This window comes from Cervus elaphus, chromosome 18 (assembly GCF_910594005.1).
Source record: "Cervus elaphus chromosome 18, mCerEla1.1, whole genome shotgun sequence".
Classification (NCBI taxonomy): domain Eukaryota; kingdom Metazoa; phylum Chordata; class Mammalia; order Artiodactyla; family Cervidae; genus Cervus; species Cervus elaphus.
Genome location: NC_057832.1, coordinates 23525237 through 23813594, shown reverse-complemented (window position 1 = coordinate 23813594; position 288358 = coordinate 23525237). Strand labels below are relative to the sequence as shown.

At 42.7% G+C, this 288358-nt stretch overlaps 1 protein-coding gene, 1 non-coding gene and 1 pseudogene across 4 annotated transcripts; 1 reads left to right on the top strand and 2 right to left on the bottom strand.

Moving 5' to 3' along the window:
* Positions 1-59456: 59456 nt before the first annotated feature.
* Positions 59457-286795, top strand: SLC25A13 (solute carrier family 25 member 13). 3 transcript variants are annotated; one of them, XM_043871700.1, is made up of 18 exons: positions 59457-59714; positions 86964-87017; positions 104455-104597; positions 139236-139351; positions 173032-173171; positions 189515-189661; positions 192024-192162; positions 193169-193262; positions 193468-193552; positions 196907-196994; positions 197475-197633; positions 212766-212818; positions 214154-214234; positions 241624-241764; positions 263819-263957; positions 285030-285188; positions 285290-285380; positions 285644-286795. In XM_043871700.1, the coding sequence occupies exons 1-18, from the start codon at positions 59700-59702 to the stop codon at positions 285828-285830; spliced, it is 2031 nt and encodes a 676-aa protein (XP_043727635.1). In that variant the 5' UTR covers positions 59457-59699; the 3' UTR covers positions 285831-286795. The 3 variants fall into 3 exon arrangements, with proteins under 3 accessions (XP_043727635.1, XP_043727636.1, XP_043727637.1); XM_043871701.1 differs by having other exon boundaries at positions 59458-59714; positions 196910-196994; XM_043871702.1 differs by lacking the exons at positions 59457-59714; positions 86964-87017; positions 139236-139351 and having other exon boundaries at positions 104481-104597.
* On the bottom strand, positions 80718-80852 carry LOC122674981. Its single transcript, XR_006335139.1, has one exon. It is a non-coding gene; the product is annotated as a small nucleolar RNA SNORA70 (small nucleolar RNA).
* LOC122673819 lies at positions 102745-103654 on the bottom strand (annotated as a pseudogene).
* Positions 286796-288358: the final 1563 nt, after the last annotated feature.

Sequence of the window (288358 nt, the reverse complement as noted above, 5' to 3'; positions counted from 1 at the left end):
TCACTTGGTTAGCAACATATATTATTAATCTGGCAGATGATCAAATACATTTGGTGCAATGCTAGGCATTTAGTAATTGCTCAATAAATGTTTGTTGAATTTAATTGAGAGGAAATGATACTTTACATGACAGAATCACAATTCTAAATTAGTTCATTAGGCTGAAAGAAAGCAAAAATAGAAATATTCAATACAATAATATTGAAAAAGAATGGATGCATTTTGTGCTGTTGGGCTCAAATAATCAATGGTACAACTGTAGGACTGAAAGCCCAATTTAACATGTGAAAAAAAATTAGAATTTAGTTGACCAAATATGAATTAATAGGCTGCTTTCCTCTCCTTACACAAGCAATACAGGCTACATGGCCTCATGGAAAAATCAGGAAGATAACAAGGTTTGCCATGGCATTGTTGAGACAACATCTAGAAATTGTTTAACATTAGGCACTGTGTTTTAAGAGGATCATTCATCAAGAGACTGTCCAGATGAGAATGGGAATAATGGAAAGGGGCGCCTATGAAAAAATACAAAAACATTTGGATTATTTGTCCAAATCGTGAAACCAAATGTATGCAGGTGTAGGAGTAGTGACCGGAGTCTCCCTGATAGCTACCTTCACGTGTTGAAATGCTAGGATATGCAAGCAAGAGTCACATTCTTTTTGTCTTTTTGGTTGCTCCAGAGGGCTTAGCTTAACTAAGTTAAGATTAGTTTAGCTTAACTGGGACCTTGAAAGAAGAGAGAATAAAGCAGAGTTGGGCTGTAGATAAGAAATAATCTTTTACCAAATAAAATGGTCAACAAATGAAACAGTGAGTGCCACAAAGTAATATTGTAGCGTGGAAGCATATACAGCACCATATGTAAAACAGATAGCCAGTGGGCGTTCACTGTATGCCTCGGGGAGCTCAAACTGGGGCTTTGTGACAACCTAGAGGGGTGGGATGGGGTGAGAGGGGAGGGAGAGGACCAAGAAGGAGGGGACATATGTGTACCTATGGCTGATGCGTGTTGATGTATGGCAGAAACCAACACACTATTGTGAAGCAATTATCCTTCAATTAAAATAAATAAATTTTAAAAAAGAAAAGCAGATTACTTTTAGAGAAAAATATCACATGAAGTAATTCATTGAATTTTAAAAAGGATTCTATATTTTGAAGTCTCTTCCCTCTCTAAAACTGCCTGATTGTAATATAATTATATTTTATAATTGTTGTCTGAAAGTAAAAACAAATAGTAGTAAACCACTATCAATCCACTAACCATCAAGCAGATCAATATGATACATGAAATATTAATTCAGTTGAATTCCACAAGTTGATTGCTGCTTTTGTACTAAGCACTTTGTAGGAACTAATTTTTTTTAATTGAATAAGACTTAGTGGTTTACCACAAGAAGCTTATAATCTTCTGGTGAAGAATGACCTAATAGATAACTTCAGTATGTTTCTTAGGCACTTGCATTAGTTTCCAATTGCTACTGTAACACATTACCAAAACTTAGTAGCTTACAACATAAGTTTTATTATCTTACAGTTCTGGGAGTTAGAAGTCTGAAATGGGTGTCACAAAGTTAAAATCAAAGTGTTATCAGTTCCTTCGGGAGGCCTAGGGGAGACTCTGCTTCCTTGCCTTCCATAGGCCACCCATTTCCCTTGGCCTGTCACCCCATTCCTCCAATTTCAAAGCCAGAAATGTCAGGGATAGTCATTCTTACATTGCCATCTATCGGATTCTCTGTTTTCTGCCTACTTATTTATTTATTTCTGTCTGTGCTGGGTCTCCATTGCTACACACAGGCTTTCTCTAGCTGTGGCAAGCGGGGGCTGCTGTCAGCTGGGGCGTGCAGGCTTCTGGTTGCAGAGCGTGGGCTCTGGGCACACGGGCTTACGTAGCTGCAGCGCTTAGTCTCAGCAGCTGTGATGCGTGGCATGTGGGATCTTCCCCAGCCAGGGATCAAACGTGTGTCCCCTGCCTCGGCAGGCAGATTCTTTTCTTTCTATTTTTTTTCGAGGTCTGATTAAGAACTTTTATTTTCCTAGAGTTTATTAGGTAGATTACAATGCAGGTAGTAACCTGCTGAGAACTAATTTGAAAAACTGTGCAGCTCTTGTCATGAGACACTTGTGTTTCAGGTGTGAAAAGACTAGCTGGTTTATCCATCCTGATTAGTGAGAACTTTAAGAAAGGTTAAGAATGGACAAATCAGCTCAGTTTCTCATAGATCAGTACACTCATCAGAGAATGTAAAACCTTGTAAGGTCACCATGACTCTGAGGATATGAGATTGTGGCTGTACACTTGTTACATTAAAAGGCTAAAAGAAGCAGAAATAACATCAATAACAACGGCAGTAATAGTAACTATTACATACTGAGTGCTGTGAGTGAGTCTTTTTAATGTATTTATTTTAATTGGAAGATAATTACTTTTCAATGCTGTGATGGTTTTTGCCATATATCTACATGAATCGGCCACAGGTATACATGTGTCCCCCCATTCTGAAACTCCCTCCCACGTCCCTCCCCACCCCATCCCTCTGAGTTGTCCCAGAACACTGGCTTCGGGTGCCCTGCTTCATGCACTGAATTCACCCTGGTCATCTGTTTTACGTATGATAATGTACATATTTCAATGCTATTCTCTCAAATCATCCCACCCTTACCTTCTCCCACTGAGTCCAAAAGTCTCTTTATATCTGTGTCTGCGTTGCTGTGCTGCATGTAGAACTGTCATTACCATCTTTCTAAATTCCACATGTATGTGTTAATATACAGTATTTGTCTTCCTCTTTCTGGCTTACTTCACTTTGTGTAATAAGCTCCAGTTTCATCCACCTCATTAAAACTGATTCAAATGCGTTCCTTTTTATAATTGAGTAATATTCCATGGTACATAAATATGTACCACAACTTTCTTATCTGTTCATCTGCTGATGGACATTGATGTTCTTTCCATGTCCTAGCTATGGTAAACAGCTGTCAGGCGGATTCTTGACCACTAGATCACCGGGGGAGAAGGAAATGGCAGCCCACTCCAGTATTCTTGCCTGAAGAATCCTGTGGACAGAGGAGCCTCGTGGGCTGCCGTCTGTGGAGTCGCAGAGTCGGACACAACTGAAGTGACTTAGCAGCAACAGCAGATCACCAGGGAAGCCCTGTCTCCTTCTTTTACACTTAAGGACCCTTGTGATTATATTGGGCCCACCCAGATACTGCAGGTTAACCCCCTCCCCCCACCCCCCTGCCATCACACGGTCAACTGAATAGCCATGTAGCATTTAGTTCAGTATTGTCAGACACACTAGTTTTTCAAGGGAAGCTGCAGATCTGGACAGTTATATATAAAACACCAGAAAATTTAATATATATATTTAATAATATATTAACATTCAATAATATAATATATTATATATTATTATTAATATATTAACAATTGTATTATTAATATTTTAATTGTTTATTTTGTTATTTATTAATAATTAATATTAATTGATTATTAATATATTTATATAATATATTATATATTAATATGATAGTATGATAATATTTAATAATAATTTTAATGTAATATATAATTATATATAATATATAAAAATAAAATATATCCAAGGACCAGATATGGACCAAAGGCTACTAGTTTGTAACTTCTGGTCTAAGATAAAGAAAGCACTTGACTGATTAATTAGCAGATCTTAACCTGGAGTCCAGGATAGAATTCAAGAGGCTATGAGCCTGAATGTGAAAAAAAAAAAACTCCATTTTTATTTACATAGCACAAATTACATACCTTTTATATATCTGTTTAAATCTCTTTATGTTAAATAATAGAAAATAAATTATATGCTCTATTTCTTACCCAGAAATCTAGCATCTCCTTATTTATGAATATCAGCAGCAAACCACAGTAGTGTAGAAAGACCTGTAACTATCACCCGTGGAAATTACAAGTACTTTCATATCACATTATAGTGTTGCAGCATTTCAAAATATCTTCTATGCTCACCACTACTTTGAAATTATGGCAATTTGTAGATCCATCCTAGATCTAGTTGTTTAATGTGTTAAAAAGAAGCACATACAATAGTTAACTTTTATTTAAATATTTTGATAACTGTGTTTCATATTTGGTTACCTTTACATGGTGTTTTGTTTTATGAGTTTAGAAAGGTTATTCTTCATATGCTTCACCAGACTCAGCAAAGGAGTCCATGGTACATGCAACACACACACACACCTTGAACCAAATGAGGAAAATGAAGGGAAAGACAAGGGAAATGTGACTCAAAGTCAGCACTCACAGCTCTGCACCTTGGTTCACTCTGATGAAGTGTTAGCATGAGCCCTTGTCAGGTGGCACATGTCAGTCTCTGCACTGAAGCAATGACAGTGACTCTTCCAGGCCTGTCAGTTAAGTCTAACTTCAGCTACCAGAGTGACTGAGTCTTGGTGGAAACTGAAGGCTGCTGCTGTTAATCTCTGTTATTAAAGTGGGCTACCATAGGAAGCACATCTTGTTCAGTACGTAGGTCACACAGGAGCCTCAGCTGTGTAGTTAGATGTGAAGATTTTTTGTTTAGGGCTTGCTGGACCCAGGCTTTGCTTGCATCCCTTTTAACCAAAGCCTCTCTCTGCTGGTGGGTGATGGCTGGTTGCTTTTGCAGGTCTCAGAAAAGTGTTTGGCCGTCTCCAAACTGGGCTGTCTGCTGTGCTTGCTGGGTTTTGCAAATCTGAGCTTAGCTGTGGGTTTATTTAGTTCCAGGAGACTGGCGTTGGCTTTTCACATTCCTAGGTCTCGTGTGTCTAAAGACCTTCAGTTTGGCTTTACAAATGATCCTATGGTGTAACACTAGCTCTTGAATGGTAACATAAGTTTGGTAATAATAATAAAACAGAAATAGGGAACTATCAGAGATTATTAGTACTGGCATATGAATTAAACCATATTGCAACAAATCTGTTTCAAGGGTAATAATCTTCGTTTGGACAGAATTGAATTCAAGACCTCAGCCTTGCTGGCATTTCCCACATCCACTTCCTCTCAGTTTGAAGCTTTCCAGATCACTTAAATGGTGTGTACTCTCCACTAGTCTCCAGATAGTCCTCTAAAGGGAAGTCATTCCTACCAAGCTCCGTTTGAAAATGTCCTGACATTTTTTGAGTTCCAGGTAGCTGAATGCTTCCAAAGTTATAAACAATAGGTTCCTGATAGCTATCTATGGTTCCTAAAGACAGAGGTATTTGTTTCTTTTGTTCATTGTGGTATCTCTAGCCTGGCACATTGATAGGCATTCAAAAAATATTAGTTTAGTAAATAAATGAATCAATGCAACACAAATACACATAATTACAATACTTTAAAGTTTATTGAACAGATTAGGACACCAGGTTAAAACATTCATAAACTCCTATACCCTATATAAGTAAGTAAACTGAATTCACTAGTGCCATAAACCATGGTTGACCTCACACCCTCTCTTTATGTTATGTCCAACGAGAAATGCAGGAAACACATTTATACTCACTTTTGATTATATAAGAGTCTTTTGGTTATATAGCGTGTCCCTAAGCAAAATTGTGTAGCTGGTATGCTGTCATTTCATTCTCCTTTTATCTATGCTACTCTAGTTTGAGAAGCCCCCAATCCCCAGGTGTTCAGGGCCTGCCAAAATCTGTACAGCTAACCTGGCAAAACTGTGGGAGAATATTGGCTCTTCAAGATCATTTAATGTTATACCACATTGGCAGCAACCTATTAATACTTTATCTGCGCATAAATTCAATTGGGTAACACACGCCGAGGCTTATTTTACCTCTGCTCTACCCTGGTCCACTGGGAGACGCGGACAAATCGCTCCCCTCCTCTCTCTCTGTCTTAGATTCTTTGTCTATAAATTGAAAAGAGAGGAGGGGAGTTCCCCAGATAACTATTGTTCTACTCTGAGGCAATAATTCTGGAGTTATCTGTACTATGCTTCAGATGGAATAAATCAGGTTAAAAGAGCATTTTTTTCTCACCTTCACTTGGCATCGCACCCTTAATGACAACAGAGTAGCCAAAAAACACGAGAGATGTACATTATATATATAGTTGTTTAGTCACTGTCATGTCCGACTCTTTGCGACTCCATGGTCTCCCTCCAGGCTCCTCTGTCCATGGGATTTCATATATACATATGCATAAAATTAGTTTTTGATTATATTACATATTGTGGGGCTTCCCAGGTGGTACTAGTGGTAAAGAACCCGCCTGCCAATGCAGGTAAAACATAAGAGACTCAGGTTTGATCTCTGGGTCGGGAAGATCCCCTGGAAGAAGGCACAGCAACCCACTCCAGTGTTCTTGCCTGGAGAATCCCATGGACAGAGGAGCCTAGAGGGTTGCAGTCCATAGGATCGCGTAGAGACATGACTGAAGTGACTCGGCACACAGGCATATTATATGTTATACTTAACTAATATATCTTTACATGATAAGAAGTAGTATCTTAAGACAATAAGAAGGCAAAGTGATTTTTGAACAATGATCAAACACATTCTGCAAAGAGAACTGTATAAATTTACTGAACTGAGAAGTATATACTGCACCAGTGTGTTCTCATAACTGTCTTTACTTCCTCCACTTTCAGAATCTTTTGACACTTAAAGGGTTCTTTGGGGCTTCCCTGATGGCTCAGCTGGTAAAGAATCTGCCTGCAATGTGGGAGACCTGGGTTCAGTCCCCAGGTTGGGAAGATCCCCTGGAGAAGGGAATGGCAACCTACTCCAGTATTCTGGCCTGGAGAATTCCATGGACTGTATAGTCCATGGGATCGCAAAAAGACGGACTCGACTGAATGACTTTCAATTACTTTCTACTTGAGATTTTTTCAATATGCAAACGCATGGACACGACCATATTTCCAACTTAATAACATTAAATATGCCTGTCATATTTTATGCCTGACAAACTCAGAGTGCTATTATCCGATCACTTTGTGATCTGCATAGTGTAGGCATATATACACATTTACATTGGTGAGAGTAAGGATAAATTGCTGCATTAAAGAGACAGCCCCCACCAAAAAAAGAAAAAGAATTAGTGGCTTAAAGAAACAAATCGCCTTCTTGATCATTTACCAGTCTGAAGTCAGTGTTGCCAGTTGGTGATTCCGCTGCATGGTGGTCATTCAGAAACCCAGGCTAAGGGTGCCTCAGCTAGCTTCAATATCTGCCTCTAAGTAACAACCTAAATTTCATTCATGAGCTTAAAAATAGACCACAAACTGGTAATTTTATCACTTTGCAGTTTAAAATATGACCCATAAATATACTTATCTCCTTAGCCTAAAATTTACCTCTTAAAAAAATAAATGGCATAGTGACTAATGTAAAACTTCATGTGTAGTAGGTGAACCATTGCGAAAACATAGAGAATTTTTATTTTTATTAGCTCCATTGATAACCAAATAAATGAATCTGGAGGTTTATTTATTAGATATATGATTCTTCTGTTCAATTTTAAAAAGTCACAGATTGATAAAATCTGTGTTTTAACATCTTTTTTTTGCAGTTATGTTAATATGCCAATATCAGGCTGTCCTTTTTGTAGAGGGAACTAAAGTTCAAAATACAAACAAAAGAATGAGTTCCTTTGTGTCCCATTTTTGTTGGCACTGAATTTTTCTTCTGAACAAAAGTAAAGCCCTTTTTTTCCCTCATAAGTAGTGACTTTAAATTGACCAAAAAGGAAAAACAAAAAAGCTACAATGTGTTGGCAAATGCCAGGAGACAGTGGTGACCATTTGTCTTTTTACAGTGCATGGTAAATGACATTTAACCAAAAAAAAGTTTGAAAGAATACTAAGACTAAAATACTTCTAAAGTCTCTGGCTCCTTTTTAAAGCATCACTTGAAGGATGGTGAGCATTCATCTCTGATAAATAGACAGTCACGATAAATTGGGATAAATAGAAAGTCAAGAAAATAAATCATGATATTTACCAAAACCCAGAAAAAAAAATTTTTTTTTCCAGAAAAATTTTAAAATGTATTCTATTCACACTGATAGAACACACATTCATTTACTGCCTTGGAGAGCCAAGGTCTTTCACTGGATAAAAGTGTAACATGGTTTCTCCACTGGGCTGGATCTCCTGGGCAGGTGGACCCACAGCAGCTGAGCAGACACGCTGGCTCTCTGCAGCTCGGGACCACTGTGAGGGCTGCTGGAGGAGCAGAAGGCAGCCACCCCTCAGGATGTGAGCAAGTGGATTCTGAGAACGAGGCGGTCTCGGGACATCAGTAGCCCATTATGGACTGAATGCCGAGATGTTGAGACTCCCAGATCAGCAAGGTCCCGTTCTCACAGACCCCTGAGGTCAGACTCAGCCTGGGGACCCCTGCCCGCCTCTGTCAGACAGCCAACCAGGCTTGGTGCTGAGACCCGGCGAACAGTTCCTCGACCCTCCCACGGCTGCCCCACACTAGTTTTGGCCCAAATTGTTTCCTGCCACATTTCCTTTCTCCATTGCCATGTAGAAAAGTGCGATGAGGCATGAAAAACAGGATTGTGAGCCAAATAACACACTCTCTTTGAAACAATTGGTCCGGTATCCTTAAATAAAAAAGAATTTTGCTTCTAACTTCAAATGTCAGTCTCCAAGCTTGAAAGAAACCCAAAAGGCCACAGGATGGGGTTCTATAGACTATAGTGAAGTAGAGAACAGAAAAGGGAGATATCATAAGAGCCTGGGGAAAATGTAGATAATTTGAAAGTATGGCTCCAATAGTGGGCTTTAGGGCATTTGCTGTAGCCAAGGCGTTTCCATGTCACAAAAGCGTGAGACAAGATTAATTATAATCCCTGCTTCTATCAAGTTCATGAAAATTAATTATACCAGAGTGTAGATTTTGGTTAGTATTATTAAAGACAGTGATGATGCAGCCTGAAATCTTATATTTTATGCAATATGAACAGAAATAGTCACAAACTAAGGTTATCAAATACATGAAAGTATAATTAGTGCAAAATATTCTTGTCAGGTGATTTACTGGGAAAGCAGTCAGTCTCTTCTGTAGTCTGTGCCCGCATGTGCACAAGGAAGGACTGAAAAGAGAAAAATGACTATAGAAAAACAACTAAGGAAAATGTAGGGCAGAATTGGAAGTCAAAACAAACTTCCGTCTAAAATGATGTGATTAGGTAGCCGAAGACTGGCCCTCACACATCAAAGGAAGGCAAGATCAGGGGTGTTTCCCAAGCTCCTTGTTGAATAAGGGAATCATTTCATGTATGAATTACAACAATGCATGTGATACCAGGCCCCAGTCCTCCTTACTAGTCATAACAAAAATTACCTGAAACATATACAGTGTGAGGGAAAGAATTCTGGTTTTGAATACTGAGAATTTAAGAAGAGAGAAGTTATTTCTTCTAAAGGCTGAAAATGTACCCAGTATATGTATATATGTTTGCGTATATTCTGTGATTTTATAAGTAAAATTTTTTTATACATTCCCTGAGAGTCTGAAATAATTTGATCTTCTTGCAATTTTTTTAAGAAACTAGACTATAAACATTCACATTATTAACTATATGTTTAGTGGCCACAAAAGAACAAGGAAAAAAAAATTCAACTGGGGAATTTCTGCCAATAAAAGATCAGATTGAATTTCATGACGCTTGGAAAAGCAGAGCAGGCTGTATTCTGTGTAGATTAATGCTCTTTGGAAAGTTATAGGCTGCATTTTAAATCCGCTTGATAATAATGGTAAGTCACTTTAAATATTGTCATTATATGCTTTTAATTAAGTTAGATGTGTGTATGTCCATGCTCAGACACTCAGTTCATGTCCGACTCTTTGCAGCCCTATGGACTGTAGCCCACCAGGCTCCTCTGTCCATGGGATTCTCTAGGCAGGAATACTGGAGTGGGTTGCCATTTCCTTCTCCAGAGGATCTTTCCAAACCGGGGATCAGACCTGCATCTCCTGCGTTGTCAGGTGTATTCTTTACCACTGAACCATCTGGGTAGCCAATTAAGTTAAATAATAATTGTTTAAGTCAATTACTGAACTTTCCTTCTTTTAAAATAGAAAAATGTAGCAGTTACCACCTAACAAAAGGATCAAATGTAGCACCCCTAGTAATAAAACAAATTACTTGATTCCATCTTGATGGAATGCTATACTACAACCTTTATAGTATTCTCACCATGATGTTTAATCTGAACACGTTCACAAGGAAACAATGAAACCTAGATTATAGAATATTCTCTAAAATAGTGGTCCCCAGCCTTTTTGGCACCAGGGGCTAGTTTCATGGGAGACAATTTTTTCGTGGACCGAGGGGCCAGAGAGGATGGTTTCAGGATGATTCAAGGGCATTACATTTATTGTGCATTTTATTTCTATTATTGTTACATCAGCGCCACCACAGATCATCGGGCATTAGATCCTGGAAGCTGGGGATCCCTGCTCTAAAAGAACTGGGTCTGACCCTTAGAAAATGGAATGCTACAAAAGACAAGCAGGAGATGGTATTATTCTAGATTAAAGGAAACTAAAGTGATAAGGTCATCATATGTAAAGCATAATCATTGATCGGATCCTGGGTCAAAAATAACTGTAACAAAGGTTATTTTGTAAACAATTGAAGAAATTTGAATATAGACTCTATGTTAGGTATTATTGGATCATTATTAAATATCTTGGGTGGCTTTGTAGAAGACTATCTTCATTCATAAGAAATACATGTTGAAGTATTTGGGGTAAAGGGTCATATCTGAAAGTTGCTTTCAAGTGTACATACAGATGTGTGGGTGTATGTGTGTGTGTAGAGAGAGAGAAAAAGAGAAAAGCTAATGTTGCAAAATATTAAGAGCTAGTGAATCCAGGTGAAAAACATATTGTACTATTTTTTCAGGTTTTAGTGGATTTGAAATTGTTTATAAAGACACTGGGTTACTGAATAGTAGATAAAGGCTTAGAAAGCTTTCAGGTAATAAATGAAGGAGTGATAGAACTAGACTGGCCCCATTTTGTAATCTTTAATATACTCATAGATCTAAGCACTGAGCATCAATGGTCATAGAAGGAAAAACAATCAGGTACTATATGCCTTTTATAAGAACACACCACTATTATAAAGTGACTTTGACAAAAAATATCAAGCCTGAAACTGTCCAATCCTCTAGGTCAGCTTGTTTCAAACATCACCAGAATCAAAATCACCTGGAAGGCTTGTTAACCACGGATGGTGGGACTGATTTCCAGGGTTTCTCATTCTGTGAGCCTGGGGTAAAGTTCAATAATTTGCATTTCTGAAAGCTCCCCAGGTAAACCTGAGGCTACGGTCCAAGCCCACCCTTTGAAAAGAACCTCTCTAGATCAACATACTAATTTACAGGAGCAACAAATTATAGAGGAACATGTCAAATAATACCATGGAGATGTTATCCACAATCCCAGACTGTGGGTAGGTAAAGGAAAAAACACTCCTAAATACATAAATCTCAATTTAAATAAAGATGAAGGGGAACATACAGGTTGAAAGATATACCAATCAATTGCGATATGTAAATTTTTACTTAGATACTTATTTAACTGCATTTTAAAGTATTTATTAATTTATACAATATTTAGAAATTTGACTATTGACTGAATGAATTATGGTTAATTTTTTAGGTGTGTTACTGGTATTTTTTAAAGGAGTTCCTATTTCTCAGATGTACATATTAAAATATTTACAAATGGAAAGGGGGAAAGAGTTTAAAAACATAAATAAAGGCAACAGATCTATAATTTTCAGTAACTTCACTGATTTTTTAATTCTCCAGCAAGAATATTTTTATCCTGCTTGTTTCATCTTTAATATTCCTATTTAACTTTTTTCCATCTTCCTTTTCCCTGCTGATAACTCAGAATTCTGAGATAGCCATCACGATTATTTTCACAGCTAAATCCTCTTTGCCTTAGTGGCAGCATGCATCATTTCTGAATCTAGGGTACATAGGTACTGTTTTCCTTAAAATTTTGGCATTCTTAAATGTCAAAAATATTAAAACAAGCATACCCATAATCAGTATGTTATATTTTAATTACAAGCAAAAATATTATGATGTTAAGTTTAGTTTTATTGTGAAAATATGAAATATAAAGAGTGTGTGATGAACATATTTCTTAAAAATAACAAGTGAAAAATTGTGTGTTGACCACCTAGCATAGGAAATAGGATATTGTCAGTACCCCTCAAAGATACATGTGTGTCCCCAACTAAATCACCTCCCCTGAAAGTTACCATTTTGTTGAACTTTGTGCTAAGTTTTCCTTTGCTGTATTATATAATTTTGCCACCTAACACTAAAGTTTTGTCTGTTTTGATATCTACATGAGCAGAATCATACCGTATTCATTCTCCTGTGTATTTGTTGTTGTTTACAACATTATGTTTTTGAGACTCAGCCACAAAGGTATGTAGGGCAGTAGTCCATTCATTGTCCTGCTGGATAGTATTTATTTGTACAGATACTCCAAGATTTTTTTATCCCTGCTTGTGTTGGTGGATATGTTATCTTTCTCTTTCCAATTTACACTTCCTTATTTGATTGTACTGTTACCTCCATTACAAGGTTACCCTGAAATGGTGAGACAGAGCTGACTTTTTTTGTTTTTTTAAACCTTTGGTCGCTGCCTGCCGGCTTTCTCTAGTTGTGGCGAAGGAGGGCTAATTCTTTGCAGCAGGGCGCAGGCTTCTCATTCCCGAATGCAGGCTCTAGGCAAGTGAGCTTCAGGAGTTGCAGCAAGCGGGCTCAGGAGCTGTGGTGAACAGGCTCAGCTGCTCTGAAGCGTGTGGAACCTTCCCAGACGAGGCACTGAACCTGCAGTCCCTGCATTGGCAAGTGGATTCTTAACCACTGTACCACCAGGGAAGTCCTGAGATGACTTTTTAAAGTCGGTTCTTCCTGACTGGAGTAGCATGGCTACAGTGTTTCCCCCTTAATTGTGATGCTGGCTCTGGGGCTCAAATATATATTTATATCATGTTAAGGAAATATTAATCTACTCTTATTTAATTGAATGTTTTTGTCAAAACTCATTGCTGGATTCTGTCAGTTGCCTGTTGAGCATTCATGGAGATGATCATGTGATATTTCTAATTAGTTCTTTCAATTTAATAAATTTTAATATATAAATATAATTGAGTCATGAAATAAACTCCTCTTGTTAATGATATTTTAATTTTAAATTTTGCTGCTAGAGTTTATTTTAGAGTTTAGCCATTCCAGTATTCTTGCCTGGAAAATCCTCAGGAGCCTGGTGGGTTACAGGCCATAGGGTTGCAAAGAGTTAGACACTATTTATGAACCAAACAATATTTATAAATGAGATTGGTCAATAGGCCTTTTAAAGTATAATCTGCCAGATTTTGAAATCAGTATATCACTTTGTAAAAATAGTTTGGAATAGTGTTGTTTTTTTTTTATCTTTTAAATGTTGTGGCTATCCAAATAGCACTAGTATTGTATTCCTTTTAAAGTTTTGGTAAAACTTTCCATAGACTCAAACAGCCCTGGAGTTTTACTGATTTTATTTCTTCTAAGGACATCATTTTGGTTAGGTTTTCCTGTATCTTCTGATCAGTTTTGCTATTAGATTTTCTTAAATGAGAGATATTCTACTCATCCAAATTTGCAAATGTATTTTCACAAAACTGAGTGTTATCTTATTTTTCTTCTAATTTCTTCTGTTTCTGCCATGATTTCTCTATTACACTTTTTAATCTGTTTCTGTTCTTTTTTTTAATTAACTTACCTAGTGTTTTACCTATTTTATTAGTATTTAATAACTTTTTATATTTCTTTATTAGTACTATATTTTATGTGTTCTAAATCAGTATTGTATTACCTCATTTCATTTCTGTGCTTCATTTGTTTTCTTTTTCAGTCATGTGGTAAAACTTTATTAGTTATTTACTCTTTGAATTCTTCTAATAAAGTTATTTAAAGCTATTGAATTTCCTCTTAAGGTTGCTTTCGTTCTGTTCTTCATATCTGGATATCTAGTATTTTTGTTATTCTTTGGTAGAAATTCTAGGATTTTAGTTTAGATTTGTTGATGAGAAGTTGTTTAAAAGAGAACTTTTTAGATTCTAGGCAGAAGGGATTTTTTTTTCATAAACTTGTTTGTAATTTATAATTTTATGTCACTGTATCATATGCTGCTACTGCTGCTAAGTCGCTTCAGTCATATCTGACTCTGTGCGACCCCATAGACAACAGCCCACCAGGCTCCCCTGTCCCTGGGATTCTCCAGGCAAGAACACTGGAATGGGTTGCCATTTCCTTCTCCAATGCATGAAAGTGAAAAGTGAAAGTGAAGTCGCTCAGTCGTGTCCAACTCTTAGTGACCCCATGGACTGCAGCCCACCAGGCCCCTCCGTCCATGGGATTTTCCAGGCAAGAGTACTGGGGTGGGTTGCCATTGCCTTCTCCGATGTTGCCTATATTGTATCTGCATTTTGGAGTTTATTGAGCTTTTGTTTTAAATTTCCTAACAAGTAGTTAATTTCTGGTGTATATTCAGAAAGCAACTGAAATTATTTTATATTTTTAGGATGCAGTTTTTGTAATATGTGTGTGTGTGTATCAGATTCACCCTATTAACTATCTTTATAGTTCTTTATATACTTACATATTTATTTTTTCCCATTTTGCCAGTCACTGTTTCTCCGCTTCCAAGCACACAGTAGAAATGTTCCACCTACCCCTTTTAGGTTATGTTATTGTTTTGGATAATGAAATCTTTAAATGCTGTTGCACTATTTACCATATTCCTATTTGCTCACCACAGCACCCAGAAGGGAACATTCTAAATATGGGAAACTTGATCAACTTGCATCCTGGATGAAAAAGAGATTGAGGTCACTCCCTCTCAGACTCATGATGGACATACAATATGAGCAAGAATTAATCTTTTTTAGTTTAAGCTACTGAAATTTGGGGATTGTTATTATTTACAACATAAGCATAACCCAGTTTTTCTGAATATAGAAGTAAGGGCAGCAGATTTTAGCAGTAGATTGATTCCACAGCTCAATTATGTCATTAAAGACTCAGATTTTTCCATTTTTCACTCTTTGGAATCCATTGATACCAAAAGAGGTAGCAGTTTTAGGATTTATATTCAGATGTGAAATAGTAAGAGCAAGACGGAAAAGCATCTTTTCTCTACCCTTCTTTTAGGGGCAGGGGAACTTCCAGGAGAAGACCTTTATACCTCATTGACTAGAACTGTGTCACAAGCCCATTTTGAACCAATCACTGGCAATAGAAGTAGAATTTTCATGATTAATGTAGAGGAATGATCCGAGATGAAATAGATTTTGGGGTATCAACCACAGTGACTTCTGCTAATAGCAAATAAACTCTGTTAGCATGTAAACATATTGTAGGAACTATTATTTTTCAATATCTTAATACTTATAAGAAATATGCTATAGAATTAGCTTGACAAATAGAAGATCTAATTTGTTTTTACATTCTGGAGTCATTGATTTCCCCCAGATCCTGAATTTTAAAATTTTAAGTTTCTTCGGTGATAGTTTTTATATTTTGACTTGAATTCAGATTTATTGAGATATAATCAACATACTATACCATATAAATTTAAAGTATACAGCATAATGATTTGGCTCATATACACTGTGAAATGATGACCGCAATAAGTTTAGTGAACATCCATCACCTTATATAGATACAAAATTAGAGAAATAAAAACATTTTTTCCTGTGTTAGGATTTACTCTCTGAACAATTTTCACATGTAACATACAGCAGTGTTGATTATTTTTATTTTGTTGTACGTCACATCCCTAGTACTGATTTATCTTATAACTGGAAGTTTGCACCATTTGACCACCACCCAATTAACCCTCCTCTCACCCTGCCACCTCTAGTAACCACTATGAATTGCTTTGCTTGTTTTGAGATATAACTGAGCTAAAATACAGTATTAGTTTCTAGCATATGGCATAGTGATGATATGTCTGTACATTTCAAAATGATCACCATGGTAAATCTAGCTATAATATGTCATCATATATCGTTACTGACCGTATTCCCTGCACTGTACATTTCATACTTCTGACTTGTTCAATTTGCATTGGGAGTTTTGTACCTCTTAATCTTCCTCTCCTATTTCTCTTATCCCCCACCCTTTCCTCTGGCAACCACCTGTTTGTTTTCTGTTATTTATAGCTCTGTTTCTGTTTTGTTATATTTGCTCATTTGTTTTGTTTTTTAGATTCTGTGTGTAAGTGAAATCATACAGTTTTTGTCTTTCTCTGTGAAATCATACAGTATTTGTCTTTCTCTGTCTGACTTATTTTATTTAGCAGAATACACTGTAGGTCTATCCATGCGGTCACAAAAGGCAAGATTCCATTCTTTTCATGGCTGAGCAATATTCCATTGTGTATGTATTCTAAGTCATCTCTATCCATTCATCTACTGGCGGGCACTTAGGTTGTGTCCACATTTTGACTATCATAAATAATGCTGCTAAAAGCATTGAGGTGCATGTGTCTTTCCTATATAGTGTTTTCATTTCATATCTTTCCTATATATTGTAACTGCTGGATCATATGGTAGTTCTGGGTCTTCCCAGGTGATGCTAATGGCAAAGAGCCTGCCTACCAGTGAGGAGACATAAGAGGCATGGGTTCAATCCCTGGGTCAGGAAGATCCCCTGAAGGAGGGCTTGGCAACCCATTCCAGTATTCTTGCCTGGAGAATCCCATTGGCAGAGGAGCCTGGTTCGCTATAGTCCATAGGATAGCAAAGAGTTGGACACACTGAGCCAGTAACCTAGCTCACATGCACACATGATGGTTCTATTTTTAATTTTTTGAGGAATTTCCATACTGTTTTCCTTAGTGTCTGCAACAATTTATGTTCCTACCAACAGTGTATGAGAGTACCTTTTCCTCCACATCCTTGCCAAAATGTATTTGTTGTCTTTTGGATAATAGAAATTCTGACAGATGTGAGGTGATATCTCATTGTGGTTTTATGTGTATTTCCCTGATGATTAATGATGTTGAACAAACTCTCACATGCCTACTGACCATCTGTATGTCTTCTTTAGAAAAATATCGATTCAGGTCTTCTGCCCATTTTTTATTTGGGTTGTTTGGGTTTTTTGATGTTAAGTTATAAAAGTTATTTGTGTATTTTCAGATATTAACCCCTTATTAGAGGGGCTTCCCTGATAGTTCAGTTGGTAAAGAATCCACCTGCAATGCAAGAGACCCTAGTTCAATTCCTGGGTCAGGAAGATCCCCTGGAGAAGGGCTACGCTACCCACTCCAGTATTCTTGGACTTCCCCCTTGTGGCTCAGCTGGTAAAGAATCTGCCTGCAATGTGGAAGACCTGGGTTTGATCCCTGGGTTGGGAAGATCCCCTGGAAAAGGGAAAAGCTCCCCACTCTAGTATTCTGGGCTGGAGAATCCCATGGACTCTATAGCCCCTGGGGTCACAAAAAGTCAGACACAACTGAGTGACCTTCAGTCTCACTTTCATTGCATGCATCATTTTGCATTTCTGTACACTAACAAGGAGCTATCAGAAAGAGAAAAAAAAAAAGGAAACAATTCCATTGACAAACTCATCAAAAAGAATAAAACACCCAGGGGTAAATCTAACTAAGGAGTAAAAGACATGTATTTGGAAAACTGTAAGACACTGGTGTAGGAAACTGAAGATGACACCAGCAGATGGAAAGGTATACCCTGTTCATAGATTAGAAGAACTAACATTGTTAAAATGATTATACTACCCAAGGCAATCTACAGATACAGTGCAATCCCTATCAAAATACCAATGGCATTCTTCACTGAAGTGGAACAAATAATTCTAAAATTTGTATAGAAACAAAAAATACCTTGAATAGCCAAAACAATCCTGAAAAAGAAGAAAAAAACTGGAAGTATCAGGCTTTCCAATTTCAAACTATATTACAAAGCTGCATCTATCAAAACAGTATTGCTATTATTTTTCAGTCACTAAGTCATGTCCAACTCTGCAATCCTATGGACTGCAGCATGCCAGGCACCTCTGTCTTTCACCATCTCCTGGAGTTTGCTTAAACTCATGTCCATTGAGTCAGTGATGCTATCTAACCATTGCATCCTCTGCTGCCCCCTTCTCCTTTTGTCTTCAATCTTTCCCAGCATCAGGGTCTTTTCCAATGAGTCAGATCTTCACATTGGGTAGCCAAAGTAATGGAGCTTCAGTTTCAGCATCAGTCCTTCCAATGAGTATTCAGGATTGATTTCCTTTGAGATTGACTGATTTGATCTCCTTGCTGTCCAAGGGACTCTCAAGAGTCTTCTCTAGCACCACAATTCTGAACTTTGTCATTAAAATGATGTCTTTATTTCTTAATACGCTGTCTAGTTTTGTCGTAACTTTTCTTCCAAGGAGCAAGCGTCTTTTAATTTCATGACAGCAGTGAACATCCACAGTGATTTTGAAGCCTGAGAAAATAAAATCAAAACAGTATAGTACTGGCATAAAAACACATAGATCCATAGAACAGAGTAGAGAGCCCAGAAATTAACCCTTACTTACATGGACAATTAATCTATGACAAAGAAGGCAAGAATATACAATGGAGAAAAGACAGATTCTTCAATAAATGGTGTTGGGAAAACTGGAAAACCACATGCAAAAGAGTAAAACTGGACAACTTTCTCATACCATGCACAAAAATAAATTCAAAATGGCTTGAAAAATTAAAAATGTAAGACCTGAAGCCATAAAACCCCTAGAAGAAGACATAGGCAGTAATCTCTTTGACATCAGCCTTGGTAATATTTTTTTGGATCTGTCTCTGCAGACAAGGGAACAAAAGCAAAACTAAAACAAATGGGACTACATCAAACTCAAAAGCATTTGTGGGGCTTCCCTGGTGGCTCAGTGGTAAAGAGTCCTCCTGCCAATGCAGGAGCCACAGGTTCGATCCCTGATTGAGGAAGATCTCACATGCTGCGGAGCGACAAAGTCCATGTGCCACAATTAATGAAGCTCATGTGCCTGGAGTCCGCGCTCCACAACAAGGGAAGCCACTGCAATTAGAAGCCTGCCTACCGCAACTAGAGAGGAGCCCTCACAGCAACCAAGACCCAGCACAGCTGAAAATAAACAAAAGCAAAATCTGGTGCACTGGGAAGACCCAGAGGAATCGGGTGGAGAGGGAGGTGGGAGGGGGGATCGGGATGGGGAATACGTGTAAATCTATGGCTGATTCATATCAATGTATGACAAAAAAAAAAAAAAAGAATCTGAGAAACAGTAAAAAAAAAGAAAAAAAAAAAAAACATTTACATAGCAAAGGGAACTAGCAACAAAATAAAAAGGGCACCAACTGACTGGGACAAAATACATTCTCAGGCCTTTTTTTTTTTTAATAAAAATGCCCACTACATGTTCTCAGTAGAGACAGAGAAATGGTAAAAAATATATATATATATATATGTAAAATTTTAACCCAGAGCAAGCAATGATATGAGTGTAATTGTATGTTGCCTAAGAAAGGCAACAAATCTCACTTTAACCAAGTTTCTCATGGTTTTTGACAACTCAGCTAATTTTGGTCCTTTTATTTTACTTGGCTAACATATTTATTCTTATCCAGACATTCAGCAATTACCATGTATGTTATCTCCTTGTTAGATATTGCTCCTGCTAAATTTACTTATTCATAACAATAGTAGATGATGTAATGATACTGAATATTTTCATAACTTAATGATTCCAGATTTCAATTTGCTTAAACATTGTTAGTTAAAAATTATTTAAATTTTAAACAAATTAGTTAAAAAAAATGTGTTCTGTTATCTAAAGTATAGTGCGGTTTTAAAGCCACAATATCTGGTCTTCTGACTAAGGCTCAAGAAATACTTGATAATATGACGTAATGAGAAAAAATCAATTTTTAAAATTAAGCACTTCTTTCCTATGAATGAAAACACTTTATTATTAATATATAGGTCACTCAGTCATGTCTGCTCTTTGCGAGCCCATGGACTGTAGCTTGCCAGGCTCCTCTGTCCACAGGATTCTCCAGGCAAGAGTACTGGAGGGGGCAGCCATTCCCTTCTCCAGGGGATCTCCCCAGCCCAGGGACCGAGCCCCAGTCTCCCACATTGCAGGCCCTGAGCCACCAAGAAGACGCTTTGCTAGGATACAGAAGTTTCTCAGTTACGCGGTTTTGAGTGCCTGTAGTAGGTGGGGGTGACCTATGTTTCTAATTGCATCGTTAAGTACTGATGCTTTCTTCTAACTATTTTTGACAGACATTTTAAAACTACCTCATACGCTTTTCTGCCTCAATAAGCAGAATAATCCAGACTTTTCTGGATGCTTCAGGTTCACCATTATCACTTATTCTCCTGTACTCTAGATGTGGATTTTTGGCTGTGTCTACTGGAACATGTTCCCTTAAATAACTTTTGGATTAATTAAATTTTCCTCTTTTTTTTTCTTTTATTTTTAAAATTAAAAACAATGCTACTGGCGTATAGTTGATTTACAATGTTGTATTAGTTTCAGGTTACAGTAAAGTGAATCAGTTATACACATACATACGTGTGTGTGTGTGCTCATTCGCTCATTCATGTCTGACTCTTTGTGACCCCATGGACTGTAACCCGCCAGGTTCCTCTGCCAGGCAAGATACTGGAGTGGGTTGCCATGCCCTCCTCCAGGGGATCTTCCCAAGCCAGGGATCGAACCCTCATCTCTTACGTCTCCTGCACTAGTAGGCGAGTTCTTTACATAAATCTTTTTAATATCTGCATGGTATACTTTTACATTAATGGGTCTTCATCTAACCTGTCCCCTCTCCTCCATTTATATGCATTGCAGTTACACTGTCTCTGTTTGTGTAAACAGTGTTGTAATGAGCATTTTTTCTTTGCACTTTTATGTAAGTGTACCTGTAGGAGGAATTTCTAGAAGGAAGCTCCGTACTTTTTCCAATTTATATGCTGACAATATATGAGTCAGACTTAGCACTTGTAAGATACTATCCAGAGGATATATCTGCAGATGGATAACTCTGAAAACATTTAATTGATTAGCAGGAGGAGTTAAATGTTGAATGAACTCTGTTCTTGTGTGAAAATACATCTCTGTTTCACTACTCTTATTGATGAGTTGAGGTTACCATAGAGTGATTTATGAACGATTTCCAAAGTAATTTCCTTAATTTGGTGGGTTGTAGATATTTCACAGACTTTCAAATAAGAGAATAATGGCCACTGAAAATAACAGAATAAATACCACCAGCAGGAATTTGTGAGAAAAAAAGAGTAGTTTGAAAAAATGATGTTTTCTAAATGTTCTTCATATTCCGTCCAAGGCTCATCTCTCTTTCACAGTACCTTATTGTTTTAAAAAATGTTTTGTGCTTTTTGTGTGTGTGATATGCTGAAGGTTACTGGCATATGCCTTATTTTTGCAAATCAAATGTTTCTTTAAAATTCAACAAATTTTCAATGAGAGTTAATTAGGCTGAGAAATGGTTCAGAACTCATTTTAAAACATGCATGATAATTAGGGAACATCAAAGAGTATTGTTACATTCTAAACAGTAAACAACCTACTGTTAATGATTTAACAAATTCCAAACGCTAACCCACAGAACAGAGAACAGAAGCTTTTTTTTTTAAGGCAAGTCTAGATTAAGCTAATGATTTACTCAATCCCGCTTCTCAAAAACGAGTTTTCACTGAAAACTGCATGTATCATTGTGCATATATCATTGCAAGGGTCAAAGTTCATGAAACGTTGGAGCTGAGAGAGACCTTAGGTACCTCTCTATCTACCAGCAGACCTGCCAGCGATGAGGAAACTGACCTGACCCGTGTCATGTTTGGTTGCCAACAGGCTGAACTAGAACATAGCTTTTTTCACTCTCAACCTAGGTTACCGTCTGCTATATTTTGCTGTGTCTGTATTAAGATATGTAAAAGTACTCACAACACTAGCTAACAAGTTTACTGTGGTGTATTATTTTTTCTTATTTGATATTTAAAAAAATCTTTCATGCTGAGAATCACTGTGATAAATAACAGGGATTTACCAGTGAATGAGAAGGAAAGTTTCTCTCTTTCAGGAGTCCATGTTCTGGTGGGAAAAGCACACACCCTTGATTAGAAAAGCATCAGAACAAGAATGAGAAATCCATTAGCTTTCTCCGCTGGGCTTGTTAGGAGTGGTAGAATGTCTGTCTCATTATATCATTTTTGCCCCAAGATCTGTGTGCGTGTGTGCTCAGTTGCTCTGTGGTGTCTGACTCTTTGCGACCGCAAGGACTGTACCCTGCCAGTCTCCTCTGTCCATGGAATTTTCCAGGCAGAAAAACTGGAGCAAGTTGCTGTTTCCTTCTCCGGCAGATCTTTCTGACCCAGGAGTTGAACCCAGGGCTCTTGCACCTCCTGCGTTGACAGGCGTATTCTTTACCACTGAGCCACCTGGGAAGCCCTGATATCTATCACATTTTAATTACAATTATAATCCCTTATATTATTATAATATTTCAGGTTTAAAAACATGTCTCCATCACTGTATCTGACCCTACAGTAAAATGTGATACAGACATCATCTCCATTTTCTAATTAAAAAACCCAAAGCTAAGAGTGGGTGACTTACCCAAAGCCTCACAGCCAGGAAGTTGTAGAACTGGTTCTAGAATCCCCGGCTTCTGGCTTTTCGTCCAATGAGTTGGTCATAATATTAATCAACTTGAATTTCCAAAATTACAAACATTTAGTTTTCTGGGAATTCTGAGGTTACTTTAGAAGGGAGATCCTTCAGTGGAAGTTTGGGTAACCTAAATATCCAAATTATAGCATGCTTTCTTGGAAAAGGAAAATAGTAGCGCCCAAAAATTCCATGGAAGTGCTTGTGGCTGTTAGTGAACTGTGAGGATGATGTTTTGCTAGAAGCATGAAACCACAGTCAGCGTTGAGTTCCTTGGTTTGTTTGTTCCATTTCTTGTCATGGGGATAAGGAAACTTGAAAATAAAATATCACTGAAATTAAATGTGTCTGGAAAGAAGTTTAACAAAATGTTACCAGTCTTGGGTGGTTGGGTTACAAGTTAACTTCATTTTCTTTTTCTGCATTTTCCACGTTTCCTACAATAATTGTTATTTTTATGATCAGAAGCTATATAATTCATCCACAGCTCTATATGGTTCCCGACCTATTTGAAAAGAGAAAGAAATTTAAACTTTCTTAAGCTGAATACTTGGATAGACAGATACTTGGAAGTTTTCCCAACAAATGAACACTCTAAAAAACGTCAGTCTGTGAGTAAGCTAAAGAATTCATCCAGGCGTTCATTCCATCTTCTAACAGTTATTAATTGAGCATCCACATGTGCCAAGCATACTTAGGCACTGGGAATATGGCACTGAAGGGCGTCCCAGGTGGTGCTAATGGTAACAAACCCTATGCCAATGCAGGAGACAGACTCCATCCCCGGGTCGGGAAGGTCCCCTGGAGGAGGGCATGGCAACCCACTCCAGTATTCTTGTCTGGAGAATCCCACAGTCAGAGGAGCCTGGCAGGCTATGGTCCATACAGTCAAAAAGAGATATGACTAAAGCCACTTAGCACACATGCACGTACGCAATATAGCAATGAACAAAACAGATAAAAAGTCTTGCCTTAAAGGACCTTCCATTTTAGAGGAAGAGACAGACCAAAAGAGAAAAAAGATGAGTTTAATAGAATATGTTAAATGGTGCTTAATTTTAATTAATTAAGCAGGAAAGGAGAATGAAGTGCCTGGGGTAAGGGCATTTTGGATAAGGGTATTCATGGAAGGTGTCACTGAGAAGATGAACTGAAAGACATGAGGTGGTGGGTCATCAGGTCTCTGGAGGAGAGAAAACCAGGTTGAGAGAGCAGCTAATACAAAGGCATGCACAGGACTGTGCTTGGCGTGTTCTAGAAGCAGCAAGGTAGCCAGAGCGTCCAGAAAGACCGCGAGCATCAGGAAGAAGAGTAGGAGGCGCCGTCAGCAGGAGAGGAAGGCCATCTGACCTATGCTTTAGGATCACTTTGCTGTGGTAGGGACAGATTGAAGGCAGGCAAAAACAGAAACGGGGGGAAAGGAAAACAGACTGGGAGACTGCTGCAAGACCTCCACCGTGGTGTTGCTGGGTTGAACCAGTATGGTAGGAATGAAGGTAGTGAGAAGTAGAAGATTTCTGGGTGTATTTTGAAGGTGGGGCCAATGGGATCTGTTTATGGATTGAAAGAGAGTTGTAAGACAAAGAGTCAACAATGACTCAAAAGTTTCCAACTGAGCAAATAGAAAATCAGAGTTGTCATTTTCTAAAATGAGGAAGACTATGGGAAAAGGAGATTTGAGCTGGACAGAATTGGGAGCTCATTTTTCACCATCCTAAGTCTGAGGTGCCTATCCTTTGGCTTCCCAGGTGGCTCAGGGGTAAAGAGTCTGCCAGCCAATGAAAGAGATGCCTATCCTCTATCAAAGTAGAAATGTTGATTTGACACTTGAATAGATCCGCCGGGAGTTCAAGGGAGTAATTCAAGCAAGATAAAAAGTTGAGGAGTCGGGAGCCCAGAGATGACAGGTAAATCCAAGAGGTCAGGTAGGAGCAGCAAACAGCAAGTGACACGAGATAACAACAGGGACCCGAGCAGGGCGCTGGGTCCCATCTGTATCCAGAGAGCAGGGAAATGGGGAAAACCAAGGACCAGCGCACTCCTGGGAGCCAAGTGAGGAAAACATTTCAAGAGACACGACATGATCAGTTGGTGGGAAGTCAAATGGAGCTGAGAAAGATTGTGCTTGATGCCCGTTATTTCTCAGGGGAAAAAAAAAAAATGGATAGTGTCTATTCCGGGGATTAACAACCCAAACAGCTATGCTGGAAGAAAAGTGTTTTAAAGACCATGGTATCCTTTCTTGGTCTTCTGACTAAGATCAAGTATAGAGGCCATGGAAAAATGAAAGATGGAAACACAAATTTGAGAACCAACTGCACTACTTATTGGCCATGTGGTCTGGGAAATTCACCGAAACACTTCAATCCTAGGTTCCTGCAACTATAAGATAGAAGCAATACTAGCTATCTCATTCTGTTGCTATGATAAGTAATGGAGATCAACTCCTATATTGTTCCTAACAAACAGTAGACACTCAATAAACACTAGTGTCCTCTTTGTTATTAAATGGCATAGTTGTTGAGGTCAGTGCAATGGATAGGAACATGAGCAGACCCTAATAATATATTTTGGGCTCTATGGAATTTGTCCTTGGTGATCCAGCTCCTCTTTCTAATTATTCAGGATCCAAATATGAGACCCTTGCTAAACTTTTAACTTGGCTTCTAAAACTAAAAAATCCCAAACTGAGGGATATTCATAAAACAATTACCTAATAGTCTCCAAGTTCTTCATTTCATGAACGCAAAGAAAGGCTTAGGAGCTGTTCCAGATTAAGGAAGAATAAACTGACATGACAAGTAAATACAATATGTGACCCTGGACTGGATCCTGGACTGTTATTAGAGAAAAGGGGGGCTGCTCTGAAGGACATAACAAGGGCAAAATTGGAATAGAGACTATATATTTGAGTATGTACTGTTAATATGTTAATAACGTTAAATGCCCTGAATTTGATAAGTCTTTTACGGATGATACTATCTTTAGTTTAGGAAATGGCACTAAGGTATATTAGAGTAACAATCACTAAAAACAATTATATATAGAATAAAGAAAGAGAAAATGAAAACAAAAGTGGCAAAATGTTCAAAGTTGACTTCCCTGGTGGTCCAGTGGATAAGAATCCACCTGTCGATGCAGGGGACATTGTTCGATCCCTGGTCCGGGAAGATCCCACATGCTATGGGGCAACTAAGGCCCTGAACCACAGCTAGTGAGCCTGGACCCTGAGCCTGCGCTCTACAACAAGAGAAGTCAGCCAAACAGGACGCCTGAACACTGCGACTCGATAAAGCTTATGCGGCAAAAACCCACCACAGCCAAAAAAAGTTTTTTAATGTTAAAGGTTGGTTAATCTGGATAAGGAATATAAAAAGTATTTCTGTATTATTTTCAAAACATTTTTGTAAGTTTGCAGTGTTTTCAAAATGTAAAGTTAAAAAACGTTCCTTGGAAGATGCTATTAATCATTGCTTACAAAAAGCTTCTTTCTCAGATCAGATTTGGAATAGTTTTTCTTTCACATACATTTTATATATTCTTTTATACATATGGCAAATTTTACAACAACAAAAAATACTCAGAAATACATAAATATCTGTATTTATACAGGAATGTTGTTAGGTGACACAAAAAAATTGCAGGCCCTTGAATCTCAAACCCCTATGGCTAAAGAAACATCACAAAGAAACAGACAAAAAAGTTATGCTTAGTTAATGTCTGAAAAAATACCAAAGAAATTTGAACAATGATTACCTCTGAGGAGTCTTATTGAAAACTCCTAGTCAAACTTTTTTAAAACTAATGATCGCTTTTCTAGCTTAAAATTTGCTTAAAGGGGGATAATGATTGATCCTGTTAAAATTTTAGAGCCAAATACCACTGTTAGTATTTGTGATTCAATAAGGAGGGAGATGGAGAAGGAAATGGCAACGCACTCCAGTATTCTTGCCTGAAAAATCCCATGGACAGAGGAGGCTAACAGGACACAATCCATGTGGTCACAAAGAGTCAGACATGACTGAGCAACTGAGAATGCACTCAAGGAGGGAGTAAGGGCTTCCCAGGTGGCTCAGTGGTAAAGAATTCATCTGCCAATTCAGGGGATGTGGGTTCAATCCATGGGTTGGATAGATCCCCTGAGGAAGGCAATGGCAACTTATTCAGGTACTCTTGCCTGGGAAATCCCATGGACAGAGAATCCTGGCGGGCTACAGTCCAAGGGGCCACAAAGAATTAGACACAACTGAGTGACTTAGCACACGAGGAGGGAGTGGTTTTGAAACAGAAGCAGAGCATTTCTCCTGCTGCAAATAAAAAAATACGAAAACACTAGAATCTGTCACTATTTGCCTTTTGTCTAGGATCTGACTATGGCAGGAAGCAGAATTATTACTAAGCATTGACAAAGCAGGGGCTTCCCCGGTGGCCCAGATGGTAAAGAATCCGCCTGCAATGCTAGAGACCTGGGTTCAATCCCCGGGTTGGGAAGATCCCCTGGAGAAGGGCATGGCAACTCACTCCAGTATTCTTGCCTGGAGAATCCCCATGGACAGAGGAGCCTTGCAGGCTACAGTTCACAGGGTCACAAAGAATTGGACATGACTGAGCAACTAAAGCACACATTGACAAAGCAACTGTTATTTAAGTGGGATGTTTGGGTAAATTATTCTTCCAACAAAGGTTCATATAGTCAAAGCTATGGTTTTTCCAGTAGTCATGTACAGATATAAGAGTTGGATCATAAAGAAAGCTGAATTTCAAAGAACTGATGCTTTCGAATTGTGGTTCTGGAGAAGACTCTTGAGAGTCCCTTGCACAGCAAGGAGATCAAACCAGTCAATCTTAAAGGAAGGCAGCCCTGAATATTCATTGGAAGGACTGATGCTGAAGATGATGTTCCAATACTTTGGCCACCTGGTGTGAAAAGACAACTCCTTGGGAAAGACCCTGATGCTGGGAAAGATTGAAGGCAAAAGGAGAAGGGGAAGACAGAGGATGAGATGTTTGGATGGCATCACCAACTAAATGGACATGAGTTTCAGCAAACTCTGGGAGACAGTGAAGGACAGGAAAGCCTGGCATGCTGCAGTCCATGGGGTCACAAAGAGTCAGACATGACTTAATGACTGAACAACAACAATTTTATAACCACAGATTTCTGGTTTCTGAAAATCCAGGGCTCCCATGTGATTTCTACTAACTTCCAACCTTCAGATCCTGTTTTGTCTCTGCTTCTTCATCAAGAGCCACCTTGTTGCTGCCTAGAGTTGCTCTGCTGCCTTTTACAAGAAATCCCAGCATAGTCATGGTTTAGAATTGAGTAACTTCAGTTAAGGCTTGAAGAGTGGGGAGGGCACCTTCCTCAGCATTGCCAGGTCTTCCACCATCTTCCTCTTTCACATTTCACTGACTTCCAAAAATGTGAGCCCCCAGTCAGTGACCCTGCAGCTGTGTGCATACCCTCAGAAGTGCAGTCAAATTCTAGACTGCAATTGTGTCTCTCTAGTGGACCAGCCAGGCCCAGCCAACCCCCCAGCCTCAACTCTCCTTGGAATTCTGGTGAATACAGTGCTTGTCAATGAAAGTTTATGATTATGGTTTGTAAGTTAGATATTCAATCAGGCACATTATGGCAGGAAGTGGAACTGACTCATGGTAGCCAACAGGTCCTTCAGTTATCTAAATACTCTTCCTGAAATGCTCTGTTATCCCCACTGCCCTTACCTCTTGCTTCTTTAGGAAACAAATCTGGGCTTACTTCCTGGTGGAAGTTTTTTGTAACTGTCTCCCCCTTCTTCAGGCACTTCATCTTTAGACACACATATTAGTTGTAATCATGCAATTAAGTGAGATTGTCCAAATGGTCCGTGAAATGCAAAACAACAACAACAACAATAATAAAAAATAAATAACTTCATGGGTAGAGCTGCTGGCTATAGAACTGAGCTGCCAGAATTCAATCCTGGATCCCTTACTGAGTAGTTTCATCATTCAGACATTTGCTTGAAGAGGTGAAAGAATTGTACACATTCCTTTAAAGACTGTGGGGAGGATGTCCTGGGTGGCACCGTGGATAAGTCTGCCTGCCAATGCAGGAGGCATGGGTTCAGTTGCTGGTCTGGGAAGATTCCACATGCCGAGGGGCAACTAAGCCCATATGCCCCAACTGCTCAGCCTGTGCTCCACAAGAGAAGCCACTGCAATAAGCCCACACATGGCAACTAGAGAATAGCCCCCACTCTCCGCAACTAGAGAAAAAGCCTGTGCAAAGCAACAAAGACCCAGTGTAGTCAAAAATAAAATAAAATTTACAAATAATAATAAAATATATACATATAAAGATTATGGGGGATTCACTTTATTTATTACTATGAAAATTAGGAAATGTAGGGAGTTGGCAGACGTTTATAAGGATATGTGTTGACAAAGTTTAATAAGCCTTCCAATGAATCGCTGGCCTTGTTTCTCATCCTTAAGTATTCCATACTTATTCTTCATTCTTTCCACAGTTACAGTCATTGACCAAACTTGTCTCTCACCAAACTAGGAAAAAGGTCACGAGAGGTCTTTAAAGATGTCTTGGTAGGAGTCTTGCAGCTAATTGAAGCATCACATGACACCCCTTATATGTGGAATTTAAAAAGAAATTATATAAAAGAGTTTACAAAGCAGAGAGAGACTCACAGACTTAGAAAATGCACTTATGGTTGCTGGGGGGAGCGATAGGGAGTGTGGGAAGGCCGTGTAGACACTGTCATGTTCAAAACGGATAACCAGCAAGGACCTCTTGTATAGCGCATGGACCTCTACCTGGGGGGGCAGTGGGGGTCGGGGAGAATGGATACGTGTATGTGTGTGCCTGAGTCCCTTCACTCTTCACCTGAAACTACCACAACATTGTTAATTGGCTATACCCCCAATACAAAATAGAAAGTTTTAAAGTTTGAAAAAACAAATCCAGACTAGAAGAGTAATATTTGCCTCCAAGTTGATGTCTGTCCTATCTGTCTGAACTATGAAGCTCCTCACCAAGGGTGGCAGGCAGAACAGAGGCTTCTCAAACACGTCCTTGCCCAAATCCCTGAAACCATCGTACACGATGGAAGGGATTTTGCTGATATGATTAAGTTAAGGAGATGGCAAGATGAGCCTGGATTATACAGGTGTTTGCAATGTAATCAGAAAGTCTTAAGTGGAGGCAGGAGACCGGTGATCAGGGAAGAGATTTAAGCTGCTGTGCTGCTGGTTTTAAAGATAGAAAAAGGGACTGTGAGCCAAGGAACGCAGGCAGCCTCTAGATGCTGGAAAAAGCAAAGAAACAGATTCTCTGCTGGAGTCTCCAGAAGGAACACAGTCCTGCCAAGACCTTGATTTTGGTCCAGCAAGAGCCAGTTTGGATTCTTCTGAACTCCAGATCTGAGTGATAGATCTTGGTTGTTTTATGATACTAAGCGTGTGATAATTTGTTAGAGCAGCAGTAAGAAACTCATACACCAAGTCACTGACAGTATTTCCTTCTCTGATGTTATTTCCTTCTAGTACTTCTCTCTAGCTGAAACTTTGTTGTTCAGTTGACTTGCTTGTTACTCCTTTCTAGACCACTCCACTCCTTCAGGAATATTAACTTTTCAAGGTGAGGAGGGGTAGCCCTCAGATTGAGTCCATTGCCTGTCCCACTGAGTCAATGAATGACTAATGATGTTGTTGAAATTGCTTGACATTACTCACTAACACCAGAGAGCAGGAATGTGGTATTCATTCTTAGGAATCTATCGTGTTCAGGGACACAGGAAGCAATGGGATGGAGAGAGATATAAACAGCTCCTGATACCTAGGAGATCACAATTCAGTCACATGGAATAACAAGGTAATAGTGATGTAAGATTGCTTTGAACAATTAAGATACCAATAGAATAGAAATGTTTTGGAAGTCTGTGGTGAAGAGCAGTGGTTTTAGACTCAATGCTTTTAGTTAAGCATCCTGTCACTTATTTCCCCAGGGTGACCTGGGATACTTAATTTCTCCAACTTGATATGTTCATTAATAAAACGTGGATGATGAGATCCACACCAGGGGTTATTTCATAATTAAACAAGAACGTTTATGAGCCTTTAGTATATGAACTATAGTTTATGAATGCTCTTATGAGCCTTTAGTATAATGCCTGGCATAAAATAATAACTCAATGAATCATAACTTAAAATTTCAGTTCATTCTTCAATATTCAGAAGCAATTTTTATGGAGCTAGATGGTTTCTCAACCTTTCCTCATCAGGATCCTCTAGAGCTGAGCTATCTTGTTTTGAAGAGCCCTCCTTCCTTCCCACATCTCCCCACTCCCAAATCTGTAATTTCTGCTCAGTGCCAAAATTAATTTGCCAAACCAGATTCTGTGATAGGGTTTCCCTTTGCCTATTTTCTTTCAAGAGATGAACTCCAGTCAGAAAAAAAGGGTTTTAGAGGTTAGTTAGGAGACTCTCTAACTAAAAACACAAATATTTTTCGTTTGGGAAGGGTACCATAAAAAGGCAGAAATATATGGACACGATATTTCTTTGTTTGTGTTAAGACGGATGAGCTACCTTTGTTAGGGCGATTTTGTTTATCTATGTTCTTTTTATAAATGCTGTATATCAGTATAAAATCCCTTACTGTTTATTTTCTACTGAGCCTTTCTTCCTCTCTTCTTTTTAAACTATTTATTTATTTGACTGTGCTGGGTCTTAGTTATGGCACACTAGACCTTCAATCTTCATTGCAGCATGCAGGATCTTTGGTTGTGGCATGCAGACTCTTAGCTGTAGCATGTGGGATTTAGTTCCTTGACCAGGGATAGAACCTGGGCCCCCTGCGTAGGGAGAACAGTCTTAGCCACTTCAGGGAAGTTCCTGAACCTTTCTCAATGTAACTTTCACTGTTTTCTTTGCAACACCTTACTGCCAAGATGATTAGAAAGGCAGCAATTCTACCTCTCAAAAGTTAAACTGTGCAGTTAAACACATGCAAGATTTTTTCTCTAACACATAAAAATGTCTCATCTTATTTCTCTTCAATGTAACCCAATACACAAAAGTACCCCCTCACATTCTGAATTCTTACCAGCTATATGCAGAGTACATCATGAGAAACACTGGGCTGGAAGAAGCACAAGCTGGAATCAAGATTGCCAGGAGAAATATCAATAACCTCAGATATGCAGATGACACCACCCTTATGGCAGAAAGTGAAGAGGAACTAAAAAGCCTTTTGATGAAAGTGAAAGAGGAGAGTGAAAAAGTTGGCTTAAAGCTCAACATTCAGAAAACCAAGATCATGGCATCCAGTCCCATCACTTCATGGTAAATAGATGGGGAAACAGTGGAAACAGTGGCTGACTTTACTTTGGGGGGCTCCAAAATCGCTGCAGATGGTCACTGCAGCCATGAAATTAAAAGACATTTACTCCTTGGAAGGAAAGTTATGACCAACCTAGATAGCATATTAAAAAGCAGAGTCATTACTTTGCCAACAAAGGTCCGTCTAGTCAAGGCTATGGTTTTTCCAGTGGTCATGTATGGATGTGAGAGCTGGACTGTGAAGAAAGCTGAGCGCCAAAGAATTGATGCTTTTGAACTGTGGTGTTGGAGAAGACTCTTGAGAGTCCCTTGGACTGCAAGGAGATCCAACCAGTCCATCCTAAAGGAGATCAGTCCTGGGTGTTCATTGGAAGGAATGATGCTGAAGCTGAAACTCCAGTACTTTGGCCACCTCATGCAAAGAGTTGACTCATTGGAAAAGACCCTGATGCTGGGAGGGATTGGGGGCAGGAGGAGAAGGGGACGACAGAGGATGAGATGGCTGGATGACATCACCAACTCGATGGACATGAGTTTGAGTAAACTCCGGGAGTTAGTGATGGACCGGGAGGCCTGGCGTGCTGCGATTCATTGGGTCGCAAAGAGTCGGACACAACTGAGCAACTGAACTGAACTGAACTGAAGTGAAAAGAGTAACTAGGAATGATCAACAGACAAATAGACCTATGGAACAGAATCAAGAACCAAGAAATAAACCCAAGCATATATGGCCAACTAATATTTGGCAGGGGAGCCAAGAACACTGAATGGGGAAAAGACAGTCTCTTCAACTGATGCTTGGAAAATTGGATATTCACATGCAAAAGAATGAAACTTAACCCTTATCTTACACCACTCATGAAGATTCGTTCAAATGGATTAAAGACATATATATAAGACCTGAAACCATGAGACTCCTAGAAAAAAACAGGAGAAAAAACTCCTTGACATGGGAATTGGTAATGATTTTTTTGGAAATCACACCTAAAGCACAAGCAACAAAATAAAAAATAAGCAGATACGACTACATCAAACTAAAAGGCTTCTGCACAGCAAAAGAAGCCATTGACAAATTGAAAAAAGAATCTATGAAATGGGAAAAATATTTGCCAATATTCAAAATATGTAAAGAACTCGTACATCTCAATGGCAAAAAAAAAAAAAAATCAATACTACTATTTAAAATTGGGCAAATGACTTGAATAGACATTTCTCCAAAAGAGATAAAAATGACCAACAGAAACATGAAAAGATGCTCAACATCACTTGTAATTAGGGAAATGCAAATTAAAACTACACTGAGATATTATCTTAAGCCTGTTAGAATAGCTGTCATCAAACGAAAAGGGGGAAAAAAGATAACAAATGCTGGTATGGATGTGGAGAAAAGGGAATTCTTGTGCACCATTTGTGGGATTGTACACTGGCACAGTCACTATGGAAAACTGTACAGAGTTTCCTCAGAAAATTAAATATAGATCTACCCTATGATCCAGCAATTATTCCAGCTCTGGAAACATAGTTAAAGGAAATGAAAACACTAACATGAACAGGTATCTGTACCTCCATACTCATAGCAGCATTATTTACAATAGCTAGGACATGGAAGCAACCTGAGTGTTCATCATCAGATGAATGAATAAAAAAATTGTGGTATATAAATACATAATAGATAGATACAATGGAATATTATTCAACCATAAAAAGTGAGGAAATCCTACCATTTGTGACAACATAGATGGAATTCCAGCTGAGCTATTTCAAATCTTAAAAGATGATGCTGTTAAAGTGCTACACTCATAATACCAGCAAATTTGGAAAACTCAGCTGTGGCCACAGGACTGGAAATGGTTAATCTTCATTCCAGTCTGAAAGAAAGGCAATGGCAGGAATGTTAAGATTACTGTACAATTCCACTCATTTCCTATGCCAGCAAGATTATGCTAAAAATCCTTCAAACTAGAACTTCAGCAGGATGTGAACCAAGGACTTCCAGATGTACCAGCTGGATTTAGAAAAGGCAGAGAAACTAGAGATCAAATTGCCAACACATGCTGGATCATAGAAAAAGCAAGGGAATTCCAGAAAAACATCTACTTCTGCTTCATTGACTATGCTAAAGCCTTTGTGTGAATCACAGGAAACTGTGGAAAATTTTTAATGAGATGGGAATACCAGACCACATTACCTGCCTCCTGAGAAACCTGTATGCAGGACAAGAAACAACAATTAGAACCAGACATGGAACAACAGACTGGTTCAAAATTGGGAAAGAAGTACGTCAAGGCTGTATATTGTCACCCTGCTTATTTAACTTATATTCAGAGTACATCCGGAGAAGGCAATGGAACCCCACTCCAGTACTCTTGCCTGGAGAATCCCGGGGACGGGGGAGCCTGGTGGGCTGCCATCTGTGGGGTCACACAGAGTCGGACACGACTGAAGTGACTTAGCAGCAGCAGCAGCAGAGTACATCATGTGAAACGCTGGGCTGGATGAAGCACAAGCTGGAATCAAGATTACCAGGAGAAATATCAACAACCTTAGATATGCAGATGATACCACTTTAATGGCAGAAAGTGAAGAGGAGCCAAAGAGCCTCTTGATGAAGGTTAAAGAGGACAGTGAAAAAGCTGGCTTAAAGCTCAACCTTCAAAAAATTAAGATCATAGTATCCAGTTCTATCACTTTATGGCAAATAGATGGGGAAAATGTGGAAATAGTGTCAGATTTTATTTTCTTGGGCTCTTCAATCAATGCAGATGGTGACTGCAGCCACAAATTACAAGATACTTGCTTCTTGGAAGAATAGCTATGACAAACCTAGACAGTGCATTAAAAAGCAGAGGAGACATCATTTTGCTGATAAAGGTCTGTACAGTCAAAGCTATGGTTTTTCCAGTAGTCACGTATGGATGTGAGAGTTGGGCCATGAAGAAAGCTAAGCACCAAAGAATTGATGCTTTTGAACTGTGGTGCTGGAGGAGACTCTTGAGAGTCCCTTGGACTGCAAGCAGATCAAACCTGTCCATCCTAAAGGAAATGAGTCCTGAATATTCATTGGAAGGACTGATGCTCAAGCTGAAGCTCCAATACTTTGGTCACCTGATGTGAAGAGCTGACTCATTGGAAAAGACACTGATGCTGGGAAAGATTGAGGGCAAGAGGAAAATGAGGTGACAGAGGATGAAACAGTTAGATGGCATCACTGACTCAATGGACATGAATTTGAGCAAACTCTGGGAGACAATGAAGGACAGGGAAGCCTGACATGCTGCAGGTCATGGGGTTGCAAAGAGCTGGACACGGCTTAGCAACTGAACAATAACAAAGATGGACCCTAAGGTAGTAATGATAAGTGAAATAAGTCAAACAGAGAAAGATAAGCACATTATGATCTCACTTGTATGTGGAATCTAAATAAAACAACCCACAACAAACGAACAAACAAAAACCCACACCAAACTAAGGAAAAAGAAATCAGATTTGTGGTTACAGGGGGTGAGGGTCAGGGAGGGAGGACGGGAAGAAGGTGTCAAAAGGTACAAACTTCCAATTGTAAGATAAGTAAGTAACCCACTCCAGTATTCTTGCCTGGAGAATCCCAAGGACAGAGGAGCCTGGCAGGCTATACAGTCCATGGGGCTGCAAAGAGTCAGACAGGACTGAGCGGCTAAGCCCAGCACAGGGATATGATGTCTGACAGTGATGGCTGTAGTTAATACTGCTGCCTGATCATAGGAAAGTTGTTAAGAGAGTAGATTTTAAGAGTTCTCATCACAAGATGAAAATTTTTTTCTTTTCTTTTTATTGTATGCATGAGATGATGGTGGTTAACCAAATCTGCTGTAATCATTTTACAGTATATGTAAATCAACCATGCTGTACACCTTAAATTTATACAGTGACGTACATCAGTTACTTGTTAATAACACTGGGGAAGAAAGAATGATCGAATACCTTGCTTCTTATATGATTTAAATAGTGTTATTACACGTGGGAGCAGATGTGTCTTCTTTTCTTTGTTTCGCAAATATGAAGAAATCTGGTCACAGTCCCAGTCCTTAAAGCCAGAGCCGTGCAATGGGAGTTATCATCTGTAATCTCCTCATATGCTGGAGCCTTTCAGAAAATCCAACCTTCCCACTGAGTGAAAGGTCTCAGTAAATACGGCATCTCCCCACCGTTTATTTTGGCAGCTACCCAGGATTCTATAATAGGGTCATTTTCCTTTTGGAGAGGTGGGAAATTTGAGGAGAGTAGTCTGTGGACTCATGCATGGAAGGATAGACCCCGTGAAGAGCTCTTATAATTTATGATGGGCAGTGGCCTGGAGCAACTGTTACCTGCAGCACAGCCTCCCCTGGAGAACACAGCTCTGGTTGGCCTTTCTGGCTCGCCTGCTGAGACCCACGTGGAACCTCAGTAGGCATAGGAGGTGGTATGTAATTCCTGGGCTCCCAGAAGGCAATAGAAACCAACTTCAAACACTGGCAAAAGAATTCAGGCTGTTTAACAGTGGGGATCTTCCAGTGGAGGCAAGTGAATAAATGTCAGTCTCTCTCCTTTAGAAATATAAACCACAGTATATGTTTTGCCAAGTGTATACGTGTGTGTGAAGACTGGACTCTGTTCCTATCTCAGGCTATTAAATTCAATTCAGCTCATCGTAACTATGTATTTAATGCTTTTTGTGTGTATATCTCTGCATTATTCTGTGGGAAACAGACATGAGTAATGAAGACAGAAGAAAAGGAAAGTCATATTTATAGACTCCATTCTATGTGCACGCATGCTTAGTTGCTCAGTCGTGTCCAATTTTTTGCAACGTCATGCACTGTAGCCCACCAGGCTCCTCTCTCTGTCCATGGGATTTTTTTCGGGCAAGAACTCTGGAATGGGTTTCCATTTCCTTCTCCAGGGTATTTTCCCTACCCAAGGATCAAACCTGCCTCTCCTATGTCTCCTACATTGCAGACAGATTTTTCATCCTCTGAGTCACTGGGGAAGCCCAATCTATGTGTCTGCTTTAAATTTCTTTTAATTGTTACCGTGAGAGTCTGGGTAGTTCAGATTAAAGGTGCAGACTTGTGGGATGGAGGGTCAAAATAGAAGGAGTTAAATAAAGTAGAAATTTATTTTCTTTTTTTTTCATGCCAGAGTCCATGCCAGGACTGGTATGACAGTTCTGTTCTGGAGATCCAGACACTTTGGATCTTGTTGCTCGGCCATCCTTAGGGTGTTATTCTCATCTGCACGGTCCAAAATGGCTCTGCACCCCATCTACATTCCCTCCCCTCTGCACACATTAGTTCTGCTCACAGCCTGTTTGCCGAAGATTAGCCTCCTGGCCAAATCCACCTGTGTAATATAGGTTTTATTATGGGCAGTCTCAGGCCAGGCTAAAAAGCAGAAATTCATATACATGAGAGAAAAGGCAAAAGATATATTGTGGAACATGGCTAGTTAACAATGATTCCCACTTTACAGTTATGAAGTTGAGGTTCATATGAGTCAAACAACCTACCTAAGATCCGCCCCCACCAACTTCTCTATATATCCCCTCTCTGTGAGGTTGCACCATGGTTGCTTTAGGCTTTTGATTAAACTATTTCTGCCAGAACAGAGCCCTGAAATGCCAGAGTGATGCATGACCACAATAAGTTTTATATCTTTTATGTAAAGGGAAATAAGGGCATGATGAAAATCACTTAAGGTAGAGATTTAAAGTGCTCAAGAGGTATCATTTAGCAAGGGCAAATAAGGTTGAAGTAAGGAGAACTTTCTCTGAACTACAGGAAGAAGTCCAGACCAACGAGCTGGGGAAGCAAAATGGGCAAGGCCTGCCTGGGAGAAGTCAGGGCAGGGCCTCCCTCTCTCTGGCCTTATACCCTCATGGTGACAGTGTGACCATCATGAATGCTCAACTCTGCATTGTAACATGCAAGCAGCCATAAATTAGACAACACAAAAGCGAATGGGTGTGGCTGTGCTCCCATAAAACATTGCTTATGAACACTGTATTTTGCCTTTCATATGACTTTCATGTCACAAAGTATTATTCACCTTTTGATTTTTAAAGAGCCACTGAATACATAAAAATTATTTTAAGCTTGCGTCCATTTAAAAACAGATAATGGGTACATCCCTATCATGGACTGTAACTCAACAATAAAAAGAAACGAACTCTTGGTGCATGCCACAACTTGGATAGATCTCAAGGGAATTATGCTGAGTGAAACAGTCAGTCTCGAAGGTCACAGACTATGTAATTCCATTTATATAACTTTCTTAAAATGACAAAATTAAAAGAGATAGAGATACATTAGTGGTTAGGGGTTAGGAATTATTGGAGATGGGGCATGGTTGTGACTACAAAGAGGTGTCATGAGGAAGATTTCTCTGATAATGAAATAGTTCTCTGTCTTTATTGAAGTGACGACTCCATGAATCTAGGTAGGCATGTGATATAATGGTGGAGACACACACAGAGTGCCAATATGAATTTCCTGACTTTGCTATTATTTTATAATTATGTAAAATGTAACCATTGGGGGAAACTGAGTGAAGGGTACTTGACATCTATATGTACTGTCTTTGCAATTTCACAGTTATAATGAATCGTATTGCAAAATAAAAACTTAAATATAAAATTTCAAAACAAGCAGGGGTTGGATTTGGCTTATAGGCTATAGTTTGTACACTGGACTAGAAAGAAACATTTGAAGAATGTAACAGGAAAAACTAATATGCATAGACATAGAATATATATCAATGAGGAAATCACAAACAACCCTTTAAAAAAAAAACAAAGGATATAATGTGCTTAGTTGCTCAGTCATGTCTGACTTTTTGCTACCCCATGGTCTGCAGCCCACCAGGCTCCTCTGTCCATGGGGATTCTCCAGGCAAGAATACTGGATTGGGTTGCCATGCCCTCCTCCAGGGGATCTTCCCGTGGGGATCTTCCCGTGGGGATCTTCCCTCAGGGATCATACCTGCATCTCTTACGGCTCCTGCATTGCCAGGCAGACTCTTTACCACTAGTGCCACGCAGGAAGCCCCAGTTTCAGGTTTAATGAGGATATAAAAATGGCTATAAGAGTCTAGTAATAAAAAAAAAAAAAAGGACAACATTCTGTTACAGTATCAAAACCAAATAAGATTAATAGTATCAAGTGCTAGCAACTTTTTTTTTTTTTTTTAAGTGCTAGCAACTTTGTGGAGAAGTCGATAATGTCCTACACTGTTGGTAGGCAAGTAAATTGGTAAACTAAACTTTGAAAGACAATTTGGTATTTCCTATGAAAAATTTAAATAGGCGTCCCTTTGGCCCACCAATTGCACATCTCCAAATTAGTTCTGTGAATATACTTACACGAGATCACAAAGATATGAGTATAAGGATGTTCAATATAATTTAGTTGGTTTTTTTAAAGGAAGCTTTACTGAGAGGAAAGCAATAGAATGGGAAAGATTAGAGATCTCTTCAGGAAATGGAGGTGCCAAGAGAACACTTCATGCAAAGATGAGCACAATAAAGGACAGAAATATCAAGGACCTAATAAAAGCAGAAGAGATTAAGAAGAGGTGTCAAGAACACACAGAAGAACTATTTTAAAAAAGGTCTTAATGACCCAGATAACCATGATGATGTGTTCACACACCTAGAGCCAGATATTCTGGAGTGTAAAGTCAAGTGGGCTGTAAGAAGCATCACTACAAACAAAGCTAGTGGAGGTGATGGAATTCCAGCTGAGCTGTTTCAAGTCCTGAAAGTTGATGCTGTTAAAATACTGCACTCAATACATCAGCAAATTTGGAAAACTCAGCAATGGCCACAGGACTGGAAAAGGTCAGTTTTCATTCCAATCCCAAAGAAGAGCAATGCCAAAGAATGTTCAGACTACCATATAATTGTGCTCATTTCACATGCTAACAAGGTAATGCTCAAAATCCTTCAAGCTAGGCTTCAGCAGCACTTGAATCGAGAACTTCCAGATGTAAAAGCTGGATTTAGAAAAGACAAAAGGAACCAGAGCTCAAACTGTCAATATCCTTTGGACTATAGAAAAAGCAAGGGAATTCCAGAAAAACATCTATTCCTGCTTCAATGACTATGCTAAAGCCTTTGACTGTGTGGAATCACAACAAACTGTGGAAAGTTCTTAAAGAGATGGGAATACCAGACCACCTGACCTGCCTCCTGCAAAGCCTGTATGGAGGTCAAGAAGCAACAGTTAGAACAGACATGGAACAACAGACTAGTTCAAAATTGGGAAAGGAGTATGTCAAGGCTGTATATTGTCACCCTGCTTATTTAACTTATATGCAGAGTGGCATCATGCAAAAATGCCAAGCTGGATGAATCACAAGCTGGAATCAAGATTGGTGGGAGAAACATCAACAACCTCAGATACACCGATGATACCCACTCTAATGGCAGAAAGTGAAGAGGAACTAAAGAGCTCGTGATGAGAGTAAAAGAGGAGAGTGAAAAAGCTGGCCTAAAACTCAACATTTAAAAAATTAAGCTCATGGTATCTGGTGCTATCACTTCACAGCAAATAGGGGGAAAGTGGAAACAGTGACAGATTTTATTTTCTTGGGTTCCAGAATCACTGCAGATGGTGACTGCAGCCACAAAACTAAAAGACACTTCCTTCTTGGAAGAAAACCTATGACAAACCTAGACAGAGTATTAAAAATCAGAGACATCACTTTGCCAACAAAGGTCCATATAGTAAAAGTTGTGGTTTTTCCAGTAATTATGTACAGATGTGAGAGTTGGACCATAAAGAAGGCTGAGCATCAGAGAATTGATGCTTTCAAATTGTAATGCTGAAGAAGACTCTTGAGATTCCCTTGGACTACAAACCAGTCAATCTTAAAGGAAATCAAACATGAATATTAATTGGAAGGACTGATGCTGAAGCAGAAGCTCCAATACTTTCACCACCTGATGCAAATAGTCAACTCATTGGAAAAGATTCTGATGCTGGGAAAGATTGAGGGCAGGAGGAGAAGGGGATGACAGAGGATCAGATGGTTGGAAGATATTACCTACACAATAGACATGAGTTTGAGCAAACTCCAGGAGATAGTGAAGGACAGGAAAGCCTGGCATGCTTCAATCCAGGGGTCGCTAAGAGTTGAATACAACTTAATGACTGAACAACAATATCAACACTGAGCTATAATTAAATACCATAAAATTATCTCATTTAAAATATTCAAGTCAGTGATTTTTAGTAATTAGTCATAAAACCATTACTAAAATCCAATTTTAGAACATTCCCATTACCCCCTGAAAGATGCCTCCCACCCATTTGTAGTTGCTTCCTGTTTCTACCCTAGCCCAAAGTAACCACTAATGTTTCTTAGTCCTATATATCTGTCTTTCCTGGATATTTCATATAAATAACAAATTTTAGTTTTAATTGGAACATGATCAATTCTCAGCAGCATAACATTTCTTTCACTAATACCTGTTATGGACATGATTTTAAATTGTGCTTAAATTTAGCAAGACATTAAGAATACAGCTTCAACAAGGAGGAGGTTGAAGGATATTAAGTGCCATGTAAGAGAGATTGGTATGAACACATTTGCATGTATACTGTCTTCCTTTAGAATTTGATCAGTAAAATCAGTGACACTTTGTCGTAGAGAAATCTCATGCAGCTATGATACTATTCCCCATTCAGAGGGGATGAAAAATTGATCTGTATATTTTCAATGCGGGAGGCATTGGTACTTTGACAGAGTTCTATTAGAGTGACAGTGTTCTTATTATGCCAAATGTCTAATGTACACCTAAGATTGTGTTATACAAGGAAAGCTGTTATGCACTGATTACCAACTGCTGTTTATAAGATTTGAACGCATTTTCCTAACGCTGAAAAAGATGGGGAAAGTCACAAATAGGGAGAAAATGGAAAAGAAAGCGATCCTTAAACAATGGGGCTTCATATAGCTCCATGTGGCTGCATCAAGACTCATGATGTCTGAGAGTCTCTGACAAGTTTTAAGAGTGTGATAAATGTCTAGGTGTAATAGCAATAAAGCAAATAGTAGCCTCCAGATTAACATGTACATGGGTGTCAAGGATATGGTAACACTTGATATCATGAGGCCTCCTGGCAACTGCTGAGCCCACTACACCCCAACCGTAAATCATCAGTCAACCTAATCAATCAGAGATCAATTTTTCCTGTGGGAAAACTGCTTATTTCCGTGCTCAGGGTTACTTTCTATGTTTGTTATGATCCAATTATATTTTCAAATGTTTGAGAGGTTCAGTGGAGAGGGAAAATAAAGGACTTCGTTCCTCTGGGCAGGGTTGTGTTCTGCTTAGTCACTCAGGCATGTCCAACTCCCTGGGACCACATGGACTGTAGCCTGCCAGGCTCCTCTGTCCATGGGATTTGCTAGGCAAGAATACCAGAGTGGGTTGCCATGCCCTTCTCTTGAGCAGGCTAGATGTTACCAACGCTGCAAATTGAGCCATCATGTTAGAAAATCAGGAAGCATAGGGTATTCCCAAATGGGACTAGATCTGGAAACTCGACTGTGTCCTTTCCATGTGGCATTAGAAGGCAATCATTTTAGGAGAAAAGTGAAAGAGTTGTAAGAAGAAAGAAGCATCTTCCCCGCAGTGTGACGATCAGAAGAACCACGACATGAGAGTGGGGGAAGAGTTTAAGAAACTGCAATTAGCTCAGCTTGACTAAAGCAGATGTTGCAGGGAGGAAATGGCAAAAAAATGAGGTGGAAGTGGCAGATAGGGCCAGTAAGCAATTTGAGGACATTGGGGAACTATCAGAAGATTCTGACTAAAGGAGTGGACTGATGAGGTTTGGATTCTTAAAGTTCACTATGGAGACAGGGCGGTGGACAGTGTGGAGGTGAGTGAAGCTGGAGGCAAGGAGCCCAGGGGAGAAATTATGTAGAAATTCCTTAGGAGGGGTGATCATGCTTGCGCTGCCACAGTGGTGCTATTGAGAGAAGAGATACTGACATGATGAATCTACAGCACTTGAACCGACGAGGGCTGAACAGATGCAGAGAGTCAGAGAAGGAGAGGAGTCATGGATAAAGCCCGTTTTTCTGTTTTGGGCAATAAGGTAGCTGATGGTGCCGTTCATTCAGGCAGAGGTCAGTAGGGGAGGATCAGGTTGGTGTGGTATCCAATTTGGACATATTACAGTATCAATGACCCCAAGGCAAATGCATAAATGTTATGAGTTTGAGGCTTAGGAAGAGAGATAAAGAGGTAAAGACAGAGATAAATGTGATGAGACAAGGCTATAGAGAAACAAAGACCTACATAGGGTAAAAATGTCACAAAGATATTATTATTGGACCTGGATCACAGTCCAGGGTGTCTGACTCCCAGTTTAGTGGTCTTAGGGGCTTCCCAGATGGTGCTGGTGGTAAAAAAACCTGCCTCAGATGTAAATTCAATCCTTGCATCGGGAAGATCCCGGGGAGGAGGGCAGGGCAACCCACTCCAGCATTCTTGCCTGGAGAATCCCATGGACAGAGGAGTCTGGTGGGCTGTGGTCCATGGGGTTGCAAAGAGTTGGGCAGGACTGAAGAGACTTAGCATCCATGCTCATAGTGGTCTTGCCTAAGAACCAACATGGCAGTCGAGAGCCCCAATTCAGGAAGCAGAGAGAGAGCAGTTTCAGTCTCTCTTTTATATGCAACCTGGCTGCATATAAACCAAATGATATTAAGTGGCCTAGTATCTTATTTTCTTAAGTTATGATAAAGTAAAAGTGAAAGTGAAAAGTGAAAGTCACTCAGTATGTCCGACTCTTTACGACCCCATGAATTGCAGCCCACCAGGCTTCTCCATCCATGGAATTCTCCAGGCCAGGATAGTTGAGTGGGTAGCTGTTCCCTTTTCCAGGAGGTCTTCCCAACCCAGGGATCGAACCCAGGTCTCCAGGATTGCAGGTGGATTCTTCACCATCTGAGCCTGCAGGGAAGCCCACGTTGTGATAAGGAGGTAATAATAATACCAGCCACAAGTGTGCTGGAGATGAAAGGAGAAGCACTAAAGCATCTCAGTCTTTGGCTTATAGCAGAGAATCAACTGATAATGTTACTATCATGTTCAATAAATAGAAGGAAGAAGTTAGTACAAAAACAATAGGGTCCATATTTGAAGGGCAGCGTGCCAACCGCATGGCAGTACTACTTGATATATTTGGGGGAAGAATGAGCCCATCCAGAAAGAAGGTGATAAATATGCTAAATTCATACAATATGTGCTCAGCGATAAATATTCTAAGCATGCACTTCAGTAATTCTCTCATCAGAGCAGCTTTGTTCCCCCCCACCATCAGCAGATACTGATAATTAATCAACTGAAATGAATCTTTACAGAATAAACAAATCTGTTATACATGAACGATGATTATGTCTCTCTCAGTTGTGATGGCTTTTCATAACTTATTCATGCTAATGTTATGAAGAGTTTTCCCTTAGGGAACAAAAATCTTCTTTTGGGGGAGGCCTCTTTTTAGACTGTTTCTGGTGATCAGGGACATTTCAGCCGTATTCAAACGGAAGTAGCTAACTGTAAGGAGTCTATGGGAGTTCTGGGGTGTTAGCCCACTCTTCTCTCCAGGAGGGAGAGAGCGGGCCCCTTAACCTGTTTCACAGACACTTGTAGTCCTGATGGCAGAGCTGGGATGCTCTGTCCTGACTGCATTCATGGAAGTGGACTGACAGCTAGTGTAGCCAGATGCAAACAGATGACTCTGATGAGAAATCTCCGCGCAGGCTGCAAAGGAATTGACTTCTGTGGCTAAGGAACATGGAAAGAAAGTGGACAGTGCCAGACAAAAAGAGGCCTTGGCTTGGTTCTGCAGAAAATAACAGCCCCATGAATAACATGTACACATACACTCTATGAATAGACTCCAACTCCGTCTTCATGATTATGTTAAAGAAAATTCTCCACGCGTCTCTTGCATTTTTGCACATCTTAAGAGGCTCTGATGGCCTTGCTCCAAACGATCTTATCAGGACAGTGTATAACAAAGGGTCTTAGAAGCTTTTGGACACAGAACAGCACACTTAGCGTCCCTTTTGAGAGAGTTGGGTTCCCTAAGTAGGGCTCCTCTTCTGTGATGCAGCCCTCTGCCTCTGCAGGCGTCGTGTGGCCTCTTTGTGTTGCCCTGTGGGAGTCTGGGCTTAGGGGAAACCAAAGCTGACATTCTGGCTGTTGCTTCTCTGGGAGTACTAAACTGTTCTTTGTCTCTAATCCAGGAGTCTCGCGTCTTCTGTGAGCATCCATGAAACTTGTCAGCTTGCAAGTAGACTAGCATCTTAGGCCCTTTATAGTACTTAACACTAGGTTTCAACATGTCTAATACTTAATATGAGTCATTTTCAGTTTTAATGTACCTTAAAATTTTGCCTTTGTGATTCCATTCCTTCTAAAATGAGATTTAGCAAACAGAGAACTGATCTGCAGTCAGTAGAAAGGAAAGATATTTCTGAAAGAGATGTGGAAAGCCAAATAATAGTCAAAGTGTATTCTAAATCATTCACAGTATAGAAAATTAGAAAAACTTGCCTATATTGTCTTTGACCAAAAAAAACAAAAAACCAAAAAACACCAATGAATGAAAAAAGTAATGTTTTTCTAAAGAGTCAGCCATAAAATTTCAGAGTAGGAAAAGAACTTAAAGAGCTTGATTCACTGATTCTCTCCATTAAAAAGAGAAATAAAGACTAGCTCTCATTTTCTTCATTTGCATTCTCCATAATGGCTTTTACAAATGTCTTCAATTTTCCTTAGAAACGTAGAACAAATTTGATGTACACAGGTATTCATCACGTTTTACTTATGATAGGTAAAAGGGATAAATGAGTTAAAGCACCCACCCATTAGAGAATGGTAGAGATATGGGTAAATTCTTATGATATGATATCAGGAAACCATTAATAATTATGTTTTTCAAGATTATTTAATAACATGGCTAAGTTTTTATGGCATATTGTTTCTTTTTTTTTTCTAATTGGAGGGTAATTGGCTTACAGTGTTGGGTTGGTGTCTGTGCAGCACCTTGAGTCAGCTCTCAGTATAGATATATCCCCCGTCTGAGGCTCCCCCTCACCGAGCCCTCCCCTCTAGGCCCTCACAGAGCACTGGGCTGGGACTCCTCTGCTATCCAGCTCCTTCCCACGAGCCATCTATTTTACACATGGGAGTGTATACATGTATGACATGTTGCTAAGTGAGACCGTAAGATATACAAATTGTGTTATCCCAGTAATGGAACACATCATTATAACACACACTCAGGCATGCAAAAAAAAAAATAATAATAATAATAACTGGAAGAAAATTACTTTCAAATATTAAAACTTTCAAAATTACTTTCAAATAGTTAGAACTGGGTTAGGGGAATATGGATGATATTTTTTTCTCTGTTGTCTTGTATGTTGTCAAAAACCCCTTATAGTCTAATCAAATGTTTTTAAAAATTTCCCTTAGACAGTAAAGTCAAAGTCTTATTCCTAGATAACTAACTTACACTAAAGTTCAGTCTTTGTGTAATCCACCACTGAGCTCAAGCCCACCTTTCTCCTTCCCATTTGTAACGCTCCTCACAATGTGAAGTGCCTCGTCCAGTGCCGTTTTGAGGGGTGCAGTCCAGTGGGGTTAACACCAACTAGCTGATTTCTTGGCCTCCCACTTCACCCTGCCCCTCTCACCCAATTTAGCAGACCCCATCTTCATATCAAGCCACATGTATGGAAAACCCCTAGAATTTCTTCCCCCAGGAACTCCAGCCTGGACCCTGGCATTGCCAGATTTTTCTAAGCTTGCTGCCTAATGGTGCGAATCAGTGTAAACTGGAGCTATACTAGGAAAATGTCTCTGTGGCTCACTCCCATCTCCTCCATCAATCTTTGCTGCTTCAACTCCTCCACCTTCTGTCTCTCTCCACACACACACATAAGTCTAGCTCTAGAAAAGCACTATTCAAGAGCAATATAATACAAACCCCTAATTAAAATTTTTCTATTAGCCACATTAAAAATATTAAAAGAAACATATGAAATGAATTTTAAGAATATATTTTATGTAACCCAACTTGTCTAAATCATTGCCATTTCAACATGTCACAAATTTAAAAATTATTTATTGAGACATTTTGCATATACTTTTCCATACTAAAATCTCTGTGATCCAACGTGCTCTTTATCTTTTCAGCACATCTCAGTTCACACCAGCCACCTCTCAAGTGCCCGCTAGCCATGCGGAGCTTGTGGTTTTAGCATTAGACAGCAGAGGTCTGGAGAGATCCCTTCCCTCTACAACTTCTGTCCCATGTCCCTTAGCCTGGGACTTCCAAAAATGTAAATGCCTGGTGGTGACTTTGGGGACTGACTCCTCTAGGACAGCTATCTACATTTCACCAGGGGCTTTAGAGGAACTTCCCTGTCACAGATGGTGGCACACATCCCAGAGGACACTGGGGCCTTTGGTGGTTCTGCCAGCCAGAGTAGGTAGTCATTCATCTGACTGATGAATCTTGCCAGGGTGGGGAATGACTCAAGTGGAGGTCTATTCCCGTACTAAAGGACACTCGCAACGTCAATATAGAGGTCATCACTATCCTTAATCAATACCACCCCTCCGATCATCACCAGAGTGAACAGATTCCTCTTCTTCTGCCTTAGTCTGAGATTGACTACCTGCTGGCTGGCTGGCTGTCTGTCTAAACGAGTCAGGACAAGAATGTTAGTCCTTGACTGAGCCTCTTCAAAAATCAAGTCTGCCCATTTCATTGGTGAAGCAACTGGAGAGGACAAGTGACTTGCTCACAGTGACATGGCTGCTAAGTGGCAGAGTTGGGTTGGGATCATGATCCAGACCTCCTGACTCTCATTCCATTATGTCAGGCCTCAGATCACTGATTTGGCGATGTTGATGGAGCTCACGTGTCAGGTCATTTACTAGTAGAAAGTTGCAGGATATGCCCTGGAACTACAGGCCGTTCACCTGCCCCAGCTCAGTCCAGCCTCCCTTTCCTAAGTCATCTCTTCACACCACAGGTAAGAGAACAAACAGAAATATTTATACTCATTGTGCTGTGTGCTAAATCACTCAGTCGTGTCCAACTCTTTGGGGTCCCATGGACTGTAGCCTGCCAGGCGCCTCTGTCCATGGGAATTCTGCAGGAGAGAATACTGGAGTGGGTTGCCATGCCCTCCTCCAGGGGATCTTCCCAACCCAGGGATCGAACCCACACCTCTTACATCTCCTACATTGGCAGGCAGCTCCTTTACTGCCAGTCCTATCTGTGTAGCTTAATTACTCACTGTGACAGGTGCCAAAAGGGCCAGAAACAGGATGCAGAGACTGAGAACCACAGGGAGGTTCCCGCTTCAGATGGGAGGTCAGGGTAGGACCCCAGGGACCTGAGGGAGGAGAAAGAGGATCTGGGCAAAAGGGCTGGCAGAGCTCCACGCAGAGGGAACAGCCAGTGCAGAGGCCCCAGGGCAAGACTCGCTTAGCTTGCAGAGGGAGCGACGGTAGCCAGAAAGGGATGGGAGGACCTAAGAGGCGGCAGGGGCCATGTTATTCGGAGTCTTACAGAGAAAACCTAGACGTTCGGTTAGAGTTTGATTCTTCTGCCTCTTTTGATATATGATGAGCTTCATTTTAATTTTAAATGTTGATGTTTAAACATCTTCTTCACTGCATTACAACCTTAAGAGAATTAGGTCTGCCACTCTCAAGAGTCCTTAGGCGTTGAATGTGAGGGCCTCTCTTTTGAGCAGTGGATCTCTCTCTAATGAATTCAGGCAGTCGTGGCAGGAGGGAAGATGATAAAGCGCCACAGAGGCTGGTGGTCCCGAGGCTGGACTTGTGTGTCCAACTGACAAACAAGTTCAGACATGAAAGAGCTGGTCCAGTCTCTTCAAATTGGAAACAAACACTAATCGATTGTTCTTAAATACTCCAGTGCTTTCATGGTCTCTGCCTCACTAGAGTTTCAGCCTCCAGCTCTGAGAGTCGATTTTCCAATCTTTGTAAATTGATTGACTTTCCTCACTTCCCACACCTCTACACTTCCCTGTCTTTGGGAGATTCTGAGACAATAAGCCTAGGTGTAAATCATCTTCATTTGGGTGATAGGATGCTCTTAGGAGGAGAAACTCAAAAATAGAATCATAGACTGCCACAGCTAGAAGCAATCTCACAGGACAGCTGCTGACTCTCTCATTCTATTATTATTATTTGTAACATATTCTTATTTGCCATTTCTATACATTCAATTAAATATCTTGGCAACCTTGCAAAATGTTTTTTTTTTTTTTTTTTTCCTCTTTTACAGATCAGGAGACAAAGGCTCAGAGAGGTTGATAACTGATCAAGGGTTATAGAGCCTTAAATGGCAGAGCTGGGATTCAAATAGTCTCTTCGATTTCCCTGGTGGCTCAGTTTGTAAATAATCTGCCTACAATGCAGGAGACCTGAGTTCGATCCTGGTTCGGGAAGATTCCCTGGAGAAGGGAATGGTAACCCGCTCCAGTATTCCTGCCTGGGGAATTCCATAAACAGAGGAGCCCAGTGGGCTATAGTCCATTGGGTTGCAAAGAGTCAAAGATGATTGAGTGATTAACACTCACTCACTCATGCTAGCTGAAGCTAGTTAGACAGACAGATAGGTTGATGAGGAAATAATAATAAGAGCCACTGGTAGAATATATTGGGTTGGCCAAAAGGTTCATTTGGGTTTGGGCCAACCCAATACATGCTTCAACTTTTCCCCATTTGTGATTCGCTGTTAGGAAGAATGTGAGAGAGAAAAAACATCTGTATAGAGTTTTGTTGTTATTGCTCTTGCTATGTTGTTGTTGTTTTTATAAAAACATAGGTCTCATTAAGCAAGTTTTGGTAAGATTGTCTTACTGAGCATCAGATTTCTTTCAAAAATTGTAGAATTCTTGATAGTTTGGGGACTTCTTGCAAAAGAAACTTTTGCACTAGAAGCAATGCCACAGGTGGCCATGCCCGGAGAGCTCACGCTAAGAATCTCTAGCCGCTGCTCCTCCCTGCTGGTCAGACACTGGGGGGCTGGTGCATCTGCCTCTTCTAACATGTCCAACAGAGTTTTGAGGGCCTCATCGGTGGCCCAGGTGGTAAAAGAATCTGCCTGCAATGCAGGAGACCTGGGTTCGATTCCTGGATCAGGAAGATCCCCTGGAGAAGGGAATGGCAACCCACTCCAGTATTCTTGCCTGGAGAATCCCATGGACAGAGGAGCCTGGAGGGCTACAGTCCATGGGGTTGCAAGGAGCTAGACACGACGACTTTCACTTTTTTCACTTTCCTGAGTACATGAGGGGCCAGGGCAGCCTAAGCTTGATTTGCCACTATTCTGAGTGGTTTGCTGAGCCCAGAGGACCTCGGGCAGATTCATGAACCCAGGCTTGGACTTGAAGCAAGACCCTGAGGTTTCTTGCCTCTGGGCCATTGAAACTGGGCTCAGTCTCTTTAAGGAATTTTGATGTAATTCCCGCCAGCAGTCAGTTTTGCTTTACTGGGATTGCAAGGACCATGGTGACAGGTACCAAATAGTCTACTCTAAGATCTCTTGTTTCTATAGATTTACTTTACCAGTGAGAGCATTTTCAGAACACGGTGTGGTAGGCAGAATAATAGCTCCCCAAAGATGTTCACAAATCTGTACCCAGAACCCATGAATATGTTACATTCCATGGCAAAAGAGACTTAAGGTAGCAGGTGGAATTAAAGCTGCTAATTACTATGGGCTAAGTTGTCTCTCCCACAAAAGTCATATGTTGAAATACCAATCCTCAGTGCCTCTGAATGTGGCTGAAGTTGGGAACATGGTATTTAAATTGGTGATTAACTTGAGAGAGGTAATTATGGTGGGCCTTAATCCAATATGACTGGTGCCTTTTAAGAAAAGAAGATTATGGGGAGGGAGGTGGCAGGGAGGCTCCGGAGGGAGGGGACATATGTATGCCGATGGTTGATTCATGTTGGTGTATGGCAGAAATCATCACAATACTGTAAAGCAATTTTCCTTCAATTAAAAATAAATAAATAAAACACATAAATGGATACATCAAAAAAAACAGAGATTAGGACACGGATATGCACACAGGGAAGGCCATGTGAACACACAGGCAGAAGATGGCCATCTATGACTAAGGAGAGAGGCCTCAGAAGAAATGAACCCTGCTGATTCCTTGATCTCAGACTTTCAGCCTCTGGAACTGTGAGAAAATAAGACATTGTTGTTTAAGCCACCCAATCTGTGGAACTTTTCTATGGCAGCCTTAAAAAACTAATCAATTGACCATGATTGTCCATCAGGATACTCCTGTCTGGAAAATCCCATGGATGGAGGAGGCTGGTAGGCTGCGGTCCATGGGGTCACTAGGAGTCGGACATGACTGAGCGACTTCACTTTCACTTTTCACTTTCATGCATTGGGGAAGGAAATGGCAACCCACTCCAATGTTCTTGGCTGAAGAATCCCAGGGATGGGGGAGCCTGATGGGCTGCGTCTATGGGGTCGCACAGAGTCGAACCCCACTGAAGTGACTTAGCAGCAGCAGCAGCAGTCCATCAGGATAATCACTGGGAGTTTATGCCGGATTATCCGGGTGAACCTGGTGTAATTATGTGTGCTAAGGTGCTCAGTCGTGTCTGACTCTCTGCAACCCCATGGACTGCAGCCATGGGACAGAACCCACATCTCTTACGTCTCCTGCATTGGCAGGCAGGTTCTTTACCACTATCGCCACCTGGGAGGCCCAGTGTAATCATAAGGGTCCTTAAATGTAAAAGAGCAAAGAAGAGGAGATCAGAGTGATGTTATAGGAGAAGAGCTGGACTTGCTGTTGCTGGCTTTGAAGATGGAGAAGAAGGGTCATGAATCCGACTTCTAGAAGCTGTAACAGCAAGGAAATGGATTCTCTCTGAGCCTCCAGAAAGCAACCCAGCCCTGCTGGTTCCTTGATTTTACCCATTTTAGACTTCTGAACTGTAGAACTGCAAAATAATAAATTTATGTTGTTGTGGGCTTAAACAAATTTTTTTTATTGAGTTTTGTTTATTTACTCTTTGGAAAAGACCCTGATGCTTGGGACGATTGAAGGCAGGAGCAGAAGGGGATGACAGAGGATGATATGGTTGGATGTCATCACCGAGTCAATGGACATGAGTTTGAGCAAACTCCGGGAGATGGTGAGGGACAGGGAAGCCTGGTGTGCTGCAGTCTATGGGGTCCCAAAGAGTTGGACATGACTTAGGACTGAACAACACAGCAACATCTGGGTGGGGTCTTTGGTTCCTGCAGAAGAACTCAAAGATGTTATGTATATTCTTTCAGGAGGAACCAGGATTCTGCTCTAAGGCTGTACTATTGTTTCTTGGCTGTTCCTCCATTCTTTCTTCATTCCCTCCCTTCCCTGATTAGCAACTGTTTGAATCTGCTCTTTGGAACTCAAGGAAGATTGAGGAGGCTGAATGAAGCCTATTTCTTTTTTTTTTTTTTTTTCATTTATTTTTATTAATTGGAGGCTAATTACTTTACAATATTATAGTGGTTTTTGTCATACATTGACATGAATCAGTCATGGATTTACATGTATTCCCCATCCCGATGCCCCCTCCCACCTCCCTCTCCACCCGATCCCTCTGGGTCTTCCCAATGCACCAGCCCTGAGCACTTGTCTCATGCATCCAACCTGGGCTGGTGATCTGTTTCACCCTTGATAGTATACATGTTTCAATGCTGTTCTCTCGAAACATCCCACCCTTGCCTTCTCCCACAGAGTCCAAAAGTCTGTTCTGTACATCCGTGTCTCTTTTTCTGTTTTGCATATAGGGTTATCGTTACCATCTTTCTAAATTCCATATATATGTGTTAGTATACTGTATTGGTCTTTATCTTTCTGGCTTACTTCCCTCTGTATAATGGGCTCCAGTTTCATCCATCCCAAATGGGCCAAAGAACTAAAGAGACATTTCTCCAAAGAAGACATACAGATGGCTAACAAACACATGAAAAGATGCTCACTCATTATCAGAGAAAAGCCTATTTCTTATAAATGAGAATTGGGGGACACAGAAAGGCTTTGTGCCCATGAGGGCCCCACAGGTGTTGCAGCAAGGGGGTACCCTTTCCAGCGCCTGAAAGGGGGTTCTTGTCTAACACTAGAAGTGAATTGTCTGAGGACCCCCATGTGCCGACAAAACAAGAGGCTTTACTGGGAAGGGGCAACCACGTGGAGAGCAGGCGGGTAAGGGAACCCTAGGACTCACATAGGAAATTCAGAATATGCCCTACAATTGTGAACGAAACCAAATCATCAAAATGCCTTAATTTAAACTCCTACTCATTGCCTCTGTGGGATAACCTTCTTCAATTTTTATTGGTCTTTGTGCCCCAGGCATATGAGTTTCTATTTCCAATGCATGCATTAAACAAATATTTGAGTGCCTTGTATAATGCAAACAGTGTTATAATATCCTGGATATAAACTAATAGAGATGCAATCCCTGTTTTCATCCCAGTATGGGGAGGCAGACAGTAAACTACGGCCAGGTGATAAGGGAGAGATAGGATGAAATGCTAAACAGCAGGTGAGTGGAGGTGGGAGGCATCTCTGATATGGTGACATTCAACAAAGACTTGAATGATAGCTCTGTGAGCTCTCTGAAGACCCAGGACTGTGTCTTTTTTCACTTTTGTTTCTGTGTCAGGGTCAAGTCCTTATAATGTAGGGCAGGGAAACTGTTTAACACTAGATTATAAGACTGTTGGCAGAGGCAGCGATGGTCACCGTGCATCCCAGGGAGGTATGAATGATGTATATTATCCCATGGATGCTGGTGAGTGACAGCCATGTGCTCAGTCTTACTGAAGAGTTCACTGTGCTCTTGGGACACGGAGCAGTCATTTTACTTTCCGAGCTGAGAGCTTTTGAGGGTACTATGTGTCATCTGTCACCCCAATCTCAATTTAAGATACCTCACCAATAAATCTTCGAGGCTAGGGAGTTGACTTGAAATTGGTCATGTGTATTCATCCCCAAATTTGTAGTGGCTGCATCAGATTTTAGAGGCTTTCTTTGCCTCTCACAAAGTTCTGTGTACCTTGAGTACTTGTGAATCTAATTATTTATCACTAAATCGGGGTATCTGGCTATCTGACTGGGACACTATGATGAATTATCTTGTAAAGTTAATACCTGTTATTCCCTTTCCCCAGCAGACCCTTGGTAGTTGCTAGTATGGCCCCTTATTCCCCTCTGGGGTAAACTTCAATGCTTACAACTTTCTATTTGGTGAAACTGAGGGTGCCCCTGTGCTCTGCTGAGGCGGGGGCAGGTGTCCCCGGGCTTGTACACTTGCTCTGCTCTCAGAACCTAGTTGTTCAAGGCCTTGCTCTGAGCATAGGATCTCAAAACTCCGGGATTTGTTTGCAAGCACTCTTACTCAAGGTGTCTTCTATCTCCTCATCCTTACTCTCTTCCTCCCTCCCCTACCTCTAACTCTAAAAATGTTGACACAGCTTTTCTCCTTTGGATCTACTAAGGAGCTAGATCATGTTCATTTCCGACCTACCTTCTGCCCATGCTCAGGAAGGGCTTAGCATGCTTGATTTGACACTCGGCAGGATCCCAAAGACGGATGACTGTAACAGAGGGACTCTGTGTCCTTGAGCTGGTGAGACTCAGCTGCAACCGCAGAACTTGGGAGCTCTTCATTTACCTATTTCATGGTGCTCCTTTCACTGTCACCCCTGTTCTTTACCATCCCTAGCATTACCTTTGCAACATGCCATCCACGCAAAAGATCATTATTATAATTCTCAGCTATATGCCCAAACTTATTGGTAGATGAGGTGCTTTGCAAGCATTCTCGCAGGATGCCCTTTCCTGCAGTCTGATCTAGGAACATGCTCATAGGGGGAGTGGAACCTTTTGTTGGCTTGTTTGCTTTTAGTGGAGCTGGGGAAAACCAGATGGTTTAAAGGGCATGGTCAAGGGGCATGTGCAAAGCACCGCCACTCTGAGGAAGGTGAAAGCTCAGAACAGGACACACCGCTCACTCTTCTGAACCCCAGGGCATGAGCTCATGCTGTCAGCCCTTGAGTTTCACCATGGTTTGGGTTGGCTGCTTTCCCAACAGGCCATGTTGGCATCTGGTACAACACGTAGGTGGCTTTGGGCTCTGTATCCGTTTCCTTGAGCTCCCATAATAAAGTTCCACAAACTCGGGGGGCTTCAAACAACATAATTGTATTCTTTCTTGGTTTTGGAGGCTAGAGATCCCAAATTAAGGTGTTGGCAGGGCCATGTGCCCTCTTGAGACTCTGGTTAGCATCTCTTCTAGCTTCTTCTTAGCTTCTGGTGGTGGCTGTTGCCTGCTGGTGTCCCCTGGCTTGCAGCTGCATCACTCTAGTCACCGCCTTTACGTCATGTGGCTCCACCTGGGGTGTGTCTGTGGGTGAAGGGCCCACCGTACCCCAGTATGACCTCATCTTTACTAATTACATCTTCAGTTTCAAAAATAAGTCATTTTCTGAGGTCATGGTGATTAGGACTGGGAGACACACCCATAACAGAGCCCCTTCAGTCAAGATTCAGTGCTAGCTACTTTTAAGTGGTAGGGAAGAGGGTGGTCTGGGGAGAGGGACAAGAATGGCCCGAATCACTTATCAGGAGGGCGGCTGTCAGGACAAGACAAGGCAGCAGGTGCCTGGTCAATTCACACTTCATCCTCTCAGATGATGTTTCCCATTGTTGACAGGTCATGTGGAGGACAGGGAGCCTCCTTCAATATTTCAGGGCTTGTGATAGTTTAATTGTTCAAAAGTCTCATATTTTGAGGAGTTCTAGGAGGGAGAAATCTTAATTGACTGAGTCTGACTCCAACTGTAAATGGAAATACACTTTTATTCATATGTGGTTATATTTGCATCCAGAGTGTGGTAGGTTTGGTAGGCAGAGGAACGGTTTCCCCCAGATGTCCACAGCCTAATCTCTGGAGCCTATGAATGTTACCTTATACGGCAGAGACTCATTTTGCAGATGCTACTGTGTTAAAGATACGGAGGTAGATTATCCTGGCTTATCTGGGTGGATCCCAAATGCCATCATCAGCGTCCTTCCCTGGTGGCTCAGACGGGTAAAGCATCTGCCTGCAATGTGGGAGACCTGGGTTTGAGCCCTGGGCTGGGAAGATCCCCTGGAGGAGGGCATGGCAACCCACTCCAGTATTCTTGCCTGGAGAATCCCAAGGATGGAGGAGCCCGGCGGGCTACAGTCCATGGGGGCATCAAAGAGTCGGAGGCCGCTGAGCGGCTGAGTCCAGCAAGCACAGTGTCCTTATGAGAGGGAGGCAGAGGGAGATTACAGCAGAGGAGGAAAGGTGAGGGAAGCGGGGCTCAGAGGGAGTGAAGAAGGAATTCATTGGGCCTGGACTCCATCTCAGGCCTGTCCATGCTGGTCGTGCACAGCCACCTCTCCAGTGGACTCTGATAAGACCCCCCTCTGGGCAGGGGAATCTTGAAGAGGCCTGTGGGAATGACAATGGAAGGATAAGACCCCCCTCTGGGCAGGGAAGACACTAATCACCCCTGCCTCCGGACAGTATCAGTATCTATCGGAATGTAACCATAGGCTTATTGATTAACTGGTTGGAATGTAACCTTGGGCTTATTGATTACATATAATACATGAATGATGGGGTTATTGTGATTGTATTTACCCTTCCTTTGTAAGCCTCAAGGGATTTGGGTTGGTGGGTTTGGACACGTACACATGGGGTATAAAAGATTTTCACAAATGCTGGTGGGGCCCTTGGCTAAGAGGAGACTCTGCCTTGGGCCCGCCGGTGTAATAAACTGCACTCCACTATCTGCATTGTCCTTCTGAGTGAGTCTGCTTCCCGGAAAGCGTGGCTATAACAGTAGAAGATGTTGGTAAGCTGGCTTTGAAGACAGACGAAGGGACCATGGGCTCCCTGGAAAACGCAAAGAAACAGATACTCCCTTAAACCTTCTGGAGGGAACACAGCCCCTCCACCTTGGTTTAGCCCCTGAAGACTCATTCTGGAATTCTGACCTCCGTAATGGGAAGAGAGTAAACTTGTTACTGTAAACCACCCAGTATGTGTTTGCTTTGTTAAAGCGGACATAAAAAAAATTACACAGGGTATGAGTCCTTGTATTTAAATTTAAAAAAATGACTCTCTACATGAACACATAAAGACATCGTCTTGAAGAAAATAACAGTAATATGGTAACACTGGCTAACACTGATACAAGAAATACGAGTGACTTTGTCATTACTATGATTTTCTGAATTTTCCAAGATCTCCAGAAAACACACCACATTTAAATTTTTTAAAAGTTCACTGTATTATAAACGGAGAGCTTCAGTGATGCCCCTTAAAACAGCATACAGTATACGATGTGATCTTGGTTACATGATGTTGTATTTTCTCTGCACATTTTTAAAAACTCTTTGCAGCAGCCAGGACCACCCCTGTGCGTGAGCTGTAGACTCGTCCCCTACTATCCTTTTCTCCATCATTTCTCCTGGTTTTGCTTTTATCTTTATTCTTTAACTCCTTGCCTGGCCTTTCTCTGTTGCCTACTGAACACATTCGAGTTGTTCCAGTCTTTGTTAAACCTCTTGAGAATCTCTTAATCAATCACTCCCTTTTGAAATGTTTGTCTTTTACAGTGTAATTTGTGTATTTCACATACACTCTCCTTACAGACAACAGGCATATACTTCAAAACACTCCTGTATGACTGATGTATTACCTGTTATCTCTGGTGTCTTTCCAACATCTACACCAGGGCCCAATGTGCAAGACAGGGTGACTTCCTTTCTCTATCCTACCCCCATGTATTATCAGTCACCACACTGACTAATTTCACCTCCTATTCCTTCCTCTAGCCCTATCCCATCCCTGGTTTCAAGTCCTCAGTCTGTCTTATCTGAATATCCCAACAGTGTGACCTTACCCCATCCTCCACGCCTCAAGCAGGACCCATCTATACTGTAATCCTGGCCATGCCACCGCCCTTGAAGCCCTTCAGTTAAGGTGCACACCCTTCACCATGGCACCCAGCACCCCCCATGAATGGTCCCAACCCAGACTGTTCTTCCACCAGTTCCACAGCTCCTTACCTTTCATGACCCATCACTTTCATAACTTGTTCTGTTTCCTCAGTCATTTCTGGGCCTCCCTCTCCTCCTTATTTTCTCTGGCTGGAAAACCATCCCCCTCCACTTGACTGGGCTAATTCACAGCCACTTTGGTGCATTCATCTAGGCATCCTCTCCTCTAAGAGGTCTCCCCAGTACTCAGAGGTCCCTTAGTCATTGGGTAAAGGTTGCTGCCTTGATAGGTTATATGGACATTAACTGTTTATGTGCCAGGTTTCCCACTAGCCCTTAAGCTCTTTAAGGGTTGGGACCATCTCTCCAGTCATTTTGGTGTTCCTAGCACCTAACACAGTGCCTGGCAAGTAGCAGGCACTCAAATCAGTGTTAATTAATGAAAATGACTGGTAAAAAAACACTTTTGTTGCTAGGTTATATCCATAATCTACAAAACATTTAAAGCCCTTTTCACTGACCTCCATTGCCTTAACTATAAATTTTGGTAGCAGAAGTAACTGAATGAAACTTTTATAAAGAGAAAGACCTCTGGGGGTTACACATTCTATTTTTACATTAAAATTTAACCTGTTTCTTTCAGTAGGGCCTATTTTGGCGGGGGGGGGGGGGGGGGGGGGAGGGCGGAGTCTTTGATCTCTGCCACCCTACTATCTAGGGTGGAAATGAAGTGGCCCCAGCACGTATAAGTTCTGTACTTATACATACAGCTATTTGGTAGATCCACTTAGCTAGATTTGACCTAAAACTAGGCTTGCCAGAGACGTTACTTTTTTATTTCCCATCGACTAGTCAATGCTTCGGGATCTGGGATCTCTTAAATGACGCCCCCCACCTCTCACCCCAGAGCGGAGACCCTCTGAAAGGGAACCTACAGGAACACTTGGATAAACCTGGGACCTAGTGTCGTTCTCAACTTCCCCAGCTGCGTGCCCCGCCTGTGGGTCTGAAGGCCCTGGAGCAGCCCCGGGAGCAGCCGAAGCCAACAGCTTCCTTCGCGAGGCCACCTGCTCCCAAAAGACGGTCGTGAACCCCGCCCCCGCCTGCCGCCCCCGCTGCAGAGGTCGCCCAGCTGGACAGCGCAGCCGGGGTCACGTGCGCGGGGCCAGTCCACCGCCCCCAGACCCGGGCCCGCCCCGCAGCAGGGCAGAGGCCGTCCGGATCACGCGCGCCCCGGCGGCCCCGGCCAGGCCCAGCCAATGGGCTGGCGGCGCCCGCATGACCCGCGCCGGCAGGAGGGCGTGGGGAGGCAGGCCGGGCGCGCACGCTGCCGGGCTGTACCGCCGCCCTCGCCGCCGTCGGGACGGGAAGTGAGCTGCCCAGGTCCGCAGCGCCGGCGAGCAGTGAGAGCGTCCTGCAGCCCGCAGCTGCCGGCACCCAGGGCGAAGCATGGCGGCCGCCAAGGTAAGCGTCGGCCGGGGGCCGCGAGGGGCCCTGGTTCACGTGCTCGGTTGGTGCAACAGAGAAAGGAAACAGAAAGGGGCGCGCGGCGGCTGTTCCACCTTGCAGCAGCGGGAGGAGGGAGGTAGCCGTCCCTCCTGGGCCACACAAGCGGCGATTGCTGGGCCCAGGGCCCGGGGGCCCGACCTTGCAGCGGAAACTTTGCCGGCTGGACCCTCCCACTTGGCCGGGACTGGGAGTGGGTGCCTGGCGGGCGCGCGGCGGGCTGAGCCAAGGCCGGTGAAGAGGAGCGGGCGCGATGGCGTCCTGGGGTGGGAGAGGGCTCTGGGTCAGCAGGTCCCCTCGGCCACCCCAGCGCGCTCCTGCTCGTGACCCCGGTTGCTGTTGACCGGAGCTGCTTCCCGGGGCCACCGCCGGCGCCAAAGCCTGATCCTATTAGGTTTCAAAGGCTCCGCCCTCCCGCGGGTGGGGAAGTCACCTTGACTTCCGTTCTGGAGACTGTTGGAGCTGGCCAGCGCGCGTGTGCGTAAAAACTCCGGAGTACCTCCCCGCCCCACGCCCCCACTTCTCATCCTTCTCTCTGCTCTGAGCATCTGACAACACTTAACACACCGGCCTCTGAGCGTTTGAGAGGCTTCTTTATAGAAATGACAAAACAGATTGTCCTGGGAGCCTGTAACTCCTGTGAAGTTCTACTTAAAAGGAGTTCTGCGTAATGGGACTCATTCACTAGCCCAGAGGAAAGGCAGCTCCGACAGCTTGACCTTTCCTCTTTCACCGTTTCTTGAAACCTGGGCACCATTTCAGTCTCTTTGGACTCCATTTCAACTTTTTTTGGCAGAATACCATATTTAGTCCCAATCACTTGACTCATTGGAATTTATTGCTTTTAATTTTAAGTTCATGAAGGCAGCCCTTTAATCAAGCCTATACAACTTCCTAGCTCATTTTAAGTGTCGTGAACTTAAATATACCCAACATTTCAGACATTTGTCCTTAATCAAAACTCTGTGATAACCCTCAAGAGGAAAACATGGCCAACACATCATATTCCTATTTATTCGCGCAAACTAATCACATTTGCAATGGAAATTGTAAGCAGACAAATATATTTAAATGCTGTTCCATGACTTAAGTTTCTCCAGGCCTCCCAAAATCTGCAGGTTTTTCGGTGTTTCTAGAGTATGTGGCCTATGTGGCCCTTTTCTTTTCTGTAATTACTCCAGGTTCCATCCTAAGAAGGGCACTCTGAGTATACATGAGCAGACACATGTTCATATACAACTGTTTTAGGCAGATTCTCTGAGAATCACTGGAATTCATTTTTGGAGCCTACATTTACCCCTTTCCAACCTAACAACTTGTGACCTTTTCTTTGCATTAAATTTACATGCAATCAGAGTACAAGGGAACAATTATGTTCCCTTCAGGTGACTTCTTTCAGCAGAGTGGGTGGGAGTAGATACCCAAACTTTACTATTTTTACATCTGTAGATGAATTAAATAATTTTACTTAATTTGGAGATAGAGTGAGGAACTTAAATGGAGGAGTAGGCATGTAAGTGGAGTATAATACTGATTAACTAGTATGAAATAAAATAAATGACCTGGAAACAGGCTTAACTTTTGGGTTGTATTTTTATTAAACTGTCACATCATATCAATAAGGGCAGTTGAATTTTAGCCAAGTAGTGAGAGTCAGGGAAATGAGACATTTCATTTTTACTCTTTGGGAACTTGTGTTTTTATTTATTTATTCATCTAAACTTGCCTCTTTCCAGGATTTCTTATGGCTGACATCATATATACATATATTTATAAACCAACAAGACATGTCAAAATCAAGTCAGAGTAGATGAGAAAAACAGAAAGAAGGCAAAGTAAGATGAAACAAGGACTAAGGTTAAGCTAGAATAAGGATGTAGGTACTTGCTAGAGGCGACTGAACCTTCTAGCAGCCAAAACAAAGAGGAAGTGAGGTCAGTTATTTGGGAGAGGTCCTCTTTTTCTGCTCTCTGAGGCAGTTTCTCCCCATCTCTTTTTATAAGCAGTGTGCAAACTGTGTTCATAACTACCTCATAACCACAGATACAAGTGTGTGGATCCCATAAGGCCATTTCTTATAGTGTCTCTCATTCTAGCGCAAGGGCGGTGCAGTAAATGTAGTCTTTGTGTTGTGTGTGTGAGTCGCTCAGTCGTTTCTGACTCTGCAACCCCATGGACTGTAGCCTGCCAGGCTCCTCTGTCATGGGATTCTCCAGGCAAGAATACTGGAGTGGGTTGCCGTTCCCTTCTCCAGGAGATCTTCCCAACCCAGGCATCGAATCTGGGTCTCCTGCATTGCAGGCAGACTCTTTACCATCTGAGCCACTAGGGAGGCCTAAATGTAGTCTTCAAAGGCCTCCAGATGAGCTGTGCTGGTCCACGATAGTCCAGGAATGCCCCTTACTTATTACCTTTGGACGCTCCCTGATTTTGTTCACTACTAGGCAGTGCTGTGAAGCCTGAGTTAAAGGCCATGCTCTTTGCTTTCTTGTGGAACACAGATATTCCATATTGAGCACAAATCCATAGACTCAGCAATCTTATCTAGGGATAGGGTTGACATCCCCTCTTAAAACTTGAGGAGCCTGACTAGGGAGAGAATCTCATCTCAATGGAGTGTCTAAGAAATTGGGCCCAGAATCTGAAACTCAATACTTGTAGGTGAATTCCAGCACTCACGGTGGTGAATCATTTGAATATTTAAGCAAATTTGATATTTTCTGGATGAATTTAGCCACACCTAGCAATTTGTTGATCTCCTTACCACTTACTTATTCTTAATTTTTTTGGTTATTGGCCCAAGTAAGAATAGTGCCCTAACAAGAGTTAATAGGAGCATCATAGAAGGAGCCTGTTTCCCTCCAGGGTGGGGGGTGGAGAGGGGAGGTCTTCTCCAAGGTAGGGGTGGTTCAGAAGGAGTGGTTGGAGGAAGAGGGAAGATCACATCAGGGATGGGAAACAGCAGCTGAAAGAGAAGTGAGAGCACCTGCTGCATTTAGGGGATAACAGGTAATAAAATAAATAGAGTAGCTGACACTGTTTACTAGATGTGAGATTCAGTTCTTTAAAAAAAAAAATTCATTATTTATTTTTGTCTGTACTGGGTCTTTGTTGCTACACTTGGGCTTTCTCTAGTTTCTGTGAACGGGGGCTACTCTTCGAGGTGCATGGGCTTCTCACTGCACTGGCTTCTCTTGTGGCAGGGCATGGGCGCTAGGGCATGTTGGTTTTAGTTGTGGCGCGAGGGCTTAGTTGCTGTGAGATGTGTAAGATTCCTGCACCAGGGATGGTACCAGTGTCTCCTGCATTGACAGGTTGGATTCTTAACCACAAGAGAAGCCCAAGATTCAGTATTAAGTGAGGTAATAATGAAAAGCATTATTAAATGAGTCAATAAGACAATAATAAGCATTAACAAGACTGTTACTAATAAGCATTAATGGGCTTCTCTGGTAGCTCAGCTGGTAGAGAATCCGCCTGCAATGCAGGAGACCCCTGTTCAATTCCTTGGGAGGATCCCCTGGAGAAGAGATAGGCTACCAACTTCAATATTCTTGGGCTTCCCTGGTGTCTCAACTGGTAAAAAATCCGCCTGCAGTGCGGGAGACCTGGGTTCAATCCCTGGGCTGGGAAGATCCCCTGGAGGAGGGCATGGCAACCCACTCCAGTATTCTTGCCTGGAGAATCCCTTGGACAGAGGAGCCAGGAGGGCTATAGTCCACGAGGTTGCAATGAGTCAGACACGACTGAGCGACTAAGCACAATACCTATTATATAAGCATTAATAAAATTGTTAAAGACCTTTAATATTCTTATATGAGTTATAAATTATCATTTCTAGTTTATAGACGAACACTCTGGACACCAAGGGATGATATAAGTGGCCTAAGACCTGAGAATTAAAAAGGAGCTGGGGTTCAGATCAGCCAGCCTGACTCCAGAGTCTGTGCTCTTAGCCTGTCCACCAGATTGTCTGCCTGGTAGTTTAGCATACTGGAGAGTAGAGTTTATGGGCAGGGGAGATGACTTGGGAGGGGAAATTAGATGCCTCTTTTTTCTTCAGACTTTTGTTTTGGTCTTGTAACTGTAAACCAGACTTTTATTTTTGAGAACCACTTCCACAGTGCTTACTGTGTGCCAGGCACTTTCCCAAGCAGTTTACAAATAATAATTCCATTATTCTTCATAATATCAAGCAGTAGCTGTGGTCTGCTTTTGTCCTCATTTTACAGGTGAGAAAACTGAGTTGCAGAGAGGTTAAGTAGTTTCCTCATGGTTGTAGAGAGAATAAGCACTGCAGCTTGGATTTGAAACCTTGCATTCTGTGCTCAGAGTCTCTGCCTCACCTTCTTAGGCCTTAAAAAGAGTTCCGTTTGCATATGAGAATTCACATACTAACAATTATGGACTTATGTATCTTCCCAATCCAGTGGTTTGTATCTATAGAATGCGTTGGCACTCCGTATATGCTTGATGGGTTTCCCAGGTGGTGCTAGTGGTAAAGAACCCGCCTGCCAATGCAGGAGACAAAAAAGATGGGGGTTCGATACCTGTGTTGGGAAGATCCCCCGGAGGAGGGCATGGCAACCCACTCCAGCATTCTTGCCCGGAGAATCCCATGGACAGAGGAGCCTGGCAGGCTACAGTCCAGTTGCAAAGAGTTGGACATGACTGAAATGAGTTAGCATGCATGCACACACATATGCTTGATATTTAAGTGGCTTTCGAACAAGATTGCACAGGTCGGAAACTGTCATGTGCCTTTTTTAAAAACAGCTTTGCTGAGACATAGGTCATAGGCTGTACAATCACCCGTTTAAAGTGTACGTGTCAGTGGTGTTTTGCATGTTCACAGAGTTGCGCGGCTATCACCTCTTAATTGACCAGGTAGAAATTTTAATCCATTGTTCACTAGTTAGGACTTGGGCTATATATTTGGCCTCCGTGTTTTTCATGCTTCTCATCGATAGTAACACCTTCTTCCAAGACTGGTTATTGAGGATAAACTGTGATTGAGTTTATTAAGGATATTCTTCAGGTTGAAGGTTTTCTTTCCCTTATGGTAAAAACTGCTCGGTATTTGGTGGTATGATACTGTTATGATAAAACAGACCAGTTTTTGTGCTGGGCAGGAAGGAAAGAATGTGTGAGTTGTTTTTATGCTGCCATGATGTTGGTAAGTTTCTGTCTGTGCTTCCACCGATGTTTGGATTTAGGGTTTTTTAAATTGATGTCGCTGGATTGGCCTTGGGTTTACATAACACAGCGTTCCTTACCCCTCCCTTCATTAATCCTGTTCCCTTTTACCAGATGAAGAAATGGAGTCCTAGGAAGGGCTGTGATTGGTCCTGTAATTGAAACTCCTTTGCTTTTTGCACTGTTGTAGACCGGGGTCCCAGTGCATTGTCGTCCTCTGTATGGGGATAACAGTGCTGGTCCCTGGGTCTCACCTAGAGGTTCTGATTCAGTTGCACTTAGGTGTGGCCTGAACCCCAAGGTTTTTGAATGCTCTCCAAGTGAATCAGATGTGCTTCTGAGGTTGCCAGCCACAGCTCTAGGCTGTTTTTCCTGCTCTTTGCTTCAGTCGATCCTCTGGTGGTTCCTTGGAATAAGGAAGGAATGCAGTGAGAAATGTAAATCCCTAATCCCTAGTGTGTCATTTCAGAGGAGGGATATGCGGGGATCCCTACAAGTTCTTTCTTGACAAGCTCTTTGCAGTCCTGCCCCATTTCACCTTCGTGCTTAGGCATCAAGTTTATATAGTTTGTAATTATCCTAGAATATAGGTTTTATCACCAAACTGGTGGAAAGCTTTTGTCTCCGCTGAAGTCTTGGTGGCTTGCTTTATCAGTGTAGCTGCTTGTAGGGGAAATGTCACAGAGGACTGTAAGGCTGGTCTTGCAGCCTTTTCTGTGGCTGACCTAGTTGGGTGCCCACGTCTTGTCCATGTTGGGTCACAGGGCTTTACAAGTGTTGTTTAGCATATAGAGAGGGTAAGGAGAGGGGTGGGAAGTGTTGAAAGCCATTGTGCAGGGTAAGAAAATCCAGCCGGTCTTCTTGGATATCGAGTTCTTTTGTTAGGTTGCTGGAGGAACTCTTGACTCCTCCTGCCTCTTTGACCTTTTGTCCTGGGAGCAGCCTCTGCTTTTGTTGAGTTACATGGAAGCATTCCTTCCTGAGTTTCCCACTGTCCGTGAGGCTTATGTCTGCGGAGCATGGTCCAGTCCTACTCCCCCTGCTTGGCATTTGCTGCCTCATAAGCGCCTATCCTTCCCGCCGTGTTTTCTTGGATGCCTTTGGGTGGGTCTCGGAACAGAGGCATGTGCGAACCTGCTGGTGTTCTTGCTTCTTGGGAGTAAGGAGGACATGCCCTCGTCACAGTGATGTAATTCCCTTGGCACAGTACTGAATAGCAACTGAGCAAACCCTGTTTTTCATGCCCATTTTACCAGACCCTCTTGTTGGGTCAAGTCGACCCCATCAATGGTGGCTCTGGTCTCCTAGCTCAGAATTATCCCCAGTGACTAACTTGTAGAGTGGTGGTCTGGTTTGTTGTTTGGAAACGTTTAAAAGATAAGAGTACTCATGCTTACCATTTCCTTTGGAAGTTTGCTGTGTGGTTGCATGAGTGAAAATAGGCCTGGATGGTTCCCTTTGACTTTAGGTGCTGACAACATAGCAAAGTTGGCAGTGTTGAAATTCTTAGCAATTCAACCTAAATAAACCACTCTATTTAATGACTGTTATTAGGCTAGTAGCTTTGTCTTGATTTCCACATGTACTCACAGTTTCCACATGTTTTCCCTGAAACCTGTTGACTTGATATGAAAGTCAGATATTTCAAGATCCACTTACTGTTTTATGGTAAAATATCTTTTGCATAAGATGGTACAATTTGTAAGAAAATTGTCTAAGTAAGTGTAGGGGAAGAGAAAGTTTCCCTCCATTCTGTTAGGGTTCCTGGCTGGAACTAAAAATCAAAGTGACAAGGACAGATGAACCAAAAACAAAGCATACACATTTTGTTGAATTTTTGTGTGTACCTGAGAACCTGCACAAGAAGTGAAAGTGACCAGAGTAGGAAGCTTTAAAATCTTTTGGACAGTGAAAAATAAATTTGTAAAGAGGTGACAAGACAAAGGGGTTTGTGCTCGGGGTAGGAAATGGTGAAGAAGTAACTGGGAAGGTAAGGGCGAGTTTAACAAGGGTTGTCTGTGTGCATTTCTCAGCCCTAACTTGCCCATCTTTGGTGAGGAGATTGTCTTCCCTCCTCCTGGCACGGGGATGGTCCTCTCTGCAGGGGAGTTTATGACCTGTTTCAGGAAAGAAGGTGGGGTTGGGAGGACGGTCAGAGCGACCTTCCCCTTTCTGCTGTTTTCTGAAACTCCTTCAGCTTGAGATACTGAATGCACCACATTTTGAGGACGCATGTCCTGAATGTTGTCATAAGTCTGATTTGAACGGGGTTTTTAGACCTAAGTGCACATTTAGTAGCTTTTCTGAGCCTGACATGATTTGTATCTGTCCGACCCCGGGCACGGTTGTAGTCTGAGATGCGGAGAAGCCCCAGCTGCTCAGTCAGCACCACTATCTCATGTGGGAAAAGCATCAAGAACTTTTTTTAATCAGTAGCTCTGGTTGAGTGAGAGAGCTTTGGACTGGAAGGCAGGAAAACCTAGGTTACAAGTCCAGTGCTTCGACTGATGGTGAGAACATAAAGCCTGACTTCTCTGGGGCTCAGGGTCCCCCCTGTGGAAAACAGGGCCTGTGATGAGCAAATGAAATATAATGTGGGAAAGCATTTGAGGACTATGAGCTGCTGTAGAACTGCCAAGTAATATCTGCTGGAGACTGTGGGACATTTCCACCTAACCGAATACTGGGGACATATTCACAGATATTACTTGGGTCTTCCAAAGAATCCCCCTGCCAATGCAAGAGACCTGGGTTCAATCCCTGGGTTGGGAAGATACCCTGGAGAAGGAAATGGCAACCCTTTATAGTGTTCTTGCCTGGGAAATCCCATGGACAGAAGAGCCTGGTGGATTACAGCCCATGGGGTTGGAAAGAGTCAGACACGACTGACTGAGCACACGAACAGGTATATTTGACCTACTTGCACAGAAGATGGTGTGCTTCCTTAAGCTCATGGTTTACTAAGTAGTCATCTAGTAGTGGCTAGGCAGTCTGTCTGCTTCAATAACCAAATTCTCTTTAGTGGTCTTCCTGGAGCCTGGCAACTGGAAGTTTATGGTCCAAGGATGAGGAGCATTGGTTTTACGCAAGAGCGTGTTAGAATTGCAGCATCTACACACTCATCCCAGGGACAAAGACCCTGTGGCTTCAGGATCTGCATTTTAAATAGCTCCCAGGTCTGGAACTCTTGTCACTGTGTGATTAAATGTAGCTGCCTTTCTGAACTAAGGGTACAGTGTCTTTCCATTTGGTTGTAAATCAATGCAATTTTTGCAGAATTAAATCCATAGTGATAAAACCCAGTATAAAATTTTGGGTTCTTTGGGCTAATTTCGATTCCACTGGTGCTAGTGTATTATTTTAGAACACGTCTCTGATTTATTATTTAAAGGTTATCAGTCAATCAGTCAGTAAAAGCCGCTCAGTGGTGTCCGACTCTTTGCAACCCCATGGACTGTAGGATTTCCCAGGCAAGCATACTGAAGTGGGTTGCCATTTCCTCCTCCAGGAGATCTTCCCAACCCAGGGATTGAAACCAGGTCTTCTACATTGAATTCTTGACCATCTGAGCCACCAGGGAAGCCTATTTAAGGGTTATAACCTTCTCCATTTCTTTGCTGCCTACTTGTACTTAAAGTCCTTGAAAATAAATTTATGCCCATTCTATTTTTGACATTCTCTTCTAAGAGTCACCAGTGATCTCTGTTCTGAAACTGTTGGCATGTTCTCCTTTATTTGTGACCTCACAGGATCGTGACCTGCTCTTTCCTTCCTGGGACGCCTTCTGTCAGCTTTCATGACGTGCCCTCTCCTGGTTGGCCCCTTAGCTTATACAGGTCCCTTCTCCTTGGCCAGCTTCTTTTTGTCCTTCTGCTCCCCTTGACTCCCCCACTCTGAAATGCTGGTGTCCCCCAGGCCTCGACCTGACAACTCATGTTCCACGGCAGCTCTCTCAAGCACCAGCCTTGCATTTTTGGCTTTTTGTTGGAAATCTCAACTGGTCTGTCTCAGAGATATTCCAGACTCTGTTTATTAGAATTGAATTCATCTTCTTGATCACTCCTCACCTGTAGCTGCAGTTTAGCTTTCCTACTAGTTAAAATTTCTGGTTAGTTCACTCAGTACCTTTGTGGGCAGCCAGGAGAGACTCCATTGGTGGGAACCTGGACACGGGCAAAGAGATGGGTCAGTTAGACCTTTCTGGGTCCCTGGAGCAGGTGTGTCTCATCTCCTCCATTTTTTAGCTTCAGATCCTCATTCCTTTTTAGCTCCAGCACTGCCTTAGCTCTAAGCTGATTTTGCCTTTGGTCTCTTCCCTGCACTTTTCTCTCCACTCTGGAGTGCCTGAAACTGTCAAGGAAGTTTCTAAAATTGGCTCATGTATCCATGTTGAGAGCAGTCCTGCGTTCATGGGTACAGTGCTTGACAGTTTTTTTAAAAATGCATTCAAGTGTGTTATTGATTGCAACTATATGCCACCTCCTATACTGATTGCTGGGTTTTGCTAAACGAGTAAGCTATTGGACTTGTTTTCAGGACTTCACAGTTTACAGAGATTAAAATGACCAAATAATGTGAAGACCCAAGCTTCATTATTTGATCTTTATCATCTACAAGATGATAGGGAAGGTGTTACCTCATCTGAGAAAGGTTAGTTTCAGAAGGGTTGTGCAAATAGCAGTGACAACAGCAGCTGACCAAAGCCAAACACTGTTGTAGGCACTTCGTGTGTGAAGTCGTGTAGTCTGCAGAGCAGTCCCCGGCATGGGAGTGCCATTATTGTCTCCATTGCCCCGTGGGGCAGCTCATCTGTGCAGAATGGTGAAGTCTCGAGGCACAGAGAGGTTCAGTGAGTTGCCCCAGGTCACACAGCTTTCAAGCTCAGAGCTGTGGCTTGCACACAGGCAGCCTGGCCTCTCAAGGCACATAGCGACTGCACTGCCTGGCCCTCTTGAGTTTACCTGGCTGCACAGGGTGGCTTCATTATGTCCTGAGAATAGAAACGCAGTCTCGTTAGCCAGATTCTGCCTCCTGGGTCTTGGCCCTTGTCTGACTTTTCCAGTGTTAGCTCATGCTCATTCCCTTCTCATACCCTTCACAGCGGTTTGTATTATAAATGGGACATGTCCAACCCCTGTTCAGATTCCCTGCCATAAAGCTGTGGCAACAGTGTAGCAGGAAAAAAAAAGGGGCGGGGGAGCCTGTTTGTTGGTTTAATTTAGAGCTCAGTCAGAAGCAGGAACGTTCCTTGTCCTCCTTTTACATTGGTGGGCAGATTTTGTTGTTTTTGTTTTTTTTTAGTTCTTTCCTTCAGTTTTAGGGAAAAGCGGTCTTAATTGTGTTTTCTCTTTCCTTGAAGTGTCTGTAAGGATGATAAAACCCATGCCCTAGTTTTCACAGTTGGTTTGTCCCGACCAAGATTCAGACACAGTCTGCACATCGCATTTGGTTGATATGTCTTTTAACTCTTGTGAGTCTATAGGTTTGGCTCCCCATCTTTTTGTGTGCCTGCTTGCAGTTTATTTGATGAGTGACTTGGGTCATCTTTCCTGTAGTTTCCCACAGTTTGGACTTTGCTGACTGAACCCCGCCCCCCCCCCTCCCCGCCCCAGTGTTCCTTTGTCCCCAGTGTTCCTGACAATTGATAGTTAGATGTGGACGCTTGATTGAGTTTAAGGTTTTATTTATTTTTATTTTTTGTTTTTGGCTAGAATACTTCCTAGGTGGTTGCTGGCTGTCTCTCTCAGGTTACTGGACCCTTGGTATTGGATACACACATCAGGAGGCACATAATTCCTGGTTATTCGTCCGTTGTTATGTTTGGTGAGTGGGTTTGGATACTGCCTTCCTGATCCACCAGCATTTTGCATAATGGTTTCTTTTAGTTGGCTAGGTTTTAATATTCACACTTATTCTTTCTGGTGCATTGTGTTTTTTCATCTTCTAAACACACACACGTGTGCCTGTGTGTTTGTATACACGTATATATATGTACACATCATGTATAGTACAATGAGTGTGTCTCACAGCTAAAACAAATGGTGGCTACTAAAATCAATTGGATATTAATTAAGGGGTATGGAGTTTGTGTTCGGGATGATGAAATGGATATGCTGACGATTGTACATTGTGAATGTGCTCATTGCCACTGAATTGTACACCTGAAATGTTAATTTTTATGGATTTTATAACTATAAAAACAGATCAGTTGAAAATGGATTGTAGTATACTGACTTTTTAAAAAAGCCCATCATTCCATGACAATTATTCTTCCTCAAGAAGGGTCAAAGTGAGATGGAGGTGGGGAGGTGAAGTTCTTATTTTCTGAACAATGCCAACTGATAAAGTAGAAGTTATGATAGAACTAGAAAAAAAAACATTGTTTGGCAACCTGCAGGTAATAATTGGTTTCAGGCAAGTGTCCTCAGTGGATGCTAAAATCTTCAGTAAAAGATTGTTGGAATCCTCTGTATCTCAGAGTGAAAGAGTTAGTCACTCAGTTGTGTCTGACCCCATGAACTGTGTAGCCTGCCAGGCTCCTCAGTTCGTGGAATTCTCCAGGCCAGAATACTGGAGTGGTGGTCATTCCCTTTTCCAGGGGATCTTTCCAACCCAGGGATGGAACCTGGGTCTCCTGCATTATAGGCAGATTCTTTACCATCTGAACCACCAGGGAAGAGTATTTCCTTATAAATTACTTACCAACTACAAAGGGGAAAAGATACCTTTACAACAGAGGACTTTGCCTCCATCTGTGATCCAATTTAACATTACTGGGAAGAGGGAGAAGCTAGCATGGAGCTACCCGCTGGTGTGATGTGATGGAAAATCCACAACGTGACCTTTAGAGATTTTCTGCCAAAGTGTGGTGTGTGAATCTAATCATGAGGAAACAATTATACATATCCAGAAAGTAGGACATTTCGTAAGACCTCTGGTCGGACTTTAAAAATGCCAGTCTTATGAATGAAAAGGCTCGAATAAAGGAGGCTCCCAAACAGACATAACAACCAAATGCAGTGTTTGAAACTGGATCCAAAACAAATAAAAGAATGGCCCTGTTGGAGCCATTTGAATAAGGAGTTTACATTCAGTGATACTGTATTAATTGTCTGGGGCTGCCATAACAAAGTACCGCAGGCTGAGTGGCCTAAACAACAGAAGTTTAGTTTCCCACCAACCTACAGGCTGGGAGTCCAAGACCAAGGTGTAGGCAGGGCTGGTTTCTTCTGAGGCCCCCCTCCTTGGCTCATGGATGGCCTTTGTCTCCTTGTGTCTTGACGTGGTCTTTCCTCTGTGTCTGTGTCCTCATTTCTTCTTCTTGTAAGGACACCAGTCTTAATGAATTAAGGCCTACTTTAATGACCTCAGTTTACCTTAATTACTACTTTGAGTATCCTATCTCCAAATACAGGTATATTCTGAGGTCCTGGGGGTTAAGGCTTCAACATATGAATTTGGCGGTGGGGGGGCACGGGGAACACAGTTCAGCCATAACAGATATTGAGTCATTTTTAAATTGCCTTGGGGGAGAGAGTGATAATGATGTTCTGAAGGAAAATGGTCCTAGTTTTGTTTCTTATACTTTATGTTTTCCACTAGATTTTAAGCCGAGAGCGGGACCCTCACAGTACATGTTCCATAACATTCAGACACCGTTTGTTGAATTGCTCATCTACTTGGGGGTGCCACCCATGGCAGAATGAAAGGGGGCAGGAGATTCTTCTGTTGCATGTGTGTGGTTTGTCAGAAACTTTCCCTAATAAACCATTTTTCTCAAGCCATCCGTCACTGAACAAACAAACAAACAAAAAATACTAACTTGGAATACTTGAGGATTGTGTGTGAGTCACCTCCAAGAGCGCACATGATGGGGAATGATAGCTGCTTAGTAAACCCTGGCAGGGATCTGGCCATTCAAGGTGGATGAATCTCCATGACTACAAAGTAGCTGCTTCGGAAGGAGGCTACTGGAGAAATGTGCTTTCTTGTGACTAAGAAGGTCTGGCTGGATTAAAGGGAGACAGTTCCAGCAGGTCCAAACCGGATGTCCATTGCTGCTGTTTCAGACCAGCTGCTCCCAGTAGCATATTGGGTCCGGCAAGTGGTTTGACCAGGAAGGCTGGTGATGTGTCAGCTCTCTTATCTGACTCTGCCAGGCCCCCTGGCAAGGACTTTCATTGCTTGTGAATCTGCACACACTTATTTTTTTATAGTTGGCTCTGGGTCTTTGTTACTGCATGCGAGCTTTCTTTAGTTGAAGTGTGTGGGCCTCTCATTGACTTCTCTTGTTGTGGAGCATGGACTCTTGGTTGCATGGGCATCAGTAGTTGTGGCACACCTGCTTAGCTGCTCTATGCCTTGTGGGATCTTCCTGGACCAGGGATCAAACCCATGTCTCCTGCATTGGCAGGCTGAATCCCAACCACTGGACCACCAAGGAGATCCCACGCGCTTATGTTATTGTAGGTTGATTTGACTCTGCATTTCAGGATTCCACTTTCTTTCCATTGTGAACTGAGATGGGAATCTCAGCTCTAGAAGTAAAAGGTAGTTAGCTCAGCCCCTGGTTTTCTAATGGTGGTTCTTGGAGCATTCTGTTAGTCTATGTTTGGTGTCCACCTGCAGTTTAAGAAGAGCCTGGTCTTGACCTTTGCCCACTTTTCCACTGGGTTATTTGCCTTCTCATATTGACTTGGTCCAAGAGTGCTTTTAAATTAAAAACTTTGGCCTTTTGTCCTATTACACATTATTTATATATTTATTTTTGCAATTGTTTGATGTTTAACTGGCTCATACACACTTTCAACTTTTACAACCTTGTATGTTACATGTTTGGGCTTCCCTGATGGCTCTGATGGTAAAGAATCTGCCTGCAATGCATGAGACCCAGGTTCGATCCCTGGGTCGGGAAGATCCCCTGGAGAAGGGAATGGCTACCCACTCCAGAATTCTTGCCTGGAGAATTCCACGGACAGAGGAGCCATTAATCTTTTCCTGTGTGGCTCCTGCATGCTGGGTCGTCTGTCATGTTTAAACACAGCTTTCTCTCTTAGTATTACGCAAGAAACCACTCGTGTTTGATATCAGATGGAAGGTAGGGAGGCAGTGTAATTTCTGTTGCTGTTCCATCCCACAAGGTCATGAACTCCCATTAGCGCCACATCATCAGCCAGTGTGACCTGCTGCCAGGTCAGCCCAGACACTCTGCTGGCTCAGACTCTGATTCGTTCCAAAAGCCAAGAGAGCCTTGCATTAGGGCTCAGCTGTCCACCGATGCCTCCGTCAGCGGGGCCGCTGTGAATACAGAAAGGTTGCACATAGCTGGGAAGCAGGGAACTGCTGGATTCTGTCCCAGGTTATGCTACTTTCATTCAATCCTGATTCTCATTCTCTCTTGGTAACAGATGAGAAAAACAGTATGTCACATTGCTGGTTAGCAAGAGAATCAAAATTTAAACATTCATTTGCAAAGTCCATAAAATAGGGGCAAATAGCATTCTATGTGGGAAATCTGGTTAGAAAATCTTCCAGGAGGAACTGGCATTTGACTTAAAACTTAAAAAAAAAAAAATACCCTTTTTAAAAACATGTCTCCTAATGGAAAATTTCCGTAGGAAATTAGAACAGCGTAACAAACTCTTATGTCCCTTTCTAGCCACTTTCAGAAGTTATCAATTTATGGATGATGTTGTTAATTTATACCACAGCCTCTCTTGTCTTCCCATCCTCCTGATTTTTTCAAAGCGAACCCCTGACATCATACCTGTAAATATTATGCTTTATCTCCAAAACAGATTTTTCCAAAGCACAACTGAAATATCATTGTCATGTCAAAAAAAAAAAAAAAAAAACAAGAACAGTGCCTCTTCAGTATGATCAAATATCTATTCTGTACACATTTTACACATTTCCACTATCATCTTGGAGAAGGAAATGGCAACCCACTCCAGTATTCTGGCCTGGAGAATCCCATGGACAGGGGAGCCTGGCGGGCTACAGTCCATGGGGTCACAAAGAGTTAGACACGACTGAGTGACTAAACCATCACTATCATCTCACAATTTTTAAAATTGTTTTACGAATGGTCATCTAAATGAGGCCCAGGATTGCAGTTGGTTGATGTGACCTAATTTTGTTTACCCTCCAGGTTCTCTGCTTAATCTGGTGTTCTCTCTTCCTTTTGAAAGTCTTTATAATGTAAAGATTGAAATCGTGAACTCAGTTCAAATTGTGGCTCTGGGCAAGTACCTCTGTGTACCTCAGTTTCCTCATCTATAAACGGACCAAGGTTGTTTTTCCTTCCTGGGTTATTGCAGGGGCAGTTAATGCACTCATGTTTCTAAAGCTTAGAGCTGGACCTGGACATAGAAAGCTTTGCAGAAGTGTGAACTTCCAAGGGGGTTTGGAACCAGAGCACGTGCCCAGGGTCATGTTGGAAGTCGTGGGGTAGGGTGGAGGAGGACTTGCTTCAGTGAAATTGTGCGCAGTCTTTGGGACGAGTATCCCAGCTATGCAGAGGGCTCCTGTTGGTTTTCTTTTAACTTCTTCCTGGATTCTTGACTATTCTTCAATTATATGATGCTGATATGCAGCAGAAATTTGAACAGGTAAGGTATTATTTAGTGAAAGCAACTTTCTATTGTCCTGTGATTTGCTGCTTTCTCTTCCTCTGCATTTATTAAGTTAGCTATTCTCTCCCAGAAGCCATTTTAACTTTCTGTGGCATTATCTGGGCTCCTGCAACCTGTGATCTCCTAAGTAGAACCTTTCAGCACTTTATAAATATGTCATATACTTTTTATATTCCTTTGTTCCCCATCAGAACATACATCCCAGTCTTCAGAACAGCACAATCAGTTTTATTCATTTAAGGAGCAGTAGTCATTTGACACTTGCTAATATGTAACAAATTATATTGGGAGTGGTAATTACAACTGCAGCTGGTTCCTAATTATACTGTAACCTTGATGCCTTAAAAAAAAATTGAGACTGAGTTCAGCATATAATACTGAGAATAACATTCTGCATTAGGTAAATCTGCCATCCACCTAACCATGGGTGTTTATGTATCATAATGCCAAATCAAAAAGACTTTATTTTAAATTGCTTTCAGCTACCGTGTTGTCCAGTAGCACCATTCATAAGGATAGCTTAAAGTCCCCCTCTTTGATTGCCAAATTCTTGGCACATCCTCCAGATATTAATAGTATAGTTAGTGTGAAAATGACCTGGGCTGTAGCGTCATTATTGCTCTGTGATTTGCTACCACTCATTTAAGACCAGGTGTCTTAAATGCCACAGCTTCGTCATCTGGAGACTGGGGATGTTTTGTTTGTTTGTTTGAACTTTTTATTCTGTACTGAGGTATAGCTGACTAACAATGCTGTGATAGATTCAGGTGGAGAGCAGAGGGACTCAGCCACACGTACACGTGTGTCCTTTCTCCCCCAAGCTCCCGTCCCATCCAGGCTGCCGCATGACATTGAACAGAGTTCCCTGCGCTGCCCAATAGATCCTTGTTGGTGATCCATTTGAAATATACAAGTGTGTATATGTCCATCCCAAACCCCCTAACTGTCCCTTCCCCCAGACAACCGTCAGTTTGTTTTCTAAGTCTGCGGCTATTAGTGGTTCTTCACTTTAGATGGTTTTGGTGATCTTTAAGTGAGATGGGGCATAAAGATCATGCGTAAAGCCTTTAGGACATGCCTAGCCTAGAGTTAAGGGCCCAGTAAAAGTTAGCTGGTCAGTGTTAATTGCTGTAATCCAGTGATAAACAACCCAGTCCGAGACTTTACCTCCACCACCCCTGACTCCAGCAGAGTGATGGTCTTAGTTCTGCCGTCACTCTTAATTTGTGGTGGCATGTATCATCACACGCTTTGTACCAGCCACTTGCTGATAAGTTTGTCGTCGCCCCCCTCCCCCCACTCCTGGAGGGGTGGGGTCTCCGGTTATTTGGCGTTGTCCCCTTCATTCCTGGCGCTGGGCCTGGTCCATGGTGGGCTTCCCAGAGGTGGCTGGGTTTTCTTGCATGAGCAAGTGGAGCAGCGCCGTCTCAGGCAGTGCTTCTCCCGGGGGTGGAGTAGTTTTGCTCCCAGGGGAAAGCCTGGTACCGTCTGGAGACTGTTGGTTGTCACGTCTGGGAGAAGGGGTTGCTACTGGCATCTGATGATTAGAGGCCAGGGATGTTGCTCAGCATCCTACGATGCACCAGACCCTCCTCCAAAGTGAAGAATGATCCGACCCAAAATGTCAGCAGGGCCGAGGTTGAGAAACCCTGGTTTAACCCTTGACTGCCTTAGGTTGTGGACCCGTGGGAAAGGCATGGGGCTTGGGGCCCATCAACTGTTTGTTTGCAGTTTTCTTAACTGTAAAATAAAAGAATCCAACCTACTTCAAGGAGACTTTGAAAAGAAAGGGGGATTATACAGATGTGTGCCTAGCGACTCTGCCTGATTCCTTTCACTTTGATAGGTCCTGGCCACCCGTGATCTTTTTAAAAAATAGATATTAGTATTATTACTGTTATTCTTGTTTTGGAGCGGTTTTAGGTTCATAGCAAAGTTTGAAGAAAGGTTCAGAGATTTTCTGTATACCTCCTGCCCCCACGCATGCATAATCTCTCCTCTGTTATCATCATCCCCCATCAGAGTGGTTCATTTGTTACAGCTGGTGAACCTACACTGACACGTCCTTTTCCCTCGAAGTCTGTGGTTTATATTACAGTTGACTCTTGATGTTGAACAGTCCTTGAACAAATTTTGTAGTGATATGTATCCTTCATTAGTATCACACACAGTCTTTTCATTGCTCTGAAAATCTGTGCTCTGCCTGTTTTCCCTCCCTGTTTCTCAGCCCCTGGTGAGTAAACTGCTGATCTTTTTACCATCTCCATAGTTTGATAATGTCGTATAGCTGGAATCATACATACGTAGCCTTTTAGGATTGGCTTCTTTGCCTTACTAATGTGCATTTAAGTTTTGTTCACGTTCTGATAGCTCATTTTAAAGTGCTTAATAATATTCCATTGTCTGGATCATCCATTCACTGACCGAAAGACATCTTGGTTGCTTCCAACTTTTGACAATTACAAATAGGGCTGCTCTAAACATCCAGCCATTCAGGTATTTGTCTGGATATAGTTTTCAACACCTTTGGGTGAATACTAAGCAGCATGAACAGTGGCTCATATGTTAAGAGTATGTTAGTTTTGTAAGAAACCTCCAGTCTGGCTTCCAGAGTCGCTGTACCATTTTGCATTCTTATTAGCAAACAGTGAGCGTTCCTTTTGCTGCACATCTTCACCAGTATTTGGTGTTGTCAGTATCCTGGATTTTGGCCATTCTAGTAGGTATACCAGAGAAGGCAATGGCACCCCACTCCAGTACTCTTGCCTGGAAAACCCCATGGACGGAGGAGCCTGATGGGCTGCAGTCCATGGGGTAGCTAAGAGTCGGACACGACTGAGCGACTTCACTTTCACTTTTCACTTTCATACATTGGAGAAGGAATTCCCACTTTTCTGCTTGCATCACTGTTCTGTTCTTGCATGCCGTCTACCTTATCCATCAGAACCCTTAGCATGTTACTCATAGTTGTTTTAAATTCCTAGTCTGATCATCTCTGCATTCCTGCCGTATTTGCGTCTGGTTTTAATGCTCACTCTGTCTCTTCAGATGGTGCTGTTTTACCTTTTGGTATTTTTTGTGATTTTTTTTCTTGATATTCAGACATGATGTAGTGGATAAAAGGAATGGCTGTAACTGGTCCTTTGGTACTGTGAGGCTAGGGTGCAGAGGGAGAAGAAATGTCCTGTAGTCCTGTGACCAGGTCCCAGTTCAGTAGGGAGCCCACGTCCCTGGACACTGTACTTCACAAGTGTTTCTCAGCTTCTCTTCCCCTCAGGTGGGAGAGGATGGCTGAAGGTGGCTGGTGTTGGGTATTGCCTTTCCTCTGGTTTACTGGCTCTGGTAATACTCCAGTGGGTTAGGTGCCTATGAAATAATTTCTTCTGAAGCAGAGCTTGTTGAAAAGAACAGGGTGCCCTTGTGCATTTCAGCTTGATTCCTTCTCTTTTCCTCCTACTGAAAGTGCCGGGTAGTCTTTCTCTGATAGTCACTGAAAGCCAGCTTGAGTTCCAGGAGGTAAAACTCACAGAAGTGTGGAGAATCCACGATGTTTAGGTCTACCTAGAGTTTTGTAAGGTCTTTTCTTGTCCACACTGAGCCTCCAGTGGCTGTCCATCTGCAGCTCAGAGTTACCTACTCTTGACATTGGTTCCTGCAGAGGTTTTAGCTGATGGGTTTCAGCTCTGGTAAGTTGTGATTTTCTGGTTCTGCCTTTCTGTCTCGATTTTGGGGGGCAGTGGTTTGCTGGGTGACCTTAACTCTGATACATCTAGGGAGGGTAGTTGATTTTTCAGCATTTAGACTTTTTACTTATTTTTATGACAGACTGACTATTTCTAAGCCTCTTGCATGCTGGACTGGAAACCAGAAATCTCCCCATCATCTTTTGACTACCTTTCCTATATTGGAGAAAATCCCCACATTACAAGGTCTGCCTGCCAGAACATGAGTCAGAACTCAGTTCCCATCTTTCCCTGCAGCCAGGGCACAAACACGTGATCTGGCTTTGCCGAGTGGATGCTCAGTGTGAGTTTGATTTGGAAGAGGGCAGGTAGCTCAAGGGGTAAAGAGTCTGCCTGTCAGTGCAGGAGACATGGGTTTGATTCCTGGGTCAGGAACACCCTTTGGAGGAGGAAATGGCTACCCATCCAGTATTCTTGCCTGGACTATCCCATGGATAGAGGGGCCTAGAAAGCTATAGTCCATGGGGTCACAGAGAATCTGACATGGCTGAACACACACAAACACACACAAAGCAGCTTGTGTGTGAAGCTGCCATTTCAGCTGACCTAACAGGCAGCCTAGGCAACCTGCTTTTGTTGTGGGTTCTGAGGAGGGTTTCTCATCTCAGATCCTGGGGTAGTTTTAAGCATCATTGGTGGCCCCCTTAGCCTCAAGCTGATTGATTCTCCAGGCTTCCTAACAAGACTGTGATCATCCAATAGAATTTTAATTTTCTCCTTAGCCTTTCACCTTTTGTTGCTTATTTCTGAGTTGAATACACGTTGGACCTACTTGCCCATCTTCTGTTCTTATTTGGGATTAGAAACAGATAGCTGTGTTTTTGACTTATATTTTTTAATAGTAGCTGTTAATCACTACCAGCCTTATGTATCACTCTAATTCACAGAGCACCTTTTCTTCATCCTAGTTAATCCTTAAGATAACTTCATGAAATAGACAAGTAAATGTTGTCATTTTGCCCTGTTGTTGTTGTTTTGACAGGGAAGTAGGATTTATTGGTAGGCATGAGTAAGGAGGGAACTGCGCCAACACTCTCATGAGCGCAGGGCCCACCGTTTGTTCAGAGGGCCATGGTTAGGGATGTATCTGACCCCACAGCCATCTAGGATGAGCCGCTTTTCTGCCCCCACGTTTTCAAATTCATCCGCATTAAATTTAGTAAATCCCCACTTCTTGGAGACGTGGATCTTCTGGTGGCCAGGGAACTTGAACTTGGTCCTGCAGACGGCCCCAGTCACAGGCTCCTTGTTCTGCACCTTGGTGCAGATGGACATTAAGACTTGGCCCGTGTGGACCCTGGCCACTGGGCTTTCCAAAGAAACCAGGCATACATGTCTGGAGCCTGCATTGGGGACAGCATGCCAACCCTGGAATGTGCACTGGGAAGGGTTGTCTCCAAGGTCCCTTAGGGCAGCCTCTGCAGGCAACAGGCTGTGTACACTGCTGTGGAGGCTGCTATTTGCAGCCATTGTACACTGGGCCCCTCTGGGGAAAAGAACATAGTTGACTTAATCGGCTGCAAAGCATTTTGCCCTTTTTATAGATGAGGAAACTAAAACTTGGAGATGCTAACTGACTTGTCCAAGATCACCAAGTTAGCAACATACTGAAACCCCAAACCTGGTGATGTTTGCTTTTGACATGATGAGCAAGCAATGCTTTCTCCATAAGGAGCTGAAAATATAGAGAGACAAATGTCTACTTCAGAGAAGACTTATACTGTCTCTTGTCAAATTTTTAGTCTTGGGAACATTTACTGGAATGTTAGCTTTAGCTTAATAATAATAAAATCTAAAATTAGAGTGTTTAAAGTTATTTTGGCATAACGGCACCCACAGCTAAAACACTGCCATTCATTTCTTAATTGCTGTACTCTGCTGCTTCATACAGAAATTTCATGGTGATGGCTTTATCATTGTCTAATGTTTGTCTACAACCCATTTCATAAACTACTGACTCCTTCTGATAAAATATTTCCACATCCCTGAAATAACCCACTTGCATAGTTACCTAGTGGGTTAACATTTGTGGTGTCTGCTGCTTTATAAGTCAGCTGTTGAGTGACTTGAACATTTGAGGGTCGACTACACAGAAAGGTTGTGGCTTGAATACTGCTTAACATGATATCTTGTTTGTATATTAGTTCCGGTAACTTTTTATAGTTACTGCTCTTCATTCATTAGACCATGGGGAACCGTGGGATGAGGAATGAGTGATTCAGTGAAGTCAATGAAAACTTATTTTTCTTAAACATGATGAGACACTTCATTTTTATCCCTCTTGAGTGAATGGTAACTGTGGTTTTGGGGGATTTCAAACTTTCTTTTACAGCTACTGATTGTATCAGTTAAGGTTCACTTACAGAGAACAGAATCCACTTTAGCTGGTTTAAGCAGAGGGAAATTTATTACAGGGTGTTAAATGGCTTATGGAATTTGTTGGAAAAGTGAAGAAACAAACTTCAGGTTGAGCTCTTAGGAGTGACTTGCAGAGCCTCACTGTGGAGCAGGCCACCAGGGGAGCAATTGCCTTTTGTGCAGTCATGAAACTGCCCACCAAACCAGGAGTGTTTCAGAACCATGCTGCCGCTGACATGGCAGGGGGAAAACGAGAACTTCCTGATGGAAGATCAGCTAGTGCCAAGGATGATGCTTGCTGGCAGAGAGCAAAGGCATGGCCCCTACCTTCCAAATCTTCGCTTTCCAAAACTTTGCCTCCCACATCTCACTTAGCTTCCTCTGATTGACAGCACCTAGGTCACTTAGCTGCAAGGGATTCTGGGAAATGTAGTTTAACCTTCCAGTCTCTGCAGTGTAGGAAGATACAGTGGGAAGAAAGTGCAGCCCCAGCTTCTGAGTTATTAGGTCACACACAGTAGTGCTTTCCATGGGACTCAGGACCACCCACTCTGAAGGTTTCTCCCACCTCTCCATTTTCTGCTTGTCAGCGCATGCAAACAATCATGCATGTGCTTACACACACAGAGAGTAGCTTTTGATGAGCTGCCTCTCTGGTTTTCTCTTCATATCTAAAGTAAACAATTACTTCATGACAGTAGAATTCTCAGTGTAAGTCTGAGCTTGTCTTGCCTGTCATACCTTTCAGGTTTGGGAGGGTGGTGGAAGAACTGTTACTGAGTGAGGTAGCAAGCTGGAACGAGGTCTGGCGTCCTGGGTTCTAACCCAGTGGTTCTCAGCCTGGTCCGTCATCATCTCGTGGTGAAGCTTTAAAGGTACCCATTCCAGAGATTCTAATCCAGCTGGACTTGGCTATCTAATTTGATCAGCCTGGGGATTGATAAAACCCCAAAGCCCTGAGGCAATGCAAACATGCCGGCCGGGCAGTGGATCTCAAGCCCAGTCAGACAGGATTTTACATTAACCACAGATGTGGTTCTTACACTTTACAAGCATCAAGGTCACCTGGAGGACTTGTTAAACCATAGATTGCTTGATCCCGCCCTCAGAGTTTCTGATTTGGTAGATTTGGGGTAGAGTGTGAGAATTTGCACTTCCATTAGCCTAACAGGAGCTACCTGTTTTCCTTGTAAAGATTTGATTTCTACTCACCTGAAAGTTTTTCTTTAAGAATATGTTCAGAGCGCCTACTTAGTGTCTGACCTTTACTGGAGCAGGGGACGTGGAGGAGTAAGGTGTCTGCGAGGAGACTGCGGTCTTACGTGGCTCGACCTTCCCAGTGTAAGAAGAGAACTTTTCTGCATGTTTTCTTCTTCAAATTAATATCCCTGATTTTTTTGTAGGTTATGTTTGTTCCCTCTCAACACCCCTGGTTAGACCTAGCAACTATTTTAAGTGCACAGTTCCGTACCTCTGCAGTTTGTTAAAGCAATGAGCCCTCAACTGAGTCTTGATTCCAGAGTAAGAAAGCCAGTTTAAATAATATTCCTACACATAAAAAAATCTTTTCCGGTGTCTTCCTCTGTTTGGCTGCTGTAACTCATATTAAAATGAAAGTGAATTTATTTGTCCTCAAAAATATCTTTCTGGGTTTCCTTGCCATGTGTCCTACTGCTGGCTTTTTAAAATCAGTCCTTCAAGTTGTATTATTGTTGGCTGTTTTGTTTTTTTTTTCTGTATTTGGAATGTACCTAGCCAGTATATGTTTTGCAAATGCTATTGATAACCTATTTAAACTGTTATTTATAATGTTTGTCTTGTCAAAAATGTTACATATTCAGTGATCCTCAAATTTTGCCCTGTGGAACATACTTTGGGGGGGATTGACCTGAAATTTCTATACTGTCATTAAACACAGGTAAAGGTCTCCCAGTTTACGGAAAAAGACAATGCATAGTTTCCATTTTTAACAGCCTCCCCCCCACCTGCTTTCTTCTTTAACCTCCACTTGTTTGAATGTTACGTGCTTGTGTATAAATTTCTTAATTAAGTAGCAAATGGTGATATTTCATAGTCGTCTGCCAAGAATCCTTTTTCTTATGGGTGATTTACTCCCTAACAATGTTTGAAAATTACTTTATTTAAAACTTTTGATATAAAAATGTTGTTTTAATGGTGGCATCTATTCTTACAAACGCAAATTCAGAACAGTAACAGTAAAGCAAACCAGGCAACTAGGTAGTAAGAATAACAGCTGTAAATGCTGCTGCTGCTGCTAAGTCGCTTCCGTCGTGTCTGACTCTGTGCGACCCCTCTGACGGCAGCCCACCAGGCTCCTTTGTCCCTGGGATTCTCCAGGCAAGAACACTGGAGTGGGGTGCCATTTCCTTCTCCCAATAACTGTAAATATTTACATGCTATTAGTATTTGAGATGGAGAAGGCAATGGCACCCCACTCCAGTACTCTTGCCTGGAAAATCCCATGGACGGAGGAGCCTGGTGGGCTACAGTCCATGGGGTCGCTAAGAGTCAAGACACGACTGAGCGACTTCACTTTTACTTTTCACTTTCACACATTGGAGAAGGAAATGGCAACCCACTCCAGTGTTCTTGCCTGGAGAATCCCAGAGACGGGGGAGCCTGGTGGGCTGCCGTCTATGGGATCACACAGAGTCGGACACGACTGAAGTGACTTAGCAGCAGCAGCAGTATTTGAGAAATATATACTTGTATATAAAACAGTGAAAATTAGCCTTTGGAGAAAAAGCTACAGTTTGAGAAACTTCTAAAGCCTGATGAACTAAGGCTTGTCAGGTGATGCCACGTGAGTTGGCTTAAAACGGGAGGGTCACATAGCTAGTGAGTTGAGAGCTCAGATTCCCCCCCTACCCAATCCAGGGCAGTCTGATACTGGAGCATGTTCTTAATCGTAGCACTGGATGGACACTACAAAGTGGTGGTACTAGGAGAAACTGGGAGAGTCTTGATTTTTAGGCAAGTGCTGTTTTATATTAGGGGTGACATAAGCTATGGTCAATTTAAAGCTGCCTGTGATGTGACTCAGTGAGACCAGCACAGTAAGGGGGTGGAAGATTTGGAACTTGACCTCTGCTCAGAAAACACTTAGAAATGTCAGCAAAAGTGGTGCTAAATCTGACTTTCAGGGAAATAAGTGACCCTTTCTGAGTCTTGGTTTCCCTTTCTGTCAAATGAGTGCAATAATATGCTCTGAGTCTCAGGTCTGCCACGGGGATCCAATGGCGTCAGAGTCCTGCTCTGAAAACTTCTAAGTGTTCTGTACACATTAGGTGACATGGCTTAGAAGCGCTGGGCCGCCATATGGATGGGTTTCTCCCGTGCCCTCCACCCTGGGAGAGTTATAGACTGAAAGCTTGCTTTCTCTCACAGAGGGGTAGTCCTGGCGGTGAGCGATGACTGCGTTCTGGGATCAGTAAGAAGAATGCTGTGGGCGTTCAGGGCGGGGGAAGTTCACTCTGAAATAGCATTGCCCAGGGAAGGCTTTATGAAGTGTGTGTGGCAGAGTGAATTAATTTGATTTTAAAGGATGTGTTATTCAGATGGAGTAAGAATAGTTCACTTTGTGGAAACTTACCTTTGCTTTTAAAAGGAAACCCAATTAAGTGCTGAGGGTCACCATATGCCTTTTAAAAAAAATGTTACTTATGGTCTTGAGATGTAGAACTTGGAGGGAATGTCTTCTCTCTCTCGAAGAGGATGGAAACTTCTCATGCTGTCCCATCTCCAATAGTGTTTGTCCTCCCCACCTTTCTCAGAGTATAGACCCGAACGGAGGAGATCTTGTGAGACTCAACAGCACTATCATCAGTCTTAGGTTGGTTTGCAGTCGATTTTTATATTTTTTTTCTCTTTACTTGAATAGCAGAGAACAGTCAGTGATTGAGGATTTTAAAAAGATTACAAATTCTTATGGATAAAAATAGCATTGGTGGTTACAAGTACTCAGCAGAAGTTAGGAGTTATCAGTCTTGGTTTGGGAAACAAGGTGACTAGCTAACTGGTTTCAGGAAAACTACCTCTCCTATTCCAATGATTAGTTAATAAAATTATTCCTGACAGTGGCGGGCCAAGGAGCTCAGGCAGTTACGTATTTCAAGACAGAGAACCCATTGTCCAAAGATCTCAGGAGAGCCTTTGCAGACACCCCGAAGGGATTTAGAACAATTTGCATAAATCTCCCCATGGATGGCGACATGGCTCCAGTATTGGGGTGGTTCCAGGAACCCCTCCTTGGCTGTATCATGGGGTGATGCTGTGCTTGGGGAGAGTTCAGTCTCATGACGGTTTCTGCCAGCAGGACTGGGTGATGGGATGCTGAATAAGCCCACTGTTTGGTTCCACATAAGGACTCTTTTGTGTTGGCCTGGGGCAGCCATGTTCAAGTTTGTCTTCTCTTTCCCCAGTGATGTTTTTGGACTTTGTGGGCTGGAGAATTAAGCACAACACCTATTCTGAGCTAATCTGTCAAACTTTGCTCTTGAAAGGTAACCATAGCCCCTTGTATTCCAGAACGTGGTAAATAATAATCATACATTTGGAGACTTATGATTTCTTTTTTTTTTCTCGTTGAAATACAGTTGATTTATAATATTAGTTTCAGGTGTACAACATTGTTCAATATTTTTATGGATTATATTCCTTTTAAAGTTATTAGAAAACAATGGTTGTATGCTGTACAATTGGAGACTTCTGGATTTTTTTGATAAAGTTGGGGAGAGGAGGATACTGCTGGACAGGACCAGATTGCTGGGTGTTCATGCCTGTCCATTGTGGAACCATGGGAATTAATTGTCTTCTGTCTGTGAATATTATTTGCCTTACTCACTAACTTCTCTAAAAACTACGTTTTCTTGCATACTTAACAAGCTGTACTTTAATATTTAATATTCCCCTGTGAAAGGGTTTGGGTCATTCTGGGTTGCAGTTTAAAATGCCAGGTGTTTGCAAGTCTGTTTTAACTTTTTTTTTTCCTTATTCATTTTGGGAAAAAAAGATGTATATTAGACACTGCATATTAGGAGCTTTTGTTTCTTGTATGGAATGTTATCATTCTAGAAGCCTCATAAGAAGTCTAATTTAAAATCCAGAGAGTAGTTTAAGCACTGGGTAAATTTAGTGCTTTAAGTGCAGAAATGAAATTCACTGATTTCTAACCTGGAGTTTATTTTCTGTCAGTCTGCGAGCTTGATTTCTCAGCTTTGTTCTAATAATGTAAACATTTTTATGTTTGTTTATAGGTGGCTTTAACCAAGAGAGCGGATCCAGCTGAACTTAAGACAGTATTTTTGAAGGTTGGTATCAAGGAGTCTGTCTGTTTCTCATTCGTGTTCTACAACTTTTAAAGATGATTTTCAAGCAGCTCTCTTTTTCATTCATTTTTAAAAACATCCCCAGAAGTACCTTTGCTTAAGACTTGTAAAAGAGATCCTTTACAATTTTGCATCTGTCTTTTAAAATGTATCACATACTTGTAGGCAACTGGCTGTGATGGCTGCATGGTTTGTATTTCACTTTCTCTGGTCTCACAGGATGTTCAGTACCGAAAAGGGGTTGTTGGGGAGTTTAGTCTCAAAACCCATTTACCTTTCTGAGATTGTCCTGTGCAGCAGATGATACTAAAGTTTTCCGTCCTAAGGGGTTTAAAGCTCTTTGTAAACACCTTTTCTTCATCCATCATTCATCCAGAATGGACTTCCCTGGTCTCTCCTGAGCAGAACATTGCTGTTGTTATTACCATCATGATACCATTTAACTTCAGCTGTGCTGCCCTTGAGGCAGCCTCAGTACAAGTAACAGTAGGTACTACATGGCCCTGTACAAATTTATTTCCTTCGTTTCTTATACTTTCACCTACTTTGTGATATTGGGCACTGAGTGACTAATACTCTAATAATAAAGTCTGCCTCAGGTCCCAAACACTGAATCACTTTTAAGGTTATTTAACTGGCAATAAAAGTATTTCAAAAGAAGAAAGGCCATTTTTGTAAAGATAATTTTAAAAAGTACATATGTAGACCTTTTCTAAACATGGTGAGAAGGTAGGTGTGCTGTATTTAAAGAACCCAAGGCTTCAAGTGAGAAACTTGTTCTGCTGCTGTGTATATATGCCTTAGGAAGTTATTAATTCTCCTAGCATCACTTTCCTTATCAAAATGTGCTACTGTTAAAAATCGAGGAATCGGGGAATTTGAATACTGATAGGATTATTTGATATAAAGTAATTATTAATTGATTTTTAGGCTAGGTAATAATGTTCTGAATATGGAAACTATAAAGAGTTTTTTAGAGATGTACACTGCAGTATTTATAGGTGAGATTATGATATCTGAGATTTGGTTTTAAATAACCCAGTTTTGGTGGTGTAGGAAAAATAGGCCATATGATAATTCTTGCAATTGGAAAATGGAGTATTGAGTTTACTGTTTACTCTGTGTATATTTGAACATGTACATAATGTTATAAAAAATTGTAAAGATTCCGTTAAAAAAACTTACTTGAAAGTGCTGTGTATTAGACATGCACCTGATATGCAGTAGATATTGATTCAGTAAATGCTTGAAATTAAGTCATTCATAGAGACAGACTCCAAGAGAAAATGGGCAAAAAATACGAGAAAAAAAAGAATCAATTTGTAAAGTAGACTGGGTTATACATTAGGAGGCAGAGTTCTTCATAAGCTTGTGTTTTGCCCGGAAAAGATAAATACGGTCTCTCAGGTGGAAAAGGATTCCGGGTAGTGAAAGTCCAGCGAACAGAAACGCACGTTTCTCAGCTGATGTCTGCCGCTGTGCACGCCGGGCCCCCGGGACGGGGCTGAGGTGTATATGGGGGAGCCACAGACGTTTTTAGGCTGTGTATTTATGAGGTTTTTGTTGTAAAACTCTAATGATGTAATTCTGGAAGACCACTTGCAGAAGAGCCTGCGAGTGGGCTGCTAAAGAGCCTGGAGAGATGGACGAAGCTCATAAAATTGAGCCGGCAGAGTCACGATCATCCTCGGAACTCAGAATCTGTGACTTCTCTTTTCTAAGCCACCGGTAGCTGTGGGCATCGGGAAATGGGAACACCTTAGAGGGTCTCAGTAGATGGTGCATCTTGGATCCTTGTTGGTCTTCTTGATGTGATTCCGTGGAAAGGCTCCAGGTAGAAGCTGTGACCGCAGTTTGAGGCCATGTGGGAGCTGATGAGGCTGGGTTAAGACCCTGCTAATGGAAGGACGTATCTTTTCTGGTGGCTGCATCACAGTCGCAGGGGAGTTTTACTGGAGACAAGTGGGCTTGGCCAGGGAAACCCAGGGGAGGGTAGGAGTCCCTGCAGAGTTCTGGAGAGCCACCTGTGGGGCTTCTGTGTCAGTGGGCCCGAAGGCTGGGGTGGAATCTTTGGGACCAGAAAGGAAGTGCTGTCCTCCCTTGGTGAGGCTGGGACTGCGTGGCATCTGAGTGAGAATTCCAGATGACTTAGTCCAATGGGATGATGTGGGGGGAACTGTCCCTGAAGAAAAGAAGTGATCAGCAGTTTCTAGAAGGGATTGTGGATCTGGCAGAGGTTCGGGTGATCTCATCAGGCTTGGGTAGTGTGGTACCAACGCAAATCCACCTTGGCTCAGCAAGCTGAGGACCTCTTGTTTACTCTCTACCGCAGACGTGCTGTGGGGGAAGAATAGGGAGCAAGGCGCCTTTGGGGGCTGTGCTAGGCACGTCTCCAGCGAGCCTGGGCTTTCTATTTTTTTTTTTTTCTTGAGTAAATTGTGGTTCATTTATTTATTTATTTTTTAAATTTATATTTTGTATTAGTGTATAGTTGTTTGAGGGGCTTCCCTGGTAGCTCAGCTGTAAAAAAAAAAAAAAAAAAAAAAATCTGCTTGCAATGCAGGAGATGCAGGTTCAATCCCTGGGTGAGGAAGATCCCCTGGAAGAGGGCATGGCTACCCACTCCAGTATTCTTGCCTGGAGAATCCCTTGGACAGAGGATTTGGAAAGCTACAGTCCATGGGATCTCAAAGAGTCGGACTTAGCGTGCATAGTTGATTGACCATGAATCACTGAATCACTTTGCTGTCCACCTGGACTTGTTCTAAGAGTGGATCGGCAGCGAGCACTCTGTAAACCTATTTGCTGACTTTTTTCTGACATTTTTCCTGACTTTTCTTCCTTATAAATATCCCAAGCTCTCTGCAGCACTAGTTAGGTGATTCTCCTGTAGCTTAGGGGAGGTGGAGGGAAGCTTCATTGTTCCTTTGAGACCAGATGTGCTGGTAATGGGGGAGTTGATAGCTATGGCGAGCAGAGAGACCTAGTGGAACCAAAACAGAGAAGGAAACATGGGTCCTGGAGGACGAAAATGAGCCCTGTTCTGGCTTATTCTATGTTTTTTGTTTTTTTTTTTTAAAGAGTTAAAATCAGTTCTTTTTCTGAAGTTGCTTACTGTCAGATGTTGGGGTTATAAAGATGAATTAATCATGGCTCCTGCCCTTAACTATCTCACTGTGTGTGTTTAAGTGTTTAAAAAAAAAATCCACAATATGGTTGATATACATTATATAGTACATAATATGGTTGATATGCATTGTATAGTATTAATTAGCAAGCAGATAACATGGGGCTAATTACATCTTCCTAGAGAGGGTCATTACAGTTGCTGGGCAGTGGTGGTATTTGAGCTGCTGTTTATCAAATGGAGAATGTGGAGGATTGTGGAGCAAAGAAAGAAGAAGGAAATAATAGTGTAAGCAAAAGCAAAGAACTCCAGGCATGGAGGTGGCCTGACACATAGAAGCTTGGGAAATGGTGCTAGAATGGCAGGCAGAGTGGAACTTGGCATAAAACATCTCCAGCCTAAGGCGTTTGAATTTTTTTATGCAGGCTGTTTTAGTGACATGTGGCGGTTAATGTTTTGTCTGGATGTAGAAGGTGAAGCCTAGGTGTAGTCAGCTTTATTTCCTACCTAAGTGTTGGGAACCTAAGTTTTTTTCTCTGCCTGACGCTTCCCGTGCTGCTTCATGTTAATAAACAGGTATGTATTTGAGTGCTTACAGTTTAAATGAAATGCCATGGAACTTTGCAGTGAGTGAGATGTGTAAAAAGGTATAAGCAGCATCCATGTCTTATTTAGAGATGTTCAGATTTTGTACAGAAGACCAAATTTATAGGCATGCAGAAAGTTAAAAAAAAAAAAAGTATCTAAGTCAGCACAGTCAAGGGTCACTTGTGTGGTTAAAGCAGACGCCACAGGAAATGGGAGGAGGGAGCAGTCCCTGTGGTGCGGATAGGTGAGAGAAGGCTCCTTGGAGTGGGAACGTGAGGAGCCCGCGGATGCCTGGGAGCTGGGGGTGGGGGGAGGCACCCAGGGGGCAGCGGAGGCTTCTGGGAACCAGGACCACATCGGAGGGAAGGCCTGGAGGTGGGTTTGGGAGCAAACCTCCTCCAGATTGAAGGATTTTTGCTCTTTCTTCAAATATTTACTTAATTCAGCTCTGCACGAAGGAGTCTGCCAAATTTTACAGGGTGTGGGTGACAAAATTAGAAAGATAATTGGGAGTTGGCATTTTTGCTAAACAATAGGAAGCCATTGAAGGTTTTCTGAGTTATCCAGTGACTTGGAGGATGGGTCGGAGATTGGATTGGTGCAGCAAGGCCATGGGTTAGGCAGCTGTGGGTGTAATCCCGGTGTGCTACCCTAATAACTTGATTAGGGTTGTGGTAGCAGGAGGAATGGAGAATGGGCAAGTTAACACATTTTGAAGGACTGTTGGATTGAAAATGCCTGATCTGGTGTCATGGATGACTGTGGCGGTGGTGGTCAGGCACTCAGTCCTGTCTGACTCTGTGACGCCGTGGACTGCAGCAGGCCAGGCTTCCCTGTCCTTCACCATCTCCTGGAGCTTGCTCAAACTCATGTCCATTGAGTCGGTGATGTCATCCAGCCACCTCATCCTCTGTTGTCCCCTTCTCTTTCTGCCTTCAACATTTCCCAGCATCAGCGTCTTTTCTAATGAAGTTGGCTCTTCACATCAGGTGGCCAAAGTATTGGAGCTTCAGCATCAGTCCTTCTAATGAATATGCAGGATGGATTGATTGATCGTGAACAGGGGGTACATATGACCACTGGATATATAGCCTGGGGGCAGGGAAGTACCAGTATTAAGATGCAGAAATTGAGGAGACAACCATTAGCTCAAGTGAGAGTGAAGGAGGTGATAGTTACTGTTTAGAAGTGTAGAGCTGGACGCAACTAAATTTCTTACTATAGTGTAAGATGTGGACGATGGGAAGACCAGACAAGGGAAGCAGGTCATATTACAAATTGGGATAGTAATATGTAGTGAATTGTACTTGGAATTTTATAATTCATCAACAAAAGCATAATATATATTTTTAGAAGATTTTGTAGGGAAAATTGGAAAAATAATTTCCTCTGAAAACTTTTTATCTTATGACAGAACAGTTCATATTTTTTGAAAATTAAAAAAAAAAGATGTGTATAAGGAACTGAAACATATGATCCCTATATATTTAAATCTATCTGTGTATATATACATATATCTATTTAAGTTTATTTATATATGCATATGTCTGTTTTCCTGTTTCTCTGCCTCTGTGTATAATTTTTTTCCTTAACAGGAGGAAAAATACTATTTGGTATTCATTTTTTCCCTCACCTAATACATTATGAATACCTTTTCCTATAACTGAAAGCATTTCTGCTTTTTCTGTTGCTATGATATTCTTATCTATGGCTGTTTTACCATAATTTATCTAGCCACTCTCTATTACTGGATGTTTAGTCATCTTCTCGGCTTTGCTATCATAACAACACTGTAATGAATAGCCCTGAAACTACATTTTTGCATATAGCTAGCATTTTCTTAGATACATTTATAGAAGTGGAATTGTTGAAGAATGGATTTACAACATTTTAAGGCTTTTGATTCTTGGCAGACTGCCTCTCAAGAAGGTTGCATCAATATACATTTTTGGTGGGAGTATGGGAGTTTACATTTTTCCTCATTGTGACGTCAACTCAGATAATTAAAAAAAACTGAGCAGCAACAATAAAAAGCCTTTCTGACAACTCATTAAAAATTGTATCTTGTTTTAAATTTGTGGTTTTTATCATCAGCAACATATTTGTTGAATATTCATGATACCTAATGACATTTAAATCTTTTCATTAAAATTTACAAATATACAGAATATAGAGTAGTAAATACCCACATAACCACCGCCTAATTTAGATAAGTTTTTGTCACATTAGTTTCACATATAATATTTACTGATGTCTTTCAGTGTAAGTTAGCTATCTCCGTGATTCACGCTAAATAGCGTATCAGTTCGGTTCTGTTGCTCAGTCGTGTCCAACTCTTTGCGACCCCATGAATCACAGCACGCCAGGCCTCCCTGTCCATCACCAACTCCCAGAGTTTACTCAAACCCATGTCCATCGAGTCGGTGATGCCACCCAGCCATCTCATCCTTTGTCGTCCCCTTCTCTTCCTGCCCCCAATCCTTCCCAGCATCAGGGTCTTTTCCAGTAAGTCAACTCTTCACATGAGGTGGCCAAAGTGTTGGAGTTTCAGCTTCAACATCAGTCCTTCCAATGAACACCCAGGACTGATCTCATTTAGGATGGACTGGTTGGATCTCCTGGCAGTTCAAGGGACTCTCAAGAGTCTTCTCCAACACCACAGTTCAAAAGCATCAATTCTTCAGCGCTCAGCTTTCTTCACAGTCCAACTCTCACATCCATACATGACCACTGGGAAAACCATAGCCTTGAATAGATGGGCCTTTGTTGGCAAAGTAATGTCTCTGCTTTTAAATATGCTGTCTAGGTTGGTCATAACTTTCCTTCCAAGGAGTAAGCGTCTTTTAATTTCATGGCTGCAATCACCATCTGCAGTGATTTTGGAGCCCAAAAAATAAAGTCTGACACTGTTTCCCCATCTATTTGCCATGAAGTGATGGGACCAGATGCCATGATCTTAGTTTTCTGAATGTTGAGCTTTAAGCCAACTTTTTCACTCTCCTCTTTCACTTTTATCAAGAGGTTTTTTAGTTCCTCTTCACTCTCTGCCATAAGGGTGGTGTCATCTGCATATCTGAGGTTATTGATATTTCTACCAGCAATCTTGATTCCAGCTTGTGCTTCTTCCAGCCCAGCGTTTCTCATGATGTACTCTGCATATAAGTTAAATAAGCAGGGTGACAATATACAGCCTTGATGTACTCCTTTTCCCATTTGGAACCAGTCTGTTGTTCCATATCCAGTTCTAACTGTTGCTTCCTGACCTGCATATAGGTTTCTCAAGAGGCAGGTCAGGTGGTCTGGTATTCCCATCTCTTTCAGAATTTTCCACAGTTTATTGTGATCCACACAGTCAAAGGCTTTGGCATAGTCAGTAAAGCAGAGGTAGATGTTTTTCTGGAACTCTCTTGCTTTTTCGATGATCCAGCGGATGTTGGCAATTTGATCTCTTGTTCCTCTGCCTTTTCTAAAACGAGCTTGAACATCTGGAAGTTCACGGTTCACTTATTGCTGAAGCCTGGCTTGGAGAATTTTGAGCATTACTTTACTAGCGTGTAAGATGAGTGCAATTGTGTGGTAGTTTGAGCATTCTTTGGCATTGCCTTTCTTTGGGATTGGAATGAAAAGTGACGTTTTCCAGTCCTGTGGCCACTGCTGAGTTTTCCAAATTTCTGACATATTGAGTGTAGCACTTTCACAGCATCATCTTTCAGGCTTTGAAATAGCTCAACTGGAATTCCATCACCTCCACTAGCTTTGCTAGTAGTGATGCTTCCTAAGGCCCACTTGACTTCACATTCCAGGATGTCAGGCTCTAGGTGAGTGATCACACCATCGTGATTATCTGGGTCATGAAGATCTTTTTTGTACAGTTCTTCTGTGTATTCTTGCCATGTCTTCTTAATATCTTCTGCTTCTGTCAGTCCATACCACTTCTGTCCTTTATAGAGCCCATCTTTGCATGAAATGTTCCCTTGGTATCTCTAATTTTCTTGAAGAGATCTCTAGTCTTTCCCTTTCTGTTGTTTTCCTCTGTTTCTTTGCATTGATCATACCTTCTAATAATTTTAAGATTCCCTATTGAGAAATGGCCATAATATATGTTAGTAAATATTATATATGGCCATAATGTATATCACTGTGCACTTAAGGAAATTAATAGTAGTTCCTTAATAACATAAAGTATTTGATCCATTTTCAAATTCTCAAGTATAATACTTTATTCTACCCGTGTAACAGGGAAGCAGGGCAAGAATGGTCAAACACAGTGATCAGTTGTGGAACTGATTTCTCAGTGGCTGGAACACACTCAAGGAGAATTTGCCCTTCAGCCTCCAAACATGAATGGTTTGTGGCAAAAATGAGTGACTACTGATTATGGTTCTGGCGTGTTCACAGTTGATAGACTATTTTGTTCCACCAGTTGGTGGGCAGGCCAGTTAGGCCCCCTGGCTTCTGAGGGTACAGGGTAGTGACATTGCTTTCCTTTGCCACCATATTCATTGGTTGTGGAGGTATGTCTTCCTGGTGACATTTGGTTTGTTAGTCAGGCTTCTTGAGAGAAACAGAACCAGTATGAGAGAGCTCCATCTCTAGGTACTTATCTAGTGAGGTTTATTATGAGGAATTGGCTCACACCATCCATTTTGGAGGCTGAGAAGTCCTAGGATGGTACTGTCTGCAGGCTGGAGACCCAGGAAAAGCTGTGTTGTAATTCAGTCCAAGTCCAAAGTCCTGAGAACAGGGTAGCTGATGATGTAAATCTCCATCCGAGGGTCAGAGAAGGAAGATAGGACACAGCTTATGCAATGGGGCAGGGAAAAAAGGGATGAATTCTTTCCTCCATCTCTTATTCCATTCTCAATGGATTGGGTGAAGCCCACCCATATTGGGGAGGGAAATCCAGTTTACTGAGTCCATAGATTTAAATGCAGTCTCATCCAGAAACGCCCTCACAGACACACCCAGAAACAGTGTTTTATCTGGGCACCTGTTGGCCAGTCAAGTTGATGCATAAAATTAACCAGTTAGTATTTTACTAGGTTATGCAAGGAATCCTAAAAGCCTTCCCATTTCATAAGTATATATGTTTAATCATATTAAACTTCCAAAAATAGTAAAGGAGAGAAGCTTCAGGTCATTTATCAAATCTATTACTGAAGAAGGATTAAATAACATTTTAAAGGTGTGGTAGCTGCGAGGTATAGTCCACTCCCCTGACAGGGACCCTCTGTCCATCAGTCTAAGGAAGAACCTTTGACATCTTTAATCAAAGTAGACTACCCAAGCCTTGGTGATGTGCTGTTTTTTAAAACTGAGGAAAACTGTGTTTCTTGTGTCCATATTAACGTGTCCTTGTATTGAAGAGATGTTTTATCACCTCTGGAAAAACAAGTCAGATGAAATACCTGAGATTTTTTTATTTGTAAACTATATTGAGGAATAAATCCAGTGCATCAATCAGAAATGTACAACCCCATGCATGTTCATAAAGCGAATCCATCCACGTAGCCAGCATCCTAGAAGCCCTCCGATGCCCTTTCTAGTCAATACCCACGCCTCCCAGGGGAACTAGTCATCTGACTTCTGTCACCATGTGTTAGCTTTGCCTGGTTTTCTACTTTATATAAAATGAATAATACAGTATGTTTTCCTTTTTTTTCCCTTTAACAATATGTATTGTGTCTAGCTTCTTTCACTGTAGCTCTTTATTGGTACGATTCATCCGTCACGTGTAGTCAGCGTTAGTTTATTCCACTCTGTGACTGTGCCACAATTCGTTGAAACATTCTGCTGTGGACATTTGAGTTATTTTCCATTTTTTTGCTATCCAAAATAATGCTGCTGTGGGGTGGGGTCAGCTTAGGGCTGTGGCACAGCCTGCTCTGGCCCCAGTCCCACCCAGCCTCTAATAAGATGCACACGTGGGGGGAAAAGGTGAAACCCTCCCAGAAATGCAGCCCTAGACCCTCAGGCCCTGGCCATGCCCCAGACCAAGGCCGGGAGCACTGTCATACCCAAGAGAAACCCAGCTCCCACCCCGAGGAGGGCAGCGATGGCCCCTAAGCAGAGGAGAAGCCCCCGCGTGCACCTGGCTGGGCCCCAGCCCCACCTCCTCCCAGGGCAGCAGCTGCCAGCACACCCTGGGGAAGACGCAGCTCACGCTCACTTTAGACCCGTTTCTCCTCCCAGGGCCGCCGGGAATGCTCCACGGACAGACCTTCAAGGGCAGGAGAGGTAGATTTTATCCTAGTTTCATAAAGACAGAGGGTGTTAAAATGAGAAGACAGGAATATGTTTCAAATGAAAGAACAAGGAAAAAAAAAAACCCTGGGAAAAAAACCCTAATGAAACACATATAAGTAATTTACCTGATAAAAGAGTTCAAAGCATTAGTAATAAGAATCCTAATTGAACTGGGGAAAGAATAGATGAACACAAGGAGAATTTTTGTAAAGAGCTAGATAATATTAGAAAAGTGCTGACAGCGTGGAAGAATACAATAACTGAGATGGAAAAATACACTGGAGGATATTAACAAGAGATTAGGTGATATAGAATACATAAGTGATCTGGAAGATAAGAGGAATGCAAATTGCCCAGTAAGAACTACCCCCCCCCCCCCAAAAAAAAAAAATTCTAAAAATTGAGGATAGTGTAAGGGAATTATGGGACAACATCACAGGCACTAACATTTGCATTATAGTGATCCCAGAAAAGAAAGATAGCGTTAGTGGTGAAGAACCCATCTGCCAGTGCAGGGTACGTAAGAGATGTGGGTTCAGTCCCTGGGTCAGGAGGATCCCCTGGAGGAGGGATGGCAACCCACTCCAGTATTCTTGCCTGGAGAATCCTGTGGACAGAGGAGCCTGGTGGGCTGCAGTCCATGGGGTCAGAAAGAGTCAGACATGACTGAGCGACTAAGCACAGCACAGAAAGTGAAAAGAGTAGAAAATGTATTTGATGAAATTATGGCTGGAAACTTCCCAAACCTGGAGGAGGAGGAAACATATCCAGGTACAGGAGGCACAGAGGGTTCCAAACAAGATGAACCCAAAGAGACCCACGTCAAAATACATCATAATTAAAATAGAAAAAAATAATTTTAAATGCAGCAAGAAAAAAACAAAGTCACATACAAGGGAACCCCCATAAAATTATCAGTTGCTTTTTCTGCAGAAACTTTGCAGGCCAGGAGAGAATGGCGCGATACTTTTAAAGTGCTAAAAGGGAGAAACCTTACCACCCAGGATACTCGATCTAGCAAGATTGTCATTCAGAATTGAAGGACAAGCAAAGAGGTCAGACAGGCAGAAACTGAGTTGATCAATACTAAACTGACCTTACAAGAAGTGTTAAAGGGTCATCTGTAAGTGAAAAAGTAAAAGTTCCAATGAGAAATAATAAATTATGGAAAGGGAAAAGTCCCACTGGTGTAAAATTGCTGGGTTTGTCCTTACATGTATGTTCAGTAACAGTAGACATTGCTAAGCAGTTTTCTGAAGCAGTTTGCCAGTTACATTTGCTCTATGTTTTGCCAACATTGGTTTTTTTCTTTTTAATTATCTTGATCTTGTGTATGAGTAGTGGTATTATTGCACTGTAGTTTTATTTTGCCTTTTCAGTGGAAACTTTTTTTTTTTAGTGGTTGGGAGCTTGATAATGATTCTAAAGATCATTAGGGGAAAACTAAGAGAGTGATTAGAAGAAGACTTGTAAGAAAAAAATAATGAAATGCTTTTTTATTTGGTTTATTCATTCATTTATTTACTTTTGGCTGCACTGGGTCTCTCTTGCTTTGCCAGAGCTTTCTCCAGTCGAGGGGAGCAGGGACTCCTCTTCATCGCGGTCCTCAGGCTTCTCACTGCAGTGGCTTCCCTTGTTGTGGAGCATGGACTTCAGTAGTTGAAGCACGGGGCCTCATGAGTTGCTCTGAAGCACTGGTTCAGTAGTTGTGGCACATGGCTTAGATGTTCCAGGGCATGTGGGATCTTCCAGATCAGGAGTCAAACCCTGTATCAGCAGGCGGATTCTGAGCCACCAGGGAAGTCCAGTAATGTAGTGTTTTTTTTTTACTCCACATTCATTTGTCAGATGTTTATTGAACATGTTGCCTATCTGCCAGGTAATAGTCTAGAGCTCAAGGATACACAACAGTGAGAAAGGGGGGAAAAAAATTCTGTCCTGGCAGAGCTTTCCCTCTAGTTATAGCAATTAAGGTGCTTGTAATCTTGCAAGAGTAGATGGGTCAATTGCCAAGGTTAGTCCTGAAACATTGTCTGCTGCGGTGATGACGGGAGCTGTCTGCTCTTCCTGGCATTCCTCCTATGGAGTTGGGTCTGAGGACATCTTTAACCTTAGGAAGGCATTGCGCCCGATCAGAACTGTGTAGGAGATAGATTTCCTTGCCAAGCCTTTCCCTTGTGACCGTATGATAATTTTTTAAAGTATTTGTGTATTTGCGTGCATGGGGGCTTAGTTGCCCAGCACCGAATCTTGGTTGCATCATGTGGGATGTCCTTTGCTGTGGTGCACGGGCTCTCTAGTTGTGACATGTGGGACCTTAGTTCCCCTACCAGGGATCGAACCTGCATCTCTTGCATTGCAAGGTGGATTCTTAACCACCGGACCCCCAGGGAAGTCCCAACCATATGATAATTTAGCCTGTGGTAGACATGGCATCCTAAAGGTGAGGGAAGGGAGAATGATTTGATGTGTAGGCTCCTGGGACAACCAAGAGTTGTTTAGTCACTCAGTCATGTCTGGCTCTTCATGGCCCCATGGACTGTAGCCTTCCAGGCTCCTCTGTCCATGGGATTCTCCAGGCAAGAGTACTGGAGTGGGTTGCCATGCCCTTCTCCAGGGGATCTTCCCTTCCGAAAGACAACCAAGAGAGTAAGTGGAAGAGACTCAAGTTGGAGGATCCTTACCTCAAACCACATCGAAAACAAAGTACCAATAATGTATTGAAACTTAAAGGGAAAAGATAAACCTATTCAAAACAGGCTAAGAGAAAACGTGGGTGAATATGTAGTCTTGTGATGAAGAATTATAATAGTTTCTAAACTTAGAGGTAATGGAAGAAACTGTAAAGCAGATAAAAATCGACACTCAATTATATAAAAATATAGAACTATTTGCAGCAAGTATGACAGACAAAGAGGGAGAGGGCATGCTCTCATGCTGTTGGTTGGGAGTGTAATTGGTATAGTCCTTTCTGGAGAGCAGTGTGATAATAAGTATCAAGAGCCTTAAAGATCCTCTCCTGTGACTCAACAATTTCTCCTCTGGGAGTCTAGTCTTTGAAAATTGCCAGGAATTTGGACAGATGTTATATGCAAAGCTGGTTACTTTAGCTTTAAAAAAAAAATAAGAAAAACTGGAGATAATCCAGTAATAATAATGTCTACTGGTGAGAGAAGTGTTAAATTGTGTTTTTAAATAAATGAATTATTCACTAGTATAAGCAAACATAGGTATAATTCTAAATCATAGGATTGCTGTAATTAACAGTGACATTTCCTTTATATTTCAGTCCTGTTTTGCCTCAGTTAGGAAAATAAATTATAATTCTTCCACGTTTGCAAAAAGCCAAATTCAATACTAACTAAAGAATAGTATGATTATTGGGCCATCTTTGAGCTTTTCTTTTGTACTGTGCGAAAGATTGTTAAATAAAAACCAATAATCTAGCACATTTATAAGATGCCCATTGTGTGTATGGCATTGTGCCTAGTTTATTTCATGACTGTTCGTTTATTTCTAGCATCATCTTAAGAGCAGGTAGTGTTCTTATCCCCATTTTACAGGTGAGGAGCCAGAGGCCCAGAAAGCTTTACTTACTTACCTGAGGTCCTTTAGAGGCAGAAGCAGAGCTGCTTGCATCCCAGACCTGGGAGACTCCAAAGCCTGTAGCTGAGTATCTGCTCAAGAGCCGATCCTGCTTTGGAATGACTGAAATGTAGAAAGAACAAGTGCCTTTTTTTTTTTTTAAAGATTTATTTATTGATGCGTGGATGTGCAGGGTCTTCATCGCAGCAAGCAGAAGCTACTCTCTGGTTGCGGTGCACGGGCTTCTCATTTGATGGCTTCTCTTGTCGGAGCGCAGGCTGCCGCTGCCTGGGCTTCAGTAACGGATGCTTCTGGGCCCAGTGGTTGGGCCTGTGGGCTCCGCAGCGCTGGCTCCGTAGCTGTGGCGCATGGGCTTAGTTGCCCACATTGTGTGGGCTCTTCCTGGAGCAGGGATCGAACCCACGTCCCCTGCATTGGCAGGCAGATTCTTTTTTTTTTAATGTATTTATTTTTAATTGGAAGATAAGCGCTTCTCAATATTTTATTGGTTTCTACCATACTTCAGCATGAACCAGCCATAGGTATACGTATGTCCCTCCCTTTTGAACCCCCCTCCCACCCCATCCCCTCCCTGTCCTCCCTTCCGGTTGTCACAGAGCGCTGGATTTGAGCTCCCTGCATCACACAGCACATTCCCACTGGCCAGCTAAGTTTACACGTGGTAATGTATACGTGGCGATTCTACTCTCGGTTCATTCCACCCTGTCCCCTTCTTTGTCCACAAGTCTGTTCTCTGTACTGTTCACGGGGTCCTCTCTGTCTGCATCTCCAGGAAGCCCACAGGTGACGTGCAAAAGCAGCTTTAATGGGGTTTGACTGTCACTGCACCCCGTTCACTGTGCTCTCCCATCACGGGGGTTTCTGTCACCCAGCCAGCCCTGTTCTTCTTGTAGCTTGAGGTCCTCATCTCCCCGCCACAAATCACTGTTGATCCCAAAGATCAAGAGGCCCTCTCCTGCTCTGTGAGTATATGTGTGACCCCCAAGCTGTTCCTCAGCATTTCTCACAGCCCCCCACCTCTACAGAGCAGTAATGTGCAGGTTCCGTGTTTGTGAACTGGGGGAAGGCTGTGAAAAAGCATCGCACGCCACCTTTTTCTTACTCACTGTTTTTGTTCTGGAATGGAGAGGACCCTAACCATAGCAGCGTTTCTTTTTTTTTTTTCCCCTGAAACTCTCTCATTGTTTATTCACCAATCAATATCTCTTTAGGACTTACTGCGTTAGGCATTTTGAGGAGATGGAACTGAAATAAATACACGTTTTCCTCTTTCATGATACCCTTTGTCCCCATTTTCAGTGGAAAGGAACTTATAGCTCTTCCTTTATTCTCTGTAAGGACTTAACACAGAAGGATGATCCAAACATACATAGTAAAAGTATAAAGGATACAAATTGTTTTTTTTGTAATTTTGTTCTTCAATCGCTCACTCATGTCCGACTCTTTGTGACCCCATGGACTGCAGCACGCCTGGCTTCCCTGTCCTTCACCATCTCCCGGAACTTGCTCAAACCCATGCCCATTGAGTTGGTGATGCCATCCAACCATCTCATCCTCTGTCGTCCCCTTCTGCGCCTGCCCTCAAATCTTTCCCAGCGTCAGGGTCTTTTCTAATGAGTCAGCTCTTTGCATCAGGTGGCCAAAGTACTGGAGTTTCAGCTTCAGCATCAGTCCTTCCAATGAACACCCAGGACTGATCTCCTTTAGGATGGACTGGTTGGATCTCCTTGCAGTCCAAGGAACTCTTAAGAGTCTTCTCCAACACCACAGTTTAAAAGCATCAATTCTTTGGCACTTAGCCTTCTTAATGGTTATGGTCTTTTTTAAAACAGGGGCCAAATTTTTTCTTTGGCTCAAGTAAAAAAATAAAAAAAAAAAATGTAATCTTTAGGAGCTCTGGAGCAAAAACAGAATGAAGACCTTGAAGTCAGATGTACTTGGATTTCAATATTGTTTCTACCCCTGCCTATGTAGGTGAATTAGTTTACCATTCAGGATTTAGCCATTGCATCTCTAAAATGTGCATGGGAACACCTACTTTATTGCATAATACTAATAGGATATTCATGCAAAAACCTAACACAGCGCCCCACACTTTCTATACAGACATAGCAGCATTTCTTACCAGCTTCCATGAAGTCTTTTTTTTTTCACCTTCCCAACTTTATTAAAGAAAAAGGAATGATGGTAAATCTCTAGAACATAGTCAATTTTCTAGGATTCTTCCCTCGAAAACATGACATTTCCAAACACATGCCAAAGCTTACATGGTTCCCAGTTGTACTAAGTAGGTGAGAAGCTGAAATCCTAAAATGTTCATCTTCCAACTTTTCCCAGTCTGTGGTCTGTCTTTGGGTCAGCAATAATCGCCTGAACAGCTACTATGCCTTCATTAATTTTTGTCTGCAGCTCTCTCAGCTCTTCTATATGTAGCAATCGAAGAATTTGAGCAGCTTCATTAAGAACTGCATCCCCCGTGTCAAAACCAAGAATATGCTTGTCTAAGGCAACCGGCAAGCCCTCTTTCATTTGATTTGCTTTAGCAACTGCATCTTGTGTCAGGTGCTCCTGGACCAAAATGCGAATTGCCTTAAACATTACCAGGTAATCATCATGACGCTGAATCTGAAGAAGGTTAGCCAAAGCCATTACACCAGCCTTAAAATCAGGATTATTTACATCCAAATTGATCAATGGCTCTGCATTTTTAGCTGCATTGTCAGCGTTTTTTGTATTACCAGGTACCAAGTCCTTGTTGTATTTTTCAGCATCATCTCCGTACTGAAGTCTAACAGCTAAGCCAAGAAGCCAGTCGATTGCTTCCTGTCGATCTTGAATCTTGAAAGGACAGTTAACATCTCTGAGATACTTTTCAGAGAACTTGGGCCAGTCACTGCTGTGGATGTTTCTTAAATTACCTGTCTTCAATTTTATAGTGTCTGATTTTCTGGTCTTCAAGCCAAACAATGAAGTTTCTAAATTCCGTCTCATCTTTGCAGTTGAAGCCGGCAGGGTTGTGGTAGTCAAGGGCCATCAACTTGCGTCAGAACATGGTCCCGGCTGCTTGCTCCGGTCCCCCGGGATGCGGCGGGGAGAGCATGAAGTCTTACACAAGCCTTGCTGTTAACAGTTTGCTTTCCAGTTTCTCCTCTTTGTCATTCTTTTTTCTTTTTCTTTTCCCATCATTGATGCTTTCGAAACAGGAAAAGGGGCAAAAGAATGAGGTTGTTTTCATTCATGATTTCATAATATTTTTTTTTTGAAGAAAACTGTATGTCTTTGCTAAAGAACAATATATAATTTGTCTTTCCAAATTTCTGTCAACATGGGTTTCTCACCCTCAGCACAATTGACATTTGGTCTGGATGACTCTGTAATTGGGTAGGGGGTAGGGGGTGGGCATCCTGTGTATTGGGGATATTTAGAGGCATCCCTGGCCTGTCCCAAGTAGATACCAGTTTCTATTTCTGCCCTTATACCCCAATCAGAATCGTCCTCAGGCACGGCTGGATGTCCCCTGTGGGGAAAAATGGAAACAGACGGCTCAGAGCTGGAAAAGTCCATCTGAGAAAGCAGGCGTTATAACATGTGGAGCTGGCCTACTGGGGACTCTGGTGTCTGTAAGCTGGACAGTCAGGCAAGCTTCTCTCAGTTGATGACCTCTGATAAAAAGATAAAAATTGGCAAACTAATGTCTTTTTGCTTTTTACTTGGAGTGATGGGAAGTAATTGTCCTTGTAACAGTATATAGTCATATCAGATATTTTATCCATTGAATATTTTCAGCTTTTTTCACATATTGACCTGATTATATACATTTGAGAATAAAATGTATTTTCTTTTTTTAAACAGTATGCAAGCATTGAAAAGAATGGTGAATTTTTCATGTCTCCCAATGACTTCGTCACCCGATACTTGAACATTTTTGGAGAAAGCCAGCCTAATCCAAAGACTGTGGAACTTTTAAGTGGTGTGGTGGATCAGACTAAAGATGGGTATGTTTGTTTTTGATTATCTCATTTAGTTTTTGTTTTGTTTGAAACAGCTTTCTGTTTCTTTAATGATTAGGAAGCCAATGTGCTACATTTTTTCTCCCTTTTACAATTAATACATTATTTTAGAAATGATGCCCTTAATATTTTCTTCAGTGTTCTTATCCCAGTTGGGGATTCTATATCTGAATTTCTTGACATAGTTTAAACAACTGTTTGTAATTTCACAGCTATTGGAGTTGAGTGGTGTGAAGATGTGCTTGAGTGTGTGTAGTATATTTTAAGTTTTAAGGCAACTGTAAAAATTATAAATGTAAAACGCAGGTCTGTGAACATAACTCTTCTATAATCTTTCTGCTCAAGGAACTTTTAAATGTCCCATATGATTAAATGCTATAAATCTGATAGACAGAAGAATGATTCGAAATCCCCAAGAAAGGCATTCTGCCCAAGTGGGAAGAGAAACATGGAACCACCTAAAACTAAATAGGACAGTTTGCAAAATGCCTTTGGTGTTTTTTTTTCTTTTACCAATATTTTCTGTTTACATTTTAGAAAGTGAGTTATTCATAAGTTGTGTAAGAATGCAGTTGATTTCTACCGTAAGTGCAGAATTTGGGGCTCCAAAATATTGGTAATATGAGTACCAGTATTCCCTAATAACCAAATATTATCTGTCAGAACTAGCCTTTTCTGTGTAAACTGTAGTAAACCCAGCTGTCTGCCCTCGCCACTTGCCAGCGCTCCCTTCTGATAGATTACTTACCTGCCTTTCTGGGGCGTTCTTTTGTTCTGAACTTTCTCTTTTGGTCCCGTGTCTGTTTTTCCTATATGCATCGGTTTGAGATAAAACCAAAGAAAACTCCCTTGATGTACTGTGAGTGCTCTCAGTTTTACCAGTACTTCTCTTTACTTGCTTATACATCTATTGTTCCATCCTGCATGAAGGTAACTCCCTCTAAAGTGAAAGTGTTGCAGATGGGAAGCAAGTGGGGAGGAGATTGGTAATTATACTTCCTGCCATATGCTGGCAGATTGCTAGATTATACCTTTTCTGTTCCAGGGGTGGCTACTTGTGTTTTCTACAACTTGTGTAATCCCTCCCAAGGTGGGATTCTTTGCTTTGGAGGAAAATATCCTTTAGGAGCAGGCATTTCTTCCCTCATAGGGCCTGTCTGTGGAGGTGCAGGGGGAGAGGTGGAGGTATATTTCACACTAGTCCACTCAGGCTAAACAGCTGCACAGAACATCGCTTTATTCTAGCAAACACTTTGGGGAGGCGGTGCAGATTGGATTGGTTCCACATCCTCTGTGCTTATGAGGTGCAGAAGAAGTGTGACCAAGCTCACATGCAGTATGAATTAGCTAACTCAATGTTTAAGATCAATTTTTTTTTCTTACTGATAGTTAAAAAAGTCTTTTAAGCTATAGAAAATGTAAAGAATTCAGTGGATGTCTAATAGATACCCTTCATCTGGGTTGATTGTTAACATTTTTAAAACCTGTGTGCCTTTTTAAAATTTGTTTTAACACACATATACCTTTTACACATCACACACATAATTTCCTCTTTTGGCTAGACCAGTTAACTATAAATTGCAGACATCAAGATACTTCAGTATTTATCTTTGAATAAGAGCGTTCTTCTTAACCATTATCATACTTAGGAAGATTAACAATCATGTGACATATCTAATATCCAGTAGATTAGCAATCATGTGAAATATCTAATATCCAGTCTATTTCAAATATGCCAGATCTCTCCACTCACCTCTCCCCCACCTCAAATGCTTTATTGCCTTTTGTTTTTCAAATCCACCATCTAATCAGGTTTCCTGTATTACATTTAGTTGCTATATATCTTCTAATCTAGAACAGACCCTTGCCTTTTTTTTTTAACCACTGATCAAGTTTAGAGATTTTTTACTTCAAAAAAATCAAACCACCGTAAAAAAAAAAAAAGAGGCAAATAAAACCGATTGTCCAATCATTTGAAAAGCATAGTGCTTATTTGTCCAAAACAGACTCAAACTTAAATGCTACCATTATCATCTCTAAACTTCTGCAATAAAATTAGCATTTATATATACATATATATATATGGGCTTTGTTTATAGAACTGTATCTTGCAGTCAACAGGAGAAAGAACACATCCTTGTTTTATTATTCTATCATGACATTGACTTCGAACCCAGGCCCAGTTATTTTGTTGAAAGCCCCTCATTCTGGACTTGTCTGGTTGTTTCCTCATGACTTGGATTCAAGATCAGTTTTGGGGTGCAGGTTAGGAGAGATCCTACTATCCTGTCCCAGCATTGATGATACCCAGTTTGATCACTTGGTTCAGATGGTGTCCGCTAGATATTTCCATTCTACACTACACTACATTCTACCACTTTTGTTTTGTAATTAGGAAATAGGCACTTTCAGAACATGGGAATATCCTGTTTCACAGCAGCCTTTCAGCCAGTAGTTTCGGCATCCATGGTGATCCTTTTCTGGGTCAGTTATTACATCCATAGTGATCCTTTTCTGGATTAGGCATTATATCCATAGTGACGCTTTTCTGGATCAGGTATTACATCCATGGCAACCCTTTTGTGGACCAGGCATTACATCCATGGCGACCCTTTTCTGGATGAGGTATTACATTGGTGTTTGAAAAAACAGTTATTTTTTCTGACTCTTTCTCATTTATTATCTAGAATTCTTTGGTAAAGAAAAGCTTTCTTCCCTCCACTCCTTTTTCTTTCTCTGTTAATTTTTGTATCAGTGTAAACTCATGCATGGATTTATTTACATTGAACTCAGTGTGTTAGAATCTATTACTAAATTCTCTGAATTGTTCAGATTGTCCCAGGGTGGTCAGTGGGAGTCCCTTCAAGCTGGCTCTTGTACCCTCAGCCTGTGAGTGTTCTTGGCTTTTGGTAAATAAGGTGTACCCGGCTGGCTTTGGATTTGTCCTGCCCTTGTCCAGGAGATCTTTTCTCAAAGGCCCAGGTCCTCTTGGTTGGGACTGGTGCTTGGGAACGTGAAGCTGGGCAGTAACTCATTGCTACTGGATTGTTCCTGCCTCTCTGACCTTTCAGTGGAAAGAGCTGGGAGATATACTTAAAAAACAAAAAAAATCAAAAGTTCACAATGATAGTTCCTATTTAAATTTAACCTTACAGGAATTTCCTTTCTTTTCTGTTTGTATCTTTTTAAGTGAAGATTTTGATTCCTAGTTACACGAATATGTTTACAGTCATTACTTTTATGTGATTGTAGTATCTTCTAATGTACTTGGCTTCGTTTTCATCCCACCCCTATTAACACACTGGCTTTTCCTATTCCTTTTTACATATACTCTTCAAAAAATATAACCTCGAATTCATTAGACGCCAACAATGTAACATGCATTTTACGTATATAATGTAACATAACATGTATATTTTCTCATGCACTTATAGCAAATTCTTGGCTTTCCTTCCCTGGTTTCCCAGATGAGAACTAAGGGATCAAGTAATTTGCTGCATAAAGGTACCCAGGCCTGTCAGGCTCTAGTCCTGGGCCTTTCCACTGTTCAGAGCTGCCTCCTCTCATCATCTCACAATTCTCTTTAACTTGACATTTTCTTTCTGATTTTGTTTTATCTTAAATGTTAGCATTTTACTGTGACAAGGAAAATCTTCAATAGTCTCAATCCTTTACCCTATGACTAATTTTTTCTTTTCTTCTCCTTTCTTTCTTTTCACTGTTAATAGTGAATAGTTCAGTTTCAATAGGGAAAACAACCACCCATAACCATCTCAGCTTGCCACGGTATTTTGAATTTTTCAGTATATTCTATGACTTATACTGCATCAATATTTTTCAAAATTTGAGTTCATTTTTGTTTTAATTCTTTTATAATCTTTCTGCCTTTATCAGTGTTCATATTTCGATATGCTGTTCATATGAACAGTGTTAGATAGCTTCATCATTTTTTATTAGATTAATAGACCATACTTTATGAAATCATGCCTTACAGAGTTATTTCAGTTTCTACTTTTCTATAATAGATACTACTGGAGTGAATATATTCATGTATGTGGCATTTCCCCCTTCTGTTTAATTTGTTGCTGTTCAGTCACCAAGTCATGTTGGACCCTTTGCTGCTTCATGAACTACAGCATGCCAGGCTTCCCTGTCCTTCATTATCTCCTGGAGTTTGCTCAAACTCATGTCCATTGAGTCAGTGATACCATCCTACCATCTCATCCTCCATCGCCCCCTTTTCCTCTTGCCCCCGATCTTTCACAGCATCAGGGTCTTTTCCAATTAGCGGTCTCTTCAGATTAGGTGGCCAAAGTATTGGAGCTTCAGCACCAGTCCTTCCAATGACTATTCATGGTTGATGTCCTTTAGGATTAACTGGTGATCTTGCTATCCAAGGCACTCTCCAACATCGTAGTTCAGAAGTATCAATTCTTCGGTGTTCAGCCTTCTTTATAGTCCAACTCTCACATCCGTACATGACTACTGGAAAAACCATAGCTTTGACTATACAGACCTTTGTGGGCAAAGTGATATCTCTGCTTTTTAATACACCATCTAGGTTTGTCATAGCTTTTCTTCCAAGGGGCAGGTGTCTTTTAATTTTGTGGCTGCAGTCACCATCTGCGTTGATTATGAAGTCCAAGAAAATGGAATCTGACACTGTTTCCCCATCTATTTGCCATGAAGTGATGGGACCAGACGCCGTGATCTTCGTTTGTTGAATGTTGAGTTTTAAGCCAGCTTTTTCACTCTCCTCTTTCACCTTCATCAAGAGGCTCTTTAGTTCCTCTTTGCTTTCTGCCATTAATGTGGTATCTGTTTAATTACTTCCTTAGATCTAATAGAGGGATTCCTGGGTCTAAGGGTAGGAATATTTTGTAGCTCACTGTGATATGTGTTGTTACAGTTCTTTCCACAAGGACTGAGCTGAACAAGCCCTTGTGTGGTGTTTAAGCTGACTGAGCTTGTAGTGTAGGACCAGTGTTCAAGACCCATTCACATGTGCCTGTACCGTCTTCCCTAACCCCAGCCCCAGCACACAGCTAGGGCCACAGTATTTACTTCACAAACAGATCTAATCATAGATCTCTTCTCAGTGTAAAATGGTGAATGTCTGCAGTCCCCCTTCCTTTCCCTTTCTTTAGAATCATAGCATTTGTCAGGTTCACAAGTCACACATCATCCTCGTGAATCAGGTACTATTCCCTGAAAAACTTACATGACAGAAACTACACGGTGGCCCACAAAAGCAAAGCACACACGCCGAACAGCAAGGAAGTGCTGAAGGGGGTGCCATTCATCTAGCCAGATGCTTCTGGGGTCTAATCACCTAGCTTGGCTGACCTGAGGGATTTTTAGTGCATAACTTTATTAACATTTAAAAAGCTACTTATAGATGGACAACTTTAGAATTTAAAAATAATGACAGCTGCTGTGGTCCAGATGTCATGATAACATAAAATGCTCCATTTTACTTAATTATTGGTCCTCTAGCTGTGGTTTTTTAAGTCCAAGCACCAGGCCCTGCATATTTTACCACCTCCAGTGTCTAGTCCAATATCTGGCCTCCATTTCACATTTATTTGTTGACTCGACTTAGATAAATCTACTAAGATTTTTGCCCCCTCTTGTTACAAAAGACCAGGAGTGTTGGGAAATGGAAGATCTAGTTCAAATCCTAGGTTACTCATTGTTGGAAGCTGACATACGGCCCCCTGAAGATATCAAGATAGCAATCCCCGAGTTTGGAAATGTGACCTTTTGGGAAAAGTGTCTTTGCAGATGTGGCTAAATTGGGGCTGTTGAGGAGCTGACCCTGGCTCACCTGTGCTTTAAATGCCATCATAAGCATCCACAGGAGAGGCAGAGAGAGAGATGACTGAACACTCGCAAGGGTAGGTGGCATTGTGACCACCAAGGCTGAGATCGGAGTGATCGGGTCACAGCCAGGAGACACTTGGGGCTCTTCCCCGTGGAATCTCCCTTTGAATGGAGAATGGCTTTGCTGACACCTTGACTTCAGATATCTGGTCTCCAGGACTGTGATAGAGATGAATTCCTGCTGTGCCAAGCCACCCCTTTGTGGTCATTGATGTAGCAGCCCTGGGAAATGAGTCCCCTTACAGAGCTATTTTCTTTGGGGAATTAGAAGGCCTATTGTTGTTATTCAGTCGCTAGGTTGTGTCCGACTCTCTGCAACCCGATGAACTGCAGCATGCCAGGCTTCTCTGTCCTTCACTATCTCTGTGAGTTTGCTCAGACTCATGTCCATTGAGACTGTGATGCCATCCAACCATCTCATCCTCTGTTGCCCTCTTCTCCCCTTGCTCAATCTTTCCCAGCATCAGGGTCTTTTCCAATGAGTCGGCTCTCCGAATCAGGTGGCTTGGAGCTTGGAGCTCCGCATCAAGTATTGGAGCTTCAACATCAGTCCTTCCAATGAATATTCAGGATTTCCTTTAGGATTGACTGGTTGGATCTCCTTGCAGTCCAAGAGACTCTCGAGTCTTCTCCAGCACCACAGTTCAAAAGCTTCAGTTCTTTGGCACTCAGCCTTCTTTATGGTCCAACTCTCACATCCATACAAGACTACTAGAAAAACCATAGCTTTGACTAGACAGATCTTTGTCAGGAAAGTAATGTCTCTGCTTTTTAACACACTGTCTAGGTTCTTCGTAGCTTTTCTTCCAAGGAGCAGGTGTCTTTTAAACTCATGGCTGTAGTCACCATCTGCAGTGATTTTGGAGCCCAAGAAAAAGTCTGTCATTGTTGCCATGTTTCCCCATCTATTTGCCATAAAGTGATGGGACCAGGTGCCATGATCTTCCTTTTTTGTATGTTGAGTTTTAAGCCAATATTTTCACTCTTTCCTTTCACTTTCATCAAGAGGCTCTTTGGTTCCTCTTTGCTTTCTGCCATTAGAGTGACATCATTTCCATGTCTTGATTCCAGCTTGTGAGTCATCCAGCCTGGCATTTTGCATGATGTACTCTGCATGTAAATTAAATAAGCAGAGTGACAATATACAGCTTTGATATACTCCTTTCCCAATTACAAGGTCTGTAGTTGTAAAGGATTTTCAGGGAACAGAGACTAATCAGCCTAATACAGGAGGAAAGGTTTTTTTTTGTAATTATTTATTTTTGGCTGTGCTGGGTCTTTGTTGCTGTGTGGGCTTTTCTCTATTTGCAGAGAGTGATGATAACTACTGTCTAGTTACAGTGCATGGGCTTTTAGTTGCAGTGGCTTCTCTTGTTGCGGAGCACAGGCTGGGTAGGTTCATGGGCTTCGGTAGTCGCAGCTCCCAGGCTCTAGAACTCAGACTGGGTGGTTGTGGCATGTGGACTTGGTTGCTCTGCGGCATGCGGGAATCTTCCTGGCACAGGGATCAGACCCATGTCTCCTGCATTGGCAGGCAGATTCTTTATCACTGAGCCACCAGAGAAGTGCTGACGGCTTTTTTTCAGTAGTAGCTTTTTGAAGGACCAGACATTTTCCAGGCAGGGCAGAGACCGCTGCTGTGGACTGTTTCCTGGAAGGCATGGCCCCCTCCTGCAGACTTCGGCTGCATTTGGGGCTGGGAGGACTTTAGCATGGAAGTTAAGCACCGTGCACTGCCTGGATATAGAGGCCTTCTGGCAAAGGGATCTTATTTTTCCGGAGCCCTCTTGACACTAATTTAGTGATTCCTGAGGCTTGGCCAGCCTCCCACACTGTGCGCCTGTTGTGGAAGGCTGTCCACGCAGTCATTCAGTAGCTATCTGAGACCCTCATCTCTGTGCCTGGCGCTGTTCTGTGTGTGTGTGGGATGCCGTGGTGAGTCGGGGGGTAAGGAGTGCTTGCCTGTTGGGTGCTTCTTATTCAGTGGAACAGACAGCTGTTCATCAGAGAAGCACAAATAAATGTGAAGTGATGTTGTGATGGGTGTTATGTAGGAGAGACGTGGCGTGGGAGACAGCATGGGGGCTCCATGCCGATGGGGAGATCAGGAAAGATTCTGAAGCCGTGGGAATTGGCAAGGGTACCGGGCTGGGCGCGGGGGACAGCGGACAACGTTGTAGACAGAGGGAGCAGCGGCTTCAAGGTCATGTTCTGAAATGCTGGGGTTGGCAGGCCCAGAGTGGGGCAAGTGTGGGGCATGGTGGGGGAGAGGTGGGCCACGCTAGACTGTGTGGGAACTTGTACTTGATATTAAGGCTGGGGGTCTTTGTTACAGGACCAATGGCGATTCATCAAAGGGTCCCGTGAGTTGGGGGGTTGTCATGACCTGCCTGTTAAACATGATCCTCCCTGTTAATCTTCTTTGATTTCACCAGTCCTCACTTTCCCTTTAAACCTTTAGATTTCTCTGCATTCCATTGTTTTAATAGATTTAATGATGAGTTTAATCAGTTTGTGCGGTTCCTTGAGGGTGCACAAGCCTGGAAGTTCTTTGTCAAATGAGCCTCTAGTCTCTAGGGTTTTCTGAGCCTCTGAGGAGGGAGAGAAGGGGAGGGGGTTGGGTCTGTCAGCTCCTCCCACTTAGGCCCTCTTATCTTGACTGGGCAGTGAGAATTTTCTCCTTGTTGTTGTGTTTGGATAATTTTTGGTGTATTTTTTCGGTTTGGTTGTCCTTGTTATGTTTTTGTTTGAAATGGGAATGAAGCTTTTACCTGCAGTCTTAGTACATTGTTTGCCTAGCTAGCTCCTACGAGCAAGGGGAAAAATAAATTGTGTTTGTGTCCCTTTGAGCTTGGCAAACATGTTTCGAGTTGTGGTTTATGAACTGAAGTCTCATTAGAGAGGCCTGGGGCTTAAATGCTGTTGGAATGGTACCTGGTGTCACTTGGGACGATGAAGCATCACCCGAAGAAGCTGGAGGCGTGGGCTGCCTGGCCTCTTGGCTCAGGATGCTGTCGGCCTTACAGGTCTGACCCCGTCACTGTTGGGGGGGTGGATACTGGACAGCACTGGTGTCTAACTGGTTTGCTAGGATCAAGTGTGAATTTACTGTGTAGTTTTCTGTTTCAGGTGGGGAGGCTCTTTGTTCTCCAAGATAGAACAGAAGTTGGCTCTTTCTTTTGAAAACAAGAATGTCAGAAATCCTGATTTCTTTTTTCCCCCTCCTCAGACATTTTAATTATGAAAAATTTGAATCATACAGAAAAGTGAAATCCTGATTTCCTCATGACAAGCGGACGCGTCCAGCCTAACACCTTGTTAGCCCCCCGTTCTGTTGAAACAAAATGATAATATACTCGGCATCCACAAATAAGTCTTTTTTTCTTCAGAGTACAGTCAGTCAGTCCTGGGACAATTCCCATTTTGAGGCATGAGGAATAAGAATGTCAAAGAAGAAAAGATAAAAAAGGAAATCTTGTGTTTTAAACCCTGTGGCTATATAAATAAAGTGTGTTTTCTCTGTTTCCCATGTTCGCTGTCTATCCTTCTGAGGAGGGGAAAAAAAGGCCTTTTAAATACTTCACAAGGTGAAGGAGGATATAATAATGTTGTTGATGATAAAATCATTTTTATATACCTGTTTTCACTTTGTGAGGCTGTTGCGATGAAATCCAGGCCCTGGCCACATGCTGAGAGTTAATGAGGTTGACAATTGGCAATGCTTAAAGAGTATTAGGGTAATGTATTTAAACATACAGCAGTTCACAGCCTGAAATGTTCATCGCCTGTCAAATAGAATCCACAATCAATAAGAGGAGGTCTTTCCATTTGCTAATGAGGAAAGTTGTCTGCACTACTCAGGTGGACACAGATTTTAGATAAATACCTGGAATTCATACGCTGTAGAATTAGGCAAAGGCATCTCTTTAATTAAAAAAAAAAAGAACGGTAATAATCAACAGCAGTCACCTGAGAAGCTTAAATTTTCTTCTTAGTCATCAGACTCCCAAATTAATCCACCAAAACAAAAAGCCTCATTAGCAGCTCTCGTTGAATCAGTGTTATTTTTTCTTTCTCTCAAGGTGTCTGATTAACCCCCTTTCTTTTTGCATTACTCACTTTGTGTTAATATTTGATGTCTGAAGTCATGGGGGGAGGTGCGTGCAATGTGGTGGCTAGACGCTGTCTGCGCAGAGTAAATTAGAAGGAATTCTTAAAAAGGTTTGTATTATGTCGCAGGTATATTAGCAAACCTTTAGGAGTGTCAGGTGCCTGGGTTGTTTTTCTTCTTAATTCCAGAAAGGATTGATTAAAGATGAGGTGCTGATTTCACTCCTCATTCATATGTAGGGTTAGCCCTCCTCCTCTTCCTCCTCCTACTTACCAAGCCTGGCCCTCTTCTGCAGAGTTTTGCTGTCAAAGGAAGATGAGAAATGGGGCTATAGCTGGAGGGGGAAGGTGGGTGAAAGAGAGGGTCTTTTTAAAGTGGGTAGAGAATAGCATAATGCACGCTGATGGAAATGACTGCTGTGAGTGGAGTATTGACAATGTCAGAGAGAAAAGGGGGGGCGGATTCTGGTACATTCTGAGAGAGCGGAGGCCCCTTGATAACATGGAAAGCTCATTTAGGATAGCTGTTCTCAGAGCGTGGTCAGTAGACCCCGGGGGGATCTCTGAGGCCTTTATAAGGAGTCCATGAAGTCTGAACTGTTGACATAAAAATGCTAAGACATCACCTGCCTTTTTTGTTGTGTTGTATTTTAACTGATGGTTTCTAAAGCCAGTTTATAGAACTGCTGGTTAGCACCAACTCAGCAGCCACCAGACCCAGCAGTCTGAGTGGTCACTGTATTGTTCAACACCAATAGTTCACAATAAGGTAGTGGCGACGATGCCAGTTTTGCTTCAGAGTGTCTTTGAAGAAGTCAAGTTACTGACTTTCTATGAAATCTCATCTTTGAATACGTATCATTTACAAATTCGAGTAACTGAGGGGGAAGCGTGCGTAAAGACCGCTGGTCACTGGCCTGTGACAGTTGTCAGAGGAGAAGCAACTCAGGTGCTTGCTGAGCTAGTCATTTTTTTTCAAAGGAAAGCTTTTTGAGAGAAAATTTTCACCTGACAGGCTTCTGATACTTAAAGCCTTTTCTGATGTAGCTAGTGGTGATAGTAATAATGTGGTTTTTTAACATAGTATAGTGAAATGTGTCAACATTTGGAAGATCTGCCTGGCTTAGGGAAACATCTTTTCCTGTTAACCAGTACCTGGTTTTAGAAAATCCTGAGTCAAACTTCTCTTCAAAGTGCAGACAGACCCGTGGGTTTTAATGTAACAGAGTGGGAACAGGTCACTGATAACAGTTTCAAATTCCATATTGCAACTAATCTTTAAGAAACCACCCCTTGTTGGGATTTGGTCTATCACAGAATATCCACAAGTGTTGTTAACACAGGGAGCCCAGTCTGCTGCTCTGTGATGACCTGGAGTGGGGATGAGGGGAAAGGGGAGGCTCAAGAAGGAGGGGGATGCATGTGTAATTATGGTTGATGTGCTTGTACGGCAGGAACCAACACAACACTGTAAAAAATTTTTAAATAATTTTTTTTAAAAGGCTGTTAAAATGCTCCTTCCTTTTCTAACTATGAATCTGTATAAAGCTGAAATCCTTCATATCCTTCAACCCAAACAACATATTACAGCATTTTGAATGCAGCTGTCTTCCATGAAATCTGATATTTAAGAGATTTGCAAAGACATAATACTACTTTTTTCTCAGTACGTTTTTTGTTTTATTTATTTTTCATATCAATCTGTTATTTCTCTTACCATGTAATAGGTTTATTCACCCTGCAATGAATTAATATTTTTAAAATGTATCAGTTTTAATTTCTCACACAGGAAATACGATAGGTACGAGATATGATAGGCACAGATAAACAAAAGCTCTTTGGAATCCTCAGTAACTCATAAGCACGTGAAGGGCTCCTGAGACTTGAAAGTGTGAAAAGTGCTGAGCTAGAAAAGTGGAAGGTAAGGTACCACAGTGGGGCAGATGTGTTGTGTAGATGTGGTGGGATTTCGGGGAAGTTTCCTTCTGATCTCCTTGGTTTTTCTCTGGGAGGTAGATAAGAGGAAGGATGCAGGTGAAGTATTGACAGTTTGAGGAGAGAGGAGAATATATTAATAGTAACTATTTATTCAGAACTGAATGTGTAAGCAAATGCAGCACGGCTGCTGCATTGGACTCACTTGAGGATCCACCCGTGGGCTTGCGGTCTTAACATTCACGGTGAGACCAGCTGGTGTGGCTGTTTGTTCTCTGGCTTCTGAGTTCAGCTGCACGGTGGCAGGCAGGGAGCCAGAGGTGTTGGCTGTAACTGGGGTGCAGGCTTGGCCATTGAATAACTCAGTAGGCGATACTGCAGGGAGGTGAGGGGCATGCAGGGAAGTAATTATAATGATCGACCTTGGATTTAATCTGGATAAAGGGGCACAAGACACGGAATAGGAAGCAGTGAGAAAAGGGGGTAGGTTTAATGAATTGCTGACTTCAGTGTGGTTGACAGTTGTTGAAGTGGGGGTATAGGAGGGGGTGAGCAGGAAACCGGGAAGATAGTGGCTGAAATGTGAGATGCCTGAAATTGAGAACGAGGAGGTGTTGCAGTTACGGGTCCTGGCAGAAGTCTGGAGTCTGACCATGGGACTGAGTGACTGAGAATAAGTGAAGAAAAGATCATCGGAAGAGGCAGGTTCAACTAATTGGGAGGCCTGGGTGTTTGAAATTATTGAGAATGTTGAGAATTAAGGTGGGAGTAGGTTGCCAAGCCTATCAGGGAGGCAGGAGTTAAAACATGGTGGGGAGGGGGTGTGAGTCTGGGGTTACTAGGTGATGGAGACAAGGAGAGGTGCTGTGCCCTCGTCAGATGGTGTGCTTAAAATGGGGGCTAGGAAGGAAGGGCTGGGGGGATGGTGGGAGAGAGATGCGCACCTCCCCTGCTTACAAACCCGGTGAACCCGTGACTGCAGAGGGACGCGCCTCACTGCTTCAGAGGCGTGGGCCTCGGGGAGGAACTGGGTGTTGGTGACAATGAATGGGTGAAGGGATACTTACAAGGTTCCTTGGAAAGAGATTCCCTTTCCAATTGAGGCAGAGCTTGTGCTCATCACAGGCTGTAAATTCTAGAGGGCACAGTTGGGGCATTTCTGAGAGATGGGGAGGTGACAGAAGAGGGGATTCGGTGTGGGTGATGGGAGCCTGGGGCTGCTGGCGGAGGTCCATGGGCACAGCATAAAGGGCACAGTGAGATTCGCTGGTGGACTCCAGATTGTGCCTGCTGGGAGACAGGGGTCTTCGCAGAGAGGCAAGGAGACCTGGGGAAGGGCAGTCTTGTTACTTGCAGAACTTTGGTGGGGGGGCACGCCATGTGTCCGTGGGACCTTTCCCAACCAGGGATCGAACCCATGCCACCTGCATACCGGACACAGAGTCTTAATCACTGGACCACTGGCAAGTCCCTTGAAGAACTTTTAAAGCAAAAATATTTTGTGGGATTGGAGCTTTCTGCTGATGTTTTTATCATAGATGGTTAGATTAAAGGATGAAAGAAGCAAAGAAGGTTCCAGATCGGGTGCTAATAATTTCCACCCTTTTTCTCGTTCAATCCTTACAGCAAGTCCTTAAAATAGGTACTTAATGCTCATTCGAACAAACTTAGGTGCAGAATCATAGTTTAAACCGTTTTTTTTTTTTAATTTTGGTTTTTCATTGGGCTTGCTTTTTAAATTTTTATTTATTTTTGGTTGTGCCAGGGCTTTTGTTGCTTGTGTGGCTACTCTTTAGCTCTAATGTATGGGCTTCTGTTGCACTGGCTTCTCTTGGTGTGGAGCGTGGGCTCTAGGGCACGCAAGCTTATCGTTGCGGTGCACAGGCTTGGTAGTTGAGACCTGAGGGCCCTAGAGGACAGGCTCAATAGTTGTGGCACACAGACTTAGTTGCTCTGAGGCATGTGAACTCTTCCCAGACCCCGGGATCGAACCCTTGTCCCCTGCATTGGCAGATGGGTTCTTTATCACTGAGCTACCAGGGAAGTCCAGTATAATTTTCTTGAAGTAATATATCTAGTGGTGGAATTAGAATTTGGACCCAGTTCTTTTTGGTTTGTGCCCAGTCTACGCTTCTATGGAGCTTTGTGTTTAGAGAAGAATATTAAAAATGGAGCCTTGAGTGAAAACTTTGCATACATCTTTGTTTAGAAGATCTGATGCCCTTTGCAGTACTCTTAGTCCCTAAGACTGGTTATTTGACCAACTTAAGGTGGACCTGAAACCTTCATGAAAATTATCCCAACTATCTTACCCACACCCACAAACTTAGGGAAAATTGTCCTCACATTCCTCACTTTTTTTTTTTTTTTAAGGCTAGGAATAGTTTTTGGAATACTCTTCCCCTTTTATTCCTCATAGACTCAACCTTCAGGTAAGATTGCACCCAACATTTTCAGGATGCTTGCCTTTTCTGGGCCAGCTGAAAATACCAACCCTTCTTCTACGTTCTTCCCAGCATGTCAGGGTGCTCAGAAAACGTTTGAAGAGCAAATGCTGTCCCTTCCCTCCCCGTTTCCTGGTTTGGTTGTCTGGCATTGCTTTATGTGCCCCATCGGTGTTTAAAACTCAGATCAAAGATTTTAAAGGAAAGGATCAAATGTAAGCTCTGCTTCATGGCCACTTGCACATTTATTTCTGTGATTAAGTGTCATTGGTACAGGATATGGCAGTTACTTAAATTGAAAGTCTTGTGCTAAGTTGTGAGGAATTTCTGAAGTCAAATGTGAGGGGATCGTGCCGTTAACATTCCCATTGGTGGTGGCATAATTGTCATGAGTCACTTCCTAATGAACCAAGTGAGAGTCTCAGAATCAATGAAGGCTTGGGAGGGTAATGCTGCCTTAGCAATCTGATTTAGAGGTTTGGGGATCTTCAGTCTGGAAAAGCAAGAGATGAAAGAAGAAAACTGTGACTTTCACAGAAGTTACAGAGAAGCTTTATTTATTATAGAGTCTCTGTTGTTGTTTAGTTGCTAGTATGTTGCTTAGTTAGTTGCTTAGTCATGTCTGATTCTTTGCGACCCCACAGATTGTAGCCCACCGGGCAAGAATACTGGAGCGGGTTGCCATTTCCTTCTCCAGGGGAATCTTCCTAACCCAGGGGTGGAACTCAGGTCTCCTTCATTGCAGTCAGATACTTTACCAGCTGAGCCACCAGGGGGGTCTGTTTAGTTGCTAAGTTTGTGTCCAGCTCTTAGGACCCCATGGACTGTAGCCCGCCAGGCTCCTCTGTTCATGGGATCTCCCAGGCGAGAGTACTGGAGTGGGTTGCCATTTCCTTCTCCAGGGCATCTCCCCACCCAGGGATCAAACCCCTCTCCTGCATCGGTAGGCTGGTTCTTTACCACTGAGCCACCTAAGAAGCCCCTGTAATAAACGATATATAGAGTGGCCTTATGTTCTATCCCTGAGAGAACCTTGATACTTTAAACATCTGTGTCAATTTCAGATTTATTAATTTATTTAATGAATATTTATTGACACCAGCTATGTGTTAGGCTTCCCTGGTGTTTCAGATGGTAAAGAATCTGCCTGCAAGGCGGGAGACCTGGGTTCGATACCTGAGTTGGGAAGATTCCCCTGGAGGTGGGCATGGCAACCCACTCCAGTATTCTTGCCTGGAGAATCCCCAAGGACAGAGGAGCCTGGCAGGCTACAGTCAAGGGGTCGCAAAGAGTCAGACACGATTGAGTGACTAAACACAGCACAGCACATGTGCTAGGCACTGTTTTACACCAAACAGATAAATGTTGTGCAAGTAGACGGTGTAAACCAGTAGATACATGGGATTGAGAGGCAGGTGGCTGTACCTACTAAAGCAAGGGAAGGAGATGGTGCGTGACCATGGGCTCTGGGGTGCTACAGTTGATAGGGTGGTCAGGGAACACCTCTTTGAAAAGTGACGTGTAGGCAGAGACCTCAGTGAGAGTGAGCCATGTGCGAATCTGTAAGTTGAGCTTTCCAGGTAAGGGAATAAAAGATGCAGAGAGCCTGAGATAAAGGTGTGCTTGACATCTTTGAGATGAAGCAAGGAAACCAGTTTGATTAGGGGCTGGTGATAAGCAGAAGTGTGGAGGAAGTCAGAAAGGTATCTGGGAGCCAGATTATAAAGATATTATAGTATTTTATTTCAGATATAGGTAGAAGTCATGAGTTTTGAGCACTAGACTGACATCATCAGAATCACAGATTGAAAGGCTCTCTCTAGCTGATTTACAGAGAGTGGAATAAACTAGGCAGAGTGAAGGAAAGAAAAAAGATGGCAGGACTTGGAGGGCTAGTTGTGGAGATGCTAAAAGTGATTGGATTTGGGATTTTCTTGATAGATTGGATATAGATATGAGAGAGAGCCATCTAAGGGACTCCAGGGTTTCTGAGGGAGGAATAGGTTTGGAAGCATGGGTGTAATAGCATTCCGATGCCTATTAAACATGTAGTTGGAGAGAGAGGCAGATACTGTAAGGATTGGATTAATTTCAGGGGAAAGGTCTGGGTTAGAAATAGGAGTCAACCAAATTACTTTCTTGATCTGAGCCAATTTTCAGCATGAGGAGTTGATGTAATAACTTCTGAAGGTTCAATGGGTTGGGTGTTGTTTTGTGGGAATGGGGGCATTTTTTTTTTTAAATAATGAGTATTATGGACTCAGGTTATTTATGTATTTGGCATGCCTTTTTAGAAATTGAGGTGTAGTTAATTTACAATGGTGTGTTAGTCTGAAGTGCACAGCAAAGTAGTTCAATTATACATACATACATAACATATATATTTCAGATTCTTTTCCATTATAGTTATTATAAGATATTGAATAGTTTCCTGTGGTATACTCTAGGAATTTACTGTTTATGTTTAGTAGTGTGTATATGTTAATCATAAATTCCTGATTTATCTCTTCCTCCCCTGCCCCCTATTATTCCCATCAGTAACTGTAAGTTTGCTTTTTGTGTCTGTGAGTCTATTTTTGTTTTGTAAATAAGTTCATTTGTATCATTTTTTCAGATTCTGCAAATAAGTTATAGCTTTTCTTCAGAGGAGCGAGCATCTTTTAATTTTCATGGCTGCAGTCACCATCTGCAGTGATTTTTTTTTTGGAGCCCAAGAAAATAAAGTCTGTCACCGTTTACTTTTTTTCCTATCTATTTGCCATGAGGTGATGGGATATACTGTCTATATGCACCACATCTTCTTTATCTGTCCCTCTGTTGATGGGCATTTTGGGCGCTTCCATGACTTGGCTATTGTAAATAGCACTGCTGTGAATGTTGAGGTACATGTATCTTTTCAAATTAGAGCTTTCTCTGGATTTATGCCCAGGAATGGGATTGCTGGATCATATAACTCTATTTTCAGTTTTTTAAGGAGCCTCCATATCCTGCCAACAGTGTAGGAGGGTTCCCTTTCCTCCCCACCCTCTCTAGCATTTATTACTTGTAAATTTTTTAATGATGGCCATTCTGGCCAGTGTGAGGTGATACCTCATTATAGTTTTGATTTGCACTTTTAAAAATAATTAGTGATATTGAGTATCTTTTCATGTGCCTGTTGGCCATCTGTATGTTTTGTATGGAAAAATGTCTATTTAGGTCTTCTGCTTATTTTTTTAATTAAAAAAAATTAAACTATATGAGCTGTTTGTACATTTTGGAAATTAATCCCTTGTTGGTGGCATTGTTTGCAAATATTTTATCCCAGACCATAGGTTGTCAAGGACTTCCAAAATTACGTTGAATATAAGTGGTGAGAGTGGACATCGTTGAGTTGTTCCTGATCTTAGAGGAAATGCTTTTAGTTTTTCAGTGCTGAGTATAATGTTAGCTGTAGGTTGATCACATATGTCTTTTATTGTGTTGAAGTATAGCCCCTCTCTGCCTACTTTATGAAGAGTTTTTATCATAAATGAATGTTGAATTTTATCAAAAATTTTTCCCCCATCAATTGAGATGATCGTATGGTTTTTATTCTTCGGTTTGTTAGTGTGATATATCACATGATTGATATGTGGATATTGAAAAATCCTTATGTTCCTGAGATAAATCCCACTTGATCATGGTGTATGATACTTTTAATGTATTGTTGGAGTTGGTTTGCTGGGATTTTGTTGAGAATTTTTTCATCTATGTTCATCAGTGTTATTGACCTCTAATTTTCCTTTTTTGTGATGTCTTTGTCTGGTTTTGGTATCGGGGTGATGGTGGTCTCATAGAATGAGTCAGAAGCAGGATTCTCAGGCTGTCTTTCTGGTTCCGTACTGGGATTCGACGCACTAAGCTCCCTGGTTGTCATTTTCTCCTAGGAGCTCTAACGACATCTTTTGCAGTCTGAATCTGTCTGTAACAGATACTGACACTTTTAGCTAATCTTTATTCTTATCCTGTCTTCATTTTTGTGGGCTTAGTTCAGTCAGTAAAGAATCTGCCTGCAATGCAGGAGACTTGGGTTCGATTCCTGGGTTGGGAAGATGCCCTGGAGAAGGAAATGGGAACCCATTCCAGTATTCTTGCCTGGAGAATTCTATGGACAGAGGAGCCTGGTGGGCTGCAGTCCATGGGGTCGCAAGTGAAAGTCACGACTGAGTGACTTTCACTTTCACTTCACTTTTATCCTCTCCTTAAGGCTGGTACCACAGTAGTCTGGGGTCAGTCTTTGTTTTTGTAAAATTACTGTGAGTGGTTCTTTGTATTGAGAAGACCATCCATGTGATTAGGTTATTGATCCTTTTTCGATTCCTTCCCATCCCTTTAAGCACCCTGTGCAGGCTGAGGAGTTGGCTAGCTGGGCACCATATGCCACTGCCTGTCTCTGCCCCTCTCTCCTCTGCTTATCGGGTGGTGAGCTACAGCCTTCCGTGGCAGAGTTGAACAAATGCAGCCACGTCGCTTCTAATAGATTTTAGTTCATATCATTTCTCCAATTACTAATTTTGAATATAATTTTTAAAATTCACTAAGGGTATTCCATTTCCATCTACGGAAAGCCTCCCTTGAAGGTACCTGAGATTTGCTGAACATGTAAAGCTTCTTTCTATGGCTTTATAATTTCCTGAGTACTGCTTTCTTACAGAGGTTGTTTTTTTTTTTTTTTTTGTATTGGGGTATAATCTTACAGAGGTTTTTTTGGTTTTTTGTGTTTTTTTGTATTGGGTTATGATCCATTAACAAACAATATTGTGATAATTTCAGAAGGTTTTCTTTTTTAATTTTAGTCAGGATATGAAAGTCAATTTAAGGAAAAGGCATTAAAACACTGATGTTGCTGTTCCACAATTAGCTATAGTTGTACCTAGAAAAAGCAAGAATCTCAAAAGTCTTATAGCTCAATTTGCTTTTGCAAAAGTATAAAAGCACTCCGAACAGTTTCTAATTTTGCTTTTTTTTTTACAATTGCTATTCTGTGTTCTAATTGCCTGCTTAAAAAAAACCTTGATATTATTTAATATCTTTAGAAACAGGACTTGCTAATGAATGCAGAGACTGTGTGGGATAGGATGGGGAAATATATTGGACAGAAAAATTTTTCTTCTCTTACCCTTTTTTTGAAAATTTATGTAGGTTCTTCCAAAGAGTAAAATAAACTATAAAGCTAAGTAGAGCAGGCTCATGTAGTTATAATAAATGCTCTTGGTTATTTTAATAAGACTCTATGTTCATGGGTAGCTTGTGTTAATAGGTGAATTTATTGTGTTTTGTTAGTGATTATTTGTTTAGCAAAACACAATTAAATATGAAAAACTTACATTTTTCTTTATCAGATCTTGTGCTGGCTCCTAAGCAAATTATGTTCATGTGGTAAAATTTAAATTAATCTGTATGGAAGATAGAGGTGGAAAAAGAATTTTACTTATTGTAGATTTGGGGTGAAATCCAGAAATATTACCTAATCAGAATAATGTAAGCAGAAATCGCTCTTTGTTTCAATTCTCATTAATAGTATTTCTTTTTAGGCGACTTTTCTCTGCAATAATAGTTTATACAATCTAGTTTTAATTTTAAAGTTTTATTTTCAATCCTGGAGTATCTTAGATAATCATTCATGACACCAATTATAGAGGCTTCAAAGATGTGCCTGAATCTATACTGATCTCAGTAATATCTTGAACAAGTTTTGCTTAAAGATTTATTGTCCTCTTAATTTGTTTCTCATGATTTACCTCACTTCGGAATGTTGAAGCCAAAACAGAATATACATTTAATGTCAAATAATTTTCTCCTCGCCAGGCACGTCTCCGTGGCTGGGCTGAACATGGTGATTGAGGTTTTCCTTAGTTACGTGAGCATTTGTGTAGCAGTGGGAGGTGGAAGTGGGGCACCTGAGGCTAAGCTATTCCATTCTGTGTGGCCATTTCTTCCTTATTTTGAAACAGACGTGGAAAAGAGAAAAAAGATCCCAGTTCGTCATCAGAGTTATTTCTGGTGTCTCAGTCCTCACCAGCAAGAACCTATTTGTTCTCAGCAGCTCTGTCTCTTTACTCTTAGGGTGACCGAGGACCGTGCTGGGGTTGCCTTTGGAACCTTGATCAGCACCCCTACCCCCAGCACTTTGGAGAACCCGTTTTTCTCGGTGGCGCTAGTGGTAAAGAACCCACCTGCCAACGCAGGAAATGTAAGAGATGAGGGTTTGATCCCTGGGACGACCCCATGGAGGAAGCAGTGGCAACCCACTCCAGTATTCTTGCCTGGAGAATCCCTTGGACAGAAGAGCCTGGCGGGCCACAGTCCGTAGGGTTGCAAAGAGGTCAGATACGAGTGAAGCAGCTAGCACACGCAGGTTTTTCTCCCTTACTGGGAAATGTGAGAAAGCATGTTGGAGACAGTCATTTGATGGTTCGTTTTCTTTTTGTGTTAAAATAAATGTTGAAAATTTGGAGGCCCTTTGTGACACAGGTGATAAAGGACAAGTTGTAGTTGTTTACAGGCTGAGAGATCAGGCTTACGTGGAGTTATGACGTATCTCAGAGAAATCATAATTCCGTGGTTTAGGAGCGGCAATCTGCTTGGGAATGTGGGTGGGGAGGGGGAAGGCTTCAAGTGTTGGGACTTTGTGGAGCAAGAACATAGGTTTTTTTTTCTTAGGGATGCTCATTTGGGGTGGCAGGGGATGGAGGGCTGATGGAGATTAGTGGGGACAGCTGCCGTTCTTGATGCAGCCATTGCTCTGAAAATACCCTGTATAAACCGCACATTACCATTTCTGAGCTATAGAACACTTCATTAAACTTTTGAATTTAAAATGTTTTAGATAATGCATAATTTATCCCATACTTTCTGTTTCTTACTGTATGCCTTGATTTTTAAGGACCTTATTCTTAATTTTGTTAACCGAACACAAGTGCTTTCTCTTGCCTCGTTAGAAAAGAGAGTAAAAGTCTTTGATGGTCTGAGATGCGATTGATGGAGTTATTTTACAACTCTGAGTAAATTTAAAGTAAAATTTAAAACCCTAATCCTCCTTTGCTTACATTGAAATATTATGACCCTGTTGATGAGAAGTATTGCCTGTGAAACTTGGTCTGAGTTCTCTTATTAATATAAGAGAAATTTCTGCAAATTCAATTTGGAATCAACACGTGGGCACTTTTAAAATTTCTTTTTCATGGTCCTAAATACAGAAAATCATAATCTATTTTAAGCTTCTTATAAATGATGGAGCACTTGTTTACATGGGTAAAATGACTCTATCTAAGTAGTGTATTGAAGTTCATGTTAATGTTTGCTATTTAATGACACCTAATGATATTCAATGAAGGGTTATGCTAAACCGAAGAGAAAATGTGTTACCCAGGCAACTGCCTCAGGCAGACTAGAGATTCAGGCATATGGCTCTATAGTACACATTATTTCAGCATCTTTAAGCATAAAGAACCACACATGTAATTGACTGTGAAAAATTACTGCTCAGTTACTGTATTGTACGGTCATAATAGAAGTAAATGAATACGTCATTGTTATTGGAACAAGTCTGTTGGGAACCACTTGTAGACTCTACTATTTAAGAAGCAAAAATACAATAAGAAGAAAATAGCTGGTTTAATTAACATGTAAAATTAGGTTAATTTGAATTCAGCTGGCACAGCAGATATTAATGTTGGCTTTTTTGTGTGTGCATGTGATATTCTGGCTCAAGCTTATGTACTTCTGTTTCGTCTTGCCCACACCATGAATAATTTTATTTAAAAAAATATGATAAAGGCCATTTCAGCCACTGAATTTTTTGCTGTGCTCAGGGCTTATGTTCTGATCACAACAAAAAAGCTTATTGTGTGTATCCATAATGTGAAATTCATAACTGAAAGAAAAATGTTACAATATTTCCTAGTAACTGATAAGGTTTTTCAAAGGGGAATCAGTAAAACTTGATTTCACATTTTTTTTTTTAAAAAATGTAGTTTTCTGCTCTTTGGTCACAGCGTGTCTAGCTGGGCACTTGCATTGGCAGATGCCAGCCAGCGGCACGTTCGCTCTGGTCACTTTTTGTGTATCAGTGCTTACTTAGATGCTCTTATTTGGTTCCAAATACCATTTTAATCGTCACCTCGCTCCAGAGATCAGAAAAACTCATTGAGAAAGGCGTTGTGTTGTAGTCGCAGAATGATTTGCCTCAATCAGCTTTTGGTACTTTAAAATGTTATCTGAACAAAAGACACCCGCAGGTAACATGTTGTTGTTTCGTCACTAAGCCGTGTCTGACCCCTGTGAGCCCACGGGGAGCATGCCCTACACGCGTACTCAGTCAGGTCTGACTCGGACACCACGGGCTGTAGCTTCCCAGGCTGCTCTGTCCATGCCGTTCTCGGGCAGGAGCATTGGAGTGGGTTGCTGTGCCCTCCTTGAGGGAATGTTCCCAACCCAGGGATTGAACCCCAGTCTCTTTACGTCTCCCGCGTTGGCAGGCGGGCTCTTCACCACTAGCGCCACCCAGGTAGCATGGATGTCTGCTAAAAGCATGCACGAGAAGCTTGTTCCCTGATCTGTCTGCTGTGCTCTAGGTGCTCACAGATTCTCTGGAATGCAGGTTGCTTTTGTGCTTTTCGGCTCTCAACTGTACTAACCAAACTGAAGACTGAAGTCGGATATTCCAAAGGGTCTGGGGGCATGTAGTCTACTGGAAGCATTTAAAGTACTGATTTCCATGGTGATCTGACAGCTGACCAGCTGGCTTTATGCAGTGATAGAGGTCACTTTGCTAGTTAACAATGTATATGCCTGATGACTTTTCAGTTACTGATTTATCAGGCTTATCTGCATTTTATCTCCCCATTATCCTTCTTTATTTGCTATTTAATTAATTTATTTATTTATGGCCATGCTGCGTAGCATGTGGGATCTTAGTTCCCCAACCAGGGACTGAACCTTTGCCCCCTGCACTAGAAGCATGGAGTCTTAACCATTGGACTGCTAGGAAGTCCCTTTTTTAACATTTTTTTTTAAATTTCTAGGCATTAACCATTTAAATAGCATTGAAAGCCTTCTTGTCCAGCCTTAAAAGAATTAGGGAAAATCTCAGAAACCTAGATTTTTAAAAAAATCTACTTTGGTGGTGGTGTTCAGTTGCTCAGTTGTGTCCGATGCTTTGTGACCCCATGGGCTGCAGCACACGTCCCCACCCTTCATTGTCTCCCAGAGTTTGCTCAAGCTTATGTCCATTGAGTCAACGGTGCCATCCAACCATCTCATCCTCTGTTGCTCCCTTCTCGTCCTACCCTCAATGTTTCTCAGCATTGGTCTTTTCCAGTGAGGACTCTTCACATCAGGTGCCAAAGTATTGGAGCTTCAGCATCAGTCCTTCCTGTATATATTCAAGGTTGATCTTCTTTCACCTTCATCAAGAGGCTTTTTAATTTCTCTTCACTTTCTGCCATATATCTGAGGTTATTGATATTTCTCATGGCAATCTTGATTCCAGCGTATGATTCATCCAGCCTGACATTTTGCATGATGTACTCTACATGTAAATTAAATAAGCAGGGTGACAGTATACAGCTTTGACATACTCCTTTCCCATTTTTGAACCAGTCCATTGTTCCATGTCTGGTTCTAATTATTACCTCTTGACCTGCATACGTGTTTTGAAGAAGGCAGGTAAAGTGGTTTGGTATTCCCTTCTCTTACTCAGATGGATTTTTCAGTATAGTTATAGCAACTAGTTTTCCCTTTTTTCACCAATGGTCTTTCTGTCTTTCAACTTTTTTCCCCTTTTAGGCAATCCCGTTTAAAATGAGTTATTTATAGTGTTTTGGTTTTTTTTTTTTTTTTGTAACTTTGTACACTTTCTTTTATTTTCTTTTTCATCAATCTTTTAATAATTTAACTTCTTTTTATTTATTTAAAAATAGTGGCTATGTTCCTTGTTTCCCACAGTATACCTGTGTAGCTTAGTTTTTACATGATAATCTGTACCTCTTAATCCTCTACTCCTATATTTCACCTCACCCCTTCTTTCTCCTAACACTGCTAACCACTGGTTTGTTCTGTGTCTGTGGGTCTGCTTCTTTTTTGTTATATTCATTAGTTTGTTGTATTTTTTAGGTCCACATATAAGTTATATCATACAGTATTTGTGTTTGTCTGACTTGTTTCTTTCGCATAATATTCTCCCAGGTCTGTCCATGTTGCTGCAGATGGCAAACATTTTTATTCTTTTTTTATGGCTGAGTAGTTCATGCTTTGTGTATCAGTCACCTCTTCTTTATCCATTCATCTGTTCGTGTACGCTTAGGTTGCTTCCTTATCTTAGCTGTTGTAAACAGTGCTGCTGTGAACATTGGTAACTTTTCAAATTAGTGTTCTCGTTTTCTTGAGATATATACTCAGGAGTGAAATTGCTGGGTCATAATGGTTGTTCTATTTTTAATTTTTTGAGAAACCTCTGTACTGTTTTCCACAGTGGCTCCACCAATTTCTATTCTCACGAACAGAGTATGCTTTTTATTTAAAGGAATAAAAGTCTTTGGCCAGAACTCAAAATGCCCCTGTGATAAAATAAAGATGATTTGTGGTATACTGTATTGAAATCTCTCAATATAAGTAACTATTCAGAATAGATACAATGTAATATAATATAGCTTTTTAGGTTTTCTTTTTAAAATAATGATTTATTTAGAAAAAACAGAATAGAATCTTATGGAGAGAGAGAACATGATTTGTCTCAGTTTTACAAAGTTTGCGGTGGTTCTTTTTCTTGACGTGGTATCACTCTTATAGGGATTGTCCATGATTAGAACATTTTTATAACTCAAAGGTTGAAAGATGGGAGGTGGCCAGACAGTTCTCTTGAGGTGCTTGGGCAGTATTATTTAACAAGGAAGGAAAGAAGCCATGGGGAGTAGAGGGTGTGTAGGTCATATAGGATGTGTAGGTTACATTTTTTTTTAGTATGTAACTGAGTGAACGGTTAGCAAAAGTAGAGTGGAACAGGGATTAATCATACTTGTTAAATATGTTTGATCCCTCTGATAAGGAAGAAAATGTTGGAGATACAAGAACACCCTCTCTTAAACCCAATACTTGGCACAGTCAGACTTGGGCAGCTCACATGCTGTTTGAAATGAACTGCAAGGCAGTGAGTGGCCAGACAGGTAGATCTGGAAGTGTGGGCATATCACTTACCGAGTTAAGCTCACAGTTACGAGAGCCTATGTATTTATCTTCTTTTGGCAATATGGGGACTATGATATATGCAGAGGTGATATTTATAGGCTAAATTCATGATAACAATACAGTAAAATTGCTAATAAAATCTCTAATAGGTTTTTGAAGCCAGACAGTAGCCTGCTTGTTTGAACAATATTCAATCCACCAGATTTCATTGCAGCCAATGAATTTAAATAGCCCCCTTGGCAAACGCTGCCGTGAGACTTCAACCTGAATGCATGGTGGAGCTGGGGACCCCAGTTGGCCTGAGAACAGATGCCCTCCTGGGGATGCCAAACTGGCATTGGAGCAGGGTTCGCTGCAGACGGCTCCCTGTGCCTGAAGATGGAAGAAGATGGGATTGTAGGGCACCTGTGAAAGATGAGGAAAGGAGGTCTGTTCCAACCTGCCCAGCAGAACCATACTGCGAGTTAGGCAAAGGGAAAACTAGAACTCCACCTTCTTTCTACCTTGTTACTGATTTAAAAAAAATTTTTTTTAACTGGAGTATAATTTACAATGTTAGTTTTACAACGTTATGTTGGTTTCTGCCATACAACAAGATGCATCAGCCGTGAGTATGATTCAGCCCCTCCATCGGGAACCGCCTTCCCTCACCACCCCGCTCCATCCCACCCTCTGGGTCACCACGGAACACCAGGCTGAGCCCCCGTGCCCTCAGCAGCGTCCCGCCAGCTGTCTGATTTACACACAGTAGCGTGTATGTGTCAATGCTGCTGTCTTAGTTCGGCCCACCCTCTTCTTCCTCCATCCGCCTGCGCCGTGTCCACAATCTCTTCTCTGCCTCTGTCCTCTGCGTCTCTTTTCCTGCCCTGCAAATAGGTTCATCAGTACCATTTTTCTAGATTCCCATGTATAACTGGTCTTTAGAATATAAAATGAGGTCATAACTCATCGTCCCTTTCTAGAGATTGTTAACAGTTGCCTTAAATTTATATGCTTAGGGCTACTGAAGCGTAGTTTGTGTACTTACTAACCATCTACTGGCGATTGAATAAAATCTTTGTTTGTGACCTCCATCATCTGCTCAAGTAGCAGATCTCATATCCTCAGTAACTTCAGGAGTCTGTGCTGCTCTAGTGGTTTCAGGCCACCGGGCGTCCCCAGGGCACACCTGACTTGCTCCAGGGCTTTCACAGCTGTGTGCTTTGACTTCAGGGACAAGCCCGCCAGCTCTGTCTAGAGCACGTGTCCCGGATTTGACCACTTCTGTTCCTCGCTCTCCTGCCGTGGCCCTGGTCCCACCCACTTGAAACTGGACTCACTGCTTCACCTGCAGTCCGCGCCGAGGTGTCCTGAGTGTTCTTTCCAGGAGCTCACATCACTCCCCCTGAAAAAGGCGCCCCAACATGACTGGAGGTCCTCGGCAGAGGGGAGTGATGTACCTGGAATGAAATCCAGGTGTGTGGACGAGATCCAACCTGTGTGCCCTGCACTCTCCTTCATCCCTATCTCTCTGCCTGCACAACCCCTGGCGCTGGGAATTTGCCAAGATCGGTGGTAGAGCCAGACTTCACAGTGAGGCTTCTTCCACCAAAATACCCTTGCTGCAGTTCTTCCCCGGCTCCCTCCTCTTCATCACTCAGATCTTACTGCCGCCTCCCCAAGAGGCATTTGCTCACCACCTAGCCGCATTGTTCTCAAGCTCAGCTGCATGGGACGTTTAAAAAACAAACGCGTGTACACTGCTGTATTTAAAATGGATAACCAGTGAAGACCTATGGTACAGCACATGGAAATCTGTTCAGTGTTATGGGGCAGCCTGGATGGGAGCGGGGCTGGGGGAGAATGGATACATGTGTCTGTGTGGCTGAGTCCCTTGCTGTTCTCCTGAAACCTTCACCACGTTGTTAATCGGCTATACCCCAATACAAAATAAAAAGTTTATAGGAAAACAAATAAAACGATGACTGATCTGATCCCTCCTCATGTCCATTAAATAGGCTCGCCAGGACTAAGAAGCACTACTTTAATGCATTTTTCAGTTTTGTCCTACACACAACTGCTATCTGATCTAGAACCATCTCATCTTTATCTGTGTGTGTTTGTGCTCACTGCCTCCCTTCTCCAGTGGAGTGAAATTCCTTGAGGGCGTGGATTCTGTCCACCGTATTCGTTTTCATGGTATCCCCCGTGCCAAGAGCATTGCCTGGTATATAATAAGTGTAGGGTACAAATATTTTGGTGGCCTGAACAGTGTATATTTGCCAGGCATTCAGGAGGGAGATAAAAGATTGGAAAACCCCCCAAAGCTATTAAAGATGTTCAAGTCATGGAGGCCGAAAGTCTTCTGATAAACTGGCGATCACAGGAGAGCCTGGTTCTGTTTTTGTTTTTTTTCCTTTTGACATTCACAGACACGTGAACCTGGCTGGTCCGGTGGTTGGAACCCAGTTTTTGGCGTTAGATTTTACTTTTATCTCTGCCATTAATCCTGTGCAATTGTTTAGCTTCTGTTGTAACTACACAGAAGAGGGTCACAAGGAGAAGTTATTTTTGTGAAGCACTCTCGTGGTTAGGAACCTGAAGTAAGAGTGGTAATTGGATTTTGATATGGTGCATTGTCTACCACCAACTTCCTGACGTCTAAAGAGATCAGATCCTCATGTGCAGTTGCTTAAACTTTCATAGCCGCAGAGTTGGCCTGGAGATCGGAACCAGGCGAGAGATGAAAGGGACCACATGGGGTGCAAGCTCCTGCCGGCTAAGCATAAGCAGCAGCAGGCAGGAAGAGAACTGGAGGTTTTCCACCGTGGATGGCCAGTGGTGGTGTGAGCCTCTCCACAGTCACTTGCTGCTTTTTTCAGTTCTCCCCCTGTGCCCTAACTTATTCAGCCCTTCTGCCAGTACCCAAGTTTAGGTCCTTGTTGTTTTGTTTCATAGAATTTTTTTTTCTTACTACACAAATAATTCAGTATGTGTGTATTGAAAAGATTAGAAAAATAGGCAAGCAAAAAGAAAAAAACTTCGAATTTCTAATATTTTAATTTTAATTTCTAATATTTTAATATTTTAACTGTTAGAGGTATCTCTAACAGTTTTGTGTTCATTCTTGAAACTCTTTGTGTGTATCACTTTTTGTCCACTTTTAACAAAATGGGCTTGTTGTCTATATATAATTTGTGTAACCGATTTTCTATGTAATGACATGAATTTGTTTATTGCAGTTTGTAGTGGTTGGATGGTTTTCTGTGTATGAATGGTCCTTTAATCAGTCATGCATGGTCGCATATTGAGGTGGTCTTCCCTCTCTTCACTGTTAACAGTACCACTTGAACACTCCTGTAGGTTTAAGTTTGCACACGTCCATTGATTATTTTTTAGGGTGAATTCTGAGAAGTGGGATTGTGGTGTCAAAGAGTGTGGGCGTTGTTCAGACTCTTGCTGTGGCTAACGCGAATTCGCTGTATGATGCAGGGATCTCAGCCTGGTGCTCTGTGACGACCTAGAGGAGTGGGAGGGAGCTTCAGGAGGGAGGGGACGTAGGTACACTTAGAGCTGGTTCATGGAGATGTGCCCCAGAAAGCAACCCAACACTGGAAAGCAGTTACCCTCTGATTGAAAAAAAGGCCGGACGTGCTGTGCTGTTGGATTGCCCTCTACAGAGCCAAGTGCCGTGTGCTTCGATCCTCGTGTCATCAGGAGCCGTTCTTTCTCCTTCAGGTCTTCAGGAGTCCTCCCTGGATTCAGCCAGTGGTCTCCGCGTAGCCAGGCTCTTCTCCCTCCAGTTCACTTTGCACTCTTCTGCCAGATGGAATGGTCTGAAGCCCAAACCCATCACATCACTACACTTCCAGACTTGATCTGCTGTTACAAGCACCATGCCTGCCTTTGCACTTGCCGTTACTCTAGCTTGCTTGCACTTCTTGTGGCTCTTCATCTGCAGTCTTCGTTCCTTGGTTCCTGACTCACCATCTGCCCCTCCCCTCCCCAACCTCAGACCTCCAGGTGCTTGGGGCAGAAATTGTACTTTCCCTCCGTGTGTTCATGGCACGGGCCTGCACTCAGCACATAGACCCTCCAGCAGAGCCCCACTGGAGTCCGTGGTCTCTCCATCCCCTGCCTGCCCTCTCGACGTGATCATCTGCTCTCTCTCAGAAGACCAATATTACATGGCCGTGTGGTCACAGCTTGCCTCTGATGCCGTGTGTTCCTAATTTTACTTTCTCCATCTCCTCCTTTCTCTCAGTGTAACAGCACTCTTTCTCTCCTCTGAATTAATATAGCAGTTTCTCTCTACTTCTCCTACATTGCTTATGACTTTTTCCATAATATCATAATTTTCAGTATTTACAGTATTCTCTATTGTAAGTCTCTCCAGGCTGAGAGCAAGCCCTTGCAAAATGAGAAGGGCAGAGAGGAGGCCTACAGTATGCTACTGTAAAGAAGCCGTGCTCTGGGGGAAGGGGAGGGTGGGGCCAGCTGAGAGAGTAGCATTGACATGTGTATTACTGGGTATAAAATAGACAGCTAGTGGGGAGCTGCCGTAAACACAGAGAGCCCAGCTTGGCACCATGTGAAGACCTAGAGGGGTGGGATGCCGGAACACACACACACACACACACTTTAACACTTTCGGCTGATTCCCATCGTTGTATGGCAGAAACCACCACCACATCGTAAAGCAACTATCCTCCAATTAAAAATAAATAATAATAAAAAGAAGCACTACCATCACTTTGGTACACGTATCCTCTGCTGTCCTCCTCTGTCTGCAGTAGACGTGCAGTCTTGCATCATCCCAAGCATAATGTCCGGAGGCGCTCCACTTTTAATCCGCTCCTCCGCGGCTTGGTGTGTGAAAGCAGTGTGTAGTGCTTCAGTTGTTTTACCCAGACTTTATTTTTTTATTTTTTTTTTTTACCCAGACTTTAAAGGACTTGCAGATGCTGTTATAAATGGCTTTCAGAAGAACAATAGCTCTGGTGGTTTGGAGGACAAAAATGATTTGCTTTAAAAAAAACAAAAATTCTCTGCTCGTGTCAGAACCATGAAATAGTGTAGTTGGAAACCTGCTCTCCCTGAATCTTGAGTGGTGTAGGTGAAAATGTGACTTCTGTGTTTGCGTCCGTGTCAGCTGACCCGCACCTCACTGTCAGTCAGCTGCTGAAGGTGGGCATCAGTGTCCCAGTGGGACTCTCCCTTAGAGACCAGTCACAGAGCTTGTCAGAGCTGTGTGATTTGTCAGACAGGGCATCTACCACTGTCCAGGGCTTCCCTGGTGGCTCAGTGGCAAAGAAGCCAATCACAGGACAGAAGATGCAGGAGATGCTGGTTCGATCCCTGAGTTGGGAAGATCCCCTGAAGAAGGGCATGGCAACCCACCCCAGTATTCTTGCCTGGGAACCTCATGGACAGGGGGGCCTGGCGGGCTGCGGTTCACAGGGTCTCAAAGAGGCAGACACGGCTGAGGTCTCACACACCCCTGTCGCAGTTTGGGAAGTTGAGGCTAGAAAAGGAGGTGAGTGAGCTCACCAGCCAGTCTGAAATTGATTACGCTTGGATCCTCTGTTGTAATTTATGTTAATCCCATTAAATCTGTGAGAGTGGAGTACAGTTTATACAAAAAAATATATACATACACACATTTTTAGATATCACGCTGTAAATAAATATAGTCCTCTATAATTATTCTGATAGCCTTCTAGTCAGATTACCTTGAAAATCCAAAACGATGCTGATGAACAGTAAAGCATTATTATTTCATGGTTCATCTGTATACCTCCTACGTAGACGCATCAGCATGATACTTGTATCTAACAGGATTAGCAAATTACATACCTTTTTGGTATCTGTAACATGCCTAAAATACCATTTTGCATTCTTTGGCCAGTTATGAAACCACTCTGATGTTGCCAGAGGAGGCTTTGTTCACCCCTATAGATGGTCTTCAGGTTTCCCATTCCATTCTAAGAGACGAGATTCTCTTTTTCTGGTTATTTAAGTCTTCCTTTATTCACATTAAAGAGATGTCCCATTTCTACTCACACTTTGTGATTTGTCTTAATTCACTACCCTCTATGTAGGGGTGATTTTAGCCAACATGAATTTTTTTTTTGCCTTGACAAACTGCCAGCAAGGTTAAGCTGGGGAGAGTGTGGCTGTGGGATTGTCGGTGCTGCTCGGAGGGGGTCCCAGGGCGTGATGGGTGGCGGCGAGAAGCAAGCAGCCAATCAGAAGCACGTTTCCTCTGTGCTTCCGTGGTCTGGAGCTGGGCGTGCGTGCCTCTCTAGTGAATGCTTGTGGGCAGCTTCATTTACAGTGCATGCGTGCTAAGTCATTCCTGCAGCAGTTGTATTTACCCTCCTTTCCCCTTTCTCCTGTCCTAGTGTTCCAGCTCTGGTTTAGACCCCTGCTCTCTCTAGCTGTTAGGCTCTCTTCCCCCCATCTCATCTTTCCCCCCTCCATGTTTCATCTTTCCTCTGTTAAATTCATCTTGTACCCCAGTTCCTTTTCTAAAACGAATATCTGACCCTGATATTTTTTTAACCCCCAAACCTCCAGTGATTTCTTACTGCCTGCAAAAAAAAAAAAAAAAAAAACAGGATTCTCCAGCTGGTCTTTCTAGGCCTTCACAGATGGCTGTCATGACAGATCAACCACCCTTTGACTCCGCAGGATCACTAGATGCAGGATGGGTAGCACCTCTGCCCTCCTCCAAGCACAGCACACTCCATTGGTCATCACTTCCGTCTGGAGTTCTTTCCTCCGTGTGGATCGTCCTCCCCCTCCCCTTCTCTTGCCTCTCCATCCTCCCTCACCATTTGGAATGCAGTCTCAGTCAAATGGGAACCAGGATACTTTGTTTTCAGGCCAAAATGTCAGAAGCCAATTGTTTCACCTCACACAAGCCATAACATCTTCTGGTTTTCTCAGAAATAAAAGGAGGAGGTGGAAGTTGATTATCCCTAAGATCTTTTCAGCTTGAAAATGTGCTCTTTAAATGCCACAGCTTTGTGGAACCTTCCTACATTCTTCCAGGCAGCGTAAATCACTGTGTCCCCGAATGCTTTATCTCTTCTTCATTTTACTTGACACGCAGCTTGTGTCCTGGGGAGACAGATGCATGTGGCCACCTCCCACCCCCAGCAGCTGTCAGCTACTCCAGGCCAGCCAGAACCTTCCACCCCATGTTTGCATTTCCCCGCCACCCCCATGCCCACCCACGCCTGGTCCTGCTCACAGCCGGATCCTCAGTGCTGCAGACTGTACCGTTGAGGAGAAAATGTTCTGGGCGAGTGTTCTTCCATAGCACCTGCTGTTCCTGAATGTTCCCCTGCGTTTGGAAGGGTGTGTTTTTGGTGTGAGCAACATAGAGATGGGGTAATGAACACACCAGAATTTTCCTCTCTTCGTGGCATTATCATTATAATCAGGTGACATTCTGGGACATAGCAAAGTTAGCTTTGTAGCTCGTGCTCTGTATAATAATGTGTTTTCTCTGTTAAATGTTTAGAAGTAAGTGTTCAGTGAAGCAGAGGAAACCGCTCCTGTTCTCTTTCTCTTTCTATCTCCTCGAGACTTGGACTATCCCAATGTATCACTGAAATACTTGGATGTTTGTAATACAAAACAGGGCTTCCCATGTGGCTCAGTGGTGAAGAATCCGCTCGCCAAAGCAGGAGCAGCAGGTTTGATCCGTGGAATGGGAAGATCCCCTGGAGGAGGGCATGGCAACCTACTCTAATACTCTTTCCTGGAGAATCCCATGGACAGAGGAGCCTGGCTGGCTACAGTCCATGGGGTTGCAAACAGCTGGACACGACTCAATGACTAAACAATGGTACAAAACAGTGGCAAAGACCTTTCCTGAGACAGCCTCAGTGGGTTTGTTTACTCTTTGGAAGTCAAAGCCTCTGTGGCCTGTTTTGTTCTTCCTGATGGATAGATTTGATCAGATCACGACCTTGTTCAGAAACTTACCTCTCTCAACTTCAAATATCATTCCACAGTGTTCTCTGATGCACTTTCCTGTCCAGAGAACATTAGCTCCTCGCTGTTTCCCTTACAAACTCCCGTACTTTTCGGCACCTGCCTTTTTGCAGCCGTTTCCCCTAAGGTGACCCCCCCCACCCCCCGCCACTTCTACTGCACACCAGAACTTCACTAATCTTTGAGACCCGCTCCACAAAGCTTTCTTTGATTTCTGACCAAAATTCCATTACTGTCATACTGGTGCCTGTGTATGACTCATCTGCCCTGCATAGTAGCCTAGATTAGGATTAATCTGTTTTACCAGACCACAAGTGTCTTGGTGTCACTTTTCATGTCTGAACATGAAAGCATCAGTCGCTCAGTCGTGTCCGAATCTTTGCGACCCCATGGACTGTAGCCCACCAGGCTCCTCTGTCCTTGGATTCTCCAGGCAAGATACTGAAGTGGGTAGCCATTCCCTTTTCCAAGGGATCTTCCTGACCCGGGGATTGAGCCCGGCCTGGGTCTCCTGCATTGCAGTCAGATTCTTTATCGTCTGAGCCACTGGGGAAGCCCCATTTCAAGTCTAATTTATCTGGATTTTGTCCCTCACCCCAGTGTCATCCTTTAGTTTAATCTGCATGAGGTCGGCAGATGCCAGGAATGAGTAAATCTTTGTGAACCATGTTACATGGCGTAGAAAAGGTACGAATGAGTGACAGAGCTGGCTGTTTTGTTATCGTATTAATCTAAAGTGTCTAAGCTCTAATTTTAGAATCTTAACAACATGCCTGAAACAAAAGTAGTATATGTTGGGTAAAACAGTTACATTTGAAATTATAATGCATTTAATGTGTCACCCTATCCTCAAATCTGTCGTGTCTTTTAGATTCTGTGTTGTTATTTCAGTCCACTCTGTGTAAAAGGGAATGCTAAGTGTTTATATACATGTTGTTAGGTTTGAATTTTGGTGTTTGACAGTGATGTTTTATTTTTTCCCTTACCGTATATTTGTGTATGCTTTTATCTTTCACAAGCTACTGATTCTATGCTTTGTGCTTGTCTTATGTTGCAGATTAATATCCTTTCAAGAATTTGTGGCATTTGAATCTGTCCTGTGTGCCCCGGATGCTCTGTTTATGGTGGCCTTCCAGCTGTTTGACAAGGCTGGCAAAGGAGAAGTTACTTTCGGTAAGCGGTGTGTGTGCACACCTAAGGACATGCAGACTTGTGCGACCAGTTGGAGTTTTTCCCCAAGAATGAAGTAGATGGAAATGCTTTTTAAGAAGCTAGGCTGTCCCTTTGAACAAGATATCCCAGTGTTTTCAGGCTCTAATGCTTCAAAAAATGTCTCCCTTTGTGAAAAATTGAGTTTCTGGCTTATTATTTTTCAATTGTCTTTGGCTGTGCTGGGCCCTGGTTGCTGTGCCGCAAGCTTCGGCTCGTGGTGGCCAGCAGGGGCTACTCTCTAGTTGCTGAGAGCGGGCGTCTCGCTGCAGTGGCTTCTCTTGGCATGGAGCGCGGGCTCTAGCGCACAGGCTCAGCAGCTGTGGTGCCCGGGCTTCGTTGCTCTGCAGCATGTGGGGTCTCCCTGGAGCAGGGATCGAACCTGTGTCCCCTACATTGGCAGGCGGATTCTTAACCACTGGACCACCAGAGGAGTCCGGGCTCGGTAGTTTTGACATGGTGTTTTAAGGTGAGGAAGGATGGAGCATGACTTAGTCACAGGGTTATAGAAGGGGAGAGGCAGACAGGATTTGACTGTCCAGCGCATTCCCTTCACAGTCAGTAGGGCCTCTCCAGATAGAAGGAAGACATTAATACAGTGCCTGGGAACAGAGGGGGCTCTGTTCCCCAGTACCTTGTCTCCTTACCCTGGGCTCATGGAGTGGCTGAAATCCAGAGGTAGCACGTGAGATGGCAGTTCGGAATGGTATGTGGCAAACCTTGTTTTTCTAAATAACATGGTTCCCTCTGGCTGGACTGGGAGCGTCTGTTATCCCACTGCCACCTTCTGAAAAGGCAGTACCATCTTCACAGGGGTCAGCTGCTAAGCTGCAGAAACCCCTGAAGTTTTTAAGTATTAGAAGGAAGGGAAAGCCAGGATGTGGTGGGGCAGTGGCAAGTTTTTTTTTTTTTTTAACACACTGGTTACTGAAGCTACATGGGGCAGAAGGTACCCCATTTCTCTCGGACTGTGCAGTATCTAGTGTATGTTGTCTGCGTGTGTGAACTTGGTGTAAACAGTTTTGCCGTAAAGAATTTCAGAGCTCCTTTGCACAAATTGTGCATTCAGGGGAAATGGCTAATGCACCCATTTTAAACGTCTCTGTTGTTTCTCATTGATTCTTGGCCTTGTCTTCCTTGTAAGGAATGTATAGATGGGGGAATACAGATGGTGTAATAGAGCACCATCTATTCTGGATGGTTCTAGAATTGGAGAGACTTAGCTCCTTCCAAAGGAACTATGGTCTTTCCAGTAGTCATGTGTGGAAATGGGAGTTGGACCAGAAGGAAGGCTGAGCACTGAAGAATTTTGAACTGTGGTGCTGAAGAAGACTCTTGAGAGTCTCTTGGACTGCAAGGAGATCAAACAAGTCAATCCTAAAGGGAATCAGCCCTGAGTACTCATTGGAGCAATTGATGCTGAAGCTGAAGCTCCAGTACTTTGGCCCCCTGATGTGAAGAACTGACTCACTGGAAAAGACCCTGATGCTGGGAACGAGTGAAGGCAGGAGGAGAAGAGGGCAGCAGAGGATGAGATGGTTGGATGGCATCACCAAGTCAATGGACATGAACTTGGATGAACCCGGGGAGATGGCGAGGAACAGGGAGGCCTGGTATGCTGCAGATCACAGGGTCGCAGAGTTGGAGACGACTTGGCGACTGAACAAGAGCGACACTCCTTCCAGCTCTGCCACTTTTGTCTTGAGCCAAGCTAGTGATCCTTTCAGGTCTTGGTTTTTCTTTTGAGAAATGAAGGTAATAATTACATAAAGTCTAGGTAAAGCGCTGTGATAGATTTATCCTGTTAGCCCTTCCCCTCTCCACCCATTCCTCTGTGTACATTTAACCTGGCAGTTATTTAAGGCTAGGCCAGCCGGGATAGAGGCGAAACACATAGACTTACCTGATTTTGTTTCATATCATCTAGCAACTCAGATGCTTTCCATTAGCACTTCATGAAGATTATTTAATATTTAAAAATCCCAGGAATAATTTTAGGTTTTTCCCTGTCACCTAATTCCTCTTAGCATCACTGTAACCACAGCTTTTCAATGGACCCCCAATCAAAATGTCCCTGTTAAAATCCACAAATAATAAATGAGTGGCTAGCTCATGGTGGTGTTGATTTATCCAGTGAAAGTCAGTTTGGTGAGGATGTTATGATTGCATTTGCTTGGGATGAACAGGGAGAGCCTGTAAGCCTCAGTGAGTTCAGCATAGGTGCACGCTCTCTCTCTCTATTGCTTTCCTCCTTTCTGCTGCAGGTCTGGAGTAGGCGCTGGGAGAGAGCTGGGTTGGAGATGGAGGGCTGAGGAGCAGACTTCAGACCATTTCCTTGACCCCAGTCAGTTTTCCCTTTATGGGTGTGGAGTGGTGGGGGCTGCTGTTGGCACCAGCATGCTGCTGGCCTGGTGGAGGAAAGAAACAAAAGACTTTTGCCAGTGCTGGAAGGGGTGCTAGTGTGATTAGAAGAAAAGACCAGGTAAACAGCAGGAGGGAGGTACGTGGGAGCCGTCTTTGCTCTGTAGAAAGAACAGTGGCTTGAAAACTCTGTTTCTGCTTCTTGCTGGCTGGCTGTTGATGGGGAAGTCGTTTCTGCTTTCTGAGTCTTATTTTCCTTATCTGTAAAATGAGGGTAATAACCTGCCTTCCAGGACTATATAAGGGTTAAAAGATCTACTGCACATAAACAGGCTATGTGGAAAACAAAAGCCTTTACAAAAATGATATTACTAAAAGGAATAAGGTGGCAGAGGGGTAGGTGGACGTGGAGTACCTCTCTCTCCATGGATACATCAGGAATACACCTTCAGACACAGATGCGCATGCAGAACACCAGCTGAGCGCAGACAGGAGGATCTGACCAGTGGAAAAGAATATATAGACCCACGCAAAACTTGGCAGGACAAAGGAACTAGGGGGAAAACCAGGAGTGTTAGTAGGACTGGGCCTGCCCTCAGGGGTGGGGGAACTGAAGCAGGGGTCTGATCCCCACACTGGGGCAACTGTCTGAGTCAGAGGAGAAACATTTAAGGCTGAGAGTGAAACAGCTGATCTGTGGCGGCCTAAACGGAATGAGAGTCAGACAGTCCTTTCCGCAGCCATGCATTCCCTGGACAGGGACACGGGTCCCCTGGAAGGGGCAGCAGCTGGGAGCTGGAGTTTAGGGATTGTGGAGCAAACCCAGGGCAAAGGCTGCTGTTGACTGCGGAGAGATGGATTGAGGGGATGTGAGGGAGGAGACTGTGGTGGGAAGTGCCTGTGGAGGAAGGCCGGGCAGCCCTGGAAGTAAGGCGATACTGCTGAGTCACCCACAGTGGGTGGGGCCATCACCATAGCCTCTCTCACCCCACACGCCTGCTTTGGCAGCTGAACAATAGAGAGGCTGGCCCATCAAATGCCTGCGCTGAACTAGTGAGTAGGACCCCACCCAGGGTGCCCCTTTAAGTGCCTGACCTGCTGATCTACAGAGAAGGACCCCAGGCAAGGGAGCCCTCTAAGTGCCTGAGGGGGCGGAGCTATGCAGAAAGACTGGCTGAAAAGGCCTTCTGATCGCCAGCTAGGAGAGGCTCGAAAAAAGACTCCGAGAGGACCATAACTCCTGCAGAGGAGGCAGTCCGTGTCCCCGCACACTTGGCGCTGCCAGGGTCCCTGCAAGCCAAGCAGCTTTGCCACCTTCACGCCCAACTTTACGGCGGCAGAGCTGCCAAGGCAAAAAAAAGTCTTCTGTCTGTGTGCGCAGGTTTGCTTTGGTCGTGTCCACCTCTTTGTGACCCTGCAGACGGTGGCCTGCCAGGTTTCTATGTCAGAGGGGTTCTTCAGGCAAGAATACTGGAGCCTATTGGCCAAGGCTGGTTGCCATACCCTTCTAGAGCACTATATTTCCTGCTGCCCTAGCTGCCAGCTCCCCTGAGGACCTGGTGCTGCCAGAACCCCTGCAACCCAAGCAGCGGCTCCACCTCTGCACCTGGCCCTCACAGGGGCAGACCCAAGTCCTCCAGGGCAGCCTCAGGGGCAAACCCCAGTGGACAATCCACGTGCAGAGGTGGGAATAAAGCCACAGTTGAAACCTAGGGGCAGTGTGGCTAAGGAAGAAGACCCAGAACCTTCCCACTAGCTGTACAAGCTGCAGATTAAATCCACACGATCAACTGGGCAGACTCTGCGTCTATGGAATATGCGAAAGGTCACTGAGAGCTCCCGCAAAAAAAAAAAAAAAAACGCGCTAGTTCTGATAGCTGTGGACTTGGAGGCGAGGACACACAGGAGCAGGACCAGATTAGAATCCGAGCTGCCCCCACAGCAGGTCCAGAGATCAGCCCAGAGTTGGAGGGCATCCTCGGGAGGTGAGGTGGACTGTGACTCACATCGAGGGAAAGGACTGGGACAGCAGTGACTCAAGACAAACTTTTGTTATTTTTATGTTTTGACTTGTTCTGTAGATTCTTATGGATTTTCTTTCTTTCTTTTTTTTTTTTTTCCTTTTTATCCCCCCTCTCTACAATCGACAATTGTAGTTGTCAATTTTATTGGCACTATGAAATCTAATTAAGCTTTTGAGCTTTTTTTTTTTTCTCAGTCACATTTTTTTATTGTTGTTATAAATCTCTGCCTCTGTGTTGGGCTTTTGCAGTTCTGTGGAGTTCTCCTTTTTTTTTTCTTCTTGTTTCTCTTTTTTTGAATTTTTTAAACCTATTATTATTTTTTCTACATTTATTCCTTTGCTTGCTTTTCCTACTGTTCTTTTCCCCTTGCAGTTAATCTTTAATGTATATAAATCTTCTTTAGCTACCTCTATTTAACTTTGCCTATCCTTTCTTTCTTTTCTTTCTTTCCTTTCCTCTCAATATACTTGTTAGTTTTATTTAAATTGCTTTATTCCCCAATTGGCACCTTGGCTTAGTTTTGTTTTCCAGTTTGTGGTTTAGTTCGTTTTGTTCTTAACTGGTAAATAAAGTATTTGATTTCCTTTCTTCTCTGGGTCAATCTACTGTACTTTATTTTAGTTGGGCTGTTTTGACTTTGCTTATGGGTGTATATTCCATTATTTTAATTGTTATTTGCCTGATTTTATAACTGTCATTTGTCTGGGGATCGTCTTTGGTTTCTCATTTTTGGGTATTTATTTTAATCTCATTAATGCCATAACAAACCACTTGTGGAATCTTCATTCCTGATGAGAGATCAAGCCCTGAGCCTTTGGAGTGGGGGCACTGACTTTAAGACCCTAGACTACCAGAGAACTAACCCTCAGTTCAGTTCAGTTCAGTCACTCAGTTCATGTCCGACTCTTTGAGACCCCATGAATCGCAGCACGCCGGGCCTCCCTGTCCATCACCAACTCCCAGAGTTTGCTCAAACTCATGTCCATCGAGTCGGTGATGCCATCCAGCCATCTCATCCTCTGTCGTCCCCTCCTCCTCCTGCCCCCAATCCCTCCCAACATCAGGGTCTTTTCCAATGAGTCAACTCTCTGCATGAGGTGGCCAAAGTATTGGAGTTTCAGCTTCAGCATGAGTCCTTCCAATGAACACCCAGGACTGATCTCCTTTAGGATGGACCGGTTGGATCTCCTTGCAGTCCAAGGGACTCTCAAGAGTCTTCTCCAACACCACAGTTCAAAAGCATCAATTTTTCAGTGCTCAGCTTTCTTCACAGTGCAACTCTCACATCTGTACATGACCACTGGAAAATTCTCCAAGCCAGGTTTCAGCAATGCGTGAACCATGAACTTCCAGATGTTCAGTCTGGTTTTAGAAAAGGCAGAAGAACCAGAGATCAAATTGCCAACATCCACTGGATCATCGAAAAAGCAAGAGAGTTACAGGAAAACATCTATTTCTGCTTTATTGACTATGCCAAAGCCTTTGACTGTGTGGATCACAATAAATTGTGGAAAATTCTGAAGTAACCCTAGGAAGTATCAAATAGTGAGAACTCACACAAAGGAAACCACTTGAATGCAAGACCCGGCATCACCCAACCACCAATAGCACCCCGTGCAGGACGCCTCATCTAAACAACAAACAAAATACAAAACAAATCACCAGCAGACAGGATTACCACTGCACTCAGCCTTGCCCATCAGAGGAAGAACAAACCAAAAAAAGCTCAGCACAGATCTCACCTATACAAAGCTTACACAAACCATGAGACCAACATTAGAATGGCAGAAACCAAAAGGAAGAAAGAATTCAACCTTGAAGCCTGAGAAAAGGAGACCTCAAACACAATAAGCTAAAAAAAAAAAAAAAAAAAGAAAAGGCAGAGAAATACTACACAAATGAAGTAATGAATTAGAAACGGAAGTCCAAATAAATGAAGAGGAAATAGGCAAACTACCTGAAAAAGAATTCAGAATAATGAGAGTAAAGATGATCAAAAACCTTGAAAGCAAAATGGAGGAAATGTAAGAACCAATTAACAAAGACCTAGAAGAATTAAAGAATAAACATACAGAGTCAAACAACACAGTTACTGAAATTAAGAAGACTCTGGAAGGAATCAATAGCAGAATATCAGAAGGAGAAGAACAAATCAGTGAGCTGGAAGATAAAATGATGGAAATATCTTCTGAAGTGCAGAATAAAATAAAAAGAATGAAAAGAACTGAGGATAGTCTCAGAGACCCCTGGGACAATATCAAATGCACCAACCAATTTGAATTATAGGGATCCCAGAAGAAGAAAAGGAAAATAAAGGGTATGAGAAAATTTTTGAAGAGATTATAGGTGAACATTTCCCCAACGTGGAAAAGGAAATAATCAAGTCCAGGAGGCCCAAAGAGTCCCATACAGGATAAACCCAAGGAGAAACACAAGACACATACTTCAGACTAACAAAGACTAAACACAGAGAAAGAATATTAAAAGTAGTGAGGGAAAAGCAGCAAGTAACAAAGAAGGGAAACCTCATAAGCTGATCTTTCAGCAGAAACCCTGCAGGCCAGAAGGGAATGGCAGGATATATTTAAAGTACTGAAAGGGAAAAATCTACAACCAAGATTACCCGGCATGGATCTCATTCAAAATTGATGGAGAAAGAAAAAGCTTTTCAGACAAGCAAAAGTTAACAGAATTCAGTACCACTAAACCAGCTTTACAACAAATGATAAATGGACTTATATAGTCAAGAAATACAAGAGAAGAATAAAGATCTACAAAATCAATCCCTAACAATTAAGAAAATGACAATAGGAACATATATATCATCAATTATTTTAACTGTGAATGGATTTAAATGCTCCAACCAAAAGACACAGACTGGCTGAATGGATACAAAAACAAGACCCATGTATATGGTGTCTACAGGAAACGACTTCAGACCTCAAGACACACATAGACCAAACGTGAGAGGATGGAAAAATATATTCCATGCAAATGGGAAGCAAAAGAAAGCTGGAGTATCTGTCCTCACATAAGACAAAGTAGACCTTAAAATAAAGAATTTTTAAGAGATAAGGAAGAACAGTACATAATGATCAAGGGATCAATCCAAGAGGAAGACATAACAATTGTAAATACCTATGCACCCAACTTAGGAGCACCTCAATACATAAGACAAAAACAGGCATAAAAGGAGAAACTGACAATAACACAATAATAGTAGAAGACTTTAACACGCCACTCGCACCAATGGACAGATCATCAAAACACAAGTCTCAAATGATACATTAGATGAGATGGATCTCATTGATATCGTCAGGACATTCCATCCAAATGCAGAAGAATACATCTTCTTCTCAAGTGCACATGGAACATTCTCTAGGATAGACCACATCTTGGATCAGAAATCAAACCTCAGTAAATTTAAGAAAATTGAAATCGTATGAAGCATTTTCTCCAACCACAACGCCATGAGACTATATATCAATTACAGGAAAAAAACTGTAAGAAACACAAATACATGAAGATTAAACAATACATTTCTAAATAACCAACAGGTTACTGAAGAAATCAAAAGGGAAATAAAAAAATTTCTAGAAACAAATTACAATGAAAACACGACAACTCCAGACCTAGGGGATGCAACAAAAGCAATTCTAAGAGGGAAGTTTATAACAATACAATTCTGCCTCAGGAAATAAGAAAAATATCAAATAGACAACCTAACTTTACACCTAAAACAACAGGAAAAAGAAGAACAAAACCCCCCACAATTAGTAGAAGGATTGAAATCATAAAGATCTGAGCAGAAATAAATGAAAAAGAAATGAAAGAAACAATAGTAAAAATTAATAAAACTGAAAGCTGGTTCTTTTAGTCAAGATAAAGAAAATTGACAAACCTTTGGCCAGACTCATCAAGAAAAAAGAGAGAAGCATCAAATCAACAAAATTAGAAATGAAAGAGGAGAGGTTACAACAGACAATGTGGAAATACAAAGGATTATAAGAGACTGTTATGAACAACTATATGGCAATAAAATGGATAACCTGAAAGAAATGGACAGATTCTTAGAAATTATGAATGACCCAATTATAAGCACTGAAATTGAAGCTGTGATCAAAAACCTACTCCCCCCCCCCCAAAAAAAAAAAAAATATATAAAGCTCAGGACCAGATGGCTTCACAGGAGAATTCTATCAAACATTTAGAGAAGAGCTAATGCCTATCCTTCTAAAACTCTTTGTAAAAATGTCAGAGGAAGGATCACTTCCAAACTCATTCTACGAGGCCACCATCACCCTGATACCAAAATCAGACAAAGACACCACAGAAAAAGAAAACTACAGGCCAATATCACTGATGAACATAGATGCAAAAATCCTTAACAAAATTTTAGCAAACAGAATTCAGCAACACATTCAAAAGCTCATACACCATGATCAAGTTGGGCTTTTTCCAGGGATGCAAGGATTCTTCAATATATCCAAATCAATGTGATACACCATATTAACAAATTGAAAAATAAAAGCCATATGTAATCTCAATAGATGCAGAAAAAAGCCTTTGACAAAATTCAGCACCCATTTATGATTAAAACTTTAAAAAATGGGCCTAGAAGGAACCTACCTCACCATGGTACAGGCCATATATGATAAGCCTACAGTAAACATTATTCTCAATGTGGAAAAACGGAAAGCATTCCCCCTAAGATCAGGAACAAGACAAGTTTGTCCACTTTCATCGCTATTACTCAACGTAGTTCTGGAAGTCCTAGCTACAGCAATCAGAGAAGAAAAAGAAATAAATCCAGATTAGAAAAGAAGAAGAAAAGCTCTCCTGTTTGCAGATAACATGATATTGTACATAGAAAACCCTAAAGATAGTATCAGAAAATTGCTAGAGCTAATCAGTGAATTTAGCAGTTGTTGGATACAAAATCAATACACAGAAATCACTTGCATTTCTATATACTAACAATGAAAAATCAGAGATATTAAGGAATCAGTCCCATTCACCATCGCAACAAAAAATTAAATATCTAGGAATAAACTTACCTAAGGAGATGAAAGAACTGTATACAGAAAATTATAAGACACTAATGAAAGAAATCAAAGGTGACATAAACAGATGGAGAGAGATTCCATGTTCCTGGGTAGAAAGAATCAATATTGTGAAAATGACTATACTACCAAATGCAATCTATAGATTCAGTGAAATCCCTATCAAATTACCAATGACATTTTTCACAGAACTAGATAAAAAAATTTCACAATTCATGTGGAAATGCAAAAGACTCCGAATAGCCAAAGCAGTCTTGAGAAAGAAGAATGGAGCTGGAGGAATCAACCTTCCTGACTTCAAATTATACCACAAAGCTACAGTCATCAAGACAGTATGGTACTGGCACAAAAACAGAAATGTAGACCAATGGAACAAGATAGAAACCCCAGAAATAAACCCATTCACCTATGGGTACCTTATTTTGACAAAGGAGGCAAGAATATACACTGGGGCAAAGACATCCTCTTCAATAAATGGTGCTGGGAAAATTGGACAGCTACATGTAAAAGAATGAAATTAGAACACTTCCTAACACCATACACAAAGAAACTCAAAATGGATTAAAGACCTACATGTAAGACCAGAAACGATAAAACTCTTAGAGGAAAAACATAGGCAGGATACTTGATGACATAAATCAAAGCAAGATCCTCTATGACCCACCTCCTAGAGTAACGGAAATAAAAACAAAAGTAAACAAGTGTGACCTGATTAAACTTAAAAGCTTTTGCACAGCAAAGAAACTATAAGGGAGGTGAAAAGACAACCCTCAGAATGGGAGAAAATAATAGCAAATGAAACAACTGACAAAGGATTAATTTCCAAAATATACAAGCAGCTCATACAACTCAATACCAGGGGAAAAAAAAAAAAAAACAACAACCCAATTGAAAAGTGGGGAAAAGACCTAAACAGAAATTTCCCCAAAGAAGACATACAGATGGCTAACAAATACATGAAAAATACTCAACATTGCTCATTATTAGAGAAATGCAAATCAAAACTGCAATGAGGTATCACCTCACACTGGTCAAAATGGCCATCATCAGAAAGTCTACAGACAATAAATGCTAAGGAGGATGTGGAGAAAAGGTGATGCTCTTGCACTGTTGGTGGGGATGTAAATTGATTCAGCCACTATGGAAGATGGTGTTGAGAGTCCTTAAAAAACTAGGAATAAAACCACCATATGACCCAGCAATCCCACTCCTAGGCATATACCCTGAGGAAACCGAAATTGAAAAAGACACATGTATCCCATTGTTCACTGCAGCACTATTGACAATAGCTAGAACGTGGAACCAACCTAAATGTCCATCAACAGATGTATGGATACAGAAGTTGTGATACATATACACAATGGAATATTACTAAGCCATAAAAAGGAATGCATTTGAGTCAGTTCTAATGAGGTGGATGAACCTAGAACCTATTATACCAAGTGAAGTACGTCAGAAGGAGAAAGATAAATACTGTATTCTAACACACATATATGGAATCTAGAAAAATGGTACTGAAGAATTTACTTACAGGGCAGCAGTGGAGAAATAGAGAATAGACTTATGGACATGGGGAGAGGGGAGGAGAGGGTGAGAATGTATGGAAAGAATAACATGGAAACTTATATTACCTTATGTAAAATAGATAGCCAATGGGAATTTGCTGTATGGCTCAGGAAACTCAAAGAGGGGCTCTGTATTAACAGACAGGTAGGATGGGGAGGGAGACGGGAGGGAGGTTCAAAAGGGAGGGGATATATGTATACCTATGGCTGATTCATGTTGAGGTTTAACAGAAAACAACAACATTCTGTAAAGCAATTATTCTTCAATAAAAAATTTTTTAAAAATGGTATTACTAGTAGAAGTAACGTGAGAGAACAAGGAGGATTTTCTTTTTTTTTCCCCTTCTTTTTTTGTTTGAGAAACCCCTTTATTTTAACTTGGGCTTCTTTGCTGGCTCAGACAGTAAAGATCTGCCTGCAGTGCAGGAGACCTGGGTTTGAACTTGCAGTTTAACCACTGACCAGGTAGCCAGTAATTTGCTTACTGTCATGTGTTGGGCAGATGTCTATTTCTGAAGACATGAAAGAGTACATAAGAAATCAAGGCTTCTAGGCAGCTAACGGGCTTCCCAGGTGGTGCTAGAGGTAATGAGCCCACCTGCCAATGCCAGAGACACACGAGATGCAGGTTTGGTTTCTGGGTGGAGAAGATTCCCTGGAGGAGAGATGGCAACCCACTCCAGTATTCTTACCTCGGAAATCCCATGGACAGAGGAGCCTGGCCGACTGCAGTCCATAGGGTTGCAGAGAGTTGGACAGGACGGAAGCAGCTCAGCCTGCTTGCACGCAGGCAGCTAAAATTCTGCTTCTGTCCTCAGTTGCATGTGACTATTGTGGCAGAGTGTGTAGCTTATCTTCCGGAAGCCTGCTTCCTGCAGGTAATTTGTTCCAGAATCCACCGGCCTCACAGGACACCAGCAGCGTGTATCCTCTGTCTGTTGATGATGAGCTGATGGGGTCTTCACCCTGTGGGTGTCATAAAATGTAGCCTGGGCTTTTCTGAGCTGTTAACACCTATTTAGGATTAAATTGAAAGAGCCATGCATAGTACAAAGAAGATACTCCAATGACCATCAAATTGCAAAATAATAGCTGACAGCATTTTTCATTGAGTCAGGTAGAGTCCTTCAGTGGAGGTGAATGCTCTGTACAACAGGCTTTTGCCAGGTAAACACAATCATATAAGAGGTGTGGCAACCTTAGGAGTGTTTTCTTAGCCTGTACCTTTAGAAGAAGCCAACAGATAGTAGGTTTTTCAGGAAACTCAGTGGGGTTAAAGAAATTTTTTAAAAGTGGAGTTGGGCAGAAAAGTGGGCAATACCCAGTCAGTTTCAGTCTCAGAACCCACAGTGTTCTAAGAGAATTTGGATCTGTGCCCTGGCGCTCTGTCCATGAGGTTGTTTGAGAGACACACTCTTTCCTTGGGTTACTTCCTCAGCTCTCTGCAAATCCTTCTTTCAAGAGTGACCCTTTTGTACGTCAGAACGTTTGCCACCTGCGTATGCATCTTTGGGAGGGGTAACCGTGGACTGGCAAGAGAGGAAGGGCTCCTTTTTTACCTCCCAGATGGGGACAGTCGGCTCTAGTCAGAAGGTGAGCATTGTTCTTGCGCTCAGCACGGGTCGTCTGTGGCCTCCCCAGGGGCCATGGGGAAGGCGGTGAGTGGCTTCAGACCCACCATGTGTCCTGGCCTTGTGTTTCGTCCAGAGGAGGGCAGTTACATTCTTTATCTGTTTACATATTAGGGTTCCACGTAGGAGCTCATTTGGAGCAGGGCTTCCAGGGCTAAGCTCGGTAAGCAGCAGTGATTGTCAACAAGCCGGCCGTGTCCACGCTCCCCACTAATGCTGACTCTGATGCACACTCAACAGAAACCTCACGGAGCGTTCCAGTGTCACATTTCAGTGAAGCCTTGCCCGGTGTTTGCCTAGACCTTGTTTATGTTTACCATATCTTCATGTCTAGATCACTCCCTTTGTTTGCTACAGTGGAAAGATCTTGATTAGGCCTATTTTGTTCCTTTGATATCTATGTCATTATGTTCTCCCATTTCCTTTGAGGGAAAACATGTCTCCAACATTCTTGTTCTCACCATGTTTTCTTATTTTGATACCTGATACTTGTAAATGTATTTTATGTCAACAGGTATGTTAACGTATCAGTGTAAGTAGAAGATTCTGCTTAACAATTTGCTGTTCTATGTGATTGGAGGAAAAAAAGATTCTGTTCTAAATATTTGCATTTTTATCCTATTTTATGTGATAGTGATTATTTACTCTTGATTTTTTAAGTATACTTTATTGAAGTAGACCATACATGCAGAAGGATTCAGGTCATAAGTGTGCATTTTGATGACTTTGCACAGTAATCGTAACTTGTTTTTACCACAATACAGATGAGAAGGAGAATAGTACAGCACCCAATAGATCTCATCCCAGCTAGTGCCCACCACCCCACTCTGGTCCCAGTGATGATAATTGACATTTATTTGCCTGCTTTTAAACATAATAAAAATGAGCGATATAGAATGTACTCTTTCACTCACTTCTTTTGTTAAATGTTATTTGTGAGGTTCATCCATGTTTTTGCTATATGTATTTTTACTTTGTTCTTTTTCTTTGATGTGTAATATTTCATAATATGACTATACCCTAATATTGTTGATCATTCTAGTGTTGATAGACATTTGCACGTTTCCAGTTTTGATTGCTGGAAATGTGCTCTGAACATTCTGTTTTTTTAAGCTTTTTATTTTATATTGGAGTGTATCTGATTAACGATGTTGTGATAGTTTTAGGTGGATAGCAAAGGGATTCAACTATACATATACGTGTATCCATTCTCCTCCAGACTCTGCTCCCATCCAGGCTGCCACATAGCACTGAGCAGAGTTCCCTGTGCTGCATACAGTAGGACCTTGCTGGTTATCCATTTTAAGTATAGCAGTGTGTATATCTTCTCCCATTCTTCCCCCCTGGCAACCATAAGTTCTGAATTTTGTTTTATATATTTGCATATGTGCGTGGTGTGTGTGTAGTTATTGTAGGAGCAGAATTGCTGAGTCATAGAAAATGTATGTATTTAGCTTCAATAGATATTGCCAAACAGTTTTCCAAAGTGGTTGTACCAGTTTGCAATCATACCATCAGTGTGTGAGAGTTCTAGTTAGTCTGCTTCTCTGCAGACACTTGCTGTTATCAGTCACTTTCATTTTAGTGTTCAACCCATGGCTTTGGTTTGCATTTTTCTGATTACTTATGGGTTGCACAACTGTAGAAAAGTTTTTTATTGACCATTTGAGTGTCCTCTTTAGTATGTTTCTGCTTTCTAGTTAAAAGGCCTTTGTGGGTGTTTTTACTTTGGGACTTGTGCTTTTTTTCAATTCAAGGAATCCTGAGGAACTTAAGTTCTTAATTTTAATTTGTAAATGCTACAAATCACCAGTTTTTTTTTTTTTTTTTTTTTTTTTTAACATCAGTAGTGCTTTTCTTAGACTTAAGAAATCATGGCTTACCCCATGGTCACGAGGATATTCCTGTATACTCCCCCCACCCTTTTTTTTTTATGTTTTGGCTCTACCTCACAGGATGTGGACTCTTAGATCCCCCACCAAGGACTGAACCTACTCCCCCTGCAGTGGAAATACAGAGTCTTAACCACTGGACCACCAGGGAAGTCCTGTCTCTTATATTTTTTAATATGTTTTGTTTTAATTTTTTTTGGTATTTATTTTTGTTTTTAGTTTTATTTATTATATTTTTATTTTTGGTTGCATTCGGTCTTCATTGCAGCTGCGGACTTTCTCTAACTGTGAGGGGAGAAGGGGGGCTACTCTCCAGTTGCAGTGTTCGGGTTCTAGGCACATGGGCTTCAGCAGTGTGGTGCATGGGCTCAGTTGCCGCATGGCATGTGGGATCTTCCAGACCCAGGGACCAAACCCCCGTCCCCTGCATTGGCAGGCAGATTCTCGTTCAGTGTACCATCATGGAGGTCCTCCTATACTATCTTAACAGAAGTTTTGATTTCCTTTCAGATTTAGATGTTAATCTTTTTAGGGTTTACTGGCTTTTTGGTTGTTTATTTTTGGGTATAGTAGGGTGTTGAGATCCCCGCCCCGCTGTGGGTGTCTGGCTCACCCAGCACCACTTAGGGAGAGGATCACTCTTCTATCGCTCCACAGTGACACTGCTGTCCTGCATCAGATGTGGGTCTGTTTCTGAACTCTGTCCTCTCATAATTACCTGTTCTGCACCAGAGCTTTACTGCCTTAATTGCTAGATCAGAGACAGCAGCCTTTTTCTGTAAAGGGCCAGACAGTAAATATTTGGGGCTCTGAGGGTCATAGGATCATTCTCACAGCTACTTGATTCTACTGTTCCTATGGATGCATGTGGCTGTGTTCCAACAAACTCAATTTGCAAAGACAGCTGGTGGCCAGTGGATCATAATTTGCTGACCCTTCCATCAGTGTATTAACAGGAACATACTCCAGTTGATGGTGTTAAGACTAGGGATTAAGACACTTGGTAGAATGGTTTGGTTGTGGTGACATTTGGGTGTCTGCCCTGAGCTTTGAAACAAAGAAGGGTCTCTTCTTTGTGTGTAATATGGTTTGATTGGCTTGAGAAAGTGACTTTTGAACACAAATTTGAAAGAGGTAAGGCAATCCATAGGGATGAAGGAGGGGAGGAAGAATGGCCTTTGCCCTGGTTGGAAGACTGGTATGTTCTTGGTACATTTAGGGAATAGCAAGGAGGACCTGTGTGAAATAAGGCAGGGGGTTCCTGATGGGAGAGGAGCTCAGAGAAGGATCTGATCAAGGAGGACCCTGTAGGCCAAGGTTAGGACTTGACTTTGTTGGTGTGTGAACTGGTAAACCATTGCAGGTTGCTGGATTTATTTATGTATTTTTTAGCAGAGGAGTGTCATGGCCTGGTTTATATTTTAACAGTGTGACTCTGGCCATAATGTTGAGAATAGACCATAGAAGGGTGAGAGTAGGAAGAGAGAACGGTTAGGAAGCTGTTCAGTTCAGTTCTGTCTCTCAGTCATGTCCGACTCTTTGCGACCCCATGAACCGCAGCACGCCAGGCCTCCCTGTCCATCACTAACTCCCAGAGTCCACCCAAACCCACGTCCATTGTGTCGGTGATGCCACCCAACCATCTCATCCTCTGTCATCCCCTTCTCCTCCTGCCCTCAATCCTTCGCAGCATCAGGGTCTTTCCCAGTGAGTCAGCTCTTCACATGAGGTGGCCAAAGTATTGGAGTTTCAGCTTCAGCATCAGTCCTTCCAATGAACACCCAGGACTGATCTCCTTTAGGATGGACTGGCTGGATCTCCTTGCAGTCCAAGGGACTCTCAAGAGTCTTCTCCAACACCACAGTTCCAAAGCATCAAGTCTTTGGCGCTCAGCTTTCTTTATAGTCCAACTCTCACATCTGTATGTGACTAGTGGAAAAAACATAGCCTTGACTAAATGGACCTTTATTGGCAAAGTAATGTCTCTGCTTTTTAATATGCTGTCTAGGTTGGTCATAACTTTCCTTCCAAAGACCAAGCATCTTTTAATTTCATGGCTGCAGTAACCATCTGCAGTGATTTTGGAGCCCAGAAAAATGAAGTCGACCACTGTTTCCCCATCTATTTGCCATGAAGTGATGGGACCGGATGCCATGATCTTAGTTTTCTGAATGTTGAGCTTTAAGCCAACTTTTTCACTCTCCTCTTTCACTTTCATCAAGTTAGAAGTATCCAAACGAGGAGCCATGGTAGCTTGGACATGAGTGGGGTTAGGGATGTTTTGAAGAGAAAATCAACAAAGGGTCTGTGACAGGTTGGATGTGGGCTGTGAAAGAGATATAGGAAGCAAGAATGATTCCAGAGTCTTTGGCCAGATTAACTGGAAGAGTGGAGTATCAGCTGATAACTTGGAGGACTGCAGGCTTAGGGTCCTGGGGACAGAACAGGAGCCCACTGGTGAATGTGTTAATTTAATGCATATGCCTGTGTATGTGTGAGTTGCTCAGTCATGTCTGACTCTTTGTGACCCCATGGACTGTAGCCTACCAAGTTCCTCTGTCCATGGAATTCTCCAGGCAAGAATGCTGGAGTGGGTTGCCATTCTCTTCTCCAAGGAATCTTCCTGACCCAAGGATCAAACCCAGGTCTCCTGCATTGCAGGCAGATTCTTTACCATCTGAACCACCTGGGAAGCCCATTTTGATGCCTACTGGATATCAGAGTGAGGAGGTCAAATAGGCACTTAGGTATGAGTGTGAAATTTGGGAGATAGAAATTTAGTAGTTATCGGCAAATAGGTAGTGTGTGAAGCCATTTAACTGAACAAGTGAGATAAAAGATTAAGACAGGGGTGTCTATTGAATGCTTACTATGTTGTGGGCCTGGAGGTACAGCAATGACAAGACTGAAAAATCCTTCCATTCAGGCAGCTTACTTTTTAGGGGGAGAGACACAAGAAACAAATAGACTATAAAGTATGATGTCAACTTCTATCCATAAGGTGAAGCAGGCTCAGTGGGGAGGAGGGATGAAGGCGGGCCAGGCAGAGCTGGAAGAGTCTGTGTCCCAAAGTGATGTGATATGAATTATGTGGCTCAGATAGTAAAGAATCTGCCTGCAATGCAGAAGACCTGGGTTTGATCCCCGGCTGGGGAAGATTCCCCTGGAGAAGGAAATGGCAACCCTCTCCAGTATTCTTGCCTGGAGAATTCCATGGACAGAGAAGCCTGGTGGGCTAAAGTCCATGGGGTCGCAAAGAGTCGGGCACACCTGAGCGACTTGGCTCACATTTCGGGAAGAGGTAGAGCAGTGGGGTCTGGCGGTTCTGGTCACTTGGGAGGTGCTGTGACAGTCCAGGCAGGGGTGATGGAAGCCTGGACCGGGTACCAGTGGGGCCATTCCCGAGAATGAATCCTGTATGACTTGGTTCCTGATTGGCTCTGGGTAAAAGGGGATCAGAGGAAAGGAAGAGGGGGGACCTGGGAGTAGCCGCTGAACTTGTTCCCCTGCGATGACTTGTGGTTTCACATAATCTCTTAAGAGAAGGGAAAGTGAAAGTCATTCAGTCGGGTCCGACTCTCTGCGACCCCGTGGACTATACAGTCCATGGAATTCTCCAGGCCAGAAAACTAGAGTGGGTAGCCTTTCCCTTCTCCAGGGGATCTTCCCAACCCAGGGATCAAACCCAGGTCTCCCACATTGCAGATGGATTCTTTACCAGCTGAGCCACCAGGGAAGCCCTGGTGAGAGAAGGGAAGTAACTGTCATTGTGATGTTGAAGTTTATTGATCACTTACTTCATACCAGCCCTGAGCTACGTGCTTTACATGTAATTGACCATGTGTAACCCTCACAACCTTGGAGGCCCGTACGATTATAATTCTCATTATTCTGATGAGGAAATGGCCTTGGGGTGGTTGAGTAACTCAGCTGTGATCCTGGAGTTGCCCGTGGTGGAGCGCGGGTAGCAGCCAGCCTCATTCATTGTGCCACACCGCCTCCCGCTGGCGGTGGCCGGGTTCTGTGAGGACCGCCTGCCTTTGTGATCCAGGTAGGCGCCTGTTCACCCTTCACTGCTTCAGTCTCTATCAGACATTAGAGGGATTTAATGCAGTTGTTTTTTTTTTTTTGTTTGTTTGTTTTTTTTTGCGAAGAAGTAAAGAACAACAAGTAAACGCATCAAGTAAAGGTTTACCAGACTGGAAAGTAATTATAAGAAGGTTCCTGGATTAGAGTTCTCAGTACACATAAAATTTCTTGGTTACAGACGTCCAAGTATTTTGTTGAAAGGCACTTGTGATGGGCTCTACCTTCCCAGGTGGCTTTATCTTTTGATGTGAGCAGATTTTGAGTGGAGGGGGAGTCATGGAGTTGTGGGAAGGGGAAGGGAGGTGGCCTTTGTGCAGATTGAGGATAGTAGAGGTAGGCCCTTGATTGAAATGTGGGTGCTGGGAGCCGGGGCCCCATGTGAAGGCGCATCCACCATAGGCCTCTGAGCAGGAGGTTTTCTTTTGTTTGTTTGTTTAGGAGAGGCAGTTGGGCATCCTCCAGTGTTGCTGAGAGGACAGGGACAGAATCCGAGTGATGCTTGGAAAAGGTGGGCTTTGTTGTGCTGACTGGAGTGGGCAAAGCCAGAGGCAGGGTGTGCCTGGGATCCTGGATTCCTGAAACAGAGAAGTGGATGACCGCTCCCATTTTGTGAGTGGAAGAACTGAAAGTCAGGGTTTGAAAGGGCTTACCCACCCTCTGAGCAAGTTGGTATAGGGTGGTTTTCCAAAGCTTTCGTTTCCCCAGGTTTCTTATTTGTTGATGCTGGGAAAGCAAAACATTTTCATTATGAATTTTAACAAAGAGGTGTGTGTGTTTAGTGAAGCTCTTAATCTGATATATTTAGGATACCTACCAGTGATCGCTTTTCTCATGATGCTAATTTAACATTAACTACCCTATTGATCAGTGTTTCTTAGTTGTATCTGCAGTAGGCAAGAGTAATAGCCTAACTCAGTAGTAGTGGAGGACCTGAATCTTAACTCTGGCTAGCGTAAGTCCCAATCAACCTTCTGAAAATTCAGAGTATGTTGTATACCAGAGTACTTCCTTTAAGTTGAAATGTAACAATTTTATTTGCTTAATGCCATCACATCTTTCTTTTCCTTTGACTTTTTTTTTCATTACTTGTAAACAAAATGTCATGAAATGTTTTATATGCAGTTTTAAAGTTTCCATTCTTAGTATATGAGCATAAGCACTCAGTTTCATTGTTGTGTTGGCGGTGTGTCTGTCCACAGCTCTTAATTGACCTTTAACAACAGGGATTCTCAACTCTGTAGTTTTAGATGCGTGTTAGAGTCCTTGAATGGCCACGGTTGTTAGTTAATGTTTTGTCAGAATGAGCGTTTGCTTTGAGCAAATCTCAAAGCAGTCAGTGATCTGCCAAACGACTGGAACTATTTACTTTTGTAAAGAGGGACAGTTGAATGAGTAGACATATGTTAGTTAAGATGTTTCCAGCATCGCTGTTTAAAAACTTCAGTTATAAAATTGTCTTTGCCCTGAGCCACACTGGGAGACTTGGCTGCCTTGCTGTTTCAGCTCTGTCAGTTAGCCTGGAATCCAAAAGAAACTAGACCAGTATTGATCTTTTATTGTAAACCGCAGTGGCCTCTTGTCCTTTAATCTTACCTATTGAGTGATAGTCTTAAGTTTGGTTACTTTAAAGTGGTATCTCCTGTTTATGTTACTGTTGTGTGAGACAGGATCCTCCAATTAGACAAATTTTTATTTTATGAAGACTCTGAGAAGTCCTGCAGAGAAAAATAAAGCAACTTTGTCCAACTATTTGAACAGAACCTACCTCCTTTGTGTGTGAGACGTAAACAGAATCCACAGAACTAACGAAGCGACCTCTAACATCCTTCTCTAGTAATTCTCTGACGTGTATGTTGGTATTTGGAGGGGCCCTTCCTGGGTTCACAGTTGGATTTGTGTAGGAACACCTGCTGTGATGAAGCTGAATTGGAATGCTCTGGGGAAATGGACAGGTTAGATGACATGAGGAATTATGTGGAAATAACCTGCTTCAGTCATTCTGATTCCAGTTGCAGAAAATGATGAGAGCACAAAGCTCGCAAATAAGTTTTGAAGATAGACACTCAAATTTAATAATAGATGTGAAAAGCTAGTGGAATGCAGGTATTGGACTAGAAGAGTACTTTTGCCATAATTTTTTAGAAGCCCACTGGAAAGAAGGTTCATTCATTATTACCTTTGTAAAGATACTCAGAACGATGACTGAGAGGGAAAATGGTTGAATCATAAGGGCCATTTTTTGAGCAAAGTTCACTGTTAATGTTAATTCTGATTTTGATATTTCACAAAAACATGTTATTTTGGTGAGAGGACATTATTACCCTGTAGTAGATTTTATTTCATATTTTAGGGAGGTCCCAAGTATATTTTCTTATGCACATTCCGATAGAGAATGGAAATATTGAGTAAGAGCAGTGTGAATTTTAAGACTAAATAACCTCAACATTGCTGAGAACTGGTGTGCCTGGGGACAGAGTGGGTTGTCTGAGATCCTAGAGACCGTGCAGAAGCTGTTCCAGTTCACTGGGTCAAAAGTCCACTATTTGCGAAAAGCTAAATACGGATTTGCACGATTGACCATAATAGCTTCAATTTTGGAAGACAGTGGTATCAGAGAACACTTCCAGTTGGTGGGATAATTTGAGATTCGTCTCTGCTCAGATGGCTAAAATATCGTGCTACTTTTGGCACTTCATCACCCCATTTTATAAATAGGGAGTTGGGGGCAGGGAGAAGGTGAAGGAATGTCAATTGGAGAGTAAATCACAGTAACCACGTGAAGCCACCCAGTTAACTACTGCCTGAAGGTTAACTGTTCTTTAGAAGACGGTCAGTGCAGAGAGGCCGGACTGGGGGTTTCTGGTGTGTGTGTGTGTGCATGCACACGTGTGTGTGCAAGATGAAGGAAGAGGAGAACTGGTGAACAGGAAAAAAGGTGTGGAAAACAGAAAGCTAGCGGTAAATCCTGAAACTTAGAGTACTGGGGGAGATTTGACTCTTTTAAACTGTACTGTTCACTTAAAAATGGTAAAATTATACCATTATTCTTTCAGTATAAAGAGGAGATAAAAATACAGTTTTTCTAAATTGGAAAATTTGCTGTAATCTTGCTGCTAATGACTGATTTCTTCCAACACTTGCAAGGCAGTTTTTGCTCTGATAGGTTGATAAAGGAAACAAAATCAAGAACATATTGGAAGTTCTCAGAGAAAATTACAGTTTAGGTATATGTTGGGGGTGGATAGTTAGACATTTTAATTGAAATAAAACAGTTTTATACTAATAAGGGATCACTGTGGGTGTACATTTGTAGTACATCTGCTCTAGCATTTAAGTAGGGTTAAATGTATGTTAATGCTTTTGCAAGAAAATTATTTTTGATAACATCCGTCTAAGGAAACAGGCTTAGGAAATTGGTGTTTTAAACAATAAAGATATACTTGCATTTAAGGCAAGAATTAGGATTGTTTGTACTGCTTTAAAAATTTCAAAGAGTTGAGAGTTTTTTGGTGTGTTCCTCTCCAGTGGTAAGGAAGGTTAACAAGAATGAACACAGCAGATGAATCAACAAGAATTAATACAAGCTTACACATCTGGAGAGGGACCGCAGTCTGCTGTGTATACCTCCACACACCATTTTTAATGGCCTACTTTTGATTTTATGGAAGACTGCTAATGATTTATTCTCTCCAATTGAAAATAACTTTTTCTTTCAGATAGGTTGGAAATATCTCAGTTGGCCTCTCTCACTGTTTGATTTAGATAGTGGGTATGGTGGAAGATTAGTGTCAAATGCTACATAGTTGCCAGCTCGGAACATTTTTCATTGTGAACCAGCACTCACTATGATGGCTTAAATAGTGTATTAATCTTGAGGATTAATAGAGCCATCACGTTTTAGAATAGGAAGGATTCTTATCACTAAGGCAGAGCACAGGCTCCCATTGTAGTAGTGGGGGTGTTCATCACAACTGTGGACTCTCTGGCACCATCGCAAATCTGCTGAATCAAAGTTCGTGGGCGTGGGGCTTGGGAATGTGTTTTGAACAAGCTCTCCCAGGGAACATGGTTCACCCTGAAGTCGAACAATGGCTGGAGTCGTTTATGGCTTTATTTTGTGGACATGGAGACAGGCACAGAGAGGGGAAGCTGACCGTTTTCATAGGAACTGCAACTTCGTCTTCTGACACTGACCGATGGATGATATTATTTTCTAGAATGCCCCGTGACCTCATATCAGGGTAGTCCCACCTATCTCTGTGCACAGAATTGTAAGTTGTTGTTGTTGAGTTGTTGTTGTTGTTGTTTTGGTCGTTGTGGGGGGTTCTGAGCCCTTCATTTATTTATTTTTATTATTTTTTTGGCCACACCCCAAGGCGTGTGGGATCCTGGTTCCCCAAACACATATCTAACCTGTGCTCTCTTCATTGGAAGCTCAGAGTCTTAACCACTGGACCAACCGGGATGTCTTGCAAGAGGCTTAAATGAGCCCTAATTTCTACATGCATCAACACCATATGTGGCTTCAAAACTATATTCAGCTCAGCTCGACTGTGTGTGTGTACATGAGTCTGTGTGTGTACGCTTATTTTTTAGAAGATACTTATTACCACTGTACCTGCATGTTCAGAATAATAATAATAATACAAAGCTTACAGGGGCTTATAGAGAACTCAATTTAATGAGAAGAGTCGAGCGTGTGACGTGCTTATTCTGTACTCACTGTTTTAATGGCACCCATTTTCCCCCAGAACTTCCTTGAGCGAGTCTGAATTGTAGCCAGAACACTTCTTTCCTCTTCAGACCCTTAACTGTGATTAATAGGAAAAGGCACTTGTCAAAAGGGTTGGAAATGGCAAACCTTGATACTGGTCCGTGTGGCAGTAGAGATAGGTCTGCATCCACTTTACTCCATTATGTTATTTAACTTCCGAATTCAACAATTTGTCTTTTGCTCTCTACTTAAAGAAGATGATGGCCATATAAGCTGCTGTTAACCGTATCAGCAGGGTGGAATATTAAACCCCTCAAGCGAAACCACAACTTTCTTTGAGGATTTAGCCACACAGTAGAAAAAGCACCCCAGTGAAGCTGTTGAGAAATAAAGGGCGCTGTTCACAGCTCTCTTTGCCTCAGAGAGATGGATTACTTTTGGGTTTAACTGAAACATCCTTTTTGTGTTTATTGTATTAATGAAATTTTTAGGGTCCAAGAGAGTGAGAGAGATTATGGTTCAGTGTTTGGAATAATGTAGCTTGATGAACCTTTTTTATTTTAATGGGAAACTCGTTTTCCTTGATTTGCAGCTTCAAAAAGTGAATCTTTTGGAAATGACAGTGCACTAATTTAGTTATACTGTATGGAAACAAAAATGTAGAAAGTTAGAATTTGCATAAGTGAAGACCTCGATGATTTCAGATTATAGTGTGGTGGTGGTGAAGGAATAAGAGGCCATAGAATTTGTAAAAACAAATTCAGTCTAACCACTTAATGGCATGTGCAAGTAATTTGCCAATTAAATATTTCTAGTATCTGAAAGATCTTCAAAGTAAAGAGTGGAGGTTCGTAATCTTTCTTAATTTCATACTTTCAGAAACATAATGGAAAATTACTTAGTTTTTGATCACTTTTCATTCAAAATTTTAATGTGAGCTAAAAGAAAGATGAATTTTAAGTGTTTGAGGAAAATTATTGCTTTTTCAGAAATATATAAACTATGATATTTCCAATCACACTATGCCTGAGTTTTTTTTTTTTTTTTGTATCATTTGTAAATATTTGGTGCCCAGATAACAATCTTCATTATAATTAAGACTTTAGATTTTGAAACTTTACCATTTTAATGGTTACCTACTATGTATAGAATATTGTACTGGGCACACTTAGCTACAAAGCAACCCTTGAGGTATTTTATTTTGTTTATACATTGAGAGAATGGAGTTAGAGAAAGTAATTTGCCTAATATCACTCATTAGTGAGAAGCAGATTTGAGGGCTCCAGGTTTTTAAAAACAGCTTTTTTTTTTTTTTTTTGAGATATAATGCACCCATTTAAAGTGTATTATTCTGTGTTTTTTAGTCTATACACATATTTGTGCAACCGTAGGTTTTAGAATATCTTCATCACCCCAACAAGAAACACTGCTCCTTAGTAATCCTCACACCCCGTCCTGGACATTGCATATAAATGGAGTCATACATGTGGTCTTTTATGACTGGTTTTTATGTTTTCAGGGTCATCATGTTGTAGCTTGGAATAGAACTGTTTTCCTTTTTATTTATCACGCTGTTGCTGGATATACCACATTTTCTTCCTCCATCTTTCAGTTATGAATATTCTGGTTGTTTCCACTTTCTGACAATTGTGAATAGTGCTGTTTTGGACACTGTGTACACATTTTTATGTGCACATGTGTTTTCACTACTCGGGTATATACCTAGGGGTGCGGTTGCTGGGTCACTTAGTAGTTAGTTGCTCAGTCGTGTCTGACTCTTTGTGACCCCTGGACTGTAGCCCACCAGGCTCCTCTGTCCATGGGATTTCCCAGGCCAGAATACTGGAGTGGGCAGCCCTTTCCTTTTCCAGGGGATCTTCCCAGTCCAGGGATTGAACCGGGGTCCCCTGTGTTGCGGGCAGATTCTTTTACCGTCTGAGCCATCAGGGAAGCTCTGGGTCGCTTGGTTATTGTGTTTAACTTTCTGAAGGACTGCCAAACTCTTTCCTGAAGTGACTGTGCCATTTTGCATTCCCACTAGCAATGTGTGTTGATTTCAGGTTTCTTTACGTCTTCACCGACACTTGCTACTTGTGGGGGTGAAGTGGTATCTGCTTGTGATGGTGGTTTGGTGGTTTAGTCACTAAGTTATGTCCGACTCTTGTGATCCCATGGACTGTAGCTAGCTGGACTCCTCTGCCCATGGGATTCTCCAGGCAAGGATACTGGAGTGGGTTGCCATTCCCTTCTCCAATCTCATTGTGATGTCCCATTTTATTTGCATTTCCTTAATGGCTAATGATGTTGAACATCTTGTCACGTGCTTATTTGTGCTTATATGTGCTTACATGGCCATTTGTCTTTGGAAAAATGTCTACTCAAATCCTCTGCCCACTTTAAAAATTGGATGAATCGTTTTTTTATTATTTGAGTTGCAAGAGTTCTTTACGTTATTCCAGAGTTCTTTATCAGATACAGGATTTGCAAAATTTCTCTCCCATTCTGTATTCTGTTTTTTCACTTTGTTGATGGTATCCTTTGAAGTAGAAAAGTTTCAAATTTTGAAGAAGTCCAATTTATATATTATTGTCTTTTGTTGCTTGTGTTTTTAATATTATATCTAAGAAACTGTTTTCTAATGCTGAGTCACAAAGATTTATGCCTATGTTTTCCTTTAAGAGCTTCACAGTTTTAGGTTTATGTTTAGGTCTTTGGGCTTCCCATGTGGTGCTACTGGTAAAGAACCTGACTGCCGATGCAGGAGACATAAGAGATGCTGGTTCGATCCCTGGGGTGGGAAGATCCCCTGGAGAAGGGAATGACAACCCACTCCATTATTCTTGCTTGGAGAATTCCATGGACAGAGGAGTCTGACTGGCTATACTCCATAGGGTCTCAGAGAGTCGGACATTACTGAAGTGACTTAGCATGCATGCATTTAGGTCTTTGCTCCATTTTTGAGTTAGTTTTTATATATGATGTGAGGTAGGTTCCACCTTCTTTTGCATGTGGATATCTAGTTGTCTTGGCAGCTTTTGTTGAAAAGACAGATCTTCCCCTATTGAATTGTCACCCTTGTTGGAAATGAATTAATTGACTATAAATGTAAGGGTTTATTTCTTGACTCTCAATTGTATTCCATTTGTCTTACGTTCTAAGTTGCTTCAGTTGTGTCCAGCTCTTCACGACCCCATGGGCCCACCAGGTTCCTCTGTCCATGGGATTCTCCAGATGAGAACACTGGAGTGAGTTGCCAATTCCTTCTCCAGTTTGTCTTATATGTTTATCTTTATGCCAGTACCACATAGTCTTGGTTACAGTAGTTTTGAGGTAAATTTGAAATATAACTTTGTTCTTGTTTCTTGAGATTGTTTTGGTTATTCTGGGCCCCTTAAATTTCTATGTGAATTTTAGGATTTGCTTGTCAGCTTCTAGAAAGACAGTAGCTGGGATTTTGATAAGGATTCCACTTAATCTGTCACTTTGGGGAGTACTATCATCTGAAGAGTATTAAGTCCTCCTATCTATGAATATAGACTGTCTTTCCATTTATTTAGGTCTTTCATTTCTTTCAACTGTGTTTTATAGCTTTTAGAGTAGAGGTTTTTCATGTCTTTTGTTAATTTTTTTCCTAAGTATTTTATTCCTTTTAAGGCTATTGTAAATTGAATTGTTTTCTTAATTTCTTTTTGGGGTTGCTTACTTCCAATGCATAGAAGTACATTTGATTTTTGTACATTGATCTTGTATCCTTCAACATTGCTGGGCTTATTAGTTCAAATAGTTTTTTAGTGGATTCCTTAGGACCTTGAATATAAGGTCATGTCATCTATGACCCAGCTTTTAAAAATAACAGGGTTTTTTTTGTTTTTGTTTTTTTTTAACTACAAATCATACTGTGTATCCTGGGAAACTTAGTGAGGGGAATCAGTTGAGTTTTTGAGATTATATTTAGGAAAGAAGCGATTATCACTTTGTAATTGTCTTTTTATGATCTTAAAAAAAAATTGCAGCAGACTTTTAGGCTAGAAACATTTGTGTTGGAAGCAAATTCCCCCAAAATAAACTCAAAGACTCTTTGAGCTTATTTGGTAAAGTCTTGCTTTAAATAATATCATCATTATTTGGTGATATTATGGGAACTCTAGACCTTCCAAACATAGTTTGTTTGGCCCATATTGCAATAACAATGATTATACTTTAAGAGATAAGGATTCTAATTTGTTTTTACTTTCAGAAGGAGTGACTGAGCTGAGAAAACTATGACTTTAACTATCCAAAATATATATCTAGTATTTAGATATTTATATTTCAATTCTAATTCACTTCAGTTCTAATTTCATTTATATTTCACTTCTAATTCAGTTTTGCTTCTTTGCCTATATGGCCTCAACCTGGGGGATAAGATTTTTAAGACCTTGTACTTTGGGGAGAGACCATCTAATTTTGTTAAGTTAGTAATGAATCTGCCAAGTGATGCTTATTTGAAAGCTGTTAGCTGGTGTGTTATGAATTACAGTCATCTCTATGTATGTATTTATGTATTTATTTCACTGAACCAAATAAGAAACCAAAAAGCATAAAACATTTTCCCGTTTCCTTTCCAGGACTACAAGTTAGGATGTTAGGTTTAGAAAGCTCAAATGGTAAAGGTTTAGTGATAGGAATGGTCCTAAGATGGCCTGCTAGAGTCTTTCATGGTAAAGCTCATGGAATTTTCCGTGAAAGCAAGAGTACAGAGCAGAATTTGAAAATCATTTTGGTTTTTAGTTTCTCATTTTCCAGCTATGTGATGGAAAGGGTACCATTACCTCTCAATGCTGCATCAAGGCATGGGGAGATTTTAATCAAATGTTAAATGAAAAAGTGATTTGGGTCTCCTAAAAAGAGAAAAGAATATTAACCAGGGATGATATTACAATGTCTTCCAAAGTGAGAAAGGAATTTCAGAACTCAATGTGACTCTTGGGCTTATCAGTATTCCTATTCACAAATGTGCAGGAAAATGTCAAGGCCAAGAAAACCAATACCCTAGAGTGACTTATTGGGACAGGGTGAAGAGTTCAAATACTTAGGTATCTGTAAAATATTTTCAGAGAAAAAGTGTGCGTTTTCCCAACTGACAAGATTTAATACTTTAATTTCTAAAGAGTTGATTAGCCTTGAAAATGACTACAGAAACCTTGCTACTTTTCCTTTGTCAACAGTCCTTCTTCCCTCTTGCACGTATCATTTGGTTTGTTTAACTAGAATTTGGTAATCTTATGATTTTTTAGTATACCAACCTCTGTTAGGTAAGTTTGGGGAGTGAAAAAGAAATTTTGTAGAGATTGTACCAAATAATAAAAAACTCCAGGTCTTTTTTCTTTTTTTCCTGCAGAATTCCTTGACCAACTGTTCTTCCCATAGCAACCTTTTCTTCACCACAAATATTGCGTTAGCTTCTTAGGATTCGAAAAATAACACCTGCTGCTGGCAAGTGATGCCAGCATCTGTTAAGTGCCTCGACCAGGATCTGTCCTGTCTGAGGGACAGCAGGTGGCTTTGATCCCCAGTGTTCCGATTGGACCCTTAATTCACCTCAGAAGAAAGGAACCCTTCATGCTGTTGCTTTTTACTGAAACACTCCCTCACAGTTTCATCTGAATGAATCCTCCACAACTTTCAGGACCCAGATCGAGTTTTATCTTCTCCAGGAAGCCTTTTCTCTCCCACTTTGTAAATGCATCCATCCTTAAACCTGTGTTTCCTTGCTGCGAGGAGCCCTGGCCCTTCGGCCCTTGATCCAGCATGGTGTTTGGATGTATTGTTTAGTTATTTCTCGTGGATTGGACTTGGAGTCAGCACTGTCTTCTCCAGCTCTTCTGCTTCCTGCAGGAAGTACAGTGCTCCCTCCTGGGCGGGCGGGCTGACGGCTGGCATTCTTAAAGTGGCCAGCATGTTAGAACAGATGAGAACTGAAGGTGGACTCCATTCTCAGGGCATGTAGTCGGGACACTGTCCAGCTCCAGGCAACACCGGCCACACAGGCCAGGATGTGAATGTTGTTCGCCGGGTTGTACGACCTGCCTGTCCCCTGGGTCTCCAAGTGGTCGGTGTGTATGCTTACTGCCTTATATTAGCTCTTCTAGAAAATCTTTCTTGCCTCCTTCCTTTCATATCTTTGGTCTGTTTCAACCCGGAGTTTTAAACCCTTCTATAACCCATTAGGACAATGTTTTTCAAAATGAGGTTCTGGACCCTTAAATTAGAAAAACATGGTGATGGTTTAGTCACTAAGTTGTGTCTGACTCTGCAACCCGAGGGACTATAGCCCGCCAGGCTTCTCTGTCCATGGAATTTCCCAGGCAAGAATACTGGGTTGCCATTTCCTTCTCCAGGGGACCTTCCTGACCCAGGTATCAAACCCAGGGTCTGTATTGTAGGCAGGTTCTTTACTGCTGAGCTACTAGGGAAGTCCTAGAAAAATGTAGGATGTTAATTATAATGCAGCTTCTTTAGTGCACTTGTATCAGCCTAGACAAGGGGCTGAAGACTTCTATAAGCAAGACTGACAATTCTCATGTGTGTCTGTGGGGGGGTCAATCCCTAAGTCATGTCCAACTTATTATGACCCCATAGACTACAGCCCACCAGGCTGTTCTGTCCATAGGCTTATCCAGGCAAGAATACTGGAGTGGATTGCCATTTCCTTCTGTAGCAGATTTTCCTAGACCAGGGATTGAACCCACATCTCCTGCATTGGCAGGCAGATTCTTTACCACTGAGCCACCAGGCAAGCCCAGTTAACGATCCTTATGCACTTCACTAAAATCTTAGGACATGATTGATGAAGTGACTTCAGTAGGGTGGAAACTGAAGTGCCTCAAAAGGTTAATACTGTCCTCAACCTGTTACACTGTTGTAAACCTTTTCTTCTTCAGTTAAATTCAGCCACAACTTAGTGAGTATTTATTTGCTCTATGCCTACCATTGTGCAGGCATGGGGTAGAACCAGATGGGAAAAGTATACCCTTTGTTAATAATCTATGTAGAAAGGTGCTAATAATCTATGTAGAAAGAAAAGATATATGACAAAGGTATATTCACACAGACCTAACTGCATACTTATGCATACTCTATAGACCTATCTTTTTGAAAACACATCAGTAGTTCAGATATGTAGGATAGACATTTTGTAGAGATAACATGTCTCAGAGATCACATGTAGCTCTAAACTTCAGAGGGATGAGATTTCAATTCTTCAGGCAGACATTTTCATAAGCGAGACAGACTCCGATGGAATAGTGGAGAAAGCTCTGTACTTGGGGTTCAAAGTTCACAGTTTTGAATTCAAGTCAGAACTCTAGTAAGCAGTAAATGATAGTTACTTATAGGAAAAACAAGATTGTTGATTAGAGTGAGATGCATTTTATTTATTTATTTTATTTTTTAATTGATGGATAATTGCTTTACAGAATTTTGTTTTCTGTCAAACATCAACATGAATCAGCCATAGGTGTACATGTGTATGGAGAGAGGAACATGGAAACTTACATTACCATATGTAAAATAGACAGCCAATGGGAATTTGCTGTAAGTCTCAGGGAACTCAAATAGGGGCTCTGGATCAGCCTAGAGGGGTGGGATGGGGAGGGAGATGGGAGGGAGGTTCAAAAGGGAGGAGACATAGGAGATGCATTTTAAATTCATTTACTAGGCTTTGAGTAACCTAAATTTATTATATTTTATACTTCCTATAGCATATGGAAAATTCTGAAAAAGATGGGAATACCAGACCACCTGATCTACCTCTTGAGAAACCTGTATGCGGGTCAGGAAGCAACAGTTAGAACAGGACACGGAACAACAGACTGGTTCCAAATAGGAAAAGGAGTATATTGTCACCCTGCTTATTTAACTTATATGCAGAGTACATCATGAGAAACGCTGGGCTGGAAGAAGCACAAGCTGGAATCAATGCCGGGAGAAATATCAATAACCTCAGATATGCAGATGACACCACCCTTATGGCAGAAAGTGAAGAGGAGCTAAAAAGCCTCTTGATGAAAGTGAAAGAGGAGAGTGAAAAAGTTGGCTTAAAGATCAACATTCAGAAAACTAAGATCATGGCATCTGGTCCCATCACTTCATGGGAAACAGATGGGGAAACAGTGTCAGACTTTATTTTTGGGGGCTCCAAAATCACTGCAGATGGTGATTAGAGCCATGAAATTAAAAGACGCTTACTCCTTGGAAGGAAAGTTAGGACCAACCTAGATAGCATATTAAAAAGCAGAGATATTACTTTGCCAACAAAGGTCCATCTAGTCAAGGCTGTGGTTTTTCCAGTAGTCATGTATGGATGTGAGGGTTGGACTATGAAGAAAGCTGAGCACCTTAGCATTTAATTTGCATATGTTTAACCTGAAACACGTTTTTGCTACATTTAACTGATTTGACTATCCAGCTGATAACACCCTTTTTAGAACATGCCGGCTTTTGTAAATGTCTCTCATCTTGCTGGTGCTGGCAGGAGATATGGAGGGTAATTTTCCTCATCACTGCCGGGGAAGTCCCTGTTGTTCACTTGATGGACAGGGAAGCCTGGTGTGCTGCGGTCCATGGGGTCGCAAAGAGTCGGACACGATTGAGCAACTGAACTGACTGAATGGAGGGTCTTCCTCGACGAGGGATCATACCCATGTCTCTGCATTTGCAGGCAGATTCTTCACTACTGAGCCACCGGTGGCTCAATTCTTAAATCTCAATTCTAGTTTCACTTCATTTTCTTATGTCTTGGCTCCCTCTCTTTTCCTCTGTCTTTTTTTTTTTTTTCCTTCCTAAAGTAGAGAAACGGAATAAATGCAAAGAAGTTGAGGGTTACACTTAAAAAGTTTTTATTTTATTGTCCTCATCAGGGCCAGCCTGACGTTTTCTGCCATCTTTTATAAAATTTATGCCGGGCATAATTCTGATTTTTACTGCCGCCTCCATGCAAATACACACCCAATCTTATGCTGAGGGCAGCACTACTGTTTCTTCATGGCAAGACTTAAACACTCTCTGGAAATTTTAAAAGCATGGAATAAAAACTTGTGGGTGTAAGGGGGGTTGGAAGTAGGAAATTTGGGGGAATCAGTGGAAATACATGCCAAAGTTTTTGGCACCCTTTAGAGAACTAAAGAATTTACTTCATTTTTTTCTTTTTTAAAATAGTTGCAAAGGGGAAAAAAAACAAGGTCGCAGGCACAGTTTGCCAATAAAAGTGAGCAGGTTTGGTAGATATATTTAAAGATGTGAAGGCCAGGACAAATCCAGTTATGTTGTTTGTGTCCCTGTACCCTCCAAGCATACACTCTTGTTGGAAGGCGGGGAGGCTCGTAAATAAAAACAGGAAGCTTTAGAAAAGTAGGGTTTTTTGGTATCATTTTTCTGTTCTCTGCCAGTCCTCTCACAGTTTTAAGGTTTTTTTAATAAGTGTTCGTTGCTCACTTTTATCTAACTTTTTGCTACCCCATGGATTGTAGCCCGCCAGGCTCTTCTGTCCCTGGAATTCTCCAGGCAAAAATATTGGAGTAGGTTGCCATTTCCTTCTCCCAACCCAGGGATTGAACCTGGGTCTCCTGCATTGCAGGCAGATTTTTTACAGTCTGAGCTACTGGGAAAACCCCATAGTAGAGGCTAAGAAGAAGGGGGAGAATCAGTATGTGTCAAGCCAGAGAGTTTAGGATAAAGGTAAAGGATTGGACTGTTGGCTCTTTTTTCCCATTGCCTTTAAGTGTGGCCTGGTGAGCAGTTTGAAAAGTGCTTTAAGTCTTAGTGGAACGTTTGAAAACTCTTTAAGTCTTAGTGCTGTTGAATATATGCTTGAAAGTTTATATCTGATTTCCAAGTCCTCAAAAACATTTTAACACCTTGATAAGGAGGGCTATATTTAAGAGTTGTACCATATTCTCAGTGTTTCTTTGTGAATATGTGTGCTTCCTGCCACGGAAGACTGATTTATATTTTCTGTGCCTAGAAAATAATATTTGTTGAAACAAAACAGATGATGATAACAAGATTTAGCTTATTAATGCTGGCCTGCTGCTGCCTTTTTGTGTTTGTGTGACGTCTTGATTTTTTCTGTTTTATTGGATGGGATTGTTTACTTCTACTTTGTTAGACTCCTACATCTATTTCTGCCATGACTTTAAAATCTGTGTTTTTAAAGCGGAGTTACTTTTTATATGAAGAACGTAGCAATATGCATTTGATAACAGGTTTTAGAAGGAAGTACCTAATTTGCTTTGTTTTAATCAACCTTTCTTTTTCTCTCTTCAGAGGATGTTAAGCAAGTTTTTGGACAGACCACAATTCATCAACATATTCCATTTAACTGGGATTCAGAATTTGTGCAACTACACTTTGGAAAAGAAAGAAAAAGACACCTGACTTATGCAGAGTTCACTCAGTTTTTACTGGTGAGTCTAGCTCTTGCAAAAATTTAAAAAGAGTGAGTGAATAAATAAAACTAGGATCCCAATCCAAATTTGCTAACTCTGGCCAAACCATCCTATTTGGAAGTATTTCTTCGTTAGTATGTAGAAGCTATAGGGTTAAACAGGCTCTGACGCACTGTGTAGAACCATTTCATGCTTAAATGGAATACACTCTGAGGACCCAGGGAATTAAGTGATGTGCTGAAAGGTTATATAAATCAGGAGGGGCGAATTAGAACCTGAACTCTGGGCTTATGGCTGGTTCCACTACTCTGTCCGTGCTAAGTCACTCAGTTGTGTCTCTTTGTGACCCCATGGACCGTAGCCTGCCAGGCTCCTCTGTCTGTGGAATTCTCCAGGCAAGAATACTGGAGTGGGTTGCTATTTCCTTCTCCAGGGGATCTTCCCCACCGAGGGATTGAACCCGCATCTGTTACCTCTGAGTCGGCAGGCGAGTTTGACTTCATGGCTTATGACTGGTTCCACTACTACCTACTAATAATTTTGTTATCCCTTGAGAAATGGACAGATGTCATCGTCAGCATCTAACTGTAGAATTATTTGCCTTTTATGGACGAGACATCGGATCTAAAACTGGACTGCATATTGGAATCACCTGGGGAGTGTTAAGAACTATTACTGTTTTGGTCCCCCACCTCCAGAGGTTAGATTCTGTGTGTGAGGTGTGTGTGTGTGTCTGTGGTGAAGGGCAGAGGGAGCCTGCTTGGCCCTTGGAGTCTTCGGAGGCACTTCTATTGTGCAGCCAAGTGTGAGAAACGCTGATCCAGGGCACATGCTATCCATAGCTGGATATGGATATAACTCAGCTCTGCGGGAGTTGTCTGCATCTCTGGCATGCCCCAGTCCAATCCCTCCTGCCTTTCTCTCTTCACTTCCCCCTTTAGGATAATTTCACTGGGCCACTGATGATGCTAACAGAAGACTCATAACAAAATATGACCACCGTTTAGTTTTCCTCCCAAAGCGTAAGATGGTGTTAATTCTGATATTGATTAGTCACTAGAGATCAATATCTGTATAATATAGAGGTCTATGTGATAAACCAGTCTTTAAGATTTTTATGCGTTTGTTTTGTTTCGCTAATAATTTTATTTGTATATTATTAAATATTGACATAACGTTTAAAAGACTTGTTTAAAAGAATTGGTTTGCTGTGTTTTAATTCTGGGTCCTCAGGAAAAATTTGCCAAGAAGATCATCTTTTTCTTTTTTTAATTGAAGTGTAGTTAATGTACAGTGTTAGGTTAGTTTTAGGTGTACTGTATAGTGGTTTGACATTTGCATGCTTTATGAAATGGCCCCCATGATACGTCTAGTAACATGTAGTTACATGTAGTAACAGAGTTATTACAGTGTTGACCTTAACCCTCATGTTGCATGTGACATTGTCATGGCTTCTCGGTTTTTATAAGTGGAGGTTTACAGCTCTCTTACTTTCCACCACCTATTTCATCCCACCCACCCCCATCCACCTCCTCAGGCCACCTTCTCTTCTTTGTTATTAGTAACATCGGCAGTGGGGCTGGCAGTGGGTTTCTTGATACCCGGTTCCTTTGAGCCTGAGACCTTGCAGGAATCACCAGGCGTGGTTGGTGGAGGCCCCAGGGACCACGTATGCAGTGCCGTGTAACCGTTCAATCAGCATTCAGCCTCCATTCCTAGGCACCAGCACTTGTAACTGGCTGCCTTTTATAGGTGCTTTCTCTTTGACTTTTACATTCATCGTTATGATGTATAGAATTTGTTACACTTTTTAGTTTGCTTTTATTTTCCCGGCCTCTGAAAATGTAAAACAAGATTTAGTAAACACGGCTTTGTATTTTTTTAAAAAACGTGTTAGTATCTATGAATTCCTGTTTGCAGTTCTGTGTAAACGTAAGCCTGCTTAAGTAACTCAGGTGGAGATGGCCTGTGAGTTGTTAGGTTTGTGCTGTTGTTTACACAAGACATCATGCGCAGTAGGAGGTGGTATTCGTTTTGATGAGGAATAATTGCGATAATGCTATTGAGACAAATGCTTCCAATTGACTTTATGGAATACAGCCTAATTAACTTTTAGGCTTAATGGGATGTTAGCAATAGTAAGGATGATCACCTTTCCCTTTAAGCAAGTATCAATTATGTGGACTCATGAGTCAGCTATAAGCCACCCAGATTCCTCTGGGCCTTCCTCGAGATATGGACTAGCCAGAGGCAAAGATGAGATGATCAGGGGTTGCTGACTAGGTTTCCAGCTGCAGCTCACAGGCGTTCACTCGTGTCTGACTCCGTTCTCTCTGTAATGATGAATGCACTTATCCCTCCGTGTCCTTCCTGGGATGATTTTGATTTCGTAGCAAGATTACAAGTGCTAAACTTTCTCTAGGTTAAGATGGTTTAGGTAGATAATTCGGGCCTTGCTTTTGTATTCCACTCCAGGCCCAGATTTCAAAGAATGAATGTGTGTGTCATGATAGACTTGATATAAATGCCAGTGCATTACCAGCTTTGATGCCTGCCGTTGTGTCTCTTTCCCACTGCCCCCACTCAGATGCTTCCTTTGAAGTCTTTTCTGAATGACCTCAACTTTAAATACTTTGTTCTTTTGGACTCTTTTCTGGCTTAAGGGAACTTCTTAAAGATGTAAGTGACCTTTAGGACTCTTGCTGTTAAGCATGGTGCATGCCTTTCTGCTCTGGGGCAGGTTATAGAAACACAGGCACCAGCTCCCTGGCTGGTGCCCGGGTCTTGAAAGAACTGCACCATGCATGCCCCTGCTTGTCACCTGAGGAGGAGGAGGAGCAACTGTGGGGTCAGCTGAGAGGTGCTTGTGGCTTCAAGGAGCCTGGAGGGTCCTAGACAGTAGCTTGGATTGGTTTCAGCTAACTCAGCCTCACGCTCTGCTGTGTTACCTGTGCTCATATATGTGCTCGTGTTTGTGCCCAGTGGACAGTGCTGTTCTTTGCAAGGTCAGTTATTTTCCCCCTTCATTTAAAAAATATTTTACCATGCGGAAGCAGGTGTGAGTTTGTTACTGAGGACCCCATGCGCTCACATGCTCACCCGGGTGTTGTCTGAGGTGGTGCTGGTCACGGGCATGGATTGAATGCTGAGCTGGCATGTTGTTTTCCGTCATAAAGAGGTGAATCAGTTTGAGAAACTGTGAACTAAATTTTCCTTGTTTGTTCAGTTCCGTTGCTCAGTGGTGTCCAACTCTTTGCGACCCCATGGGCTGCAGCATGCTAGGCTTCCCTGTCCATCACCAGCTCCCGGAGCCTGCTCAAACTCATGTGCATTGAATCGGTGATGCCATCCAACCATCTCATCCTCTGTCATCCCCTTCTCCTCCTGCCTTCAATCTTTTTTTTGTATCATTTAGATACAAAGTACATAGCCTCATTTGTACTTTGTATCTAAATGATAGCATTGAAACAAGGAGCAGAGATGCAAAGCCTCCTCCCTAGTCTTGTTCCTCAAGACAGGGAAGGATTTCAGAAGGGCGTGGGGCTACAGCCCTGTTACCCCATCCTCGAGACTGTTGCCTCCACCGCTGCTGGTTTTGTGTGCCTGGTTCTATCATCTCTAGTTAACTGCATGAGTGATGGTGTGTGCGTGTGAATGTGAATATGGTTTCACTTATTTATGTTTGGCTGCGCTGGGTCTTCGTTGCTGTGGGCTTTCTCTAGTTGCAGTGAGCGGGGACGCCTGTCTAGTTGCAGAGTGCCGGCTTCTCATTGCTGTGGCTTCTCTTGTTATGGAGCACCGGCTCAAGGTGTACAGGCTTCAGCAGACGCGGCACATGGGCTTAGTTGCTCCATGGCATGTGGGATCTTCCTAGCCCAGGGATTGAACCTGCGTCCCCTGCATGATAAAGTGGATTCCTAACCACTGGAACACCAGGGAAGCCTGTGAATATAGTTTTACATATGGGTATGTATGTGTGGATTTTAGAATAGCCTATATGCATTTCCAACATCTCTTTCCTCTCAGCTCTTAGAGCAAAGATGTAATTTTATGATTATGAGTTGAAAAAAATGGATTTTTAATATACTGAAAGCAGTATATTTAGAAAACAGTTTAGAGGAATTTTTGTATCCTGTACCTGATGGAACTCCTGTTCATAAATGATTAGCATAGAATTCTCTAACTTGTTTGGAAGTATTTCTGTGATTGTTACTTGCATGGAGCAATCCACCCAATTCAGGAAATATTTGCTGGGGATGCAGGATTTGTCAAGAGGCTTTGTGCAGAAGACTCAGAGGCGCAGAGGGAATGACAACTTTTGAGACACAGTCTACAAGTCTGGGCGTCATTCCTGTGTTTTTCTGCCGGACAGCTCAAAAGACACAATTGCAAACAGATATACGATGTATACCCTATGAAGGTGCTCTTTTATAACAAAAATCCTTGAAAGTTTGTAGCATAAACCCTTAAGGCAGGTGTCACTTCGAAACCAACAGTTTCAGAGTCTGGTTACAACAGCCTTCCAAAGTACAAAATTAAAGGTCCAGATACCAGTATAAGGTAGTTAACAGCCTCGTTTTACAGATGAGGAGACTAAGGCCTTTACTGTAGAGTCTCTTAGCAGTACCTCATGTGTGATTGGGCATCTTTTCATGTGCCTGTTGCCACTTGTATATTTTTTTTGGAGATATATCTGCCGAAATCCATTACCCCCTTTCTTACTGGATGGGAGCTGTAGGCAACTGTGAGCAGAGAGTGAAAGGAAAGCCCTTAAGCTTCTCTGCCCAATAATCCTGTAGAGTCGGCAGTGAGAGCCACTCAAAAAAATAATAATAATAGTAACAATCTTTGTAATTTATGAAATGCTTTCAAAAATATTCTATTTCTGATAATAGCATCCCCAATACCCTGAGAGGTAAAGATCATTATCCCCTGTTATATGCAAAAGAATAAACAGACTCTAGGGTAAAATTTTGCATTTTCAGGTAATTTTATTGGGAAATGCTCATGGCTTTCATTGGGTTCCCAGAGGAATATTCCCGAAGAGTGCAGAACAACTGTTCTGGAGCTTAACTTCTTCCATAAGATCACAGGCATGTGAGGAATTAAACAATATGGTGCCATTACCACTTGCACTCCTCCGTACTGTCTCCAGGGCTGTGGCTATGAAGTTAGTTTCTGCTCCTGGAGGGACCGTGTGTCTTAATGGGTTGTACAGTCGTGCATTACTGGACATTTAGGATTCCTGATCCCTGCCCATTAATTGCCAGATATGATGATAAAGTCATAGTAGGGTGTGTGTTACTGTTGTTTCCAGTCACTTTTTTCTTTTCTTGGCCTCACTGTACAGCTTGTGGGATCTTAGTTCCCTGACCAGGGATTGAGCCTGGGCCCTGGCCATGAAAGCACAAAGTCTTACCCACTGGACCGCCATGGAATTCCCCTCCAGTTACTTTTTGATAGTGTTTTATAATCATGTGTATATATTTAGTATCAATAACCTCAGAAATGCAGATGACACCACCCTTATGGCAGAAAGTGAAGAACAAAAGAGCCTCTTGATGAAAGTGAAACAGGAGAATGAAAAAGTTGGCTTAAAGCTCAACATTCAGAAAACTAAGATCATGGCATCTGGTCCCATCATTTCATGGGAAATGGATGGGAAACAGTGGAAACAGTGGCTGACTTTATTTTTGGGGGCTCCAAAATCACTGCAGATGGTGATTGCAGCAATGAAATTAAAAGATTCTTACTTCTTGGAAGGAAAGTTATGACCAACCTAGACAGCATATTAAAAAGCAGAGACATTACTTTGTCAACAAAGGTCCATCTAGTCAAGGCTATGGTTTCTCCAGTGGTCATGTATGGACATGAGAGTTGAACTATAAAGAAAGCTGAGCGCCGAAGAATTGATGCTTTTGAACTGCGGTGTTGGAGAAGACTGTTGAGAGTCCCTTGGACTGCCAGGAGATCCAACCAGTCCATCCTAAAGGATATCAGTCCTGAGTGCTCACTGGAAGGACTGATATTGAAGCTGAAACTCCAGTACTTTGGCCACCTGATGCAAAGAGTTGATTCATTTGAAAAGCCCCTGATGCTGGGAAAGATTGAGGGCAGGAGGAGAAGGGGACAACAGAGGATGAGATGATGGCTGGATGGCATCACCAACTCGATGGACATGAGTTTGAGTAAACTCCGGGAGTTGGTGATGGACAGGGAGGCCTGACGTGCTGCGGTTCATGGGGTTGCAAAGAGTCGGACATGACTGAGCAACTGAACTGAATTACAATTTAAAAATAATCTGCACATAGGAGTTTCTAGCAGCTCCTGTCTCCGAGTACCTTAGGTTGCTCCCCATTGTGAAATACTTGTTCACTAGAAAGCTGTTGCTTGTCAACCACTTCTGTAGTGTTTTCCAGTTTGGCGAGTGCCTTGGCTTTTGTTGGTCTTTACCGTCACTTTAGGTGTTGAGCAGTGGCTACTGTTTCTGCCTGAAAGATGAGCACATAGAGGCAGGGAGGAGTTTCCTGAGTTTGTTCAAGATGAGATAGGTGGAACACAAGCTGGTTTTAATTTTCCTAAATCTCTAGCAATGTCTTCAAATTTTGTATAAATTTTCTTCTGAAGTGATTATCTTAAAAGGCTGCACCCTGGGCCTCTCTGTCCCCACAAGAGTTTGATTCAGTAGGTTTGTATAGGGCCTAAGAAGTTGCCTTTCACGCAAGCATCCTGAATTGTGAAGTCCCAGATGGTCCGAGGGCCACACACTGAGAAACATTGATCTAGATGACAAAACCCTGACCGTTTAAAAGCATAGAATCTGGTGTTCAGGTCTCATCCTAAGGTTGATGGGGAGCTCAGAGAGGCAGACATGATAAGGCTGGTGTTTCAGAAGGATCATTCTGGCTGTTGTGTGGAAAATCAAGGGGAGAGTCCTATGACGGAGAGAGGGAGACCAGCTGGCTACTTTCCAGTATAACAGTTGGTAACAGTGATAAGCTGAAGAAGATGGGTTTGAAGAAAAATTAAAGGGATGGACCTGACCAGGCTTGGTGATTTGTTAGGATGGGGACAGGTAGGCATATGCATAATTCATAGTTCTTTCCTGTATTTTAGGCTTTGAGCAAGTGGAAGGATGGTGGTGATTTGCTGAGATTGGAGGCAAAGGGGGAAGGGATGAAGGGCATGTGGATGAAGGGCTATTAGGAGCAGTTTGCACATAATCACCAGTGACTTGTGTGTGGTTGAGTTGTTTCCACCTCATCCTCAGTTAGTTGGAGTTAGGATCTCATAGGAACCCTACTGATGGCCCCACAGACCTGGGCATTTCCAAGAAAATTCTCTTTCCTTCATTTCACGGAGACAGGGCATTTCTTTGTTTCTAGAGGCCTTCCTCCTCTTGCCGTAGGAAGAGGACTCAGTCAGAAATTAGCAGTGCTCTAAATTGGTAGAGAGACCAGATATTAGTGTCAGGATTCCATTCGTTAGCCAAGAAATGGGATAGCTGACTTGGGAGAGAGTGGGGCTAATAATTCTTTCTAATGTTGTCTCATCGAATAGAGTTTAGGAATGAAGTTCCCTGACCCAGCAGAAAGCCCTCATCATGAGGGTATGCGTGTTTCACCATAACTTTATTCAGGTCCTCTTTTTGTCAGAAGGATGACAACAGGAGAGGTGAATCATAACTGGTGGAGCTAGGATTAGAACCTCAGATTCAGAGCTGTGTCCCTGATCAGCCATTCATATTCCTAAAAGCTTTTATCTTCAGATCACATGAGACCCAAGATAACTTTGTTAGATGCCAAAGCATATTCATGCAAATAACACAACTGAACAATTTTGGTTCTTTGTTAAATCAAATTGACCAGTATTTTGGCTTATGGGTCAGCGTGGCATACAGATCAACCCACATCTTTTGTGTAAAATGGGCATTTTGGTCCTAGAGAGCAGAGTTCTGGAAGTCGGCAGCTCCCAAGTCCTTCTTGAGGCCAGAGTTTCACTGCTCCTAGTCAGATGTTTTTCATCATAGGTTTGCGACTGTGTATGTCAGTGTATACTAGTTTAAGGCAAAACTTTCAACACAATAGGCTATCTTGTTAAAAAAGAAATTGTTCCCCCTGCTGCTACTCTTAACATCACCACCAAACAAAAGAAACATAACCTTCAACCATGGCAACATCAAATTCTCAAGCTTTGGAACTGAAAGAGCATTTCAGGTGTTAACAAAAAATAATCCTTTTTAAGTAGGACTTGCTGAAGCCACGATTGTTTCAACCCGTTAGCGGACCACTAACCAAGTCGTTGCTTAGGATTGAGTAACCCAAGCCATTTGTGCCTTCCCTGGCTCCCCCAGCTTGCCATCTGTATTAATTAAAATATCTAGACCATGGATCTTTAGTAGCCAGAGACCATGATTATATTTGCATTTTTAACACACATGTGCTCTTTATGTTGATTTTAAGTTGGACCAGATGGGATCTGCCACACGGCTTTGGCACTGCTTCATAAATACAGCACCCCTTGATGATCCAGGATGAAATAATGAGTAAAGGTGTAGCTAACGTCGTTTTGCTCTCAGCTTTTCTAAGAGATGAGATCGTGTTTTGTGTCCAAATAGCAGCCACCGCTGGTTTGGCAGTGGGTGCCGAGAGGTGTGGAAAGAGCCTGATCACTTGGAGATGTAGATGCAGGACTCCTTGCGTTCACTCTGCACTTCCTGCTCTCTGGGCAGAGGAGCTCGGAGTTCACTGTGCTGTTGTGTCCGTGGTGTTTGTCAGCTTGCTTGCTGTTCTGTGGGGTGGCCTGTTGTGCAGGCGTTTACAGTAATGCCCTGGTGAAAATGAACACCCCACACGGCTGTTACCCACTGCTGAGTTTAACGTCGAATCGGAAGTGCCGGGACATTGAGGTGGGAGATGGAAAAGCTCTGTGTTTGGTCATTGCCAAGGTGTTGTGTGGGCGGTGCCACATGCCAAATAATTACTGCTTCTTAAGACCCTGTTTTTACTTTTATTTTTTTTTTAAGGCACTTTTAAAATTAGAGGCCCCACCCAGTGAAATGGAGATAAAATTTCACCCCAAACTCTGGAAGTCAGACTGCATAGGCTGAATGTGGGCAGCACAGAAAAATGTTGCGAATGGGAACAACTGCTTTCTCTACCTGTTCCGTTGCCAGGTTCTCTTTTTTACTCAGTTTAAAAATATACGGATTTTTATTTTAACTAGAATTTTTTTCCTCTGAGTTAGCACAGGATTATGAAAATGATACTTACATATTAAATGCTACAGGTCCTGATACTTGATGTAATATAAAATTTACTTGAAATAGAGCAAAATATGATACCATATTTTGTAAGCAAACCTTCTTTACACCTTTTTATGCCTCATTTTCATAAATAATCACCTGCATTTTCCTCAGAATTCTTACACCACCACTTTCAAAAGGAGTTTTTTTGATCTTAGCAGTATAAATTTGACACAAATCCTTGTTGATAGTCCCTGTTTTTATTAAAGTTTTAGATATTTATTTTAAATTTCAAAACTGTACAAAACACAAAAATGCAAGGGGTCTTTTTTTGCCCCCCACCCCCCTCCTTCTTTGGTTCCTGATACATTATTCAGGTTGAAGCACAAACTTAATGTGTCTGAACAGAAGTAAAGAGAATTTCTGCATTCAAAATACACCCGATCGGAGACTGGAGGTTATTAAGGAAATGACAGGCCTGAACTACTAGAAGCATGAAAGTTAAATTAGAAGTGTTGTAACCCCTATATGTGTGTATTTCTGTACAGCTAGCTAGCAGTTTTGAGGAATTTGTTTCTTTTTTCCCCCTTCCTATAGCATTCTGAATAGTTGTGTTGAAGTTGCTGGAAGCTGCCAGAGTAGAAGGTGAGTCCATTAATCACTATGCCCCCGAAGAGAGGGAACAGAAAATAGCTCACTGGCAAATGTGAAGAAAAATGGAGACTCCTCTCACGTGCTGGAGTAGGACTGCCTCGGAGGCAGCGGCCCAGCTGTGTGCTGCTGCGGCCTTCTGGCCCCAGATGAAGGAGCCCCCTTGCTCTGCACAGCCCCTCCTGGCTCCATCGGCGGCGTTTAGGAAGCACCCCGAGGCCTGTTACTGAGAAGAGCCCTCTCTCCCCACAGAGCTGTCTTCACCTTAGCTCTCTGGGTTTCCCACAGGGTCTCAGGCCCTCAGATTTATCGTCGGCACTCATGTAGGTATCGGTTCTATTTCTGTCATCTGCCCACTCTTTCTGTGTATCCTAGGATGATCTCATCCATTGGTACAACTTTTTTTTTTTCTTTTCCTTCTGGTTTTTGGTAGGCCTTCCCCTAAAAGGAGCAGGAAGTCCGCGAAGGTTAAGAATATGGCCCTGGAGCCAGACCACTCAGCTGCACATCCAGTTTCACCCTTGGTGTCACGTGACCCCCAGAGGCCTTTTGGTTTATTTTTCCAGCTGCAAAATGGAGATGATGGGCAGCCCCACCTTAAAAGGTTATTGAGATGATGAAGTAGGAAAATGCAACTGTCCCTGAAGTATAACCTACGCTCAATAACAGTAAACATGGTCTCTTGGGGCATTTTTCCTCTAAAATTCTGTTGTCTGCATTTCCCAGATTTATACTTCCACACGTGCCTCTGACATTTTTTGGTTTCTGCTTAACTTTTGTTTATAACTTAAGCTCATCTCACTCCAGGTTTCTCCCTCATAGTCAACGACCTCATCTCTTTCCCCTGAAGCATTTTCTTTTGTGGCAGATTCTTCCATTCTCCAAGGTGAGGATTCTTTTAGAAACTCGTGTTCCATTTTTAGATATGAATCACCACCCAAACTTTTCTTAAAATCTCTTTTCCAGTTATCTGTCCACATCACTTATGATCCCCTTACTTAAGGTTTTGCCCAAGGCAGCGTAAGTTAGTAGTTAAAAATCTCAGTTTTGGAATCTGATAATACCTTGGTGTAGAATGCGAAGCCTGGGTTCCTCCTCATGTGTGACTTTGGACTAGTGACTTAACCTCCACGAGCTTCAGGTGCCTCTGGGAGATGAAGATGTTATTACTTTACAGGATTATTGTGAAACTTGAATGAAATACTGTCTCTGAAGTTCTTGGCAGAGCCCCCAGCCTGGAGGAAGTGTTCAGGCCTTCAGCTGTTTCTGTCACCCTCTGCCCTAACTGGTTTTCATCTCTCTGTCCCTCTTGATAGTTCAGAGTAATTTAGCAGAACCGCTGTTCCTTACTAGGGACTTTTTTAAAGACTCTGAAATACTTATATTGGAAGGGATTGGAGAGGTTTTTAAACCCTTCACTTTGACCAGAATTAATGCTCCTTTTTACGAAGTGCCTATTGCACATGACGTCTAGTTTTTACCACCCTGAGCGGCACGGTGTTGCTGGGGCCCTAAGATACAAACACGGCTCCCTAGGCCCTGCCAACTTGGAGTGCCACGACTGAGACTTGAGCTCTGCCCCTTCCGGTCCCAGACTTAAGATTTTTATCATCATAACATCTTGCTTCCACAACCTCCTGTATTAAATAAAGCTAAATTAAAATAAATTCCTTGACGTGTGTTTCTCAGCCGGTAGTTGAACAGATATTTCCAGTGACTGGGAACCTGCTGTTTTGCAGGGTAGCCCATTTCATTGCTGAATAGTTGTGCAGGTTAAATACCTCTATGCTTTGTGCCAGAACCTGATCCCTCTATTTTTTCTCCACTGATTCTCTTTTTTTCTTTTATAAAAAACAGAGAGGCAGTCTAACTTCTTTTTACCTCGTAGTCCTTTAAACCATTAAATATTTGAATGTAACTATTGTTTCTCACATTGTTCTCCCCTCTTCTGCACACAGGACGAGTTGATCCATTCTGGCCCATTTCATTTGGAAATGACCAGTAGCTACCCGTGCTCTGCACACCATGCATCCCAAAAGCTTTCCATCCCAGCGTTACCCTTCTGGATTCAGATATGTCCAGCCCTCACTGAACAGGGCTAGGTTTTCCTTAATCAGCTGTAGAGGTGTCAGAGGAGAATTTAAGAAGTTCCTCTGCCTCGAGTAGCAAGCCTGGCTTTGTTTCAAAGGTCATCCATTCTTGAATTCAGTATTTGTAGAGGCCCTGTGTTATAGCTCCCCCAGGCCTCCTTATTGATCTGTCTCCTCCTCACCCTTCTATTTGTGTGCAAGGCTGGGAGAAGGCCTTGTAGATGTGGTTTCTCTCTTCCGGGTTCTTCTCCGCTGTTGTTAGGAAGACAGTTGTGGCAATCGCGAGCACATCAAAGACTTTTGCCTTAATGAAAAATTTTTGGAAATTCTCTTGTTTTCTCGTGAAAGTTGGCAACAGAAAAATCTAGAGCCTTAGAATAATTTAAAAGCAAATTGAAAGCTCATCCTCTCATAACTATGAAGATTCCTAAGTGTCAAAGAGCATTTTGTAATCAAGTTCCTGAGAGCAGCACCATCCAGGCTCCCATGCAGTCTAGTGTGGTATGAGGAGCAAGGTCAGGGCAGTGGGACCGCCTGGGCTTGAAGTCCAGCTTTGCTGCTTCCTGTCAATGAGAGCTCTGTTTCCTCATCTGCTGTAGTAAGGTTAATAGTGGTTCCTAAATCGTAGGGTTGCTGTGAACGTTAAATGAGTCATTACTACAGAGTACTTTAGAACAGTCTGGCAGGTAATGCATGCTTACGAAATGCTGTTACTGCCGCTGTTTTATTGTTTGAGGTAATAGTTTTCATTTCCTTACCTAGAACAAGAAACAGTCATGACATAAACAGATGTTCTTCAGAAGGCAGCCCCCATCTTCAGTAAGCTCCTTTTAGTTTAGGGAAACACATAGCTAAACGTTTTTACTATTTCCTACTGTTAATAGAGAACTGCATGATCTGCCTTCACGTTTTTCATGGAATTTATAGTGTTCCCATTCTCTTAAGAACTGTTGGAAATGCATTCTCAAGTTCTTCGTTAGGGTTAAAAGTGCTTTCTTCTCCAGGGATTGCGGGGTCTCTGCTGCTTACAGTTAATTGAGCGCCAAAATGCATGGTGATGGTGTTCGTCTGCATCACCAGTGCACCCCCGTCCTGTGATGGGAGCATCAGCCCCCACATGGGTGTCTGTTTCCCGGTTCAGCATCCCGGACAGGTTGGTCTCAATGTGGTGGCTTCCTGCTCTCGGGGGAGGGGGAGTGGCCAGGGAAAGTGACACTGTTTTGGGTATAATGGTCTGAAGATCCCCAAGACTCTTTTAGTTATAAACTAGGGGAAGTGGTAAATAACTGAACACACGTTCTGGTATTGTCGAGAGTAATCTTGGCTTATGATAGTTTTAGCAGTGGGTCTGGCAATTCAAAGACTCTGTTCATTTACTTTCAATTGAGTACATACTGTGGTCATTTTTCACGACAGGGTGTTTAACAGTTGGTTTCAGCCTTCCTCATGAATTGGAGACACTTGTACAGAGGACCCCTTTTTGTTCAATACATTGTAATTTCTTCACTCAACTGGTTTTATACAATTTCATATTTCTGATGATATGTCTGTGGTTTATTGAGTGCCTACTATATCTAAAGCATTCTGCCCACGCCACAAGGAGGATGAGCAGTACACAGCAAGGTGGGGGAAAGACAGGAATGCAAGCAACTGATTATAATGTAGGATGGAATAAGACAAGTCTTATAATTGAGGGCCACGCGGGAGACCACATGATCATTTCAGTTATTTTCAGTTAGGAGGCCTGGTTATATTTACCTAGGTGGTGGCATTTGAGCTACCAAGTAGGTGGATTTCAGGAGCTAGAGAAGAAGGCTACGGTCCGTGCCAGGTGGGGGAAAGAGTGTGGACAAAGGCCTGGGCATGTGGAAGGTCTGGCTGGGCTGGGCGTGGGTACTGGAGACCAGGCTGAGAGTAACGCCTTGGAGCATCTCAAGAGTCTTGCTTTGGAGACAGATCTTTATGATGAAAGGTTTCGGGCAAGGGTGGTGGGAGTCAGGTTTGAGATGCTTGAAGACAGCTGTTGATGTGTGCAAGGGGCATGCAGAAATGAGAGAGAGTGCCCGGCTGAAAAGCTGGGCTCACAGTGGCCATTCAGCCATGTTCTGAGGAGGACTTGAACGCGTGGTGTCAGGAGTGAAAAGGTAAAGATGCATTTGAGTGACCTTTCAAAGGTCTAAGTGACTTAATTTAGTAACTGGTTTACTCTGAGGGAAAGAAGCTTGAAGAATTGAAAATGACAGGTTTCCAGGGTAGATGACCAGGAAAACAAGATGCTAGTAATGAAGTTTGGAATACAGGAGAGAGACCAGACTTAAGGGTTGGGTGGGAGACAACCCAACAGCGTGTTGAGTGACATGGAATTTTATGGCCTTTACAAGATACCCCATGGGTAGATTTTCTAAGCTATCAGGAATTCTGGTGCAGAAGATAGGAGTGAGAGACCTGGATCTGGGAATCAAGACCCATGAGAGTTCTTTTAAGAAGACCTAGGGAGTGGAGTTCTTTGCAGAGCAGAGTTGATTCAGGACCCGAGGACAGAGGGCTGACTGGTGCCTCCCATTTAAGGAGTGAGTGGAAGAGGCACTAGAAAGGTTAGGTCCCAGGCGAGAGCTCCCGCAGGGTCGGGCCAGGCCAACACTGGCAGATGGTATAACTGAAAAGAGGCTTTTCAATAGAATTAGAACTCTGATTCTTATTATTGTTTTGTCTTTAAGAAGGTTTTATTGTAGTCACTTTCAAACTGCACAAAAGTAAAGGTGAGGGTATAATGACCTACCATGTTCACACTCCAGCTTCTATCATTTTCAATACTTAATTCCTCAGTATCATCTAATAAAGCTTATTAAACTTCAAGCAATTTAAGGTCCTCAAAACCCTCATCCATGATGCCTTTTCATTTCGTCGAGATGAGATCTCACTCCAAGGGCCCATTTGGGAAATGGGCAGAGTGTTGTGAGGAAGAGTCTCTGCAGAAGGAATGCGCCTCCTACATGGCACATGCTGGGTTCTGATGGGAGGCTGTGTTTTATTGTGTGTATACACTTACCTCCAGGAATATCAAAAGAAATCTTAAGATCGGGCTCTCTATCCATAGATCATACGAATTAAAGCATACATCCAGCAGCACTGACACAGTTTAGCCATCTCTGACCCACGTACCATCCAATTCCCAATTTTAGAGCATTGGTCCTCAACTGGGACATAAGGCCCTCTCTGAAGACACTCTTCATTGCCATGGCCTTGGAAAGGGGCTGCAGTATCTGGTGGAAAGAGGGTAGGAATGCACAGAAGAGCCCACGTAACAAAGGCTTCACCCACCCCCAGACGCCAAGAATGTAGAGGAGTAGCGTCTTCCGGAGCAGAACCACCCTTTTCAATCTGTTGTTACATCACGTGTTTGTGAACCAAGTTACCATTAAGAATTTTTCTCTCTTCTTTGGGGAGAGGTTAATGGCCTTTTAACTGGCTTTCCTTTGATTATTTACATCACCTAAGCAGGGTTTGGCCAGATCATTGAGCGTGTGCTGTTCTGAGCTTAGTTGCTCAGCTGTGTTGGACTGTTTGCAACCCCATGGACTGTAGCTCTCCAGGCTCCTCTGTCCATGGGGATTCTCCAGGCAAGTATACTACAGTGGGTTGGCCATGGCCTCCTCCAAGGGATCTTTCCAACCCAGGAATCAAACCCAGGTCTCACACATTGCAGGCAGATTCTTTACCATCTGAGCCACCAGGGAAGCCCTCTTTGAGCCTACCAAGCCTCATTCTAGTTTTTATTTTTCTCGTGTCTTTGGACTTGAACAGAAGTGATTTGGTTTCTTTGGGTAAGAGATTTAAAGGGGGGGGATGTACTTTCTCAAGACATATTCACCAGTCTAAGCAAAGTTTCCTCTTTAGAAGGAGATAATAACTTGGGGATGCTACTGAACAAGTGTAGGGCTCAGTAATTCAAGATAAAATGTCTGTTTCTTCACCCTGACTTGAAATTGAACAGTCATTTATAGTAACTGAGAAATACAACTAATTCACCTTTTTTTCCCCGCCCGCCCCAAATTTAAGCTTTTTATTTTGTATTGGGTTATAGCTAATCAATAATGTTGTGGTGTGTGCGTTAGTTGCTCTGTTGCGTCCGACTCTTTGCAACCTCATGGACTGTGTGTAGCCCATCCATAGAATTCCCCAGGCAAGAATACTGGAGTGGGTTGCCATTTCCTCCTCCAGGGGATCTTCCCGACCCAGGGATCGAGCCCTGGTCTTCTGCATTGCAGGCAGATCCTTTACTGTCTGAGCCACCAGGAAAGCCAATGTTGTGATAGTTTCAGATGAACAGCAAAGGGATTCGGCCATACATATGCACTTACCTTCTTTATTTGTAGGAAATACAGCTGGAACATGCAAAGCAAGCCTTTGTTCAGAGGGACAATGCCAGGACTGGAAAAGTCACAGCCATTGACTTCCGCGATATCATGGTCACCATTCGCCCTCACGTCTTGACGCCTTTTGTAGAAGAATGTCTAGTAGCAGTAAGTAGGGGGTGTTGTTTTTGTTTGTTTGTTTTTTTAGTTTTTAATGGAGTAAACTTTAATTTACAGTGTTGTCCTCATTTCAGGTATACAGCCGAGGTAATCAGCTATACATATTTGTGTATCAGCTCTTTTTAAGAGTCTGTTCCCATAGAGGTCATTATAGAATATTGAGTAGCATTCCCTATGCTGTGCAGTAGGTCTTTATTATCTATTTTATGTATAGTAGTGTGTCTATATCAATTCCAGTCTCCCAATTTGTGTCTCCCCCTAAGTTGTTACTTGCCCTAATGAAATAATTTATTCTATCTGGCTTAAGCTCAGTGGAGAAGGAATTGTAAGAAGTTTTTTTTTCTGTTTAAGAACTGACATTTTCTTCTTTGCTCAGTGGTATTGCGTCCATTACCAAAGTTACAGGAAGTGCTTTGTCAGTGTTAATGGGTATCTTAATTTGTTACCTGGATAGTATGGAATATCTTAAAGAAATGTATTAACTAGGCTTTTTTTTAAAAAAAGGAAAAACAGCTATACAATTGCATTTTAGTTTGCTTTATATTTTGAGATATGTCAAATGCTTGTCTTCACTTTTACAAGTTCTCCAAGGAAAAGTATTTAAAAACAAAAAGGTGCACACATATATTTGAGGAGTCGGCAGAATAGCACCTCTAACCTTGGATTCAGTCACTCATGCAACCTGTGTGTTGAGGCAACAGTGGCCCGTGTGGTGGGCAGGTCTCTGCTGTGTCCAGCCCCTCTTCTCCCTCACGGGCCCTGAGGATACCCTGGAGCATTCCATGGTGGTGGTTCCCAAGCCTTGGTCACGGAGCTTAAGACTCATCAGGGATTGTTATTAAAAATGCATATTCTGAGGTCTTTTCTAGGCCTGCTGATCCACCATCCACAGTGGTGATCTAATTTATTTTACATTTTTAAACTTCATTTATTTGCTCATTGTTGACTGCGCTGGGTCTTCGTTGCCATGCCTGAGTTCTCTCTAGTTGCTGCAAGCGGGGCTCCTCCCTGGTTGCGGCGCAGACTGCTCGTTGTGGTGGCTTCTCGTGTGGAGCACAGGCTGTGGGCACTTGAGCTCAGTAGTTGGGGCACATGGGCTTAGCTGCCCCATGGCACGTGGGATCATCTTCCTGGACCAGAGACTGAACCTGTGGCGCCTGCATTGGCAGGCAGATTCTTAACCACCGGACCACGAGGGAAGTCCTAGTATCTAATTTCCAAAGCTTCTTGGATAATTGTGATGATCCCCTAGATTTGGGACCTGTATGCAGTGGTAACTCTTGTTGTGTTAATCCCAGGGAGAGGACTTTTTGAGTGTTTCACCGTCATCTGAGTTTCCCGTAATGCTTACCTTAAGTGAGAACTCAGAGTAGTTCCTCATTTTTCCTCTTTATTTTCACTGGTCCCTCTTTTTGAAGATAATGGTGTTCTAAGAAGGCTCTCCCACTCTGGCACTGCAGCAGCTCCTTTTCTTGGTCCTTCCCTTCCCTAGCCCAGTCTAAACTCTCATGTCAGCTATTTCGAACATTTATGAAGTGAAGATTTATGTGGTTGTTACCTTATAAAGAAGTGCTTTCCTAATAAAAATATTTTGCCTTGTTAGGGAAGGATAGAATTTGAAACCCCAAACTGAAGTTCCATTTATAATGGACATGCTGTCTGTTTCCCTTATCCCTGTGAAGAAATACGGTTTCTTACAAATGCTGATTATCAAGAGTTCTGGCCAGTCTTAACCCCCATCAAAGCATATGACATCTCATAATTTTATCATAATGTACTTGTTTACTGGAAATCCTACCAATACAAAGTATGTACTTAAATGATTATTTATTACTACTTACAAGTAACATGACAAATCATGATATTAATGTTAGATTAACCACTTCTCATAGCATGTTGTGTTGGTATAATAGTTTTGCATGTATAAGTATACACATGTGGGCATGTGTATAATACAGTTTTGCATGTCTAAGCTGTTAAGAATTGCTCATTAGATGAAATAAACAAACTTATAAAACATTTCCAATGGAAATTTGAACTCTGTAAATTACTACTGGTCCTGTTGTTATAATCCTACATGTGTATTTATTTAGTTTCTAGGACCTGTGTGTGGAGAGTACAAGTTCTGGTCATGATTAGTTGCAGTTACTTCTAAAAATCATTTATAGCTGTTTTTTTTTTTTTTTCTTTTAATGTGAAAGAAAAATACTTCTGGCCACTTTTTGCTATACATGCTTTTTTGATTACTTCCAAAACTAGCATTTGATATACGTACTTCTGAATCTTCTTCATTCTATAAATCCTTTGTTTATTTTTCTTCTCCCCCCCTCTTATTTTCAACTTATTTGAGGCTGCTGGAGGTACCACGTCCCATCAAGTTAGTTTCTCCTATTTTAATGGATTTAATTCGCTCCTGAACAACATGGAACTCATTAGAAAGATCTACAGCACTCTGGCTGGCAACAGGAAAGATGTAGAGGTGACTAAGGGTGAGTGCGACTAAATCTGAATTCTTGCCTGCAAGTATCTGGGTGAAGTATTATCAGAGGGAAGAAGACAACCAAAAGTTTATGTTACAGAGTTTTCTATCCATAGTTTTCTATCTCATTGACACATATTAACCATTTGGTACTTGTGTGTTCTCCACCCTCTGAAACAAAGGAAACAATCTTCAGCACATTTTAAATAAACCCAAGGCCTTCTTTGAATGAGGGACCCATGTGAAGTTCCTTGCATGTGTGCTGAGCCTCTCCAGTCCTGTCCCACTCTGTAATGCTATGGGCCATAGCCCACCAGGCTCCTCTGTCCATGGGATTCTCCAGGCAGGAGTACTGGAGTGGGTTGCCATTTCCTCCTCCAGGGGATCCTTCCTACCCAGGGGTCGAACCCATGTCTCTTAACATCTGCCTGCATTGGTAAGCGGGTTCTTTATCACTAGTGCCATCTGGGAAGCCCCCAGAGTTCCTTAAATATTTTCAAATATTACTAAAACCTAAACTAAACTGACATCCTCTAAAATGACCTTCGAAAGTACACAAGGAATTCTTAAACTATACTGCTGACAGTGTGTGTTGATCGATAACCTTTGATCAAGATATCAGCATTTTAATGGAATTTTTTTTTTTTAAACAAGAATTCCCTTTGGAATTCCACAGCTTCATTAATATTATCTCCTGGGACCTCTGTGTATGGAGTTTCATATCTCCTTCCTGGTTTTCCCTGACTTACAATTTGAATGGCTTCCTATGTCATTTATTCAAAGCCTTCAGGTGACACCAACCTTTTAAAGTCACTATTAGAGCAAGCATTCTGCACACTCTTTCCAGATGAATGAAAGAACTGCAAAAATTCTTACCCTATTTGGATTGACTTGAATTCTGTGACTGTTAATAATAAAGTTTGGTGATGTTCGCTCATTCCAGTGCCTTGAGTTAATGCTGCATTTAGTGGCTATTCCTTCTTGAATCTTTCCCTTTTAACTCTTTTTCCATACAGAGGAGTTTGTTCTGGCAGCTCAGAAATTTGGTCAGGTTACACCCATGGAAGTTGACATCTTGTTTCAGTTAGCAGATTTATATGAGCCACGGGGGTAAGTTGGCCTTTTTTTCTTTTAATTAGCTTAATAAAGGGAGGTTAGGAGGTGGGAGTAGGGGGAGGGCAGCAAACTTGGAAAAAAAGAAACCAAGTTAAAGATGACTCTGAAATGTGGGAAAGGAGAAAAGGAACATTTCTAAATTCCATACCTTAAATTTTAATTTGTATTTTGTTGTTTGTACGTTTGCCTTTCTTTCTAGACGCATGACCTTGGCCGACATTGAACGGATTGCTCCTCTGGAGGAGGGGACTCTGCCCTTCAACTTGGCTGAAGCCCAGAGGCAGGTGGGCAAAAGGATCACACATGCTTCCTGGCGTTTCCTTGATAAGGTCCCACAACCCCTTTTTACTTGCAGTTGCCATTTTTGGCACTGGTTCCTGACCTAGTGTTTCTCTGTTTTGCACCAAAAAAAAAAAAAAAACCAGACCATTTCAAAAGGCTGGAAAGAGTACTTACTTTGAAATGTCCTGGGTAACAGATAACTGGCATTTGCTCTCTTCTGCGGAAGATGGGCTGATTTCTTAGCTGCATGGGAAGCCTCACCCTCCCCAAAGAGGAGGAAGAGAAGTTCCCTCGGCCTCAGGCTGGCAGAGCCGGGGCCGCAGCCCCCTCTGGGTGTCACGTCCCAGCATCCTGTCGAGAGGTGAGGACCGGCTCTGCCTCGCAGAGAGGCGCTCCGTCAGGGAGGACTGACTGCCATGCCTGCCGTTTTTCTGAATATCAAAACGAGATAATTTTGTTTAGTCTGGAGTCATAGTTTGAAGGCTTTTAGACCTATTTTCTTGGTGAAAGGATTCATAAGTTATGTGGAAACAATTTGAGGAATGCTAAATTTTATTTTATGGTTAACAGAAACCAATCTCTTGAAGTTGTGGGAGTCAGAAACCTAAGACAGGGGACCTCCTCGCACTTAACTCTTGCTCGCCTTTCTATAGATCGGGATTAGAGAATAAAAGCCTTCAGAGTGTCTGTTGTGCTTCCGCGATGTTTGTAAAATAAATCCCCTCACAGACGCGCGTCGTCGTTTCAGAAAAATACCTCCTTTAAGGCAAAGCCATCTCCGAATCCTGAGAGACTTAACAGTTTTTGGCTGGGAGCTCCGGGTCTGTACAGAGACGCCAGTGTGACCACAATGGGTTGATGCGGGCTGCATTTTCAGGACGGGCAGGCCCGGAGCCAGGACGCCCTCCTTTCAGCTCTTTCCCACCCGAGGGCAGCGCCGGGTTGTGTGTGCAGCGTGGTGGGCGTGCGCGCAGCAAAGCCTCGCTCGGCACCCCTGGAAAACCAGCTGGCCGCTCTTAAAAGAGGAAGCCGATTTCCCCGCGTGCAAGAGAGAGGAGTGTGGAGTCACACGGAGAGGGGGACACAGCCCCGCTCTCCCCTCCCTTTGATTTTTAAACACCACTTACCCGATGATTATCTCTTTGCCCCTGTGCTGCTAGCTCCTGTAGAAATTGGGGGATTAAGAAAAAGCAGAGAATTTAAAAAAAAGATTCCTCCTGTTCTCCTGTGACAGTGATATCCCACAATTTCTCCTCTATGCCCTCTGCAGCTTCAGCAAGTTTCTGATGGTGGGTGCTTATTGATCCTGTCCCTGAAAGGGTTGGATGGGATTGATGAGGTTTACAGCAGGAAATGATTGGCTGCTGCTTGGAGGTTCAGAGCAATTCACTGGGGCCTTGCCTGAAATATTCTTTACTTATGTGAACCCTGGTGGGCCTGACAACGTTGGCAGACTCAAGCAACACAGGTCACCCGCCTGCCAGGCTAGGGGGCTCACTCTTCTCAAGAGAGAAGAGTGTGGGAAGAGGAATCTTTCTAGTATTCGTTTTGTGAGGATGCCACGTTTCTAGCTTCAGAGAAGTTATCTGAAAGTCTGGGATTTTGTCTTTAGATGAATTAGTGATAGTGGTAGGTACCTCCCCATCAACCCATTATTTTCAAGGTATTTTCACTCATTGTTTTGATGCCAGAAACTTTTTTCGTATTGCCAGTTTATATATGTGTACATAAAACAGTGCCTTTCTTACGGATGCATCTGTCAAAATGAAGTTGCTATGCATAATAGATATAGATGGAACCCCCCCCCCCATCTATATGGGGATACCCTTGGAAGCACCCCATGGAATTTGCAGAAGAAATGTTTTGCTTTCTTAAAAATGCATATTTCTGCATAAAGCTATTTTCAGTTCACTTTGAAGGAGATTCCAAATTATCTCATTGTATTAGAGTTATGCTACACTGACAGCAACTAAAATTCAGTGGGTTGATAGTTGGGGTGGGTAATTATTTTCATTGTTCACCAATCTTAATTATCATGGCTTATGAAAAAACAAATTTTATTGAATGTATTTATTCACTCAACAGGTATTTATTAAGCACTAACTATATGCCACCCTCATGTGACAGCTCTGTGTGACATAAAATTACTGTTTTATTTATGTAGACAGAGGAGTGAAAGACTCTGAAATGTTCTGGCATCAAAAACACCATAGTAGGTCAAAAGAACAACAATGGTAATAATAGAATGAGTAGCCTGAAGTATAAATTTAGAAAAGATGGACAAAAACGAGAAAATATCAAATCACCTGTAGTATAACCACTTAGTTGTAGCTGCTATAAACAGTTGAGTATCTCTGGGTGATGTGATAGCCAAAACACTAGTGTTATTTTTATATGCATATACATACCAAAATAATTTTAGTAAGAAACACAGCATATTCACACACTGTCTTTAACACTGGTTTTAAAACATAATCATGAAACATTTCAAACAGTTTAAAAGGTAAAGAGAAACATATAATAAATACCTGTCTACACACCATATTGTTTTTAGCCTATTTTTTTCTTTATAATACTGTATGCACACTTTTTCTGAACATCAAATATTTTTCACAATATTGTTTTTTAATGGCATGCAATTTTGTTTTAGAGCTATAGCATTATTTTTAACCAGTCCTCCGTTATTGGACCTTTGGGTATTCTTGGAGGTTTTGCTCTTAAAATGGTACTACTTTTTTTTTTTTTTTAACAGTACTGCTTTTTATTATTATTGTAGCTTGATCCTTGTTTATATAGATGATTATTTTCTAGCCTAACTTTTTAGAAGTAGAACTGCAGGGTCATTTTAAGCATTTGTACATTTTAAGCATTGAGTGTGTGTTGCCAAATTTCCCTGCAGTTTATACTTGATTCAATGGCAGATTTGAGAAGCCCTGTTTTTTGTCATCTTCTGCCAGATTGGGCATGGCCGTTAAAAACAGACAAAACTTCCCAAACCTACCAGTTTGACAATTTGTTGAAGAATGATGTTTCATTAATGTTTTTAAATTATATCTCTCTGCTCACTAATGAGAATTGAACATTTGAAGATGAGTTCATATTCATAACATTTGGGGGGACACAGTAATGTCTTTCATTATATTTAAACTTGACTTTAAAAACTGACGGCAATAATTACTTTTTATTAATAAGAATTTACAAAAATCTAACCATACCTTCTTCCTCTTTGACATTTTAGCTGTATCATGAGTTTAAGAATGCAGTTGTAATTTAAAAATAAAATAACGTGCTCATTTTTGTTTTGATTTCCTTTCCGTCTCCTGTCTTCCCACTCTGCAACTCCTGTGTACGCAAAGAAGAAGGCATCAGTAGATTCATCTCGACCAGTTCTCCTGCAAATTGCAGAGTCAGCCTACAGGTTTGGTCTCGGTTCTATTGCTGGAGGTGAGTCATGGATGAGTGCAAATTGTTCATTGTTATTATTCCTCTTTTTCCTCTGATTTTTTCCACTTTGAAATATCGAAGGACAAAACCTTCTCTAGTCTTTTCCCAAGCTAGTTACCAGATCTCTGTCTGTGTGATGGGATAACAGCAAAGGGAAACTTTTCTTCGTACCTGCATTTGATCAGGAGCTTAGAAGTAACTTTTTTCTCACATCTGTCGGCAGATGGGCTTCTAGATATTGGTTAATAATGAGGCTAGGCTGTGGTGATCTGCTTTTTAAAATTTGAACTCAGTGATATCCTTTTATCAGGAGACCCTTGAGTGAAAGCTACTGTTGTTTATTAAGGGTATGGAAAGTTCATTTTAAAATTTGCATGTGCACAATTTCTTTATTTCATCAATCGTATCTTTGACTTTAACCACCTCCCCCTTTCCTGTGACCTTGATTTCTTCTGAATTATTGGTATTATTTGATTGTAGCCGTCGGAGCCACTGCGGTGTACCCTATCGATCTGGTAAAAACTCGAATGCAGAACCAACGATCGACCGGCTCTTTCGTAGGAGAACTTATGTATAAAAACAGCTTTGATTGTTTCAAGAAAGTACTGCGCTATGAAGGCTTCTTTGGACTGTATAGAGGTCAGTGCCATGTGCTAAATTCATGAAAGGCGAAATAGTAGTCAAAGGTTTGGTTTTTCCATCTGAATGCCTGAAATGTATTAGAGAGACTGTGTTAAAATGGAAATACAGCAGATTCTCAATTATCCATGCTGATGGGTGTAGGCTGGAGGCTCTAGGGCATGGCGAATCAAAACAGCCCATAATCTGAAAACCATTTATATTGCTCTGCAGTATGTTTTGTTTCTTAAAAATAATTATTTTTATAAACATGTCCAGTAAGTTTTTAAAAGACCCGTATTGTTTGTGTTCTTGAAATAACTCTACTCACCAGTTAACAGGGAAAAGCAGCTGGGGGGTAGGGCAGAGCTTACTTGGGATAATGATTCTCCTTGAATATTCCACAAAATCGTCCATCAAGCTTCTAACCAGGGGTTCAGTGCAGCCCTCCTTCCTTCACTGTCTTTTTTTTTTTAAATTTTTGAAATTAAAATTTTTTCATTATAGAGTGTAGGCTCTCTAGTTGTAGCATTCAGGCTTAGTTGCCCTGAAGCATGTGGGATCTTAGTTCCCTGACCAGGGATTGAACCCTCATCCCCTCCATTGGAAGGTGGGTTCTTAACCACTGGCCTTTCAGTGTGTGTGCGCGCTCAATCACTTCGGTCATGTGTCCTACTCTTTTTGACCCCGTGGACTGTAGCCTACCAGGCTCCTGTGTCCATGGGGTTCTCCAAACAAGAATATTGGAATGGGTTGTCATGTCCTTCTCCATGGGAACTTCCCAACTCAGGGATCAAACCTGCATCTTTTTTGTCTCCTGCTTCAGCAGGCAGGTTCTTTACCACTAGCGCCACCGGGGAAGCGCCGCCTCCCCACCTCAAATATTTATTTATTCACTTGGCTGCACCCGGTCTTAATTGTGGCATGTGGGGTCTAGTTCCCTGACCAAGGATCCAACCGGGACCCCCTGCGCTGGGACCCCGGAGTCTTAGCCACTGGACCACCATTCACTGTCTTTTTCTGAGTTAAAATTGCCCCTTTCCCTTCCTCAGACTCTGTACCCAGTGGAGTTGATTCACGTACCACTCTAGCTGGGTACTCCTCCTCTATCCAGCTGTTCCTTTCATCATCTAAGGCTCATTTAAGCAACAAGAAAAGTAACAGGAAGTATGTCATCACAAAGGGTCATCCCAAAGGGTCCCACAGACTCTGACTGCTTGGCCACTGGCCCAAAAGTCATGACTTAACGTCCCAGCCCCTCCCTCTGTGACTGCTTTGCGTAAAGAGAAAAGAAGTAAAGGTATTTGCCTCCGCTAAAATCCTGTATTGTGAGACAGTTCCAGCTGAGCCACGTTGCCGTTTGGCAGAAGCCAGGTGGTGGGAGGGGGTCCCTCCCTTACCCAACCAGTACTTGCTCTTGAAGAAGAAAATGGTATTTAATACTTTTATAGACAGACCCGGAAACTGGCAGATATGGAAGCCTATGCCGCTAGGCCTCTCCTGCCATCTGCTGACTTCAGTCTTCTTCTTAAGCACCCAAGTTAAAAAAAAAAAAAAGTCAACAACAAAGACCCCTCTTAAAATCTCTCACCTTAGAAATGAGGGGCTTTCAAACTCCAGAGAAGCTCCGATTTGCAGGTTCTTTGGTGCAGGTAGATAACCTCCATCAAAGGCCTTTTGATCTTTCTCTGCCCTCTTTCCCTCACCCCCTGCCTCTTCTCACAATTGGGAAGGTCTTTGACCCCAGGTGATTGATGATGACCCCTGCAGGGTCACCGCCTTCCATCTGAAATACTTCTCCTTCGTAGTGACAACAAGCCTTGCAAATGAAAAGTCCCCCCAAGTAGTACAAGGTTAATGTCACAGTTCCTGCTTTGCAGTGATTCAAGCAAAGGTGACCACCTTACCTGTTTGTGTGGGTTGTTTTCTGCGGGGACAGTTTTGAACCTCAAGCTGGACAACACTAGTTTGTGGGCTTCCCTTGATATTGGGTTAAATGTCAAGGGTGCCTTAGAATTGTGAGAAAATAATTTCTGTACTGTTATTGCCCTTAATGTGTTGACCTGGTTTGTTTGAATTTTGAGTCCCTTCTCTTTCCTCTTTGACCACACCTGGTAGCCCTTGATTCTTGGTAGCACCTGGAATTCCTTCCTTGACCTGTCCTTTTGACCCCATGGACAAAACATCTTGAAGTGTACCTGAGTTCTGAGCTGCTCTGGGCCATCCCATAAACCTCATGCTGTTTCAGTTATATCAGAGAGACTGGAGGAACTGGTTTTAACTCCTCAGGGAAGGGGGGTGTGTCCGCCTACTAGACAGACATGGAGACTCCCTTTGAACACCAAAGAGGCGACTCCTCATCGTTTTCCCGGTTTAGAAAGAGCCATTTATCTAACCTGTGTGGGGTGCCTGATCCCTAAGGGGTTCTCTTGTCAGAAGTGATGAGTAGAGTGTGAATATAAGATGAGGAGTGCTGGGAGTCACCTAACGTTCATTTCTCCCTGACTTCTTATCTCTTCTGGTTGATAATTTTAGAACAAAAGATGTACTGTAAAACTTTTTTAGTTTCTGTTTTGTAATTTGGATCTTGAGAGCAAAGAGGTGATTGGCAGTGTACCTTTTTGAAAAAGTGTTTATAATCTTCATAAATGAATTATTCCTATTCTTGATTGGCTGGGGACTAATTCCCTTTTGTCCCTTGCACATGATCATTGATTAATAATTATATGTAACTGCATATTTGTAAATGCTTATCATTGGATAAGAGAGGGATCAGATGAAAATGGGAAGCTGTCATTACCAGCAAAAAAATGATAATAGAAACAGAAAAACCCCAACTATTCCTGAGAATCAGTATTCTAACTTTCGTTTACAAAATCAAGCTATAAAACACCCACATGTGATTCCTTGACTATAAATTTCTTATTCAATGTAATTTTATTGTTTAAAATTTTAATATTCCAGGGGAAAACAGTTAAATTTTAATTTTGAGAATTTAGAAATGCTGCTGTGCATACCCTACCTAGCAATATTGGAAAAGATGGCAGAGTACCTCTCTAATTTATAAACATGTTTCAAAATATTGAGCCTATTTTTTCCTATTATGGAATTTTGCTTAACATGTAATTTTTCTGCATCAGGACATATATAATTGCTAATATTTCCTGAGGAGTATAATTTGGGGATATTGCATAAGTAAGTTCTCTCCCCTATTTTAAAATTATCTTTGTGTATATTTGGAGGAAAAGTATATAGCATCTCTTTCTTTTTCCTTCTTACAGTGAGAACACAGGATTCTAAAGGGAGCTGTTTTGTATTTAGAAGTAGTTCTCATGGAACTCCACGAGTGCTTGTTAGTTTTAAAGAACACTTTCAGCACGAGTTGTTTTCCTCTGTCCTTTCTCTGGCAGTTTCCAGCAACGCTCAAGGTCCTGGAAGTTATCCGATCATAATCAGGGAGGCTACTGATAACACAGCTCTGGGGACTGTCCGTGTTGTCTTCCTTTGATGCTGAGTCCAAGGGCTTCTAGTGCTGTGAGTTGGTGAGGTCCTCTCCCCATATTTCTGTGCAGCTCCCGGCTTCTTTGTCCATTAGAGCCTCTTAACTTTGGGGGTAAGTTTGGTGGTTAGAAAAGATTCCCTTAGAAATCCTATGAGACTGACCCTACAACCATTCTCTGTAATACAGACTTTACTTTTCTTTACAGGAAAATTAATTGATTTTTCTAGGTCTGTATTTTTTGAAATTCAGGTCCCCTAGGCGAAGTTTATCTGTATCACAGGAAATAACACCCAAGATAATCCAAATCTCCCTGAAGTCACTTGTAAAAGCCTTCCTCCATTTCCTCCCCAGTCTCCAGATTGATTTAATGCACCGAGGTGTTTAAAATCCTTAATGAATTACCTGACAGCTCATTTGATTTGAATGAACTGCATGACCAGATGAATCAGTTATTGGCCGGCTGTAGACTTGGCTTATTAAAGAGAAACGATTGATTGGGTAATCATCCGTAGTTAAATGCTCTTAACGTTCCAGGGATAACTAATTTCTGCCTTAAAATTTTCGCTACACTCTCCTCCCTCAGATGCTTCAAGTAATGAGATGAGTACCCTTAGAAATTGAAAAATGTTCTGGGGAGGGAAGACCATGAGGAAAAGGATGGATTCAGGAAAAATACTTCTAAGGTTTTAGTTTTTACTTCTGCTTTTGGGGGGGAAAAGAGGAAAATCTGCCAGAAAAGGAAATTAGATAATTTTATGATTTAAACTTAATTTGAAGTGCTATTTAGTCTTTGAGGCAATTAGCAAGGGGAGGGGGGGAGATGTTTTTTAATCAGTCCATGGACCAGGCTTGCACAGTTTTAAATGTATCTATTTCAGGTTGTCTGTGTGCTGCAAAAGCAGTCATCTTCCATCCTGGAATGTTCTCAAGGTGACATCTAGAGGATGTTGTGGTGATATCTCAGGAAGTTTTTGATATGTTTGCATTCTAGAAGGAGGTGGTGTTGGACAGCTAGTTTAAGCTAGGTCTCCTGGGTGTGGCTCGTGGTTCTATAGAGGGAGGCTCCAAGTTATGTGGATCCACAATGAGATCCCTTCTATAATCCTTGTGGATAAAAATAAGTCCAAAAATCCTATCACCAAAATAAAGCAATTGGAGGTCCTACAAGAAGGCAGACATTTGGCACAAACCACAGCAAATCTGTGCCCTGCCCTGAGCCATAGTGTCCGTCCGTGTCCACCAACGCTTCTCGTGAGTGCAAAATGGTTTGTTTCGCTCCTCATTTTCTTGGCCAGTTTCAGCACATTTTCGTTTAGGGTGATAAGTTGTGACTAGATCAAAAAGCAGATATTTGGTTGTAGGAAATCAAACAAAAATGAACAGAAAACTTGGACAGTTCCTGAGCTGGGTAATCAAATCTCCAGAAATCTACTGTGAGCACAGAGCTTTAAAAGGGGAGACGGAGGTGATGGCGACTCGTAACTGGGGTGGATGGGAGTATCGTCAGAGGCTGAAGAGGGCCTGATGGAGAACAGTGAGGAGCTTAGAAAATTGGGAAAGAGGAGACTGGGCAGAGCCTGGAGAAGAGAAGATTAATTAGCAAACAAATCAGTTCCAGGCCTCAAGGATGATCATTTATAACTAGCTACTGCCTTTGCTAGGGCTTCCCTGGTGGCTCAGATGGTGAAGAATCTTCCTGCAATGCAGGAAACCCAGGTTTGATCCTTGGGTTGGACAGATCTCCTGGAGAAGGGAATGGCAACTGACTCCAGTATTCTTGCCTGAAGAATTCCATGGACAGAGGAGCCTGGCAGGCTACAGTCGATGGGGTCGTTAAGAGTCAGACACAACTGAGCGACTTGCACTTTCACTTTTTATTGCCATTGCTGAGGCTGAAACAAGGGCAATAGACAAAATCTCAGCACCCAGGAAGTTTAGGTAGAAGAAAAGTTAACCAGGACCCCGAAAGTTGCCATATACCAGAGTGAAAAACTCAAGGAGGAAAGGTACGGTGGTTCTTCCCAATGATCTTCTAGGAAGTTCCCAAGGAGGACTCACAGGAACCAGGTTAGACCTATCCTTGAACACTCAGTCTCCCGAAGCCATCCTGAGCCATAGCTAAAATAGCAGATGATTCTTGACATTGTGAACAAAAGCACCTAACCAAGCATCTAACCAAGATAAACAAGCATTTAAATCTTAATATCTGCCATGCCCCCTGCTCCACCATACACTTACCTTGGGGTGACACCCTGAGAGCCGGTGGAAAACTGGGTTACAAGAAGGGCCATGAAAGGGGATAGTGTAGTTGGTGGGGGTGGGGGGGTGCCTCATGCCTGGGGGCTGTATGAATCAAAAACAGACAGACGCAGGGGAAGGGAGGAGGGAAGAAAGCTTGTACAAGTGAAGAGAGAAGGCCACGGAAATAGGAGCAGGAATAAAAGCCGTGAGGCAGGGTGCACAGGGCGCTGATCGCTCCAGAATAAAGGTTAATCTGATGTTGAAAGCAAGGCAGGCTCTCTGGGAAGATGGGAGCAAGTAGAGGGGCCTCGTGGAGAGGTCAGGAGGCTAAGAATTTAACCTCGGAGGGGTCGCCTCGGGGTTGAAACTAGATAACAGAAGGGCACTGGCTGTGGCTCCGGCCACAGCCATCGGAGTATTTTGTGCATTAGCATCGTCTACCAGCCCTGCAGCCTGTCTCTGCCCTGCCTGCCTTCCTCCCCACCTTACGTGCGCTAAGCTACCTCTCTCCAGGTTGGGCCAGTCACTTTGGAACTTGTTTTTTGTCCAAGCTGATACAGAAGTGATGTGATGAGATTTCTCCCTTATCATGGCCCTGCATCATCTCTGCTCCTCCGTGTCTTGTCCACAGTGGTCTGTTGGGATGGTTATAGTGGTTCTTGGACTGCCAGTCCAGCCCCCGACCCACTGCTTTCTCTGAGCCTCGTTCCCCAGCCGGGCCCCGACTCCTGCTTGTTCACCAGCTTGTAACCTGCAGTCCGCCTCTGCCGGCAAGTGCCTTCTCCCGTTTGAGAGGCAGACGTGGGTCCCCCCTCCCTCCCTGATGCACAGCCACCCTTCTTGTGCGGGGGAAAGGGCCCAGCCATGCAGCCTGCCAGCCCAGTGTGAGCTGGCGCTCAGAGAAACGTTGCACAACATTCTGGGCTGGAAGAAATGCCTTTGTAGACCAGAGAAGGAAGTTGGAGCAGTATGTCCACTAGGGTGAACAGGGAAACAGCTGAGCATTGGAGGGCAGAGAGCCTTGTTTAGGGAGGCGGAGTGGGGCCACATTCAGCTCAGCCGCTGCACAGGCACCACGTTGTGAGGGACTGGGGAGAAGCTGCACGGCCTTTTAGAGCCAGTTTCCCTGAAGGAGGGGGAGGATGGTGACAATGATGAGCATGAAGAATAACAACAGAAAAACCCCACATCTACAGTGCTTACTATGTGCTTGATACACTTGCGAAGGTTGTGTGTGTGTAGTTTCATCTTCAGGACTGCCCTGTGCGCATGGCACTGTGCTTATGCCCATTCTACAGATGTGGAAACTGAGGTTCAGGGAGGTGGGGGTACCTTAATCACAACTGCGCAGCTCCTTAAGAACAAAAGTCAGAATTCAAACCCAGCGGCCTGGCTCCGGACTCCATGCTATTGATCACCTGGCTCTTCTGCCCCTTGGGAGAAATTACGTGGTAAAGAGTTGCTTATCATTGGAGGCTGAGAGCTGTTTAAGTTCTTAGGTAAGACATTCTGTTTTGGCTAAAATCGTAGCTGAAGATGTGGCGTTCTGTCTGTCCTGCTTCCTCACCTTTGCTTAAAGTAAGTGGGGCTGCTGGACGCTGTCAGTGCTCCTAAGGTTGGGGCATAGCCGTGGGGAAGAGCATTATACTCCTCTCATACTCCCCTCATTCCCGTGCTCCCATGCTTTCCTCCCTCTTGGCTGTGAGCACCATTTGGGATGAATTGCCTCTTAGAAGCCAGAGGAGAATCAAGACTGGGCCATGAACAGATAGGTAGAGAGAAACATGACCTTTTCGGAATACACAGTCTAGGCTGTGAGCAGTGTCTGGGTCTTTATATACAGTCACTCTTGTCATTATCATAGTAAACCAGTGAGCCGTAATTAGCATCCTTGGTTTACTAATGAGGAACTTAAGAGTTCGAAGGATAGCGTCCCCAAGATCACTCAGCATGAAAGCAGGGCAGACCTAGGATTCCTTGGTCCTGGTTGGTCAACGTCCAAGGCCCCAGTGCTCCAAGCGATTGGGAACAAATAGCATTGATCATGCCACTGTTATTAATGAGTCTCTCTCATCATCCCTTCTCACCCTGAGATTCTAGAATTACACATCTCTAAAAAGTTTTTCAGTAAAAGCTACAACTCAGTAGCCCTCTGGTCAGCATACTGTTCTCAGAAACCTCCTTTTGGGGGTTCTGCGTAAAGCCTGCAGTTGAGGTTCGTGGTGCGGGCTTAGCTCCCACATCTTTTGCTCGGTTCCTTCTCATCGAGTTGCATGAAGGACGGGGATCCGAGGGGATAGTGTGATTTATATCTCAACCCCATGAAATCTGAGGACAGAATACTATATTAATATTGTACCCTGTAAATCTTTTCTCGCATTAGCAGCCTTCTGGTGGAGTTTGCCAAGGAAGCATTGCCGCATGTGCTGATGGAGCTGAACTAAAATGAGAAGATTAGAACACTAACCACACTAATAAATTTCATTTGAGGCAGTTGGAAAACAGACTGCTGTTTTGACAAGTCAGAAACAACACACACATGCATTCTCTGTTTCTAATGGTTAAAATGAATTTCCAGAATCCAACAGAAACATCTTGTATTAGAAGCCTAATTTTTCTGCTGAGTTATCCAGATGTCAAACATACATGTGCTTTAAAACTTCAGTGTGGTTGTGTTGAGCTGCCTTCATCAGACTGGCTGTTTTAGGCATTACTGAGGCACATCACCCTTCCTGAGGTCAGGGAATCAGGAAGTTATTGAAATCCCCAGCTCTCTGGCTTCCCTTGTCCTGCAGTCAGGTCCCCTCCCAGGGGGCGTTTGGCCACGACTCATGGCGTCAAGGCCCACATCTCTGCTGGCTCTCAGATTGCTGTCCATAGCCACCCTTGATTCCCAAAGTCACCACCACAAGAATGATACTGATCCAGTGCCTCCCTGAGTGCCAGCATCTGGCCTAGGTCTTAGGAATGGATTTGTGCTTTGGTTTTATTCTTACTGGATTAAGTTACTTGTTTTACACAGTGAAACTCAGGGCCTGATATTAAATTACCTTAACCTCCCAATTATGCTTCCTGCCTTGGGTCTCTGCCTTTACCATCTGTCCTTCACCTGCCTCCAAAACTTTTTTTCTTTTCGAAGTTTCCTCTCTAAAAGCTCCCCAGACTTTCCCCCAAGCCCCTTAGTGTGGCCTGGGGAGAAGCAGCACAGTGTACCTGCTCAGGAGCACCCCCTAGAGCCAGACTGCCTGGGTTGAACCCCACGGCCCCACATACCAGCCGAGTGACCCTGGACCAGCTTCTGGAAGTCTGCCTCAGTTTCCTCATCTGCTGATGGGATGAAAATGACATGCGCTGACTTTTGCTACTGACTTGTGGTGTGGGTTTCATATTGGGGCTTTCCTTGTGGCTCAGATGGTAAGGAATCTGCCTGGAGGTAAGGATGGTAAGGAGACCTGGGTTCAGTGCCTGAGTGGGGAAGATCCCCTGGAAAAGGGCCTGCAACCCACTCCAGTATTCCTGCCTGGAGAATCCCATGAACAGAGGAGTCTAGTGGGTTACAGTCCATGGGGTCGCAAAGAGTTGGACACGACTGAGCGACTAACACTTTCCGTGGTGTGGGTTTCATATTGGGGGGCTTTCCTGGTGGTTCAGACAGTAAGGCATCTGCCTGCGATGCAGTAGACCCAAGTTGAATCCCTGGGTCAGAAAGAGCCCCTGGAGAAGAGAATGGCAGCCCACTCCAGTATTCCTGCCTGGAGAATTCCATGGACAGAGGAGCCTGGAGGGCTACAGTGCACGGGGTCGCAAAGAGTCGGACACGACTGAGCGACTGACAGTTTCACTTTCTGTGGTGTGGGTTTCACATGTTGATTCCCATAAAGCACATAGAGTAGTGTGTGGCATGTACTAATTGCCCCCGATACCGGCTCTTGTCATCATCTCTGCGGTTGTTGATTCATAGAATTACCTCTCCTACTGTTGAGTGTTTACGAGGTCTGTGGTCTCGCCCCAACCCTGCCTGTGCCATGAACTTGAGATTTGGGTGCCTTTTCACACTGTTCTCTCTGCCTAGGCCACCTTGCTGTCCATCCTACCCATGTCCCTCTCCTCCAGTGAACCTCTGCTTATCCTTAAAGAATCAAGCCCAGTGTCTCCTCCCCTCTGATGCCCTGCTCCGTCCTGCAGGCAGAATAGCTGGTTCTCTCCACTGTGGTCCAGAGCGCATTGGTGCCCCAGGGCTGTGATACCCAACACTCCATTTTTAGGTGCTGTGTCTCCTCCTTTGGCATACACAGACACCTAGGTCTCCCTCTTTTTCTAAACTGACACTGGCTCCAGGGGACGCCACAGATCTTACTATTTCAGCCTAGTTTCTTCCAGTACCAGGCACAGAGAACATTTGGTAAATGTTTGCTGAACAAATAAATATTTGCCGCCCTATATTTAGTCTTAAATGCAGGGTTTTCTCTATTGTTTTGTTTTGCTCTCTGCTGTTCACAGTGCATTACTAAATTTATAGTGAGAAAGACAAATCTCGATCGCTTAAAAGGCTGGCTGAAGTGATTGTATCTAACGCTATAGTCATTTGGCTCTGTGAGCTGTTTTTTATTAGTCATTTAAAAAGACTGTCACTGGGTAGTGATAGAGACAAGAGATCATCATGTAAATCACAGTGCTATCAACCCGTCTATGGTTTTGGTCTGCAATTTAATGATGAGAAAAATACATCCAGCAAGTAAATGTTTAACTAAACATTTCCGTACTTGACCTGAATGTAGAGAGTAGAATGGAAATTGTGAATGTTAAGATGAAGTTTAAATAGCTTATCCCTGAATTTTACTGGTAGAAATGAATGTTGTGTTTTCATAAAGTAATAATAGCACTTTTTTTCCTCATAGATATTATCTCATGGTGTAAGTAGAGGATTAATAAGTGAGTATAGTTCAGGAGGAGGAAATGCTTACTTTGAATAAGAGTGCTTGCTTTGCCCAGATGGTTCCAAATTCACATTTTCTGTGCTGTTTCGGTTCATTTAGGTTAAAAAGAGCATGGCCGTACTCAAGCTAGCAAGAGCGTGGGGGAACTTTCCGTACGAGTTCACAGGAGAGAGAAGGAAAACGAGAGCTCACAGGGATCCCAGCGCAGGAGTTTCACTGGGATCTGGCCCCAGCGGGACCAGAGGCTGGTTAAGGCCGACTCTCCCGTCTGGGCACATTTCACAGCCTGTGTGTTCTCTCTGGTGTCCTTGTTCTATTTCTGGCACACTTTCTCCTCTCTGCTGGTCCCCTTCCTCTCCTATCATAGTCTCTGCTTCCTTCTGGCCTTCACACACACGTGGCTTCGACTGGCTGCTTTTCCCACGCCACATGGCACCTTCTCAGCTTGTGCCTCTGTGTTAACCGGCTCCTCACCTCTGAGGAACTAAAAAGCCTCTTGATGTGGGTGAAAGAGGAGAGTGAAAAGGCTGACTTAAAACTCAGCATTCAAAAAATTGAGGATCATGGCATCTGGTCCCGTCACTTCATGGCAAATAGAAGGGGGAAAAGTGGAAACAGTGACAGATTTTATTTTCTTGGGCTCCAAAACCACTGTGGATGGTGACTGCAGCCATGAAATTAAAGACTCGTGCTCCTTGGAAGAAAAGCTGTGACAAACCTCGACAGAGTATTAAAAAGCAGAGACACCGCTTTGCTGGCAAAGGTCCATATAGTCAGAGCAGTGCTTTCTCCAGTAGTCACGTATGGATGTGAGAGTTGGACCATAAAGAAAGCTGAGCGCCGAAGAATTGATGCTCTTAAATTGTCGTACTGGAGAAGATGCTTTTAAGAGTTCCTTGAACTGCAGGGAGATAAAACCAGTCAATCCTATAGAAAATCAACCCTGAATATTCATTATAAAGGACTGATGCTGAAACTCCAACACTTTAGCCACCTGATGGGAAGAACCAACTCATTGGAAAAGACCCTGATGCTGGGAAAGATTGAGGGCAAGAGGAGAAGGGGGCAACAGAGGATGAGATGGTTGGATGGCATCCTCAACTCAGATGGACATGAGTTTGAGCAAATTCCAGGAAATAGTGAAAGACAGGGAAGACTGGCACATTGCAGTCCATGGGGTCATAGAGTCAGACACAACTTAGCAACTCAGCAACACTGCCACTTCTGATGACTCTGTCATGCTCCTGGGAGAAGGATCCTGCACTCCGTAGCTCCACTTGTGCCAGTCCAGGTTGCTGAACTCATCAGTTATTCGCCTTTAGGTGCCTTGCCCTTGTCCAATCAGCTGTAGCCCTGGAGGCTCAAACATGGCTGCCTAGAGAAGATGTTGCAAACCCAAATAATCATAGGATCCAGGCAGGTTAGTTATGTAAGTGAACAAATGAGGCTGGATGTGGAAGGGCAGATACACGTTTGCATATTAGGCATGCTGCTGCCGCTGCTGCTGCTAGGTCGCTTCAGTCATGTCTGACTCTCTGTGACCCCATAGAAGGCAGCCCATCAGGCTCCGCCATCCCTGGGATTCTCCAGGCAAGAACACTGGAGTGGCTTGCCATTTCCTTCTCCACATATTAGGCATAGGACAGAGTTAGTCAATTCAGTTGCTCAGTCATGGCCGACCCTTTGTGACCCCATGGACTACAGCATAGCAGGCTTCCCTGTCCATCACCATCTCCTGGAGCTTGCTCAGACTCATGTCCATTGAGTCTGTGATGCCATCCAGCAGAGTTGGGTGTTGTCTAAAGGCATAGACTCTTGAGGGAGAGGGCTTAGACTTGAATCCCAATCTCACTATCTATCATCTGCACAACTTAGAACAAATGACTCAATCTCTATATGCCTCAGTTTCCTCTCTGCAGGGAGTAAGGATTAAATGTGTTAGTAAAGTGCTTAAAATGGCCCCTGATAGAGTAAGCAGTATGTTAGCTGTATTTTTAGAGAATATTTTGATTGGCATCAGCATCCTTGTCATTTATTTTTACAATGAAATGAACTTTCTTCAGTTTTTTCCTAAAACATGAAGCTGTCTTGGTTTCATTAGTTCTTTACTTTCTCCCCTTTTTGCAGAGCCTCAAGCACAGAGAGATGTCTCCTCTAGTGTGAGGATATCAACAGAGCATGAAAAATGATGGGCAGTGCTTGCCCTTATTGCCATGCTGGCATTAGGGCGTGGTAGGGAACTTGCTGAATTGATGCTTGGGTCCTGTCTAAAGGGTGGAGCCTCCCCCAATGGGAGATAGATTGCAATAATGTCAGAAGGAAGCCCAGAGTTGTCAGGTCATTAATCAGTCAGTCCCTCAGTCCAGTCATCCACCCAGACATCTACCTATTTATCTTTAAAATAAGCTCAAATTAGGTTTCAAACCTGTGCTACTCAGCAAAACACATCTGCAGACTGTATGCACACAGTCCTGGCGCTAGAGACTTTGGCTGTAGACTGTTCCTTTAAGACGATGGTGTGGCCAGAGCTGGTGTCTCCAAAGAGGCTGGAAGCAGAGCTTTTTATATAGCAAATTAGGAAAGTGAACTTACTGGTGAAGGATGACACCATGAAGCCCCTCCCAAGGACAGTAGCATGACCCAGGAACAATATATTCTGACCCTTGGGTTTTCAAGGAAAAGTATCTGTCTTTGATTTTATTTTCTTAGAACAGATGAAAAGATAATTTTAGCTCAGATATGTAGGTCCGGTTCAGTTCAGTCCAGTCGCTCAGTCGTGTCCAACTCTTTGCGACCCCATGAACCACAGCACACCAGGCCTCCCTGTCCATCACCAACTCCCAGAGTTTATCCAAACTCATGTCCATTGAGTTGGTGATGCCATCCAACCATCTCATCCTCTGTCGTCCCCTTCTCCTCCTGCCCTCAATCTTTCCCAGCATCAGGGTCTTTTCAAGCGAGTCAGCTTTTTGCATTGGGTGGCCAAAATATTGGAGTTTCAGCATCAGTCCTTCCATTGAACACCCAGGACTGATCTCCTTTAGGATGGACCGGTTGGATCTCCTTGCAGTCCAAGGGACTCTCAAGAGTGTTCTCCAACACCGCAGTTCAAAAGCATCAATTCTTCGGTGCTCAGCTTTCTTCACAGTCCAACTCTCATTCACATCCATACATGACCACTGGAAACCATACTGTCATAACTGCCTTTCCTAGAAGTGGCCCTTTCCTGTCAAAGACCACACCTCCTCCTTGTGTGCTGATTCTTATCGTTGCTTAGTCACTCAGTCGTGTCTCTGAGACCCCATGGACTGAAGCACTCCAGTCTCCTCTGTCCATGAGATTTCCCGGGCAGGAGTGCTGGAGCGAGCTGCCAGTCCCTTGTCCAGGGGATGTCCCTGCCCCAGGGGTTGACCCTGCATCTCCTATGTTGGCCGGCAGCTGCTTTACCAGCGAACCACCTGGGAAGCCTTGTGCTCTGATTGATTCCCACTCCCGCTGACGTGTTCAGACCTGAGCTCTTCCTTCTCCACCCCCATCCTGCTACTCTCTATAGCCATCTTCATTTCTATCGGGTAGATTTTTTAGTACTAAAAAAACCGAGCACTAGCCGTCAGACTGTTGTCTCTCACAGTTCTCCTCTCTCCACACGCACACACTCACACCCACACACATCAATGCACATCAATATGCCTTGTTTCCACAGGAGCCAGAGCAGTCATTTGACAGTATGCGTTAGCTCATCACTCTCCTCCAGATGGAAAACCTTCTCTCCTAACTTACAGTTTTTCAGACTCGGGTCCTGGTTTGGGTGCGGCTCTCGCATCTGGCCCCAGCTGTGTCTCCCTGCGCCCGCCTCTTCCAAGGTGGCACTGATGTGCTCCTTCATGTCTGCGCACAAAGAACTTGTTCCCACCCTGCTGTCTGTGCCCCGTCTGTTCCCCCCCGCTCCCGCCCCCGAAATGCCTGCTTCCCTCACCGTCACTTTTGCAGGAAGGCCTCTCCCCTCCTTCCATCTGAGGCTGGTCAGAGCAGGAACCTTGTCTGTCTGGTGCTCATCACCAAGTCCTAGTTGCTGAGCATATAAATGGCTGAACTGTGGGCAGTGAGGGAGCAGGGTGGGGAGATGAGAAAAGCATTTAAAAAAAAAAAGAATATATTCACTAAAGTCTACTTATTTAAGAGGCAGGAAGGAAAAGAGCAAATTTGTGAATAATGAGATTTCCTGATTCACTAACACTGTTGACTTACCCAACGTGCAAACGATCTAAAATGTGAGAGGGAGTTTGCTCAGACCTGGCTCTCACACATTAGTACCTAAACATTCCGTTTCGAGTATTCTCATCAAAGGTAAGAACGGAAAGTTGCAGCCCAGATTGCCCCGGTTTTTACATGGTGATCCCCTCTTTAGAGCTGTTGATATGTTTAGTCACTGTTAATTTATTTAAAATGCTTCTACTTTTTGTTGTTTTTCAGGTCTGTTGCCACAGTTATTGGGAGTCGCCCCAGAGAAGGCCATAAAACTTACAGTAAGTCTTTTGATTTGATGCTTCTGATGAAGGTAGTTTGCACATATTCAGGAATCTAGCAGAGATTCTTACGTGAAATAGCAGGTCTGTTTCCTCAGAGGCGCTAACTGATTTGAAGGTAGGGCAGTCCCCACACAGAGCTTTTTATTATTCCCCGAGGTAACACTGAGCATCCGAAAATGTGATAATGTATTTGAGCAAGATTTTTGGTGGTTGTCACCATTATCATCATCATAGCAGGGGCAGCGGCAGCAACTGCGTCTCCTTCAGTGCTGACTGTACCGGCTGCTTCCACGTTTTACCTGGGGCTGCCTTCATCTTCAGAGCACTGTGGACAGTTTTCAGATATGGAGAGTGAGGCCCACGGGGGTGAAGTATTTGCCTGCATTTGCACAGTTCATCTGTGGGAAAGCTAGAATCCAAAAGCAGCTTTTCTCTGACTCCAAAACATATCACTCAAGTACACAAGTACTCAAGTAGAGAATTTGTTCGAGGTGTATTGTATAACATTTGCCAGAACAACAGGTTGAGGAGTCTGAGTTCTGGTTGAAGTTGGTGCTCCATCACATTGGTTCTCCAGTGCCTGACTCTTATCTGACAGGTGGTAAGTAGTTAGTACGGATTTCTGGAACGGGTCAGTGATCACATTTTCATCACTAAGGTCATAAAGCCCCGGAGAGTTAAACCTTCCCTCTGGATTGGGCTGTGTAGTGTTGGTGCTGAAGTTGTCCTTTTATCATCTTCTGATGTGAGACTGTGGAACAGTTAATCTTCTGATTGATCCTTAAAATTGCTTGTAGTATACACCATTTTGAGAATATTGTACTTAATTAATTAATGCACTTGATGTTCTTTGAGAATCCTTGAGATATTTCTTAGATGCTGAATTTCTACCACGCTGAAAGATCTGCTCAGCTAAATGTGTTTCAGTGATGAAGCTGTTTGAGATTAAATCGTTAGAAGACTTGAAAGTGATTTTTAATCAAATCTTCTAAAGTTTTTAAGTTATAAAATGTATGTTTTAATTGTGTCTCTATTGTTAATATGTCTCTCTTTCTAGGCTACGGTAATTGCAGACATATATGAATTAGGCTTGTTAAACCACCTCTCTTAATTTCTTTCTCCTCCAAACATCAGGAATGCACATCTATATATTCTAACTTTCAAAAACGACATATATGAGATCAAGAGCAAAGTCTTAAGATTGTTCTTTTATTCAGTTTATGATTACTCCAAAACACTGAAAGAAAAATAACATTTATGTACAGCTGTATATGTGTGTTTGATGACTGTCTCTATATTTTTTATCAGCTTCTCTAAATATTTTTCTTCAAGGTGAATGATTTTGTGAGGGATAAATTTATGCACAAAGATGGCTCAGTCCCACTGGCAGCAGAAATTCTTGCCGGAGGCTGTGTAAGTACCTTTTGCGGATCTCAACACTGAAAAGACCTGTTTCATATACACAGCCCTTCCATGCTACCCAAGTGTGGACTAAGGCTTCTGTTCCCCACAGATCCTGCTCAAGGGCACTGTCTACTAGGGCACCCTGGCGTTTCCTAGACAGGCGGCCGTTCCTGAGGTGGAAGGGGTAAACGTCTCTGGTCTTACTGCCTGTTGAGTCGTGCCTGTTAAATCCGCCATTGCTTGCAGCTGGTTCTGCGATAGAAGTCGTCTGTGGCAGAAGTGTTTGGCCTTTGAGCACATCTTTGCTGACCTTTCCTGGAGTTTTATTTTTCACGCAGTCTTTCCTCACGCCACCCTCTGCTGGGTCAGGCACTGGAATTTGTAGTTTGAAGCCAGCAGCCATAGCCCTCTGCTTTGCTTTACTTCACACACGCCAGCAGGTCTTCAAGGCTCCCCGTGCTTCCGGGGGAAGGAGGTGGGGGGTGATGGGCAGAGTGCGCTCTGCATTGTCAGAAACGCTTGGAATGAGTATTTCTTTATGTGGACGGACGACCTGCATCTTGTTCCCGAGCTCGGCAAAACATCGAGTCTTGTTTTAGTTCACGTACGGGTTTGTTCATGTGAATGTAAATACCTTAAGTAAGTTAAACTCTTCTACAAAGACGGGTGCTATTTAAAGATACGGTTGGTTAAGTAAACAGTCTTTGATCACTGGGGCAATAAATATGGGTATATTTTCCATCTAAACCTGTGTTTCTTGTACAAAAGATGAGATCACTTTTTTTTTTTTTAATTCGCTTGTTCTGTGCAGGAATTGGTGATCATAAAATGATCTTTTCTTGAGAAGTCATTGAGTTTACAAGTTGGGAAAACACCCGAGAATATTAAACCTTTGTCTAGAGAGGGCTTATTGTCCTAACATTGAATGGGGTTCCCTGAGTGTAGCAGGAGCAACAGAGTCCTAGCCTCTGGTGATTCTTAAGAGGTGGACGGAATTTGGCTCTGGCCTGACTCTTTCTGTTTGATCACTGACCTGTCAGAGACGGCCAGGTAAGATCCCCTTGTCCTGTAACTTTAGGAGCATTGAGGATGGAAAAAGGCAGCCTTTAATGTCCTAAGTGAAAAGGACACACAATAATAATCAAAAAGAATATGAGGAGTTGCAGAAATGGCTTTTGCCAGTAAGTATTCCTTTAAAACAATGATAGCTTCCAGTTGAATAACTAGATTTTCTAATTTTCAATAGGCATGACCATGGGCTATATTTAGTCTATCCTCCAGGCTGTTACCAGGGCCCCAAGAGAACAGGCCATTTCAGTAGGTCAGGTAGGTTTGTTATTTTTTTTAAGTCAGGTTTTAAGCTTGCTGAAAAGACATGATTATATATCTCTGTAAGAATTTAAAGTGGAAAACTAACTATGTGATACTACTCAAGATTTTTGGCAATAATCTTGAGCTTTATTTTCTTTTTATGAAAGCATTTTGCCCACACACAGGCCTGGGTGCCAAGGAGATTGGTCGTGGCACGTATCGCCTGCCGTAGGTGGTCTTGTTTTTCGTCTGTGGTCGCCCATTTCAAATACAAAGCACCGATTGGCATCAGATGTGGTGCCTAGTTATTGTAAAGTGGTACAGCCCCTTTTCAAACCTGATCTAAACACAGGCTTAAAGTTGGAGCCACTGGGGCTTTACAGCTACTTAAAATATCTGCGAAATGAGGTTTGCCATCCTTCATCTCAAAGGTTGGGGAGACAGTGGTCCTCCGTGTTTCAAGTCTCCTGTTTTGATTCCTCCTGCCCCTCCTTACCCCATGCCATTGCTTTAAGAAGTAAGAGTTTATTTTTCAGGTAAGCAATCCTGTAGGTGGCAAACAGTCTAGGTCCTTTAGATCTCTGAGTAGTGGGTGGCTGGTTCCATTCAGCGTGTGTTTTGGAAGTAGTACCCACATCTTTCTCTGCAGGCTCTGGTGACTGTGTCCCCATGCACAGAGCCCGTCACATGCCCCCTTAGAGGGTCCTTGTGAGAGTGTTTCTGCCTTACTGGCCAGCCTGGACAACAAAGAGTTTAAAAGATGGTGTCGCATGGGCAGTTCCCCTTAGTTCACCCAAGCATCGCCCAGCCCCGGGAGCTCACCTGGCTTTATTATTACAGAGGATTAGCATACATGGCTGGCTTTTCCATTTATAACCCCAAATTCTGGTTTCTTTGAAGATGGTTTTTTGTGTGTGTGTTTGGTTTATAATCTGTTTTCTACAAAAACAGAGGTAAGATGCAAGGAGGTCCTTGTCTCCTAACCTTAACTGTCTCCTAGCTAAACTAAGACTTGTTTTATAAGATATGTATTAGGAAGACAACAAAAATTATAGTAAATTTGAAGGAAAAGGTTGGAGGAGAAAGAATAAAATTGATCTCATTCGTTAATTTTTAAGATAATTAAATCTGTGACTGAGAGATTAAAAAAAAAAAAAACTCTTCTGTTTCATTGATGTACATAAAATGATGAATCTAGCCGTAAATTCACTTACCACACTAGTTGTGCTGTGTGCTGTGCTCAGGCGTGTCCTACTCTTGGTGACTATTTGGACTGTAACCCACCAGGCTCCTCTTTCCATAGGATTTCCCAGGCAAGAATACTGGAGTGGGCTGCCATTTCCTACTCCAGGAGATCTTCCTGACCCAGGGATCAAACTCCAGTCTCCTGCACTAGAGGTGGATTCTTTAATGCTGTGTCCCCTCACCCCCGCACTAGTTTAGAGCACTGTTAAAAGTTTGACTTCAGTTTTCTGGGTGTTTTTGTAGATTGACACTTACCCAGTAGTGATATAATCAGTACACTAGATGCTGAGACTGGGATTTACAAACTCTTAATGTGAAAGGGGCCTTTTGGTTTATGCTTGCTGTGTTTACTCTGGTTTTCTGCTTTCTAAGTTAGACTAAGAGTTGTAGGAGTTTTAACAGAGACCTGGAGCCTCGAGTGTTCCTACATAAGGTATGTATACTGTCTGTTTCTTCCAGCCTTTCTTTCCTTCCTGGGTTGGGAGCTCAGTCCAGGAGGGAGACTGCTCTGGGGTGGTCATGGTCAGCAAAGGTGGAGGCTCTCAGGATATGGGGCAGAGGACAGAGGACCTGTCGCCACTACCCATCTCCATTTAGGTTCCCAGTGACTTTAAACCTGACATGTCATCTCTGAGTATGTTGTTGTGATTGCGGTGTTGCTGCTACTTTAGGAAAAAATAACATATATGGTGCCATGTGGTCTGTAGGTTATAGTCCTCAATTCAAGCAAATCCCTTGCCTATTCTAGTGGAATAGAGACTTGAAATCCTGAAGGCACTGGGGTCTTTGGTTTTTGATCTTCTGTTCTTAAGGTTGTCTGAAAAGGAGACACAAATGTTTCCATCATGGCACCATTAGATTAGCCGTCTGATCTATTTGGCATGAAAATCCACATTGAAATGAAAAGAAATTATATTCACTGGGAAAAAATGTCAAAAAAGGATAAACCTCCATTCTATAAAGCTTGTATTTAGTAAAAAATTATCTGCTTACCAATAAAAATTAATAGTATTCTGCAGTAATTTTTGGAAGGACAAGCACATATACTTCTTGAACAGTAGTCCTGTGATAATGGGCTTCCCTGGTGCCTCAGTGGTAAAGAATCTGCCTGCCAATGCAGGAGATGCAGGCAACGCCAGTCTAACCCCTGAGTTGGGAAGATCCCCTGAAGGAAGAAATGGCAACGTGCTCCAGTATTCTTGCCTGGAAAATCCCGTAGACAGAGGAGTCTGGCAGGCTACAGTCCATGGGGTCACAAAGAGTTAAATGCTACCGAGCACAGTGGGTCCACAGTATTTTTCTTTCTTTTTTAAATTCTATTTTATATTGAAGTGCAGTTGATTAACAGTATTATGTTAGTTTTAGGTGTATAGCAAAGTAATTCAGTTATATATATACATGTATGTATCCTTTTTATAATTCTTTTCCAATTTAAGTTATTACAGACTATTGAGCAGAATTCCCTGTTCTATACAGTAGGTCCTGTTGGTTATCTATTTAAAAATAGCAGTGTGCTCATGTTGATCTCAAATTCATACTCTATCCCCCACCGCGCCGTTAACTCTAAGTTTGTTCTCTAAGTCCATGAGTCTGTTTCTGTTTTCGTGCATGCATGCTCAATCGCTTGGTCGAGTCTGCTCTCCACAACCCCGCGGACTGTAGTCCGCCAGGCTCCTCTGTCCATGGAACCCTCCAGGCAAGAATACTGGAGTGGGTTGCCATTTCCTCCTCCATTTTCTGATTTGTAAATAAGTTTATTTGTATCCTTTTTTTTAAACGATTCTGTTATGTAAGCAGTATCATATGGTATTTGTCTTTATGTGACTTAACTTCACTTAGAATGATAATCTCTAGGTCCGTCTTGTTGCTGCAAATGGCATTGTTTCACTCTTTTTTATGGCTGAGTAGTAGTCCATTGTACACGTGTACCACATCTTCTGTCGATGGTCATTTAGGTTGCTTCCGTGTCTTGGCTATTGTGAATGGTGCTTCAGTGAATATCGTGGTGCATGTATCCTTTTGAACCATGTTTTTCTCTGGATATATGCACAGAGTGGGATTGTTAGGTCATATGTTAGGTCTATTTTTAGTTTTTTAAGGAACTTCCATACTGTTCTCCATGGTGGCTGTACCAATTTGCATTCCTACCAGCTGTGTAGGATGGTTCCCTTTTCTCCATGTCCTCTCCAGCATTTATTGTTTGTAGATTTTTTTTTTGGTGATGGCCATTCTGACTAATATGAGGTGGTATCTCGTAGTTTTGATTTGCATTTCTCTTATAATTAGCAATGTTGAGCATCTGTTCATGTGCCTGTTGATCATCTGTATGTCTTCTTTGGAGAAATATCTATTTACATCTTCTGCCCATCTTTTGATTGGATTGTTTGGCCTTTTTTGATATTGAGACACATGAGCAGTTTGTAAATTTTGGAGATTAATCCCTCATTGGTCACATCATTTGCAAATATTTTCAGCTGTTTTGTGGGTTGTCTTTTGTTTATGGATTCCTTTGCTATGCAAAATCTTCTGAGTTTAATTAGATCTCATTTGGGGTTTTTTGTTTTGTTTTGTTTTTATTTCCATTACTCTAGGAGTAATGGAAAGATAGTAATGGAAACTGCAAAAAAGATACTGCAGTTTATGTCAAAAAATGTTCTGCCCCTATGTTTTCCTCTAAGAATTTTATAGTATCTGATCTTACATTTAGGTCTTTAATCCATATTGAGTTTATTTTTGTGTATGTTGTTAAAGAATGTTTTGTTTCATTTTTGTTTGTTTGTTTCATTTTTTACATGTTAACTGTCCAGTTTTTTCCCAGCACCATTTCTTAAAGAGATTGTCTTTTCTTCACTGTAGAATCTTGCCTCCTTTGTCATAAATTAATTGACCGTAGGTCCGTGGGTTTATTTCTGAGCTTTCTGTCCTGTTCCATTGATCTGTTTTTGTGCCAGCACTGTACGTTTTTGATGACTGTCGCTTTGTAGTATAGTTTGAGTTCAGGGAGTCTGATTCCTCCAGCTCCATTCTTCTTAAGTCTTGAGATGGCTTTGTCTCTTTGGGGTCTTTTGTGTCTTCATACAGACTTTAAGGTGTTTTGTTCTAGTTCTTTGAAAATTGCCGTTGGTAATTTTCCCATCAAGATATATACATGTACATTTGTGTGTGTTTATGTCTGAATCTGTCTAATGCTTATGGGAGTGTTTATTCATTTTAAGAGAAAAAAATAATTAATGTGTTCACATCATTGGTTCTGAAAGGGATTGGTGAGAATATGCTCATGGAAAAGCATGACATGAAGAGCAATCTTAACACATGGTTGACTGGGGGATTTTTGCAGAAATTAATGCTTATGGCCAGTTGATTTGTTATGTAAGTGAATATTGAAATAGCTCCTGTCAATACCGTTCAAGTAACAAAAGATGTATTAATATGTCTCTGTTCAGTAAGTTAATTGCTCACCCCCAGAAGCAAGTATTACCCTAATATTGTTGCCTATATTCCCATTACTGTGGTAGTTTCCACATACATGATATTTTTATGCCTGTGTGTACAGCTGTGTATCAAAATACCATTTTTAAGGGATGTTTTTATAACTTTTTTTTTTGCTTTACATTCAATTACAATTCGTTTTTATGATTTCAAAAAAAAAAAGACACAGACACCCGTGTGCCTACGGCTTAAGATGTCACACTTGACAAATGCAGCCAGAAGCCCACATGTACCTGTCCCAATAGCTCCCCCCTGCAATCTCCCAAAAGATAGACCTATCCTGAAGTTGGTGTTTTTCATTCCCACGCCTGCTTTTTATACTTGTGGTAACATCTGAGCATATCCTGAAGCAAGATAAGTGTTTGCTTTTGGATGCTTTGTCCTGACCCAGTGGAACAAGAACACAGACCCAGACATTCCTGTACTGGTGCCTTTGCGTATTTTCTTACTAGTGCAGCTGTGTGCCTTGCTTGGAAGAAAAGAATAGCAAATGGGAATATTATTTTCAAATGCTGTAGTGTGGCTGGCATACAGTAAGTCTGTCTTAGAGATGTGTGGATTTATAGGATTTTGCATAAATATAGTTGGAACTGTATATTTATTTCTTGTTTTTTTAATTTTTACAGTGTTGTGTTGGTTTCTGTCATACGACAGGAACCAGTCATAATTGTACATATATCCCCTCCCTCTTGAGCTTCCCTCCCTTCACCCATTGCATCCCTCTAGGTCAACACACAGTGCCAGACTGGGCTCCCTATGCTGCATAGCGACTTCTCACCAGCTCTCCATCTTACATGTGATAGTGTATATGTGTTGATTGTACTTTCTCCATTCATCCCACTCACTCCCTCTCCTACTGTGTCCACAGGTCCATCTGTTCTCTACTTCTATGTCTCCATTCCTTCCCTCAAAACAGTTCATCAGTACCATTTTCTAGATTCCATATATATGTGTTAATATACTATGTTTATTTTTCTCTTTCTGACTTAACCTTGCTCTGTATAGTACGTGGTAAGTTCATCCACTGGAGTGGTATATTTATTTAACCAAGTATTAATGCAACTTGGAATTACTTCCCGGAAGTCATTTCTTCAAGCCTACCATTTAAACTCGTGCCAAATACTGTGTAAATTTAAAATTGTAACCCACCCCGCCCCACCGCCGCCAGTACACCAGCTCCCTACCTGCCTTACTGTCCCCGCTCCTGCTCTTCTTCCTAATGGGAATGATGTCAGTGTTTCTCCATCACTGTGGAGGAAGGATGTTCTGGCTCTCTGTTGTTGTGTAACAAGTCATCCTGAAGCAGTAGTGGCTTCAAGCAGCAGTTTACGACTGTTTCTCCCAGTTCTGTGGGCTGACTGGGTGCATTGGGGCAGTTCTTCCCTGTGATGTCCGTGTGGTGATGGGCAGACAGCAGCTGGCGGCATCGTCTGAAGGCTGTACTGAATGCCGGATGGCCCCCACGTGTGGCTGGTACTGATGCTTACTCTGGCCTGGGAGCATCTGGGGCTCTCGTCCAGAGCACCTACTAGGTTCCTCGCTGTAGCCTGAGCTTTTCAAACCTTGGCAGCTTGATTCTAAGAGAATGCTTCCCCAAAACAAGCATTCTAAGAGTACTGGGTGGAAACTGCAAAACTTCTTATGGCCTAGCTTTAAATAGCATTTCTGCTTCATTCTGTTGGTCAGACAAGCACTATGCCAGTTCAGATTCAGGAGGAGAGAAGTTAGACTCGGTCTCTGAATGAATGAGAATGAATCGTTGTTTTTTTTTTTTTTTTTTTTTTTGAGAATGAATCTTTAAACTGTCACTGGAGGGTTCAGTTAGCAGTGTCAGGATAGGAGCGTCGTCATTGCCCCGCACTTATGAAGGTTTCATAGTTAATCACATGTCTTCTCCAAGGAACAGTTGGTGATTCTAGAACCCATTCCTGTTCCATAGCACTCTTGGCTGCAGGGAGCAGAAGCTCCCTGGAAAAGGAGTAACTCAGTGAAAGTTTGCATTAAGGGTATAGATGAAATCAGGGGCTCTTGAGATTTAACTGGGCTGCTTTCTCTGTTTTCTTTGTGGCTTCTTGGTCTCTCTCACTGTGACTTTGCATCTCTGCGTAGTTTTCAGAGACTTTCCTTTTTCTTATTGGGGTATAATTCCTTTACAATGCTGTGTTAGTATCTACTGTACAGTGAAGTGAACCAGCTACAAGGCTTTGCTTTTTTTAGAGCGGTTTTAGATTCACAGCATTGAAAGAAAGATACAAAGAGTCCCCATGTATCCCCTGCCCCCATACCTGCATAGCCTCCCTGTGATCAGCATCCCCATCGGAGTGGTGCGTCTGTTACAACTGATGAAACTCCATCGACACATTAGTCCTTCAAAGTCCATAGTTTACCTTAGGGTTCATTCGTGGTGTCATGCGTTCTGTGGGTTTGGACAAATGTATAATGACATATATCCATCACTATAATATCATGCAGAGCATTTTCACTGCCCTGAAAATCTGTGCTCCATCCATCCATCCATGTTTTCCTCCCTGCCCCACCCCTAGCAACCATTGATGTTTTTGCTGTCTCCATAGTTTCACCTATTTCAGAATGTCTTATGGTTGGAACCATGTAGTTTGTAGTCTCTCCAGATTGACTCTTTTCACTTAGTAATGTGCATTTAAGGTTCCTCCATGTCTTTTCACAGGGCTTCCCTAATGGCCCAGTGGTAAAGAATCCACCTGCCAAACAGAAGATCTCCATTCGATCCCTGGGTCATGAAGATCCCCTGGAGAAGGAAATGGCAACCCACTCCAGTATTCTTGCCTGGGAAACCCCATGGACAGAGGAGCCTGGTGGGCTACAGTCCATGGGGTCACAGAAGAGTCAGGCATGACTTGGCAACTGAACAACGACAGTATTCCTTTGAGTGTACCATAGTTTATCTGTTCTCCTACTGAGGGACATCTTGATTTCTTACCAGTTTTGGCAGTTGTAGATAAAACTGCTATAAATATCCTTGTGCCAGGGTTTTGTTGAAAACATAAATTTTCAGCTCCTTTGGGTAAATACCAAAGAGTGCAATTGTTGAATCTTTACTATGAGACTATGTTTAGTTTTTTAAGAAGCCTCCTAACGGTTTTGCAAAGCGGCTGTGCCATTTTGCATCCTGCCAGCAAGGACACTCTACACCCTTGTCAGTGTTTGGTGCTGTAAGTGTTCTGTGCATCTTTTTACTTTGATAATCCCATGTCTTCTCTTCCTCATGGTGTTCACTTCAGGAATTCCTTTCATGTTTTTGCTGGCCATCTGGTCTCTCACTTTACAGTTTGACCTTCAACTTATTATCATCCTCAGCTCTAGCTAATTGCTTAATTTTGTTTTGCTTTTCATTTAATTTTTTGAGAGGAAATATGACTGGCAAGCCTCAACTTGCGTGCTTGGTCGTAGAGCACTTGTGTGTGTGTGTGTGTGTGTGTGTGTGTGTGTGTGTGTATGCGAGTCACTCAGTCGTATCCGACTGATTGCAATCCCATGGATTGTAGCCTGCCAGACTTCTCTGTCCTTGGGATTCTCCAGGCAGGAATACTGGAGTGGGTTGCCATTCCCTTCTCCAGGGGATCCTCCCGACCCAGGGATTGAACCTGAGTCTCCTGTATTGCCGGAAGATTCTTTATCATATGAGCCTCCAGGGAAGCCCATGACATACCAGATAGTCATACCTTTGCTTGACAAATCTGTTTGTTTCAACTGTTTGTAAATGTGTTCAAACCCTTGTTGCACCATTTTGGTTTTTAGTTTGAGTTCTGGAAGTAGCCTATGAATAACAGTGTAGGTACTTCTGTCATAAAATATACCCAAAGCCTTATTCCTTATGACTGAGCTTGGAATCACTTTCAGTCAGTCATTTCAAACCAGGGGGAAAATTCCCTCATGTAATGAACACATGTCCTGGCAATCAGAGCTGGTCGTCAGAGTGTCTCAATTGGATTTAAGTCTTCTGTGATCATTCTCTTCCCAGGGCTTTCTGTGGAGATGTGGCCTCATGGCATAGTATTCTTAAGGCAGAATTCTGATTCCTCTGTGCAGGTGCACACATCCTACTTAGAAATACAGAACGATACAGGACTCGGTCATTAAGGTGAATTTCTATGAGATTGCGGCTGTGGCACATGTCAAGTAGCCAAGATTTATTATGTGTTATAATGATGCTTTGGAAATAAGGGTATCATTTTTAATACCTACGTTATAATTTATTTGTAGTTTAATGAAAATCTAATGGCTAGTTACATTTTGTTATTGTTTTTATTTGGAGTATCTCTAGGAGACTTTTTGCATACCCCTGAAAATACAAAACCATGTTGTAAGGTCCCTCCTCCCCCCATGGTAATTTATAATAATAGTTTGATAGGTGACTTCCAACAAGATTATAGTGAATTAAATTATCCTTGTTTCATAAACTTTAGATTATTTTAAATAATTTTCATATTTTTACAAACAAAAAATTGTACCAAACATACATATTTTAGTCAAGATCATATCATAAATGTTTTCTGTCTTTCAACATATGATTGTGATTTTTAATTCAAAAAATAACCGTATTAAAGCTAGAGTAGAAAACAATGCAAAAGAAACTGTCCATAATTCTTCAGTTCTCATACTGTAAATTTTCTTAGTCTGTATTTATGCTTTGTCCCTGACTTCCCCAACTCTACTGACTTCAAGGCTCAGAGGTTGTATCAGGTATTATTAATATGTATGACCTGTTGTCTTTGTCAAATGTGGCCCTGCTTTGCTATTTGAGCTCTTCCTTGATAACTTTGTGCTGACAGCTAGTTGCATCCCGGGGGCCTTGGGTAGATGTTGACAGGACTGAGACATCTATAAATGCACAGGATGGGGCTCTAGTCTCGCTCTTCTGCCTCTGTAGAACCTTGTGTCTGACATATGGGAAAGGCTTAAAAATATTTATGAAGTGAATAAACAAATGCTTGACTAGCAGGTGTTAGTGATGAGGGCAGTAAATGTAGGATAGTCATTTGATACACTGTGTTGCTACTAACCTAATTATGGATGGACAGTGAAGACACAGTACCTCCAGGGATTGGAGCAGGGTGAAGGAATTGGTGGACCTTAGGAATACCTCTAACACGCCTACACACGTACACCCCAGGGTGTTTCTCAAATAGTATTTTCATGGGTCACTCAGTCAAGGAACCAAGCTTTATAAGCTCATACTGGCTTATTTGAATTCATTTCTAAAAATGGCAAATAAACTAACCTGCAAATATATACAGAATCTTAAGAACAGGAGGAAGATATACAACTTGGGGCACTTAGTATAACTTAACTCATTATTGCTTATGTTCTTAGTAGAGAAGATTTTATTGGATGGTTAACATGTGAAATTATGTCAGAATCATGAAGGAATCATAGAAAAGAATGGCTTTAATAAAAAAAAAAAAAGACTGACAACGCTCAAATACCACAACACACCTACTAGAGGAGGCAAAATCAAGAACGCTGACAGTACCAGGGGCTGGTGAGGATGTGGAGCAACAGAAACTTTCGTTTGTTCCTGGTGGTGGTGCACAGTTGTGCAGCCACTTTGGAGGTTTCTCACAAAGCTAAACCTCCTCTCACAGTGAGATCCAATAACTATATTCTTTGGTATTTACTCAAAGGGGTTGAAAACTTATGTTTTCAGCAAAAGCCTTGAAACTGCTACATACTGTATGGTTCCAACTATAGGACATCCTGTAAAAGGCAAAACCATGCAGATAGCAAAAGGATCAGTGGTTGCCAGGAGTTGGGAGGAGGAAGAAAGGAGGAAGGGAGGAAGCAGAACACAGATTTTTAGGGCAATGAATATACTTTGTTTGATTTTATAACACCGCTGATATGTCAGTAACCATTTTCCCAAACCTATAGACTATACACCTCCATGAGTGAACCTTAATTAAGCTCTGGATTTGGGAGGATTATGAAATTTTGCTCCTTCACAGTTAGCCCAGTAAGTCTTCTGGGGGGTAGGATTAAGGCACTGGGCTGCAATGAGAATTCTGTGGCCTGCCTGGTGCTATGGAAAACTCTTTCTCCAGACTTTTACTTGAACTTGGAGCAAAAATAAAGGCTATCTGATGGCAGTCAGAGTTCAGAACGCTGGCCTATTTGGCTGAGGGCTGCCTTTGTGTGTGTGTATGTTAGTCACTCAGTTGTGTCCAACTCTTTGCAACCCCAGGGACTGTACCCCAGCAGGCTTCTCTCTCCATGAATTCTCTAGGTAAAGAATACTGGAGTGGTAGCCATTCCCTTCTCCAGGGGATCTTCCTGACTCAGGGATCGAACCCCAGTCTCCTGCATTACAGACAAAGACTTTATTATCTGAACCACCAGGGAAGCCAAGGGCTGCCTTTGGTGGCTCAGAGACGTCGTCTGACCTGGAGCAAGTCCATCTCGTGATAGACCCTATGCCAGCCAGCTGTTGCTCTTCTGTTCTCCCTTCCCCTTCCTTGCGAAAATCTCAGTTTTTGTTTGACTCAACACAGTTCAAACCCTGGGTCATCCTTCTGGTTTTCTAATAAATAGGGGAGGGAGTTATAATATGAAAATATGAAGAAAGGTTGGGTCCCATCTTTCATACAGTTAAGATACTTTAGACATTGAAGATCTGTAAATCATTAAGGAATTCTGGTAGTTGTAGTCAAAATAGACATAATATAACAGGCAGAGCCCAAATGTGAATGTATTTGACAGGTCTATGACTTAATTACTTTTTAATATCAGTCAAACCAATTCCACTTCGGTTTGTTGGCCAGGCTTCTGTAGGCATATTAAAACCTTATGAAGTTGAAAACTTGAAACTTAGTATTTGTAAACCACATTAACAGTGTAGTTTTTTTCTGCCTTGCCATATAGTTAAGAAATTAAGAATAGAGGATTTCAATTTGGTATCTGTCTCAAAAACAGGTGAGTGGTAAGAATCTGTTCTCTTTTCAGAATTCTTAACAGTCAAGTCACAGATCTTTCCCTTAAGAGCTTAATTTACACATCAAATCAAAGGAGAAAATTCCATATTGCTTTGTGTTAAGAGGCGTGCATTTAGTAAGTTTAACTAAGTATATTAGTTTTCTAGGCTGGCATAGCAAAATGCCACAGGCTTAACAATAGAAGCGTGGCTTAAACAACAGAAGACGTTTTTCTCACACTTGTAGAAGCAGGAAGTCCAAGATCTAGGTGTCTGCAAGTTTGGTTTTCTTCTTAAGCTTCTTTCCTTTGCTTGTAGGTGGCTATCTTCCCCCTGCATCCTCACATGGTCACCCCTCAATCTGTGTATTGTCTTTATCCTAATCTCTTAAGGACTCTGGTCATATTGAATTAGGGCACACCCATAAGACTTCACAAACTGTTGGTCAGGACTGAAGCGACTTAGCACGCATGCACGCATATAAGTTCATGGGCTTCCCACGTGGCACTAGTGGTAAAGAACCTGCCTGCCAATGCATGAGACATGAGAGATGCAAGTTCGAATCCCTGGGTTGGAAAGATCCCCTGGAAGAGGAAATGGCTACCCACTCCAGTATTCTTGTCTGGAGAATCCCATGAACAGAGGAGCCTGGCAGGCTACAGTCCATAGGATTGCAAAGAGTCGGACGCAACTTTAGCACACGTGAACATGACCTCATGTTTCCTTCATTACCTCTTAAAAGGCTCTGTCTCCAAGTGCAGTCACATAAGAAGTATAGGCTCAGGTCTTCAGCATACGAATTTTGGAGGGACAGGATTCAGCCCCTAACCCCAGGAGCTAAGATAAGGGTTCTTTTCTCAGCTGCAGCACAGGTTCGGGTTCTTGATCACAGCAGGGTGCTGACCCCTCGTGAGGCCCCTGGTCCGGCACTTTCCCTTCACAGCTGGATGGAGTGAGCGGCCCCTCAGCCTCACGCCCTCATGTTTTTGCCAGCTGCTCTTTGAGATTGCCGAGCACCTGCCCATCTTCAATATTTGTGAACAGCAGCCGAGTGCCGTTGGGCACTGTGTTTGAACTTAATTCACCCACTGTTACTTGCCGAATGTCTGCTTCTTTACATGTGTTCTTCCTACACCATGATAATACCCGCACGGCATACGAGTGACATGCAAGTTATTTTCATGTCTCCATTTAACATTGAGGTAGAGAGTAAATGGAAAATGTGTCGAAGCTTAGATTTCCTAAGAAATCTTTGTTTCCCAATTTATTCAAGTAACACATTGTGTTATCACTTGAATATTTATCATCTAAAGTAAATCATTAGACATTTACTAGGTAGACCTTTATTGTAGTTGCAGTCTTATGGTTTTATTTGTATCTAAATAATCAAAATAATGTACATAGGTTTTAGTTTAAAAAGAATACCTCATACTCCATAACTTCATATTAATCTATTTTTGACACATGTAAGCACACATTTTTGAATGTCACTGTGCAATTAGATATTCTTAGCACATGTCACTTGTGAAAAGCACTTTAAATCTAAGTACATTCAATTGAGCATAATTAAAATATCAAGATACATATTCTTCATATACATTTTGCCACTTAATTTTTTAAGTAGCTCTAAGTATCTACCATGTGAATTCAAATTAAAGGGAGGTGATTAAATTACAGTTATATTTAATGCTTTTAGTTTAAAATATAGCAGAAATTACACTGTGTTAAAAAAATACACTGCTATGTTTTCTGTGGACAGCAGATTGATGACAGAATCAATTTTTTTTTTTTTTACATGCAATACTGTTACTATTCTCTGAGTATTCACAAGACTATTGCCTAGAATGGTGGGGATTCATAAGGGCTTTATTGTCTTGTGAGTTCTTTTGACGCCTCCCAAGTCCCAGGAAAGAATGTTCAAGGAATGCATCTTGGTTAGTAAAGAAGCATTAAGAGAAAGGCTTGTTTAGTTTGTAACAGGTGAGAGAAAATGAGTTATGGGGTTCCTGAACATCTTTTAGATTATCTAAAAGGTTATCTTTTAAATAATGTGTTTAGGCTGCTGCTATTTCCTGTGATTGTAATCGTGAGCAGAAAGCCTCAAGTCATGTTTAATTCCCCTGTTGCTGCTGCTGCTAAGTCGCTTCAGTCATGTCCAACTCTGCGACCCCATAGACTGCAGTCCACCAAGCTCCCCCGTCCCTGGGATTCTCCAGGCAAGAACACTGGAGTGGGTTGCCATTTCCTCCTCCAATGCATGAAAGTGAAAAGTGAAAGTGAAGTTGCTCAGTTGTGGTAGACTCTTTGCGACCCCGTGGACTGCAGCCTACCAGGCTCCTCCGTCTATGGGATTTTCCAGGCAAGAGTACTGGAGTGGGGTGCATTGTCTTCTCCATAATTCCTCTGTAACTTCTTTTTGTTTGTTCCCACCATGCAGTTTGAGAGATCTTAGTTCCCCAACCTGGGATTGAACCTGGATGGAGCCTGGCAGTGAAAGCGCCAAGTCCTAACCACTGGACTATCAGGAAGTTCTCTATTCCCATATAACTTTAAAACCTACTTGATCATAATCATTGGCCCTAAAATAAGTTACATTTCAGTGAAGAGCACTGTTCTTGGAGTAGAGAATTTGGGAAGTACATTAAGATTCTAGATACTGTTGCCTTGCTAAATATTTGATTTCTTGAAATTCTGTTTCTAGGAAAGAAGTATTTCTTCCCTGAATAAAGTTAACTATGCAGATCAGAAGTGTTAATAATGAAGTAAATCCTATAGTATGGCAGAAGGAATTTGGGTGGCGAAAGTGGGAGAAAGAGAAGAAAAAATCACGCTGACAGAAGCACTTGGCACTGAGCAAGAGCTGTGAGAGAAGCCACATTTTAGGTTCTTTGCAGACTATCTAGCCCATTTCAGAGAGGGGGGTATTAGAAGGAAAAAACCTATATTTTACTTCAAGCCTTGAGGACCGTATCATGGGAAAAATTAGAGTGTTTGGAAAGAATGATGCTTTGTGTTGACAGAGCGCCATTCACTTGAGAAGCGAGGTACACGGGCTTCATGCTGACATAGTTGTAGCTTCCATGGCCCCACGCCCCTTTCTGGTTGCTCTCAGCCCTCCTGGAAGCAGAAATGAGTTTATGAAGATCACAGACTTCAGAGGGACTCTCGCAGCTACAAGTGTCATATGGGGATGTGCGCTTTTATTTGTGTCGGTGGCAGGATCAGGCGTCTAGCATCCACTTGGGCTCTTCCCTTTTGCTTCAGTCATTTCCAGCCCTTTGTGTTGACCCCATGGACTGCAGCCCGCCAGGCTCCTCTGTCCATGGGATTCTCCAGGCAAGAGCACTGGAGTGGGTTGCCATTTCCTTCTCCAGGGGATCTTCTTGATCCAGGAATCTAACCTGTGTCTCTGAGGTCTTCTGCATTGGCAGGTTTATTCTTTATCACTAGTGCTGCCATAAACCCTAGCATCCTCTTGGGATGGCTTTAAAAGCCAAATATTAGAACTTGATCTTGAACATTAAGGGTGATTGTGTTGCCTTTCCCTTCTAGCAGTCGTATCGCCTGATCAGGAGTACACGGTGCATCGTTTTCGGCAGGGGAAGCTCTTCTGTACTGCGCTCAATCTAGTCTCTTTCTCAGCCCCTTCTGTATACATTTCCACAGTGGCTTACCAGCTGTTGAGAGCAGCCCACACCTAAAAGAACAGAGACCAGCCCACAAATAGTGTTACAATCTGTGCTGGCTATCTACCGAGCCATTGTCATTTTTACCAGGACGTGATGATTAACAGTTCTTCAGTTGAAAAAAAAAAAAAAAAAACAAACTTCAAAATGGAAAAGTGCCCAGAATGTATTGAATGTTAGCTTGAATTTCATTAAATATAATTGAATGGGTTTGTATTAAATAAAAGCCATCAGGTTATGCCGAGCTCTACGGCATCACTTCTCACTCAGTTAGAGGAGTTCTTTTACTCCCCCTTTGTTTGACCTGATGAGGCCACTTCCTATGAATCCTGAGTATGACCATGCTTTCCTATGAAAGAAGGTTTAACTTGCAAGTTCCTAGGAAAGAAAAATTTGAAAACTCAATTGTACTGGCTTTAAAAGGGCTTGTTTAACCTAAATTCACCTAAACAGAGTTCCATCGTGTATTTATTAATGGTACCCAGTACCACTGATGGAGCGCTGTGGTGTGCTGGTGCTTGGCACTGGTTTTGGTACCAAAAACCAATCTGGTAGCAAATTGGTGCTTCCGGTACTTGTTCCCATGTTCTCCTCTCATCACCCTCTAAAGAACACCCCAAATATGGGCTCCATGAGGGTGAGGATCTTTGTCAGTTTCGTTTATTCCTATACACCTGATTCTACAGTTGGCACGTTGGAAGCATGAAGAGCATTCATATCACTGTGTCCATTTTACGGGGAAGTAAGTTTTGAGTGTGTAAGAAGTTTGTCAGAGCCTCGGCTGTCGATCATGGGGCCACACTGACTCCCAGCAGCGCCCCCCACTTCCTGAGCAGCTGCCCTGTGTCGGGCACTGTGCTGGCTGTTGGTACATACTACTTTATTTAGTCCTCACAATGAGTCTATGAAATGGTTACAACTCTTTGTTGTTGTTCAGTAGCTAAATCATGTCTGACTCTTTGTGACCCAGTGGACTGCAACATACCAGGTTTTCTGTCCTGCACTCTCTCGGAGTTTGCTCAAACTCACATCCATCGAGTCGGTGATGCCGTCCAGCCATCTCATCCTCTGTCATCCCCTTCTCCTCCTGCCCCCAATCCCTCCCAGCACCAGGGTCTTTTCCAGTGAGTTAGCTGTTCACATCAGGTGTCCAAAGTATTGGAGCTTCAGCTTCGGCATCAGTCCTTCCAGTGAATATTCAGAGTTGATTTCCTTTAGGAATCAACTGCAAGGTTGGATCTCCTTGCAGTCCAAGGGACTCTCAAGAGTCTTCTCCAGCACCACAGTTCGAAGGCATTAATTCTTAGTGCTCAGCCTTCTTAGTAAACTCTCACATCCATATATGACTGCTGGAAAAACCATAGCTTTGACTAGATGGACCTTTGTTGGCAAAGTGATGTCTTGGCTTTTTACTTGTTTAATTTTTTGCCTCTACTTTTTAATGCACTGTCTAGATGTGTCATAACTTTTCTCCCAAGGAGCAAACATCTTTTAAATCTCATGGCTGCAGTCACCACCCACAGTGATTTTGGAGCCCCGCAAAATAAAATCTTTCACTGTCTCCACTTTCCCTATCTGTTTGCCATGGAGTGGTGGGGCTGGATGCCATGATCAAAACAGCCCTATGTAGTGTTTAAACTGGCTGCCTGCTGCGTCTTCCCGTCTTCCGGTGGAGGGCTTGAAGGCACGAGCAGTGGCCTTGAGCTCATCCTTAGATGTCACTAACTGCCTCGTCCTCTCATCTATGTTGCAGGTCAGACTGACTTCGCCATAATTTCACTGGAGAGCCAGAGCGTAACTCTGCTGCTGCTTCTTAGGGCTCTTACGCTGCTTTCATTTATGCTTTAGAACTTGAGTTGTGGCTCCTTACGCCAAATCCTGATCCATTTGATTCTATTTTCTGTATCTTTGAAGGCTATGTGTAAAACTAAGGCTAATAATTGTCAGTTTCTGCTGTGAATCGAAATTATCCCACAACTCTGTGTGTGTCATTAAAGCAAATCTGCAAGCTTTACAAAACTCCCTTCCACTCCCCCTCCTCGCCTCAGAACTTGTGCTGTTCTGCTTAAGTGTAACATAATTATCTGTTTATCTTTTCACTCTCCCTAGATCTTCTTCTCCTTAAGACCCTAAATAAATTTTCATTCCACCTTGCTTGCTTCCGTAAATGACTAGCATTCTCTCTCTCTGCCCTTCCCTTGAGAAATGGAGATGACAGGGGCTCTAATTTCTCAGCCTCCCTCTGCAGCCACAGGTTGCTGCACGCACTGGACTTCACCTCCCTGTCTCAGCAGCCTTGGCTGGCTGCCTTCTCCCTTCGGGAAGCCCCTTTCTTGACGTCTGTGCCTGGGTCACTGTGCACTGTGGTATACAGCTGGAGGGTCTCATCATTTCTTAGCTCTTTGTGGTTGCTTAGTCGCTTAATTGTGTCTGACTCCTTGCGACTCCATCGACAGTCACCCCCCAGGCTCCTAAGACCATGGGATTCTCCAGGCCAGGACACTGGAGTGGGTTGCCGTTTCCTCCTTCAGGGGATCTTCCCGACCCAGGGTTCAAACCCGTGTCTCCTGCATTAGCAGGCAGATTGTTTACCTCTGAACCACCAAGGAAGCCCTCTATCCTGGGTGTTTCATCTTCCTTTCACACCATATAAACCCTCGCCTTCAGGAGGTGCATACGTAGGATGATGCCCTCATCCGTGTCTCAGTCCTTAATTCCCAACTTGGCCTTTTACTGCCTTCTGGATGTGTCATTTCTCTAGGTCTCTTTGTTCCTCCATTTTACACATATGCAAAAACTCAGATCCTTTCTCTGATCCTACCACTTTCAGCCCCACATTCAGCTCCAAGCCCTGCTGGTCTCTACTGCATCACCCTACTGCCCATCTCAGGGCTTCCCTGATAGCTTGGCGGTAAAGAACCTGCCTGTGAATGCAGAAGACATGAGATGTGAGTCCGATCCCTGAGTCGGGAAGATCCCCTGGAGGAGGGTTCCCTTGGAGGCAAGCCACTCCAGTATTCTTGCCTGGAGAAGTCCATGGACAGAGGAGCCTGGTGGGCTACAGTCCACGGGGTGGACAAAGTCAGACACAGCTTAGTGATTGAGCACACCCCCCCCCCCCCCCGCCCCACCTCATTACCAGTGTAATTGTTTTAATTCTGGCTTTTCTTCTCTCTCACCTAGTCCACTAAATGCTTGATTTTTATCCCTGCCTCAGGGGTTCTCCCTTCTAGTAAACTCTCCCCTCATAGCTCAGTTGGTTAGAATCCGCTTGCAATGCAGGAGACCCTGGTTTGATCCTTGGGTCGGGAAGATCCCCTGGAGAAGGGATAGGCTACCCACTCCAGTATTCTTGGGCTTCCCTTGTGGCCCAGGTGGTAAAGAATCTGCCTGCAGTGCAAGAGACCTGGGTTTGATCCCTGGGTTGTGAAGATCCCCTGGAGAAGGGAAAGGCTACCCGCTCCAGTATTCGGGCCTGGAGAATTCCATGGACTGTATAGTTCACGGGGTCACAGAGTCGGACACGACTGAGCGACTTTCACTTTCACTTTGCTGCCAGTCACCAGAGACCTAGATACTAGTCCCAACACTGGCCGGTTCCTAAACTTCACTTACCAGCTTCCCTCCCACCACACGCTCACACCCAGGCACCTCCCCAGGGGGCAGCTCCACTCACCGAGCTTAGCAGTGCAGGCCTTCCACGCACTGGCCCCAGTAGCCTTAATTTCCACCGTACTGTCTCATACCCCTTCCAACCATCTGAAGTGATGATTCTTCCATGCTCCCATGATAAGCAGTGGAAATCAGTGCTCAGGTTCTGGCGTCCAGCAGGTCTGGTTTTGAATCCAGGCTTCCCCTTCTTAGCTGTGTGACCTCTGGCAAGGTACATAACCTTTCAGTCTCACTTGCTCACTTATAAAATGGAAATAGTATTATCACCTATCTGATGATGTTTTGAGGACCCAAAGAGAAAGTCTAACAGAGCTTTTAGCAAGCCCTCAGTGGATGTTCCGAGATGGTCATGTTGATTTCATCGTAATTATCCTTATTAGACTCTCTTTGGACAATTGTGCTGCTGGTTTTATTTCCCTTCTGAATGTGGCGCATGCTCTTGTCAGGGGGACTGTGTCTTTCTCTGCCTGGATTTCCTAAATCCTAACTGCAGTTCAGTGACCAGTTTACATGTTATCTTCTTTTTTCTTTTTTTCACCAATTCTGTTTTTTATTTTTTTATTTTAGTTGTGGCAAAAACACATGACATATAACTACCATCTTAACCATTCTTTTTTCTTGATTTATTTATTTATTTTGATGGCACTGGGTTTTCGCTACTGTGTGAGGGCTTTCTCGTTGCAGTGAGTGGGGGCTACTCTGTTGCACTGCGCAGGTCTCTCATTGTGGTGGCTTCTCTCCTTGCAGAGCCCGGCTCTTGGTGTGTGGGCTCAGTAGTTGGGGCACGTGGTCTTCAGTTGCCTGTTGCGTATAGGATCCTCTCGGACCAGGGATCGGGCCCATGTCCCTAGCATTGGCAACCGAATTCCCATCCATTGTACCACTAGGGAAGTCCTTAACCATTCTTAATTGTACAATTTAGTAGCGTTAACTGTATTCGCACAGCTGTGCAACAAATCTCCAGAAGTTTTTCATCTTAAAAAACTGAAACTCTGCTCTTGGAACAATTTCTCATTTCTTCCTTCTGCCAATCCCTGGAAACCATAGCTTTCTATGAATTTGTCCTTGAGGTTCATCCATATTGTAGCATGTGACAGGATTTCTTCCCTAAATAACAGTCCAGTGTATGTATTTCCCACCTTTTCTTTGTATATTCATTGGCTGATGGACATTTTGGCATAAAATATTTTAAATATTCACCTTTACAAAAAGGAACTTAGAGATATAATCAAGTTGAAGTGGAAACCTTGTTTACATCTTGATTCAAACAAACCAATAAACACATTTTGGAGCCAATTTGTATTTTTTAACTTTGGACTAGGTATGAGATGATACCAAAGAAATATTGCCAATTTTATTATGAGTGAAAGTAATACTGTGATTTTGTTAGAAAATGCCCGCACATTTAGGGAGCCATACTGAATCATGTAGAGGTAAAAATTAGGTTATATGATATCTGTTGTAAAATGCATCAAGCAGTAAAAAGGAAAAGGTGTTTAAAAAAAAATAGGACAAGTTATACAAAGCCACAGTAATCAAACAGCATGATACTGGCATAAAAAACAGCTAATGGAATAGAATAGAGAACTGAGAAACACATCCTTGTGCATATGGTCAAATGATCTTCAACAGAAGTGGCAAGACCACACCGTGGGAGAAAGAATGGTTTTTTCCAGCAAATGGTGTTGAGAAAACTGAATATGCATGCATGCTAAGTCACTTCAGTCATATCCAACTTTTTGTGACCCTATGGATGGTGGCCTGCCAGACTCCTCTATCCATGGGATTCTCTGGGCAAGAATACTAGAATGGGTCCCCGTGCCCTCCTCCAGGCGATCTTCCCAACTCAGGGATGGAACCCACGTCTTTTATGTCTCTTGCATTTGCAGGCAGGTTCTTTCCCACCTGGGAAGCTCTTGGGAAAAACAGATATCCACATGGAAAAAAATTAATTTGGACCCTTACCTTACGTTAAATGTAAGACCTGAAGCCATAAAACTACTAGAAGAAAACAGGGGAAAAACTTCATGACGTTGGATTTGGCAGTGATTTCTTGGTGTGACACCAGGGGCACAGGAGCAAGATTAGACAAATGAAACTTTATCAACTTGAAAAACATCTGTGCACCTATTATCTCCTTATGTGCTTTACCACCTCCCCAGATTATCCAGGCTCGCGGAAATCTTTCCCTCCTTTGAGTTACATACCATACATTTATCTTATGTGCCATGTTTTGTATTCATAAGGGATATATTTCTTGGACTCAGTAGAAAAGCCTTCCTCTGCCTGTTGGTTGTGTAGCTCTCAAGTGTCAGTTGCTGTATTAGTTTGTTAGCGCTGCCATAAGAGAATGCCACGGGTGGGGTGACAAGGTAGATTTATTTTCTCGCATTTCTGAAGGCTGGAAGTCCAAGATCAAGGTGTCAGCAGGGTTGGTTTCTTCTGAGGCTCCTCTTGGCTTGAAGACGGTTGCCTTCTTGCTCTGCTCCTCACAGTCCTTTCTCTGTATATACCTGAGTCTGTATCTAAGGACACCAGTCACATTGGATTAGGGCCTACCCACAGGATTTCAGTTTACCTTAATTAGTTCTTATCAAGTCCTATGTTTGATTTTAGTCACATTCTAAGATACTAAGGGCTAAGACTTTAATATATGAATTCTGGTGGAACACTGTTCAGCCCATAATAGCTGCTTCCATCTTTCTATGCCTCGGTTTCCTCTTATGTAAAATCTGGAGGAAAAAAATACCTGTTTCTTGAGTGAACAGAAAGCATATAGAATATTGATACATGCAAAACAACACCCTAATAGCCTGTGATGAATGCTTAATGAATGTTTATTACCTCCAGTCCCCTTTAAAACTCCTTGAGAACAGGAATGCTTTCTCACTCATCTTGTGTCCTTACTGTTGCTAGGATGAACTTGGAACCTGATTGCTTAAAAATATTTGGCAAATTGGGACTTCTTGGTGGTCCAGTGGCTAAGACTATGGGCTCCCAATGCAGGAAGTCCAGGTTTGATTCCTGGTCAGAGAACTAGATCCCGCATGCCTCAGCTAAGACCCAGCACAGCCAAATATATATATATATATATTTTTTTTTTTTAATTTGTTGAATAAATGCATGAATGAATGATCAAGCCTCAGAAGTGAATCTGCAGTAGGTATGTGAGTTTCTGTTTAGGTGGATCCAGATGCTGGATATTAACTAAGATTTCAATCATAAAGACTATGCTGAGAAGCCTAAAAACAAGTCAGTATCCCCATTGTAAATAGTTTATGCCACGTGGAGCTGGTTCTAATGTGGAAAACTGTCACCTGGCCTGCTTGCCACAGAGTCCAGAAAGTCACAGGGAAGTGCTTTGTGACAAATTTGTACACATACAAAAAGCAATATCTTCATAGCCAGAGGCTTCAAGTGATGAGGGACACGGAGACATCACGTGCACAATAGGTGTTCCTGTCCGCTGTCTGCAGATTCAGCTGTCTTTGATCTCTGCAGAGGCGGGATGTGGGGAAGGCGCTGTGAATGGACAATAGGCCAGGAGGCTGAAGAGGGGCCGTAGCGTACCGTTCAGTGATCGGGTCGTGGTGGTGCCCGGACCCTGTGCATCTGATGATAAGTATCTTCCCTTGGTGCCTCGGAGTCTCTCATTTCCTTCCAGTTTGACTCCAAAGGACCGATTCATCTTCAGCCCCACTGCAGCGTGCCACTTTGAGTCTGTAGGTTCTTTCTTTCTGAAGCCCCAGAGGTAACGAGCACATCATCATTTTTCCCTAGTATCACTGCACTCTTTTCTCCCCACTGCCCCTATTTCTGCAGCTCTCTGGAGGGAACTTTTGCATCATCCTTTGTGATAGACTTCACTATGCTGCCCTAAAAGATTGATATCTGTCAGTTGGCTTGGAGTCAAGGGAATTGAGTATTCTTTCTTATTTTATTGTATATAATATTGACTTTTGTGGTTATTATTTATAAGATAATGAATGGGCTTCCCTGGTGGCTCAGTGGTAAAGAATCTGCCTGCCATGCAGGAGATGTGGGCTCGATCCCTGGGTCAGGAAGATCCTGTGGAGAAGGAAATGACAGCCCACTTCAGTATTCTTGGCAGACAGAGGAGCCTGGCGGGCTACCGTCCATGGGGTTGCTAAAGAGTCAGACACAACTTAGCAACTAGACAACAACAACAAAGGTAATGAATAAGATAGCAATTCTATACCTAAACATCATAACCTTCAATAATGTTATTACTACTTGGATATGTATAAAAGGTTTGTTAAAAGTTTAGATATAAAACATGTAAATGTTACTCTCTGTAAGTATGTAGAAAACTGGAATTAGAAATCAAAGCCTTAAGCCCTTTAAGCAGCCTCTCAGAGTTGAAAGGCAGCCTAGAGATGATGTAGTGAAGTAAAATGATTCTCAACTCTCACTGCACATTTTAATCACATAGGGAGGGGCAGATGCAGAAATTCTCATTTAATTTGCCAACAGTAAGATCTAGGAGTCACTGCTTTTGAAAAGCTCTTCACGCAGCCATAACATGCCACCGGGGAGGACAGTCATCAGTCTGAGAGCTGAGGACAGGAAACCAGTGTGTTTAGAATCACAGCACGGTGCCGGCTGCTCTACATCCACCATCTCTTTGGTCCTCGTGACAAGTGAGATGGTCTGACTAGTAGTGACTGAGGCTCCGTCGTCACACGTGATGCTCAGCTGCCCCTTAACCGCTCTTGGCAGCACGTGGTGAGTGTGCGTTGGATTTCTGTTCTGTTCTTCTAGAAGATCCATGTACATGTGCGCTGACTGCTCTCTATTCTACCCTTGGTGAACATGGGCTTCCCTACTTTTGAGCTTTTAAAAGTCAACCTCAGGCTAAATCCAGCTCAGCAAATCCTTCCCAGCAGTGCTGCCGCATGGAACAGTTTTAAATTTTTATTTATTTTTGCAACATGAAAACTCAAGTCCAGAAGCACAAACACAGTCCTTTACTGTGCCCTCAGCCCTGGTACCAGGCCAGGTCCCTTTTATCTCTTCGTTTTGCCTTCCCTTAGGCAACTCCCTCCCTGTCACTTGGAAAGATGCAGGTGCAAACTCACAAAATAGTCCAGGGCTGTAGACAGGCAGGGGTCGGTCTTCTGGCCCACCTGCAGGTCGCAGGCGTGTGAGCAAGGTGTGGCTGTTCTGAGCCCCAGAGCAGGGGAAGTAGCATGGCTTCGTGTGGACGGAAGACCCCAGCAGGCCTCCTTCCCCCTGGAGAGGGGCCTTCTGTGGGTCTTTTCATGAGTCCAAACCAGATTTTTTCTACAGCTTCCTTAGTCACCCAGGAGAGATGAAGATGATGGGTGAAACATGATATAAGCAAGTACAGACAGGGAGTCGGTGGCTGTCTAGACAGAGGTGAAGACTGCCTTCTCCGTAGTTTATATGGGTGGAGAGAGGAACATCCCAGACTGTTTTTAAGAATGTGTGTCTTGACTAAGTTTGGTAAAAATGGAAAAATGATTTGATTTAGACAGTTAAAGGATGAACATTTTACTTTGTTTCTTTTTTTTGGTTAACATTACCTCTCAGATAAGTTGTGCTGCAGTATTTATTTTTCTTTATGGAAGCATGACATGGTCTACATGGAAGAAACAAAAAATATAGCAGAAAAGAAAATAAACCGTCTGTTACCAGTGTACTGTATCTCTGCTATGTGATGGTCAGGGATAATAGGGAGAGAGACATGCATGTGTTTACACATCTGAGAGTTTTTGATTCTAATGCATATTGAATACCTCCCACCTTATTTTTATTGGCAGCGTAATATCTCATTGCAGGCACATACTCAAGTGCATTTAATCTATCCCTTCCCACTGCATGTTTATGTTGCTTCTGATTTTTATTTCCAGGTATTAAACAATACTTCAGAGGCCATTCCTATAACTGGTTTTGACTAACACAAGCCATTTTCTGAGGGCTCAGAGAGTCTAGCAAGAAGTAGTTTGGTATGAAATTGACCCAAACTGTGCCTGTTACCACAATAGCATCTGCTAAGCTGTCAACGTCAGCACCATGTCTGTGGTCTGGTTTGGTGGTGTGGCTAGGTAATGAAGATTCTGAACTACATTCGTGTGTCAACCTTAGTTTGGAAGATATAAAAATGTAATATGTTTGAGACAAGGAATAACAAGTTGAAGTATAGTAAGAATGTAATTGCTTATAATAAATGTAGGCTTATAGCTTCAAAATAGCTTAGAATTTCCCTTAGAGTGTGCACTTTAGAGATTTCCACAGATGATCTTGGAGGTGTGGCATCCAGCCATTTGCCAGAATGAACACATGTTGTTCATAGTTTTGGCTGTAATTGATTTAATGCATATTTTTTACTACTTTGACATTTATCTTGTTTGAAAAGAGCAATTCTATACACAGGTTAATACATAAATAAAATCTAATAATGTGTAAGTCCATAAAATGGTGTTTGATGAGGGATCTGATTTTTTAAGAGAAGTAAAAAAAAATAGCTTTCATCTAAGTTTGCATGTTCTCTGGCAATTATTGAAATAGTGACAGAATTGTGAAGTGTTAATAAAAAAGAAAAAAGTCATGGGAAAGCCCGTGTTCTTGCCCCCTTCCCGTGCTGTGGAAGGCACAGTCGGGTCTCTCTAATTGGACACCACTTGACTTTCATTTCGTGGCTGCCTTTGTGTGCTTGGCTTTGAGTCTTGTGGTGGCAGTTGATTGTGCTTCAAGGAATGTTTGTCATTGTAGTGTGAGGACTTGGGGGAGGCCAACAGGAGTCTGTCTGTGTTGGACCAGGTCTCTGGTGTCTGCTCTCGTCCAGCCTCCACGTGAAGGAAACAGAGCCTGACCCAAGTCCTCCCAGGCAGTCACTGTGTTTTGATTCTAACTCATAATCACTGTTTTAATTGTCGGGGGCAAGAACTGAAACTCCAGTCTACTGAGAATAGAATATTCTGAGCTCCTTTGAGGAGAATCACTCATCTCTTCCTGAACCACCCACCCTGCTTTATACTAAATCTTTTCTTTTCCTCCTTTTTTAGGCAGGGGGCTCCCAGGTGATTTTCACCAACCCTTTGGAAATTGTCAAGATCCGTTTGCAAGTGGCTGGAGAGATCACCACGGGGCCCCGAGTCAGCGCTCTGTCCGTCGTCAGGGACTTGGGCTTCTTCGGGATCTACAAGGTAAATCCTGTTAGTCGTTTATTTGAGTCCACGCTCATCTCCTACACTAGTAAGTGTTCATTGGTGCGAAATTGGAGAAGATCTTCTGCCGGAGCTCATAGGGCATCTTCATGCCAGTTAGAAAGAGGTGCCCCTTCCTGCCATCTGCCAAGTAGCTGTCCTCAGAAGACATAAATCAAGGATGAATATGATGTTGTGACCCCTGCACACAGTTTGCCACGGTGCTGGCTAGAGTTTTGTTTGGATCTGTTACTGATGTAAAAATCTGGTTCTCAGCGCTGTTGCCCTTGAATGGCACCTGCCAGGCTCACAGGGCGCCATCTTTCAAGGGAGATGGGCTGAGTTCAGTTTACCCACTCCTGTGAAGCCCATACCAGATCAGGAATTTATGTTCTGATCCCGTCGTTCCAAACCTGTCCACATGTGTGCCTTGTCATAATTGTCTTGCATGTCAGCCATTTATCATTTAGGAAATAGTTTTTGAGAACCATTGCAAAACAAGAGCTTTAGACGATTCTTGAAATTTGTTATTTACGCTTTTCTACCAAAAAAGTTGTAATGAACTGCTGCTGCTGCTGCTGCTGCTAAGTCGCTTCAGTCGTGTCCGACTCTGTGCGACCCCATAGACGGCAGCCGCCCAGGCTCCTCTGTCCCCAGGATTCTCCAGGCAAGAACACTGGAGTGGGTTGCCAGTTCCTTCTCCAGTGCATGAAAGTGAAAAGTGAAAGTGAAGTCGCTCAGTCGCGTCCGACTCTTTGCGACCCCATGGACTGCAGCCCACCAGGCTCCTCCGTCCATGGGATTTTCCAGGCAAGAGTACTGGAGTGGGGTGCCATTGCCACTAGAACTAGCTTTATATTATGCCCTGCTCTAAGGCTTCGTCAAACATAAGGTGTTCACTGTTTTTCAATGAGAAGATTTAAAAAATAAAGTTTCATGGCCAATTTGAATAAACCTTCAGGGATATAAGAAGGTAAGTCAAATGTCTACTTAACATATCTTTCATTTATTTACACGTAGATATAGAAAATCACATTGTATAGAATCAATGTTACTTTTTTCTATGTAAACATATCTAGAAATATTTAATTCTTTATATGAGTTTTGAATCAGTTTCGTGATCACCACTTAATCCACATTTTAAATCAGCAGTTCACATGATTTTGCAAAGCCTGCCATCTTCATTTTCATTCCATGCTGGCAAGAGGAAGGCCTTTTGCATGTTGTGTAATACTGACCCTGGAAACCTTGTCCCACAGACACATAAGATTAGAGTTGTTCCTTTTTTTTCTATTCCCAACTTATACTGAATGGATATAAATGGTCCATGTGTAACATACTGCTTTTTCAAGTGAACTTTAAATGCCTAGTTTTGCCATTCAGCACAGCATTTATAGAAGTATTCCCTAAGAATATTTTTTTATCCTTTTCTTTTTAGCTCAGGTTTTTAGGTGACCTTGGTAAACAATCAGTGTAATAACTGAGGTTGTTTCAAGCAAGTCTGCCTTCCTCAGCTGGAACTCTATACTTCTCAAGGTCAAGTAGTGGGCAGAGTACTCCAAGATCTGAGACGTTGTGAGGATCAAATATTATGTGGTGCCCTCTTAGTGTTTTGGGGAGAACCTCGCCCTTTATTTAGAGATCTTGTAGTGTTTAGGAATACACATGCTGATTTTTTTAAAGTAATTTTATTTATTTATGCATTTTTGGCTGTGCTGGGTCTTCACCGCTGTGCGGGCTTCTCCCCAGTGGTAGCGAGCAGGGGCTACCTTCTCCTGTGGTTCAGGCCTCTCGTTGCCGTGGCTTCTCCTGATGTGGAGCACCGGCTCTGGGGCACCTGGGCTTCAGCAGTAGCAGCAGGTGGGTTCAGCACTTGTGGCTCTTGGGCTTAGTTGCTCTGCGGCATGTGGCATCTTCCTGGATCAGGGATCAAAACCCGCGTCTCAAAACCCTTCATTGGCAGGTGGGCTCTTCACCACTGAGCCACCAGGGAAGTCCTGTGCTGGTATTTTTTTATTTTAAAGTAGCACTTAAAATGCTCAGTGTGATTGTGCAGTGGAACACGATGTGATGGCTGTTTCATTCACCAAATTGTGATCCAGCTGTAAGAAATAAACAGTATTGTCGTGAGGCATAGCATTCATCATCAATTTGAAGAAAAGTCCTCTTCTGTTCCGAATTTTTAGGCTCTTGCAGACTTTCACATGATATAGCAGCATGTCATTTTGACAAGACGCCAAGCAGTCTTTCAGTGGCTTGTCTGGTAAAAAGCACTTAGGTGCTATGGCAGTGACTGCTATCGAAATGTCTAGATGGATAAAATGGTAAAAACTTGTTTGCTGACACAGAAACGGAGACTGTTAACCTACCTGCAAATGATACAAGACTGAGACTCAGTCCTTTTCATCTTCATAGTATTTCATGATCTTAATCCCCTGTAACACCCCCTGGAAGGAGTCGGCCTCCTACTTCTGTAGTTAGGAGAACAGAGGTGCCAAGGGTGGCATCTGAGCTGAAATTGAGGCTCAGAAGTTTCTTGTTTCCACTTTTGTGCTAAAATGGCTTTCTTGACATGAGCAGGATCGCTCAAGTTTGAGCAAGAGACCTCTCCCATATAAAGTTAGCTTAATTACTAGCCTGGTGGCTTCATCTAGTTCAGAGGCATTCCACAGGCCTGGCTGCTGCCTCTCAAAACACTGCTTTCGGTGTATTGGTAATTACCAAGTGAAGTCACTAACAATTTGAGCTCTGAACTTCTGGAAACGTGATTGCCTTGCGAGAGAGTGAACTGGCAGGCAGGCCCGTCCGTTCTGCGGGCCCCGGGTGTCCCCAGCAGATCAGCAGGTGCCCCTCTCTGCTCAGTCTCATGGGCTGTGCGGCCTCCCCGGCTCTTCCTCATTTGTTTTCTCCCACTTTCCCGCCTCAGGTTTTTCCTGTGAGTTTCCTTTTCTTTGCCCCAGTCCTCCGTGGTCAGAAATCTCTTTATTGATTCCAGATCCTGCCTTTGAGGGCTATTGCCTGGAGACACCCCATGGACAGAGGAGTCTTTGGGGCTACAGTCCATGGGGTCACCAAGAGTTGGACACGACTGAGGAAAGGGACTTCTCTGATGGCCCAGTGGCTAAAGCGCCATGCTCCTAGTGGTGGGGGCCCAGGTTTGATCCCTGGTCAGGGAACTAGATCCCACATGCAGCAGCAAAGATCAAAGATCCTGCATACCTCAATTAAGACCCAGTGCAGCCAAATAAATAAAATAATTTTTTTTAGGGCTTCCCTAGTAGCTCAGCTGGTAAAAAATCCACCCGGAATGCAGGAATCCCCAGTTCTATTCCTGGGTCTGGAAGGTGCCCTGGAGAAGGGAACAGCTCCCCACTCCAGTATCCTGGCCTGGAGAATTCCACAGACTGAGGAGCCTAGCAGTCTACAGTCCAAGGGGCCACAGAGTCAGACACGCCTGAGCGACTTTCCCAGCTTCAGATGCTGTGTGCTGTACCAAGTAATTGTTTCTGCATACCTCTTTTCAGCGCTCAAGTTTTCTGTTTCTAGTCTTGCTGCCATAGAAAATTGTCAGTGACCTGGGGTGACTAATACTGTTAGATCTGGTTCTGTGTCCCTCTGGGTAGGTCTTGAAAAAGAGGACCTCTATCCTAGTTTTAGGTGGGACAGATAATCTTCATTTTCCTCCCATTAAACCTTTTGTTTGCTGTTGTTAACATGACAATGTGGGACCTAGGAGGGTTGAGGGTAGGCTCTGTCTGTGTGTTTAGACCTGCAGCGTTTAACCTCACTTAATTGGACTTAACCGGGCTTTCTGTTTTTCTCCTGAATTGACTTTCAAAATACCCAGCTATTCTAACTGTGACTTCCCAGTAAAAGGTAATTAGAATAGTTGCTTTAGATGTACATTTGCAACTGAAAAAAAATGTGGATGTGGTAAACATTTCACATTCCTAAAGCTAGAAATAGTTTAGATAGAGCAGAGTCTGTAAACAAAGCACCCCCCCCCCCCATTTTGGTAACATTTAAGAGACATTGTTACAGATCGGAGTCCACAGGTGATTGAAGTAAAGGCAGGATAATTAATTGTCCTTGAAAGAGCTATTTGAATATAATGTAATTTTTAAAAATCTGCAACATATACTACTTTTCTTAAGAAACCATGAGTTGGTATTTCCCTTTCATTAGGTAACTAAAGTATAAGTAAAATAAATTCTATATACAGAAGTGATACGTATCTACTTTTGATTATTGCTTTTCCTTAGGTGCCAACTAAGCTTTATTTAGGGCATAGATTGCACCTTCTTAATGAAATAGGATTTATTTAATGTTAAATGGCAGCACAGCTAAGATAGACTAAAAGATGCTTCCTTATGAAGCAATGGAATAATTCATGGCTCTTTTTGAGAACAAAAAGTGGTCAGTGAAGCAGAGATGGTAAAGATCCGTCAAGCTTTGTTGAAAATTGTTTTCAGACTGTGTAATTGCAAATTAAACACTTCCATCTAGCATGGAAAGTCACCTAGGAATATGAGCCCTGTCTGCTGTTTTCTAATCAAAGGCCTCTGTCCCACTGCATTTGACAGTGAATCGTCCCTTCAGTACCCGTGGGGACAAATGCTCAAGTTCCTTATATAAAATGGTGTCGAATAATGAATACAGTTGGCTCTCTGTATCCACAGGCCTCACATTCAGCTGTATATTCCATCCAAATTCCTGGATGTTCTGTATGTGTTCTTATTCGAAGTGTATATATAAAGGAGTCATTGGAGCTACTGTTCATAAAATCAGAAAGCAAGTAATGAAATATGTTCTTGATTCAGTTAAGTCGCTCAGTCCTGTCCGACTCTGTGACCGCATGGACTGCTGCACGCCAGGCTTCCCTGTCCACCACCAACTCCCGGAGCTTGTGCAACCTCGTATCCATCCAGTCAGTGATGCCATCCAACCATCTCATCCTCTGTCATCCCCTTCTCCTCCTGCCTTCAGTCTTTCCCCGCATCAGGTTCTTTTCTAACAAGTCAGTTCTTTGCATCACGTAGCCTAAGTAGTAGAGCTTCAGCATCAGTCCTTCCAGTGAATATTCAGGAATGATTTCCTTTAGGATTGACTGGTTGGATCTCCTTGCAGTCCAAAGGATTCGCAAGAGTCTTCTCCAACACCACAGTTCAAAAGCTTCAATTCTTAAGTGCTCAGCTTTACGCTCCAACTCTCACATCCGTGTATGACTACTGGAAAAACCATAGCTTTGACTATACAGACCGTTGTCAGCAAAGTAATGTCTGTGCTTTTTAATATGCTGTCTAGGTTGGTCATAGCTTTTCTTCCAAGGAGCAAGTGTCTTTTAATTTCATGGCTGCAGTCACCATCTGCAGTGATTTTAGACCCCAAGAAAATAAAGTCTGTCACTGTTTCCGTTATTTCCCATTTGTATGCCATGAAGTGACGGGACCGGATGCCATGATCTTCGTTTTATGAATGTTGAGTTTTAAGCCAGCTTATCACTCTCCTCTTTCACTTTTATCAAGAGGCTCTTTAGTTCCTCTTCACTTTCTATCATAAGAGTGGTGTCATCTCCATATTTGAGGTTATTAATATTTCTCCCTGCAATCTTGATTCCAGCTTGTGCTTCATCTAGCCCAACATTTAGCATGATGTACTTTGCATATAAGTTAAATAAGCAGGGTGACAATATACAGCCTTGACATACTCCTTTCCCAATTTTGAGCCAGTCCATTGTTCCATGTCCAGTTCTAGCTGTTGCTTCTTGACCCGCATACAGGTTTCTCAGGAGGCAGGTAAGGTGGTCTGGTATTCCCATGTCTCTCAGAATTTTCGACAGTTTATTGTGATCCACACAGTCAAAGGCTTTGGTGTAGGTCGATAAAGCAGAAATAGATGTTTTTCTGGAACTCTCTTGCTTTTTCAATGATCTAACGGATGTTGGCAATTTGTTCTCTGGTTCCTCTGCCTTTTCTAAATCCAGCTTGAACATCTGGAAGTTCACAGTTCATGTACTGTTGAAGCCCAGCCTGGAGAATTTTGAGCATTACTTTGCTAGCATGTGAGATGAGTGCAATTGTGTAGTAGTTTGAACATTCTTTGGCATTGCCTTTCTTTGGGGTTGAAATGAAAACTGACCTTTTCCAGTCCTGTGGCCACTGCTGAGTTTTCCAAATTTGGTGGCATATTGAGTGCAGCACTTTCACAGCATCGTCTTTCAGGATTTCAAATAGCCATCACTCCCACTAATTTTGTTTGTAGTGATGCTTCCTAAGGCCCACTTGACTTCACATTCCAGGATGTGTGGCTCTAAGTGAGTGATCACACCATCGTGATTATCTGGGCCATGAAGATCTTTCTTGTACAGTTCTTCTGTGTATTCTTGCCACCTCTTCTTAATATCTTCTGCTTCTGTGAGGTCCATACCATTTCTGTCCTTTATTGGGCCCATTTTTGTATGAAATGTCCCTTGGTATCTCTAATTTTCTTGAAGAGACCTCTAGACTTGATTATTCTGCTAGTTATCTCAAAGGGATATTGTTTCGTCTTTTAAAGTAAAATACAAGTTTGTTTCAAAACAAAATCAAATAATTCATGAATGTCTATGGGAAAGTAAAATTTTCTCTTTACTCCTTACCGTTCTATTTTCTCTTTAAAAGATTACCACTTCATATATTGTTATAAATCATTTAAATTTTTATTTGTTTCTCTCCTCCCTCTCTCTCTTCTATCACAAATTGTACACACACACACAGACACATCAATATTATATTCCGTGTTTTTTAACAAAAACAAAATCCTTCTGAGCACACAGTGTATTTTAATGTTCTTTTCTCATTTAATAACTGTATACTTTTTTTTTTTTTTTTAAGCAGTTTCTTACTGATGAGTACTTGTTTCTAGTTTGGAAACATTACAAGCAATGACAGAGTGAACCTCCCTGCAGATATTGTGATATACTTTTGTGAATGCACACAGTGAATCCCTAGCAATGAAATTGTTAGGTTAAGGGGCATGTGCAGTTGTTACCATTAGTAGATTTTGTCAAATTCCATCAGTTTATCACTTTTATCTTAGCAATATACAAATACGTCAGAGTAATTTCTCAAGATCGCAGTTTATAAAAATACCTACTTTTATGAGTTCTTAGCCCCACATAAGGCAAACAAGTGTTTAGCCATGACTTGGAGGACATTGTGCCATGCTAATTTTCTAATATCAGAGGATGTTTATATGGCTTTACAACCACCAAAGCAGTGGTTGTAAATTCATCCATCTTTCTCTTTCACCTGAAGCTCTGTGAAAGCCTCCTTGTGGGTTTCTCTGTTTTGACTCTTGACTCCCTCAAGTCCATAGTCCCCACAGCAGCCAGAGTGATCTAAATTTAAAATATAAGTCAGATTAACTCATTCTGACTGTGTGCCTGGCACTGGCCTAGTGGTTCAGAATGTCACTATGAGAAGCCAAGTCCCTGTTCACACTTATGTGGATAAAAGACGTCAGCCATTCAGAAGACTATATGACATCAAGTGAGGCTGAGAACCTTGAGGAAAAAGGCAGGTTGAAGGGATGGAGAAGGGCCAACTCCAGATGAAAGTGGGGGTGGGGGTGGGGAGTGGGCTTGCTTTTAATAGGGCTTCCCTAGTGGTTCAGATGGTAAAGAATCTGCCTGCAATGCAAGAGACCCAGGTTCAGTCCCTGGGTCGGGAAGATCAGCTGGAGAAGGAAATGGCTACCCACTCCAGTATTCTTGCCTGGAGAATTCCATGGACAGAGGAGCCCGGTGGGTTACAGTCCATGGGATCGCAGTTCAGTTCAGTTCAGTCGCTCAGTCGTTTCCGACTCTTTGCAATGAACCACAGCACGCCAGGCCTCCCAGTCCATGACCAACTCCCAGAGTCCACCCAAACCCATGTCCATTGAGTCAGTGATGCCACCCAACCATCTCATCCTCTGTCATCCCCTTCTCCTGCCCTGAATCTTTCCCAGCATTAGGGTCTTTTCAAATGAGTCAGCTCTTTGCATCAGGTAGCCAAAGTATTGGAGTTTCAGCTTCAGCATCAGTCCTTCCAATGAATATTCAGGACTGATTTCCTTTAGGATGGACTGCTTGGATCTACTTGCAGTCCAAGTGACTCTCAAGAGTCTTCTCCAACACCACAGTTCAAAAGCATCAATTCTTTGGCACTCAGCTTTCTTTATAGTCCAACTCTCACATCCATACATGACTCGGACATAATAGAGTGGTCAGAAAGGCATCTCTGAGATGGTGATATTTGAGAAGAAACCAGAGGCAAGAGGAGGCTAGCGTGCCCGACAGAAACGGTGTTTCTGGTGAAAACCTGTCTAACAACATCTGTGCTACGGCATGTAGACCCCAGCCCTGGCCCCTTCCCTGCTGGCCCTTCCTCTCCACCTTGCACCCTACCCCACCCCTGCGACCCCCATCCTACTCCTCACTCCCCCAGCCCCACCTACTCTGCTCACTACACTGGCCCCCTTTCCTCTTCAGATCCTTCAGGCTCATCCCCTCATCTTCAGTTGCCTAAAGGCTCTTCCCGTAACATCTTAGCTCCACAGAGGCCTGCTTGGAGGGACACCACGTCCCTGGCTGTCACATCCCCTCGTCCAGGTCTCTGAGTGGCCTGTCACCGCCCAACACTCCCCTCTTGTCTCTCCTCCTCCAAAGTGAACCGTGATATCAGAGACCTCGCTTGTTCACTGCTGCGTCCTTGTGACAGCTTCTGGCGCACAAGTAGACATTTGATCGATATTTGTTGAGCAAATGAATGGTAAGCAAAAGCCAGGTGTTGCCAAGTTATATAGCAAGGATACGAAAGCACAGAAAGAGGATAAGTTGGCAACTAATGACCAAAGAAAACTAGGATACTGAGGAAATTGAATGTGAAGGAAATAGTTAATTAGGTGAGGGGTCACTTTCCCGGGCTCTGAGGCCTCCATTTATTTATCCGCAAGCTTTGCCCTGGGCACTGGGAATATGAGAGTGAATTCTAATGCACATTTTTAAAAAATCATTGATTTATTTATTTTTGGTTATGCTTGCATCTTCGTTGCTGCATGGGCCTTTCTCTAGCTGCGGCACGTGGGGTCCACCTTCTAGATGCAGTATGCAGGCTTCTCTTTGCAGTGGCTTCTCTGCATTCTTGCAGGCACGGGCTCTAGGGCACGCAGGCTTCAGTAGTTACGACCCACAGGCCCTGTAGTGGTGGGGCACAGGCTTAGTGGCTCTGTGGCATGTGGGGTCTTCCTGGACCAGGGATCAAACCCAAGGCTCCAGCACTGGCAAGTGGATTCTTTACCATTAATCTACCAGGGCATCCCTAATGCATGGTTTCACAAGTAGTTTACCATCTCGTGGGAGTAGTCGGACAAGTAAAGAGATCTTTGGACCACAACATGTGCAGTTGAGAAGGGCTGTCGGAGGGTCGGCCGTGCAGTGTTCTAACAGAGATGGAGCTGACACATAGCAAGAGAGCCAGGAAGGCTTTCAAAGGGGAGACGGCATTGAAAGATGGGGCATAATAGCCAGGGAGAAGACAGAGACAAACGGCATGATCGGCTTTGTGCTTGAGGAGGGGTCATTCAGCATCAGTGTGGAGAGTGCCGTGTTCAAGAGCAAGAGGAAGGCTGGGAGGCCAGTGTGGAAGATACAGGCTGGGGGTGGTGGGGAGGAGGGATGACCATGACCTAAACTAGGGTGTGATGGTGTGTGTGTGGGTGGGGGGGTGTGTTTTTTGGTGGGGGGTATATTTAAAGGGTATGTGAGAGTTAGACTTACCGAGTCTTGGAAAGTAATAAAACGAGAAAAGTATAGGAAGGTTAGAAGCCAGATTTCTGGCTTGAGCACCTGGATGGATGATGATACTGTAAATTTTGTCATTTCATAATACTTGATAAGCTGCAAGAGATCTTAAAAAACCTTCTGTCTGGTGTTACCTTTATAACTGAGGAATCAAAGCACAGAAATCTCAGGAGAATCGGCTAGGTGATTGGCAGGTGGAGGTACAGCTAGGACCAAGACTTCTGACTCCCTGTCTGGTGTTCTTCCTACTCCACCCTGCTGAATGTAGGGCTGGAGCCTTGTCAGAGGACAGGGGCTTGAGATGTTCTTTAGGGATCATGTGCATGCATGAGGCTATGAGAGTGGGTAAGACCCCCAAACCGATGGGACACCAATGATGGAACTCAACAAGTGCCCTCATTTGGGTGCAGGAATAAGTAAGTGTGGGGGAGAGGGTAGTAGAAACAGCTGTCCAGTGGAGAACGGGGAGGAACAGGTGGGAGCCCCAGGAGTGATGAGATGGATTTGGAGGAGAAAGAGAGGAGAGTGCTTTTCAAGTCCTGCAGAGACCGGGGAACTGAAGTCCAAGAAAAGGCCTGTGAACTGAAAGATGGAAGTCACCGGTTATCTTTCAGAAATCAATTTAAGGCGAATGGCAGAGGTAGAAACCTGGAGGAGAAAATATTCACAGATACAAACCAGTCAGCCTAAGGGTTGTACTGTGAAAGAAACAAAAGGGAAAGCATATAGCAACTGGGAGAAAAAATGGAGCCGAGCAGTAACGTTAGCAGGGAGAAGAGGTTGGGAGATTTACTGTTTGTTTTCATTTTGTTGGGAGAAGCTTGCCTGTCTGTAGACAGAAGAGTCACTGACGATGGAAGGATTTGAAAAATCTGAAAATATAACAGGGTCAAATATGGTGCTGGGACTTTTAGGAGGGGCAGAGGCAGGGTCCACCCTTAGGTGGGTATGTATGTGAGTGAGTGTGTTAATGTGTGCACGCAAGCTCTTTAGGGCCAATGCTCACTCTGAGCGAGGCTTCATGCTTAATGCTTCATACAGTTTACACCATTTAATCCCTATTACAACCTCTGATGGGCTTCCCTGATGGCTCATGCAGTAAAGGATCCACCTGCAATGCAGGAGACCTGGACTTGATCCCTGGATCGGGAACATCCTCTGGACAAGGAATTGGCAACCCACTCCAGTATTCTTGCCTGGAGAATTCCATGGACACAGGATCCCAGCGGGCTACAGTCTAGGGGGCCACAGAGAGTTGGACATGACTGAGCGACTAACAATTACATACAGCTTATGATGTAGATAGTTGTTTTGTTTTTAAGCAGTTCCAAGTTACAGTTGAGGAAAGGAACGCGTGATGGGTTTAGGTAATTTTTCTAAGGTTGTATACCTTGTAAGGAAGTGGGAGGCTGGGTTTCAAACTCAATGCAATCTCTCTGTGGAACGTAAGGTATCACATAGACATATCAAGCCTGGTAAGAGAGAGCCTGTGCCTGGTAGATAATTCAAGGAAGTCTAAAGACAAAGTTCTGTGCTATGCACAGATATGGAGCCGTTCACAGGTCTGGTGTCATTGTTGACACTAACTTGCTAAGGAAATGGAAATGAAAACAACTGAGAGGTCACTGAATGCCATGAATTGTGTAATAATTTAGGCTAGGGTAGTTAAAGGATCATTGTTTTCCTAACTGCCTTTAATAGTAAATACTTTTTTAAAACGTTAGATAGAATGACTCAATTTTGCTTTGTTTTGTTGTGTAGAATAAGCACATTATCTTTGATCTTATATCAACTCTTTGAATTCAGTTCAGTTCAGTCGCTCAGTCATGTCCAACTCTGCGACCCCATGAACACCAGGCCTCCCTGTCCATCATCAACTCCCGGAGTCCACCCAAACCCATGTCCATTGAGTCGGTGATGCCATCCAACCATCTCATCCTCTGTCGTCCCCTTCTCCTGCCCTCAATCCTTCGCAGCATCAGGGTCTTTCCCAGTGAGTCAGCTCTTCACATGAGGTGGCCAAAGTATTGGAGTTTCAGCTTCAGCATCAGTCCTTCCAATGAACACCCAGGACTGATCTCCTTTAGGATGGACTGCTTGGATCTCATTGCAGTCCAAGGGACTCTCAGGAGTCTTCTCCAACACCACAGTTCAAAAGCACCAATTCTTCAGCACTCAGCTTTCTTTATAGTCCAACTCTCACACCCATACATGACTACTGGAAAAACCATAGCCTTGACTAGACAGACCTTTGTTGACAAAGTAATGTCTTTGCTTTTTAATATGCTGTCTAGGTTGGTCATAAATTTCCTTCCAAGGAGTAAGCATCTTTTAATTTCATAGCTGCAATCACCATCTGCAGTGATTTTGGAGCCCAGAAAAATACAGTCAGCCACTGTTTCCACTGTTTCTCCATCTATTTGCTCAACTCCTTAAATTATAGAAATTAAAATTATCCATTGTGAGGCAATTCTGTTCCCTTAACTCTTGCACTGACCATCATATCAGTGCACACTCTGCCTGCCTTGCGGAGAGAGACGTAATCTGACAACGAGCCAGGTGGCTATCCAAATGATAGTACTGAAAAGTAACTCTGTGCCTTCCTGATAACTTTGTCACTAATATCTGCCATAAAATGAACATTTGAGACATTTTGTCTTATTAAAAGGCAAAATTTTAGAAATTAAGGGGTATCAAGTACCTCAAGAGGCCAGGTTTTATAATCTAATGTGGTGTGAACTTGTGTCTAATATTCAAAATTATGTAATGCTGTCCATATTGTGCTTAGAAGTTTGCATTAAAAGAAAATAAACTGGAAGAAAAGACTTAAAATATCTCTCTATTCCTACATTTCAGATGCATTATCTGTGAAAACGGGATAATAATAGTACCTATACTTGGAACACCAAATAAAATGAGACACTGTGAAAAATATTTTTTTATTCAATGATGCCTAAAGGAACTGAATGTGCTGAACAGGGCTAGAAAAGATCCTTTAAAATACTAGAAAATGGTTAGTTTTTTATCATTCTTCCATTCATTCACTAAATATTTGTTGAGGGCTGACATTCTAGGAGGTGTGCTGAGTTATGTAGATGAGTGTGGCCTCATTGCCTTCAGAGTGATGAGTGTTAAAGGAGGTCAGAGAATAATTCTAGTGCCATACAGTTCTTTCAAAAGTTAATGTTAACAGGTAGTATAGTTTTTAAAAGAAGAAAGTTCATATATAAAAAGGTATGTAATAACAGAACATTAATCTCCTAGCCTCATGCTTTGGGTAACCTATCTTTCAAGAGGCAAACATTTTTGTCAAGTTAGTATTTTTATTTTGTTGTTTCTTTGTTTTTGTTTTTTGCTAAGTGCCTGCAGGATTAGTTTAAACAAAACACTTTTTTATTTTAGCTTAACTTTTGGAATATAATTTGCTGTCCTTTATATTTAGAAGTACTAAAAACGATGCTACCAATCCACTGTTCATGGAGGGCTCTGAATATATTTTCCAGAAGTGATAGGTATATTTCTTATAATTTGTTCTTTCATTTCTCTGGTTTCTAATTTTGACCATCGTCTGTATTTAAAGGATGGCTAACTTGAGAGATGTGCACTGAATATAAAATAAAGGAGATATGTCTTATGACAGCCAGAGTCCTATGTGGGGTATGATCAATGTAGCAAACAACTTTACGTGGTAGAATTAGGTCTTTTGCCAAATAAAGGATTTGCTGTTCACCTGGTAAATGTAGAACTCTCCTGTGATTCATGTAGAAATCATAAAGGAGTCATACTCCAGATGCTGGTTTTTTAAAGAATATGTCAACTATTCCTATTTTCATCTTTGACAGGACAGTGTGCTTTTCATTGATAATAGTGATTATGTCATCACTTTTTTAATTAAAGATGCTTGTGCCAGGTACTTTATATTAATCATTGCATTTAAATTAAATCTTATGTCAGTACAAATGTTCCTCACTGGTTTTTGAGAGGAACTGGAGGTGCAGAGATTTTAAGAACTTTGCCCAGTATAACGGTAGTTAAGTGGCAGAATAATGATCTGAGCCCAGGTTTCTGACTCTGCAGTCTGTATTCTTGCTCTTGCAGTATCCTGGCCATTGATGTGGAGTGGCAGAATTCAGATATAGATCCACATTTAAGATGATATATTTTGACTATTTCTTTGAATGCAGTCTACCCTTTCTCTTCCTCTTTGAGAAGACTTGCACATAGATGTGCGTGTGTGTGTGTGTGTGTGTGTGTATAACTGAATCACTTTGCTATACACCTAAAATTAATACAGTATTGTAAATCAAATATAGTTGAGTAAAAACACAACTTTTTTTTTTTTTTTTAATTTTTTTTATTTTTTTTTTTTTACCTTTTTTTTTTTTTAATGCTCTCTTATACTATCTAGACAGCAAGGAAAATTGCTTTGTTTCTGAGTGGAGGGGGAGAGAAGGGGGAGGGGAAACCCCCTCCCTAAGCATCAGGAATGCCAAGCTTGTCTCACATGAGTTTCCAGACTGAATTTATGTTTCTTGAGTGATATGAAAGCTCTCAAGATATGGGAATTTATTTTTAAATAATCTTGAATTGGTAGTGCCTCTAGCTACCCGAGAGAAGAACACAAGTTTTCTCAAGAGGAACCCACCTTCAGCCCAAACGTTAAAGAATTTTCATAGATAATATTCCAAGGAAAATGAGCAGCTCTTAAATGTCTCAAATCAGACAAGGAAACAAGGCACTTTAAGAAGAGGTGGCAAAAGCAACCTGACAGCATTTTAAACCTTCAAAGATTTAAAATTTCAAAATTATTGTAACTATAAAGTGAATGTCTTTTTTTAATGTGGAAGTGAAAATATTTATGATGATTGAAATTTAAAATTCAGCATTTCAAAATTCTGCCTTTAACAGCCAATTAAACACAGCTGAAGAGAGAATTGGTGAACTAGTAGACAAGAGAATTACCCGGAATAGAGAGAGAGAGAGGTACACAGGGAACTGTGAGCTGGTTTAATGGGTATAAACAAAAACCAGGAGGAAATGACGGCTGAAAATTCTCTAGAACTATTGAAAGCTATTAATCTAGAGATTCAATAAGCATAGCAAATCCCAATCTGGATAAATTAATCCAGACTAGACATATCAGAATGAAACTGCTAAATACTGAAGCTGAAGAGAAGCTTCAAAGACGCTGAAGGGTGGCTAGAAAGCAAAACAGATTGTCTTTAAAGGGGAACAGTTGAACTGTTGGCTAACTTAGAAACAGAGGAAGCTGGAAGTCATTTGAATAATATCGTCAGTGTGTACAGAAAACAAAAAAACAAAACCTTTCAACCTAGAAGTCTATGGCCTATGAAAATGTCTTCCAGGAACAGGGTAAAATAAAGATATTTTTTAGACTAGGAAAACTCTGAAAACACATCATTGGTAGAACCTTCCCAAAGGAAATTCTAGAATATACTTCAGGTAAGACGAAAATGATTCCAGATGATAGTTTGCAGATGGAACAAGGGATGAAGAGCAAAAAAAGTGGTAAATATTTACTCTAAATAACTTTGCCTGAATTTAAATGTAATATCTATATATAATGGTAATTATAATGCTTAATGTAATTTGAGCTAGAAATAAATACATGACAATAAGATGGAGGAGTTGCTTATAATTTAAATAGTCTAATGTGCAAGTATTGTATAAGAGGAAGGTGAAGATTACAGACAGAGTATATTAAAATTTTCAGGGTCTAAACCTTGGGACTAGAAACAAACTATGCAACTTGTAAATGAGTCACATGGAGAAGTTGGGGGCAAAGAAGGCAAGAAAAGAAAGAAAAATTTAAAACATGGGACATAGTTTACAGATTAGCTTTGTGAAGAAGACAAGACTTCTTTGAGACTAAAATTCCATGTAGTAAAGCTCTCCATCCCATCTGAATGATGAGCATCATTGATGGCCAAGCAACATACAATGGCAGAAGACTAGAGAATTAGACCTGGTACAGGTGTGGCATTTCCTACCAAAATCCCTCGAGATGTCAAGGTGCTTTTGTTAGGATTGCAATGAAATTAAAGAGACACCAGTATCCTAAAAGTCCCTGGACTAAAGAAAGCCAAGAATAAGCATTGAGATTTTATATACAGTTGAAGTAATTTCAGTGTCGCTTACGTGGAGTCTCCAATTGTTGACCGGTTGATTTGGCTTTCACACCAGTGACACAACATAAAGGCGGGGGGTGGGGGGGGAGGGGGGAGGCACCAGTGGTATTTCTCGGAAAGGTGCTGCCAGGTTGTATATCCAAGGGTTAACTCGCTTGGGAGAAACCAAGAGGAATGCTCAAGGATCAAGACATGACGTGCCGCCCATTGTTTGTAGCTCCAGGATCAAAATATACAATTATACGTGCCAAATAAATTCTAAACCTGCACGGTAGGAAAAGAGGGGTGGCTCTGCCTACAGGTGCCAGAAGCATTAAATAACCTTCCCAGACAAGGTGCACCACTGTTGTTCTGAAGGCTGCAGGGTCCCCCCAGTCTGGCATTTTCCCTCGTGTTAGACAATGTGCATTCACTGCAGGAGTCTCTGTTAAGCCTCCGTCTCCCAGACCTGCTGGCTCCTGGTGCCGGGCCCTGACACAGAGGTGCCTTTGTGAGTGTAATTACCTTCCCCTGTATTAGAAGTAGTCTGTTTGGAGCTCTATTTGTAGGTGCAGCTAGAATAGGCGGGAATTAGCATGTGAAAAGACCTGCCCTGGCTCTGACTTCTTTATCAGCCACCATCCTTCAGGATTTCCCGCCAACGGCCCCCCCCCCCCCCCCCCCCGCCCTTGTTGGGCAGGTGTGATACCATCCAAGATGAAGAGCTTTCAAAGAAGGAGAAAGACACTGGAGATAGCAATATGTGTGTATGTGTAGAATACAAATCCTGTTGTGTTACATCTTTGGACAATTTCATGCCAGACAGAGCTGGCAGAGTAAACTTGGGTGGATGATTCCAGCAAGTTAAGAATTGATTAAAGCTCCCTTGGGCTTTCACCATAGTGTCCACATCAGGGGAGAAAAATGAGACGCCAAACAAATAATTCCTTTACCCTGGCTGTGTTGTGGCCAGCGTCTCTAAACCATCTAATTGTCCTGTCCATCATGGACTATTAACATGGAGGTAAGTGAAGTTCCTAGACCTTAAATAGAATGGTGATCGAGAGACTCTGGATGGATATGGGATTGGAATGGAGCCAGAGTTGATAATTAAACTAGATCTGAGTTTTGATTCTAGTTCATTCACATATAGGTCTCCCCTAAGATGCCTTTTATTGTTCCTGTGTGTTATTAGTGGGTCTTTTATTAACAAGAAAAAAACCCAAATACATAATTTCCCCTTTTTGGTGAAAGAGTGCTTTAATGGAGAATAAGAAAATTAGATGATTGCATTTTTCATATATTAATTTCCCCCAAGTGATTTTACTGTGCGTATAAAGGAAATTCGGGGCCAGCCAGGGAATGTCTGAGGGCAGGGCTGCCTAGAGCAGGGAAACGTGTGGATTTTTCTTATGGAGAGGAACATTTAAAGATTTATTTTGGGTGGTACACCCGTTGTCATTTATTAATTTTTTAATGGCCAAAGTACTTAATTTTGTGTTGCTGACGCAGGTTTTTGGGCAGCATGGAATGTTTCCCTTTATTATTAAATATAAGGTTGCCTGTTCAGAATGGGTGGCCACTTAGTAAAAATTGTACGTGGGGCCAGTAGCATTCAAGTCAAACAAGTTTATGTTTTGATGTAGGACGGGAGAATGGGTGTTCACCACAACGTGAAGGATTTATCAAGGAATCTGGGAAACATTCTCACTGTTGGAACTTGAAAAGCCTCCCTCACGTCCGGCCTCTTTCTTCATGGTGCGGGAGCAACAGGTCAGATGTTGCCTGAGGCAGCCTTACAAATCGGCACCTGCCTTTGTGCCTAGACCTGAAGGAAGTGGTGGGGAAAGGAGACCAGGGAAATTTAATAAGTCTGTGCCTTTTTCCTCAACCCCTTTCACAGTCAGCTTTCCTTGGACATTGGGCTTTAACGCCGGACGTGTGAGAGAGGCAGGGGGCACCTCGTGGCTAGGGAGGAGCCGTGGGCTGCCAAAGATGCCCAAGCAGGTGCCGGGAGAGGCAGGGACCACAGACCTCCTCATCCCCACTGGCCCTCACACTTGCACTGGACTTGATACTTTACCTGGGACTTCAGTAATTATTTCCTCATGGATTCCCAACCCCCTGTGCCCCTGTCTACCCCAAAGAAGGCAACCTTCAGCCGGCCTTTTTGGTGGAAGAGGAAGATTTCACCTTTAACGTTCCTTGGTGCTCCTTGATCGCCTAGCCATACAGCCCCGGGAGATGGTACATCTGTTAGGCCCCAGGGCCCCTTCACAACTCACTCAGTGGAAAGTAGAGTTTTTTTTAAATGTTTTCACTTGTGGACAAAGACATCCCTGCCTCTATGGAGCAGAGATGGTGGCTGTTCCACAAAATAGCTTTCTTCTTCCACTCTTCTCTTCTCTTCCTTTTTTTTTTTTCCAGATAATCAGAAACCTAAAACCTCTTAACAGGGTCTCACCTTGGCTCCAGCACGTGTAACTTATCTGACAACATGGTCTGATCCCTGGTAGAAAAAAAGATAACAAATTCCTGACCGTTTTTTCCTTTCGTGTTTCACAGTATTGCTGCACCTTTTCCTTCAATGGGTTTTGTTTGTTCATCGTGTTTTGATCAAGTCATTTTTCTTCTTAGTCATCTGGAACTGTTTTCAAGCATCTCTTAAAGCACACTACACCTCTTGTCAGGCTCTTGTTCTCACAGTGATACGTGGCTTATTGCCATGATTTCAGGAAAGCAGAGTTCCTTCTCAGGGAAACCCAGCTGCTTCTTCACTTTGCCTTACTCTTCTGTGTCAGAGTAAGGGATGTTTCTAATTTCAGATCACATATCAGTGTATCCCAAGCCTCTCATTTCTCTCTTTAGTTGTGGTGTGTTCTATGGGAGTTGGCAAAGCCAAATCCGTGTCACCAGGAATGTGTCTTGGGCCCTAACTAACAGCCAAAGTGTTTGTTGTTTTCTAAATTAAATCAGATGTAGTTTCTGGCTCCCGGTTGTTTACACTCTGAAGTAGGCAACAGTGATCTAGGCAGATATAAGAGCATGAAGAGATCTCAGAATAGCATTGAGGAGGTGGAGACAGTGTGATGTGTGCATGTTCAATCGTGTCCGACTCTGCGACCCCATGGACAGGCTCCTCTGTCCATGGGATTCTCTAGGCAAGAATACTGGAGTAGGTTGCCGTTTTCTCCTCCAGGGAATCTTCCTGACCCAGGGATTGAACCCGCATCCCTTAAGTCTCCTGCATTGGCAGATGGGTTCTTTACCACATTGCCCCCAGGGAAGGCCAGACAGTGTGGAGCCGTGTGGAATCCACTCCTTGTCTGTTTTCTACTTACTTTGAAAGAGTGGTGTTTGGGTTTAAATGAATGACGAGGAAGTATGTAAGAGCTCGATGTGCCTAGCTTAACAGTCATCAAAGAAGATGCAGAGTGATAGGTGTGCCTTGATTGATCAGGTGAATGAGGCATTGAGTACCTTTCACTGAGGGGAATCGGGCTTCCCAGGAGAGGAACATGGGAGAGGGAAGCCATTGCAAAGTTTTAACAAAGGTGAGAACACCGGGTCTCACCCACAGGACTGCCAAGAGCATGATAACAGTGGAGTTTTGGAAACAGCATATAGAAAAGGAATGCAGACATTTCGGCTAAGGGTATGTTAGACCATATCACCCCCTCACTCTCCCACAAAAAAGAAAACCAAAAAACCAGATAGTGTGAGTTGAAGGAGAAGAAAAGGCATAAATGAACCACAGAAACATGATCCCAAATGTGGAATGGTGGTTAATATTACTTTTGAAGGTGGTGCTTCAAAACATATATGGTAGCTGCAGTGTTTATCTCTTGTTGTTGAAAATTAAGGGCAATTTAAATTGTCAATATTCTCCTGTATTGTCTGTGATCAGCACTTAATATTTTATAATCAGAGAGGAAAATACGTTAAAGGGAAAATGTTACAAGTAATATTACCAGAGCATATAGACTAAAGTTCTATAGATGCAAAGATTCGGGAGATGAGGTCAATGGTTAAAAACTAATAGATTAGTAAAAAGCAAGTTTTGTGTGAGGAGGAGTGATATCGCTCTAAACAATTGCTCCAAAGTGACTTCTTTAGGAAGTCAGTAAAATGGCAGTGTTTTGTTTTGCTTTCTTTTACTATACTGAGGGAGTCAAACATGAAGTTTTTAACTGATCTTAATTTGAGATGGTCACTTGGTATCTAAGTTGAATGTTTCCTGGACAGACTCTGCTTGTGAGCAAATAGGGAAGAGAACTTACAGACAGGTTTGGAGGCAAAATAGGGAAGAGGACGTGAAAATAGACAAACAAATGAGTAACAGTATTACCCCGACACAGGAACTCCCCGGATTATAACCTTTAAAAAAACAAATCGTTAGGAAAGGATTGAATGCTGCATGGATACTGGTGTTATAGTGTACTTTTTTCTCTTGGAAAAAACTGGGCGAGATGGCAAAAACTCGAGCATCCTGCATTTTGGACCGGTCTCTGGCACTGCCTCCAAGGAAGTCCCTTGAGCAAGTCAACAGCAAGGCCCTTAATAAGGGTGTGATTGATAGGTTAACTGTCCTGGGCATCATTTTGCACATGTATAAAACGAGGAATTTGGCTGTGCTAAATTCTGTGGTTCTTCTTTTCAGTCACTCATTTAACAGGTTGGGGGTTAACAGAGGTGTGGGCTGATTGGCCGTATGTGATAGAGACATGTCCTTTATTTATTTATTTAGAATATCTGTACTCACAGTGGACAGAGGCAGCTTATTAACACATCGATGGGTGAGCTGGTTGAAGAACAGCCAACATGACAGAAGCCAGATTCCAAGCATTTGTTCCAGTTGGAAGGATGGGCCAAACTAGGATGAAGTTTAATAGGATTAAACATAAAGCCCTGCTTATGTTACTTGTTTAGGGCAATCAATTAAGTTACAGTAGACCTACGTTAATAGCAGTCCCTGTGAAAAAGACTAAGGGTTTTATTACCCACAAGCTCAGTGTGAATCAGGAGTGTAATTCGGGTGTCAGAGAAGGAAAGGCTACAATAACACATGTGTAGTGTTAAGGAGCTTTGACAGATTGAAGCCTGGCATCAGGCAAATAGCCGAGATCCAACATCACTAGACCTCAATAAATGTCACTGGGCTTGGCTAGATCCGTGGAATCGAATGGATTCATTCCTGTCTTTGAAGAATCTCTCAATTTGGTGAAAATTTTTAGGTATTAGAAATCTGTGAAAGAAATGGTGTTGAAAAGGGGGGCTTCCTTCCCATTTAGCCTACCTAAAACCCATTATATGTCTTGTGGTTTTCGGTAGAATTTTATATCATATTTCTGGGCATGCATCAATTTTCAAGGCCTCCCCCTGGCATTATTTTGGCACCAGAAATGATTTGGTGAAGACCTTGCCTTAGCTGCTAATTGTTCTACACAGAGCTCTTAAATGTACAGGAATTATTATAAACACTTTAAGGTTTTAGTATAGGCATTTATCAACGTTTCATAGACCCTGGAGAGTAGGGTAAGTACATGAATAAATTGGGGGATCCATGAACCCCTTGAAAAGGTATATAATTTTATACATATGTGTAATTTTTTCTGGGAAAAAATCCAACACTTTCATGAGAGTCTCAAAAACAATACAAAAAACAACCCCCTTCCCCTGCCACCTCTGTAATTTGCCCCCTTCCAGGTGTGTAACGAAGAGGCATCTTGATTGTTGCTGCCTGCCTTCTGAGAACAAATCCTCCTTGAAATGTGAGTGACCTGCCATCAGTTAGGGATTTAAAAGGATGTTGCAGGCAGGGTTCCAAAACGGTTTTCACCAAAATCTTACCATTAGAATGAGGAAGAACTCTCCCCTCTTGCTCATACCATGCAATAAAATGCTTTATTTTAAACTACAAAATTCCGACTTATTACTTGCAGAATCCGGGTTATATATACTTTTTTCCATTCCCCTTTCAGCTTGTAAGTACACATTTGGTCTTCTCCAGGAATATTTTGTTCTGAGGGAAGTTCCAAAGAAGCTTGATCTTCTCAATGGGATATGTGTTTCATGTGGTTTCTCTTCCTTTTCAAACGCACAGGGTGCCAAAGCTTGCTTTCTGCGGGACATTCCTTTCTCGGCCATCTACTTCCCGTGCTATGCTCATGTGAAGGCAGCCCTTGCAAGTGAAGATGGGCAGATTAGCCCTGGAAGTCTGCTCTTAGCTGGCGCCATAGCTGGTGAGTGTCCTTGGAGCTCTGCCCCCACCCAGGCCCCTGAGCCGGGGTCTTTGCTTATGGTTATTGATGTGAGATGGCCAGAGATTGCTTTGAAGCGCTCCTGAAAAGAAAGGGAAAGAAATGAATCTTACTTCAGGCAGATCTGGCTATTAGACAAACTTAATTTGTTAACCACCTCCCCGCCAACCACCACCACCCAAAAAAACAATCAAACAAAAAGGGCTCGTTAAAAATCGGTGCATTTTGTAACATTGTCAGATTCCAATTCAAGCTCATATCCTTTCTTAGTTTCACTTACTACTGTAAGAACAAGAACTATTCAGGCAAACTTTTTTTTTAAAGTGTTAATGCTTGTGCCTTAAAGATGTCTAACCGAAATAATACATAAAAGCTCGTCCAGAAAATTTAAGCAATAGTTACTCTCATCGAGAGAAAAGAAATGGAGCGGAACTGGAAGCAGCGTGGGTCTGATTCCAGCTAGCTCTGTAAGGTTGTAAGATTGGAGTGTGTGCGTGTGCTGGATCTCAGCGAGAAGTGACTGTCTTCCCTAGTGCTACAGGGCTAGTGTGAAAGGAAGAAAACCGATGCGGAAGTTGGCTTTTCCATTCCCAGTGTAAATCCCTTGAGGAACTTTGGCTATAGCCCCATCAGGAATGACTGTGCTCTTTGAGGCTGCTCCTTGTTTAGAGACCCTAAGAGTAGAACAATCTGGATTAACTCCCCAGGTGGTGACAAACATTTAATGAGTTAACAGACCCTAAGGCAGTCAGGGGGTGCCTGACTTCAAAGTTTCCACACAAGGGGTGTTCTCCTCAGACATGTGGCTCGCCTCTCTTGAGACCTACCCCCTGCTTTGAGAAACTTTTTGCTGTCTTGTGAGCCCCTATGTCCTGCCTGTAGCCTGAGGAGCCCTGGAGGCAGGAACCTGTGGAATTTTAAATTCTTACTCTTTAAATTCTTACTATTCTGTTATGTGCTGTACTCAGTCATGTCCGTCTGGAACCCACGTCTCCTGAATTGCAGGCAAATTCTTTACCATCTGAGACACAAGCTCATTAAGTGAAGGTGTTAGTTGCTCAGTTGTGTCCGACTCTTCACGACCCCTTGGACTGTAGCCCATCAGGCTCTCTGTCTATAGGATTTCCCAGGCAAGACTACTGGAGTGGGTCACCATTTCCTTCTCCAGGGGATCTTCCTGACCCAGGGATCAAACACAGGTAACCTACAACGCAGGCAGATTCTTTACCTTCTGGGTCACCAGGGAAGCCTTAAATTCTTGGTTAATGGTTTTTCTTCAAAGGTGGTGATGTTGGCATATGAGGCAGGGTTGTCCTTTCCTGGCAGCTCAGGGAGCCTTGATATATGAATCCATAGTGAGATTACTCTACCTACATCAGAAAATCAAGATTTTATAACTAGAGCATAGAATTCCCAGTTTTAATGCCAGTTTGGCCATTGACACACTGTCTCCTTTATATGTCATTTACAGGTGTAAAAATGATGTTTTGAGCCCAAAGGTTATAATACCATTTATTTCAAATCACTTACCCAAAATAAGTGAAAAACTTACCAGCTTACCAGTAGGACCTACTGGGGAGAACTAGCATACCACTTAGAATCCACCTGCCAATGCAGGAGACAAGGGTTCAATCCCTGCATTGGGAAGATACCCTGGAGAAGAAAATGGCAACCCACTCCAGTATTCTTGCCTGGGGAATCCCATGGACAGAGGAGCCTGGAGGGCTGCAGTCCATGGGGTCGCCAAAGAGTGGGACACAATTTAGAGACTAAACAACAACAGCAAATCCATTATTCTATGATCCTAAAATAATCATCATTTAACATTTTGCTAATTTCTCCCCCTTGGGTGGTTTTTAACAGGGTTGTGATCACACTGTGGGTATGCTGTTCACTTACTATCATTTCTGAAGCATTGTTCAACCGTCACGGCAAAATGAAAAAAGGCAGGTGCTGTAGGGTCAGGCTATCAGTTCAGTTCAGTTCAGTTTCTCAGTCGTGTCTGACTCTTTGCGACCCCATGAACCACAGCACGCCAGGTCTCCCCTGTCCATCACCAACTCCCGGAGTCCACCCAAACCCATGCCCATTGAGTTGGTGATGCCATCCAACCATCTTATCCTCTGTCGTCCCCTTCTCCTCCTGCTTTCAATCTTTCCCAGCATCACAGTCTTTTCAAATGAGTCAGCTCTTCACATCAGGTGACCAAAGTATTGGACTTTCAGCTTCAATATCAGTCCTTCCAGTGAACACCCAGGACTGATCTCCTTGCACTCCAAGGGACTCTCAAGAGTCTTCTCCAACACCACAGTTCAAAAGCATCAATTCTTCTGCACTCAGCTTTCTTTATAGTCCAACTCCACATCCATACATGACCACTGGGAAAACCATAGCCCTAACTAGATGGACCTTTGTTGACAAAGTAATGTCTCTAGGTTGGTCATAACTTTCCTTCCAAGGAGTAAGCGTCTTTTAATTTCATGGTAGCAATCACCAACTGCAGTGATTTTGGAGCCCAGAAAAATAAAGTCAGCCACTGTTTCTACTGTTTCCCCTTCTTTCTGCCATGAAGTGATGGGACCAGATGCCATTCTTAGTTTTCTGAATGTTGAGCTTTAAGCCAACTTTTTGACTCTCCTCTCTCACTTTTCATCAAGAGGCTCTTTAGTTCTTCTTCACTTTCTGCCATAAGGGTGGTGTCATCTGCATATCTGAGGTTATTGATATTTCTCCTGGCAATCTAGATTCCAGCTTGTGCTTCCTCCAGCCTAGCATTTCTCATGATGTACTCTGCATATAAGTTAAATAAGCAGGGTGGCAATATACAGCCTTGATGTACTCCTTTTCCTATTTGGAACCAGTCTGCTGTTTCATTTCCAGTTCTACCTGTTGCTTCCTGACCTGCATACAGGTTTCTCAAGAGGCAGGTCAGGGGGTCCGGTATTCTCATATCTTTCAGAATTTTCCACAGTTTATTGTGATCCACACAAAGGCTTTGGCATAGTCAATAAAGCAGAGATAGATGTTTTTATGGAAATCTCTTGCTTTTTCAATGATCCAGTGGATGTTGGCAATTTGATCTGTGGATCTTCTGCCTTTTCTAAAATCAGCTTGAACATCTGGAAGTTCACGGTTCACGTATTGCTGAAGCCTGGCTTGGAGAATTTCAAGCATCACTTTACTAGTGTGTGAGATGAGTGCAATTGTGTAGTAGTTTGAACATTCTTTGGCATTGCCTTTCTTTGGGATTGGAGTGAGAACTGACCTTTTCCAGACTTGTGGCCACTGCTGAGTTTTCCAAATTTGCTGGCATAATGAGTGTAGCACTTTCACAGCATCATCTTTCAGGATTTGAAATAGTTCAACTGGAATTCCATCACCTCCACTAGCTTTGTTCGTAGTGATGCTTCCTAAGGCCCACTTGACTTCACATTCCAGGATGTCAGGCTCTAGGTGAGTGATCACACCATCGTGATTATCTGGGTCATGAAGATCTTTTTTGTACAGTTCTTTTGTGTATTCTTGCCACCTCTTCTTAATATCTTCTGCTTCTGTTAGGTCCCTACCATTTCTGTCCTTTATTGAGCCCATCTTTGCACACCGTGAAATTAGGCCATGCTGTGTAGGGCCACCCAAGACGGACGGGTCATGGTGGAGAGGTCTGACAGAATGTGGCCCACTGGAGATGGGAATAGCAAACCACTTCAGTATTCTTGCCTTGAGAACCCCATGAACAGTATGAAAAAGCAAAAAGATAGGACACTCAAAGATGAACTCCCCAGATCGGAAGGTGCCCAATATGCTATTGGAGATCAGTGGAGAAATAACTCCAGAAAGAATGAAGGGATGGAGCCAAAGCAAAAACAACACCCAATTGTGGATGGGACTGGTGATAGAAGCAAGGTTCAATGCTGTAAAGAACAATATTGCATAGAAACCTGGAAACCTGGTCCATGAATCAAGGCAAATTGAAAGTGGTCAAACAGGAGATGACAAGAGTGAACATCGACATTCTAGGAATCAGCAAACTAAGATGGACTGCAATGGGTGAATTTAACTCAGATGACCATTATATCTACTACCGTGGGCAAGAATCCCTTAGAAGAAATGGAGTAGCTATCATACTCAACAGCAGAGTCCGAAATGCAGTACTTGGATGCAATCTCAAAAACGACAGAATGAGCTCTGTTCGTTTCCAAGGCAAACTATGCAGTATCACAGTAATCCAATGCCCCGACCAGTAACGCTGAAGAAGCTGACGTTGAACGGTTCTATGAAGACCTACAAGACCCTCTAGAACTAATACCCAAAAAGGATGTCCTTTTCATTATAGGGGACTGGAATGCAAAAGTAGGAAGTCAAGAAACACCTGGAGTAACAGGCAAATTTGGCCTTGGAGTACAGAATGAAGCAGGGCAAAGGCTAATAGAGTTCTGCCAAGAGAACGCACTGGTCATAGCAAACACCCTCTTCCAACAACACAAGAGATGACTATACACATGGACATCACCAGATGGTCGACCCCGAAATCAGATTGATTATATTCTTTGCAGCCAAAGATGGAGAAGCTCTATACAGTCAGCAAAAACAAGACTGGGAGCTGACTGTGACTCAGATCATGAACTCCTTATTGCCAGATTCAGACTGAAATTGAAGAAAGTGGAGAAAACCACTAGACCATTCAGGTATGACCTAAATCAAATCCCTTATGACTATACAGTGGAAGTGAGAAATAGATATAAGGGACTAGATCTGATAGACAGAGTGCCTGATGAAATATGGACAGAGGTTCATGACACTGTACAGGAGACGAGAATCAAGACCATCCCCAAGAAAAAGAACTGCAAAAAAGCAAAATGGCTGTCTGAGGAGACCTTACAAATAGCTGTGAAAAGAAGGGAAGGGAAAAGCAAAGGAAAAAAGGAAAGATATACCCATTTGAATGCAGAGTTCCAAAGAATAGCCAGGAGAGATAAGAAAGCCTTCCTCGGTGATCAGTGCAAAGAAATAGAGGAAAACAATACAATGGGAAAGACTAGAGATCTCTTCAAGAAAATTAGAGATACCAAGGGGTCAGACTATCCAGGTTCAAATTCCAGTTTCCCCACTGAGAGCTGTGTGACCTGAATGAGTTAATGTCTCTCTGTTTGTTTCTCCACCTATGGATGGAGCTAAGAATAGTCTTAGTATCATAAGACTATTATGAAGATCAAGTGAATTAATAGATACAAAGATCCAGGAAAGTACCTAGGACATAATAAGTATTTTTAGGTTTTTTTTTGTTTGTTTGTTTGTTTCTAATAAGTATTTTTGAATGTTCAGTACTAGTATTAATATTCTTAAGACTTTGTAAACAAAACTTTTAATTGCTGCATCCTTAAATCATCATCGATCTTAAAATGATAAACTTTTTTCAGAAAAAATTTAAATACATGATATTGTTAAACATCTTTGTGCATAAGACTTTTCTCCCTGTTTTAGATCATTTCTTTGGGAGACATAAATTCTCTGAAATGAGTTTGCTGGTTTTTAAGGCATACTAGTTTATATCCCCATGCTGCTATTATTTTAGCCCTCTAACCATCCCATCATCTTTCAGAGTTGTTCTCCAGATACCGTCTATATTAGTTATTGGTCGCCACATAACATATTATGCCAAAACTTATCAGCTTAAAACAACAAATGTTTATTATCCCAGGATCTGTGGGTCAGGAGCAGCTTCTGTGATTGCCCTCTAGCTCAAGTCTGTTGTGAGGAGTCGGCCAGGGCTCTGGAAAGCCTGGCCAGGGTTGGGAGGAAGCATTTTCAGGATGGCTCAATCGCATGGCATTGGCTGGTCCATTGATTCCTTGCCGCAGGGCCTCTCTGTGGCTCCTCGGGTGTCCACATGCCACGGCCGCTGGCTTCCCCCGGAGCAAGATGAGGGAGGGATAGGAGAGAAGAAGAGAAGACAGCGGAAGCTGCAGTGTCTTTATGGACAGTTGCACCCCTTCATTGCCACACTGTCCCGTTGGTCATCCTGATCACCCCTGTAATGTCACAGAGGCGACAGAGAGGCAGAGGTCAGAACATCAGGAGGGGAGGACCACTGAGGCCCATTGGGAGCGAGCTGCCCTGCGACCACGGAAGGTCTCCTTCCATCCTACTGTCCACCTCCCCTTCCCTGTAAGACAGGGCGATATATAAGACAGAGGTTGTCATTGGTTTTTTTCTTGAAAGGACAGATCAGCCACAAAGCTTGATGATTTTGAGTATTCCACAAATCTTCATCAACTGTGTAAAGGAGAACTGAGCTACTTCCTTAATTTCATAACAAATATCAGAAGCCATGGCAAATGTCATGACCTGCAGTCACATTAAAATTAAGAAGGTTTTGGTTAATGTTTTTGACCCTTGTTTTGGAGGTGCCAGTCAATATGGTAAACGTGAAAGGGAAGTAACAGTCATAAGTATTAGAAGACATGAGTCTGTCATTATTTGAAAATGATTATTTACCTGAAAATCCAAATTAAAATACCTTAAAATGAATCCGGAGAGGACATGTTGATGGGGTGCATAGTCATGAAGCCAGGGAGTAGGTAGGTCCCAAGGCCAAAGTGATCTTTGTTGTCATTAAAAGAAAGGAGGAAATCTGATCTCAAAATAAGCTGTAAGGAATTGACCACTAACTTATTATTATGAGAAATGTCTCAGTACTGTTTTTATGTGACATAATACACATTTTTATACAAAATGTAATTTTTATATTTTATACTTCAGTTGATCTCTTACACAGGCTGCATATATTTTTGTTGGACAATGCTATGATACAGAAGATCCATCTGGGTTCAGTGAATATGATTTTCCCCTTTTATGTTTTTACAGGAATTTCAGTTATTCAGTATTACCTGACTTTCTCCAAAAAATTTGATTTGATTTAAAGTTAGATTGCTTTAGTAATATGCAACTTTTTAACAGGTGGTTGTTGGTATCTTAAAATGTAGAGAATATTACAATTTTTGGGGTCTATGTATAGCCGTGAAGAGATACCCCATGTCCGAGGTAAGAGAAACCGAAGTAAAATGGTAGGTGTTGCGAGAGGGCATCAGAGGGCAGACACACTAAAACTATAATCACAGAAAACTACCCAATCTGATCACAGGACCACAGCCTTGTCTAACTCAATGAAACTAAGCCATGCCGTGTGGGGCCACCCAAGATGGTCAGGTCATGGTGGAGAGGTCTGACAGAATGTGGTCCACTGGAGATGGGAATGGCAAACCACTTCAGTTATTCTTGCCTTGAGAACCCCATGAACAGTATGAGAAGGCAAAATGAAAGGATACTGAAAGAGGAACTCCCCAGGTCCATAGGTGCCCAATATGCTACTGGAGATCAGTGGAGAAATAACTACAGAAAGAATGAAGGAATGGAGCCAAAGCAAAAACAATACCCAGTTGTGGATGGGACTGGTGATAGAAGCAAGGTCCAATGCTGTAAAGAGCAATATTGCATAGGAACCTGGAATGTTAGGTCCATGAATCAAGGCGAATTGGAAGAGGTCAAACAGGAGATGGCAAGAGTGAATGTCGACATTCTAGGAATCAGCGAACTAAAATGGACTGGAATGGACGGAGGAGCCTGGTGGGCTACAGTTCACGGGGTTGCAAAGAGTCGGACACGACTGAGCAACTTAACTTTCACTTTCACTTTCATATCTGGTTGTAAACTTGGAAGATCTTTAAATACTGGGGACATCTCCATTAATTCACAGGATTGAGTTAAGACTAGCGGATATTTGAATTTATGTTCATTAGCCAAAGTGCTTCATGTGTGAGAAGGTGAGGGTTGAGGCCAGGGACCTGAAATTGAGGAACCAAACTCTAATTCATTCTTAATTAAATGTTGCTTTTTTGATTAAAGGGCATTTCAGAGTGCTTTATGAATAATATCAAGTGAAGGATATCTAATACTTATCAAATATTACAGAGCAGCTCATCCCAGAGGGTCTTAATTTAAGAGTGGTGAGGTAGAGGAACAAGTCAGACTGCAGTGATGGTCTTGTGATCGTTGAATTAATTAGTCTAAGTAGCAATTCAGAGATATCTTTAACAGCTATTCAGAGTATAGATATGGGAGAGTTATGAGTGTGACCGGTCATGATGCTTTCACAAATGTATTAGAAGAATTAAGTTAGGAGAAAAGTACCATTGGCACATAATTATATAAAATATAACAATTTTTAAAGTATGTGGACATAAAGCTTAAGATAATTTAAAAGCAATTCTTAGATCCTTAAAAAAAAAAGTAGTAGAGAAGTTGAATCAAGGTAATGAACTGAGCATGTTCATCCATCTTGTCTTGCAAATACCTTAAAATGTTAGAAAATAGTTTTTTTTTTCTTTTCTCTTTTTTTTTTTTTTTTTTATTAGTTGGAGGCTAATTACTTCACAACATTTCAGTGGGTTTTGTCATACATTGATATGAATCAGCCATAGATTTACACGTATTCCCCATCCCGATCCCCCCTCCCACCTCCCTCTCCACCCGATTCCTCTGGGTCTTCCCAGTGCACCAGGCCCGAGCACTTGTCTCATGCATCCCACCTGGGCTGGTGATCTGTTTCACTATAGATAGTATACATGCTGTTCTTTTGAAATATCCCACCCTCACATTCTCCCACAGAGTCCAAAAGTCTGTTCTGTATTTCTGTGTCTCTTTTTCTGTTTTGCATATAGGGTTATCGCTACCATCTTTCTAAATTCCATATATATGTGTTAGTATGCTGTAATGTTCTTTATCTTTCTGGCTTACTTCACTCTGTATAAGGGGCTCCAGTTTCATCCATCTCATTAGGACTGGTTCAAATGAATTCTTTTTGATGGCTGAGTAATATTCCATGGTGTATATGTACCACAGCTTCCTTATCCATTCATCTGCTGATGGGCATCTAGGTTGCTTCCATGTCCTGGCTATTATAAACAGTGCTGCGATGAACATTGGGGTGCATGTGTCTCTTTCAGATCTGGTTAGAAAATAGTTTTTATAAGTCCTTATTAGTACCAGCCTTCAGAAGAGAGGAACCAAACTTGAAATGAGAAAAAAATGCCATAGCCCAAAACACAGGCGGAGAAGCTGCTTTTATTAATGTCAGATCAGTTCAGTTCAGTCGCTCAGTGGTGTCCAACTCTTTGTGACCCCATGGACTGCAGTACGCCAGGCTTCCCTGTCTATCACCAACTCCTGGAGTTTACAAACTCATGTCCATTGAGCCGGTGAAGCCATCCAACCATCTCATCCTCTGTCATTCCCTTCTCCTCCCACCTTCAATCTTTCCAAGCATCAGGGTCTTTTCAAATGAGTCAGTTCTTCACATCAGGTGGCCAAAGTATTGGAGTTTCAGCTTCAGCATCAGTCCTTCCAATGAACACCCAGGACTGATCTCCTTTAGGATGGACTGGTTGGATCTCCTTGCAGTCCAAGGGACTCTCAAGAGTCTTCTCCAACACCAGAGTTCAAAAGCATCAATTCTTTGGCGCTCAGCTTTCTTTATATTCCAACTCTAACATCCATACATGACAAGTGGAGAAACCATACCTTTGACTAGACAGACCTTTGTTGGCAAAGTAATGTCTCTGCTTTTTAATATGCTGTCTAGGTTGGTCATAACTTTTCTTCCAAGGAGCAAGTGTCTTTTAATTTCATGGCTGCAGTCACCATCTGCAGTGATTTTGGAGTCCCCAAAAATAAAGCCTGTCACTGTTTCCATTGAATTGTTTCCAGCCTGATTTGGAACAGACTGGTTCCAAATAGGAAAAGGAGTACATAAAGGCTGTGTACTGTCACTCTGCTTATTTAACTTACATGCAGAGTACATCGTGAGAAATGCTGGGCTGGATGAAGCACAAGGTGGAATGAAGACTGCCGGTAGAAATATCAATAACCTCAGATATGCAGATGACACCACCCTTATGGCAGAAAGTGAAGAACTAAAGAGCCTCTTGATGAAAGTGAAAGAGGAGAGTGAAAAAGTTGGCTTAAAGCTCAACATTCAAAAAACTAAGATCATGGCATCCAATCCCATCGCTTCATGGCAAATAGATGGGGAAACAGTGGAAACAGTGACAGACTTTATTTTGGGGGGCTTCAAAATCACTGTAGATGGTGATTGCAGCCATGAAATTAAAAGACGCTTGCTCCTTGGAAGGAAAGTTATGACCAACCTAGATAGCATATTAAAAAGCAGAGACATTACTTTGCCAACAAAGGTCCATCTAGTCAAAGCTATGGTTTCTCCAGTAGTCATGTATGGATGTAGAGTTGGACTATAAAGAAAGCTGAGCGCCAAAGAATTGATGCTTTTGAACTGTGGTGTTGGAGAAGACTCTTGAGAGTCCCTTGGACTGCAAGAAGATCCAAGCAGTCCATCCTAAAGGAGATCAGTCCTGGGTGTTCATTGGAAGGACTGATGCTGAAGCTGAAACTCCAGTACTTTGGCCACTTGATGTGAAGAACTGACTCATTTGAAAAGACCCTAATGCTTGGAAAGATTGAAGGTGGGAGGAGAAGGGAATGACAGAGGATGAGATGTTTGTTTGGATGGCATCACTGGCTCAATGGACATGAGTTTGTAAACTATGGGAGTTGGTGATGGACAGGGAGACCTGGTGTGCTGTGGTCCATGGGGTTGCAAGGAGTCAGAAACAGTGAGTGACCTGAACTGTTTCCCCATCTATTTGCCATGAAGTGATGGGAGCGGATGCCATGATCTTAGTTTTCTGAATGTTGAGCTTTAAGCCAACTTTTTCACTCTCCTCTTTCACTTTCATCAAGAGGGTCTTTACTTCTTCGCTTTCTGCCATAATGCAAAGTGTCATCTGCATATCTGAGGTTATTGATATTTCTACCGGCAGTCTTCATTCCAGCTTGTGCTTCATCCAGCCCAGCATTTCTCATGATGTACTCTGCATATAAATTAAATAAGCAAGGTAAAAATATACAGCCTTGATGTACTCCTTTCCCAATTTGGAACCAGTCTGTTGTTCCAGTTCTAACTGTTGCTTCCTGACCTGCATACAGATTTCTCAGGAGGCAGGTCAGGTGGTCTGGTATTCCCGTCTCTTTCAGAATTTTCCACAGTTTGTTGCGATCCACACAGTCAAAGACTTTGGCATAGTCAATAAAGCAGAGATAGATGTTTTTCTGGAACTCTCTTGCTTTTTCAATGATTCAGCGGACGTTGGCAATTTGATCTCTGGTTCCTATGCCTTTTCTAAATTGAGCTTGAACATTTGGAAGTTCACGGTTCATGTACTGTTGAAGTCTGGCTTGGAGAATGTTGAGCATTACTTTGCTAGTGTGTGAGATGAGTGCAATTGTGCAGTAGTTTGAACATTCTTTGGCATTACCTTTCTTTGGGATTGGAATGAGAACTGACCTTTTCCAGTCCTGTGGCCACTGCTGAGTTTTCCAAATTTGCTGGCATATTGAGTGCAGCACTTTCATGGCATCATCTTTCAGGCTTTGAAATAGTTCAACTGGAATTTCATCACCTCCACCAGCTTTGTTCGTAGTGATGCTTCCTAAGGCCCACTTGACTTCACATTCCAGGATGTCTGGCTCAAGGTGAGTGATCACACCATCGTGGTTATCTGGGTCATAAAGATTTTTCTTGTATAGTTCTTTTGTGTATTCTTGCCACCTCTTCTTAATATCTTCTGTTTCTGTTAGGTCCATACCATTTCTGTCCTTTATTGTCAGATCAGAACCAGATAATTTCAACCTCCGAGTGAACACTGGATAAAATGCCTGGAGTGTGGGAGGGAGGTTGTAGGGTAAATGGTTAACATGAGTTAAGGAACTGCATTTACTGCAGGATGGTAGGCTTGCTCCTCTCTCTTCTCCTTTTTATGTGAAGCTTCAGGAAATATTTGAATCCAGACTAAAAGCCCAGAGCTGTGTTCTAAAGAAAGGAAACACTTGCCTGGAGAGAGCAGTTGTAAAGAACAGAGAGCAGGGCAAGGTTTATGGTGATTCCAGACCTTTACCACAGTCACAGGAAAGGAAAAAAAAAAAAGAACTAATGGCAGCTCTTCCCAAGAAGGGTAGGAAATAATTCCTCCTACTTCCAGCGCGAAGCACCCCACGTGGCAGGGTTTGGGAGGTCCCTGCCCTGCAGGCCTGTCTTTAACTCCAGTCCAGTTGCCAGGCCTCACCCATTTCCCCAAAACCGTGAACGGACCGCCCTCCATTCAGGAGCCCTGTGGATGAGGCTGCCCCGGGTGCAATGGGAGCGTCCACAGCACTCAGCAGCCTGGCCTTTAAACCTGAATGCCAGTAGACAGTCAGGGGTCCTCAGACAAGAAGGAGCACTCAGCTAAGTCAACGGGAGATGACAGAGAAAACAGGCACCTCAGGGAACAGAGGAGAACTTTTAAGAACTATCAGTAAGGTCCTCAGATTCAAAAGAACCAGTCAGGAAGCTTTCTCGAAAGTTAATGAAAAGGTGGCTAGAATTAAAAATCTATAGAAAAACACCAGATTTGACGCGTGGGAAATAAAGGCATGGGAGAAAACAAACAAAATCCTCCAGAATATGGATCACAAATGGGGCTTCCCTGGTGGCTCAGTGATGAAGAATCCGCCCACAATGCCAGAGATGCAGGTTCGATCCCTGGGTCAGGAAGATCCCCTGGAGGAGGAAATGTCAACCCACTCCCGTATTCTTGCCTGGGAAATCCCATGGACAGAGGAGCCTGACGGACTACAGTCCATGGGGTCGCAAAGAGTCGGACACAACTGAGCAACTGTACATGGATCACAAATATAGAGATGAGAAATAACAGAAGATTTAAGAGATACGTAAGATGAACCCAGGAGGTCTAACGTCTGTTTAATAGGACTTACCCAGGGAGAAGTATAAGGAAAAGAGGACAGAAAACCAACCAGTAATGGAAGACGGGCTCCCCGTCCGTGGTGCAGGATTCCCTCATGCCCCGAGGAGGCGAGGGCGTGAACCGCAGCCTCCGTCCCCGTAGGCGCACTCGCCTTCAGGAGAGGTGCCAGTCCCAAGGCGGTCCCTCCCAGCCAGGGCTCACGGACCCCCACAGACCCCCACAGACCTCTGGGAGGCAGAATGGGTGTAAGCGAATTTAAGAAAGAGGGGAAAGTGGGGTATACAAAACTGAGCAGATCAAAGCTAAACCCTGGAGTCAGTCTGAATACCTGCTCACTTTGGTTTGCATTTTTTATCCTGGAAGCGTCACTGGGAGGCAGGTAACAGAAAGGAGGACAGCGCTGGGGGTAGTGGTGAGTGCCACGTCCTCAGCCTGGCAGAGAGGATGTCAGGGCTCATCAGCTGCACCTGTAACTCACACCTGTGCGGCAAACATATTATTCAGTTGAGCTGAGTCAGGAAAGGGTGAAATCAAAAGGGAAACACCTAGAAGTAGAGAAAATAAAGACCGTAACCCCAACCCAGGATGGCCAGCAGCCACCGCTGAATGCCTTCAGGGCCCCCAATGAAAGCAAACACTTTTAGCTGAGTTGTGAAAGGAAATCTAGTCATCTGAAGTTTGAGAAAACAGTGACATAGAAAGATGGGAAGAGAATGGATGGAAAAATATGTACCCGCAAATACCAATGATAAGCAAGTGTAGCAATATTAATGTCAAACTGAATGGAATTCAGGGTTTAAAAACAGCATGCAGAAGCCAGAGGCGTATTTCACACTTACGTAAAATTCACCAAGGAGCCTCACTGTAGTATCAACATAATGTTGTCTTATAAAACCTCAAGTTAGAAGTATGACGACAATGTGATGTTTTCTCTTTCTAAATGAAAATCTTTATTAGCAACTGATACATCATGTAGATAACGTACATAAGAGTGCAGAGGGATTTTGGCAAACTCTTAACCTTGATTTCCAAATAAACAGCTGTTAACTTTGTGTCCCATAAATAGAGAAGCACTTTTTTTTTTTTTGTTACAAATACTAATGGAATATTTGTTAAAATTAAGGATGACTCACCCCAGAGTTGGTTTTTTCTTTTTTGGTCTTATGATATCTGTTTATTGGTCTTTGCTGGGGTCTTTTTTTTTTTTTTTTGAGGTACAGGTTGTATATAGTATTATATAAGTTTCATATGTACAGCATAGTGATTCACAATTTTAAAGGTTATATTCCATTTGTAATTATTGTAAAATATTGACTACATCCCCTGTGTTACACAATATGTCCTTGTACCAAAGTTGTATTTTGCCAATCATGCTTTCTTTTTGTGGTAAACAAACTTCTACTCTCTAGCTCCTGAGCACTCCCTTAAAGAGTTATAATTTTTTTGATTGGCTGGAGAACATCCCTGTCATACATAGTGGGTGGTCCGAAGATCTCATCATATGTCTCATCACTGAAGCATCAGGTGGGAGGCAGGTCTGCTCCCTGTTTCCTAGCCTCCTCTTGCTCTCCCATCTTTGGGACCAGAGAAAACTTGACCTCTTGATCAGCGTCATCTTATCCTTAAGCAAGCCGGGAGGAACCAGGCAAATTTGCTCCAAGTCTCTTCCATCCCTGATGCCCCAAATCAACACATGTCCGGGAGCCAAGCTCTTCCTGGTAAATGCTGCCTTCCTGGCCTTGCTGTGGAGCAGCCTGATGTTGCTCTCCAGGTGAATTTAGCAAGGCTCCACACCAGATATCCCGCCCCTCCCCAGCCCCAGCAGCCGCCTCCAGGGAGAGGTGGGAGCTGGGCGTGGAGACATGAGAGTCCTGTGCAGGCCGCCCTGTTTCCAGCACCCGCCCCCGCTCCACACACTCACTCACACCCACACACACCCACACACACCCACACCCCCACACACATACCCGCCCCCGCTCCACACACACACTCACACCCACCCACACACACCCACACACACCCACACCCCCACACACATACCCGCCCCCGCTCCACACACACACTCACACCCACCCACACACACATACCCGCCCCCGCTCCACACACACACTCACACCCACCCACACACACATACCCGCCCCCGCTCCACACACACACTCACACCCACCCACACACACATACCCGCCCCCACTCCACACACACACTCACACCCACACACACCCACACACACCCACACACACCCACACACATACCCGCCCCCACTCCACACACACACTCACACCCACCCACACACACCCACACACACCCACACCCACACACACATACCCGCCCCCACTCCACACACACACTCACACCCACCCACACACACCCACACACACCCACACACATACCCGCCCCCACTCCACACACACACTCACACCCACCCACACACACCCACACACACCCACACCCACACACACATACCCGCCCCCACTCCACACACACACACACCCACCCCCCCCCCACACATACCCGCCCCCACAACACACCACACACTCACACCCACCCACACACATACCCGCCCCCACTCCACACACACACTCACACCCACACACACCCACACACACACCCACACCCCCCCACACATACCCGCCCCCACAACACACCACACACTCACACCCACCCACACACATACCCGCCCCCACTCCACACACACACTCAAACCCACCCACACCCACCCACACACACCCACACCCCCCCCACACATACCCGCCCCCACAACACACCACACACTCACACCCACCCACACACATACCCGCCCCCACTCCACACACACACACACACCCACCCACACCCACCCACACCCCCACACACATACCCGCCCCCACTCCACACACACACTCACACCCACCCACACACACCCACACCCCCACACACATACCCGCCCCCACTCCACACACACACTCACACCCACCCACACACACCCACACACACCCACACACACCCACACCCCCACACACATACCCGCCCCCACTCCACACACACACTCACACCCACCCACACACACCCACCCACACCCACACCCCCCCACACACATACCCGCCCCCACTCCACACACACACTCACACCCACCCACACACACCCACACACACACACACCCCTCACACACATACCCGCCCCCACTCCACACACACACTCACACCCACACACACCCACACACACACACACACCCCACACACATACCCGCCCCCACAACACACCACCCACCCACACCCACCCACACACACCCACATACACCCACACCCCCACACACATACCCGCCCCCACTCCACACACACACTCACACCCACCCACACACACCCACACACACCCACACCCCCCACACACATACCCGCCCCCACTCCACACACACACTCACACCCACCCACACACACCCACACACACCCACACCCCCCACACACATACCCGCCCCCACAACACACCACACACCCACACCCACCCACACACACCCACATACACCCACACCCCCACACACATACCCGCCCCCACTCCACACACACACTCACACCCACCCACACACACCCACACACACCCACACCCCCCACACACATACCCGCCCCCACTCCACACACACACTCACACCCACCCACACACACCCACATACACCCACACCCCCCACACACATACCCGCCCCCACTCCACACACACACTCACACCCACCCACACACACCCACACACACCCACACCCCCACACACATACCCGCCCCCACTCCACACACACACTCACACCCACACACACCCACACACACACACACCCCACACACACATACCCGCCCCCACAACACACCACACACCCACACCCCCCACACACATACCCGCCCCCACTCCACACACACACTCACACCCACACACACATACCCGCCCCCACTCCACACACACACTCACACCCACCCACACACACATACCCGTCCCCACTCCACACACACACTCACACCCACCCACACACACCCACACACACATACCCGCCCCCACTCCACACACACACTCACACCCACCCACACACACCCACACACACATACCCGCCCCCACTCCACACACACACTCACACCCACCCACACCCACACACACACACCCACACCCCCCACACACATACCCGCCCCCACTCCACACACACACCCACACACACCCACACCCCCACACACATACCCGCCCCCACAACACACCACACACCCACACCCACCCACACACACCCACACACACCCACACCCCCACACACATACCCGCCCCCACAACACACCACACACCCACACACACCCACACACACCCACACCCCCACACACATACCCGCCCCCACAACACACCACACACCCACACACACCCACACCCCCACACACATACCCACACCCACAACACACCACACACCCACACACACCCACACCCCCACACACATACCCGCCCCCACTCCACACACTCACACCCACCCACACACACCCACACACATACCCGCCCCCACTCCACACCACACACCCACACACACCCACACACACCCACACCCCCACACACATACCCGCCCCCACAACACACACACACTCACACCCACCCACACACACCCACACACACCCACACCCCCACACACATACCCGCCCCCGCTCCACACACACACTCACACCCACCCACACACACCCACATACACCCACACCCCCCACACACATACCCGCCCCCACTCCACACACACACTCACACCCACCCACACACCCCCACACACACCCACACCCCCACACACATACCCGCCCCCACTCCACACACACACTCACACCCACACACACCCACACACACACACACCCCCCACACACATACCCGCCCCCACAACACACCACACACCCACACCCCCCACACACATACCCGCCCCCACTCCACACACACACTCACACCCACACACACATACCCGCCCCCACTCCACACACACACTCACACCCACCCACACACACATACCCGTCCCCACTCCACACACACACTCACACCCACCCACACACACCCACACACACATACCCGCCCCCACTCCACACACACACTCACACCCACCCACACACACCCACACACACATACCCGCCCCCACTCCACACACACACTCACACCTACCCACACCCACACACACACACCCACACCCCCCACACACATACCCGCCCCCACTCCACACACACACCCACACACACCCACACCCCCACACACATACCCGCCCCCACAACACACCACACACCCACACCCACCCACACACACCCACACACACCCACACCCCCACACACATACCCGCCCCCACAACACACCACACACCCACACACACCCACACACACCCACACCCCCACACACATACCCGCCCCCACAACACACCACACACCCACACCCCCACACACATACCCGCCCCCACAACACACCACACACCCACACACACCCACACCCCCACACACATACCCGCCCCCACTCCACACACTCACACCCACCCACACACACCCACACACATACCCGCCCCCACTCCACACCACACACCCACACACACCCACACACACCCACACCCCCACACACATACCTGCCCCCACAACACACCACACACCCACACACACCCACACCCCCACACACATACCCGCCCCCACTCCACACACTCACACCCACCCACACACACCCACACACATACCCGCCCCCACTCCACACCACACCCCCACATACATCCACAGCCCCCACACACATACCCGCCCCCACTCCACACACACACTCACACCCACCCACACACACCCACACACACCCACACCCCACACACACATACCCGCCCCCACAACACACCACACACCCACACCCACCCACACACACCCACACACACCCACACCCCCACACACATACCCGCCCCCACTCCACACACACACTCACACACACCCACACACACCCACACCCCCCACACACATACCCGCCCCCACTCCACACACACACTCACACCCACCCACACCCACCCACACACACACACACATACCCGCCCCCACTCCACACACTCACACCCACCCACACACACCCACACAGACACACACCTCCCACACACATACCCGCCCCCACTCCACACACACACTCACACCCACCCACACACACCCACACCCCCCACACACATACCCGCCCCCACTCCACACACTCACACCCACCCACACACACCCACACACACACACACCCCCCACACACATACCCGCCCCCACTCCACACCACACACCCACACCCACCCACACACACACACACACACACCCCACACACACATACCCGCCCCCAGTCCACACACACACTCACACCCACCCACACACACCCACACACATACCCGCCCCCACTCCACACCACACCCCCACATACATCCACAGCCCCCACACACATACCCGCCCCACTCCACACCACACACCCACACACACACACCCACACCCCCCACACACACTCACACACACACACCCCACACACACACACACCCACACACACACACACACCAATTCTGCCAGACAGCTTATTAAACATCTTTCATGTTTCCCTTAGCATTCCCATCCCACTGATCAGTGTCTCTCCCTGTCTTCCCCAGTACTCCTCCTTCTCCATAGCAAGTAGCTATTTATGAAAACCACCCTAACTGAAGGAAACTTGTTACCCATTTTATGTCTTGTGCGTCTTTCACTGTCACACTCTGCCACGCCTGCCCACCCTTGTAAGGAGGATTTTATTACATGTCTAAAGCAGACAGCCTTGCTAAACTCCTTCTAAACCAGGAAGTGAAACAAAATTGGTGGTGTGAACACAGTGGGTTTCTAAGCATTTTTCATGTTTCCTTCCATTATGTTGGAGGATAAATTCCTGGCTTAAAGTTAAAATAATTCCTCTAAGCTAATAGGAAATTCAGTATGACTTATCCAGTGAAGCGCTGGATATAAAGCGAGCTTTTTCACATGCAAAGATGCCATGTGTTTCATAAAAACTGTTCAGATGAATGGTTGAGGAGCCTCGGTAAAGATGGAAGAGGAGAAGATACAGCTTAGCGATATAAATGCAAACGTGTACTATGCGGATTCCCCTGGGCGCACACGCACACCCTGTAACTTTAAAGCTGTCTCTTAGAAGGATGAGATGGAGCTGTGAGCCAGACCACGTTGGTTTGGACCGAAATTCTTACAGAATTATTAAGCCTTAAAAAAAGCAAAGGAGATTTATGCATCTGCATTTGACCAATTTGGTTTGGAATAGGTTCATAATGGAAAAGTAATAAAACCATAAGAGACAGTGTCTTCTGAGTACAGTCTCGCTTTTAAAAAATCTAAACATGGGCTGCCCCAGTTTGGATAAAATGACTGTAGAAAAATTTCCCATTGGTAATTTTGGGAGGGTGTTTTTTTTGTTGTTGTTGTTGTTGTTTCTTTTTCATTGATTATCAGCCAGTACAAATTTTAAAATTTCTGGCAGATATTTTTTTTGGGAGATGTCAGTCATAGGAAAGAGAAATCCTAAAGCATTATCTGTGGGTGCCTCCCCCCAGGTCACCCCCACCTTCACATAGGTATGCGCGCATGCACGCGTGCGCGCGCGCGCACACACACACACACACACACACACACACACACACACACACACACAATGTTTGTTTAGCTATCAGTAAAGTCTCTTCTGGTGTAACCGGAGAGGTTAGGGTTTGGAGGGTGCGAGTGGTTGAATGTGTGTGAGGAGGCACCTCCGGTGACTGCCAGCAGCCGCAGAGAAGCAGGAAGAGGAAACGGATAACAGGCTTCACCTCTGAAAAATCAGACCCAATAACTCTGATTTCAACAGGAAAGCAAAAAAAAAAAAAAAGTTAAAAATACAACAACCGAAAAAAACCCCAAATCCTTCTCCATTTGCTTTCAACCACTTGAAGTTGTGTTGATCTGTAATTTCTCGAGACTGTGTAAGAATATAAGCGTAACAAGCGGAGGTTGGTGGTCTGGGGAAGGAGAGGCGAGGCGTCGCCCCATTGGGTGTGTTGGAGCCGCGATGCCTGCGGACGGGAGTCACCGCTGTGCTTCCCAGAGGCGACAGGGAACAGGCTTTTGACTCGATCCCAGCCTTAACTTTCTTGCCACGCCGGCAGTTCTCAGCACAGTTGCTTTTACGCAGTGAGAACGCGACCCGACTGCAAAGGTGCTGTCTTTTCTGGCAGGTATGCCGGCAGCCTCACTAGTGACCCCGGCTGATGTTATCAAGACGCGATTACAGGTGGCCGCCCGGGCTGGCCAGACCACTTACAGCGGAGTGATAGACTGCTTCAGGAAGATCCTGCGAGAGGAAGGCCCGAAAGCTCTGTGGAAGGGAGCTGGCGGTATGGCAATAAGTTGCTCTTAATTAAACCTTTGGTGTCAGGTGAATTTTTACAATCTTAACCGTGTCTGTTATTTCCTATTCTCTCCCGCTCCTCTAAAGCTCGAGTGTTTCGGTCCTCCCCCCAGTTTGGTGTAACTTTGCTGACCTATGAATTGCTCCAGCGATGGTTCTACATTGATTTCGGAGGAGTGTAAGTATCTTGCTAAACTTCAGCTGCTTCTAATACTCGGTTGTCATCCGGAAAGGTATATCCTTTCAGTCCCTGTGATGAAGTAGAAGAGATGTAGGAACATACTGAAATCATGTTATCAGATTCATTTCAAAAGGGAACACACAAGTAACCAGAATTCTACAACTCTCCTCTATGATCCAGATGGTAGCAGTTTTTGAATGTTGTTTTTACCAAGTTAAACAAAAACCCTCAGATTCTCACCCTATTTTCCCTCCTTGTAGGAAACCCATGGGATCGGAGCCAGTTCCTAAATCCAGGATCACCCTGCCTGCCCCCAATCCTGATCACGTTGGGGGCTACAGACTGGCAGTTGCAACATTTGCAGGGATTGAAAACAAGTTTGGACTTTACCTGCCTCTCTTCAAGCCGTCAGCATCTACCTCACCAGCCGTGGGTGGAGGCCCGTAGAGGCCTGGCACCGGGCCATCGCTGCGCCTCTGGTGTGACCGGTGGAGAGAACTCCCCATCTCAGTGGGAACACTTCACGCCTTTCACGTCCGTCTCCTATTTAAATTCAAGTCGAGGCTTTTGATAAGGTGAAATCATCCCTTTTTCTGTGTGTTTTCCTACCTAGATCATTGTGAATTTATTCATAATTATTCTTTGGGCCTCTTCTCACAAACCTGTGCTGGTACCTGACATCTGCTGGGACTTGGTCAGCATTAACCTGATCTGGAGAAAGAAGCAGGTCTGAATAGAAATTAGAACCATTCTCCTCAGATTAGGATTACAGCCCAGAAGAAGCTACTGAGAAGCAATCACGGTGCTGCGAGCATTGTTCCCGTGGCTCTTTAACCTGGTAGGAAGCTGGGTGCATATTTATAAAAAGTGAAATAAACACTGGAAGAAATGAAAACATTATCAGAAATAGCCAGCCTGGCTTCAGATTCTAAACACACACTAATTCTGACTCTGGATTATATTATGAAGCTTTGATGTGAAACATGTTGTTTTGTAATGAAAACCACATTGAAGATGTTTAATAATCATATTCTGTTACTGGTACTCAGGCTACCAGGGAAAGTCTTTGTACTTTAGAGAAAGTACTCTTGGCTCTGCACGCGACAGACGGAGAAACCCCGAGACACAGCCTCTCTCCTGCTTGGGATGACTGCTCGTAGGAGACACACGTGCTTACCACTGCCTGTTTCAATAAACACTGTAGAAAAACGCATGCCCTCCGTTACCGATACCTCCCTTCGCCCCCTCCCAGTCCTCCGTAATTGGCATCCATTTGCTTTTAAAATCCACTTTATCTTGAATCATGGAAAAATACATTGTAATATGCATTTTTATTTAATTTGTGGTGCCTCGAACAATGGTCAGAAGGCTCGTGTGTTTGTGAAGAAGGAAATAAACTATTTTTAAAGCTACTGAGTGTTTTTTGCTCTTGTTACGTCATGTGGCAAATGACTGCAATAGTTGTCATTGTTGGACTCTCGGTGTTTCATTTTGAGGGTGACTTGTTCAGATCAGCACGGGTTTGTCTTTCTGGTCTCTCACGTTGCTGTGTACCCACGTCTTCAGTATGCCAGTGTTCAGTGTGAGTAAGAGAGGCTGTTTATGTTGGATCCCAGATGAGTGAGGAACCTAGCAAACTGACCCTTGCTCTAGTCATCCTCCATGCTTTCTATAGTTTCTTATTGTGAGAATTAATGTGAATATCGAGTTTCACTGGAGGTTGGGCATGAAAACTGGTTCAAAATGGCATTGGCATCTTCTAGTCTTCTCTGACTCTTCCTTGTACCAAAACCATGGACCGCTGTGTGCACCCTTTGGTCATCCTTGATCAACACTGTAATGACCGGGGAAAGGTGTTAGTCTTGAACAGAATTTCAGGCTTTTCTAAGGCTGCACTTGCGCTCCTGAGTGACTTATTCTCAGTTGAGTTTGAACTTCCTATGTCTCCCACATTTGCCTCCAGAAGAGAGCCATTTTTCAGTTTCTGTCTTGCTGTAGGTCAGCAGGTTGACATTCAGAGTTACAGTTCAAAATGGGAAAGTGTAAAAACCATCTGTGAGTCGGCTTTGTTGTTGTTGTTTTGGGGTTTTTTTTTTCCCCAGTGAACAAAAGCTTTGTTATTCTCACCAGAAATAGGACAGATGTATGCATGGCTCCCTCATGGTTTTGGTTTGGCAAACACCAGAGAGAATGCCCTCCGTCTGCCTGAGCTTGCCCCCCTCCCCCAGCCCCTTGCTCAATGTGACAAGTACATTTATATTTTAATCTCCAAGACCAGTCACAGGACTCCACATATTTCATAGAAATGTAGGTGGTGTTACAGTAACACAGCACTCAAGCTTTGCTATTTTGAATGTGGAGAAAAGTCCCCTGAGTGTAAACCCTGCCCGCCTGCCTTTCTTTTCTTCAGCTGCTTGAAATTTTATGGAAGATCAGATTTTCCAGGTATAAATACTGACCCAGATCTCAAGACATGGTGCATTGCCCTGCTTGCTGCTTTTTTGTTTTAATATTTGCTTATTTACTTGACTGCTCTGGGGTCTTAGGTGCAGCATGTGGAATCCAGTTCCCTCACCAGGGATCGAACCTGGGCCCCCTGCATTGGGAGCTCAGAGCCTTAGCCACTGAACCACCAGGGAAGTCCTCCTGCTTGCTTCTTTAGGAGCTGTTGCATCTGGTGGGAGAGCGTCTTGGCTTCCCTTAGTCCTACCTGGAGCTGAGGATGATTCTCTTTAGTAAAGGAGAGAGCAGAGAGGTACCAGGAAGCCAAGGAGATAGGCCCACATGGCTGTGTTTCTTTAAAAGCCTTGGCTTATTCTGTTCAGGGGTAGGCTGTGACTGAGACACTTCCAAGGAGGCCCCATTTCCACCTGAGTTGTGCTCAGTAGGTGGTGTGACTGTGACATCCTTGAACAGGACTGCAATCACCGCGCGGTGAAAACCACGTCAAATTTGTTCTGGGTTTTCCTTCTTCC

Excerpts from the sequence above, each read along its gene's own strand:
- SLC25A13 (XM_043871700.1), top strand. Across the intron at positions 139,352-173,031 it reads CAAAGGAGAAGTTACTTTCG|AGGATGTTAAGCAAGTTTTT; the intron begins GTAAGCGGTGTG and ends TTCTCTCTTCAG. Across the intron at positions 193,263-193,467 it reads GATTTATATGAGCCACGGGG|ACGCATGACCTTGGCCGACA; the intron begins GTAAGTTGGCCT and ends CTTTCTTTCTAG.